This window comes from Saimiri boliviensis, chromosome 3 (genome assembly GCF_048565385.1).
Source record: "Saimiri boliviensis isolate mSaiBol1 chromosome 3, mSaiBol1.pri, whole genome shotgun sequence".
NCBI lineage: Eukaryota > Metazoa > Chordata > Mammalia > Primates > Cebidae > Saimiri > Saimiri boliviensis.
Genome location: NC_133451.1, coordinates 60898864 through 61187221, shown reverse-complemented (window position 1 = coordinate 61187221; position 288358 = coordinate 60898864). Strand labels below are relative to the sequence as shown.

The 288358-nt window shown below is 33.5% G+C and overlaps 1 long non-coding RNA gene across 1 annotated transcript; it reads left to right on the top strand.

The window, feature by feature from the left end:
* The first annotated feature begins 129475 nt into the window (after positions 1-129475).
* Positions 129476-266882, top strand: LOC141583901 (uncharacterized). Its single transcript, XR_012516740.1, has 3 exons — positions 129476-129542; positions 215648-215717; positions 266806-266882. It is a non-coding gene; the product is annotated as an uncharacterized LOC141583901 (long non-coding RNA).
* Positions 266883-288358: the final 21476 nt, after the last annotated feature.

The window sequence follows — 288358 nt, the reverse complement described above, 5'->3', positions numbered from 1 at the left end:
TTTTGAATGATTTTTTTTAAAACCACAAATAAAAACCATAGTTTACTGTTTTGCCTTATCAGCAGGTTAATATTTTGGAAATTGGTAGGATTCTCCCAGGGTTGTCCATTTTTACCTTTTGAGTAATCTTATTCACATTATTTGTTCTTGCCATGTTTTCTCCTGCTTATAAATATTTCTTCCAGAGTAGGTAAGGTGCTGTCATTAATCTTAGATCATGACATATAACAAGATTAACCTGAAATATTGTACGATTGTTTATTTTGCTTTTCCAAGAATAAAATTTTCACTCTGGTTTGCCCGTTATGTGTGAGGGATCACTTTGGTTGCTGTGTTGAAATAGACTGCAGTGGTAGAAAATGCAAGGCTGGAAAGTGTCAGGATGCTAGAATATTAACCCATATAAGAATAATAGTAACCCAGACTAGGTCTGTGATTATAGATTTGGTAGATAATGCTTAGATCCCATTTTAAAAATAGGTTCAACATGATTTACTGAAATTTAGATGTAGCCTATAAAATAACAAAACAAACCAAGAATGGTTTCTAGGTTTTTAGACTTAGCAATTAGAAGAATACAGTTGTTGTCAATTGAGATCAGGTAGACTAGGAGGGCTGGGTTTGAGGGCAAGACTAATGTTTTAAGCTTGGACATATGGAAATTGTAATGTTCATTAGATTCAAATGAACAAATAAAAGTAAGCCTTTTGGAACAGTGTGTGCAGGAGAAATAAAGCTGGGAGCACCACCATAACAATGGTATGTGGAGATGTGAGACTAGAGGAGATTACCAGCAAGTGTGTGTAGAAAAACAAGGAAGCCCACAATGAAACTAAGTCATGGGGCACTTCAACATTTAAATGTTCAGAAGAAAAAGAGGAAGCAGCAGAGGAGATTGATTAGTAGCAATCAAGAATATATAAAGGGCAAAAAGAAACAAGAGTAAGTTGTGTCCTAGAAGCCAATTGCAGAAAGTGTATCTGGGAGGAAGGAGCAATCAACAGTGACAAATGATGCTGAAAGGTCAATTAAGATGAAGACAGAGAACTAAATTAAGTGGGTTATTAATATTCCAGTAGATCATGCAAGATGTGTTTAACATATATTTTCTTGTTATTTTAATGTTATGCTTACTTTTCTTAAAATACACATTTAAGTAAAGCTTCCTATGTATGATTTAAAAAGCTACTCAAATATCTGTAACCTTTATCAGCCCATCAGTTAAAACTAAAATATAAATTAACAAATTCTAAACAAATGCTATTTTTATACTAGTTTTTATATGGAGTTTGTACAGTTGGTGTGTTCTTTTACAAGTATAGTAGGCCAGGCACAGTGACTGACACTTGTAATACCAGCAATATGAGAGGTCAAGGCAGGAGGGTTGCTTGAACCCAGGAGTTTGAAACCAGCCTAGGAAACTTGGTGAGACCCTGTCTCTACAAAAATAATAATAAAAAAACAATTAGCAGAACATGGTTGTGCTCACCTGCCATCCCAGCAATTCAGGAGGTTGAGGCAGGAGAATTGCTCTAGCCAAGATAGAGGCTGTAGTGAACCATGATTGCACCACTGCACCCTAGCCTTGGTGGCAAAGGGAAACCTCAAATCAAAAAATAATAATAATAAATGGAAGTCTTCTCTTTGTCTATGCATATATACATGATACAAAAGTAAAATGTAAAGAAATAGGTACTTTTACAGGCATTCTTTATCTATCAATAAACAACAGGCTTTTGGTTTCTCCCTGACACTTCAGAATAATTGTCATAGAAGATGTACTTTCTTTAGGTCACCAGTGTCACATTCCTTTGCAGGTGGTAGATAATTGTTTCATGAGGAATGAATTGATTTAAGAGAAATGTTAAAATGCACTTAAGTATTTTCTGCTTAATACACTGGTTAATTCATTTTGATAACATTTTGAATTAAATAATGTTAAGAACGTAGAGTTAACTTAAAGTATTTAATCTCCAAGAGTGATAATCGTATAGTATATAAAACTATGCTCTTTAATAAATGACAGATTTTCCTGTAGGCCTTGTTACTGTTTGACTTCAATAAACATGCAATGAAGACATACTATAAGCAGGATACTTTGATGGATGCTGTGTATAAACTGTAAAGGGAGAATTTCTGCAGATTTTTGACTTGAAAATGACTAAATATTTTGAAAAATTAGATTTTTTAAAATAAATAAATATTGTCATAATAGATTAAAAGTCATATATTTGGAATTCATACATTTTATAATTCATATTTTACACTGTTTTCACTGTCTCCAATTGTGGACTATATATAATGCATTCCTGGTATCTGTTATAAACATATGAATTGTCATTAGCAGTTTTATTATTTTACTTTTTCATTTAGTGCTTCATTTAGATGCAGGTTAACTAATCACACAAATACTGTTGTATAATTATTTTATCCTTTTTACATGAAAATACTTTTTTATTGTAATCTTTCTTATTTTAGCTTTTTAGAATTGAGATACAATAATTGTACTTTTTTTATTGTACTTTAGGTTCTGGGGTACGTGAGCAGATCATGTAGGATTGTTGCATAGGTACATACATGGCAAGGTGGTTTGCTGCCTTCATCACCCCATCACTTATATCTGGCATTTCTTCTCATATAATATCTCTCCAACCTCTGCACTCCCTACTGTCCCTCCCCTATTCCCACCAACAGACCACAGTGTGTGATGCTCCCCTCCCTGTGTCCATGTTTTCATTATTTAACAACCACCTATGAGTGAGAACATGGGGTGTTCGATTTTCTTTTCTTGTGTCAGTTTGCTAGGAATGATGGTTTCCAGATTCATCCATGTCCCTACAAAGGACATGAACTCATCATTTTTTATCGCTGCATAGTATTCCATGGTATATATGTGCCACATTTTCCTTGTCCACCCTATCACAATGGGTGTTTGGGTTGGTTCCAGGTCTTTGCTGTTGTAAACAGTGCCACAGTGAACATACGTGTGCATGTGTCTTTATAACAGAATGATTTATAATCCTTTGGGTATATACCCAGTAATGGGATTTCTGTGTCAAATGAAATTTCTATTTCTAGATCCTTGAGGAATTGCCACACTGTCTTCCACAATGGTTGAACTAATTTACACTTTCACCAGCTGTGTAAGAGTGTTTCTATTTCTCCACATCCTCTCTAGCATCTGTTGTCTCCAGATTTCTTAATGATCACAATTCTACTGGTGAGAGATGGTATCTCAATGTGGTTTTGATTTACATTTCTCTAATAATCAGTGATGATGAGCATTTTTTCATATGTTTTTTGGCCTTATAAATGTCTTCTTTTGAAAAGTGCCTGTTCATATCGTTCACCCACTTTTGAATGGGTTTATTTGTTTTTTTCTTGTAACTATGTTTTAGTTCTTTGTAGATTCTGCATATTATCCCTTTGTAAGATGGGTAGATTGCAAAAAATTTTTTCCCATTATGTGGGTTGCCAGTTCACTAGAGTGATTGTTTCTTTTGCTGTACAGAAACTCTGGAGTTTAATTAGGTCCCATTTGTCTATTTTGGCTTTTGTTGCCAATTATTGTGGTGTTTTAGTCATGAAGTCCTTGTCTATGCCTATGTCTTGAATGGTTTTTCCTAGGTTTTCTTCTAGGGTTTTTATGGTATTAGGTCTTGTGTTTAAGTCTTTAATCCAACTGGAGTTAATTTTAGTGTAAGGTGTCAGGAAGGGGTCCAGGTTCTGCTTTCTGCACATGACTAACCAGTTTTCACAACCATTTATTAAACAGGTAATCCTTTCCCCATTGCTTGTTTTTGTCAGGTTTGCCAAAGATCAGTTGGTTGTAGATGTGTGGCATTGCCTCTGAGGCCTCTGTTCTGTTCCACTGGTCTATTTCTCTGTTTTGGTACCAGTACCATGCTATTTTGATTGCTGCAGACTTGTAGTATAGTTTGAAATTCTACATCTTTTTGAAATGCTTGCAATGATTTGCTAAACATATACATTGTGTAAAAACCAAATCAGGTTATTTAGCACATGCATCACCTATAGCATTTATCATTTCTTTGTGCCGAAAACATTCAAATCCTCCCTTCTGGCTGTTTTGAAATATACAATACCATGATGTTAACCATAATCACCTACTTTTCAATAGAACACTAGAATCTATTCCTTCTCTCTAACTGTAACTGTATACCTCATTGACCAATTTCTCCCTTTTCCTATTTCCTCTTGGTCTCCTCAGGCTCTGGTATTCACTCTTCTACTTTTTACTTTTATGTGATCAGCTTTTTTAGATTACACATAGGAGTCAGGCTATGTATTATTTGTCTTTCTGTGCCTGACTTATTTCACTTAACATAATGTCTTCAAGGTTTCTTTATGTGGCCTCAAATGACAGAGTTTATTTTCTTTTTATGGGTGAGTATTGTATTATGTATGTTTATATATATGTTTTATATTTTTATATACTGTATTTTATATTTATATATTATATATAAGCTAAATGTCAAGCAGTGGATGAATGGATTATAAAATTTATATCTATATATAACTATATATATAAACAATTATATATAATTATATAGTGTTATATGTATAACGTACATATTTATTATATATGACTATATATAGTCATATTTATGTATGTATATACATAAATGTGTATATATAGTTATGTACATATGCATAGTTATTGTATACATCCAATATATATATACATAACTATATATACATTTATATAGTTATATATGTTATATATAACTATATGTTATATATATAACTATATGGTTATATATAACATATACTTATATATAACATATAGTTATATATATAACTATATATGCATAAGTATATGTTATATATAACTATATATACATAACTACATATATAACTATATATACATAACGATATATATATATATAGTTATAGATACATAACTATGTTATATATATATAACTATATATACATGACTATGTTATATATATAACTATATATACATGACTATGTTATATATATAACTATATATACATAACTATGTTATATATATAACTATATATACATAACTATATATAATTATATATACATAGCTATATATAACTATATACATAATATATAGTTATATATATAACTATATATACATAACTATATATACATTTATATAGTTATATATATGACTATATAGTCATACTTATATGACTAGTCATATATTTATAGTCATATATTTAAATATATATGACTATATATAGTCATATACATTTAATTTTATTTAAAAATTGTTTTATATATTCATATATATTCATATATATAACAAATATATATAAAACAATTTTATATATAAATATTACATATATAGAGATATAAATTTTATAATCCATTCATCCACTGCTTGACACTAAGCTTGATTCTATATCTTGGCTATTAATTGTGCTGCAAGAAACATGGGAGTGCAGCTATCTCTTGGACATACTGATTTCACTTTGTTTGGATATATAATTAGTAGTGGGATTTCAGGATCTTAATAAATTCTGTTTTTAATTTTTTGAAGAACACTTTTATTATTTTTGTTTTTGTTTTTGTTTTTGTTTTTTTTGTTTTGAGACAGAGTTTCACTCTTGTTACCCAGGCTGGAGTGCAATGGCGCGATTTCGGCTCACTGCAACCTCCGCCTCCTGGGTTCAGGCAATTGTCCTGCCTCAGTCTCCTGAGTAGCTGGGATTACAGGCACACGCCACCATGCCCAGCTGATTTTTTGTGTTTTTAGTAGAGACGGGGTTTCACCATGTCGACCAAGATGGTCTCGAACTCTCGACCTCGTGATCCACCCGCCTCGGCCTCCCAAAGTGCTGGGATTACAGGCTTGAGCCACCGCTCCTGGCCACTTTTACTATTTTTTTATTAAAGCTATATTAATTTATATTCCCACCAACAGTTTTTGAGTTCCTCTTTCTCCACATCGATTCCAGCATTTGTTGTTGTTTTTTGTCTCTTGAAAATAGCCATTATAGTTGGAGTAAGGTGATATCTCTTTTTGGTTTTGATTTGCATTTCCTTGATGAGCGATGTTGAACATTTTTTCATATACTTGTTAGCCATTTGTATGTCTTCTTTTGAGAAACGTAAATTCAGGTCTTTTGCCCATTTCTTTATTGGATTATTTGAGGGTTTTCTTTTTTTCTTTTTTTCTTTTTTTTTTTTTTTTTTTTTTTTTTTTTTTTTTTTTTTTTTTTTTTTTTTTTTTTTTTTGCTATTCAGTTGGAGTTCCTTACATATTCTGGAAATAGGCACCTTGTCATATGAATAGTTTGCAAATATTTTCTCCCATTCTGTGCTTGTCTTTTCACTCTTGCTTGTTTCCTTTGCTATGCAGAAGATTGCAGCTTGCGTATAATTTGTTTATTTTCACTATTGTCTGTGCTTTTGGGTTCTTACCCAAAAGAATCTTGTCCAGATCAATGTCATGAAGTGTTTCTCCTGTTTTCTCCTAGTGGTTGTATTGTTTGAGGTTTTACATTTAAGTCTTTAATCAATTTAGTGTTCCATTTTGTCTAGCTTTCCTTTTTTGCATATAAATATACGGTTTCCTGGCACCATTTATTGAAGAAATTGTCTTTTCTCTGTGAATTCTTAACACCTTGTCAGCAATTAGTTGTCTCTTAGTACTTCTGTGTTCTTAATACTCTTGCATTAGTATACGTGTTTATTTTTATACCACTACCATCCTGATTTAGTTACTGTAGATCTTTAACATATTTTAAGGTCAAGTGGTGTGATGCTTCTAGTTTTGTTCTTTTCACTCAAGATTGCTTTGGTTATTTGGGGTCTTTTACGGTTCCATATGAATTTTGGAATTGTTTTTGATATTTCTGTGAAAAAATATCATTAGAATTTTAATAGAAATTGCTTGAATATCTAGATAACTTTGGGTAGTATGAACATTTTAATAATTTTAATTCTTCTGATCAATAAGCATAAAATATATTTCCATTTATTGTGTCTTATTTCATCAATGTTTTATTGTTTTGAGTGTAGAGATTTGTTTACTTCCTTTCTTAAACTTATTTCTAAATATACTTTATTGGCTATTTTAAATAGGATTGTTTTCCTAATTTATTTTTCAGACAGTTTGCTGTTATTGTACAGAAGTGCTACTGATTTTTTATGTGTTAATTTTGGATCCTGCAACTTTACTGAATTCACTTATTAGTTCTAACTGTTTTTAGTAAAGTGTTTAGGGTTTTGTCTATATAAGGCCATGTCATCTGCAAACAGGGACAATTTTTCTTTCCTTCCAATTTTGGATGCCTTTTGTTTATGTCTTTTGCCTAATTGCTTTAACTAAAATTTCTAGCACTATGTTGAATGTTAAGTGTCAAAAGTGAACATATTTGCTTCATTCCAAGTATTAAAGAAACAGCTTTCAACATTTCTTTATTTAATATGATATCAGCTGTGCATTTGTCATGTATGTCCTTTATTGTGTTGAGGTACATTCCTCCTAAATCCAAAATGAGAATTATATTATGAAATTAAAAAGTTAAATTTTGTCTAGCACTTTTTCTGTGTCTACTGATATTGTCACATAGTTTTTGCACTTCATTCTCTTAATGTGATGTATCAAGTTTACAGATTTGTTTATGTTCAACCATTCTTTCATCCTTAGTATGAATCCCACTTGATCATGGTGAATGATCTTTTTAATGTTCAGTGGAAATGGTTTTCCAGTATTTTGCTGAGGATTTTTGCATTTATATTCATCAGGGGAATTTACCTGTTGTTTTCTTTCTATGTTGTGTCATTATCTGGTTTTTATATGAGAGTAATGCTGACCTTATAGCTTGAATTTGGAAGCATTTAATTATCTTCAATTTTTAAGAATAATTTCCGTAGAGTTGGCATTAGTTCTCCTTTTAATATGTGATAGAATTCAACAGTAAAGACATTATCTCCTAGTTTTTTCTTTGATGGGAGAATTTTTATGACTGATTCAATCTTGTTACTCATTATTGACCTGTTCAGATTTTCTATTTCTCCCTGATTCAGTTTTGTTAGGTTGTATGTGTTCAGGAATTTATCAGTTTCTTCCAGGTTACCCAGTTTGTTGACATACAGTTGTTCATAATAGTATCTTATGTTCATTTGTATTTCTGTGGTATCAGTTTTAATGTTTCCTTTTTATCTCTAATTTTATGTATTTAAATTTTTCTCTTTTACTAGTTTTGCTGAAGGTTTGTCAACATTATCTTTTCAAAAAATCATCTATGTTTTATTTTGATCTTCTGTATTTGTTTAGTCTCTATTTATTATATTTTTTTCTGATTTTTATTATTTCCTTCATTGTATTCATTTTGTGTTTAGGTTACTTAAGGCGCTAAGTTAGGTTGTTGATTTGAGATCTTTCTTCATGGATAATGTAGACATTTATTGTTACAAATTATCCTCTTAGAACTTATTTTGCTTTATTCCATTGGTTTATATATGATGTGTTTCCATTTTTGTCTCAAGAAAATTTTAAACTTCTCTTTTAATGTCTTCATTTGACCCACTGAGTTTTAAGTAGCTTATTGTCAAATCTCACATATTTGTAAAGTTTATGAATTTCCTTCTTTTATTAATATCATAAAATAAAAATTTAAATAAGGGTCAGAAATCCTATTTGAGTACAGAGCTAGACATTTACTAGCTCTGTAACTTCATGTTGCTCAATTTCTTTAAGCTCCTTCATCTATCAATTGGCTTTTTAAAAGCCTGTAAAATACTACATAATGATATATTAGAATAATCCATGTGTAAGCCATGCTACAGGTGAAAATATTGAAAGAATAAGCTCTATTTAGTAATCAGACAGTTGACTAATTATTTCTCTGCCTTATATTCTGGGTAACACTGAGAGAGCTATTTGATGGCTCAGTTTTTACTGTCATCCTTTGCCTGGCTAGATCTGGGTTGTGAGTTGGAGAACCAGAACAGGAGACTGCAAAACACAAGTCAATCAAGGTATGCTTTCAATGTTTCTACTTCTATTATATTCATCATTCTATTTTTAAATACATAAACTACTACTTGTGTATGTTTATGTATTGTGTATGTCACAAAAGGCAACTCAGAAAATCTGACTCATTTTTATTTGTATAATAGGGCCTTCATTGTAGTACAACTTATTAGTACTACAAATTCAAACAAAAAATGAGTATTCCATGGAATCTTTCAGATGTTTGCCCTGAACATGAAAACTTTGGCATAATTGACTGAATAGTTCACGATGCATCCAGATGGTTTGTTTTGAGCTGACAATAACCACTGTTGTAAGTACTTACAACCTCCCAAGATATCAATAGAGTTATATACTTCTAGATCTTTACTGCCTCAACATATTATGAGGATTATCAATCATTTTTTAATTACTTCTACAAGATCTAAATTTATTAAACTCTTCAATTAAGCCCATTAAGATGAGTACTTTTCATATCATAAACAAATCTTCTTAGGGGCTAAGTTTCTTCCAATTTATACCACTGTACTCTGAATTTCACATATACAGGTACTAGTATGTACTTTCCAAATTGTGTCTCATTTACTCCATTCTTCTCAGAACTTCATTTTTAATTTAATCATTGCCCACTTGTGTATGAATACAGTCTTCAAATACAAGGTTATGTCCTCTTTAAAAAATGATTGAATTGTATCTGATGCTTATGCTCTGAGGCCAATATGTCAAAACTCTATCTAATCTTAAACCAGTTACTATGTTCACTCCAAAGTATAGCCTAATAATATTAAAATTAGCTTCTGATATTAGTTTTCATGTTTGCCCTGAACATGAAATAATAGGTTCTTGGTGAAATAATAGATTAATGAAATAATAGATTAATGGGTGTTCTCATAACCCAAGTTTTTCTTCTTTATTTAAAAATTTTAATTTTTATGTTTACATATATATATATATATAAATACACACACACATATATATGTCACATATATGTATATATGTATATGTGTGTGTATATATATAAAATACACACACAGGTCATGTATATATGTATATACATACATGCATATATGTGTATACATGTCATGTATATATGTCACATATATGTCACATATATGTATATACCCACATATGTATACATGTATATACATATATGTATATATGTATGTGTATATAAACACATATATGTGTATATTTACATATATATGCACATATATACATGTATACATATGTGTGTGTGTGTGTGTGATGTGTGGCCTTTATTCTATTGTGTTTGATATATGCCTATATCAATGTATCTCACATATCCCATACATACACATATATATATACATATACATATATATGGGTTACATATACATATATATGTGTATATATTGGATACATGAGATAATGTATATGTGTGTGTATATATATATATATGGGATACATGAAATATTTTGACATAGCCATATAATAAGTAACAATCATACAAGGGTACATGAGGTATGTGTCACCTCAAGCATTTTCATTTCTTTGTATTATGAACATTCCAATTATACTATTTTAGTTATTTTAAAGTGATATAAATTATTGCTAACTGTATTCACCCTGTAATCACCCTGTCATGCTATAAAATTCTAGATCTGATTCATTCTAGCTAACTATATTTTTGTACCCATTAACCATCTCCACTTCTCCCCTCCACACATATACTACCAAATTATTTGAACTTTTTCTTTTTAAAAGAGGGCTCGCCGGGCGCGGTGGCTCAAGCCTGTAATTCCAGCACTTTGGGAGGCTGAGGCGGTCAACATGGTGAAACCCCGTTCTACTATCGAGACCATCCTGGTCAACATGGTGAAACCCCGTCTCTACTAAAAATACAAAAAATTAGCTGGGCATGGTGGCGCGTGCCTGTAATCCCAGCTACTCAGGAGGCTGAGGCAGGAGAATTGCCTGAACCCAGGAGGTGGAGGTTGCGGTGAGCCGAGATCGCGCCATTGCACTCCAGCCTGTGTAACAAGAGTGAAAAACTCCGTCTCAAAAAAAAAAAAAAAAAAAAAAGAGGGCTCACCAAACTACAGGCTAAATTCTTCCTACTATCTGTTTTTGTACACTCTGTGATCTAAGAATTATTTTTATATTTTTGATTGTTTGAAAAAAATCAGAGGAGGAATAGCACTTTATGGGATTCAAACACTAGTAATCATAGATAGTCCTATCTGAACACAGTTATGATTGTTTATATATTTCCTAGGGCTGCTTTCACTGCTGCAATGGCAATGCCGGGTGGTTAAGATGAAAACCATGTAAACAAAGCTTTTAAGTACTTACTATCTGAATCTTTAAAGAAGTTTGTTGATTAATCTTCTAATGGGTGATTACTTGAAGCTTTGATGTATTACCTCAGCTCCATTTCTAGTCTGATACTCAGTTTAGGCAGAAGTGTCTCAAATATAACAACCCATCTTTGGAACTCAATATTAAGTCATCTTTATGTTTAAATGAATTTTTGACCATGTGCTTAAGTTATAAGCTACAGAATGAGATTCCTTCAAACAGTCTGGTCTTCCTGCTGCTTTTGCATGTACTCTAATCACGGTGGATACCCTAGCTTCAGATCCTGGTAATTTTCTATCTATTTCATAATATTCCATTTAAGTGAGTCAAATTTTATATTGTTTCTTAATATATATTAGGATTTTTCTGTGACTGCATTTCCCAGAATGTGTTCCAAAAAACATTAGGTTTCCTCCTATGTTCAAATATGTTACAAAATGGATCCATGTGCAAATAAGTTTGAACTTGGCTGAACGAATTTAAACAGTTTTTCTTCTGAATGACTTTTTTGTAAACAGCTTTTATATGAAGAATTTCTCAGATATATTTGGCTATCAAATACCTTTTTATGTAGAATACATCATGAGACTTCACTGTTCTCTAAGGTGTCATAAATGTTCAAGAATAAAATTGAAAATTGAGTTAATTGGCCTCTGATATCAAAAACCAAGCTGCTTTTGTACCTTCAGAATATCTGTAGTTTGCATGACTCATTTCCTTATACAAGCCAATTACTTATTTATTTTTACTTAGGAACTAACAGATAGCACTTATTTTGTGCCAGGCGTTGCTCTACATCCTTTTCAAATATTAACACATTTGACTTGTGTAATAACCCTATGTCTTATTTGAACTCAAATCCATATGTTACAGATGAGAAAACTGATGCACGAAGAAGTAAGGTGATTTTCCAAAGGAATTTAGCTAGAAGGTGCTAGAACTAGAATTCAAATACAGACAAATTGATTGCATAGTCCATGCTTTTAACGAGTAAACTGTGCTCTCCTGACCCAAAGTCACAGCTACATGTTGCAAAATTTCTCTAAATACTAAGTGTACTTATCTATGATAGACTTACTTTAGGCAGAGAAAACTTCTAATCAAAGAATATGACCTGCTTTATATATGATTTTTAATATAGAGGACACTGTAAACTAAAACAATAACAAAACAATAGTTACAAAACAAAACAAAAGAAGAAGGCCAAATTACCAAGTATTTATTTCTTTCCCTGTCTTTCTTTGTTCAGGCTGCCATAAATAAATACCACAGATTGGGTTGCTTAAGCAACAGAAACATGTTTCTCACAGTTTAGCAGTGGGGGAAGTCTGAGACCAAGATGGCAGCAAGTTAGGTTCATTTTGCAGCCTCTTCTCTTTACATGAAAGTAATCTCCATTTGACTATGGACTCATTTGTCTTCTTTGTTCACTTGGGTTGAGGGTGAGCTCTCTGGTATCTCTTATAACGATACAAGGTCCTACCCTTATAACCTCATTTAACCATAATTAATTAACTAGCTTGTTTTTAAGGTTCTATCTCCAAATGCAGTTACATTGAGAGAGCTTCAACATGTGAATTTAGAAAGAGCACAGTTCTGTCCATAGCAGCCTCCTTACCATAATAAATAGGCACTCATATAGTTACTTTGGAGCCATTTGACTAGTTCTTGCCAATAAACTGAGAGCAAAAATGATGCGTGACTCACAGTAAGGGTCATTGTTTCTCTGTCGTATCTGTTTTTCTTTTTTTTTTTTTTCTTTTTTTTTTGTGATATGTTAATCTTGGAGACCATATGATTCAAATGTTGGAGGAGGGCTGCCTTATCTCCAACTGAAAGTAGTTTATTCAGAAATATATTGTTGATACATAAAGCCACTAAAATTTCTGGGTTTGTCCATTTTGTCTCCTAGAACACTGCTATTTTACCCAGTTGATCATTTTACAAAGAAAATCTATAGCTTGAAGTAACAAAGTGGATAAAAGGCATGCTATAATGCAAACGATTGTAACATAAAATATTACTAGCATTGATAGTCTCAATAGTAAATATGGGAGTTATTGACTATAAAGCCTCCTAGAAGCCATAATTTTTGCTCATTTTTTGATACCACAGTTTCTTATTTTTTGCATAAAATACACTGTATATAAAAGGAAAGTAAGAAGCATCAGAAAACAATACTAACTTGTTACAGTAGACTGGTTATAATCTCATATTTGGTAGGACATAACTCTTCTCTTTGACAAATCACTTGCCTTCTCTGGATTTTCTCTGATGATTTCAAATTTATTACTATAAAACAATAATATAAAGTTAGAGAAAACGTCATTTTACCTGGGCATGATGGAATATTAAAAATATTACAAAAATATTATTTTAATTTATACTGTATTGATTTGTAAGATAGAGTACATAATTATTATAAGCATAAAACTCATTATTAAAAGCTAACAATATAAACTATTTTACTAAAATTTGAAACTGAAGTTTATTTTCATTGGGTGTTTAAAAACCTTTAATAAAAATGTCAAAGACATGAAATGTTACAAGGTTGGTTTATTGTCTGTATTAGTCTACTCAGGCTGCTATAACAGAATATCACATACTGGGAGGCTTAAACAATAGAAATTTATTTTCTCTCAGTTTTGGAAGCTAGAAGTCCAAAATAAGGTGCCAGTAGGTTTGTTTTCTGGTAAGGTATCACTTCCTGGCTTTTAGACTATTTTTTAACTGTGTGTCCTCTGGTGGTCTTTCCTCTGTGTGTTCAGACTCCTGTGTCACTCCTTATGTGGACACCTGTCTTACTGAATTAAGGCCCCACCCTTATGACCTTGGTTAACCTTAATTACCTCCTTTAGCTACTTCTGCCATTTAATTCACTTCAGAGTTTAGAGTTTCTACATATGGATTCGGGAGAAAACAATTCAGTCCATAGCATTGTCACTTATTACTCTTATCTTCCTTCATGGTTTCTATTTCTTCCAACCAACTGATACCTGACAAATGTGCATATCACAATCACAAAGCTAGTAAAAAGAAGACAGGTCTTAAAATTCAGCATTTCAAATTTGATGAATATGCTAAATTCTTAATCACAGATATTGACATCTGATATTTTATACAGCAATGTGAGACTGTTTTTAATTTCAGCCTCATACACTTTAGCCTCAAATCATTTTCAGATAAGTTATTACCAGATTCATTAAAGTTATTTCATTTCAATGACATTGATTTTCTTCAAGTGTCTGTCTCATTTTATTAATAAAAAATAAAATGTCTTTCTCATAAATTATCTCATAAGACTTAAATTAGTAGTTTTTGAAAAGTAATAAATCTGCTAAACACAATAAAAATTATTATTGTGTTTCTTCTACAGATTAATTATGAGTTTAAATGCAAACAATCATTGCTTAGGGTTTAGGAGGAAGAAAAATTTCAATAGGTCAGAAGACTTGGCTCTATTTGGTTTATTCAAATAACTAATTTTCACTTTTTTTTACCTGAGTTTACCCTCATGATTTCCATTTCTTCCAACAAATTGATACCTGACAAATGTACATACAATCACAAAACTAGTAAGAAGAAGAGAGTTCTTAAAACTCAGGTATTTTGATTCTTACTTATTTGCTGTTTACACTAAAATAAGTGATATCTTTTTGGAAAGTTTAGCTTCATCAATGTCAGTAAATAGTCTTACAAGTTCTACTTATTTTTCTCTATCCCAAATGTAGATCATGTGGCCACAGGGTTATCTAACTTGTGCAATTCAACAAAACAGAGTGATATATTACAAAAGGTAATAAAGATAAAGTTTTCACCCTGGTTACACTGTACTTTCTAGGCTGTCTGTAGGATTATTAGCTTCTTGATTTTGACAGATCGCAGTGAGATTCATAGATCCTTTACCTAATAGATGGCTCTAAAATATAATAGTAGTTCTTCCTACATCAGCCTTGCCTTAAATAAGAACACAACAAGATTGAATAGCAGCTTTACTGGCTTGACAATAATCACTGAAATACCAGGCCCAGAAACATACATTTAAATGTCCGAGATTTTTAGTGCTAATCCCAGATTTTCTATGTTTATAGGAATATCTGTACCTTTCTTTTGTGAAGCAAATGTTAATAGATTAATTAATAAAGGCACACAAAGTGTATAATAAATATATTGTATGCTATATCAGGTACCAATAGCTTTACTTTCAGAAAACTACTAAAAATCAGGAGATACTCTGTAGAAATAGAGGAGACTGAGTTATTGGAGAAAAAGGTACTTTCTCTTGGTAATCATTGATAATAGCTAAATCTGCAGATAACAGATATGATGTAATTTATTTTCCCAGAAGCAATAGTATATCTAAGTAAAAATAATTAAGGAAACACCATAATATTGAATCTACATTTTCTGAATTTCTGTATATCTCCATTTTGAAATAACTTTTCCTTGATATACATACAGAATATCTTTGAAAAAGAACCTAATTTTAAAATGTAGTACTTTATTAATATGGGTATAGACTTAAAAAATCTTATAGAAATGATTCTACAATATAGGAAATGCACAAAAAAATTAGAGTGTCATAAGGAAAAACTAAACTAGAGTATGGAAGTATAAAGAAAAATCAGCATGTTAAGGGTTGCTTAGCAGGTCAGCACAGTGGCTATTACACAAGTAAATGCTGATTAAAAGTTGGAAAAACGAAAGAATAGATAAGTGATTCAGGTGAATATTTTTTTATGTAATTGCATATATATAATCAGTTTATATATATGCAATTAAGAATTGCTTAAACACTTTTAACTGCCTTAAGATTTTACTCTAAAATTTAAAACATCGCCAAATTGATCATTGTATACTTGTTATATCTCTAACAACTTATAATACAGTCTGAAGTTTGCTATAAAACATTTTGAGCCAGGTGCAGTGGTGTGTGCCTACGGTACCAGCTACTTGAAAGGCTGAAGTTTCTGCTTAAGCCAAGGAGTTCAAGTCCAGCCAACATAGCAAGACTCTTTCTATAAAAAATAAATAAAATAAAATTTAAGTAATAAAATGTTTTGGAAATAGCCAAAATTTTGTTGTATATAAAATGCCTCCTCTGCGGTCATGGTGGTAGATAGACCTCACAAAATTCCTGTCGTCCCAACTGGTAATTTGAAGCCAGTGAAATTAATCTTTTTCTTGCCAGTGTCTGGTGTAAAAATGGACATATAATCTAGTTATGTCCAAGGAGATATAAATTAAAATGTATTAGGCATTTAGAGGCATTTTCTCATTCCTAATAGAAAACACAGAGAAGTATGTGTTTTCTGGATCATTAGTGTATCTGTTGTTGTCTCCTTCTCTCCAAAAAACGGCAGCCATGGGGAAACGTATAAATTTCAGCCGACTAATTTCTTATTTATAAAGCCTTAGGAAGAATGGGTTGATGATAAAAATGTTGGAATAAGAAGATGGAAATAATCTTGGTATTTGATAATATTACTGAATTGCTTATCAAATTATATCTGGGGACATATGCTATGTTTGAGATTTTTAGGGAAGAAAATAAATTTTCTCAATGTTTTAGCTGTTTTCAAGTGGGCTTTCTGATTATTCCAGTTTAGTATTAGTTAAGGTTTTCTAGAGAAGTAGAACTCTGTAAATGTGGAATGAGACTTGTTGCAAGGAATTGGATCATGCAATTGTGGAAACTAAGAAGTCTCAATAGCTGCAAGCTGGAGACCCAGGAAAGCCAGTGGTAACAATTCCATTCCACACCAAGCCTGAGAATCAGAAGTGCTGATGATATAGATCATAGTCTAGTGAGGAAGAGCTATGTCTCAGCAGTCAGTCAAAAAGAATTAAAACTTTTACTGTATTTTTATCTATTTGGGCCTTTGATTGGTTGGATGAGGCCTACCTATATTGGACATCTGCTTTACTCAGTCCATTAATTCAAATGCTAAACTTTTCTGGAAACACCTTCACAGATATATCAGGAAATAATATTGAAAAGATATCTTGGTCCGGTTGCAGTGACTCACGCCTGTAATCCCAGCACTTTGGGAGGCCGAGGTGGGCAGATCACGAGGTCAAGAGATCCAGACTATTCTGGCCAACATGGTGAAACCCCGTCTCTACTAAAAATACAAAAAATAGCCAGGCGTGGTGGCACGTGCCTGTGGTCCCAGCTACTCGGGATACTGAGGCGGAAGAATTGCTTGAACTCAGGAGGCTGAGGTTGCAGTGAGACGAGACTGTGCTCCAGCCTGGCGGCAGAGCAAGACTCCGTCTCAAAAAAAAAAAAAAAAAAAAAAAAAAAAAAAAAAATCTTGGCATCCTGTGGCCCAGTCTAGTTGATACATAAAATTAACCATCATAAGTTCACAAGTTTTAAAGCATTGTGTAGTATATCAAGATGCATTTCAAATGTAAATTTCATTCAACTAATTCCTTACTTAAGAAACAATTGGGAAAGTAACGACTAAAATTAAAAGCATAGATATGTTGACGTTGTTTTAATTTAATCTGACTATTCATTACGTTTTTATTTTTCTTTGGTGAAAGATGTTTCTCACAGTCAAACCTTAGCAAAGGTGATCCTACCCAAAGCTGTATGTAACTGGATATCCTCTGCTATCTACTCTGTCAGGTTGTATTTTTTGGGTAAAGGGATTTTTTGATTGACTGTTTTTTAATCCTTTTATTGACAATGTCTATCTCCACACTTGAGACTAAGTCTCATTCATTTCAATAGATCTCTCCTTCTACCCTCATGCTGTCCTTGCAGATCAATCAGCTTTGTGTAAGAGAACAAAAGCTTTCCTCAGATCCAGATAGATTATCATTAGTATTTTGTCCATTTTACTACTTCATTACTGTTAGAAAATTAATAATAAATATCTTCAATTGAGTTTTTCTTGATGATATTTTAGTAGTCAAATATAAAAGCATTGTTCATCATTATGAGAGAACATGTTTCTTTAATCTAGTCAATTTTAGGAAATCGATGACCTGTCTGAATGTGAGAGGGAGGTTGTCTATTACAAGGGCATGTTTCCCCAGGAGATCTCAGGATGATCCTGTAAAGCTGAGCACATTATTCTATTATTTAACTTTTCAATTTCCTCATGATACGTAATAAAGATACTGTTGTTTGGGGAGATGTAAAACATGAGACAGTACTTTAAAAGGTTTTGTCATTTTAGGATAATGGCTCTGTGATTTTATATAGGCCTGTGTTCTTATCCAACCAATTAAGAAATGGAAACTATGAGAGTTTTTGTTAATATTATATTAAATTTCCATACACATTTTATTTGAATATATTTCCTTTAATCAACTGTAGGTAATAAAATAAAATTGACTTTTTTTATCTGAAATGGGCTTCATTTGTATGTCTATTTGTATAATACAGACAAACTTATATATACACACACACAAGGAGTAGTTTGGATATTATGAAGTGGCCCACCTTGATCAATAATGAAGAATGAAGAACTGACATTTTAAACATAAGCTCTTCAAAATAAAAGTAAGTAAAACCAAAGTAAAAAACTTTGAAGAAAAATGAAAACAACAAAAAAAACATTGGTTAGTTGTACTTTTGTTTATTCTCATGTTTAACTTAATGACCTCATTTCAAGGTGTATGTTTTCTTTCCGCTAACACTGACAAAATTATTTTAAAAGAATGGTGTAATATCTATTTTCTTTGAAAATCTTTATATTTTGGTAAAATATCCATAACATAAAACTTATCATTTGAACCATTTTAAAGTGTAAATTCAGTGACATTAACCACATTAACATCATTGTTTATTTATCACCATCATTCATCTCCATAAATTTTCCTTTTTCCAAACTAAAACTCTGTAACCATTAAACAATAATTCCCCATTTCCTTCCTCCCTCAACCCCTAGAAACCACCATTCTATTTTTCTGTGTCTATGAGTTTAATACTCTAGGAACTTCATATAAATGGAATCACATGACATTTGGCCTTTTTTGTCTAGTTTGTTTCAATTTGCATAGTGCCTTCAAGGTCCTAGCATGCATAAAAGAACCTAGTATACAGAAAAATTTCATTTATTTATTTATTTATTTATTTTCTTTATGACCTGGTCACACCAGAGGGGTTCTTCTTCCTAGTTATCTGCAGGATCTCAGGCCTGAGGCTGACTTTCCACAGGAACTGGATGCAAGGTGCTACAACTCCTTTTTTTTTTTTTTCTTATTTTTTTTTTTTATTTTTCTATAAGAAAAAGAATAAAGAAGAAGAAGAAAGAGAAAGAGGAAGAGGGAGAGAGGATGGGGGTATGCTTTATTGCCCGGGCTAGAATACAATCTAAATATGGGTATGCCTATAATTGTCCTTAATAATGGAGACATAAAAGAAAATGAGGGAAGAGAATAACAAACAAGGAGCCAACCAACATTTCGTTTAAACTTCTAAGTTGATATGATGTGGTACTGATAAGAGTGTATATTTTGTATATTTAAAGTGGAGAGTTCTATAAATGTTAATTACACATTTATTTTTAAGGCTGAATAATATTTTATTGTATGAAGTATATCTTTTATGTAAATAACATTTTCCTAGATTATTCCATAGTACTATGACCATGCAAGAGACTTCTATGGTGCCAAGTTATTAATGAATGCAATTGTGTTCTCAAACTAATGCAAATCAAAAACAAAAATGTATTATTCACCAAGTGAGATATCATATCTCTCCTAGTCTAAACCAATACCAAAACATAAAAGAATTATTTGCTACAAAGCATAACTGACATCACTGAGTCAACAAGGGAATACAGTATGTATTTTATATTATTATTTTTATTATTTATTATTACATTATATTTTATAATATGTAAATGTGTGTTATATATGCACACACACAGTATTTATGGGGTAGGTCCAAATAGTTGATTGGGAAGTCACAATTCAATCTATTAAATAAACCATTTTGGAGATGTTGATTTTTTTTTTTTTTTACAAGGTATTATGGACTGAATTGTACTGCCCGAAAACACATATATTGAAGATGTAATCCCCACTGTGACTATAGTTGGAGAGAGGACCTTTAAGGGGGTAACTAAGGTGAAATGAGGACATGCAAGTGGATTCTAATCCGGTAGGACTGGTGTTCTTTTACAAAAAGGAAGTGATACCAGGACTATGTGCACACAGAGGAAAGGCCATGTGAGGATACAGTGAGAAGACAGCCATCTGCAAGCAAAAGAAAGCGGCCATACTAGAAACCAACTCTGCCAGAACCTTCATTTTGTGCCTCCTATCTTCAAAAGTTATTAGAAATAAATTTCCACTGTTTAAGCCACTCAATATATAGTACTTTGTTATGGAAGCCCTAGCAGACTAACAGAGGAGATTATTAAACATTTCCAGGTGATTTTAGTATTGGCCACTAAAATTCCTGATATTTTGTTTTAATAACCACTTATTTGTTCATGCACACACAAAAAAACAGGCATACACACACTCAGGTGACACCCAAGATAAACTTTGGGAGGCCGAGGCGGGTGGATCACGAGGTCGAGAGATCGAGACCATCCTGGTCAACATGGTGAAACCCCGTCTCTACTAAAAATACAAAAAACTACCTGGGCATGGTCGCGCATGCCTGTAATCCCAGCTACTCAGGAGGCTGAGGCAGGAGAATTGCCTGAGCCCAGGAGGCGGAGGTTGCGGTGAGCCGAGATCGCGCCATTGCACTCTAGTCTGGGTAACAAGAGCGAAACTTCGTCTCAAAAAAAAAAAAAAAAAAAAAAAAAATTCCTTCTATGTTAAATTTATGTCTTCATATTAATTTAATAGATTCTTACTAGTTTTCAGCCAAATAAATAATAGACTTCATATTCTTCAGAGTTATTTTTTTTTTTATTTCAAGCTTTTGAGTGTTGTATGAATACAGAGGTCAAGAAATAGCAGTATCAAGCAAATTAAATTTACATATTTTGATCAATTTTTTTTTTCTGGTAGGATCTGCATTTTCAGATCTTCCTGTGTCTGCTATGTAGTTTTGTTGAATAGACCATTAATGGTATTTTATAGATATTTGATTTATGTACTTAAACCAATATTGAAAATACTTTGGAGTATCAAATTTAAATTGTGCATTTAGTATAAACCAGAAGGGTTAAAACTGGTGTGAGCTCAAATTTGAATTAATTAATTTAGTAATTGTCAGGGACAGACAAGTAGAGCATGAGAAGGAATATTCATTATGTGCACAAAGGAAGACTCCGGATTCCTAATTAACATTAAAGCAGCATCAGCATAAAATGAGCATTAATATTCCACAGAGTAATTGACAACCTTTGTGGTACAATTTCTTGTTTTTTTGTTTTTTAGGTTTTTTTTTTTTTAATTATCTTTCCTAAGTGTAACTATTTCCAAGAAAGTGTGATTATTCAGAAATAATAGTGATTATCCCTAGTTGACTGAGAACACTCATGTTTTATGCTATGCTATGTCCTGCTTCTCTTCCTACTGATAGTCACAGACGTTGTGCAGTTAGTACAAATGACACTAAAAAACTTTAAAATGAGTTATCGTGTTTCATCCTTGGCACAGCAATGTGAAATGGATAGTATTTTCATATTCATTTTGCAGATAGGATGTTACATGGCTTTTGAAAGCTACTTGACAAATATCTGCCTATATGCTTACATGTCTACATGCTTAATTTCTATATTATAAACGCTCTTGTAACACACTTTGTATTTATAATATACTATTATTTTCCAAATATCTTTATTAATATCATCTATATGAATACACCAACCCTATGTAATAATTATCCAGATTTCAGGGAAAGAAACTGAGGCCCAGAAAAATTAATCCAGTGGCCCAAGATGACAAAATTAGGAAGTAACGGACTTCCCAATTAAATACACTTTTCCTTTTAATACTTAATGCTTCAGTGATTATTTTACTAAAAGAATCTACAAAATAAAGCAAACTTTGTGTAGCCTAGCAGTTGTTTATAACCTCACTTATTTTTCTGACTTTGAATTAGTTATATATGGATAAAATTAAAAATTAAAATATAAATCCATATTCCAGTTTATTTGAAAAATTAAAAAAATTGACAACATGACAGCAACTATATGAGTTTGGAAAAAGCTATGATCTCAGAAGGGGCATGAGCTGTCTAGTTTACAGTCCCTATTATGTCATTCCATTCACCCTGGGCTACTTCATGCATTACCTCGCCTGCATTTTACTTTATGACCCTTATGTGGTTCAGTCGTTATGTTAGAATAAACTTTCGGAACTAGATTACTCAAGATTTCTTTCTTTCTTTTCTTTTCTTTTCTTTTTTTTTTTTCAGATGGAGTTTCGCTCTTGTTACCCAGGCCGGAGTGCAATGGCGCGATCTCGGCTCACCACAGCCTCCACCTCCTGGGTTCAGGCAATTCTTCTGCCTCAGCCTCCTGAGTAGCTGGGATTAACAGGCATGCACCACAATGCCCAGCTAACTTTTTTTTTTTTTGTATTTTTAGTAGAGATGGGGTTTCACGATGTTGACCAGGATGGTCTCCATCTCTTGACCTCATGATCCACCCGCCTCGGCCTCCCAAAATGCTGGGACTACAGGTGTGAGCCACCACATCCGGCCACTATTTCTTTTATTGGGTATGTGACACTCTCTGTAATTCTCCATTTATCCAATATTTTGCTAATCTTTGAACACAAATCAGTCTTTTTTCTCCATGAAAATGTCGTCTCAGATAAGTTTAACACATTGTTATGCCTGCTTCCTCCAAATCCCCTGACAAAGGAAAAATTGCATGGGATGACGTCAAACAGGCAAACAAGATTTTTATGTAATGTTATTTCAATAGGAAAGAGAAATAAGACCACACTGTGAACTCAGCTCTGCTGACCAAAAGGCGGGTAGATTCTTTAAGCACTAGGGTGAGCTAGTGGGAAAGTACTGCAGGACTTAGTGGGAGAAAGTTGATCAACAGGATGTGGAGAGCACAAGAGTTATTTCTGAGTTTGCATATGTTTTCTCTGTCATCAGGCCATGTGTGTTTGCTAACTGGTGTTCATCAAAATAAGGTTCCTATTCTCCCGCAGATATTTCATTTCAAAGGGGCAGCTCCCAGGTCTTAGAGACATTCCTGGTTGTAAAACTAGCAGGAGGCTTTTAGAAGAGATACTCATCAACAGGCAGAGAGGCCACATACAAATTTTCTAAATATGTGCTCTTAGAAAAGGGAGGTCAGGGCCCAAGAGTTGGGATGAAGCCTCTTTAAAGATTCATCAAGCTGAGGGGGAGGTTAAGGCTCATTTAATCACCCCATGTAACTACTTGTAAAGACTGCCAATTATTCACCAATGCCTGTTGCTTTCTTTCTTCTTTTTTGGTAATAGAATTCAAAATTCAGTGCTCGTCAGATGACTGGCTGGATAAAGATGACTCATTCCAGTTTCTTCTGCCAAAATATGCTATTTGACTTACTTCTGGCTAATGAGAAGAGAGTGGGCATAAAATTAGTGACCTCCAAAAATCAAAGGGGCTTGGCCTTTTCTTAGCTTTCCCTTGGTCCTTCCAGAAGGAATGTCAATAGAATAGTAGAAGCTGGAACAGAAATCTTAGATTATGAATTGGAAGATACATGTTGTACATGGTAGAATAAAACGATAAAAGAAACATAAGCCTCATTAAAATGTTAATTAAAAAGTTAAAGTATGACTCTTACAGATATAAAAATTAAGATGTAATAAAAATTTTAATTCATGGATGAGGAAATTGGCAAGTGTTGCAAGTTAAAAGGAAATCCTGACAAATAGAACATTTGTAGATCAGATGTATTGAAACAAATATAGGGAGTCAAGATTGTCACTCAACACAGAATTAATTTGTATGTTTATAGACAAGAATGATTTTGTAATGTTATCAGTTATCTACAATTAGCATAACTGAAAAATAACACTCACAGTTAAAGAATCGGGTAATTCTAAAGGTCTGCTGTATATGATGCATAGTTTTCCGTTCAATGAATTTTCACCCTAATTTTCCTTACAGTCTTCAACTCTCTCTCTCTCTCTCTCTCTCTCTCTCTCTCTCTCTCTATATATATATATATATATATATATATATACGGTATTTACATCTGTGATTAGCTGTTATCTTTTTTATTTACTTTTAAAACTTTTGTCCTGTGCTGTAGTGGATACACTTGAGGCTAACAACTATTCACTTGTTGTTAAATATATATTGTCTTGAAGTGTCTCACTGAAGCCTTATCTCTTTTAAAAGACTATGTGAAAGAAGTAAAATTCTTATACTTTTTAAATTCCTTCTCATTCTAATTACTTTTAATCACTCATACTTATCTGCAAATATTTACAAATCGATTATTTATATGTAGTCTAATATGACATTATTCTAGGAAAAAAAATCTGACCAGAGAGGTAGAGATATGTAAACCAACCTCTTGTAAATATGGCTTATAAAAATGTTAAGTTCTTGAACTATTACAAAATTGAAGTTATTGATATATCTGCTTCCCATACAATGCTAACATTAACTGCACATGTGCTTTGAGCCCTGGAAATTTCTATTAATGAAGAAGATTAGAGGTATCTCTTCTAAGCCATTTGGGGACAGAGTTGAAAAATGAGCCTGTCAATAAGCTATCACTGCTTACTCCAAGTCTGGAAAGACATAATAAAATTGAAATGTGTTTTTTTTTTCTCAGAAAGAAAATATATATATAAATTATAAAAAGTACTTATGATAGTTGGGTTCGATATACATATAGTTAACAGAAATACCTATGCTTAACTCCAAGATATTATTTTTACTATAACATTTAATCTACTAGTTTACCTAAATTTCTATCAGACAAGCTAAGAAGTCAACTCAATTCATTTGAATTTTCTCTCATTTGATCCACTTCAACTAATCCTATAATTACATTAAATATACAATAATAAATTTTGTTAAAATATTGTCAGTTTTCCAGTAGTAGATCCAAAACTTGTAAATTCTCTAATATGTAATAATGATAATACTGATAATAGTAATAAAATGCCTTATCAATAGATAACTCACTAGGTGTCAGGTATTTTGCTAAGAAATCATGAGGTATATGACTCTCACATATTTATTGATTTATTCAAAAATGTGTCTTCATTTTCTACATGTTCAGGCATTGTTCTCCCCATCAGGAGTGCAGAAATAAATTAGTCTGAGAGTTCCTGAGCTAATGGAGACAGGTTGCCTTCATGGCCATGTGACCTATGACTCATGTTCAGAAGAACTCTCCTCTTGGTTTAATGCTCTATTTATGTTATAGTAACATTTTCATCTTTGAACTAGGGTTTTGTATGTGAAAGCAGAAGTGACAAGGAGCATAAGCATAAGAGGAACGGGCAATATGCATGTCTACCACTTTTTTTGTGTGTGTGCCATTTACATATGGCATATGTGATGCCCCATGTCTTCTGAATTCTGGTAGATTCTTGAGGTATGGAAATTTAATGGGACTCAAAGCAAGTACAAAATAAGCAATGTATGGAAACTTCCAATCATTTATGCAGAAAATCATGAAACAGAAGGTAAGGGAATGATAGTATAACTCAGGATTCCTTTTCCTTTCAGTCCTTCCTTGCTCATCAGTAAGCCAAAGTTAGAGAGTATTGATAGAGTGTGAATACATCAAGTAGAATCAAAAGAGTGGAGTCATGTTTGTGTGGTGTTACCCCTGTTTTGGTTAGAACAATATGTATGAACTATGTAATGTATGTGATGTTTTGCATGAGTAAAATGCACCCACATTTTCATGTAAACTCTCATTACATAAATAAAAATGTAAATAATAAAATTAAAATACTTCTTTACTTAAAATTGCATTAGACAGCAAACAACAACTCCCTGACAAATTGAGTGAGGGAGAGAGAGGGAACACAGAAGGAGAAAGCTTTATGTTAATACCTTTTCTATTAAGCAAGGAAACTCACATTTTTATTTTTCAATGGGCTACATAAATTATGTAGCTTGCCCCATTTGGAACTTGCATTCTCATGAGGATACAGACAGTAAAAAAACCATTAGAATGGCAGATGTGGACGTGTTAGAACACAGGAAGGGAATAGATAAGGATGAGAAGGAATATTTGGATAGCGATATCAGGAAAGAACTTTTGAAAAGTTGACATTATAATAGAAACCTGAATGATGAGCAAAAGCCAGCTGTAGCAATACCTGGGGAATACCTAGGAAGGAAAGACTAGCATAAAGAAAAAGTCTCAATATGAGAAACAGCTTCATGAGTTCTAGAAATGGGGTGAGGGAGGAAAGAAGCCATTGCGACCTGAGCAGAGTGAGTAGAAAGGAGAAGAGAAGAGAAAGGGCAGGTCACAAGGGGCCTTAAGAATGTGTTTCAATTTTCCAGTAAGTGGGATGAGAGCTCCTTAGTTATTGAATGGGGAAATGATGTGCTTGGATAAAAATACTTTATTTTTACTTTTTAGCTATATTGAAATGGAGGTTTGGAGGCGGTGATGAAAAAGCCAAACTCTGTAGAATATTTGAAAAGGTTGATTCTGAGCCAAATATGAGGACCATGACATAGCCTCAAGAATCCTGAGAATATGTGCCCAAGATGCTTGGGTTACAGCTTCGTTTTATAGGTTTTGGGGGAGACAGAAGTTGTAGGCAAAAACATAAATCGTTACCTGTAAATTACACACGGTTTGCCCTGGAAAGGTGGAGCAGGCATTTCAAAGCCAGGGAGGTGGGGGAAGAAGGGGAGTGGCTTGCAGGCCATAAGCGGGTTAAAAGGTGTCCTGATTGTCAATTGCTTGAAAGAGTGAAGCTTTGCCTGAAAAGCTGAAGTTAGCAAAAAGAAATGCTTCATAAGGGGAGAAACCAAAGTTCTTGTTTACGTAGATGAAGTCTCTAAGTAACATGCATCAGAGAGAATAGATGGTAAATGCCCCTTATGAGACTTTAAAGATTTCAGACTTTCTGCAAAAGATCTAGTAAGGAAAGAAGATTCTTTACAGAATCCAAATCTCCCCTACAAGAGACAATTTTGCAGGGCCATTCCAATATATGTAAAATAAACACATTTTGGGGTAAAATACTTTTATTTCATTTAGGGTTTGCTATCTGTCATGTGATGGTATATACAGTGAAATTGGAATTTGTTGTCTTATTGCTACAAAGTCTGTTTTGTCAGTCTTTTGATTTTTATTTTAATGTTTATGCTGGTCACTTGTGTTTAAACTCTAAAGCAAACAGGGTATAATGAGGCATGTCTGATATCTCTACCTGTCCTGGCCTCAATTAGTTTTTTAGGTTTCTTTGGGATCCCCTCGGCCTAAGAGGGGAGTCCATTCAGTAAGTTTGGGAGCTTAAAATTTTATTTTTTGTTTATATAAGTTTATGGAGTTTTGATCTCTTTTCCTAGTTAACATAGCTAATGATGGGAAGAGCCATGTCTAAAAACTAATTAATCTGACTTTGGGGCCCATACATTTAATGACTATGACATATTCTGAAAATAGATATTGCCCACTGTGCATGACAGTATGAAGTGAGCAATTAAGAAGATGATTTTATTCTGGCTTTACTGTTATAGGGGAGAATATTCATTAATGAGGAAAACCTCAAAGTAAAAGAATACGGCCTGCAGTTCCACAGCACAGGTAAACAAGGGAGTGCTATAGAAAAGAGGAGGCAGGGATTTTTTTTTTTTTTCATTTTACATTATGTTCTGCGATATATGTGCGGAACATGCAGATTTGTTACATATGTATACATGTGCCATGGTGGTTTGCTGCACCTATCAAACCATCATGTAGGTTTTAAGCCTTGTGTGCATTAGATATTTGTCCCGACCCTCTCTCTCCCCTTACCCCCCTACCCCCTGACAGGCCCCCATGTGTGATGCTCCCCTCCCTGTGTCCACGTGTTCTCACTGTTCAGCTTCCACTTATGAGTGAGAACACACAGTGTTTCGTTTTCTGTTCCTGTGTTAGTTTGCTGAGAATTATGGTTTCCAGCTTCATCCATGTCCCTGCAAAGGACATGAACATATTCTTATTTTATGGCTGCACAGTCTTCCATGGTGTATACATGCCACATTTTCTTTGACCAGTCTATCATTGATGGGCATTTTGATTGGTTTTAAGTTTTTGCTATTGTAAATAGTGTTTCAATAAACACATGTGTGCATGTATCTTTGTAATAGAATAATTTATAATCCCTTGGGATATACCCAGTAATGGGATTACTGGGTCAAATGGTATTTCTGGGTTTAGATCCTTGAGGAATTGCCACACTGTCTTCCACAATGGTTGAACTAATTTACACTCTCACCAATGGTGTAAAAGTGTTTCTATTTCTCCACATCTTTGCCAGCATCCATTGTTTCCTGACTTTTTGATGATCGCCATTCTAACTGGTGTGAGATGGTATCTCATTTTGGTTTTGATTTGCATTTCTCTAATGACCAGTAATGATGAGCTTTTTTCATGTGTTTGTTGGTCAGATAAATGTCTTCTTTTGAGAAGAGTCTGTTCATATTCTTTGCCCACTTTTTGATGGAATTGATTTTTTCTTATAAATTTATTCAAGTTCCTTGTAGATTCTGAATATTAGACCTCTGTCAGAAATAGATGGCAACAATTTTCTCCCATTCTGTAGGTTGCATTTTTACTCTCATGATAGTTTCTTTCACTGTGCAGAAGCTCTTGGAGACAGGTTTTATACTGGGATATGTGAGAGCAGGATGGTACTTTGTCATTACTCTATTTCGTAGAACACAAAATGATGCACAGGTTTTTTTTAACTGAAACTGTTTTCAATGAGTTCAGGGCTGAGATGCAGTTCAACATTGTCATCCCATGAATATCTTTGATCATATATTTTCAAACTGATCTTATTTCAATTAAACTTAGTACATTACTTGTACTATGTCTAAAATGTCTTCATAAAGAACCTCTGATTTAACATTGCAACAGAAAGATATGTTGTAGCTTTATACCCTGAAAGACACAGAAAGGGACAAATTTGTTTTAAGTTAAGCACTTATTTGCCATTTGAAGGATAATGTAATTACATTTTTCCTTGGAAGTCTCAACTGAGTGTTTTATTCCTTTTCTCCTCTGAGTTTGGTAAAAAGTCAGGTGGGGACTTGTTAGAAATGCAGAATATTAGGCACCATTCCAAATCTTGTAAATTAGATTTCATTTTGTAAAAAGTCCTAGATCAGGTGTCCCCAAACTTTTTACACAGGGGGCCAGTTCACTGTCCCTCAGAACATTGGAGGGCCACCACATACTGTGCTCCTCCCACTGACCACCAATGAAAGAGGTGCCCCTTCCTGAAGTGCGGCGGGGGGCCGGATAAATGGCCTCAGGGGGTCACATGCGGCCTGAAGGCCGTAGTTTGGGGACTCCTGTCCTAGATGATTTGTATGTTTAAACTGTGAGAATCACTGCTTTGAAGTTGTACAGTGCTTTATTCCTGAAACACAGGCAAAAAGATTTCTTTTCATGGACAAAGCAATGCTGCTAATAGCTGAAGAAGTTAGCAAATGCCTTTAATATGTGAAAAAAAAAATCAAAGCAATAAAATGCTGGTGGTAGTGATTAGCATCTTAGGGAGTACCATTGCTGATATGAGGTATAATAATTTAATTTGTCTTTCTGTTGTTTCTCTGTGGTATATAATGACACATTTTTAAACAACAGTATATTCAACACATTGAAACAAAGTATTGTCTCCAATACAGACAAAGAAATTGACACAGAGTAAACTATTAGATGAATGTATTTTATCTATAAAACAAGTTATGTAGGCACGAGATAATTAACAAGAGAGAAAGGAAATGTTACTCTCTTGATATGATTTGTCTGTGTCCCCTACAAATCTCATCTTGAATTTCCACACACTGTGAGAAGGACCTGGTGGGAGGTAACTGAATCACGGGGGCAGATGTTTCCCATGCTGTTCTGGTGATAGTGAATAAGTCTCATGAGATCTGATGGTTTTAAAAAGGGGAATTTTCCTGGCCAAGCTCTCTCCTCTTGCCTGCTGCCATGTGAGGCATGACTTTCACTATCTGCTGTGATCGTGAGGCCTCTCCAGCCACATGGAATTGTAATTCCAATAAACCTCTTTCTTTTGTAAATTGCTCAGTCTCCAGTATGTCTTTATTAGCAGTGTGAAAATGAACTGATAAGAACATTTTTTAAAGCTTGTACATGACTTATTCTTAGATACAGGTATGTATCTCTTAAAAATCATGTAATTAAAGTAGTCATCAAAAATATGTTTTTCCCCAAATTGCGTTTATTGTAAGATACAGCTGAGGAAAGTGTATTCTTATGAACTTGGCCACAATACTTTGAGAATTATCAATTATCAAAATATGCAACGCTTAAAAAAGTATTTTTAATATACATTTGACAAAAGCAGGCATATAATGAGTGTTGAGTTTGCAGTACACGCTTTATCTGCATTATCTAATTTAACCCCAAAACATGCTCCAACATGTGAATCTGGGGAAACAGAAGCCCAGAAAATAATTGATTGCCTTAACCTCACATGAATGGATAATAATGAAATGTATTTTGAAATAATTGCTACTAGGTGCCAGATTTTAAAAATTTTCTGCAGATGGATAATCTAATATAAAAATGTTGATTACAGAAGGCAAATCATGATTATATATGATGTCAATGGAATCTACATGAGTTTCCTTTTCTGTTTTAACTAATGATTTATGATGTACCTTTTAAGTAAGAGATTAACTAAATAGGTATAACAATAGCTATTCCTAGGTGAGAAATGTGTAAGATAGATGAGGCCAAGAGAGGGAAAGGAAATCTATTCAAGGATTTCAAAAGGAACAGTGTTTATATATTGGTTTTACCTTCTGGCCTCTGTTATTCATATTTTTTTATTTTATTTATTTATTTTTTTTGTATTGATATTCCTTAATTCCTTAAACTCTTTTTTGCTACCCAGTTTGTGGGCCAAGTGATCTGTGGAATAGCAGTATCAATGTCCCCTGGGAACTGGCTAGAAATGCAGACTCTTAAACCCCACCCCAGAAGCTATTTAAATTAGAACATACATTTTTACAAGATTTGAGGTAACTCCTATTAATCTTGATGCTTAAGAAATACCATTCTACAATATACTGATTCACAGTGTATGATTATGCAAATAATAGATCATAGTCTAGATAGAAGACTACCTGCTTCTTTCTTCCTTCCACCAAAGAGTCCTTGAAACAATGTATGGATGGGGAAACAACTCAAATTTTTTCACAGTAAGAGTCAATCCATATCTGATGTTTAATGTAATATCCACTTTATGTGGTTCACCAGTTCGTCTTTAAAAGCAAATCCTCCATAATTCTCCAGATGAATAATTCTTTCCAATCTCATTTCCTGAAGACCTATGGAAGAGGCTGCCAACATTCCATTTACGGCACATCTGTGCAGCTGCAGTTCAATCATTATTGATTCCAGCTGTTAATGATGTGGCTGAAATCAATTACTTAAACCTTCCAAAACCAGAGTCTATAATTACCCCTCAAATAATTAATATATCTTTTAAACAATAGTGGTTTAAACGCAATGTTCACATTTCTCATTTTAACATTTTATCTTTCACATGAAAAACTTATGTTTATGTCAAATATTTTGATTTAAGGGTAACCATTTTTATAAACTAAAATTATGTTAAATTTATGAAATGAAATATCTTGAACTATAGATAACATATATGCTTTACTTTGTATTTTTTGCCATGAATACAATATTCAGCCAGGACAATTCTAGCCATTTAAATTGACTCTTTTTATTCCTTATAGACATTATGAAATATATACCTCTCTTCTATAAAGTCAATAGGAATACCTTAACATATATCCCCTAAACATTTCTCCGTCATTAACATTATTTTGCATTTTCACTTCCAGTGGAAAATGAAATAAATCCTTCAAACTTAAGTAGAAAAAGTGAAATATGGTATTTTGAAGAAAGACTCTGAGAATAGTATCCCCCTCCAAAAAAAAAAAAAAAAAAAAATGCTCATTTGAAAAAAAACTGACCATTCCATGATTTTGGGCATGAAAAAACAAAACAAAACAAAACAAAACAAAAAAAAAACCAACAACTTAGTTTCACAAATGAGTCAATTAAATTGGAATTATTTAATTTAATTTAATTATGCAGAGATCAGTAACAAAAAATGAAGTTGATTTGGAGAAAGCAGCACTTGGAATGCTCTCCTAACATACTACTGAAGTTGGTGCAACATACAGAGTTATTCATAAAAAGTAGTAAAAACCAATATTTGATTAAAGACAAATGGACATATAAGCAAATAACATAATTAAAATTTTACACATATTAAAAAATATATAACATTTACCTTAATGAGTTGAAACCTGGAAGTAAAATGACTCTTATGCTAACTGCATTACCATAAAAATAAAATACTAATATCATGTTAATTGCATTTACAAAAAAGTTATCTAATTCCCATTTTTAATGAAATCAGAATAACCTACATCTGGCGTTAAATTAAAATCTCTTCAAATTCGCTTTAGAAAAAGAAAAGGTAAGAAAATTAACAAATGAGGCACGATACTACATTATTTAAGTGCAGCCTCAATTAAATTTCTCACTTATTCTTTTCACTGAATGTTATTCCAGTACTTACTAGAAAACAAACAAACAAACAAAAAAAAAAAAACCCAGAAACTCAGTAGTAGGTCATGTGAATAAACCCATTTGGTATAAAAGTTTCAAATTTTGATTGAAAGTGTTTGAATCATCATTACAGAGGTAAATGATTATTATATATGATGTCAATAGGATGTACATGAGTTTCCTTTTTTGTTTTAACTAATGATGTACCATGCACCTTTTAAATAAGAGATTAGTAGTTATCTAAATTGGTACAACAATAGCTATTCCTAGGTAAGAAATGTATAAGACAGATGCTTTAAAAATGTATCTTCTATGCCCTATGAAATGTGGCAATTCATAAACAGAAAACAAATGTTTTTCCTTCAAAAGTTTTGTTCTTTTTGCTCAGGTTGGTTTTGGCTATCCTTGATCTTTTGTGGTTCTGTATAAATTTTAGTATTGTTTTTTACTATTTCTATGAACAATGTCATTGGTATTTTGATACTTGAACTGACTCTGCAGTTTGCTTTGGATAGTTTGGGTATTTAATATTGATTCTTCCAATTCATGAACATGGGTTATCTTTCCATTTTTGGTATCCTCTTCAATTTCTTGTATCAGTGTTTTATAGTTTTCCTTGTAGAATTTTTAACATCCTTGGTTAATTCCTAAGTATTTAATTTTATTTGTACCTATCATAAATGAAATTACTTTATTGACCTCTTTTTCAGATTCTTGTTGGCATATAAAAATGCTACTAATTTTTATAGGTTGATTTTGTATACTGTGACTTTACAGAAGTTGTTTTATATGTTCTAATCATTTTCCTTGGTAAAGTCTTAAGTTTTTTCCAAATATAAGATTAAGTCATCTGCAAACAAGGAAAATATGACTTCTTCCTTTCCAGTTTTGGGAGTCGATTTTTCTTTCTCTTGTTCGATTGCTCTAGCTAGGACTTCTAGTACCTATGTTTAAGAACAGTATTGAAATTGGGCATCCTTTTTCTAGATCACAGTGGAAATAAGGTCAATTTTTTAAAAATTGAGTATGATACTAGCTATGTATATGTCATTATATAGCTTGTGTTGTGTTGAAGTATTTTCATTCTATACCCAGTTTTTTGAGGATTTTTTACCATGAAAAGATGTTGAATTTTATATATTACTTTTTCAGCATCAGTTGGAATGATCATATGATCTTTGTCCTTCATTTTATTGATATGATGTATTACACTGATTGAGCTGCATGTGTTAAATAATAATTGAGTTCCTAGAATAAATCCCACTTGATGAGTATGGATGATATTTTTAATGTATTGTTAAATTTAGTTTGTTAGTATTTTGTTGAGAACTTTTGCATCAATATTATTCAGGGATATTGGCCTGTAGCTTTCCTTTCTTGATATGTCCAGTTTTTGGTATCAGGGTAAGACTGACCTCAGAGAATAAATTTAGAAGCATTGTGATCTCCTCTATTCTTCAGAATAATTTAGGGAGAATTGCCATTAGGACTTTCTTCAAATATTTGTTGAAATTTAACCTTTAAGGCATCAGGTCCCTGGCTTCTTTCTTTTTTTCTTTTTTTCCCCCCCTGGGAGACTTGTTATTACTGCTTTGATCTCATTATTTTTATTGATCTATTCAGTTTTTGGATTTCTCATGGTTCAATTTTTGTAGGTAGTATGTGCCTAGGATGATATCCATTTCTTCTAGGTTTTCCAATTTTTTGGCATATAGGTGCACATAGTAGTTTCTAATGATCCTTTAGAAAGAATCTGCAGCATCAGTTGTATTGTATACTTTTTCATCTCTGATTTTATTTTGTGAAGACTTCTCTATTTCATTCTTTGTCTGGCTAAAAGTTTGACAATTTTGTTTATCTTTTCAAAACACCAACTTTTTGTTTCAATAATCTTTTGTATAATTTTTCAGTTCAATTTCATTTACTTTTGCTCTGGTTATTATTTTTTTTTTCTTCTACTAATTTGAGTTTTGGTTTGTTCTTGCTTTACTAGTTCTTTAAAGTGCATTGTTAAATTGTCTATTTGAAATTTTTCTACTTTTTTGATGTAGGTGTTTTTGCATTTCTCATACATTTTGTTATGTTTTGTTTCCGTTTGTACTTATTTCAATTTTTTTTCAATTCATTTCTTAATTTCTTGATTGTCTCACTAGTTGTTCAGGAGCCTATTTTCTGATTTCCATGTTTCTGGATAGTTCCCAAATTTCCTCTTGTTAATTGATTTTAGTTTCACTTCATTGTACTCTGAGAGGAATGATGTCATTTATTTATTTATTTATTTTGAAATTTTTAAGACTTGTTTTGTGACCTAACATTTGTTATATCACTGTTAATAATCCATGTGCCAAGGAGAAGAATGAATCCAACGCTGTGATGTGTTGAAGTCTCCAGCTATCATTGTATTGATGTCTAACTCTCTAGTTCTGATAATTGTTTTAAATATTTCCGTTTTTGAGTGTATATTTATTCTGTTCACAATTGTTATATTCTCCTGCTGAGTCAATTCCTTTATTATTATGTAATACTTTCTGGGGTTTTTTTTTTTTTTTTTTTTGCAGTTTTTGTCTTGAAATCTCTTTTATCTGACATAAACTATTGATATTGCTAAAAGTTTGAAGTTCATCTACTCTTGCTCCTTTTTTGCTTTCCATTTGCATATTTTTTCCTATACCTTTATTTTCATTCTCTGTATTTCTTTATAGATGAGGTGTATTTGTTGTAGGCAACAGATTATTCCATCTGTTTTTTTAAATGTATTTAGTGAATCTGTGTGTTTTGACTGGAGAACTTAGTTCATTTACATTCAATGTTATTATTGATTAGTAAAAAGTTACTACTTCCATTTTCCTATTTGGTTTCTGGTTGTTTTGTGATCTGCTTTTTCTTCTTTTCTTCCGTCTTGTTTTCCTTTTAGTCAAGGTGATTTTCTTTGGTGGTATGTTTAACTTTCTTAGTTTTGTTTTTAGAATATCTGCTGTATGTTTTAGATGTGGAGTTACAGTAAGGCTTGCAAATAACAACTTATATCCCATTATTTTAAACAGAAGACAACTCTGCAGAAAAAAAAAGAGAAAAATTAATAAAAGCTCTAAATGTTAATTTTATTCTCTGCTTTTTAACTTTTTTATTTCTATTTATAATTTATTATGCTATATATGCCTTAAAATTGTTGTAGTTTTTTTTTTTTTTTTTTTTTTTTAGGTTTTTCATTTAGTCTTTCTTTTCAAAGTGTGAGTGGTTTACATACTACAATACAGAGCTATAATATTCTGTATTTGTCTGTATGCTTACTACTACTAGTGAGTTTTGAACCTTCAGATAATACCTTATTGTTCCTTAACACTCTTTTCTTCTAGATTAAATAACTCGCTTTAACATTTCTTGTAGGATGGTTCTGGTGTTGACAAAATCCCTCCGCTTTTGTTTGTTTGACAAAGTCTTTATTTCTCTTTCATGTTTGAAGGACATTTTTACTGGATATAATTTCATGAAATAAAAGCTTTTTCCTTCAGTAATTTAAATGGATATAATCAGTCTATCCTGGCTGTAAGGTTTACACTGAGAAATCTGCTGTCAGACATAGTGGAGCTCTCTTAAACGTCATTTTTACCTTTTTTTTATTTTTGCTAGTTTTAAGATTCGTTTAAAATACCTTTGGGAATTTGATTATTAAATGTCTTGAGGTAGTCTTACTTGGGTTAAATCTGTTTGGTGTTTTATAACCTTCTTATACTTGAATATGGATATATTTCTTTAAGTTTGAATAGTTATTTTTTTATCTTTTTGAATAAGCTTTCTTTTCAGATCTCTCTCTCTACTACCTCTTTAAGATCAATAACTCACAGATTTGCATTTTTTGATACTATTTTCTAGATTCTGTAAGCATGTTGCATTATGTCTTACTCTTTTTTCTTTTGACCCTTCTGTGTATTTTCAAATAGCCTCTCTTCAAGCACACTAATTCTTTTTTCTGTTTGATAAACTGCTGCCCATAGACTGATGCATTCTCCAGTTTGTCAATTGAATTTTTCAGCTTCAAAATTTCTGCTTGATTTTTTAAAATTCTTTCACCTTTTTTGTTAAATTTATATGATAGAATTCTGAATTCCTTTTTTGTGTTGGTTTTATTTCACTTCCTCAAAACAGCTATTTTGAATTCTTTATCTGTAAGGTCACATGTCTCCATCACTCCAGAATTGAGCAGTGGTAACTTATTTAGTTTTTTTATTAAGGTGATTTTTTTTTCTGGGATGGTCTTGATGCCTGTGGATATCCACCCATGTTTGGGACTTGAAGAGTTATATATTCATTCTAATATTCACAGTCTGAGCTGATGTGTACCCATCCTTCTGGGGAAAGCTTTCCAAGTATTCAAAGGGAATTGAATGTTATGATCTAAGTGTTCAGTCACTGCAGCCACATGTACATTAGACAACATCCAAAACCCAGTAATGCTGTAACTTTGCAGATTTGTAGAAGTACCAGCCTTGGCAATCTTGGGTAATTAATATCTGGGAGAATTGTCTGGATTGACAGAGAGGAATCTTTTGTTTTTTTTTTCCTTTACTTTCTCAAAAACAAATGAAGTCTCACACTCCATGCTATGCTCTCTGGAGTTTGTGGAAGGTGTCAAAAGCACTCCTGTGGCCATCACATCTGGGTACTCTAGGGCAGCACAATACTAGGCATTGCTCAAACATGTGGTGATTGCTGCCTGGCTACTGCTGATGTTTATTCAAGGACCTGGGGCTCTTTAGTCAGCATGTGGTGAATTCTGAAACGATATGAATCTTTTCATCAGGGCAGTAGGTTCTCTTCTTGCCCAGGGTGGGTCTAGAAATGTCATGTGGAAGCTATGCTATGAAATGGGGGCTTCAGGACTCTGCTTCATGCTTTGTTTTACTGTGGATGAGCTGGTATCCATGTGACAGGACAGTCCTCTTTACTCTTCCCTTTTCTTTCAGAGCTGCAAGCTGCACTGCCTAATATTAGGGAAGGTAATAAAAGCATTCCCTTGACCACTCCCGCTGCTGTCTCATTTGGTCATGTGCACAATTCCACTGGCTCTGAGGCCAACACATCACCAAGACCTGCTCAATAATTGAAATCTTTTGACCTAGACTGTCTTTCCTGTTTACTTAAGACCCTAGAGCACTTTAGCTCACAGTTGTGGGACTAGTCAAAACTCGGGTTCAGACCACCGGGACAGATAACAACCTCTGACTAGGGATTGTCTAAATGATGCCTACATGGGCACTGGCTAAATTTTGCCCTATCTTGCTTTCTGCTCTTACAGGACAGCAGTGAGTTCCAATGCAAAGACACACAATCACTTTGCTCTCCCTTTTCCAAGTGCACAGAATTTCTGTCTGTCATGGTACACTGCCCAGGAATAATGGAGGTGTGTTGTCAGCAATTCAAGACTGTCTTTGCTACCCTGTTCAGTTTCTCTTCCCTTGATAAGATGTTAAAACCAAGTACTATGATTACTTATCTGATTTTTGGTTCTTATGAAGGTGCTTTTTGTGAGAAAAGTTTTTCAGTTTGGTGTTCAGTTTGTGACCACTGGAAGATTCTATTCAGCCATGTTGTTCTATCTTCTTTCTAGTTTCTTATTTAAAAACACTCTTCATTTGGCTTCAAGGATAGAATAATTTCCTTCTCCTCTGCCTGTTGCTCTTTCTCAGTCTCCTTGGCTGGTCTCTTTACATCTTGCCAAGTGTTGAACACTGAAATAACGTGAAATCTTCTACGTCCACATTTACTCCCTTAATAATTTATTCTGTTTCTTTCTTTTAAATAACATGTGTAGTTGATGAATTACTTATTTATAACTTTAGCTTTGAATTTCTGAATAATATACTCAAGTACATATTTGTTATCTCTATTTGGAAACTGAATAGATGTTCTAAATTTAAAATGTCTATAATAAAACCCATTAGAATATTTCCCTTTGGAGATCTGCTCCTTCCGTAACCTTTTCTATTACAGGAAATGGGAACTCTATTTTTCCCAATTGCTTAAACTGAAAACCTTGAAGTTATCCTTAACTCTTTCCCTTCTTGCTCACTTCCACATTTAATTTTTTTCAGCAAATTTATATATGTATATATATATATGTATATATGTATATATATATATATATATTGCCTTCAAAACTATACACAGAATTACTTCTCATTACTTCCAGCTCTATGAATTCCAATTCTAGACATAATGATCATCATCAGTTGTCTATTAACTCTTCTTCATTATTTGACATTTCTTTCCATCTTACAGCCTATTTGCAAAACAAAAGCTGAAAAATGTTTCTTCTAAAATCAAATATTATTATGTCATTACTTTGCTTGCTTCTCTTTATTGGATTTTTATCTCATTCAATCTTCAGAGTCTTCACAATTGCCCTGAGGAAATATACAGTCAGTTTTATTTATTTTTTGAGCGTATCAGGAATTCACTTGCCCCAGGACCATTCCCTAGCTTTTCCTTCTGCCTTAAAAGGTCCTACACATATCCTTCATGAGTATGTTTAAATAGAATAAAGATGGGAGAGGGAAAATTTAAAGCAGCTGGACTAGGATTCATTCACTAATTTCATAAAATGGGAATACTCCTAGATGAAATAAAAAATCAACTGGTGATAGATTAATGATCTTTAGTAATAAGCACAATTTATTTATAGAAATTCTTAGAAAGCTAGTCCTGGCTAAAGGGTTATATATAGTTAATGAACTGAAATACGTGTATAGATGAACTATGTCTTTCTGAAGCATGCCAGATGTTATAGCATTCATTCAGGTATAAAATGGAGATGGTTGATAACTTAAATGTTCCCTCCTGGGTGAAATGACCCACAAACCTCATTACAGACCTTATAATCTATCTAGGTAGAGCGTTTATGTCGTATCTGGGAAGGTAGGACCTGGAGTCATCCTCAATGTATCCAATCTCTCTACTCCATATGAACTTCCTAATTGTCTATATTCTTAAAGTTGTTAGTAAGTTTCATAGCTGATTTGTGTATAAGTTGACAAGCCTATCCTTTGTATTATAATAGCTAAAAATGTAATTTGTAAGGTGTTTTTGGACCACTTTATTTAAAATTTCATCCTTTCTTCAGGCTTTCCTTATTATCTGTCTTATGCTTTATTGCACCTGTAACTTTTCTTTAGTATTTAACATCACTGTATTTATTTCTGTAGTTATTATTTTTGATGTCTCTATTATCTCAATGAAGTATAAATTGAGAGGGCAGAAATATTTTTTCAGTTGTGTTCAAAATGCTATATATGCTGCCCATAATAGTGTTTTGCACATAATATATGCTTAGATATTTTTTCATTTCTTTCTTTCTTTCTTTCTTCTTTTTTTTTTTTTTTTTTTTTTTTTTTTTTTGAGACAGAATCTCACTCTGTTGCCAGGCTCCAGGCTGGAGTGCAGTGGCACAATCTCGCTCACTGCAACCTCTGCTTCCCGGTTTAAGCAATTCTCCTGCCTTAGCCTCCCAAGTAGTGGGGACTACAGGCGTGAGACCACCACGCCCAGCTAATTTTTGTATTTTTAGTAGAGACAGGTTTTCACCATGTTGGCCAGGATGGTCTCAATTTCTTGACCTTGTGATCCACCTGCCTCAGCCTCCCAAAGTGCTGGGATTACAGGCTTGAGCCACTGAGCCCGGCATATTTTTTCGTTTCTTAAATGACTGAATGCGAATATAACATGCATACTCAAGTTGCCTTGTGGTCTAAATTGACTATTGTTATTCTAATCATCATATCAATGTTTTTAGGCCTCAAAAAGAAGAAGAAATGATAGAATAGGCTTTGCCTGATGCTTGTTTTACTTGAAGGAATTTCCTAAAAACTTTTCAAAATCAAAACATCCATTTTTATACTATTGGTCACTCCTATTGATAAATGCCACCAATATTTTCTCTCCATGAATCTAGGACAGACTTGTGATTGTAGCAGAAGGAGTCCCACATAAATTCCAAATCTGCTTATAACAGGCAATACAATGTTTTTTCTAGTTCCTTTGGTACCTCCTCTGTTATAGCCCAGTTACAGCATTGTAAGGAAACCCAAGCTGCATAGAGATCATGCATAGATTTCTGACAACAGCTTTTGCTGATATGTAAGTTGAAAGCCAGTGTTAAATACAAGATATGTGAGTGAAACTCCTACAGATAATAAAAACATCAACATTGGGTCTTCCTACATGAGGCACCAGACTGCACAGAACAAAGGCAAAACACCGTTACAGTACCTTGTTTGAGTTAATGGCCCTCAGAATCCACAAACCTAATAAAATTGATGTTTCAAGAAACTAAGTTTTGGAGTGGTTTGCTGTGGAGCAATAGGCATATGGAACATGCATATTAATTAGTATTTTGGCTTTCAAACATAATCTAGAATTTCCTATTAATTGCTTAACTAACATTCTGCCACAATTCCTTTTATTTCTTTGCACTTTTAAGAATATGGTTATAGTTTCAGCTTTATAATAATAGGTATACAAATAATAAAAGTATTAAGGCCTTTCATATTAGAGTTGCAATTATCTTATCTTTGTGTATTTTGACTGGGCATAGAATTGTTTCTTTAAAAAATCATCTTTTTTCAATATTCCATTCTCTGCTCTATCCTAGCCATTAGTATTGCATGCCTCCCAGAAATCTAACGTCCCAATTCTCAATATTTGTATGAAACATGAGGTTTTTCTCCTCTGCAAGATTTTCTAAAATATTTTCTTTACATCCTCAGTGCTACTAAATTTCATTACATTTTGTCTCAGCATGAGAATTTTTTAATTTATTTAACTGAGCACTCAGCAGACACTGTTAATCTTGAAAACATGTTTTATTTCTGTACTTTGGAATAATGTACTTCTCTGGTAATTTTTCTCCTACTATTTTATTTGTTTTCTCTTTAAGGAGCTCTTATTATTAAAATATTAGGTTGCTTAGATTATTCTTCTAGTTTTCTTTTTCTCTTTTATACCAACTTTCTGAAATGTGTTCTCAATTTTATTTCTAAACGTTCTTTTTCCTCTGTGTTTTTGTGCTTCCTCTTTTTTTTCAAAATATTTGTGCTTTATTCGTAGTTTTTTTTTTTTTTTTCCTTCATAATATGTTTTTTCTTTGAATGTCTCATAGTTTTGGCTACATGTCCTTATGTAGAAGTTAGATGATTCAAGGCAAAGCACCTACTACACCATGTAAATGGAATTTCTAGGTCAGTTTTAGTTTTCTGGTGTTTCAAATGGTCTTTTCCACATTCTTTTTTTTTTTTTTTTTTTTTTTTTTTTTTGAGACGGAGTTTCGCTCTTGTTACCCAGGTTGGAGTGCAATGGCGCGATCTCGGCTCACCGCAACCTCCACCTCCTGGGTTCAGGCAATTCTCCTGCCTCAGCCTCCTGAGTAGCTGGGATTACAGGCACGCGCCACCATGCCCAGCTAATTTTTTGTATTTTTAGTAGAGACGGGGTTTCACCATGTTGACCAGGTTGGTCTCGATCTCTCGACCTCGTGATCCACCCGCCTCAGCCTCCCAAAGTGCTGGGATTACAGGCTTGAGCCACCGCGCCCGGCTTTTTTTCTTTTTAATTAACAGATAATTATTGTATATATGTATGGGGTACGATGTGATGTTTTGATATATGTGTACATTGTTAAAATATGAGATCAAGGTAATTAACATCTTCAGCCCTTGTTATATTCTTAATAAGGCAGGCAGTTTTTGCCTTTTTTGTAACATCTCAATTATCTTACCTCCTTATGATTTTTTTTTTACTTAATCTCTGAGTCATATAAAGTTTATAATGGAAAAAATATATAGCAGTTGACAGTCTTTTGCGTGTATAAGATGGGAAGAAGAACACTTAGGAGCTTAAAATAAAAAAGTTCTCTTCTTAGCTTCCCCTCTCAGTTAATCATGTGAATTTTGCTCTTCCAGTTCCTTCTTCAACACTAGGATTCTGCAGATTCTGTGTTAGTATTCTCTTCAAAACTCTTCTCAGAGAAGTCACTCTCACTTTTACCACTGCCTTCTCTCCATATGTTTTTTCTTTTTTTCTTTTTTTTTTTTTTCAGATTCTTCATCAAAGTAATCTGATTCATTTTCTCCTTTCCCCATATTACAAAGTATATCATCTATTAACATCCTAATTGTTTATAACCTTGATATTTTTATGTATTAATGAGATTTGCAAAAAAAAAAAAAAAAAGTCTGGGAAGTGTTTGTGATTAGTCCTTTTATTTGTTCCTTTATTCTAATCTGAGAAGAGAGCAGCTTTCCGTAATAACAAGATCAAAGACTGATGATGGAAAAGTAGGTACTTATTACATAGTTTCTTTGTACAATTTGACATGGGACATAGTTTTTGTTAAGTGTTTGTTTGGTTTGGTTTGGTTTTTGTTGTTTGGCAAGAGCATAAAGTACTGATTGAGATTCATCAGATTCTCCTGCATTTAAATATAGTTGATAAATCCTACTAAAAACTCACTGGAAGATGAACCATTCTTAGATAACTGGTAAAAGAAGTTTTAAAAACTATCAAAAAAGGCAACAACTCACACACAAAAAAATTATAGACAAAATGTGGTGAGATAGCATTTAAAAGGATTAGGTATACCTGAGTACAATATAAAAAGGCATTAATGTCAAGGGACAGCATTTGTATGGGAGATCAAGACTTGGTATGTGCAGGAGGGAAGGAAAATGCAGAGAGTGAAAACAAAAAGGACACACATACAAGTCAGAGAAGTTAGTAAATAGAATTGGTATCAACTGATATTGACTCAGGAGGTTCAGTGGATGGTGGAGTTTAGTTAGAGCAAAAGGCTTATGAAAGGAAGGAAAATATCATAGGCAGTTGTAAAATAATAGTGTGTGCTTATCATGAATCTTATTATCAGGTAATTGAATATTGAAAATGCATATATAACAAAGTGACAATAAAAGATTCAGGTTTCAGGAAGATTATTTTCAGAACTATGAGCAAAACTGACTGGTGGAAGAGGTTTTTAATATAGCATAAGAGAGAGAAAACATTGTCAGAATAGATTAACTGTAGAATTTCAACAGATATTGAATAAATCAAATTGACAGAAAATATCAACTCATTGAATGTAATAAGTAAAGAAAGAAGGAAAGAAATCAAGGTTTTAGTCAGTATGATGGGGATTTTGGTAAAGTCATTTGCCGATTATATATGAGATGAAAATAATAAATCTTATTATAGACATATTACATTAAAAATGTCAGAATGTTCTGATATTGACACAGGTAGCCAGATATAGGTAAAATGTAGGGACAGAATGAAGAAAAGATGACCGGGCTGCATATTATAGTACACATTATGAAGCAACTACAGAACTTTGTTTTATAGATAGTCAACGCTTTCACACAGAAAAATACATACAGGAAAGTATAGACGTAGCAAATGGAAACTAAATATAATAGAAGAGAAAGATACCTTTTAAACTTACCTTTATTGGGAGCTAAAGAAAATAGAAGCAACAGAGAAGACATGCAGCAGTTTCTTAAGAGGCAGGCAAGAGTCTAGGAGGTAATAGTGTTTTGGGAGTCATGAGAAGAGAAAGTTTCAGGAATCAAGGTCAAAAGGGATCAACACTGCAGGAGAAACAAACAAACAAAAGAATAAATCTAGAAAGAGGATCATTAGACTTGATTACTCTGAGTCAATTAACCTCTGGCATTACATGATAAGAACAGGAAAGGTTGGACAGAATTGTTTTCTTTGACTGTCAAAACATCAATCCTGTAAAATAGGGATTGAATTATACATTGTTTGTCTCTAGGAAACAGTAAGTAAACAACAAAAAAGTGCTACAATTTTTTTTTTGTTGTTGTTTGTTTGTTTGTTTGTTTGTTTGTTTGTTTTAATTCTTTGATGTATTTACCAGTCGAGTAATACCCAAACATAGTGTCTTGGGAAATGTTGAGTCTTAGGAAAGGCAGAATGACAATATAGTTTGTAGAGTGATTCCAGCATGAGCTGATACTCTAGTCAGATAAATTACTTGATTTTTATAATTGAGTACTAAAGTGTGTGGCAGTTGACTATTGCCTTCCTCAAGGCAGTGATAATGAAGGTCACTAGAGGGTCTGGACCAGAGCTCTCTGCTTTCTGTAGCCTGGCCCAATCATCAGATAATCCATCCTCATGTCAGAAGGTTTTTACTTCTGGCATCATTCTCTCCATTTGCATTGTGCTTTTTATGCAGCTGCTGACCTTTTTTTTTCCCATTAAAACCATTGTTGTCCTAATCACAATCTATTCTGTTCAGCACTTTCATAATGTCTGTCATTTAGAAAATTAACACAGCCATAAAATTTGCATAGTCTGATGGTTTGAAATATGTAACTTTCGAAACTGTTAGGCTTGCAGACATCTCATGAGTTCTTGCTATTGTACTAGTGAGTTTCTAAGAAAAGGAAAGAAAAATCACAGCCTGATAGTTTTTAAAACAAAGATATTAATTTGCAAGAAACTTATTAATATCTGCAACATAGACCTTTGACTGCTAAGTAATATGTATCTATTATTGAGGATGACTTAAATATAAGAAGCGAATGTGCATGTTTGCCTAGAAAATCGGACTTAAACCCATCTGACAGGTTGCGCCTAAACATCACGCCTTCACAAGAGTCCTGAGCTATTACTGAAATAACATTAGTTTAGGTAAACTACAGTATTATCATAACAAAAAGTCTCTTCCAATCCGTTTACGAGTCTCTTCTGTATCATTTGTGAAATGAAGATAATGAGATTGCCTGCCATTTATTTTACAAAGTTGTAGGAATAAATGAGATCATGCTTGTGAAAGTATTTTGTAAACCATATTGCATTATGTAAATGTAACTTAAGATATAAAATTTGTGAATGTATATAGCTCTTGGAGACACATTTATCTATTATGAATTACCAATATCATATTGTGAATCTAGTTCATGATTATGGAATTTTTTTTTTTTTTTTTTTTTTTTTTAAGACGGAGTTTCGCTCTTGTTACCCAGGCTGGAGTGCAATGGCGCGATCTTGGCTCACCGCAACCTCCGCCTCCTGGGTTCAGGCAATTCTCCTGCCTCAGCCTCCTGAGTAGCTGGGATTACAGGCACGTGCCACCATGCCCAGCTGATTTTTTGTATTTTTAGTAGAGACAGGGTTTCGCCATGTTGACCAGGATGTTCTCTATCTCTTGACCTCGTGATCCACCCGCCTCGGCCTTCCAAAGTGCTGAGATTACAGGCTTGAGCCACCGCGCCCGGCCCTGATTATGGAATTTTTAAGAAAACCTGACTTGAGGAGACCAGAGTTAATAAAAAAGAAAAAGATTGCTTTGGACTCAGGTTGCTTGCCTAGGAAGAATGACTAGGAGTTCCAGAGAAAATCTGGGCAGCCAAGGCTCTGAGTCTATAGTTCACAGTGTAGGAGTGGGAGAGGGAGAGTGGTCCCAGACAGGAGCATGAAACTCAAAAGGCATTAATTAAAAAGGACTTCAGAGTAGTTTTCCAGAAAGCATGATCAATTTTTTTACTGGTTCTTATTAAAATTGTGTTAAAAGGGTGATGCAGTGGGTGCTTATTAAAGTCACATTTATTTCAAGTAAAGGAAATATTTTATTTAGAGACTAGCTATTTTCTACTTTTTCTCAGGGGGTGATGGGGAGTGGTATTATATTCTAATACTGTTAATTTTCTTTGCCAGTTATATTGTGGTGTAATTTAAGTACAGTAGAATTTATACATTTAATTGTACAAGGTGATGAGTTTTTACAATTTTTTAAGTAGTGAGCCCACAACCACAGAATGACAGGATATCTCCATCATCCAAAAAATGTCCATTGCATGTTTTCAGTCAATCGTCTTCTACCACACCAGGCCTCTAGAAACCACTGATCTGCTTTCTGTCACAATTGTTATGTCTTTTTGAGAATTTCATATCAATACAATAATAAGTGCAATACCTACTCATTTGTGTCAGACCTGTTTCATTTAGACTAATGTTCTTCAAATTCATTCTTTGTAGATGTTTGCATGTATTGCTGACTTGTCTCTTTTCATTTCTAAGTGATCATTTTATAAAGATAACATGTTTTCTTTATCCATTCTGTAGGTGAGGAACTTTCGGGTTGTTTTCATGTTTGAGCTACAATGAATACAGCTGCAATTAACTTTTAAATACTAATTTTTGAATGGACATGCATTTTTATTCCTCTTCAGTAAGTCAGTCAGAGGGAACTTGTTGAGTCATATTGTAAATATATGTTAACTTTATAGTAAACTGCCAAACTTTTTTTTTTTTAATTATGCTTTCAGTTCTGGGATACATATGCAGAAGGTACAGGTTTGCTACATAGATAAAAATGTGCCATAGTGGTTTGCTGCACTCATCAACTTGTCATCTACATTAGGTATTTCTCCTAATGCTATCCCTCCCCTAGCTTCCCACCCCCAGACAGGTCCCAGTGTGTGATATTCCCCTCCATGTGTCCATTTGTTCTCATTTTTGAACCTCCACTTATGAGTGAGAACATGCAGTGTTTGATTTTCTGTTCCTGGGTTAGTTTGCGGAGAAATATGTGTTTCAGCTTCATCTATGTCCCTGCAAAGGACATAAACTCATCCTTTTCATGGCTGCATAGAATTCCATGGTATATGTGTGCCACATTTTCTCTATCCAGTCTATCATTGATGGGTATTTAGGTTGGTTCTAAGACTTTCCTATTGTGAATAGTGCTGCAATAAGCATACATGTGCATGTGTCTTTATAGTAGAATGATTTATAATCCTTTGGGTATATACCCAGTAATAGGATTGCTGGGTCAAATGGCATGTCGATTCTAGATCCCTGAGGAATGGTCACACTATATTCCACAATGGTTGAACTAATTTACACTATCATCAATAGTGTAAAAGTGTTCCTATTTCTCCACATCCTCTTCAGCATCTGTTGTATCCTGACCTTTTAATGACTGCCATTCTAACTGGTGTGAGATGGTATCTCATGGTTTTGATTTGCATTTCTCTAATGACAAATGATGATTAGCTTTTTGTCATATGTTTGTTAGCTGCATAAATGTCTTCTTTTGAGAACTGCCTGTTCCTATCCTTCACCTAATTTTAGATTTTTTTTTTAAATTTGTTCAAGCTCCTTGTAGATTTTGGATATTAGCCATCTGTCAGATGAACACATTGAAAAATTTTCTCCCATTTCTTAGGTTGCCTATTCACTCTGATGATAGTTTCTTTTGCTGTGCAGAAGCTGTTTAGTTTAATTAGATCCCATTTGTCAAGTTTGGCTTTTGTTGCCATTGCTTTTTGTTTTTCAGTTATGAAGTCTTTGCCCATACCTATGTCCTGAATGGTATTGCCTAGCTTTTCTTCGACAGTTTTTATGGTTTTATGTTTAAGTCTTTAATACATCTTGAGTTAACTTTTGTATAAGGTATAAGAAAGGGATCCAGTTTCAGTTTTTTGCATGTGGCTAGTCAGCTTTTCCAACATCATTTATTAAATTAGGAATCCTTTCTCCATTGCTTGTTTTGTTAGGTTTGTCAAACATCAGATGATTGTAGATGTGTGGCATTATTTCTAAGGCCTGTGTTCTTCTCTGATAGTCTATATATTTTTTTTGGTACCAGTACCATGCTGTTTTGGATACTGTGCCTTGTAGAATAGTTTGAAGTCAGGTAACATGATGCCTCCAGCTTTATTCCTTTTGCTTAGGATTGTCTTGGCTAAATAATAGAAGATATTCATGATAAACCCATATCCAATATCATACTGAATGGGCAAAAGCTGAAAGCATTCCCTTTGAAATGCAGCCCAAGACAATAGTGCTTTCTACCACTCCTATTCAACATAATATTGGAAGTTCTGGCCATGGCAATCAGGCAAGAGAAAGAAAGAAAGAAAGAGTATTCAGATAGGAAGACAGGAAGTCAAATTGTCTCTGTATGCAAAAGAAATAATCGTATTTTTAGAAAACCCCGTAATCTCAGCCCCAAATCTGCTTAAGGTGATAAGTAACTTTAGCAAAGTCTCCGGATACAAAATCAGTGTTCAAAAATCACAAACATTCCTATACACCCTTAATAGACAAACAAAAGTCAAATGATGAGTGAACTTCCATTCACAATTGCTACAGAGAGAATAAAATATGTAAAAATACAACTTACAAGGGATGTGAAGGACCTCTTCAAGGAGAACTACAAACCACTGCTCAAGGAAATAAGAAAGGACATAAACAAATGGAAAAACATTTCATACTTATGGATAGGAATTATCAGTGAAAGATTTTTTCAACATTTCATTGAAATGGCCGTACTGCCCAAAGTAATTTATAGATTCAGTGCTACCCCATCAAGCTTCCGTTGACTTTCTTCACAGAATTAGAAAAAACTATTTAAAATTTTAAATGGAGTCAAACTGTTTTTCAATGTAGCTGTACTAATTTGTATTTCACTTGTGTAATCAATCTTTGATAGTTCTATTTACTGTACAACGTTGCCAACAATTTATATCAGTCTCATTAATTTCAGTCATTCCAGTGGAGTTGCAGTGGTATCATTTTGAGGTTTTAATTTACACTTTTTTAAATGACAAATGATAGCATTTTAAATAAATTTCTTTAATGACGTTTCTGTTGAAAACTTTTTTCTATGTTTAAATTTGTTTGTCAATTTTCCATTTTTGAGTTATAAAGTTTTTAACTTCATAAGGTTCATAATATCTAAAGTTTTTGACATACTGTAGGTATAAATTATTTGTAAAATAGATGGTTTCCATATCTTTCCTTAAAGTAGGTGTATTGCATTTTCATTTCTTTAGATATATTTGGAATGTTTACCTTTTGGATGAAATACATATATTTTTCTTTGTTCTTTTGGTTCATACATTTTGTGTTTTATCTAAGAATCATTTGCCTATCTCGTGGTCATACAGAATTTAAAAACTTTTTCGGCAGTTTTGTAGTTTAAACATTTACTTTTGTGTCATTTCATTTTATGTTAAATTTTGCAAATGATTTAACAGAAGAATTTGGATCCTTTAAAAATTTGAATGTTTAATTTCTTATTTCTATTTATTGAAAGAAGTATTTAATCCCTCATTAAACTACCTTGACCCATTTTTTAAAAAATTGACAAACTCTGCAATCTCTTCTTTCCTATTGTTCTGCATATTTATATTAACACCTGTATTTACTTGATTGCTGTAGCTGTATCCCAAATCTTGGAATAGGTTAGTGTAATTCCTCCAATTTTTAAAAACTTTCATTACTTATTTCATATAATGTTTCATTTCCACATACATTTTAGAAACACTTTGTCAACATTTACTATATCCTAGCTGGATTTTGATTGGGATTGCATTGTATCTATAGATTTATTTGATGAGATTGACATCTTATTTATAGGATATCTTTGGATCATAAATATAACATCTCTTCCTTTATTAGGTCTTTTAAAACTTTTCCCTGGATGTTTTGTTTAATACAAACTTTGTACATTCTTTATCAGTATTTTATTTTTTGAGAGTATTGCAGAAGAATTTACAGATTGTAATTTCTAATTTTTTACTCTTAACCTATAGAAAGACAAGGAACTCATAATGATCTTGTATTCTGTGAGCTAACTCACATTGTAGATCCAGTAAATATTTTTGTGGATTCCTTAAGAATTTTTCTACAAAGATGACTATGTGGTTTACAAACAAAGTCAACATTACTTTTTGTTTTCAACCGGTGACTTTTTATGTACTTTTCTTGTGTTATTGCACAGATTTTGCTTTCTTGTACAATATTGAATATCAATATTTAAGGCAGACATATGGACTTCATTTTAAATCTGAAGAAGAAAACATCTAGTTTTTCACCAAAGAGTAGAATATTAGTTGTTGGCATTTCTAGTACTTCCTTTTGCAGACAGAAGAAGTTCACGTCTATACTTATTTTGTACTTTATTTGGTAATGTGTGGATGCCCGTTATATTTTTGATTAGATATTTTATAAGAAACATATATTGAATTTTATTACATATTTTTCTGTTTGTGGAAATAATCATATTAGTATTTCTTTTTTTAAGATAGTGAATCACTTTGATTAATTATTGAATAGTAAACCAAACCTGTGTTGATGAAACAAATCTCTCTTGTATGTGTATTATTGATTTTATATATTTGTGGATCTGATATGCTACACTGCCATATTGCTGCATTAATTTAACTACATTTGATTTATTCATAGTTATATGTTCACTGGGCCTTGGTATATGATTTAAAAAGTAAGGAGAAGGCAACATTTCATAAGACTATCCAAATCAATGTCCACACTTTAATATGTGGATTATTTTCTGAATTTTTATCTCTGCATTTTCTTTATCATTATGTTTTGTTCTTCATTTATTCACATGTAATATTTGAAATTTCAGAACTTAGTATTCCAATAAGCTTTTCTATTATACCTGAGTTATGAGAGATTAGAATTAAGGAATTATGTTCTTATTCTTTGAAATGAGTGTTTTTTTTAATAGTATACGTATATAAATTCAAGACATTTTATAATGTCTACCACTCACTTTTTACAGATTCAGCAAGTAATCTTTACAAGAATTTCAGGCAAAAATATTTTTATCTAAGTATCTATTTATTCATCTATCTATCCTTCATCTGTCTTTCTGAAAATGTTTTATCATGAAATTAATCAAATGAAAATTCACATGATTTGCATTTCTATATAATTCCCTTATTCCTGAAACATTAAAAAGTAAAAACGGCATCCACATATTATTGAATAAGGTATTATACAATGGAAAATATGTTGCATATCATTTGTGCTTAAGATATTGAAACAAATAAATACTTATTTGTAAGTGTTTAAGCTCAGAAGTGAAGGCTGATGTGTTGAAGAGGAATCACAATCTATTGATTAAAAGCCAATGTCAGTCTTGCGAAAAAGTGTGATGTGTCTGAAAAAACACAAGCCTGTAACACCTTGTTTATTAAGCTGCTTTTTTCCCCCTATATTTGTATGAAATGTGATTGTGAGAAATATTTGCATATTATCAATGGATACTCAACATGTATTTAATGAATAAGTGAAGTTAGTTTTGAAATTTGTTTCCTAAACCTCTGGATAAAGTAGTTTTCAACCTTAAATTTTACATCAAGGAAATATTTTGACACCAAGTGCAGTGGATCATACTTATAATCCCAGCACTTTGGGAGGTCAAGACAGGAGGATCACTTGAACTCAGGAGTTTGGGACCAACTTGGGCAACATAGCAAGACACCATCTCTTTGGCAAAAATGCCCCCCAAAAACAAAAAAGAAACAATTTGGTTGCTACAGTAACTTAGTTTAATATAAACAACTACAAATTAGTTAAATACATAGAAAATTCAAGAGGTTGATAGCCCTGTTCAAATATATCCTTTATGTTTTAATAAGCTCCTGATACCGGAAATTTGCCCTTGCTTCTTTAGGGTACCAACAATATTCAAGTGTCCTTGGAATTTCCAATTACATTATTGAGGCTTCTTAAGGAAGTCTAAATATAGGATTATTCCTCTGAGATCTCAGATCATGTTTTATTTTAAAAAGAATTTTAGATTAACCTATCTGATCCCATAAACCCCAGGCTACCTAACCTTTTATGAAATTGAACATGAAAACCTACTCAATTGTCTTTGAGCTTAACATCTCCAATTTATTTATTATGAAAGTAAATATGTACCAAAATTATTCCTGAATGATTATGAAAAGATTACATTTGAGATCATTTAAGATGCCATATTAAAGCTCAGAGTTCAAGAGTATTAAATCTTACAGCTCTGTTACTGTTTGAAGCTAGCTATTTCCCTTCTGTTTTGCTATGTCAAAATTGTATGTGTGCATATTTAGCTGCCATCCAGATAAGACTACTTTGGGGAAATTCATTCAGGTAATCTCAATTCACTTGATGAACTTTTCCTGATATTTCTATGGGTCACTCCCTTCAAGAACAACGTTAAAAGGCATACTGAGATGTCATAAAGAAAAATAATATAGTCTGAATGAGTCTTCTGAAACAGTAAAGAAAATTTTAAAAAGAAACAAAAAACGTGATATGACACTTATGAGTTTTTGTAATAATGCCCAAAACTCTGACTTTATTAAATCATACAGGGTTGTATGTACTGATTTCTCATTTTAATTCAATACCATCAGACATAGTATGGCCTGGTAGCATATAATAGAATGGAATTTATCTTAAGTGATTTAAATTCACTCCTTGTCAATTTTCTGCATTCTAGCTCATTTTTATCTCTTCATTGCTCCAGTCCAACACTTTTAGTGATCATAAACATGCCTGAGGCTGGAAAAAGTATACATGAACCACTGGCCAGGCAAAATTAGAGAAAAAGCTTTGATGATTTAGTTGTATGGTAACTATCCTTCCTTCAATTATGGAAAATTCGTTTCACAGCCCCCTTCTGTTCAACAACCGTGAGGGTAGAAAATATATTAATGTATTTGGATTACATTAAAGTTTTAAGATTGACTAAAAGAAAGGGAGGGAAAAAGTGCTAATGGCGAGAGCACAAGGAAAAGACATTATATTACTGCTAATGCACATAAAACATCGCCTATTAAAATAAGACGGCAGTTATACATGCTATTAAATATATCAAAGCTGTACTTCAATTACAAATCCTTTTATATGCATGTTTTAACAAATATGTCTTTGATAATGGAATGTAGCTGCAAATTCTTAAATGTTACACACAAGCTCTACTGTATAACTCTATATAACCACTAGGAAGTAATCATCTTTTGAGATTTTCCTTTTTCTGTTTTTTATATCTTATGAATTTTGAAATAGGCATCTGGACAGCAACTCCATTTAAGAGCATGAGCCTCTGGGTTTGTGATGGTTAACAGTGATGTGTTATGCTATTATTTTCACTATGGTTATTTGTGGAAATAAATTATGTCCTTGAGATGGTATATGAGCAGAAAGCACTTAATCATGTTTGTCTGTGGTTTTGTTTGTGAAATAACTACAGCTCTATTAGAAATCGAGGGGATGCATATGTTTTTTTTTAGAAACTAATACATTTCTCATGTTGAATGGCATGAGCATGAGTTTTCATGGAGACTTGAAAGACATTAGCTTTCAAATTTAGTCTATAATCTCTAGTTGTATAATTATTTTTTTCTTGCCTGATTAAACATTGCTGTACACAAAAACAAGCAGCATTTTTTTTATTAATTGTACATTACTAGGAAGTAAATTGGCATAAGAATGCAATATATGTTGAGGGAATGATGTTTTTTAGGTTATTACTTGTCGTGGATGTAAATACTAATATAGTGGTCACTAAAAATACCTGCTTTCCCGAAAAATGCAAACTTTATTTTATTCATAATATAACTTATGAACACAATTTTTAAAAAGATAATCTATGCATATCAATATATTTTTTCACTAGAAATTGAAAGCAATTTATTAAATCTAATTGTTTCCATTTATTTTTAGAGTAAGAAAATTCAGCCAAATCAAATAGTCAATTAGCTTATCTTTTATGAACACTTTGGTTTATTTTCTGTGTGTTTTCCTCTTACTTCTATGTGCCCCCAATTTCTGACCTTTCCATGGTTGGAGTTGAAATGAGAGGGAGGCAATTATAGACGTATCAATGTTCTTTTACGAATTATGTTTCAGGAGCTGGTGTTGCACTTTCTCATCTTGGAAGTTGTTGAAACCTGACTCTTTCTCTCTTTTGAGTTTTACAGATTCTTCCGAGATAAGTTCGTCATCGCTACTACTTGATATAGATGATCTGCTTTCCCTCCTGCATTGTAAGACTTTTCTCTGTCTCTAGTTCTTGAGTTCTAATTTCTAAAGCTCCCCTTCCTTCATCTTTAGGGGCTCAGCAGTTCAGCCATCCTATGTATATTAGGTCCATATTTGCTACTGAACACTCTTCAGTCTTTGCCCTTAAAATCCCCAGTGTTCTGGGTAATTTGGCACAGTAGTAAATACTCTTTCAGTTTTGTTTTTGAGTTAACTTTCCTTTAGACTTTATAAAGGAGTCACATGCTCATCCACTGAGCCATCATAATTTCAAGAAATACTTCTTTATACATGTAATCTTAAATTTATTTTTCTTTAATTTGAGCTGAAAAGGGAATACATAGCTATCTCTCCTCCTGATATTAGCCATCAATGAAAAATTATTTAAGTTGTAACCATGAGTCACTTCTAGAAACTAAAGTTTAAACAAGTTATTATAATATAGAAATTAGAAACCTCTTTTTTCCTCCCAAATGAAAGTATGACTCTTGTTATTGGCAGGATAGTAAAATAATGACATTTTCTTCTCACCTAAAGATATTATGTCCTAGTTCCTATGGAAAAGGGCCATTGAAGATAAGACCAAGTTGAAAATTGTGAGATGGAGAAATTATTTTGAATTATCTATATGGGCCCTAAATGTGATCACAGGTATTCTTATAAGAGAGAGACAAAGGGAAAGTTGAAATGCACAGAGGAGAAGGCAATATGAAGATGCAAAAGAGCAGGATTTGAAGACCCTGGCCTCTAAGTTTGGAATAATATGGTCACAGGTCAGACATGCTGAAGCCATCAGAAGCTGGAAGAAACAAGATATGGATTCTCCCCTAGAACCTATAGAGGGAGTGTGGCTCTGTCAACACCTTGATTTGGCCAAGTGATTCTGATTTCAGACTTTCTCCTCCAGACCTGTGGAAGAATAACTTTATATTGTTTTAATACACTGAATCCATTGTAATGTGCTACAGTAAATAGAAAACTGGAGCAAACAGAAAAAATAAAAATGTTTCATGCTGTTTCCTTTGCATATATGGTCTTGATGTTTGATGCTTTGAATAGTAATATGCCCTGTTTTGCTCAAATCGATAATAACTCAATGCTTTTTACTCTATCATAGCTCTGAAAAAAATAACTATAAAAGTCAGCAACATTATCAGAAACGAGTCTGTGAATTACCATATTTTGAAAATATTTTTCAAGATATAGTAATAGAATTTGACATCTATACCACACAGAAAACTGTTGACTTTAAAAAGTCTGGAAGCATTTAATTAAACTAAAGGTAATCCAAATTTTACCTTTTATCTGAAAGACAGAGAAAACTCAGGCTAGGCACAGTGGCTCATGCCTGTAATCCCAGCAATTTGTGAGGCCAAGACAGGTGGATCATCTGAGGTCAGGAGTTTGGGACCAGCCTTGCCAACATGGCAAAACCCTGTTTCTACCTAAAAATGTACAAAAAATTAGTCGGGCATGGTGCCAGGTGCCTGTAATTCCAGCTACATGAGAGACTGAGGCAGGAGAATTGCTTAAACCTAGGTGGCAGAAGTTGCAGTGAGCTGAGATTACACCTTTGCACTCCATCCTGAGCAATAGAGCAAGACTGTCTCAAAAAAAAAAAAAAAAAAAAAAAAAAAAAAAGAAAGAAAGAAAGAAAGAAAAGAAAAAAAAAAGAAAAAGAAAGTAAAAACTTATTTTGGACATTTTGAAAGGATAGGATTTTATTCATGGATTAGCAAATCTGAAATTTTTTTATCATAAATATAAGATAAATGTAAATGTTTATAGTCAAGGTGTTGGTGTCACCATCATAAGAGTTACTGAACAGCTGTAAATGGTACTAGTCAAAATACTCCAGAGATGGAATCAATAGGATATGTGTATATATATATCCCATTGATTCACATACACACACACACACACAGAGAGAGAGAGAGAGAGAGATAGAGAGAGAGAGAGAAATAGAAAGGGGTTTATCATGAGCGATTGGTTTATGTGATTACAGGGGTTGAGAGGTCCCCCTGTCTTAGTTTTCTTGTTGTTTTTACCGTAACAAAATATCTCAGACTTGGTAATTTAAAAAGAAAGAAAAAATGTTTTCTCACTGTTCTGGAGACTGGTAAGTCCAAGATCAATGCACCAGCATCTAGTTAGGACTTTCTTATTGTCTTCACTCATGGTGGAAGGCAGAAGACAAAAGGGAAAAATACTGTGTGCTCACATAGTAGAAGAGCTCAAGGAAGCCAGCCAAATGCTGCTTAAAGCCTCTTTTTTAAAGATTTCAATCTCATTCACGAATGAGGAGCCCTCATGGTTTAATTACCTCTTAAAAGCTCTACCATTTAATACTAACATGTTGGCAACACCAACTGGACAAATTTAAATTGTGGCTCCAATGACCCGTCAGTTGCAAGCTGGAGGCCCATGAGAGCAAATCTATGGTTCCAGACCAAACCTGAAAGTTTGAGAACCAGGGTACCAATGATGTCAGTCCCAGTCAAAGTCTAAAGGCCTATTAACCAGGAACATGGATGCCTGAAGACAGGAGGAGACAGATGTCCCATCTTAAGTTTTGAGAGTACATTAACCGTTTCACACTTCTTTTCTCTATTTATGAACTCAAGGAATTCAATGGTGCCCACCAGCCTTGGTAGGAATGAATCTTCTCTACTTAGTCAAAAGATTTAAATGTTAATCATTTAAACCAACGCCCTCACAGATATACACAGAAATAATGTTTTACCTGTTATTTGCACATCCTTATCCCAGTGAAGTTGGCACATAAAATAAGGCATCACATAATATTTCTTGGATAAATTGCTAATGTTGAAAAAAACAGCTCAGGTAGGTGGCCTTGTCAGCTTTCTAAAGCTGAAGCAAGAGCTTTAGTAAAATGCAGTAAGACCAAAAATTCTTCAATATTTTAGAAAATAAAAATGTGCAAACACTTGGAAACAAATGGCAGTTATCTCAAAATTGTATTCATGTTTTTGAGAAGAGAAAATACATATTATATGAGTGACCTAAATTACTTATTATTTTTGTTGTTGTTATTTGTTTGCTTGATAGTTCTGTGTTTAAAAGTCCAGCTTTGCAAAGATATGTTTCTGAAAATGGAGTTTACATTTCTTTAGTTCACTTTTTTCAAGTTTAATCAGTCTTCTCTCAAAAAACACCTGTATTTACAAAGGTTTTTGAGTTTATCTCCAATCATAGTTCACTGTTTTTGGTTCCAAGTTTGATGAGTTTATTTTTGTGAGGTCATATTTCTGATGTAGTTTTTAAAATCAGAAATAAAATATCAGTAGACCTAAAGTTTCAAGTGTGCACCAGCACATTCGTAGCTGTGATGGCCACGAGGAGAGATTCCTTCTGCTTGAGAAAGGTGAGGGAAGAGTAAAGGGGAGTTTGTCTTGCAGCTTATGTATCAGTTCAGCCACAGTGAAACAGAGCACCAACCAGTCCTTTGGGGTTCTTGACTTCAGGCCTTGGTTCCTGGATGACATTTCTGGGCCTACTTTGGGTCAGAGGGAAGCCCACTGCCTTCTGTCCTGAAGTGTCCTTCTAAGGCCTGGAAGCACTTGCCATAAGCTGACCAAAAGGACCCTGGGCTTCAAGTGAACTTCTGCAGTTACCTGGCAGCACTCTGCCTGGGCTGGTGGTGGTGGCGGATGTGGGGAGAGACGCCTTTGATTGGGAAAAGGGGAAGGAAGTATGGGAAGGAATTTGTCTCATGGTTTGGATTACAGCTCAGCCAGAGTAGAATAGAGCATCAGGTAATTTTCTAAGGTTTCCAGGCTCTGACTCCCAGATGGCACCTCTGAATTCACTAGTGGCTGGAGGAAATCACTGTCCTTAAGGGAAGGACACAAGCCTGGTTGGTTTTGCCAGCTTTGATTATAGAGCACTTGGACCTTAAGAAAACATAGCTGGTAGCCAGGTAGTGGTTACAGAGGGCCTTGGGCAAGACCCAGTGCTACACTAACTCCAGGTCTGACTCGGTATGGTTCCAGTAGTGATGGCCACAGGGGTACTGTGTCACCCCTCGCCTAACTTCAGGCAGCTCAGCCCAAAGAAAGAGACTGTGTTTGTTTCAAAGAAATTGAGGCAAGGGAAAAAGAGTCTGTGCCCAGTAATCCAGCGTGTTCTTCTGGATCTTGTCTAAGGTACCACCAAGGTGGTACCTCCTCAAATATGCAAAAATAAAAGTGTTACTGAGCTTAAAGTGTTCCCTAATGCAGATCGCACTTCCGTGACCACAAATTTAGACCACATCACCCAAGTCTTTTTAAATATCTGGAAAACCTTCCCAAGAATAATGGGTACTAACAAGCCCAAACTTCAAGGATTCAAATAAATATCTAACAACTCTTCATTGCTCAGACATCAACAAACATCTGTAATCCTTAAGACCATCCAGGGAAACATGATCACCCCAAGCTAAGTGATACCCTAGAGAATAATCCTGGAGAGACAGAGATGTGACCTGTTAGGCAGAGAATTCAAAATAGCTGTTTTGAGGAAACTCAAAGAAAGTGCTAAAGGAAAAAACCCTTCTTTTGTACTCTAATAATAAATACAGCAAAAACATTTTTCAGACATGAGGGTGAAGAAAGGCTTTTCCAGACAAACAAAAGCTGAGGAATTTTGTCAACACCAGACCTTTCCTACGAGAAATGCTAAAAGGAATTCCTCAATCTAAAAGAAATAAAAATGTTAAGAAGAAATCATCTGAATATACAAAACTCACTGGTAACAGCAGTACACAGAAAAACACTGTAATTGTGACATGTAAAGAACTCATATCTTACATAGAAAGATAAAGAAATGAACTGACCAAAAATAACAACTACGACAACTTTTCAAGACATATGTAGTACAAAAAAAATGAATAGAAAAAAGAACACAAAAAGTAAGTGAGAGGATGAAGTTAAAATGTAGAGTGTTTGTTAGTTGTATTTTTGTCTGTTTTTTATTTTGCTTAAGTAATCAGTGTTAATTTGTCATCAATTTAAAATAATGGGTTATAAGACGTTATTTGCAAGCCTCAAGATTAAAAATATGTAATAGATGCACCAAAAAGAAAAGGCAGGAAATTAAAACACACTACCAGAGAAAATTACCTTTACCTAAAGGAAGACAGTAAGAAAAGAGAGAAGGAAGATAACACAAAGCACCGAGTAAACACATAACAAAATGGCAGAAGTAAGTCCTTACTTAATAACATTGAATGTAATGGACTAAACTCATCAATCAAAGACATAGAGTAGGTGAATGAGTTAAAACACACACAGAGTGAAATTTAAGGAAAGAAAATATATTCCATGCAAATAAAAACCAAAATAAGTAGTAGCTATATTTACGTCACACAAAATAGTGTTTAAAACACAAACTATAAAAAGAGCCAAAGAAGATAATTATATAATGATAAAGAGGTGAATTCAGCAAAAGGTTCTAACAACTGGTAAATATATATTCATCTAACACTGAACACCCAGATATACCATGCAAATATTATTAGAGCTAAAGAGAGAAACAGAACTCAACACAAACACTAGCTGGAGACTTATCAACTCACTTTTAGCATAAGACAGATCACACAGACTGAAAATCAATAAAGAAACATAGGACTTACTCTGTACTATAGACCAAATGGGCATAATAGGCATTTAAAGACCATTTCATCCCATGGCTGAAGCACAAACATTCTTCTCAGCACATGAATCTTTATTCAAAAGACAAGACAGTAACAAATGCTGGCGAGAAGGTGGAGAAAAGGGAACCCTTCTCATGTCCTATACAAAACTCAAAATGAATTAAAGACTTAGATCTATGACTTCAAACTATGAAACTACTGCATGAAAACACTGGAGAAACTTTCCAGGACATGGGTGTCTACAAAAATTTCTTGAGCAATACTCCACAAGCACAGGCAACCAAAGCAAAACTGGACAAATGGGATCACATCAAGTTTAAAAGCCTTTGCACAGCAAAGAAAACAATCAACAAAGAGAAGGTGCTACCTACAGAATGGGAGAAAATATTTGCAAACTACCCAACTGACAAGTGATTATTATTATTATTATCAGAATAATAATATCAATTATTATATAATGTAATAATATAATAAAAATCAATTCTGATTATTATCAGAATACATAAGGAGACTAAATAACTTTGCAAGAAAAAATTCTGAAAATCAGATTAAATATGGGCAAATCGTCTGAGTAGACATTTCTCAAAAAAAGCACTAAAAAGGCAAAAAGGTTTACGAAAAGACACTCAACATCACTGTTCATCACATAAATGAAAATCAGAACTGCTCATTATCTCTTATCAGATAAATGCAAATTAAAACTACAGTGATTTGAATATTATCATTGTACAATTTGAGATATTATGTCACCCCAGTTAAAATGGCTTTTATTCAAAAGACAGAGAGTAACAAATGCTGACAAGAAGGTAAAGAAAAGGAAACCCTTTTATACTGTTGGTGGGAATATACATTAGTACAACTACTATGGAGAACAATGTGGAGGGTCCTCAAAAATCTAAAAATATAGCTATCATATGATTCAGCAATCTCACTGCTAGACATATACCTAAAAGAAAGGAAATCTGTGTATCAAAGAGGTATCTGCACTCCCATGTTTATTGGAGCATTATTCACAATGCCAAGATTTAGAAGCAACCTCTGTTCATAAACAGATCAAGGGATAAAGAAAACGTGGTACATACATACAATGGATTATTCTTCAGCTATAAAAAAGAATGAGATCCCATCATTTGCAACAACATGAATGGCATGACAAGTGATTGTTAAGTGAAATAAGCCTGGCACAGAAAGAAAAACTTCACATGTTCTCATTGATTTGTGTAAGGTAAGAATTAAAACAATTATACTCATGAAAATAGTAGAGTGATGGATACCAGAAGCCAGGAAGGGTAGTAGGTGGGTTGGGTAGGGTAGTGGGGAGGGTTAATGGGTATAAAAAAATAGAAAGAATCAATATGGTCTAGTATTTGACAGCACAACAGAGTGACTGTAGTCAATAGTAATATAATTGTAGATTTAAAAATAACTGAGTGTAAATGAATTGTTTGTAACATGAAGGATAAAGGCTTCAGTTGATGTATATTCCATTTATTCTGTTGTGATTATTAAAGATTGTATGGCTATATGAAAATATGTCATATACGCCATAAATATATATACTGACTGTGTATATGCAAATTTTTAAAAGTGATTCAATGAAAGATGATGTTATTTGGTGTATAAATACAGCAGTAAAAATGTTGAAAAATTGAGAAGTGTTTTTATTATGAATATATTTTAGAGACAGAGAAAGTTGAATTTTCTGACTTATCTTTTTATTTGTTATTTGTTTATCTGATTTTTTTCTGTATATTTCCTGTTTACCACTGTAGTCCCAGTTTTCCATTGAGATTTCAGTTTTTTTTCTTGATTTGTATCAATTTTTTTTATATTCTAGATACAAATCCTTTGTTCTGCATATGTAGAAAGCATCTTCTTCCAGTCTTTTGATTTTTTCTTTTTCCTGAATTTATATTGTCTTTGATTGTAGGAAGAGATTTTCTTTAATTTTGTGAAATTTCAATTTCTTAACATTTTAATCTATTTTTTATATTTTCATATCTTGTTGCAGATAGTACCCATTTTATTGCTGCATCTTAAGGAATAATATTCTATATTTTTTTAATTGTTTATGTTTTGTACATCATGAAAAATTAATTAGTATCTTTGGTATGATGTAGTTATTTTATATTTAACATGGAAAATTAATTTTCTCAAATTATAAATTTGATTTGTAGTGATGTACTAAACATTGTTTCCAAAATAACATGAACTATTTCTGAGTTGTGTTTTTATTGATCAATGTGCTTCTTTGTGTGCGATAATTTTATAGATTTACAATAAAACCTGGTATCTGTTAGGACAATGTCTTCCATCTTCTACAGTTTTTCAAAAATAAATTCTCTATTCTGTGATTTTGTTCAGCTAAATAAAGTTTAAAATCATAGCCTATCAAATTGTGCAGAAAATTTTGTTAAGATTGCTATTTATATGTACAAAATTGGTCGATTTACTTTGGAAGAATTAATATATTTATATTTATTTTCTCATCTATTAACATGGTACATGTCTTTTTAAAATTTGTTTTAGAATAATATTTTACAGTCTGTTTAGAAATCACTTCATCCTATGTAAAACTACATAATACTCAGTTGTAAAGATGGATGATTATTATTCATGAAGACCTTATGGTTGGAAATTTGGGTTGTTGTTAATCTTTAGTTATAATAAGTATTATCAAAAGTAACAATATTGTTGATATATCATTTCATAATTGTTCAAGTGTATGCATGATATAGATCACTAAAATTGGGTTACAATATAAAATTGTGAATATATAATTTTGCTTATGCAAATTTGCATTCCACCACAATGTGTTAGAACATTTCAATTTCTACCACTTCACTAACAAGTGTGTTATGAAAATGTTAGATATTTGCAAATGTAGTAGATGAGTGTTGCTATTTCAATGTATTTTAAATTTATAGCTTTCTTTTTATGATATTTTATAAGCACCTAATTATATATTTATACTAATCCAAATTGTCTTTCCTTTTACTTGATATTTTATATATTTTGTTCATATTCATATCATTTCCATCTCAATTTTTCACAGACCTTCGTATTATTAACCTTACTTCATCTGAAGTATTATACTTTGCAAATAACTTTTCCAAAATTTTCATGATGCTCTTTTGACCTAGTTTGTGGCATTTACATTTTGTTTTATTTATCTTTGTCTTACTAATTGTTACTATGACATCCATATTGAATGTTGCTACACCATTTACATTTTCATTCATTATTTAAAATGCTATCTTTATTAAATACTACATTTCTATAGATCTTGGTATCTTGTTGGATCTCCATTATGTTTCATGAGTTTTTTTTTTTTTCATCATTTGTAAACAATTTCCATATCAAGACTTTATAAAATATTTCAATTTCTGGTATGTCTAATCTCCCTGATATAGTTAGGATGTTTTGTCCTCCACCTGATCTCATGTTGAAATGTGACCTCCAATGTTAGAGGCAGAGCCTAGTGGGTGGTGATTGGGTCATGGAGGCAGATCCTTCAAGAATGGCTTAGTGTCTTCCTCATGGGAATGAGTGAGTTCTCTATCTGAGTTTATGTGGGTTCTGGTTTCGTAAAAGAGGGTGGCACCTCCCCACTCTCTCTCTTAATCATTCTCGCTATGGGATATGCCAGCTCTCATTTGCCTTCCACTATGATCTTAAGCTTCCTAAAGCCCTCACCAGAAGCAGATGCCAGCCCTAGGCTTCTTGCACAGCCTGCAGAACTGCGAGCCAAAAAAAAAAAACTCGTTTTCTTAGTGAATTACTCAGCCTCAGGTATTTCTTTACAGCAATGCAAATAGACTAACACATCCTGCTTTTTTGTTTTTTCCTCATTTTTCTCATTAATGATCTTTAATTGTCTATCAGAATTTTATTCAACTCATTCTGTTTCAGGTGAAGAAACAGATATGTCTATTTTTCATGTCTTCATGACATATATGTAAATTAACTGTGGAGAAAATAAAATCTTTAGAATGTTGAGGCTTTCTGTTTAAGAATATGGCATCTCTTTCATTAGTTTATCTCTTCTTTTGTGTTTTAAGAGTGTTTAAATATTTAATATCATAGTCAGAGAGGCATTGCTGATTTCTTATTAACTTAATGCCTAGATATTTTAGCAACTCTGTTGTCATTACAAATGAAATCTTAATTTACATTTAATAATCTGGATGGTTATGATTTTTATACATGACATCAATTGACTTCATATGTGAATTTTTCTATATTGCAATATGCATTCCTTTTTAGTAAAAATATTACTTGTAATAGGTTTTTTTATAGATTGTTTTTGATTTTCTAGATATAAAATGTCTAAATATATAACCTACATGTATACATATGGCACCTTTCTCTATCAACTGAAATACACAAACACATATGCCTAAATTCTATTTTATCAAGTATTTTTATGTTGAATTGATCTTACATTTTATCAAAAGTAGTTTTGGTTTTGGTGCACATTTTAGTATGAGTTTTTTCTCTTTAAGATGTTTAATATTTTCATGGAAATATTAAGATAGTAGTCTAACTCAAATTCAACATTGTAAATTGTATCTAGCAAATATGTAACTTGAGTTAATGTCCAAATAAGCAACAAATATTAAAATTCCTATAGTAATATTTTTCTCATAAGTGATCTGTTCATGCACCAGAATCTTTCCACATACTCATAATCTTTTACAAAATTTTAGATTTTACTTCACTAAACTATTTGTTTATTATTTGCAATTAACTCTCGTTTTTAAGTATGTAGCTTTGTAATAAATTTAATTAGGTTGAGCAAATTTCTTCTTTTTTTTAATTGCATTTTAGGTTTTGGGGTACATGTGAAGAACATGCAAGATTGTTTCATAGGTACACACATGGCAGTGTGGTTTGCTGCTTTCCTTCCCTTCACCTGTATCTGTCATTTCTCCCCATGCTATCTCTTCCCACCTCCCCATCTCCCCGTCCCTCCCCGATTTCCCCCCAACGGACCCTAGTGTGTAGTGCTCCCCTCCCTGTCTCCATGTGTTCTCATTGTTCAAATCAAACACCACATGTTCTCACTCATAGGCGGGTGTTGAACTTTCTTATGATTGTTGTTCTTGTTTTCTTGAACATTGTCTTGGCCAATTTTGAACATATATAATTTCTTATTAATTTTAAGATTATTTGGCAAGTCCCCTAAACACTTTTGGAATTTTGACAATTGAAATGTTTTGAATTAATTGAGTAATAGAGGCAGAATTGAAACTTCAAATTATGCATATCTTCTCATTCATGAACGTGGTATCTTTCCATTTATTCAGAGTTTCTTGTGTAAACTCAGTGAATTTCTAAAATTAAAAAAAAAAAAAAGTCTTCCGTGGTCTAGCCTTGCCTATATTTCAACCTGCTTTCAAACATCCCCCTCTTTGCTATCTAGTCTCCAAACACTCCAACCTCTCTTTGAATTTGCCAAGACTTTTCCTATCATAGAGAATTTTCACTCTATTCCATCTTCCTGGAAATTTTTTCACCTGATATTTGAATCCTAGCTCCTTCTTTTTACTGTGGTCTCAGATGATGTGTTAACCTTTTAGAGAGGCTTCCCTTATACCACTCTCCAATGTAGCCTCGTAGTCAATATATTTCAACTTACATTATTCCCTGAAAAGTTCTTACATGATAGGAATTGATATTTTTCTTATACTTGTGATAACAAATCTTCATTTATCTGTATCTATGTATTGCAAAGAAAAAATTCTTTTTTTTTACTGCTAGTATTTTCTCATCTAAAAATATTGCTATACACAGAAGTCACCAAAATTTGGACAATGAAGAAATATTCATCTATGAGGAAACTGTATTTTAATTTTAAATATAATACCTTAAAATATTTTCCATTTTGTCAGAAGACATGGAAAATTTTAAATGCTTTTCACAATAAAATACATTTTAAATCCTCCCTTCATCTCCTTCTATATACATTCCTTCTCAACACTTCCAGCATTTTTACCTGTAAATTTCTGACATATCTATATGTCCCTTTCATCTTTAAAAAGGCTTCATTTTATGTAACATTTAAAGGATGGAGGAAGAGAACAAGTAAGTAGTAGAAGAATCACATTATTAAATACGTTTTGAATTTTCCCCACAAAAGTAAAATAATGTCTTTACAAGTAAGTGAAGATATTAGGACTGCAAAAGATATGCACTGGTAAATATTAGAATGACATCTAAAGTGGAAAACAACATAGTATGTGATAGTGGTAGAGTGTAAAGGCTTATGAGGAATTTTAATAATATTATATTTGTATTTTTATTTTAATTAATTCCCTAGAAAGCAAATTATTATAATGGTCATAATCATTTGTGTTGATTATCTTCCTTTCCAGCTGGCTCTTTGGCATAGTGACAATTATTTTTTTAAAAGCAGCATGTTGTTTAACTTTAAATATTGTTTTATAAAAGGATGACTTACCATAGACAACATAAACATGTTTTTGCTGCTAGTCAAAATATGTTCCTAATATTTCTCAGATATTAATAACAACTGGAATGGTGACTATTAGTGATAATACCTACATTCAGACAGTACAAATCTAAAATATTTAAAGAGAAAACAAGCCCATTCAGTATGATATTGGCTGTGAGTTTGTCATAAATAACCCTTATTATTTTGAGATATGTTCCATTGTTACCTGGTTTACTGAGAGTTTTTAACGTCAAGGAATGTTGAAATTCATCAAAAGCATTTTCTGCATCTATTGAAATAATCATGTGGTTTTTGTCTTTGGTTCTGTTTATGTGATGATTTGATTTCCCTAAGTTGAACCTGGCTTGCATCACAGGAATCATGCTGACTTGATCACAGTGGATAAGTTTTTTGATATATTGGTGGATTTGTTTTGCCAGTATTCTATTGAAGATTTTTGCATCAGTGTTCTTCAGGGGTATTGAACTGAAGTTTTCTTTCTTGCATGTGTATCTTCTCCATTTGGTATCAGGATAATGCTGACTTCATAATATGAGTTAGGGAGGAGTCACTCCTTTTCAATTGTTTGGAGTAGTTTCAGAAGAAATATCACCAGTTTCCTTTTGTATTTCTGTAGTATTCATCTGTGAATCTGTCTGGTCCTGGGTTTATTTTAGTTGATAGGCTATTAATTACAGCCTCAATTTCAGAGCTTGTTATGGATCTATTCAGTGATTCAACTTCTTCCTGGTTTAATCTTAAATTTGTCCATTTCTACTAGATTTTTTGGTTTATTTACATAGAGTTGTTTATAGTATTCTCTGTTGGTAGTTTGTATTTCTGTGGGGTCAGTGGTGATATCATTTTTGTCATTTTTATTGTGTCTATTTGATTCTTATCTCTCTTCTCCATTAGTATAGCTAGCAGTCTATTTTGTTAATTTAAAAAAAAAAAAAAAAAAAAAAAAAACAGCTGTTGGACTTGTTGATTTTTTGGAGGGTATTTTGTGTCCCTATCTCCTTCAGTACTCCTCTGATCTTAGTTATTTCTTGCCTTCTGCTACCTTTTGGATTTGTTTGCTCTTGCTTCTCTAGCTCTTTTAATTGTGATGGGTGTTGATTTGAAATCTTTCTAGATTTCTGATGTGGGCTACAAATTTCCCTCTTAACACTGCATTAGCTATGTCCCAAAGATTCTGGTATGGTGCATTGTCACTTTGTTCTCATTGATTTCAAAGAACTTCTTGATTTCTGCCTTAATTTCATTATTTACCCAGGAGTCATTCAGGAGTAGGTTGTCAATTCCATAAAATTGTGTGAATTTTAGTGAGTTTCTTAATCTTGAGTTCTAATTTGATTACACTGTGGTCTAAGAGACTGTTTGTTATGATTTCAGTTGTTTTTGTTTTGTAATTCCTGAGAAATGTTTCACTTTCAATTATGTGGTTGATTTTAGAATAGGTGCCCTGTGTCACTGAGAAGAATGTATATTCTGTTGACACACAGCTGAGTTCAAGTCCTTCATATCCTCGTTAATTTTCTGTCTAATTGATCTGTCTAATACAGAGAGTGGGGTGTTAAAGTCTCCCATTATTGTTGTATGGAAGTCTTAAGTCTCTCCCTAGGTTTCTAAGAACTTGTTTTGTGAATCTGGGTGCTCTTGTTTTGCATACATACATATTTAGAATAGTTAGCTCTTTTTGTTGAATTGTTCCCTTTACCATTACATAATACCCTTCTTTATCTTTTTATTATTTTTTTCATCTTTGTTGGTTTAGAGTCTGTTTTGTCAGAAACTAGAATTGCAACCCCTGCTTTTTTTTTTTTTTTTGCTTTCAAATTTTTTTGGTACATTTTTCTCCATCTTTTTGAGGGTATGTGTGTCTCTGCATATAAGATGGGTCTCCTGAATATGGCACACAGATATGTCCTGATTCCTTCTCCAATTTGTTAGTTTGTGTCTTTTAATTTTGACATTTAACTCACTTACGTTTCAGGTTTGTATTGATATGTGTAAATTTGATCCTGCTACCATGATGCTATTTGGTTATTTTCCACAGTAGTTGTGATTTCTTTGTGATGTCATTGATTTTTATATTTTGGTGTGTTTTTTCGGTGGCTGCTACCAGTTTTTCCTTTCCATATTTAGTGCTTCTTCCAGGAGCTCTTTTACGGCAGGCCATAATGGTAACAAAATCCCTCAGCATTTGCTTGTCTGGAAAGGACTTTATTTCCCCTTCATTTATGAAGCTTAGTTTAGCTGGATATAAAATTCTCGGTGGGAAATTCTATTCTTTAAGAATGTTGAATATTGGCCCACAGTCCCTTCTGGCTTGTGAGTTTCTGCTGAAAGGCGTGCTGTTAATCTGATGGAATTGTTGGTGACCTGACTTTTCTCTCTTGCTGACATTAACAGTTTATCCTTCCTTTCAACCTGGAAGAATCTGATGATTATGTGTCTTGTGGTTGATCTTCTCATGGAGTATCTTAATGATGTTCTCTTACTTCCTGAATTTTCATGTTGGCCTGTCTTGGAGTTCTCCTAAATAATATCCTGAAGTGTGTTTTCCAGATTGTTTCCATTCTATTTTCCTTCTTGTACTCCAATCAATTGTAGATTCTGTCTTTTTATGAGATCCCATATTTCTTGAAGGATTTATTCATTCTTTTCTTTCCCTATTCTTGTCTGCATGTCTTAATTTAGTAAAGTGGTCTTCCAACTCTGATATCTTTTCTAACGCTCAGTCAATTTTGCTGTCTTGCTAATGGGCTCTAATAGACACTGACCATTTTAATAAGGTTCATCAAATTTTCATGTAATATGAACTGATTTTTATGAAAAGAGTAAAATACAAAACATCAAGCTGTAAATTTTGGCATGTGGTGCAGTATCTGACTGACTAAAATATAAAGAAAGAGCCATGTTTGAGAAAGTCTTGCAGGCACAAGTAGCATGAAAAACTGGCTCAGTCTCATGAGACTGTGTTCTTTCTATATTAGCCATTTCTCATTTAACCCCCAACAAAAATTCTTGAAAAAATTATCTATAAAAACAAACTGTGTTTCTTGAAAAAAACTATCTATAAAAAAAACTGATCAAGGCAGAACCAATTAGAGAATGGTTTAGAGAAGACTACATATAACTGTATCATAAAATTTGAATCAATTATTTCCAATTATTCAGAGAAAGCAAGGCTGCAACTACAAACTGATTATGCCTGCAATGCAAGGGAATTTCTGAGTTCCCTATCAGTACCCTTTTGCCCAGTGGCATAATTTAATGTAAAGCTACAGGATTCAAAAGATCTTTTATAGCATTAAATCTCTTGGGAATAGAGGTTTTGCTTATAGCTTCAAATAAAAAAGCCATAAACATTTGTTTAGATATCCTCTGTTCTTTTAAAATAAATACATTCTCCATATTTGATTATAAACACTTGGGAATTTAAAAGTTTTCTAATCATTTTGCATCCTCGTGACAGAGTCTCTTGGAAATGATGATCTTCCTGTAGATTCAGAATGAATACAAAAATCCTCTGGGTAGATACGAGCATATTCAGTGAGGGTGGAAATAATTGTAGAAGATTTTTTTAAAAAAGAACAACTTCTTCTGAGATATATTGTGAAGCTCGTGCAAAATCCAGGCACTGACAGCTGGAAAACTCATTTTTGGATCTTGAGGATGATGGCAGTAGGTATATATCATTTAACATTCACCATCACTAATTTTGCATGGAGAATAACGTGTATCATGTGAAAAGAAAATAATATTCTTTTATTACCCTTATTATCAGTGATGGACCAGATGTTATTTAGTTTTGAATAAGTTATATTGAATGCTTTTTAGCTAAAATTTTTGAAGGCACATACCAACACACACAGAAAAAGAGAGAGAGAGAGAGAGAGAGAGAGAGAGAATATTCTATAATTTCATTTACTTAATTAATGTGGTTTCCTCTGAATTAATTTTTCAGTTTTTGTTGTGAATTAGAAATGATGAGGTAGATTTTTATTTTCTGGTTTCACACTGCTTAGAAGAAAACCTTATCAGTTATTCTTTAATATGCTCATACTTCTACAATGGATGAAAACAAACAAAAACTGAATGGGAAGAGTCTGTCATTACATATATATATATATATATATATATATATATATATATATATATATATTACTTGAAGTTATAAAGCATGAATGCTTCAATTCTGAGATGGAATCATATATAAAATTTTGATAATAGAACATGTGTATTGCTTTAATAAAGAATATAACAAACATCTATTTTGTTTTTAGAATTTGTAGATATTGTTTAGCAAATTGAGGGGTAAATACAGATTAAGTTTCTTAGAATATTTTAAATTAGATTAGCAAGACAGAAACTGTTTTTCAATGGAGAAACATACCTGCAATATGCAGTAGGTGACATGACTTTGCTCCAAAATCCCAAGGGTCTGGTCTGTTATTCTTTATAAGAAACTTCTCATAGTTTCCATAGAGAATCCTTATCTGCTAAAATACTTCAAAAAACACTGGGCCTGCTAGGTTGCAAAGCCAAAATGTCAGACTAATTTGTACAGCAACCTAAATCTGTTTCAAAGCCTGTATATGAAGGTTCAAAATCCTTTATAAAGATGTGGCAAATAAAAATCAGCAATATATAAAAGACGATGTAGGATAATCAAGAGAAACTTATTTCAGAAATGCAAACTTGGTTTAAATTTTGATAATCGATTAATGTATTATAACACATTAATAGAATAAATAAGAAAAACTAAATGATTATCATTTTATATGGAAAACTACTGATAGACTTAAACATAATTTATAGTATAAAACATTTTCAAAATCTTTGGAATTAGAAGGAATTTTGTTAGTCTAAAAATTACCTATAACAAATGTACAACTAATGCTGAAATATTGAACATTATCTTCCTAGGATCAGGAAGAAGGCAATAAGGCAGTAATATACTATTTTACTACTTGAATTCAACATTTCACTGGAGGTCACAACCACTATAATAAGAAAAAAGGAAAAAAGAAAAGGTATAAAGTTTGGAAAAGAAGTAAAGCTTTCATTATTAGCAAGTCATCTGATTTGCATGTAGAAAGTTTTAACAAAAATTTTTAAAAATACTAAAATTAGTAAGTGAGCTAATATAGTACATATATAACCATCTATATATATATACATATATAACCATCTATCTTTCTATCTATCTATATATATATATACCCAATTTTACGTTTTAGAAATAAAAATCAGAAAATTGAATTTATAAATGCAATGTGCAACAGAATAAAGTAATATAAAATAGAAATAATTTTTTCAAAAATGCTACAGCATCTGCCTACTGAAACCTCAAAATGCTGCAGGGAGAAATTTTAAAAATGTAAATAAATGTAGAGATATATCATGTTTATGGATAGAACAAAGCAGTATTATTAAGATGTCAGTTGCCTAATCGTTGATTTCCAGATTCAATGTAATCCCAGTCAAATTTCAGAAGGCAATTTGTAGCTTTTCCAAGCTTATTCTATTTTTATATAGGATCTCAAATGAGCTTTAGTAGTCAAAGCAACTGTAAATGACAACACATTTGAAATTATTATGTCAGAATTATGCTGGCTTCATAGAGTTTGTGCCTTTATTAAGGTGTTTACTGCATTAGCATAAAGTTGTTCATAATATTTTCTTATTATTTTTGGTGTCCTATAATTTCCTATGTTTTCACCTGCAAAACCCATGTTTATAAAATATTTAGATGAAAGACATTTTTGGTCTTTTTTGCAAAGTATATTAGGGTCATGAATAGGTATGCTTCCATTGATTTATTTGTTCTTTGATTGTGTATTACATTTTTGCTTTTTCCCCATCACTCCTAACATTATTTTACTTTATATATATAATAAATGCACATAAACACAATTAAATATATATATATATATGTATATATATATACACACACGTAGTGAAATAAATCCAAAATTTCAATGATAAGTACTCTATATTTTGCTTTTTTGTCTTTTTTTTTTTTTTTTTTTTTTCTAAAGAGTGCAGAGAGTGCACATGTTTCCTTTTGTGTAGAAAATCTGGGTAAGAGGCTTGTGTATTTCACGAGGTTGGGTTCACTTTTCAAAAGTTCAGCTCCCAATTTGTATACTACTTTTGTCAGAGTTCACCTAGAAACAGAACTGCTAGGATACAGAAACACACAGACACATATGCACACACACACATAGATATGTAGTTATATATGTTATATATGTATGTATATATGTAGGAGATATAGATGTATATATATGCATACATACACATACTCATATATATATATATTTGCAGAATCAAAGGCCAATCATTCTGAACATGTTTAAGATTTTGCATGTTCTCTAATTTTATAGCCCATGGCTGCTTACCAAGTAAAATTCTGATGTGAGGAAGGGGTGTAAATTATTCAACTAAATATTTATTTTGAATTTTGGACTGTTGCAATCCCTAGTATGTCCTGCCCACTTACAGTCGTCAAAGGATTTTCCAATTTCTGTCTTACTCTACGAAGTCTATGAGAGGCTTACCCCTCTTCTATATCAATCAGACCAGGGACTCATCAGTATATGGTTGTTACTTTGGCTCCATATTCAATTACGAAGTTCTTCTCTGTCTAGGATTTGGTTTCTTTGTTTTCTTTTTATCTACTGCTGCTGAAACTTTGGCTTCTCTGCCTATTTAATAATCCATATCTAAGCTACTAGTAGATACCCTATTTTCTCTACCTTCTAAATACATAACAAGTCTACCATTATATAACCTCCATCATTCTAAACAAGTGACTCTCATATTTCTATGGACATCTACAACATAGTCTGTTGTCAAATATTGCTAACTGTAGATTATCACCAACTGCCCCTATATCTAATAATTCCATCCCTTCGTTTACTATTTTGTAAAAAGTAAATATAGAATTGCATCATTCTCATTTTTAAAATTTATTTTACTTTCAGTTCTGGGATACATTTGCAGAATGTGCAAGTTTGTTACATAGGTACACGTGTGTCATGGTGGTTTACTCCACCTATCCACCCGTCATCTAAATTTAAATCCCCACATGCTTTAGCTATTTTTCCTAATGCTCTCCCTTCCCTTGCAGGCCCCAGTGTGTGATGTTCCCCTCCTTGTGTCCACGTTTTCTCAATGTTCAACTCCCACTTAAGAGGGAGATCATGAGGTGTTTGGTTTCCTGTTACTGTGTTAGTTTACTGAGAATGATGGCTTCCAGCTTCATCCGTGTCCCTGCAAATGACATGAACTCATCCTTTTTTATGGCTAGGACTGCATCATTCTGTTATCAAAATGTTCCAGTAGCTTCCAGCTTCCATCACATTTAGAAAAAAGTAGAAAAACATGAAATATAAAATACAAACCTGAAGTGATTATCATGGTGTCTCTAAGTGATCTGGCCCTGGCACCTACGTAGTTTTTTCCAATTCACTACTGTGTGCATTATCTTTGTTGTTTCTCAAAAATAAATAAATACATAAAACCTTGGAGAGGAATGCCCTTTTATCTTCTCAAGGCATTTACATTTACATTTCCCTGTTCTTGGAAAGTCCTTCCCTCAAATGATCACATAATTCATCTCTGACTTCATTTATGTAATTTTATCAGAATTACTCCTCTGTATAAAACAGCACTACATCATTAACTAACAATTAATCTACATCTTAAATTTTCCTTCACTGAACTTTTTATTATCTAGCTGACATTTTGTTTTCAATCTCTGTACTAATTTGTGCTCTAACCATGACATTTTCATACTGTCTTGTAGTATTTCATGTTTTCCTTTGCTTTGAATAAACTGCTTTTATGCTTGGGCAATGTCTCATTTCTTTTCCAATTCCCATGGCATAACAATCTCATATTGCCAAAACTGTTTACTTATGATTTACTTAAACTGTTTACTTCTTCTTCTTTGCTTAAATTCTAACAACAGAAAATTATCTTTCACTTAATAGGCACTCAATAAATAATTTCTTAATAATTATTTATACCCCATCTTTACTCAATTAATACTTGCTGAATCAAAATGCACTGAATTTAAAGACTGCCTTAGGAATATTTAATGTTGGATATGTACTTTTCTCTCCAAGTCAAATCATGCCAGGTGTCCAAGTTCATGCCACAATATTCAAAATAATAGAAACAATAATCATACAAATAGTAGATATGCCTCTTGTATATTATAGGATATTTGAAATGCTGTGGAAACAACAAAATATAATCTGAAACTCCAATGAAATAAAATCCAAGTCCATGAAATGTTAGATTTACATTGCTAATGAAAAGAATAGCCATAATTCAAGTTGAAACCCACAATATAAAAATACAATAAAAGAAATTGGAATAGAGATTGCCCATCAACAAAGAAAATTACATCTGGATTGCCAAGCACTGAAACTAAAACATTGGCTTATGGCATAGAAAATAACTGAAGAACTTGGGCTTTCATTTTAGTCAGAATATTATAATAGCATGAAGGAAATTTTATAGGAATAGATAATTATACATGAAATGCAAAATTTTGTGGTGATTAGGTGAGTAGAGAAATAGTAAATTATTATGAAAAAGTGTACCATATGAGGATTTATCAAGCTGAGGGATCACCTGAAACATTTTAAAATGTTGCAGCTTTTTTGGTAAGATCTTTCCAAAAAGGAAGAAAAGGTGTAGTTACAGCATCCAAAGAAAGGCTGCAACAAATAAAAGCAGGGTTCTGTTAGGTGGTGATGTTGTTGCATTAGTACCACTAACAAATAGTCTCCTTTTGTGTGTGCACAGAGGCTAAAAATGTTATTATTGTCATTGATACTAAACAATGTATGAAACTTAAGCCTCTTTGGTGGCATAATTGATTTGGCATAATCTTAAATATGTTGAAAAGGGCTGAAAGTTATGGGATTCACTGACTAGAATATCTGGTTAGTTCTAGGCATCCACCTAGTTTATGGCTCTAGAAAAATTGTTTAGCTTTTGTTCTTTCATCATAGAATGTTTAAACTGTGTTCTAATAAATCTTGCCCTAGGGAGCATATTGACCTTTGGCAAAATTGAAGCTTTCTCACAGAAGCTTGAAAAGAAAGGATGAAAGTAACTAGTCTGAGATCCATTCACGACTTTTCCTTGTAGGACACCTCTACCTCAGGAAAGAAAGAAAATGATAAGTTATCTAGTTTAATTTTCTTGCCTCACGGGGAAAAAAAAGATTTTTGGGGGCATATTTAGTTTAGCACATTTAGTTTAGCCTTTTAAATAGTAAGTTTCTTTAATTAAATTTTCAAGTGGTATTACATACAAAAAGGATGTTTTCAGTAAGGAACCCAAAGGAAATATACTGATTGAGATAAAGAAAATGACTGATATTTCGGCATACTTACAACTGTATTGGTGATTTGACACACTTCAATAAATACATGCTATACAGTGGGGAACTTAGGTCACACAGTGTCACATAAACAAATTAGTATTTATATTTATGTCCTCTTCTGACTGTTGTTAACCCCCTGTGCTGGTCCTAAGTTAAAAAGGGGAGCTGTAGGGATCCATATAAACCTTCAAAGCATGATCATTGTATTTTATCTACAGCATCTTTTACCTTGACATAATTATGGGGGCTGGGCTTAATTTGTATCCAATATACCTTCCTTCTAAAACTGTTAGCAGATATTAGTTTAATCTACTGGCTTTAGAACAAATACACAGTTGAGCTTCAGTAAATTCTTCCTTTTGAGACCCAGTTGCTTGGTTTGTGAGGTGAGAAAATTTTGGGGGGCTGTGGTTTGTCTATTCATTATAGCTTTGTAGATATAAAGGTCTTCTAAGTCAAATCACCCTTTTCATGTTTAAGCAATGACAAATAGAATTGAGAGCTCACTCTTACTTCTTTATTCTATGTTGATATCTAAGTATTACCTAAAGATTTAATATAATCTAGTTATAAAATTGCCTCATAATTTGATTCATAATTTATTAAGTTGTTTATAGTTCTGATTTTTTGTCCAGTATCTTATTAAGGAAAGATAGGCCTGAATGGACCACTCTCTTATCTTTTGGTCATTAGGCATATTAGGCAATGTATGATTTTTATTGAATTCCGTTGACAGCTTTTGCCTATTTTTCTCCTTCTAATGGATCCAGCAAGGGGATCAATTACCAGAGATCCCATTGACACAAGATATTGGCATCTAATTTTAAACTTTTGTCTAAATTTCTATTTTCTTTGATGTTCAAAAGTTCTTAAATGTAGCTCTGCAATAATCCAGAGGGTATATTTTACTTTAAATTAAGCAGCTCTACCTCCAGGAATTTGAGCAGTGTTTAGAGTTAATTAAGAACTCTGTAATGTTAAGGAAAAAATAATTCACATAATAAATTCTCAGTATACTCCATGAGTGAATTATGCAGTATGGATATAGTATAGTCAGGATCAAAAGAGGCTGTGAATAAGAAAAACATTCAGAAAGATCATTAAAATATATTTTCTTTAGTCAAGAAATCTTTTATGAAACCCAATTGTGTACAGAATTTGCTGTTTAATTGGAGGCTTTAATGTAGAAATCTAGATAGACTGACCATTCGGATGTTTAAAATTATTCCTTCATTGTTTTTAAACCCCCCTTAGATAATACTATCTTGGTTAAATTGAAGTGTTCACAAAAACAATTGCAATACAAAATTATGTTTTGTCAAGTTATTTCATTTAGAAAGATAAACATAAGAATTAGAATTGTAATGAGAAAACCTATATAAGGCAAAAGGGCTTCTAGCAGGAATTTGAAGCTTAGAAGTAGATAATCGTAATAGAGAAGCAAACGTTGCTTTTATATATTGTGTAGAAAATGTTGTCTCTCTTGTTATTAGGTACGTTGATTTGTATTGTCAACAGCCTAACAATCATTGATCCTAGTGTGGCTCACAGATACACAGTTCTTATAATAAAAAATAAAAAGAGTTTCTTGGGTTGAACATGCAAGTGTATACACGCAAAGTGCATATATACAAAGTGAGCAAAATTTTAATGAGAGTTTTTAGTACAAGGAATTAAAGAATTAGAGAAACCATTATATCCCCTCAGATACTGTAAGGAGGGATAGGGTGTGTCTTTGACAGAAATTTTTGGAGTTTGATCAAACTCCACTCTCTGTAAGCAAAACTTAAGATTATGGGATGGCTGGTGGGAAAAGACAATTAGAACATACCAGTAGCTGACAAGTTTTCCGATTTAAGTAAGGTCTGGTCTTAAAATCTGACTTCATTTGGCCTCTATGGCTTAATATGAGTGTGTGTAAAGTAATGAGAAGACAGAGACTACCTTTTCCTGGAGAAAGTAAACAGACATGCCAGACAAAAGACAGTGTAAAATTTCAAATGAATGAATAACTGTTAAATAATAATTTAAGATGACTAGACCAGCTTATTGAAAATTAAATTTGTTAGCTGGTCAAGTGAGAGAGCACCAGATCACTTTAGAGCAAGTGAGTGAATTCCCTGAGTGAAGAGTAGAAGATGTGAAATAAGGGTAAAATGTGGACATCTTTAAGACATATTTTTATAGGATGATAAAAATATTATGTAATATATTTTGTGACTGAAAATCCAGTGTGTGGCCATTGAGCAGTCTTAAACATGGATATATTTTTCAATAAGGTCTGTAGGAAGCTGCAGAGAGTTTTATCTATCTATCTATCTATCTATCTATCTATCTATCTACTTTATCTATCTATCTATCATCTATCTACTTTATCTATCTATCTATCTATGATCTATCTACTTTATCTATCTATCTACCATCTATCTACTCTATCTATCTATCTATCTATCTATCTATCTATCTATCTATCAATCATCTATGTTGCTTTGCTATTAGCAGGATTATGGATGCTTTAAGAAAATTCTCCATCAAATTCTAATGCAGATATTTATATCTAGTACTTATTTGTTAAACACCTACTATGTATAGCTTGTATTTGACTACAACAATTACAAAGAGCTTTCCTGGTCTTTAAAAGGATGGATGCCTCTAAGTTTTGAGGTATGTTAAAAGACATCATGCAAAAAGTAATTTTAATATTTATTTCCCTTTCTGACTATAAAGAAAATCTAGAAAATTCTTTTAAATGTATTTCTAAATGCTCTTTTAAGTTTGGGAACATAGTTCAAATGGAGTCATATTTACTTAGATTCATTGGACACTAAGCAACAACTTACATAGATTTCAAATGGCTATCAGGAGTCTCTTAAGGAATTTTTGGAATAACTAAATGAGGGTTGTTGTTATACCTTTGGGGTCTATCTGATATACCCAATTACATCTACATTTGAAGTCAGAGTCCCACGGAGTGACGCAGCTGCACTGGTAGTTACGCAAAATGCATATTTCTGTTTAGCAGCATCATTTGAGTCATGATAAGGAAAACATTCATCTCTTTTTTATTTATTGTATTTTAGGTTCTGTAGTACATGTCTAGATTATGCAGGATTGTTGAATAGGTACATACATGGCAATGTGGTTTGCTGCCTCTATCCCCCCTGTCACCTACATCTGGCGTTTCTTCTCATGTTATCTCTCCCCAACCTCCCCACCTCCCCACTGTTCCTCCCTTGCCCACCCCCTACCAGACTTCAGTGTGTGATGCTCCTCTCCCTGTGTCCATGTGTTCTCATTGTTCAACACACTCCTATGAGTGAGAACATGTGTTGTTTGATTTTCCATTCTTGTGTCAGTTTGCTGAGAATGATGGTTTCCAGATTCATCCATGTTGCTACAAAAGACAAAAACTCATCATTTTTTATGGCTGCATGGTATTCCATGATGTATATATGCCACATTTTCCTAGTCCAGTCTATTGTCAATAGGCATTTGGGTTGGTTCCAGGTCTTTGCTATTGTAAACAGTGCCGCAATGAAGATACATGTGCATGTGTCTTTATAATATAACTATTTATAATCCTTTGGATATATACCCAATAATGGTCTTGCTGGGTCAAATGGAATTTCTATTTCTAGTCCTTGAGGAAGTGCCACACTGTCTTCCACAATGGTTGAACCAGCTTACACTCCCATCAACAGAGTAAAAGTGTTCCTATTTCTCCACATCCTCTCCAACATCTGTTGTCTCCAGTTTTTTTAATGATCAGCATTCTATCTGGCATGAGATGGTATCTCAATGTGGTTTTGATTTGCATTTCTCTAATGACCAGTGATGATGAGCATTTTTTCATATGTTTGTTGGCTTCATATATGTCTTCTTTTGAAAAGTGTCTGTTCATACCCTTCACCCACTTTTGGTTGGGTTTGGTTGTTTTTTTCTTGTAAATCTGTTTTAGCTCTTTGTAGATTCTGATTATTAGCCCTTTGTCACATGGGTAGATTGCAAAAATTTTTCTCGTTCTTTTGGTTGCCAATTCACTCTATTGATTGTTTCTTTTTCTGTACAGAAGCTCTGGAGCTTAATTAGGTAGCATTTGTCTATTTGGGCTTTTGTTGCCAATGCTTTTGGTGTTTTAGTCATGAAGTCCTTGCCTATGCCTATGTCCTGAATGGTTTTGCCTAGGTTTTCTACTAGGGTTTTGATGGGGTTAGGTCTTATATTTAAATCTTCCATCCATCTGGAGTTAATTTTATTGTAAGGTGTCAGGAAGGGGTCCAGTTTCTGCTTTCTGCACACTGGCAGCCAGTTTTTCCAACACCATTTATTACACAGGGAATCATTTCCCGATTGCTTGTTTTTGTCAGGTTTATCAAAGATCAGATGGTTGTGGATGTGTGGCTTTGCCTCCAGGGCCTCTATTCTGTTCCATTGGTCTATATCTCTGTTTTTGTACCAGTACCATGCTGTTTTGGTTACTGTAGCCTTGTAGTATAGTTTGAAATCAGGTATCATGATGCCTCTGGCTTTGTCCTTCTTGCTTAGGATTGATTTGGCTATTTGGGCTCTGTTTGGTTCCATATGATGTTTAAGGTGTTTTTTTTTCCAGTTCTGTGAAGAAGGTCATTGGTAGCTTGATGGAGATAGTGTTGCATCTATAAATTACTTTGGGCAGTATGGCCATTTTCGTGATATTGATTCTTCCTAACCATGAGCATGGAATGTTTCTCCATCTGTTTGCGTCCTCTCTTATTTCCTTGAGAAGTGATTTGTAGTTCTACTTGAAGAAGTCAATTGTATTCTTAGGTGTTTTATTCTCTTTGTAGCAATTGTGAATGGGAGTTTGCTCATGATTTGGCTCTGTTAGTCTGTTATTGGTCTATAGAAATGCTTGTGATTTCTGCACATTGATTTTGTATCCTGAGGCTTTGCTGAAGTTCCTTATAGTTTAAGGAGATTTTGAGCTGAGATGATAGGGTTTTCTAAATATACAATCATGTTATCTGCAAATAGAGACAATTTGACTTCCTCTTTTCCTAATTAAATACCTTTTATTTATTTATTTATTTTCTTGCCTAATTGCTCTGGCTAGAATCTCTTATAAAGCCTTCTACAGAGGCTCATTTTCCTGGAATTTTTGAGGCTGTTTCTAATCTCATGCCAAAGACAGGGCTCATTGTTGCTTGCTATATTGTTTTCAGCATGCGGTTTCAATCTCTTGTGCAAACTGTAAGAATATTTATTCAGCTTGTAACATATATGTATGATAAAAACAAAATTATTCTGAGTTGGGGTGGGTGCAAGGTGAGTTTGGGTGGGGGTAATGGAAAAAAACCTTATTTACCATGAAGCTTTCAATGAAAGTGATACCAAACTGAGATGTGCAAGGCAGATTGCTATTTTTTTTTGAGAAAGGAGAGAAATGGCTGGCACGGTGGCTCACACCTGTAGTCGCAGCACTTTGGGTGGCTGAGGTGGGCAGATCACGACGTCAAGAAATCCATACCATCCTTGTCAACATGGTGAAACCCCACCTCTACTAAAAATACAAAAAATAACTGATTTTGGTGATGTGCACCTGTAGTCCCAGCTACTCAGGAGGCTGAGGCAGGAGAATTGCTTGAAACCGTGAGGTGGAGATTTCATTTAGCTGAGATAGCGCCACTGCACTCCAGTCTGATGCCTGGTGACTGAGAAAGACTCTGTCTTAAAAAAAAAAAAAAAAAAAAAAAAAAAGGAAGAAAGAAAGTTGAGAAAAAGATTTCAGTGAACACTGAATTAAATGTATCTCTGATACTTACCCGGCTGCCTTGATCTTTTCTCTCCGTTTCCTTTCTTATACCAAGGCAAAACATTTTCAAAGATTCCTGCAAAAATATACAGAAATATGTGACACTGTGATGTTAAGACTGAAATGGTGATGAAAACAAAAACTTTGCTCATCCTCTAAGGAAAGACACAAACACACTGGTGTTTGGTTCCATATATTATATGAGGGTAGAATGTATGAAAATGCACAAAGTCCAGAAACCGTATTGAGCATTACTGATAAGAACTGAGTGATTGATGGATGCAGTGGCTGACCCCTGTAATCCCAGCACTTTGGTAGGCCGAGGCAAGTGGATTGCCTATAGTCAGGAGTTCGAGACCAGCCTGTGCAACATAGTGAAAGTCTATCTCAAGTAAAAAAATGCAAAAACATTAGCCATGCATGGCATCATGCTTCTGTAGTCCCAGTTACTAGGGAAGCTGACACACCAAAGTTGCAAGAACGTGGGAAGCGGAGGCTGCAGTGAGCCAAGATCATGCCACTTCACTCCAGTCTAGGTGACAAAGCCTGACTCTTTCAAAAAAAAAAAAAAAAAAAATGGATTGAGTAAGGAAGTGTATACCATAGATCTATAGGCTTTTCACCTAGCTTTAAATAGATATGCAAAAGACAGAGTTACAGGTATTTCCTGCTGCCCTAGTGAACAGAGATTACTGTAATCTCTTATTACTTTCCTCCAGAGTACCCCAGAGAACAGTACCCCTTCTTAAAAGGCAATATAATGATGGCACAAATGAAAATGAGACAATAGCACTATCATTTCCCCATATCTGTTCCATGGGGAGATAAAAATGATATTTACAAAAAAGGATAAGCTGCTATCTGTGGAGTTAGAATAGAACCTATAATATTAGTGCTGTCCAATTCAATATCATTTATTTCTTTGCATACTCAAATAATAATTCAATTTACAGACAGAAACAACTTTATTTTCCTGACTATTCTTGACATTCTTCTCCCCCTTTCCCATTAGCGCTATCATACATTATTTGATGTGCCACACTTGCCTATTTGTTTCCAATCACACACAATAAGTTACTTTACTTTCATTTCATTCCAAATGTATCTCCAATCAAATGTCTACTAATCTGTTTTGAGGCTATCCATGTTCCCTTTCCCTGAAACATGGCTCTTAGCTAAAGAAACATAGTGATAAAAAAAATAAACTCAGCAAAACAAAACAGACCAAGCATAAAATCCACAACTGCTGTAGGTATGATTTTGTGTTTCATATGAATGTAAATACCTGAAAGAACTGGTCTTTGTTAACATGATCCTTATCACACTATCCCCACACTATGTCTGAATACCAAACTTTCCATGCAGTAAATAAACATAAAATGGCAAAATGCTTGTAGATTTTAAATTATTGTTCAGTTCCAACATAAAGTTCTTGTCACTCTAGGCTTTAACCCAGGTTTTAATCTAGTGAGCAGAGAAATGCAAGCGGACCACCAGCAATTGCTGTTTGCACTGCAGACCCCAGTAACTATAAAGAAAGAGGAGCAGGGAGGGTAAATTACCTTTCTTTGAGTTCCTCAGACCATGAAATACACACAGAATCATTGGCTTAGCTTTACAATTTCCACTAATGATGGCAATAAACCTAAGGCAAACTTGAGGTGACAAGAAAAAAGGGCTACATTTTCCAGAGTTCCCTGAAAGCATTTATTATAAAATTAAAACAGAAATCCTACTTTGAGAGTACATTTAGCTTCTGCCGGCCTGTGACAGAAAGGTGTTCTCAAGTCAGAGTTTCTTCTTACAGAAAAAATTATCTTTTTCAGACAAACACTCCCTACTTCCTTTCAAGATCAAGACAGTATAATGGAGCTACTTCGCTTTTAACCAGCTCTTTGCAACTTTGCCTAAAAAGAGTAGAACTCTCTCTCTCCCCAACCTGGGCCATTTCAGTTTATTTTCTCAGACTCAAAACCTGGCAATAATATATGTTGTAGCTAGTTATTTTTTTCCCTTGACCATCTCATGGTGGTTGCTTCTTTTTATTCACTCCAGATCTGTTTATTTGTTGCATGTCTGTGAATACTGTTTCTTTTTCTTGTATTTTTTAACTACTTAGTTTTATTGATTATGCTTAGCAATTGTCACAGGATAAAAAGTAAAAGAATAAATCAGGAAACATTGCAAAAAAAAAAAAAAAAAAAAAAAAAAAAGAGTGAGAGAAACAACTTGCCCAGACACGTTATCCAGTGGCAAGTACTAAATGTGAATTTAATACATGATCTATTAAGAGTGAATGGCCTATCTTAGACCACTGAAGACTTTCCCACTTTTTTCTGTCCAGAAGAAGAGTGAGATTGAAATTGAGAAACAAAAAAGGGGAAGTCTTTAGAATACTCAGTGTCCAGGTTTGCAGTTTTTAAACTTCTTTTTATCAGCTGTTATTAAGGGAGCTCTTAAGGTAGGAGAGACTTGAAATGCTGGAGAATATTTCAGAAGGGAGTAGCACAAGATCAGTGGGCACAAGGAAACACTGTGAAGCCCGATCTGAACAGGCAAGATATAGATTAAGAAGCCCTTAATTTTTATTTGCATTCAGTAAAATCTCCAAGACTCAACTTCCTCCTTATCCAACTTGATGTCTAACCTTTTGTAAAGATTACAAGAGAAAACACGGTCTGATGAAGTGGCTCATGCCTATAGTGCCAGCACTTTGAGAGCCTGGGCAACATGGTGAAACATTGTCTCTAAAAAGAATACAAAAAGTAGTTGGATGTGGTGGTGTGTGCCTGTAATTCAAGCTCCTGGGGAGACCGAGATTGGAGGGTCACTTCAGCCCAGCAGGCGGAGGTTGCAGTAAATTCACATCTCGTCACTGCACTCTAGAATGGGCTACCATGTGAGACCTTGTCTCAAAGGAAAAAGAGAGAGAACAAAAACACACATAAATAGTATCTAGATTAGAATTCTAGTTAGAATCAGAAATAAAGCAGAAAATATGAAGTGGCTGATACTTTCTTCCATTCTCAGAAATAGGGAATCTTTAATAATATATATACCATATTTGATTACATATTCTATGTCAATCACAGCATGACACAGCTCACATTTATTATCATATACATATACAGATTAATCTAAAAGGCAATTTAGAAAGCATATACATTTACAGGTTAATTTAAGAGGCTATTTATATGTGAGGAAACTGAAAGGCCAAGAAAGAGAAATGACTAATAAAAATCTCATATAGCTAGTTTGTGGCATAGACATGATTCCCTCTCAGGTACTTAGAATTCTAAGAGCAGTGCTCATCACTCTCATACCACATTCATCTAAGACCATCTCTAAAAACTGAATAGATGAGACAAGCAAGTCAGATGCCAAATATCTATTACAATGAAGGTTCCCTAATACATAGTATTTGGTCTATGATTTTTACATCGTACAGCATTCCCAGGTTAGTAGTTCAATTTACACAATACTGGGGAGAAGTCTGTGTGTAACATTTAGTAGCTACTAGCACTCAGAGTGTATGTACTGTTAGTAGCAGTTAAGAGCCTGGATTTTGGTGATAGGAGTACACTCTCTTTCACTTTCTGGTTATCCGATTGTGGATAATTTACTTATAAAGGGCAACAAAGCTATAAAATGAGGACAATCATATTATCTACCTCATTATAAAATTTGAGTAATAAAATATATAGAAGTTAATGTTCATGGTGTCTGATACAGTATGGTGACATATTGATGAGTATTAATTGTTGTTATGTTATTTCAATTATTATTGCTTTTCACACACCTCAAATAACTTTCACTGTTCAGGGATAGGAAAAGAATTAAAGATTATTTTCATTTCTGCCCTAGATTGATTGGGAGATCATGTGTTCATTCTGTCTAGACCCTCTTTGGCAATTTTAGGGGTTGGGATATTTTTCTCTTCCATGCCACTAAGATCTGCTTAAATATCCCAGTCCATCTTTTCCCTGAGGATTTTGAATGACTTGAGCTTTTGAAATTAGAGACCACAGGAGGTGAATAGTGTTTCACATGGAGTGAGTGTTGTTTTGTTCTGATAACCTTACTTTTATTCTGGGATCCCACTGCTTTCTTGCTTCTTTAATCACAAGATATGGTATCATTTTTGAATCTATAAATTGGGGTGAAAAGAAGAATGAAGAATTGGATCATCATTCCTCCAAATATAACCTGTCTTGTACCAGGTCTGAGCCTTTTAAATCTTTAAAAGTGGCTTAGAAATAAGATTGAGAAAGAACAACCCAGTCAATCACTCTTACTTAGGTCATGTTTTGAAAGTTTCTTAGAAATCAATAAAAAATATTGGTTGTGATTCCATACTGAGTGAGACAAGAAAAAAAGAGACAGAGAGAGAGAGATTAGAAGGAAGTACTCTTTTGTTTAATTATTCAAGTGGAGATAGGCAGTCAAATTGTTTGGGAAGAGAAAGGTTAAAATAGGGCAAATATTTTTATAAATTAAAAATTAATATTTAAAATTATGTTATGCTATTTGTTTTATGTTTTCATTAACACTTGAATCTTTAGCATATTCTACAGGCTTAAAAGAATCCAACCAGGCTATACTTACTGAATGCACACTATCTACAAACTTATATTGATTTTTTTCCTTGTTTCTATGTAGTTTATTTTGAAAGGAGGGGCAACATTGAAATTAATGATATGGTATAATTTTTATTTTAATATTTATGTCTAACAGAATTAGTCTCATATGAAAACAAAACCTTAAATTTTAATTTCTAATTAATATTTTTGGCTGCTTAATACCAATAGAATATATTTCACAATCACATCTGAATTTTTAAAATAATCAGCTAAATTAAGAATTGTAAGATTCTCTGCATATTCCTGATCTCTCCTGAAACATGGAGATAGAGGGAACACTGAGTTAGAAGGCTTTCTTGCCTCATCATTTTTCTTTGAAGATCAGTAAGAATGTGTGCCATTCACACATGCACATGCATACACATTCACAGATAATAAGCCCATAAAACATCACCAAATCAAAAGAAGCAAAATGAAGTGACATTTAGGCTGCGAAGTCTTAATTTAGGCACCACAATGATTACAGCGTTTTAATATCATAACAACTGATAAATAGACTACATGTCAGACATTTCATTCCTTTTTAATCAAAACTCTTAGTCTGCTAAATTAATCACCCCCTTGGGGTACAGTAGCAGATTTCCAATTTAGTAATAGAACATTAATAATGAAAAGTTCTGTGGGCACATTTCTTTACTTATGTTCTTTTTTATGAATTTAATTATCAAGAAAGTTTAAAGAGACAAAGCGGTAAGGGAGATACTACCTTGACAGTCAGAAGCAACACAGATTAATATACAGTGATTCTAATCATAGACTTTAAACATCAAAAGGACGTGGAGGAATCAGCCACTTAAATACTGTCCCAAGTGAGAAACCTTTTCAGTAACGTCTGTGTTGTATGCTCAGCCAGGGTTGCCTCCGCATATCCAATTTAATTTCATGAACATTTACTATGCTTCTGCTATGCATTAGACACTGGAGAAACAAGGAAAAGACAATTAATGGGAGAAAGATTAGGAGCAAAACCTGTGGCAAATAAAAGACGGTGAGATGAGGAGGTAATCTGGGGTAATCAGGTGCAGGAGGACTGCCTCACACAAGACTGCCACATATTAAAGAACATTAAATAGCAGAAACATTCACTCAAAGGCTGAGGCCATGACTGAGATGAATGGCAGGCACTGTAGGCACCAAGGGAAACAGGACCACCACATGCCTCATCCAGAGTCTCTCCTGCTTTCCTTTTACCATTTGACATGAAAACAGGTATCCCCAATCAGAAATATGAGAAATGAATACACAGTGTAAAACAACAAACCACAAATTGTTAAATATGTAGGAAAAAATGAATAAATAAATGAAATGAACAAACAGTACCAAATTATTATGTTTTTGAGACACAAGCTGGAGTGCAGTAGCATGATCAATACTCACTGCAGCCTCGACTTCCCAGGCTCAGCTGATCCTTCCACCTCAGTCTCCTAGTTAGCTGGGACCACAGTCACAGGTCACCATGCCCAACTAATAATTATATTTTTTGTACAGATGGAGTTCCACTATGTGGTCTGGGGTGGTCTTGAACTTCTGGGCTCAAGTGACCTATCTACCTCAGCCTCCCAAAATGATGGGATTACAGGCATGAGCCACCACACCTAGCTGCACCAAATTCTTCACAAGAATCCAACATGGTGGGGAAAAGACCAAATAGTATTAGAAGAAATATAATTTAAAACAGGCATAATTAATGGGCTAAGAAGGATAACAAAGAATGCTGCACCCATGAATTAAAACAGGCTTCTATTTATTAAATATATTTTAGTTACTGGAAAATAAATAAGTTTTCTTAATAGGAGGGCATAACGAGTCAAAAAATATTATTTTTTTAAAAGCTAGAATTCTAATTATTTTCTGAACATAATATAAAAAGTTATAGGATATAATAGAATATAATATGTAAGAGAAACAGTTCTTGAAGAACTATATAAAATTTATTCAAGTATAATTGATATATATCCAAATATAGTAATTATAATATTAATCTGATGATCTAATGTAAATATAATTATATATATGCATCTATATTTCCCTTACACAATTTGGATACTGGTTATTCCAGTGAAGCTTTCTATGCAAATTTTATTTTTCTGTCTGTAATGTAGGCATTTATAGAAAGAAGAAGAGGCAGTCAGGAAGAAAAAATAATGACTAATTATGGGAAAACATATATCAATTGAAACTTGATATAATAAGATGGAACCTATGAGGTTGGACTGGAATCCCATGTTGATCTCTCACCATCTTTGAGTATCTGAGGTGTAAGTGACTTGAAGGTGACAATGACATCCTTCACCACAGAGCCAAACACCCAGCCCAGGAGCTGGAGAAGCTGACAGAGTAAATTGGCAATACCTCAAGAAATTGGAGGCCTGGCTGTTCCACAGATAAGTGGCAATGTGCATGGTCTGTATCAGCATTTGGTGATCTGAAATAATCCAAGCATGTAAAGAATACAGCTCCTGCTTCTCATCTACTTCTCATGAAAAATATCTCATCTGGTCCACACATAAAACCAGGGACTATATTGAAAAATCAAAGACCTATTAATTTGAGAATTAGAAGAGTGCAGTTGCTCAGAAGGATCAGTGTTCACCTAGATAGAAAACATAGAAAAGTCATAATGTTGGTGCACTTTAATGCTATATTATTTGAAATCCCTTTGCCTCTTTCACAAAAAGATTTCATAATAACCTATAAATAGACTACATGTCAGACATTTCATTCCTTTTTAATCAAAACTCTTAGTTTTGTCACCAAGTACCACCAAGCATTAAATCAGTATCACCAATTCTATCTTTCTCATATGACTTAAGTTTTATCTAAATTGCGTAACATTATATTGGTATCTTTGTTATTATTGTTTCACAACACAATTCCAGACTAGCTATTCCCTATATCCTAAATCTTTGAATCAATACAAACTTTTATTAAACAATTTAACCTGTTTGTCCCAAGTAATTCAAGAGATTGGGCTATCTATTCTTAGAATTCAATGATTGATTTATATTTCAAAATCAATATATCTAAAGTCAGATGATGACAGTCCCTAGAGATAATTCATGAATTCTTTTATCAGAACTTTCTATGTATTTAACCCTCTCTGGTTTCCTGGGTAAATTTGCAAAATGTTTTTTATAAAATAATGAAATATTATACATATTCTTCTAATCTAACAGTATAGAACTGACAAATTTATTGAACCTATGCTAGCCCTAAAAGTTTATCTGTTTCTTTTCTTAAATATACATAATCTCAACAATTAAAAACAATTAACATCATCTTTTGATTTCCATTTTCTGAAACTCATCTCTGCCTCCTTTCTTAATTGTTTGTTTTCCTGTAAAGACAACTTCCTTTCTTCAGATCCGTCCCTTTGCTTCTTTCTCTACTATGTCTGTAATTATTTTAGGCCTGGAGACAAATATTATTTAGCAATACACGTATCATCTGTTTTTTTTCCAAAGAATAATAACAATCTGTAGCCCTAATGAACTGGTTTGATTATTGAATTATGGACAGTAAGTCGAAAAGTAATTGAGAATTAGCAGAGTTCTGAAGACTTTAAGCAGGCTTATTTAATAAACAAGCTCAAAGACGTTGTTAAAGAAGACATTCTTCAATTTGACAGTTCTGCAGCACGGAGTCAAGGAAAACATTTTGTGTGCACTTCCCAGGGGTCAGAAAGAAAGATAATGTAATGAAAGCTTTTTGTACTATGGCAGTTAAAAGTGCTGACTTTGATGATGTGGAGAACAGATTCCTGACCCTAATCTAGTGCTTGTTAGTTGTGTGATCCATGACAAATGACATGGCCTCTCTAACCCTTGATTTTCTCATCTTACAAGTTGCTAGTAACTCCTATAGTAGAAGTGGTTTAGGTATTAAATGAGATAGTAACTACTTAAAAACATAGCACAATCTGTTGCTACAATAGTGCTAAGGTTAATAAAATACCTGTGTTTTATATTTTGCTTATTTTTGCTCTTCTTTTTCCTCATAACTGTATTAGGTGCACGCAGAAGGTGTGACTAGGTTAATTTCCTGTAACATTTCATCACATTGCTAGAGCAATTAATTAAGGAGAGTATGTTATTTATTGACTCATATTAATTGACTTGGACTCTCCACTACTGGCACATAAGTATTTAAAATCAAAGTGATACATTCATTGTGTATACACATAAACAAAAACAAAGCCAGCTTTCAAGATTGACATCTGAAAGTATCAATTTCTTGATATCTTACTTCCCCATATTTATTTACCAGTGCCAGCTTATGGTATTCTTATTCCACTTGGGATAGTTGTGGCTGGAAGTAGCTGTCATGTTAGTGAACTTATCTGACAATAATTTCACTACTTTAGATCTCTGCCATGTTTACTAGTAAAAGTATATATCAGATAAATTTGTTTCAGCTGCTAACAGGGCAATATCTGGCTAATAACAGCTTATTTATATTACTTCAGAATTTGGAGGTGGCTATACAGTACTTTAAAGGCATTAATGTGCTAAGCTCTCATTTCCATGATCCCTTGTCTTTTTATTTAGGGACTCAAGATGGCTGCAACAGCTTTTAACAAGATGTTAAATGATGAGAGTTCTAAGCCACAAGTGTTTAGGGATTTTAAAGAAGTTTATTTTTGCATGTTTTTATCAGAAAGAAAATATCTCCAAGAAATCTTAAGCATGTTTCTTACAAGACAGCTTGGATTTCAAGGTCATCGTGTAAAAAGGTGAACGTGCCAATCCCAGTGGTCTTATTCCTGGACTAAGTCTCATTCCCTTTTATTTTCCTTCTTTTACCTGCTCCTTTCTGTCAGAACAAAAGCTGTTGCTTTTTAGTCCATGGCTATTTCAAAAGAAACGTTGATAATATAACCATTGACTTATTTAGTCCTAAAGACCTATTCAAAGAAGCAAAGGACTTAGTAAATGTCAGCTCACCTGCTTTATGTTGCATAAAATAAGAAGTTTTTATGTTTAAGAGTTTAAAAGTCTATAATGCCAAGTAATGTCAAAATTTAAGAAAGGTGGCTGAATTACGCCTGTAATCCTAGCATTTTGGGAGGCCGAGGTGGGTGGATCACCTGAGGTTAGGAATTCAAGACCAGACTAGCCAACATGGTGAAACCTCGTGTCTACTAAAAATACAAAAATTAGCTGGGCGTAGGTAACGGTAATCCCAGCTACACCGGAGGCAGAGGCAGAAGAATCACTTGAAAAACAAACAAACAAAAGAAAAAATTAAGAAAAGTGGATCAAATTTATGTAAATTCTATACAAATATACTCTAAATAACAAAATGACTACTTAGTACAGTGTTTTTTCTTCTTCTTCCAAGAAGAAACCTTACAAATAAATATATGAGCACGGGTAAAATTTAAATTCTTGGTTACATACACCTCTCATTCACTAAAAATATGAATATATATACATATATATAGTCATAGTAAGTATTAGTGTTTTTATAATTAGGTTCGTCAATATAAATAGATTCTTCCTATCCCTCTTGTGGTAGATTATTCTGAATGTTTTGCTAATATATTTTAAAAAGAAGAAAAATAGAGCACATATTTTCATTTGTTTCAGATAATATAATTACACACCTGCAAAATAAAAGTTATTAAACAAAAAACTATTAGACTTATTAAGATGTACTTATTTTAATAGCTACATATAAGGAAAATAGATAAACATCAAAATTCAACTTTTGATTAAAAAATTCCATTTACAGAGGAAGCCACAAATAAAAACTACTCGAAAATAACTTTATAAAGTATGAACAAGATATCTTTCTGGAAAACTATAAAACTGTACTAAATGTCATAGAAATATTTCTCAATGAATGTACTGTATTACTGTTTTAAAAATTTGATGAGCTAATAAAGGATTTTATCCTTTTATTATCGCATCCTTATTTAATTTGTTTAATGGTTATTTTATGCAGATGTTCACATTTTTATGCACATTTTAATGTGTAAAATCTGATGTCATGTGTGTATAAAGCACTGTATGCATCATATGTATACAGTGTGACAAAATAATTTTTATTTCTTTTTTTGGATGTATAAACACATTTTGCTGTGATGTACAAAAAAATGGAAATATTTCAAAAGAAAAAAAAAACAAATAAAAAACAAAAAAAATCGAGGCAATAAATAGACTGTTCCCACATTGGAAGCTTCAATATTGTAAAGATGTTATTTTTTTTTTAAGAATAAAGAAATCTAATAAATTTTTTATTAACCTTTTATTTTTATTTAACTTCTAACTTCAAAAAAGATGGAAGAATAGTACATAGAATTCCTCAAACCTTTTTTTTTTTTTTAACATATCCAGGTGTTTATTTAAATTTGGCCTATTTGCCTTAATCTTTCTCTGTGAGTATTTATTTGTATTAACCTTTAACCACCTAAGAGTAAGTAACCAACATCATGCCTTTTATTCTAAATATTTCAGTGTGTATTTTCTAAAAATTATATGTCTTGACATAACCACAGTATAACTCTTAAAATCAGTAACTGCAGTACTGCATTTCCTTGCCAGGTTACTTTAGTCTCCTTCAATTGAGGATACTTCCTTAGTCCTATCTTTGTCTGTCATGGTCTTTACCTTCAGAGTAAGAGGTGGTCATCTGGTAGAATTTGCCTTAACATTTCTCCATTTTGATTTGGATTATCCATTTATGACACAAGTGCCATATATGTGAGGTTGTGAATTTATTAATGCATAATAGAAGATACATAATGTAATTTTGTCTCCTTATTGGTGATGTTAGTTTTGATCACTCACTTCAAAGGGTGCCTGGCAGGTTTATCCTCTGTAAAGATACCATTTTATTCTTTGCAATTAGTGAGTAATTCGTGGGGAGATACTGTGATACTGTATCAACATCCGGTTCCTCATTAAACTTTTACTTACTGTATTTAGCTTCCATTGATGATTCCTGATTGAATCAATTATAACTCTGATGACTGCCAAATTGTGATTAACTACATCCTGTTGTCTACATTTATTGGTTAATTAGTTGGAAGTCTACTGCAAATAATTTTTTTTCTTTCCCTATTAAGTTTATGTTTATATTACTGTGGACTTACAGACTTTTATATTAGCCTGTGGGTTATAATGCATTGCCATCAATTTTTGATCAGATGTTCAAATTGATTTGGTCAGTGAGGCCCACTTCAAGCTAGCCTCTGTGTCCTTTGACATGTTCCTATCAGTCCTTCAATACTTTATTTTTATTACACAGCCCTGGAAGCATTTTTCTTGTTTCAGGTGCAAGTAGTTTTTAAATACGAACATCCAGGTCTCAGGGGTATTCATGGCTACCAAGGTGTCATTGTTTGTATGCTTTCTCAGAGGGACAACAAAAACAGGAAATATGTATGTGTTTATACATGCGTCATTTCTATATCCATTACAGGTATCCGTCCCTTAACATCTATAAAACATTGTTGGGTGACACTGTCAATGTGCAAATATGATTGAGTGTACTTATACAAACTGAATAGAATAACCTGCTACACACCTAGGCTACAGAGTATGGCTTGTTACTCTTGTATAGGCCAGAAACCTGTATAACATGATATTGTACCGAATACTTACATAATTGTAATACAGTAGTAACTATTTATGTATCTAAACATAGCTAAACATAGGAAAGATATAGTAAAAATAAAATATTAGAATCTTATGGAACCACCATCATATATTTGGTCATCGTTGAGCTGAACATTGTTATGTGCCACATGATTATATTTGAGTTTATGCTGATAAATTAAATTCCAGTCTAATACCTTTAGATTTATTTTAGACCTTCCTCCCCCTTTTGTATATGTGACATCTTTCTCCAAAAAAATGAGAAACTTTATTTTTATACACACTTATTACACACTTCCTAGAAGTAATATTTACTTTATACATACGTATTACACACTTCCTAGAAGACACAGAATATTAAGTCAGAGTCCCTAATTCAAACCACTGCAAAAATAAAAGGATGTGAAACTTAGTAACTAAATTTTTATAATTATTTGAATTTTTTTTCATTAGTTTAAGGATATGTTACAAAAATTATGTGTTTAAAATTTACCTGGATTAGTTTCTTTTTTAAATCCATTTTCTCTGCAGTTATGTTACTCATTTAAAGTAGTTTGGCTATAGAAATCGTAGAAGAAAATCTAGTAAATAACCTTTTTGACATCAGCCTTGGCAAATAATTTTTGCCTAAGTCCCTGAAAGCAATTACAACAAAACCAGAAATGGACAAGTGGGACCCAATTGGATGAAAGAGCTTCTGCACAGCAAAACAAAACAAAACAAAACAAAACAAAACAAAACAAAACAAAACAAAACACCTACCAGCAGAGTACATACCAAACCTGCAAAATGGGAGAAAATATTTGCTAACTATGTATCCAACAAAGGTCTAATATCCAGAATCTATAAGGAACTTTTGCAAATCAATAAGCAAAAAACAAATAACCTCACTAAAAACAGGAAAAGAACATGAATAGACATTTCTCAAAAGAAGACACACAAGTAGCCAACAAGCATATGAAAATGTTTATCATCACCAATCATCAGAGAAATGCAAATGCTGATGAGGCTGCAGAGAAAAGGGAGCAAGTATATATTGTTGGTGGGAATATGAATGAGTTCAGCCACTGTGAAAAGCAGCTTGGCAATTTCTCAAAGAAGTTAAAATAGGACTACCATTCTACCCAGAAATCCCATCACTAGGTGTATACCCAAAGAAAATAAATCACTCTATCAAAAAGATGCATGCACTCATACATTCATCACCACTCTATTCACAATGAAGTGAACACTGAGTCACAAAGACGTGAATCAACCTAGGTGTCCATCAATGTTGAACTGAATAAAGAAAATGTGGTACATATACACTGTGGAATACTACTACACAGCCATAAAAAGAGTCAAATCATGTCCTTTGAGGACAACATGGATAAAGCTAGAGGCCATATTCCTAAATGAATTAACACAGAAACAAAACACCAAATACTGCATGTTTCTGCTTTTAAGTAGGAGATAAACTCTGAGCATATATGAACATTAACAGGGAAACAACATATACTGTGGACTGCTGCAGGGATGACAAAGGGAGGCAGGTATGGGTTTAAAAACTACTGGATACTGTGTTCACCTCGGTTCAATATACCGTGTAACAGACCTGCACATGTACACTCTATATCTAAAAGTTGAAACTTAAAAAATAAAATAAAATAAAACGTCACTTCAGTAGAGAAAATAATAGTTTAAGTTCATTTTTCTCTTTCTTGTGTTTTATGTTTCCTAACATCATTTCTACAGCTTTCATCCTAGTATAAGCTGTCCTTTCAACTCTCCTGAGTTAATTTAATAATTCCTGACTTATTTTAATTCTTCCATAACGCAGCTTGAGTGTTTCTCTTTAAACACTCCTGACCATAGCTACAAACTTTGAAATGTGTTTCTACTTCAGAATGAAACAAGAGTGTATAATTACCTACAAGTTTTTACATGACTGCCTCCTTCCATTAATTATCTCATCTCTTTTTCCAATTTCTCTCTAACTCAACTTGCATATCCATGCTTATATAATTAGCTGTCCCAAATACTTCAGACTCTCTCTTGCTTGTTTACCTTGTTTTCTCTGTGCTTGAAATGTACTTTTTCACAAACACTTAAATGGCTAGCTCCTTTGCCTCCTTCAAGATTTTTCTCAGAAAAGTCTCAGTGAATACTTCTTTGGGTAACTTGCTTATGATAAATGTTTTTATGCCACTGACCTCTACATTATTTTATTCTCCATAACACTTACTACAAACATATTACATAATTTATTTTCCTTATTGTCAGAGTTAGAATGTAAATTTCAGTAAAGAAGAGATATTTGATGTTTTACCCAGTTGTGTCACAGTGATGGGTACTATACATGACACATAATAGTTTTAATACATAGTTGTTTAATGAATAATTTAATTATTTAAGAACTCCTCTTATCACGGGCTTCTCCAAAGCATTGTAAAGCAAAAACCACAAAAGTTGCTTAAAATATTTTATAGGGTTGAGGTTTCCACATACATGCTTTCAAAGTGTTTTCTTTTTAAGGATAGGCAGTTTTATATGGTGTGTGTGTTCATCCACTGTGTGTGTACATGTGTGTTTTATTGGGTTATTATTATTGGAGCTTATTTAGGTGGGGGTATATTCTTGGTGAAAAATAAAGTTTTGCTTCCAGTAGGTATCTTCCAGAAGATACCTACTTCTTCCTTTTCCAAAATCCCCCAAAGAATCTTATGTCTCTCTTTTCCTGAAAAACTGCAAGTTTTGGCTTTGCTATGGACTTTTTATTTTTCTGCAGTTGAATGATAATTTAGAGAAAATAGCATTGCAGTCATTGCAAAGGAGAGTTTGTATTCTCTTTGCACTGAGTGGGCAGGGATTTTTCATTTCATACATCATTACAACTTTCTCCAGTGATTAGGCGCCAATTTCATCTCACTCTATCTCAACAAGCTACCTGCTCACAAACTCAACATCAAGGCCAAATTGAAACAATCTCTACAACATACTATCCACACAACCTTGTAATTTTAGTTGCTCATGCTAAAAATGTTACTTTATGCATCTCAGTGCAATCTCATCATACCAGCATGTAATGATAAGCTAATGGACTGTAACAAAATTCAGTTTCTAAAATGTCAGGCATAATGAAAAAAGAAAAAAAATATTAATAGCAGAAATACATAAATCCTCAATTGAATTCATATATTCTTTGTGTTTAGACTTACATAAGTTTCACAAACTTCATTTACTTGTTTATTTCAAATGATCTTACTATTTGAGTATTATTCAGCCAGCCTACCTGAGCCAGCATCAGAAGGTAGTGGCTCCACAGGATATTCATTCTTAATTTTGCCAGTGTTAATCAAGCCACATTTTCCCTTTCTTATCAGTCACTCTATGTGCAATGAATACAAGCTCTTCTTGTTCATCTTTGTTTGCTTGTTTGGTTGGTTGGTTTTATTTTTGAACGTCTATTCTGCACAAAGTACCAAGGACAAAATGGTGAACATAGCAGAAATAATCTCCATTCTCATCAAGGACACATCCCATAGAGGAGGCAGAAATTAATAAAATAATCTCCGAAATCTATGTTTGTAAGATGATATGAAGACTACAAAGGAAAAGCTTAGGGATATGAATATTACAGACCAAAGTTCTAGGGTATAGGGTAAACTTCCCTAAGAAAATGAATTGCCATAAAAGAGATGAAGCTAAGAGGAAGTGAACATGAGAAGATATTTCTAGGAGTCTGTTTGTTATATGCAAAAATCCAAAGAAGTGGGGGGGGAAACATTGTGACTTTAGTCGACTGAAAAGTGTCAGTATGATCCTGATTATCAAGAAATAGTGGGAAATGGCAGAATGTGAGTCTGAGATTGGCATAGCTATTTTATGCTGGGTTTGGGACTTCATTTTAAGAACCACGTGACTCAATAAGAATTCTTAAATATGGAAATGAATTAAACAGATATACATTTCACATGGTTCTTTTGGCTAAAATGAAGAGAAGGGATTTGAAAGGGCAAAGGTAGAGGCTGAGAATAGCAGTAGGGAGTTGCAGCAGTCAAGATGAGAAAGCACTGTCTCTTGATGTTAAAAGACGTTCAGATATATGTGCAGATTAAAGAGATATTTAGGGGAAAAACAAACAAGATGTTAATAGTTTTACTGGAAATAAAAGTGAAGGAAATTAGTATGCAAAAGATGGTAGTTTGATTATTCAAATGTGTATTCAATAAATATGTCAGTACCTTCTAAGTGCTATTTAAGTGATACACCCATAGCATCAGGGAAAAACAGAAATTTCTACTTTCATGTATTTTATATTCTGTTTGGGAAAGACAGACAATACACTATATAGTTCAAGAAATGATGACAAATGCACAAAATAAACTCAAGGGAAAATATGGAGAGAGAGGAGTTAAATGTAGGCATGGAGAAATTGTAAGTATGTGAGTCATTGAAAGGTGAAATTTAAACAAACATTAAAAGGAAGGCAGAAACCAGAAAATAATACAAAGAAACTGATTTTGTGGCAATATCTGAAGGGGATGAAGAAGGCAGCCTTAAGGATAGCAGTAACAAGAATATTCACATCAGATTCCTTTTGTAGAATTTTGTAAGATCTTTTGAAAGTCTTTCTTAAATATCACTGGCAACATTGCACTCTCTCCACACATGCCTTAACTTCAACTTGTGTTCCCAGTCCCTTGTCTGTTTCCTTTTCTTAAATATTTATCTCCTTTTAATAAATGATGTCTGTGATCTGTTACTCTCAATTAGGAGGTAAGCTCTACAGTGGTAGAGATTTTTGTCTGTTTTGTCTTTTGATTTATTGCCTGGCATAAATTTTGTCTGTTTTGCCTTTTGGTTATTGCCTGGCATAGAGCATACATTTTGCACATATTGGTTAAATGAATAAATGAATGCTCATCTTGAAAAGTACTTCTTTTATATGCATAAAACAGAATGCATTCAATTTTCTTGTTACAGTTCAGTGTCCAAGAGTTCAGCATGCCAAATCAATTTACTACTCCTTGTTTCTGCCTCCACACAATTGAAAACTGTGGAAATCTTAGATCTTGAATTGCCTACTGAATAACCTTGTTGCTCTACTCTACAAATATATGCATCACTTATGTATAATATACTCATGGACTTTTCATTTTCATTTTTCTCTATGCAACTCAAGTTCCAAGTAAATTTTCTACTACATATACTATAAAATATGAATAGATAGCTTTATAATAATCATGGTGCTTTCTCTCTCAATATTATAGCAAAGTAAAATAGTAAGTATTGCTTTCTAGTTGAAATGCACTAGATAAATAAATTAACTAAAACTGCCAAAAGAATGAAATATGTTAAAAAATACTTAGTCTGTTCTGCTGAAGGGAAAACTAATAAATGACTTTGTCTTTTACATCTATATTTTTATAGTACTTCCTGTAAAAATAAATAATGTGTTACTGACCTAGCCATTGCCAAAATGATATTAAAGAACTACTATTTTGCCAATTTTTCTTCCTAATAATTAAAATCTTATTTTCTACAATAACTCATTTGTAAAACACATCAAGTGGTTTAAATATATTTCTTACTGAATAAAATGTTTCCCTTTGGACCTGAATATATACCTTGCTACATCATTTGTGTTTAGACATTTAAAAAATAAACCTGAAGTAATACTAGCAATAAGAAAAAGAAAATTCACATCAGTAGTCGTTTGAAGTTAGTACAGGTTTGCACTTCTCTCAAACTGATTTTATTGTATGCCCTATGTGCACTAAGCTGTTTTGTTATGCTTTATCATAAATAAAAGCAATATGAATTCATACTAAAATGTATGTGTTTGGTGATTTTAGTTTCGTTAATTGATAGGCATCACAAGGAAACAGAAAATTTCTAACAAAACACGGTAGCTGGAGTAGGTCAGATATTGTATTGCATGTTGCAAATAAAAATGTGGTAGTGTCATGTGCTGAAACTTGACAGATATTATTGTTTACTATGGAAACATCCTTGTATCCAAGTATGCCCTTTCATACCTAGTACCTACCTTCCTGACTAGGTCAATTATTTAATAGTCCTCAGAAACATAAAAATGAAAAATGAAAAATACTATGACCCACCTTTCCTCTAAAAAGTGTACTCTAATTAAGTTCAAATTTAAACATCAAAAAATTCAATCTACTAAATATATAATTTAGAACAAAATTTATTACATAACTCCACAAATATAAAACAAAATTTAAGGATTTTTTATGATTTAGTATATTTTAATCAGTATAATTTTAGTTCAAAAAAACTCTAATTCAATGTATGTTCTTTATATCTAAAATGTTTAAATCCATCATTCTAACCAGATTTATGAAACATTCTACAGATATTTCAATATAATTTTTATGTAAAAAATTTATGAATTTGGTCCATATCTATTCGCTACACTCTGCAATAAAACTAAAAAAAACCAACATATTTCTACTAGCTGATATTTTTTTACCCTTAGGCAATCATCTCCACAATTTCCCCACATTATAGCTGCCTGCCACCGTTACCAGATAATTTTTGTATTTTTAGTAGAGATGGGGTTTCACCATGTTGGCCAGGCTGGTCTTGAACTTCTGACATCAAGTGATCCAGCCACCTCAGCCTCCCAAAGTGCTATGATTAAAGGCATGAGCCACCGTGCCTGGCCCTACATTTTCTTTATTCAGTTGTCCACATATGGACACTGAAGTTGATTCCATAAGTTAACTATCATAAAGAACGTTTAAATGAACATGGGAGTGCAGACATTTTTTTCAGCAAATAGATGTTAAAACTTTTTGATAAATACCCAGAAGTGGGATTGTTGGATCATATGGTAATTCAATTTGCAGTCTTTTGAGAAACCTCTATACAATTTTCCATAACATCTGTACTAATTTACATTCCCACCAACGGTGTTCTAGTATTCCCTTTTCTACACATCCTTGTCAGCACTTGTCTTTCATCTTTTTATAATAGTCATTTTAATATCTCATCATAGTTGTAGTTTGTATTTCCCCAGTGATTAGGCATGTTAAGCTTTCTTTCATATATGAAGGAAATGTATTGAGCATTTTTATGTCTTCCTGTGAGAAGTGTCCATTCAAGTCTTTTGCCCACTTTTTAAAAATATATGTATTTTTTACTGCACTTTAGGCTTTGGGGTACATGTGAAGAACATGCAGGATTGTTGCACAGTACATGCATGGCAATGTGGTTTGCTGCCTCCATCACCGTCACCTGTATCTAGCATTTCTCCCCATGTTATCCCTCCCCAACTCTCTACCCACCTCTGTCCCTCCCCTAGTCCCCAGACAACACACCCCAGTGTGTGATGCTCCCCTCCCTGTGTCCACATGTTTTCACTGTTCACCACCCGCCTATGAGTGAGAACATAAGGTGTTTGGTTTTCTGTTCTTGTGTCAGTTTGCTGAGAATGATGGTTTCAGGATTCATCCATGTCCCTACAAAAGACACAAACTCATCATTTTTTATGGCTGCATAGTATTCCATGGTGTATATGTGCTACGTTTTCCTTGTCCAGTCGATCATCATTGGGCATTTGGTTTGATTTCATGTCTTTGCTATTGTAAATAGTGACACAATGAACATAAATGTGAATGTGTCTTTATAATAGAATGATTTATAATCCTTTGGGGATATACTTAGTAATGAGATTGCTGGGTCAAATGGAATTTCTATTTCTAAATCCTTGAGGAAGCACCACACCATCTCCCACAATGGTTGAACTAGTTTACACTCCCACTAACAGTGTAAAAGTGTTCCTATTTCTACACATCCTCTCCAACATCTGTTGTCTCCAGTTTTTTTAATGATCATCATTCTATCTGGCATGAGATGGTATCTCAATATGGTTTTGATTTGCATTTCTCTAATGACCAGTGATGATGAGCATTTTTTCATATGTTCGTTGGCCTCATATATGTCTTCTTTTGAAAAGCATCTGTTCATATCCTTCACCCACTTTTGAATGGGCTTTTTTTGTTTTTTCTTATAAATCTATTTTAGTTCTTTGTAGATTCTGTATATTAGCCCTTTGTCAGTTGGGTAGATTGCAAATTTTTTTTCCCATTCTGTTGGTTGCTGGTTCATTCTAATGATTGTTTCTTTTGCTGTACAGAAGCTCTGGAGTTTATTTAGATCCCATATGTCTATTTTGGCTTTTGTTGCCAATGCTCTTGGTGTTTTAGTCATGAAGTCCTTGCCTACGCCTATGTCCTGAATGGTTTTGCCTAGGTTTTCTTCTAGGGTTTTTATGATGTTAGGTTTTGTGTTTAAGTCTTTAATCCATCTGGAGTTAATTTTAGTGTAAGGTGTCAGGAAGGGGTCCAGTTTCTGCTTTCTCCACACTGCTAGCCAGTTTTCCTAACATCATTTATTGAAAGGGAATCCTTTCCCCATTGATTGTTTTTGTCAGGTTTGTCAAAGATCTGACAGTGGTAGATGTGTGGCACTGCCTTTGAGGCCTCTGCTTTTTTCCGTTGGTCTATATCTCTGTTTTGGCACCAGTACTATAGTGTTTTGCTTACTGTAGCCTCGTAGTATAGTTTGAAGTCAGGTAGCGTGATGCCTCCAGATTTGTTCTTTTTGTTTAGAATTGACTTGGCTATGCAGGCTCTGTCTGGTTGCATATGAAGTTTAAGGTGGTTCTCCAGTTCTGTGAAGAGGGTTACAGGTAGCTTGATGGGGATAGTGTTGAATCTATAAATTACTTTGGACAGTATGGCCATTTTCACAATATTAATTCTTCCTAACCATGAGCATAGTATATTTTTCCATCTGTTTCTGTCCTCTCTTATTTCCTTGAGCAGTGATTTGTAGTTCTCCTTAAAGAGGTTGTTTACATCCTTTGTCAGTTGTATTCTTAGATATTTTATTCTTTTTGTAGCAATTGTGAATGGCAGTACATTTTGATTTGGCTCTCATTTGTCTGTAATTGGTGTATAGGAATACTTGTGGTTTCTGCACATTTATTTTGTATGCTTAGACTTTGCTGAAGTTGCTTATCAGTTTCAGGAGATTTTGGGCTGAGACAATGGGGTCTTCAAAATATACAATAATGTCATCTGCAAATAGAGATGATTTGATTTCCTCTTTTTCTAATCGAGTATACTTTATTTCTTTTTCTTGCCTGATTGCTCTGGCTAGAACTTCCAATACTATATTGAATAGGAGTGGTGACACAGAGCATTCTTGTCTAGTGCCAGATTTCAAAGGGAATGCTTCCAGTTTTTGCTCATTCAGTATGATATTGGTTGTGGGTCTGTTGTAAATTACTTTAATTATTTTGAGATACGTTCCATCCATACCTAGTTTATTGAGAGTTTTTAGCATAAAGCGCTGTTGAATTTTGTCAAAGGCCTTCTCTGCATCTGTTGAGATAATCTTGGGTTTTTGTCTTTGGTTCTGTTTATGTGGTGAATTACGTTTATAGATTTGTATATGTTGAACCAGCCTTCCATCCCTGGAATAAAGCCTACTTAATCGTGGTGGATAAGCTTTTTGATGTGCTGTTGCAATAGGTTTGCCAGTATTTTATTGAAGATTTTTGCATCTATGTTCATCATGGATATTGGCCTGAAGTTTTCTTTTCTTGTTGAGTCTCTGCTGGGTTTTGGTATAAGGATGATGTTGGTCTCATAAAATGATTTGGGAAGGATTCCTTCTTTTGCATTGTTTGGGATAGTTTCAGAATGAGTGTTAACAGCTTCTCTTTGTATATCTGGTAGAATTCAGCTGTACACCCATCTGAATCTAGGCTTTTTTTTTTTTTTTTTTTTTTTTGGTTGGTAGGCTATTAATTGCTGCCTCAACTTCAGCTCTTGTCATTGGTCTATTCAGGGTTTCAGCTTCTTCCTGGTTTAGCCTTGGTGGGGTGCAAGTGTCCAGAAATTTGTCCATTTATTCCAGGTTTAGTGGTTTCTGTGCATAGATTTGTTTGTAGTAATTTCCAGTGGTAGTTTGTATTTATGTGGAATCAGTGGTGATATCCCCTTTATGGTTTTTTATTGTATCTATTTGTTTCTTCTCTTTTCTTTTTTATTAATCAGGTTAGTGGTCTATTTTGTTGACCTTTTCAAAAGACAAGCTCCTAGATTTATTAATTTTTTGAAGAGGTTTTTTGTGTCTCTATCTCCTTCAGTTCTTTTTTGATCTTAGTTATTTCTTGTCTTCTGCTAGCTTTTGAGTTTTTTTGATCTTTCTCCTCTAGCTCTTTCAATTTTGACAATAGCGTGTCTATTTTAGATCTTTCCTTGTTTCTCATGTGAGCATTTATTGCTATAATTTTTCTTCTAGACACTGCTTTAAATATGTCCCAGAGATTCTGGTACATTATGTCTTCATTCTTGTTGGTTTCCAAGAACATCTTTATTTCTGCCTTCATTTCATTGTTTATCCAGTCAACATTCAAGAGCCAGTAGCTGGGCATGGTGGTGCATGCCTGTAATCCCAGCTACTCAGGAGGCTTGAGGCAGGAGAATTGTCTGAATCCAGGAGGAGGAGGTTGCGGTGAGCCAAGATAGCACCATTGCACTCCAGCCTGTGTAACAAGAGCAAAACTCCATCTCAAAAAAAAAAAAAAATGCCAATTGTTCAGTTTCCGTGAAGTTGTGTGGTTTTGAGTTAGTTTTTTCATGAGTATAGGATGCCTTTTCATTTGAGTTTATCTTTTTAAATTTCTGTGATAAATGTTTTACTGTTTTTCTTATAGAGGTTTTTCACCTTCTTGGTTAAATATATTCTTAAGTATTTTGAGGGGGTAGATATTGTCCTCCTTCCCTTCCTCCTTCCCGCCCTCTTCCCTCCCTCCCTCCCTCCTTCCCTCCCTTTCTCCCTTTCTTCCTTCTTCTCTTATTTTTTCTGGCTCACTGAAGGGATCCTATGGATGTGGAGATGAAGAGGCTGTGGTACCCCAAGATAAGATGTATTCTGGTGTGAGTTGGGCTCCCAAAATGGTGCCATAATGCAGTTGCTTAGGTCTCAGAGTATGTGTGACACCCAATTTGAGCTACCTGCCTGGAAAAATATTATCACATGGACTACAGCTAGCTCAGGATCCATAACAGCCCAGGGACTCTCCTGTGGCTAAGATTACAGGAGTCCACAGTGGGAAAGTTGATGGTTGGGGAATCTCTCACTTACATTTTCCCTGCAGTGAGTAGTTTCTTCTGGTTTCTAACTGATCCTAACTGGGCCAGCTGCTTTACTATCTTCTTTCATGTGTCATGTGGTTTCCTTGCACTTACCTGCTGAATTCTAGTGTTTTCTCTGATACCCTGTTTAATGTGTGACTGTCTTTTTGCTGTTTCAGTCCTACGCTGTGGAGGAAGTCTAGTCAACCATTTGAAGCCACCCTTACCTCTTCTAGTTCCCATTTTTTAATGTGCTTTACTCTTCATTTTATTCCAGTCTTTCCACAATGCAAGCAAATTCTTGACTTTCCATAGCTAACTGCTTCTGTCTTAAGGAATTATTTTTACTCATGTCACAAAAATAATTAACCATTTTTTTAAAATCATGGACAGTGTAGCTCAGTATGAGTGGAGGCAATTCAGTGGAACTAGGTAATTTCCTATCACAGCTCTACCACATCTAACTTTGTTACCTTAGGTTAGCCTCTTTGTGCCTCATTTATCTCAATAATAAAATAGACATAAAATTGTACTTTCCTCATTAGATTATTGAGAAATTTGAATGAATTAATGCATGTAAGCCACTTAGAATAGTTTTGGGTACCAAGCACACAAGAATATTATGCTATAATTATCATCAATAGTTATCTTTTGAATTAGACTTTTTTTCTTTTAAATCATAATTTTTACCATTATGAAGCATATGTCTTATTTCTCATGTAATTCTATTCAGCAGTAGAATTATATTTAGTCTTGGCAAATAAACATGAAAATAACTGGAAAACCCAATTAAAGAATGAATGGCAGACAGACTTCAATATAATTATTTTTTAGTATCTTGCTCTCTGTATCTTCATAGAAGTTATTATTTTAGACTTTTATTTTAATTTCATGGTTACAGGTGCATTTTTGTTGTATAGATAAATTGTATGTCATGGAAGTTTGATGTACAGATTATTTCAGTACTCAAATATAACACACATAGTACCTGACAGGAAGTTTTTCAAACCCTCCTCTCACCCGCCACCCTCAAATAGGCCTCAGTGCCTACTGTTCCCTTTCTTTTTGTCGATGTGTACCCAGTGTTTAGCTTCCACTTATAATTGAAAACAAGCAGTGCTGATTTTCTGTTCCTGTGTTAGTTCACTTAGGATAATGGCCTTCAGTTCTATCCATGTTGCTGCAAAAGGCATCAGTCTCATTCTTTTTATGGCTGCATAGTATTCCATGATGTATATGTATGACATTTTCCTCATCAAAGTTATTTTATGTAGAATAACTAAATGATGTTCTTTAATAAGTCTAGCAAGTTCTTACTCCTTCCAAACTCATTAGGGAGAGTTTTCATTTCACTTTAGGATAGTTCAAATATTTTTCAAGAAAGTTGAGATGTTTCTGTCAAATATTTACAGAGAACTCCTTGCAATGGTATAATACTTTTGGAAGAGATCAAATTCATTAAAATGAACTTTTTAAATATAAGAATTTGACTGCAGCTTATATCTGAATAATGACGTACAGTGAAATGAAAATAATTGCTAATGGTTTACTTGGCACCAACTTTGATTTTGATTTGACAAACTTTACTAGAGGTTTTGAAGAGCAATTAACTGTGATACTTTTTTTTTGAGTTAGGTAAAATAGAGATAAGTGTTTCACAAAGAGAGTGTATGTGTTAGAAGGAAACTCATTCTAAAAACTCATTGACAGGAGCAAGAAGGCAGCCTTCAGCCATAATAGACATTAATATTGACCATGCAAGTTGGGATAATATATAATATTTGAGATAGTATTATATGTTATCTTCATATACATAGAGAGTGAGAGAAGAAAAATTGTTTTTAGTTTTTTGAGAAAGTAAATATTCTTCCAGGATCTAAATCAGAAAATAAATTTTAGCTATAGGTTTTAAAAATTGGTATTTGTCATAAGGAAAAATGTTTTCCAGAAAGTGAAAGAAACTTTTGGTCATTTATCAGTATCAAATTTTCATAAACAAATAATGTGACTCTCAGAATTCTAAACTAAGTAGCCATAAAGTATTTAAAAATTTCTACTGATTTAATAATACTATAAAGTAGTATGAACTGAAAAACAGAGAATTGCACATATTTCTTGGGAAATAAAATATCATGCTGAATAAATAACTTAAATAATTAGGGAATATAAGGGACTAAAAGTCAAAAGAAGACAAAAGTATTATCTTTTTTTAAATATCTGACTTCAAAATTGAAAGATTTAAATAGCATAAGATAAATTCTGAAATGTTAAGTATTTTGAAAAATGACTTTTAAATGTAAAAAGGACAATATATAATTATCTGATGCATTTACAGAAATATAATAAAAATAATCCTTTAGAAGCTCTGAATTACTTTACCTAGTTATATGAACAATGAGGATAATTACTTATCATAGAATAGATAATAGCAGGATATGATACAACCTATGATAATATAGATGTGATTTACCCTGAATTGTTTTATTATATAATACCTTTTTAAAATAGTATTATTGAATTAATCAAAGGTAATCCATTAAAAATGTAAGCACTATAAATTTATAAATTTAAAATTTGCTTTTTAAATATATATATTCAAAAAATTATTACAATGACTACTTGAGTATAATTTCTCAGATGGCACTATAACATACCTAAAAGGAAAAACATTAAATTGATATATTTGAAAAATGACTAAGTATTCCCAAGAAAATATAATAATGAGTTATGTGATACTGTGATGGTTAATATTGAGTGCTGACTTGATTGGTTTGAAGCATATAAAGTTTTGTTCCTGGGTGTGTCTGTGAGGGTGTTGCCAACATTTGACTTAGTAGACTGGGAAAGGCAGACCCACCCTCAATATGGGTGGGCACCATCTAATCAGCTGCCATCACAACTAGAATAAAGCAGACAGAAGAAGTTGGATGGACCAGACTTGCTGAGTCTTCTGGCCTTCATTTTTCTCCTGTGCTGGGTGCTTCCTGCCTTTCAACAGTGGACTCCAAATTCTTCAGCTTTTGGACTCCCAGACTTATAACATTGATTTTCTGGAGGGCTCTTGGGCCTTCAAACACAGATTGAAGGATGAACTGTTGGCTTCCCTAATTTTGAGGTTTTGGGACTCAAACTAGCTTCTTGCCTCCACATCTTGCAGACTGCCTGTTGTAGGATTTCACTGTGTGACACTGTGAGTCACTACTCCTTAATAAACTCCCTTTGATATATACATCTATAGTATTAGTCCTATCCCCCTAGAGAACCCTGACTATTACAGATTTCAACATTGAAAATGTTAGCTACCTTATATGTTAGAAAATATGTGAAAATAATTTGTTTAATTTTTGTATAATCTAACATATCCAGGCAATAAGTACTGCTTAAATAGGTAATTCTGGAAAATAATATTATTTTGCATTACAACAGAGAATATACCTGGAAATTGGGGTACATTAAAATTAATTAGCCTGAAGTTAAGGTTTAAAGATTATTAGTGGAATAGTCACTCAAAATAATGACACTCTTAACCCACAAACAAGATCCTGCCCTTCGGGAAATTATAGACGGTTAATTAATTCCAAGAAGTTATATAAAGAATATTTTTATTGTGATTATGTTTAGAATTGAAAAAACAATGTAAAACATGTCATTCATCACAGCCATTCTAACAAATAGTTGTTTTGTCAGGATTTATCTGAATAGGTAATTTAGGGGATAAGAAAAAGGTGTGACTGTGCTCATTTCTAGTCTTCCTTTGAGTCTGATCCTCTTCACAGAGGCATTTCTTTTATTATTATTTTACTTTATGTTCTGGGGTACATGTGTAGATCGTGCAGGTTTGTTACATAAGTATACACGTGTCATGGTGGTGGTTTGCTGCATCCATCACCCTGTCATCTACCTTAGATATTTCTCCTGATGCTATTCATTCCCGATATCCCCACCCCTGCTGTTCCTCCCTTAGCCCCTAACCCACCCAGACATTTGGTGGGTAATGTTCCCCTCCCTCACAGAGGCTTTATATATATGTTTGGATTACATTATAGGGAAATAGTACCACAAAGTAAAGCCAAATCTCAATAATCTGTTTTCAATGATTACTATAACACTTACATTGTTTGCATACAAATAAATTCATAAATGTACTTACCCATTTATACACATTATGATGGTTCACATGTGTTCTAAAATATATTAATTTGTGTCTTATGCCTCTTAAAATTAAGGAGCAAATTAAACAAACAAAAACATCAACAAACTGAATCTGGAAGAGCTTTTTAAAAAATTAATTTGTCAACTGCATCTGGAAATAATCTGTTATTTCCATTTGAAATAGAAAAATAGTCTAGAAACTGTAAGAACAAGAAAGCCCCTTTTGTGTAAAGTGGTTACTTTAAAAAAAAATGCTTCTAAGAAGAGAAAAGAGGTTCCTTATTAGTTCTAGAATATATATTTCTATTACAAGTAACAGGTAGAATAATGGTTCAACTTTGTGACAACATAAACTGTTGATGTATTTATCCCATGATTTTAACTGTAAAGGATCTAAACAACCAGTTAATCATGTTAGATAGTAATGTAATATTTTATCCTTATTTTTCACTTACACTGTAAATTACTGGCCTAATTTTATATGATAGTTTAACATTTCAGGTCGTTAAGCATGTTTAAAATCCTCAACTACAAATAATTTAGAAAGAAATAACTCTATTAAATAGAAAAATGTGCATGGAGATGTTTTATTATATATTTATATGGTTTAATAAAATAATTTGGGGTTTAATGTTTACCCCTTTTAACAATTGTACTTTTACATATGGTGTTCATGTAACAATAAGTTTCTTTTGAACAGTCATTGAAGCTGAAAAGTTAAAACATAGGAATTTAATAAAATCTCCCCATCTCAAAGGCAAAACCTATGTCAACCCACTTCTCGAAACTTACTTTCAAACTACTATATACATTCCAGTATACATTTCATTCTAGGTTTTCATATTCACCCTTACTTTTATTGTGGCAGAAAAGCCATGTTTTCTTTATTTAATTTCCCTCAGGGAAGCTACTTCTCTCAAGAACAACATACTAGTTTCAAATCTAAATTGAGATTTTTAAGTGATTTCTTTCGGAAATCATTTCAAAAGTTTTATTACCACTATCACAATTTCTAGCAGTGGGAGAAAACTACTGGATTTTGCAATACTTTTTCCTACATTAATTACCTCTTCTTATGTTTTTTCTTAAGGCCTGATGATTTTCTTCCATTTCTGCTCGTTCTTCAGTTTGTTATATATGTTGTTTCTTACTTCCCAGGCTGCAAATTCCTCAAAGGCAGGACTTGAATATTACGCTGAAAACAGTCATTACTCTGTTCTCTACAGAGTGAAGCAAGCTTTGTTGTAGTTATTTTTAATTATAGCAATAATCAATTTTCTTTTATTAAATTATACAAACCCTTATGTTAATTTCCAACTTGGTTAAAATAAAACAGAATTATTCTGATAGGTTTATTTTTATGGTTCTATTCTTAGCAGTGGCTTAGGTAATCATTGTTTTTCTTTTTCTTTTTCTATGTATGTGAGTTTGTGTGTATTTATGATTGTTTTAGTCCACAATAAAGCACATAGATGAACTATTTTTAGTTTTGCAGTTTGATTACATCATTATGCATATTATTAATCTATGTATGCTATACCTTTTTGAAAAATGCATATACAGTACTAAATTTTTGATATATTGAATACTTAGCTGGTTTCTGATAAATCAAACTATTTAAGGAAAAAAAAGTTCAACTGTGTTTCAATGCATTTCAAAACCTTTTGAAATTCCTATTAATCAGGTGATATTTCTGGTTAATGTGTGAACTTCCAAGGGAAATATATCCTTGTGATTTGTCATTCCAATTATGATCACAGTTTATTTATTGGATGAGTATCATTATATAATACTCTTTTAAACTATTCTTATTGATTATAAAACAAAGCTGTTAAAATGGTAAAGTATGTATTAAAATCCACTTGCTTTCAAAAACTGAGATATTAGGATTTTCATGCTTCTCTCCTTGAAATAAAATGGTAACATTTTCAATAGAAATCTAATTAGTATAAACATGACATTTTCATCAAACTTCATAGGATCACTGTAAAGCAATTTGGACTTAGGTTGTATATAGTCTTAATAATGTCCAGATTAAGAACATGACAAAAATACATGAGTTGTCATGGTTTCTTGATGATATATTTATGGTGCAGTTATTTATAAGAAAAGCAAATGTTTGGAAACCAATGTATTACATTTAGTAAATAAGTATTTTTCAATCTACAAACTCTGAAGTCATCCACTTATGCTCATGAGAGGCCTCATAACTAAATAATAAAATCAACAATACTAGAGTAAATCAATTTGTGGTCACATTTCTAGGAACAGAACTCCCAGTGACTTCAATAATAGAAAATTTAGTTGTATGCAACTGTCACCGAAAGAGGTTATCTGGACAAGTAACATTTAAGAAGTGGCTATCATTTTGAATTTCAAAAAGCAAATATTATCCTTGAATGGATATATGTCATCTGGGTTAGGGCAAACACCGATGTGCATGAAATAAACATATATTCATTCTATTTTCTCTACATCTTTAAAATTTTCATGTATTTCAGTGTCTTTGCGATTAACAAGACTCCTATGCTCCTGTTCATGTTTGAAAATAACTTCTTATCATATAGATAACAGGTAGTAGTATATATTCTTCAGGGCATTTTCAAACATTATTCAAAATTTTATGTGGTGACATAATTATTTTAGAGTCAATTTTTTTTTTTTTATAATTTACCTATTAAGATAATGTATTAGTCTGTTTTCACACTGCTGATAAAGACATACAAGAAACTGGGATGAAGAAGAGGTTTAAATGGACTTATAGTTCCACATGGCTGGGGCAGCCTTGAAATCATGGCGGGAGGTGAAAGGCACTTCTTTCATCGTGGCAGCAAGAGAAAAATAAGGAAGAAGCAAACATGGAAGCCCCTGATAAACCCATCAGATCCCATGAGACTTATTCACTATCAAGAGAATAGCATGGAAAAGACTGGCCCTATGACTCCATTACCTCCCCCAAGCCCATCCCACAACACATGGGAATTCTGGGAGATACAATTTAAGTTGAGATTTGAGTGGGGACACAGCCAAACGATATCAGATAAAACAAGTGTTGGAGAGGATGTGAGGAAAGGGAAACTTTTACACTGTTGATGGGAATACAATTTGTACAGTCATTATGGAAAACAGTACAGAGTTTCCTTAAAAACAGAACTGCCATATAATCCAGGAATCCCATTATGGGAGCATATATTCAAAGAAAATGAAATCATTGTCTTGTTCTTTCTTTGTTTGTTTTTTGGTTTCTTTTTTGAGAGGAAGTTTTGTTCTGTTGCCCAGGCTCAAATGCAATGGCACTATCTTGGCTCACTACAACATTATCCTCCTGGGTTCAAGTGATCCTCTTAGCATAGATATTTGCACTCTCATGTTCATTGCAGGAGTATTTACAGTTGTTCAGATACGAATCCACCAAGATGACTCATTACCAAAGAATAATTGAAGACAGAATTCTGACTTTTGTTAACAATAGTGGTTTCTAAATCTTAATTTTTTTTGTCTTATTTGAATTGAATAAATTTAAACTCTTTTAAAACATTGGAATCCCAGAGAAAGTCAAGTAGTATTTTTAAAACTTTCACCTGAACTTTTGGGCCAAGCACATAATCTTTTCCTCTATGTTTATGTCACCAACTACATTACAATGAATAAAATCATGTCTTATAAATATGGCATTATGAAAAATATGCTACATAGTCTGAAAAATTTCCAACAAAAAGATAAAGAGCATATAATAGATAAAATGCTGCTAAGGACATCACTTCTAATACTTAAGCTTTAGACAGGATTGTAGTCTTAACTTATCTTTTCTTCCCTCATAATGATAGTTATGGATCTAAATAGTGGCTTTGATAAAGACATAAACATAATGTAATAATTGATGACTTTAAAGTTTTTTTTCCATTGGGCCTGCAATCACAGTACTTTAGAAGGCTGAGACTGGGGGAATACTTAAGGCCAGACATTTGAGGCTAGCCTGAGCAGCATAGCAAGACCCCATCTCTATTTTTTTAAAAAACATCCACTGGTAATGGTGCATGGCCTATGGTCCCAGCTACTCAGGAGACTGAGGCAGGAGGATCACTTGAGCCCAAAAGTTCAAGGTCACAACAAGCCATGATCACACTACCACACTCTAGCCTAGGTGACAGAGTGAGATTCTAACTCAAGAAAAAGAAAAAAAAAAGTTTTTCTGCTATATGTTTAATAGTAAAATTCCATTTTCTATTTTTGATATTATTGTTCAATTGCATGAGCAAATACTTTTTCAAACCCTTTTCCTTTTGTATTTCTTGATTTGGTTTGTATTCCTCTTAATTTCAACTATAGAAATAGTGTAAAGTCTATCACTGAGCCTTGGAATTTCACCGTTACAGGCAGTTAGTGGGAAAGGGAGAAGTCACTGACAAAATACTAAACTTTTATTGTATTACATATAAGATTCCATTGAATTAAATAGCTTCACAAATTACTGCATGCTACAAGTAATAAAATAATTTCCAAGTATCACAAAGTATCACAAAATTTAAATGACCTTTTATTTGATTCATTCTCCTTACAATATAGAAATATTTATATTTCCCTTCAATAATGAAATAAGGACATATGCAAAAGTAAACAGATATACAATAGCAGGTTCATATATACATCTGTCTCAGATGTGTAGCTCTTTTCTTAGGTAAATGTTTAGCACTGCTCATAAGTCAGTACTGTGGACAGCCAAGTAGCAGGCAAGTAAGGAAGAGCAGAAAACTTGACACTTTCTATCTCTGAACACAATGACTCTTCGCTCACAAATTAATTTTAGTACCTATGGATAGTTTGTCATGAATTGAAAAGTTTTGCATGAATACACACAATTAGATTTATATGCAAATCTTGGGTTTCTTTGGGAATACTAAGAAGTGTACTTTGCAATAAAGGAAAAGAAGCGAATACCAAATGAAACTCCCAAAATTTGAGTTATCATTTAACTAGGAAGTGAACTGTATTTTTTTTTGCTTCTTCTGTTTTTATCATGAATACATATGGATATTATCATTTATTGAAAATACCTTATATGATAGGCATTAAGTGAGAACCTCCCACCAAGTTGTTTTTAAGTTTAAACTGAGTCCTAAACAGTGAAGATCAGGTTGATTTCTAGGTGAGGGCACATGCACACACAGAAACACACACACACTCACACACACACACAGAAACACACACACACAAAGAGTGATTTTTCCTTATTTACTTAACTAAGGTATTTCTATTTATTTCCAGATGCTGTCTTCACTATTAACAACAACAACAACAACAACAACAACAACAAAACTTTAAAAGATTTTCACAAATAACTCTTCACTTCCCCATCCTTAGGCTGTTTATTTTCTGAAGGGAGTATATTTGAAAATAAAAATCATAATACATTCTTTGAGCCCCATCTCTATTAAGGTTTTGGTAGCCCTAATTTTGTTGGTCACAGAATACTCTTAGACTGTGATAGATTTTAGAAAGGTAACTGGGCAATCTTAAATCTCTGCAGTACCTTTGTGTGTGTTGAGAAAACAAAAAAGGCAGGGAAGCTGCATTTCTTTGAAGCCTTTGTGCTCTGTGTTATGCGGGGCAACTATGACCATCTAAGAAGAGAACTTCAAGGGCACTAGAGCTTTCTTTTACTTATTGAATAAGGATCCCACTTCTGTATTCTGGTAACTGCCTCTATGGGATAAAAAGAATCAAAATTTTCAAGTACTTATCAATGCTGGACTTCATAAATAAATCCAATAAATCATAAGGAGGGTAAAAAAAAAAAAAAGCAAGTCTAGTACATGAAAACTTGCTGCAAGAAAAGAAAAAGAAAAAAAATGCTCTACATTATCTCCAGTCAGAGCAAAGCAAAGATAAATTAGCCACAAAATACAAATCAATGGAATGTCCATGAACAGTATTGTTAAATCTTCTATAAATGACTAACTGGAGGATCTGAAATACGATTAATTGTTTATTGTTGACATTTCCTCATAGGAGTAATAGCTGCCTGATCATCTGAGATTACATCTGCTTCATGCATACAAACTACATAAGGTAATGATGCCGCGGAGCCTCCACATCATCACTCACGTTCAGAACAGACAGAAGTAGCAGCAGGAAAGGAGGCTGGAAATTAAATTGTGAACTTTCAGATTGTGATTTTAAAAATATACCTGAAATTACAATCCACATGAAAAATAAATTGCAATAGAAATAGAAAAGAAAAACTCTTAAGATAATGTGAAAAGCTATTTTAAATATTCATCTCTTTTAGGGTTGAGTGAAATGTTTATCTCATATGTTATCTTGATTATCTGTGACCTCTAATATCTGATCCTCCATTCTTCTGTTTTCTTATATCCTTTACCAAATGTAGTCTGTCTTTATCTGATAAAAATGAGCCTAGAAGCTTGAGAATAGAAAATTATTTTTTTTTAGTTTTAGTTTGAGTATTTATCATAAAACTGAACTTATGCTTCTGAATTGAGAACTTCAGGAATTTTTGTCTTTTCAGTGTGGACAGTGCAAAAGATCAAAATAATTGTTCATTTTATTTCTTTCATTCAGTAAGTATTTTTAAAGAATGCTTTAAAATGCTTTAAAGAATGCTTTAAGGCAGTTTGCTTATGTGTTAGGAAAATACAAAGACAAATTAGCGAAGGACTATGCCCTTAAGATACTTCCAGTGTGGTACGAATGACAGAGCAATTCATCAAACATTTTTTACTTTTATTTATTTATTTATTTATTTTGAGATGGAGTTTTGCTCTTGTTACTCAAGCTGGAGTGCAATGGCGCGATCTCGGCTCACTGCAACATTTGCCTCCTGGGTTCAGGCAATTCTCCTGCCTCAGCCTCCTTAGTAGCTGGGATTACAGGCACGCACCACCATGCCTAGCTGATTTTTTTTTTTTTTTTTTTTTTTTTTTTTTGTATTTTTAGTAGAGACGGGGTTTCACCATGTTGACCAGGATGGTCTCCATCTCTTGACCTTGTGATCCACCCGCCTTGGCCTCCCAAAGTGCTGGGATTACAGGCTTGAGCCACCACACCCGGCCTTCATCAAACATATTTTTAAACTTTTATTCTAATACATGAACCTCAAGATTCAGAGATACATCACTATTCATGACCATTTTTGCAAATTCTTGATAAAAACGGTGTGGGTCAAAAATGGTGGGTGAACACTAATTAAGAGGTCTAATCCAAAATGCCATAACCTGTAAAATAAATTTATATACAATTAGGTAATATTTTATTTTTAAAGAGACACATGTCCCTCCAGTAGAAGTCTGAGAATTATATAAGAAACAATGAAATTCAGTTTTCTTATTTCAAAGGGAGAACAACGTATAAACATGATAGATAATTGCCTTAGTCAAAAATTAACAGCTAACCAGAACTATGAATTCAAGATTGCAGGATCTAGTCCAGTGTTCTGTACACTATGGAAATATAAATCTTATTAGTGCAAAACTGTACTTTATACTTGAAGAAATAAGACAAATATGTGAAAAGTTAGGAAGACTAAAGAACAATTTACTGTTTAACAGCAGGTCCATGTATAACATCATTGTGCTGCAAACTTCGTAAGAAAAAAGAAATGATTACTCACCCAGCACTGTCAGAGTAGAGTTTGTATGTCCTGTCTGTGTGCGCTTTCTGCTGGTACTCTACTTTCCTCCGGCATTCCAAAGATGTGTGTGTTCTGTGAATTGGAGTATCTAAATGGTCCCAGTCTGAGTGAGTGTGACTGTGAGTTCAACAGCATCCTGGCTAGGTTGGGTCCCGACCTTAAATCCTGTAACTTCCAGGATAGGCTCCAGCAAGGTGAAACCCTGAACTGAAATAAATGGGTTGGAAAATAAAGAAATCATGAACACGAACTATTATTAAAAAAAAATTCAAAGAGTATACAATAATCGTACAAATTTCCTGCTATAAACAATGGGTAAGAACTCACTCAGAGAGCACGCCATATTTACTACTATTTTTGAACTGCGTGGTGGGAGGAGGTGTTCCATACAATTTTTATTTTGCAAACATTTATTAATTAGTTTAACCCACAACTGCTACACCATAGTCATGCAATGTGTCACCCAAATGTGTGTAATTAACTTATTTGATCTTTTTTAATCTTTCTTAAGTGTACTTATAGCTCATATTTACTTCAGTCTTTAATATCAAATTGTTTTGGGTCTTCATTTAGAACTTTGATTATGTTTTTGTGACCAGACATATGCATTCAAAATTTATTCATTTATATCAATTTAGCCTGTCCTAAAATGTTTCATTATATGTAGTTTAACTTAAAGTCACAGTTTCCAGAAACTTCAATAACAGTAAGTGTGGACTAAACTGCATTTTTTAAAAGTTTATTAACACACTATTATATTTTAAAATAGTACTTCCTGAAAGCTGAAGTGGCTTGTCAAGAAAAATGAGAGGGAAATTATATATTTATTTTATATTGATTTGTATGATAATAAAGAAGAAGAGATGATAGGAATTGTGATGAATGTTTAGTATAGAGGGTGAGTAAAATAATTATATGTTCTAAAAAACAGTGAATTAGATTAATTGGGGTAGAGAGGAGGTATTAGTAAGATGGATTTTCTAAATAAAAAAAAATTATTATTTGCCCTAAGTTATATGGTAACATTTCCTAATTTCCAGATACTCAGATAAAACCTTCTATGTCTTTGACATATCCTTTTATCACCTTTATATTTATTTCAGTTATATTTTTATCAATAATGCTTCAATTTAAATTTGAATTATTATGATTTAAATGAAAAACCTTTAACATTTGCCATATAATTAACTTTCTATGAAAGTAAACTAGTTAAAAATAAAAATAAATATTAAAATGAGTAGAATGCAAATAATGTGTCTCTGTTATTCAAGCAATAATAGTTTATTTGAATGTCAATGCTGCTAGAAAGTACAATATATTTTAATCTACCTTTATCAGGCTTGGGCACTAATCTTTAAAGTTATACACTCTTTTAAAAAATAATTTAAGAATGCGAAGAAAGTTCCAAAACATGTATTTTCCAAATATATAATTTGTTTAAATAAATAGTTTAAATAGTTAAATAGTTTAAAGTACAGAAAATGTTCTGTTCTATAAATGACTGCTACCTGCCTTGTGAAAATACTTACAAAAATTTTCTCTAGTAACTTTTAAATGCTTGAAACGCTGTTAATATTTTCAAAGTACTAAAAAGGATTCCATAGTCAGGTGTTCATACAAGAAGTGTTTTTAATTATTTCTTAGTAAAAAAGAACAGGTAATTGAATTTTTTCCTAGATCTTAGTTATATTTTGGCACAAACTAAAATATGTTTTGACCATTTGACCGAATATGTTTTCATTATTTGTTGAGTGTTTACTATGTGTCATAAATATTTAAATCTTGCAACAATGCTACAGGGTAAGACTATCTCTATCCCCCTTAAAGCTGAGGACAGTGAAGTTCCAAAGGTGAAGTAAACAGGTAGATTTTGTGACACTAGGTAGTTTCTCTTGAACCCTGAGCTCCAGGGCTTCTGGTATGGAACTGGAACTCACAGCTCTGCTTTCATGATCACAGAAGGGAGGAGGCCTCTGCAAAAGCATCTTCTGCCAAGAGGTCCAAGACTGTTCCTTGCTCCCTCCCTGAGAATCCTGCCTTCTACTGGCTTGGTCCTGCTCTGGAAACTTTGTTTTGGTAACCTTGGTAGTAGCACGGTGTTGCAAAGAAGTAGGAGTGTGTGAGAGTGAGAATGAGGAAAGTGGGGAAACCATCTGAAGCTCAGACACAGGAACAAACTGAAGAGATCACTAGTGTCCTTCCCAATATCTTCTCTTTCCCTCCCTTCTTTTCTTCCTTTCTTTTCTGTCTCTTACCTTCTCTCTCCCTCCCTCCCGTGCTCCCTTCGTCCATCCTTCCCTCCCTCCTTCCTTCCTCCCTTCTTCTTTTATTCCATCCTTCTTTGCCTCCTTCCTCTCTCCTTTCCTTCTTTTCTGCTTCCCACCTTTTCTAGTTTTCCTTTCAACTTTTTTCATATTATGCCTTAAACTCACACAGTACAGGCCTTGTAGCCACTCATCTCTATCTTAGTTTCCATCCCACTAGTCACACACGAAAAACTCTATGTACTTTTATTATAACACATCTCTTTAGGGAGACACAAGGCCTTATTGGTTTCAAACAAAGTCTTTGATTTTTAATGAATATTCCTTTATTTCCAGGTTGTACCAACTTGGGAATGCTGTATTAAGTCTTTTTGCCTCTATTACTTCATACAAGAAACTAACTTATATGCTTGTTGTGAGGATTAAGTGAGAAATGTTGATTAGTTGCTTAGTGAAAATGTTTATAAATAGAAGGCATTGTTACAGTTATTCATGTATGTGTATATATACACATCTATCTCTGTAGCTATGTGGATGGATAGGTAGCAATATCTAGAACAGATTTAACTTTTAAAATAATCATTGCATTTCCATCTCTGCTTTTTTTAAATTTTAGATTTAGGGATACATGAGCATGTATGTTACATAGGTATATTGCACTATGCTGAGGTTTGGGCTTCTATTGAACCCATTGCCCAAATACTGAACATACTACCCTATAGGTAATTTTTCAACCTTGTAACTCAATTAATAAATATTTTGTTGCACCTCTGGGCATAATGAGATACCAGAATAAATTTAAAATGTTATTCAAAAAACAAATTGTTGGTAGCTGGGATTACAGGTAACTGCCACCATGCCTGGCTAATTTTTGTATTTTACAAGAGACAGGGTTTCACTATGTAGGCCATGATACTCTCCACTCCTGACCTCAGGTGATCCACCTGCCTCAGCCTCCCAAAGTGATGAGACTACAGGCATGAGCCACCTTGCCCAGCTGGCTCACAGTTTCCAGCGAGAGATCACCATATTTCCAACCAAGGTACCAGGTGCATCTCAATGGGACTAGTTGGCCAGTGGATGTAGCCCAAGAAGGGAGAGCTGATGCAGGGGGGTGCTGCCTCACCCAGGAAGTGTAGCAGACCTGAGGACCGCCTTCCTACCCAGCGGCGGACATGGGGGCTTTTCTGGCTCTTCCTGCATTACAGTTCAGATACTGGGCTTCTCCCACGGGTTTGACGGCCCATAGACCAGGAGATTCCTGCTGGCTGACAAGCGCCATGGGTTTCCAGCACAAAAACACGCACAAATCTGGGAGGCCATTCTAACTGGCACCTGGAATGCCTTAGAGACAGAGCCTCACAGTCCCCTGAAAAAGAGGGGGCTGAAGGCAGAAAGCCAGGTGATCTGGCTCGACAGGTCCCACCCCCACAAAGACCAGCAATCTGATATGCGGTGGCTTGGGAGTTTCACAGCAAGCGCAGCAGTTTGAGCTCACTCCTAAGTGGGTGTTGAGCAATGAGAGCACATGGACACAGGGAGGGGAACATCACACACTGGGGTTTGTTGGGGCACAGGGGACTAGGGGAGGTATAGCAGGGAGTGAGGAGATTGTGTAAAGATAACATGAGAAGAAATACCTGAAGTAGGTGATGGGGTTGGGGGGCGGGGGATGGAAGAGGTTGGAGGTATCACACCACCATGTCGTGTGTATAGCTATATAACAATCCTGCAAGATCTGCACATGTACCCCAGAATGTAAAGTAAAATTAAAAAAAAAGAAATAATAAAATTTTAAAAAACATTTTTTTTTTTGGTGGCATCTATGTCTTTCTGTTGTGATACTCATTTCTTAAAGAAAGTATTCAGTCTTGTTTTTGCTTTCTTTTGTTTGTTTCATTTTGTTTGTTTGTTTGTTTGAGATGGAGTTTCACTCTTGTAGCCCAGCCTGGAGTGCAATGCCTCAATTTCGGCTCACTGCAACTTCTGCCTCTGGGTTGATGTGATTCTCCTGCCTCAGCCTCCCAGGTAGCTGGAGCTACAGGTGCATGCCACCATGCCCAGCTAATGTTTATATTTTTAGTAGAGATAGGGTTTCATCATGTTGGCCAGGCTGGTCTCGAACTCCTGACTTCAGGTGATCTGCCCATCTCAGCTTCCCAAAGTGCTGGGATTACAGGCATGAACCACTGTGTCTGGCCTCAGTTTAAAATCTATTTTATTTACTAACCAATATTGTCTCCCTCTCTTTATCCAAAGGCAATGATTCCTCTTTGGTGACAAACATATATTTGAAACTTAGCACCACTGTGAAATGAATATTTTAAGAAAAATGGGAAAAATATCATTATATTCATGCATTAAAAATTTAAGATTAAAAACATTTTAATGAGAAGTATAGTAGACATATAGAGACATGTGATTAAATAAAAAAAAAAAAAAAAAAAAAAAAAGATATTTGCCTTGCCTTGATTTTCAGGTCTATAGTTCCCAGGATACGTAATATGAACCTACTTACTTATTAATATGAGACCTCTTTGACTTTTTCCTTTGTCAAATTTCCTTATGTTTTCTTTTATTCCATATCTTCTACAAACATTTCACCTTTTCATTTCTACAACTTTGTAGTTGACTCAATATTCATTCATTTAGCAAACATTTGTTAAGCACTTTTCTTAAAGGTTTCTATGAACTAGACTCAAGGTAGGCATGGGAAAAACAGAAGTTAATAAAACACAGATCCTGCCTGATCCTGTCCTTATAGAATTTACGGAGTAGCAAATGTTACCAAATACACAAATAAGTAAGTGAAATTATGTACGTGATGTATAAGACAAAAGTATATGTGGAAGAGAAATAAATTCTAAGAAAGTATTATTTCTAGGGTACTTCTGTTATAAGCAGGACTTCAACGAATTCCCCTGAAATATCAGTATTTTAAAAATTAGGTTGCAGTAACAAAGAGTTCTCATATCTCAACCGCTTTCAATGACAAAGGTTACTTCCCTTTTATATTAGTATGTTTTTCAGGGTGCTCCAGATCTTTATTCTCAGTTAAAAGTGAAATTGAAAACCCTGTCTGGGACATGCTGGCCTCATATTGGAGGGAATAGAGCTATGGTAGAAACATGTGATAGCTTTAAATCTTCTAGGAATGAGGGCACATTACTTCCACTCACATTGTCTTAGCCAAAGCAAGGTAATGACCTCAATTTTGGCAGAGAAGAAATACCAGTCCTCCTCCTCAAAGGAAACTAGGAAAAAGGGACTAGTCAGAAGTGAATTTCGGAAGGGGCAGGTAAATGGTATTAATAAGAAATACATGTATGTATCCCTGGCTCCAAGAAACAAACAGCAAGGTTTAAAATAGATAGTAAAATATGTATAGTCAAATGTTTTATTTTCATTTATCAAGTTTATCTTTATATTATATGAATATTGATTTTTTAAATAACAGAGACATTTATTCACACACATAAAAGCACATAGCTAGACGTATTTTTTAGGAAACAATCCATTTTTAACGTGACAATATTTGAAAAGCCTTGTGGAGAATATAATTTAATGTTTCAATTTCCTATCCATTCTGAAAATAAATTATTTGAAGTAGAAATTGGTCAGAAGTATATCCTGCTTCAGCAGGATTACATAACAATACAAATTTTGAAGATACTTTTCTCTTTTGTCTGAAAGCTTTAACCGCAATATATTTTAAGAATAATTCTAGTTTGCAAATTAACAGATGAGTGAATGTATTAATATTCCTGCTGTAAATTCATATTTTAAAAATGTGATAACATTTTACATTTCTTTTTTTTTTTTTTATTTTATTTTTTTATTGCATTTTAGGTTTTGGGGTACATGTGATGAACATGCAAGATTGTTGCATAGGTACACACATGGCAGTGTGCTTTGCTGCCTTCCGTCCCCTCACCTGTATCTGTCATTTCTCCCCATGCTATCTCTTCCCACCTCCCCACCCCCCGCCCCTCCCCCATTTCCCCCCAACAGACCCCAGTGTGTAGTGCTCCCCTCCCTGTGTCCATGTGTTCTCATTGTTCAACACCCGCCTATGAGCGAGAATATACGGTGTTTGATTTTCTGCTCTTGTGTCAGTTTGCTGAGAATGATGGTTTCCAGGTTCATCCATGTCCCTATAAAGGACGTGAACTCATCGTTTTTGATGGCTGCATAACATTTTACATTTCTTAAATCACTTAACAAAGACTATAAATTGATTTTCTTAAAATGAAGGACATTTTCTTTTTCTACTGCCTATTAATTTTATCTTGGAATGGATTTTATTTGATCTGTGGAGTATTTATTTCATTAAATAAGGTTGACTCATTTTTCCTTATAGTTAAAAATAATAATATTCATTCTTGTGTAGAAAGAGAAAAGAGTAAATTACCTCTTTTTTAAAAACATAAAAGGGAAAATCTTTGGATATTAAAAATACATGCACATTTTCAAATAGTATCTGTATACAGCATATCCTTCATCTTGTTTTCAGATATTTTTTTCTTCCCTATCTTCAGAGGCTAGTCTAACACCGAGTAAAAATAAAACCATTTTTTCAGCTAATTTCACAAAGCCATTCAACATTCCATTTCTGTGGGTGAATTCAGGGAATTTACACATTTCAGCATTTCTGTACAACATCTTGCCTAGGTGTTCCTGCCAACAATATAACTTATTTTAAAATAAAATAAATGATATGATAAACATTGATGCAGGAGCTTAACCAAATGAAACAGAGGAGGAATAACTGTCAGATGTATAATAAGGTAGGACTGTAGATTGAGAAAGAAGCTGTTAGATGTCATTTGGATGGAAAACAAGGTTTCCAGAAGAGGAAACTGTAGGTGCAAGAGTGCGGAGACTGTGGCACACATGTGGGTGTGCAGAAGGTCCAACGGAGGATGAGGGGACCAGTGCCCAGCCATGAGGGAGCTTTGTCTCAGACTAATGAGGTGGGATTTTATTTTGAGAGTAAGAAAAACCACTGAAGAGGTTTAAGTATAGAGTTACTGTTTGAAAATATCCTGGTAGCATTCAATGTCTACAATTGATAGGGACACTGGTTAGAAGGTTCTGGCAGTAATCTGGGCCCAAGATCTTAATAGCCAGACCCAAAGCATTCACTGTGGGGAACTCATGACATATTTGAAACATAAAACAAACAGCCTTGCTAGTAAAAATCTTTTTTTTTTTTTTTTTTTTGAGACAGAGTCTTGCTCTGTCACCCAGGCTGGGAGTGCAGTGGCCTGATCTTGATTCACTGCAACCTCCGCCTCCTGGGTGCAAGTGGTTCTCCTGCCTCAGCCTCCCAAGTAGCTGGGATTACAAGTGCCCGCCACCATGCCCATCTTAGTTTTGTTATTTTAGTAGAGACAGGGTTTCGCCATGTTGACCAGGCTGCTCTTGAACTCCTAACCTCGAGTAATCCTCCCACCACAGCCTCCCAAAGTCCTGGGATTACTGGCATGAGCCCCCATGCCAGGCCATAAAAGCCATTTTTATGTGACCTTCAGGAGGAAATGGTTTCCAAATGATCACTTAGGATGTGTAAAGGAAATCAGTCAATATAGTAGCAAATGAATGTTTAAAAATATTCTGTCACAGAGTATTAAATATTATTTATTTGTGGAAATTCTTACATGTTTATTCCAGTGATGTGCCAGCTTCATGGATTACACATTGCATTCATGAAAAGATTTTAAATTTTAAATCGCAATATATGTTAACTTATTGAATGTATTAACATAGATATATACACTCACAACTTCAATAACTTAACATACATTCAATATGTTATACATGTATGTTTAATTCAACATGTCATATATATGTTTAATATGTTTTTGTATACATATATTAATTTATGTATACACATATTAGTTTGCTATGTGTATATATACACACCACCAAACTAATATGTGTATACCTAAACATATTAAACATAAAAAGTTAAAGGGGTTAAATATGTGATATAAAATCATTATGTTTTAATGGTACAAAAAATTTGGTTCCACTAAAGTGAGTATTTATATTTATGTTGAGAGATGGTGATTGATTACCTCATAATTTCTGAAAATTTGAGTTTACTGATTTGTAATACATTAATTTAGAAATATTCTGCAATGTTGTTAATTTTTGTATATTTGTATTTAATGACTATGATACATTTACAAAATTCATACATAAAAATAAAAATGCATAATTGATAGCAGTTATTAAACTATTATAAATTTCAATCTCACATTCCAATTACATTGATTTTTATCGAACTACAGATAGTAAATTTCCATTTTCCTTGATACTGGACAATTCCTTCAAACTAAGATGTTTCATTTTTATATTTTTATCAAAAGTTAAAATCCATTAAATTTTTTCATTAGAAACTGTGTAGCTTCCAAATATTGTTTCAGTATTTTAAAACTATAAGATATAGGAGACAAAATCACATAAATATGAACAAAATTTCAATCATCTCCTTTTAAATTGCTCTCTATAAGAAAACTTCCCTTGGATACATAAACATTTATCTATTGGTATTAAAATGCAACCTTTGTTGAAGTGACATATTAAGTAGCTTTATTATTTTTTAATGTATCTGCTTGGTAGCAAACTACTGACATCACAGAAAAGGTTAGTAAATTTTAGTCATGTCCTTATCTCTTTGCCAAGAAAAATGAGTGACTCATTTTTAAATTCAATCCCATTACCTTACAAATTATTATAGAATCTACCATTTAATTATTTCCAAATAATATTTAGCTATGCTTGGGAAATCTTATACAAAATACAGTATATGGAAATGTTCTGCTAGTGAAAGAAAAAATGAATTCACCATTATTAACCTTCAAAAATTACTAAAATTTCCTTGGGAAATACTCCTACATTGTAAGTGACAAGTGACTATCAGACAGATGTGGATCTAGTGAAAGTGCTAGCTTACCTCCATTCATTAAAGATTCATAAAGCTTAATTTATTGTTATTTTAGATAAAAATAAATATAAGTAGACATTTCACTATTGTTACTTTTGCTTAGTCATGTTTATAAATGAGCAAATTTCAAACCAAGGGTCAAAAAGCATCTATTCACTAATTAAAAATAACTTCCCAGAGTCTTTAGTGGAGCAATCATAACCTTGCTTTGCTAGTGATGTGGGTGATATACAAATATTTCTAGCTTCGTCCAGCACTATGGCCACGTGTGGTCTTCATAACATCTGTGTGTGTCAGGCTGTCCTCTGGCTATCTGGGAAAGATTGCATAGTTCTTCTTCAAATAATGTTTTTAAATGAAAATAACTAAATTTCATGCAATTACAAAGGAAATCAGTTATACTGATGTTTAGTTATCAAGATATTTAAACTAAAAATTCAGGGAGACAGAATAATATATGTGCTTCTTACCAATGTAATAAAAACAATATCTAGGCATGGATCTGAAACGTACTGAAATTTTATAATAACAAATGAAAACATATTTTAAGGTTTTTACATCAATGTAATCTTATATGAATATAACTGTAATTTATGTAGGTTACAAATCCACATCTATTAATGTCACTGTAGTCTGTTAATGATATTCATAATGTAAGAAAATATTGATTTCAGTTAAATATTAGTAAAATGTAGATATAACTAATATTTTCATAATTCATGAATTATCTAACTTATATTCACAAATTCCAAGTTAAATCACTCTAATAAAAAGTGAGGTGAGAATATCAAAGAAATAATATTTTGAGTTCTCTGACAACTAATAATGCTACAAATTTAGGAAAATAAAACAAGTAGGCAAAGTGTTTCATTTTTTCAAAATAAGAAAACATTGTACTGACTTCCCGTTCTCCCAGTGATTAGTTTTTTTGTCATTCAGTGACTGTGTGACTACTGCTTGAATTAAAGGTGGTCATAACATAGGCAAAGCATAGCCAGGTGTTTTTAAATATCAACTCTTATTATTCTCTCTTGGTTATTCCCCCTTTTTCTCTCCCATAACATCCTACCCTTAATTCAAGTAATAAGATTTTCTGTATGAATTGCCTTCAGAAAAAGAATCTAAGAGGTTTACATAGCCCTAAGGATTTAGAGAGTCAAGGATTTAGGACATAAATTAATCGAGGAAATGGCATTTTGCAAGTGAGAGACAATTCTATCCTAGCTTAACAAATAATTCCTTGGGCTTGCAACAGGTGATGAGGTGGAGAAATGTATGACATCAGAGACTGATTTGAGAAAGAGGCTCTGTATATCCCTTAGGCAGATGGTCAGGTTCCAGAAAAGGAACATCTGTCTCAGTAATTCCAGGGAGGTAGAGCTTCAAAAAGTCTTGGAGATTCTTAAGACCCGATGTGTAATAAAAGTAACTCTTATGTATGGAAAAGAAATACCTAAGAGACATGTTAGACACAAAAGAGCTGCCCAGGTGATACCAATGGTAATGTAGGTGAAATAATTAGAGTATGAAACTTCAATGGATAGCTAAGGGCAAATGGTTCTCCCATCCTCCTCCTCCAAACACCTTGTTGCTTATACAGTATTAGAATTTGCATATCAGCTATGGATGCAAGAAAACATTTATGTTGGTAGGGATTAAATTTCTTTAACTCAGTAGTAAGGGTAATCCCAAATTTTAAAAACCAAATTGGGTTTGTAATACCTTGCATACCTTAGTTTATATACTTAGTTTTATCAGTGTTTTAAAAGTCAGTCTGTCAGAATAAAAGCTAATCCAAGATGTCAGGGATGGTTTTTTATTAGCTAATAGGTGTAGACATACCTGAATTCTAACTCATATCACTACCACTGTTCCATACAGAATTACACACTTAAAATACAATTTCAAAATTATTTTTGAAATTTCTAATGAAAGTCATAAAAAATGGTAATTTCCACTTAACAATGGCAAATAAAAATACTTTGACTTTCTTATGAAAGTCAAAACTTCCAGTGTAAGAAACTTTGATTAGGTAGTGAGAAACCTGCACTATTTCTTCTGCTCATGACAGATCCCGAATCTAATAACCGTCCATCCAAACCTGTGGAAGGACATGAGTCTATAGAGAATGTAAATTGGCTGCACCACAATGTCTATACCTACTCAATGCTGCGCCTGTCAATGTCTAGGAAGCCAAACAATCAATTAATTATTCTTTCTCCTCATCTAGTTAGTATAAACACAGAAGAATGATTCAGAGGAAAGTTGATGAGAGGTAGAAATTTGAATTCCTTTCTTACTCTTATACATACAGGAAATAAGGTCTAGAATTCATATTTCTACTTATATTTAAAAGAATATATTAATTAATATGTTGACTTTATCTGTGTGTCATTTTGGAGGAGATAGGTTTGGATTTCAAAGCTCTTGACAATTTATCCTTAGTCAGAATATCATCATATGTAAACAAAACTATATAGAAATAAACACCTGAAAGTAATAAATTTAGGCAAAAATGAATAACAAATCTTTATTTGAAGCCTTTTACTGTGGATGGATGGATTTAGCAAAAAATAGGTATTGTAATGGAGAGGGAGAAAGCAGTTAAAGTATTATTTGGTGAAATGAGAATGGAAAAATAGGAAAGGATAGATGAAAAGCTATTTATCAGAGGTTTTAAAACAAGTTTCACTTCCATTCTGATCTGTGCTGTTGTTGTTTTGCTTTTTTTTTCTTTTTAAGGGACTCTTCCTTGTTGAAAACATGCTGCATTGCTCCTTGGATTTCTAACCCATTGCTGAAGTCAGATGACAACGCATTTGCAGTTCCTGGCACCCCAATCCCCTGCTGTCAGGATTGTAAATGATGCCACTTTTCAACAAGCAGCGATCCAGTGAGGGGATTAGAGGCATGAATTTTAACCGACAAAAAATGAATTTGAAGGTAACATGATGCTTTTTCTGTCACTATGTTCTGAGAATACTGGTGCTAGTGAGATCTGAGGTGCAGCTGCTTATTTTATTTGCCATTGTTAAGTGGAAATTACCAAATACCTCATCAGCTGTGTTGAAAGACCTAATGGAATGGTAAAGTGTGAATAGGTTTGTTTCTTCTATATTGGCTTCCACCATATCACAGCTTGCTTCTACTCTCTGAAGAATAATTGAATAAAATGTTCAGGGGGAGGTAGGAAAGAATACTGCTATGACTAATTAGTAAAGAAGTTTTATATCATCTAAATTGGATCTGCTGTGACATTTCATTACTCACTCACTACGCTGTAGTATATATTGAGTTTAGTATAAAGTTAATGTATTTTTGTAAACAGTAAGCTCTCTCTCTCTCGTGTGTCATATCTCAGAGATGCCAGATATTCATTTAAGGTTTTGATGATAAGTAAATACATACACACAGATTTCTTAACAAATCATTTTAAAGTTTTCTTGGTTGAAGTTTAATTTAATTCCTCTAGATGGTCTCTGTTCCAAGGAGGGGAGTCTGCTGATTTCAAAGACCATATTGGTTTCCTCACTCTGGAAACTGTGCAAGCCAAGATGACAAGTGAGAGAGATGATACGAGCTTTATATTAGTATGAGAAACGGTAGTAACGGGGCTTTGCCTGTAGCTTGAAGGTTGATGAAGAAAGAATCCAATGTGCATCACAATTGGAAGGCTGTGCAGGATATTGAATTTCTTTAGCTCCCATTATTTTTGTTATAGTAATTATATTTAATTATTTTATGAATATACTGTATATATTTTCTTAATGTATGCATTTATTCAATGTTTATTGGCTACTTGTTATCAGTGCTGTGACTCTTTTTGTAACTGTTTGAATAGGAATAATATGAGTGCCCAATGGAAAAGGCAGTATTAGTTTATCTAGGATGTGGGCTGATAATTAGATGGTTAATTTTGGAATTATTTAGTTATATGATTTAGATATTTAGTGTTGTAACTAAAAGCAAAGGCCTTTAAAATGGCAAACTTCTTGCCTGAGTGACAATAGCAGTTGTTTCTGCATGGTAGTTGAGAGATTTAAAATAACAAGCCTCAGTTTAATAGTCTGCCTCTGACTTGGTAGATATTTCCCTCCAAAATGTGGCTAAAACACCATTGTACTTGGATTTGTCTCAATAAGAAATAAACGAGGCAGTACAGAGCTATATTTACCTACTTGCATCCTCATCGAGTTATATAGTCTTTACTATTACTCTCAAAGCATAGAAAAGTTAAAGCAACGTGTTTCCAAACATAAACTTAGCTCCTAGCCATTCCCAAGACAAACTCAGTGTTTGTGACCCCCATCTCAACTTTATTCTTATTCAATTTTCTTTAAGCTGGAATATTTCCTCAAGTATTCTTTTTTAGAAAAGGCACATGACAGCACACATTTTAAGTTTTTGAAGGTTTATAAATGGCTTTTCATCTTTACTCATGAAACAGATATTGACAGGGTTTATCACGCTTAAGTTTTGTTCTGTTCTCAATAATATAAACCTTCCAGAGGAAAGGATTATGAAAAGGAAATGCCAGACTTCTCTTTCTTCTTATGTATTTTTTTCTGTTTGTAAGATTCTCAAACGTTCACTTCATTCTTAAACCCAGCAATTTCAGAAATATTAACAGAAATTATTCAAGTGTGTATCTTTCAGAAAAAGTTGTAAGTGAGCTTCTCAGGTTGCTAATGGGCTGCTATAATCTCTGTGGTGTAGTGAGAAGGAATTGACTCAGTGAGCTGGAGAGCTCAACAGAGATGACTAATAACTCCCCTGGAGCTTGTGAGTAAAAGTGGACAGTAATCAGGTAAATGCTGAAATGTTGAAGCTCGTATCTCTTGGTTTCAGATAAGAATTTGATGATTCTGGCCTGGAAGTAGAGCCATTTGCTGATTTTCATTAATGTAATTATTTTGTTACTAATATGAAAATATCATCTTAATTGGTTACCACATATTCCATCTTTGTTTTAAATTTGAACTTAAATATTTAAATTAAAACAGTGAATTTTTAGTTAAAAATTAGATAATTTTCACCTTACTGCACTTTGGACTAATTGAGTCAGGTAAATGTTAATCAAGATCTCAGGCTGGGTAAAACATGACATAGAAATATGTCCTTATCAGGCCAAATTTAATTTTAAAATAGCAGAAATATTAGGTATTTTCAAAAGAAAACGAGTTAACCTAGAAAACTCTTTAAACATATAGTAGAAAGCCAAAAACATAAAGGAGATGCTGAGGTTATATGAAGATTAATAACTGCAGGAAGAGGCCACCACCCCTAGGACTGGGGACATCAGAAAGAAGAGTCAGCTGTGCAGAACCTAGGAGCTTGTAGAATGGATTGTGTAGGAACAGTGCTTGAACCTAGAAGGAGAAGCTTTGTTGTGAAAGTATCATGAGTTTGACATAAAGAACTCTGAGAAGGGGGTGCAAATACCTGTAATTCTAACTGCCAACAGCAAAGAAATCCTGAGGATTCTGGAGGGTGGAGCTGGAGTTGGCTGTTCTCTTTTGAGAAGGGACATTGGTAGAAACTAAATGCTGAAAGAGAAAGTCTTATACTCTTCCCCTCACCTCCAATTTCTCTCTGGATTCCTTTGGCAGAAATTACAGTAAGCTAACTAAAAAAGATGTCTAGGAAATACAGTTTGCAGAATTCCAGAGCCAGCAACTGGATGACATGTGTAGATGAGTAGACTCAGAGCCAAAATCTCATAGTCACAGGGTACTTGGTCAAGTCAATGAGAGGAAAATGAAGAAAATCAGAGGTTCCTAAGGGCAAAGTTGAAGAAGATCAGAGAATATTTGCTTATTACAACCTCATAATAGACAAATACAAAAAAAAGACACCAATGAAACTGCCCCTCCAAACAAAACCAGCTTCCTCATTTTCTTAACAGCAACAATAATAATAATATATTGATGTAACGAACCTTGTTAGGACTGCTGACTTTTAGAAAGCAGCTTTAGCGAACATTTATGAGTAACAGGTGAGGCTAGAATAAACTGCAAGAAATAAGCCTTACAGGTAATGTGAATTTTTTAAAGATAACTTTAACTCTTGAAGTCAAGTTTCTTTCATTGATGTTGTCATGTTTCACAGTTAAAATATAATGAATAAAATTATACAATTCCTTCTATTAAATAAAAACACTAACTAATCTTGTAGAAATATCTAGAATAAATTCGGAGAAAGCTGGGAGCATCATTAACTGATTCAAAAATCACTATCTTAAAAGCCCAGGTCCAAGAATAGAAATTAGTGTTCTCAACTGCCAAATAAGCATTTATTCAAAAATATAACTCTCGTCTCTTAAATTTTGAGCAATACTTATGCAGAAACAAAGTTTCTTTTTTCGTTTTCTCAGTACTGAAAAAGTAATATTTCAGTATAACTGCTGGAAGAAAATAAAAACCAATGAGCATCAGAAAAAGAACTATATTCAGTGGCTGAAGAAACTTGAAGATAAAATTTTTCATGGAGCAACAGGGCATGGTCTTCTCTGCATGCAGCAAAGAAGCACCTGTTTCACTTGATTTATGATGCAAGCTCCTAAATGCAGTAGGACACTCTGCTCCATTGTGCTCACTCTCTGAGCCCTATTTATTTCCTCAATAGCACACATTATAAAGAGTTATTATTTTGTTGCTGTTGCTGTTTTCTGTCCTTCCTTGCTAAAATATAAGCTATGTGAAGACTAAGGTCTCATCTGACATGTTTATAATAGTCTCCCCTCAGCACCAAGCAGAATTTCTGACTTACAGTAAACATCAAATATGTATTTATTGAATTAAATAGAATATCTACTTGTGCCATATTTAATATTTCTAAAAGACATTATTTTTATTTATCATATACTCTTGATATGGCAATGCAGTTACAAAAAACTTTACACAAACTGAAATTTATACACAGTTATAAAAACTTGTGAATTTTTTTTTTTTTTTTTTTTTTTTTTTTTTTTTTTTTTTTTTGAGACGGAGTTTCGCTCTTGTTACCCAGGCTGGAGTGCAATGGCGCGATCTCGGCTCACCGCACCCTCCGCCTCCTGGGTTCAGGCAATTCTCCTGCCTCAGCCTCCTGGGAAGCTGGGATTACAGGCACGCGCCACCATGCCCAGCTAATTTTTTGTATTTTTAGTAGAGACGGGGTTTCACAATGTTGACCAGGATGGTCTCGATCTCTTGACCTCATGATCCACCCGCCTCGGCCTCCCAAAGTGCTGGGATTACAGGCTTGAGCCACCGCACCCGGCCTGAAATAATTTTTTTAAATGTAGAAATTTGAAATATCAGTGATGAAAGTAACCTACAAGGACATTTAGTTAAAAAAAATAGAATTTAGAGAATGTGTCAGTGACTTGATGCATAATACATAAAAATCTATGGATAATTTAACAAAATAGAAATATTTTTGTCAACGTAATACAGTTTCTTATTAAAGTGGAGAAAGGACTCCACAAAATGAAAATCAACAGGTTAAAATTTAGTAAATTGCTTGTTAAGCATGAATTCGGCTCAATAAATTTAAAGCTCTAATGGGTTATTACTATTAAATATTCAGTTACAGAAGGAAAAATATGTGTATGGTTTGTTTGACTGAGTCAAACAATCAATAATCATTTGTTTCAGTTTCTGCTGCTTATTAGAATGGGGCTACCTAATAGAATCAAACAATCTGCAACCCGCAGGTATTAGAAAGATGAAATCTTGGGGGTCACTGGCAGTTTGCAGAACCCATTTGGACATCAGTTTGTTTCTGTAATAGATAAATGACTCAGTGAAAATTGTGTATACGTTTTTTTAAAACTATATTAGCTCTTTCCAGCCACTATAATATAGTTTAAGGGTTTCAACTTCAGTGAGCTAAGAAGTAGAGTAATGGTGCTTATTTCACAAAATATGCCTAGTTTCCAGGCATTCCTTGGTGCAAGCAAATACTTCTAAGAGCATTATATTACTCACTCCAAAATATTCAGTTGCTTCTAAAAAATAGTAAAAATCTTTTTTTTTTGAGATCATACAAACTGTTCTCTGAAACAGGCAGGAACATTAGTTTTAGAGATATAGAAGCAACAGAAATAGCATAGACTGTGCAGTCAAACACACATTACACATTATCAGCTGTGTGAGAATGTGCAAGTTGATTAACATTTTTGAAATCAATCTATTTGTTTAATTTGGACAATCATATTTTCCTTGCAGAGTTATTGTAAGTATTACATTAATTCATATACAGTGGCTAATACATAGTGGCACTTCATAAAAGGTAATTATGTAAAGGAAATTTTACATCTAAAATTTTTTCTTTACAAAACTGATTTTTGATCTAGCTTTAAGTCATTTTAGTTTTTAATAGTTTGCTAATGAATCATTGATTGTTCAGCCATGAAAAACATACTAAAATTTAGAGGCAACTCAATTAGCTATTGCTATGGATGAGTTCCGTTAGAGAATACTATAGAAATTTATACTTATGCAAATAAAATATAGTAAAAATGTTACTTCTGAATCTGATGATTCATTTTCATATGAAAAGAAGAAATAGAATTTTACCATAAAAATCAGAAAACAATAAGCCTCAAGCTCTTCCAAGGAAGTCATGAGGCCTTATTTACTTTAATATTTTCTAGTGCCTAGGAAAATACAATACTTGGTGCAAAAAAACAAAGATGGCCGATGTGCTGGTGCATCCAGCAATCCTGGTACTTTGGGAGGCTGAGGCGAGACGATTGCTTGCAGCCAGGCATTTGAGACAAACCTGGACAACATAATGAGATTCTGTCCCATGAAAAAAGTAAAAACAAAACAAAACAACTAAAGATAAGCAAATGTATATTTTTCAAAAACTGTTTACTAATGGGCCTCTTTTCAATGCTGAGTACACTTTTTGGACATATTATCAACAGATGACTTGTAAACTCCAGGTGCAGTTAGAAGCCATGACTAAAAGGCATCTTAGTTTTAATAAGAATAACACATCCCAAGCAAATTTTACTATTTCTCAATGAACATTTCCAAACTGGGAAATCATAGATAGGCTATACAGTGTAATTACAATGTAAGTTTCAGCATAGGAAAGATTTATAAATCTTTCCTGAGAATTTTATAAACAAAGAAGACACAAGAACAGGTTATGTCTATCTACAATTAAGTAACTTTGTAACTTTATGAACAACTTTGCTTAGAGAAGTTTTATTTATTGATCAATGTCAGTCTGAAGGAAATTTCAGGCATGCTTTCAATTCCGTAATATCCAACATCTGTTCCAATCACATTAATGAATAAATACATATTTGTTGAACTATTATCTCACCCAAAGCTGATAGGAATATAGAACCCATTGAATAACAAAAGTTGCAATTTAACTTATTATTATTTCTTTTTAGCCTAAGGAAATGATTTAATTCCAACAAAATAATAGGTGTTAAGTTGCATCTTCAGGAAATTCAATATCCATCAGACCAAATTAAGTCCTCTTGTTATATGTTTTCATAGCACACTATATCGTAATTTTTCAAGTTATAATTCACAAAGCTTAATTATTGGCAACTATTTCTAATGTCTCCTTTGCCCACAAGATTTCTTGAAAACCACAGTTATTTTATTTGTGCTCAATCTCTCTGCCTAGTATGATAACTAGAATAATAGGTATTTCATAAATATTTGTTAACTTACTACAATTTGGGACATAAATGGTTTGTATTTAATTTAACCTACTTTAGTAACAAATACTAATGTATTAAAATCTATTATCATATTTGTGGTGTTAAAAATATATGAGTTTTTGTTTTCTTTGTTTTTAATGTTTTACTTTCCTAAATTGATTATACAAGGTCTTCCTCAAAGGCAAAATCCCTAACCAATAGAAATATAAAACACATGATGTCCACATTTTAGTGTTTTCATTTCTGAATCGCTGCACTTACTGACAGAAATACCATGTAGAGACTGGTCTCATAGAGAACACAATGAAAAGAAGATCTAATAACTAGCTGCATTTTATAGTGCAGCACATTTGAGAGCAACAATAACTTGAAGTCAAATTAATGAAATTATAAAGTAGTTTATTTTCTGTTTCAGAACATTCCTCTAGGAAAACATGTTTGAAGGATTCTATATTTTGATTTTCCAGGTAGTTAAAATGTTTAGCCATTATCTTGTACCATATTAGAAATAAAAGCTTCTGACTTAAGACTAATTGCAATTAATGCCTTATTTTTACACCATTTATTTGTTTTTACTACTACACATATTTCTATCTTATTTGTTTATACGTTTTGGTAAGTTTTGTCCTATCAACTGACTTATTGCAGCTCCAATGTCAATTGAATTTAAATGTTAATTGTAATATTTATATTTGAGGGCAAACAGCTTTGTGGGTTTCTGTCAAGATTTTGAAATAGATGAAACAACATGAAATTAGTTTGGTACAGAAACAAAAATAATAGATGTTAATTTACCCAAAGGAAAAGGCATCATTGTAACAAAGGGATGCCTGCACTCTCATGTCTTTTGCAGAACTATTGCAATAGCAAAGTTATGGAATCAAACTGTGTCCCATCAATGGATGAATGATTAAAGAAAATAGTAAACATATACAGCAGAATACTATTCAGCCATCATAAAAGAATGAAACCTTGTCATTTTCAATGATATGTATGGAACTGGAGGACATTATGTTAAATGAAATAAGCCAGGCACAGAAATATAAGTTGGAGTTAAAACAAAAATTTGATCTCATGGAGGTAGAATATAGAGTGATGGATACCAGAGGCTGGGAAGGCTGTGTAGTAGTCAGAGGAGGGGGATGAAGAGAGCTTAGTTAATGGATACAAACGTACACTTAGATAGAAGGTATAAGTTCTAACGTTTGATACAGTAGGGTGACTGTAGTTAAAACAATGAATTGTACATTTCAAATGAGCTCAAAGAGAACACTTGAAGTGATGGATACCCCAAATATACTGACTTGATCATTACATAGTATGAACCTAAAAAGATACCACATATAGCACACAAAAATGTACCAATGGTATGTATCAATAAAAAAAAAATAAAATATGGGGTGTGGGGAGATTTTTAGATATTCTAAATTGTTGCAAAAACTGTTAGCTATACCATTGCTTTGACTAAAAGCCAAACTTTCAGCAGACAGGAAGAATTTCTACTGCATTTATTTAACAAGTATTGACTATAGGGTAAATATTTGATAAATAAATGCAATAAGAGCTCTTCCTGTCTTTTTTTTTAAACAAATTGTACATTGTATAGCACTCTTTATTGAAATGACCATAACATGAATTTACAGAGGAATAGAAGTATAGACACGGAAAAAAATAAAACCACATACAAAAATTCAATTTTCTAAGATAGAAAATTAAACCAAAAGTTATAACATAATATTTTAAGACTTTATTGGAAATATAAAGAAACTGCAAAGAGCATATATGAATCTTGTTACTTACACAGCCATATCATCAGGTAGCAGTATATGTTATTAAAGCACAGATTCTGCTATCAGTCTGTCTGAGTATAAATCTTTACTTCATCAGTTACCAGCTGAGCATGTGTTACTGGACATCTCACTGAGCCTTTCTATACTTTTCTCTTAGGTAAAATATGGATAATAACAGCTTCAAACTCATGGATTCTTATGAAAATTAAATTACTCAGTATATGTAAAGTGCTAAGAACAGTGCTTAGGAAATAGTAGGCTTTATATCATTGTTCACTATTCATTTGACTTCTTAAGAATGCCTTTTCCTTAGTGAGACTCTGATAATTTATAACATGAAATCACTACAATATTTCCATAATTATCTAATTTTAGTTTCTGCCCTAGGTAGAAAAATAGTAATAAAGGTCCTGAGTCTATTTTTATTTTTTATTATTTATTTATTTATTTTTTTTTTGCTGACCTCTTTTAAGCCTTACTAGTGTCCCTTTCCTTTTCTGCCCCACCTCTGGGCAACCTGATACAAATTCCTGGGAACCACCCCATTTGGCTTATACGGGAAATTTAAACCATGAAAAGTTATTTCCCTTGCAGAATAATCTTAATCCTACCCACACCCCTAAACACATCAAAACCCTCAATCACAGTCTCCTTTCCCCAGGCTCTTAAGCCATTTTCAGGCCAGCTTGGAACACCTACCCTATTCTCCTTAGAAAAGCCCCATTATGTACATAACACTCATTTCATACCTTGCTGGTGGTGGTGTGTGTGTGTGTGTGGCATCATCAGTTGCAACATCTAGATCAAATTCTTGGAGGGTGTCTATTCTGCCTTTTTAGATCATGTAAACACATTTTCTAGCAGAAAATGTAAAACTAAAAAATACCATAATCATTCTATAAAAATAGATTACTCAAAAATGTTTAATGTTTGCATAGAAGAGTACATCTTTATTCAGATTAGAAGTCTTTTTCAGAAGTAATTTCTCTACATGATTTTGGTTCAAATTTTTCTTGCTTGCATTCTCTTAAAAATTAAACTTTCTGAACAACATTTATTTTTTGAATGATTCCTTTATGTGTCTTCAATATTGTTCTCTTGAAATGCAACAGTTCTATGTATCTTCTCAAAAAACTATAGAAATAATGCTACATAAAGAGCTGAGTATTAAAGGAATATTTATCCTTGCTCTGTATGACACACTTGCACTAATACATTTTTATAACAAATGAAAATTTTAAATAGCAATACTTTTCAATCATTATCAATTTATGACCAAATTACTAATATTTCTGATGAACTGTGTTGCAATTGATTTTCATATACTATCAGCCATTTTAACACATTTTTTCTCAGCACCTCTTTATATTGTTTTGCATCATTAAATCTCACTTAGAAATTAGATTTTGTCAGACATGCAATGGAAGAGAAAACTGAATATTTAAGTAATTGCCAGTAAGAAAGATGTTCACATGAATTTGAATGTAGCTTTAAAGATATGTTTTACAGTAGAGCTATATAATTATGACGTTTTATATGACAACAATATTCATTTTTGTGAGTTTCTAGGGAGGAAATGCAGAAATTGATATTGCCAGGGAGCACTGCAATAACGTTTCCCTGAAATTTTGTCCATGGCATTTCTCTTAACCATGTGTTGGAAACTAAAGAATTTCTGCTGAAACTTGTGTCAAATTCCTTAAAACCCAAGATTACGATAACAATTAAAACGACAAAACTTAAACCTTGTTCCTAACTCATAGGTTCTTATGAAAATTAAATAATTTAATCTATGTAAAGTGCTAAGAAGATGCATGACACACTAGACATATAATTGTTCATTGCTCATTTCAATATTCATTTTTGTAAGCAATTATCAATATCACACTATGGCATGAAATGATCAAGTAATTCTGGTATGACATTGCTTGGATGAGTTTGTGTGGAACAAATGGACATCACACACACATACAGGCATATATACACATAAAGACAAAAGATTATAAAACATTGAGTCTAAACATGCAGTATTAGTAGAATATGTATTATGTAAAAATATATTAAGAAATCTGGTTATATGGCTGAGTACGGTGGCTTACGCCTGTAATCCCAGCACTTTGGGAGGTCAAGGCAGGCGGATCATGTGAGCTTAGGAGTTCAAGACCAACCTGGCCAATATGGTGAAACCATGTCTGTACTAAAAATACAAAAACTAGCCATGCATGATGGTGGAAGCCTGTAATCCCAGCTACTTTTGAGGCAGGAGAATTACTTGAACCCAGGAGTCAGAGGTTGCAGTGAGCCAAGATCCAGCTACTGCACTCCAGCCTGGGTGGAAGAGTGAGACTCTGTCTCAAAAAATAGGAAAGAAATCTTGTTACATATGTCCAGTAGTGAACCAATATCTTGCCAACATTAGTCCATGTGTTGATACTGGGACATATAATCTATGGATTATTATTTTAATAGGAAGTACTGAAACCACTTACTGTTTTTAATATATGACTTTTTCTCTTCACTTAGCTTGTGAGAGCAAAGACCTTGTATAATGATCAAAACAGCAATGGAACAGCAATGAAAATACCATACAAGGTCTTTTTGCTCTCACAAGCTAAGTGAAGAGAAAAAGTCATATATTAAAAACAGTAAGTTAGCCTTTAGAAAACAAAAGTAACCAGGTAGAACTGGAAAAATAATAGGTTGAAGAAATGATCAAAACCTAACATATGCCTGAAAATTTTATTAGTATTATATTTGTTGAAGTATAAAAGGAAACTTTACCAAGTAAAGTTGCCAGGAAAAAACAAAATCAAAAACAGAAATGTAGCAGATGATTGGGCAGTCAGGAAAGGCTTAAAGAATCTAGCAAAGGCTATGTATGCAAAAATATATTGAAGTATGATGAGATAGGAAACAGATAAAAAATTAAAACAAGAAAATATGAATTTGTTGTTCACAAGACATTAAAATTCTACATCACTTTTTTTTTTAAAATCACAGTGTTATTTACTTGTTAAAAGACTGCTAAACATGAAAAGAGAGAATGCTTTATTCAATCCATTATGTAAAATCTTAGATATCCAATAATAGTGTGTAAAACTAATGTCTTTATTTAAAAAGTTATAGTATATTGAAATAGTATTTTCTTCATCTATTAAGGCATTATTTAAAAGTAAAAGAAATCGCATATATTTCTAGGAAAGCAAAAAAAAAAAAAAAAAGAAAAGAAAAAGAAAAAGAAAAAAAATCATACCTGAGAAACTCTTTTTTTTTTCATGACTTCAATTGATGGATGACAGTTAAAATGTCTTCTTTTCTAAGATGTACGAGAAATCCATATTCTACAAAGTGATTACTCTTTCAAAGTACTTTAAATTTCATAAAACAATAAAGAAAAAAAAAGCAATAGAAGTTTCAAAAAGTTTTTTGTTTAGCAGCCTTCCATGGTATGCAGTTTAGCTTTGCATGATTTCCCCACAGCCTTTGCAGAAACGTTATTAACTTCAGAAAATTGTTTCTCCTCCTACATGTTGAGAGAAAAGGCTATCTGAAATGTTTATTTTATGTTTGACGTTTCTATTCATAAAAGACGAGGTGAAAATATTATTGTTTACTTCAGCTTGTAGCCCACACCATGAAACTGCATGTTTATGCAATAATTTACTAACATATGGGTCTGATAAATAAAAGTAATCTTACATTTTCTCCACTCATCAATACAAATTAATGTAAAACACACTTTGCATCTCTATGAAAAGAAAGGAAGCCACTGCCATTTTCATTTTCCCCTGGTGTGAATGAAAACCTTGTTCCTAGGTGGAGGTCAAGAGAGATATTACACAATAATATAATGTGGTAAGAGTTGAGATCTTGCTCATTCACATTAAATGAACTGAGATCTATTGCTAATTATTAAATTTTGTATGCTGATACATAAACAAAGAAATTTTACAATAAGAAAAAAGATGCTCTATCCTGTAAATGTCCTTATATATATGTACAGCTCAATTGATAACAACCTTGAATGACTAACCATATCTAGGTGAATGTCTTAACATGTACTTTAGTATAGTTTATGGGCTAAACAAGCTACACACAAACATGTAAAAAACATTTGCTATTGTACACTTTAGTAAACTGCAAACTCAAACACTCTCAACAAGGTAATAAGTATGCATTTCTACATAAGATTTTAATCGCCTCAGGAGCTGTACTTCCTGTTTAATGGTTTACCCTCCACTGATCTGATTAAACTTCTAATTATACTGTATTGAATTAGTCTTTATAATGTTCGCACATAAACAAACTCACACCCTTCTATACCTACAGTTACTAGAATTCAAAAAAAAAAAAAAAAACTTGAGAAACTCACTTCATTCAGAACTCATGTGACATTTTATAGCACAACTCTAAATTCTCTAAAACACCGAAGAAACTAGAATCCAACTCCAATACAAGCAAGGTATATAGACCAACACAATGGAAATTTTTCTTTGATGATTAAACCTTCACAAAACCACAGTGATTCCAGTGTCCCCCAACACATAATTATTAAGAAAATGAGTGAATGAACTAATGAACGAACAAAATCTTTTCCAGTTCAGCCATTATTTTTTGTCAATGGTTCTGCTTCCATCTCTTTTTTTCAATCATTTTGTTAGTATGCTTTATGTATAAAAAAAAAAAGACGAATATTACAAATACCAAACATTTGACTGAAACAAATTTTTTAATTTATCTAGATTCTGATGTCTAAAATAATCTAAATAATTGTTGTCATATTCCTAAAACATTGATGTTTTTGTACTTCTGTAGCCAATATTACATAGCCATTAAATATTGATTAACTGATTTCTGGATTACAGAGTGTCAGATATTATTGTTCAAATATGCAAATAAAAAACTTACCAAACATTAAGTCCCTGATATCTAGGGCCTGTTATATAATTAGAGAAGTCATTTTCTAGGACCAATGTGAAAATAAATCAAAATGTTAGAAAATAAATTGACTATATGGAATCCTTTATAAAAGTTCAAATAACTTATCAATAAATAAATAGATATACATGAAAATATAGATATGTAGATATTAAGATATGCATGAATTCCGAGGTAGGATATATGCTCTCCTTACGTAAATATATACTTACATTCTTATTAGCATTATTAGCTGATGTAATTCTATAAAATGTTGTCATTATTACTTCCACTATGTTATAGAATACATTGCCCACTTCTAATACATAAAATTATAGACAACTTAATTATCTCTCATCATTCACATTTAATAATCATTACATTGTCACTCAAAATTAATTATTGCCAAATATAACTGAATATTTTGTAATTTATTCTTATATTTGTTAATTTTACAATTAGAGGATTTGCTTTTTTTTAGTTTTGTTTTTGCTTTTGTGACTTTTGCAATTGCTTAATATTACTTATTGATAGGCAAATATATTTCTGTGAAAAATATATTTTTACTTTATCTCTTTACTATAATCAGAAATATCCTTGTAGGAATTTTTTTTTAAAAAAAAACACATTTTTAAAAATATAATTCAACTATTACTAGTTAATTTTTATATCAAATAATATTATATAAATCAACTAAACTTTTTCATTTTGAAATTTAAAAATAAAACTGTTAAAACATCTTAAGGGGTATATTTGAAAATCAATGATCTTAAGCTAAATCGGATTGTCTAAACTTTTTCTTTGTCTTTATTACATTTTTCTATTAATCTATTTATTTAGAGAATATAATATTATATAGTAAATAATGGATCAAACAACAGGAACCTCCTGTAGTAATAATGAAACATGATATCTTGGCTGTCTTCTCATAGTATTAATTTCCAGTATTTTTCTCTTAATTTTCAATTTTTTCATAAATAATCTAGAAATAATGTTTCTATGTGCATACTATGTTTCTAATATTAATACTTACATAAAAATCACAAAACAACTATTTTAAATACTTAACGTAGGCACTCCTAAATTAGAAATAGGTATAAACAAGAGCAAACAGAAGAAAATGGTAAAATATTATCCATGAAAACATCTGCAAACATTTAAACTCCTACTTAAATCTCCTCTTCACCTTGTTGGTTTTCCATTTCACACAGACATAAAAAAATAAGGAATCATATTATTCAAAGACAAAATTTAGCCATAGCATGTGTGTTAGTTCATTCTCATACTGCTTATAAAGAAATATTGGGTAATTTATAAAGGAAAGAGGTTTAGTTGACTCACAGTACTGCATAGCTTAAGATGTCTCAGGAAACTTACAAACATGGCATAACAGGAATCAAACACACCCTTCTTCACATGGTGACAGCAAGGAAAAGTGCAGAGCAAAAGAAGCAAAAACCCCTGTTAAGCTATCTCCAGAAAACTCACTCGCTATCATGAGAACAACAGTATGGGAGTAAATGTCCCCATGATTGAATTACTTCTGACTGGGTCCCTCCCATGACATGTGGGGATTATGGAAACTGCAATTCAAGATGAAATTTGGGTAGGGATACAAAGCTTAACGATATCACTCTATACCTGGCCCCTCCCAAATCTCATATCTTCACATTTCAAAACACAATCACGCCCCTCCAACAGTTCCCCAAAGTCTTAACTCATTTCAGAATTACCTCAAAAGTCCAAGTACAAAGTCTCATCTGAGACAAGGCAAGTCCCTTCTGCTTATGGGCCTGTAAAATCAAAAGCAGGTTAGTTGCTTCCTAGGTATAGTGGCAGTATAGGCATTTGGTAAATACACCCATTCAAAATGGGAGACATTGGCCAAAACCAAGGGGCTACAGGCCTCCTGTTAGTCTAAAATCTGGTAGAGCAGTGATTAAACCTTAAAGTTCCAAAATGATTTTTTTGACTCATGTCTCACATCCAGATCACACTGATTCATGACATGGGTTCTCATGGCCTTGGGCAGCTCCACCCCTGTGGCTTTGCAAGGTACAGCTTCCCTCCCAGTTGCTTTCACAGGCTGACATTGAAGGTCTGTGGCTTTTCCAGATGCATGGTGCCCCCTGTCAGTGGATATACCATTCTGGAGTCTGGAGGGTGGTGGCACTCTTCTCACAGCTCCACTAGGTAGTGCCCCAGTGGCAACTCTGTGTAGGGGCTCTGACCCCACATTTCCCTTCCACACTACCCTAGCAGAGGCTCCCCATGAAGGCCCCACCCCTGCAGCAAACTTTGCTTGCCCATCCAGGTGCTTCCATTCATCCTCTGAAATCTAAGCAGAGGTTCCCAAACCTCCATTCTTGACTTCTGTGCACCCACACACTCAACACCACATGGAAACTGCCAAAGCCTGGTGCTTGTACACTCTGAAGCAACAGCCTGAGCTGTGCCTTGGCCCTTTTTATCTATGGCTGGAGTGACTGGAAAGCAGAGCACCAAGTCCTGAGGCTGTACACAACAAGGAATCCTGGGCCAGGCCCAGAAAACCATTTATCACTCCTAGGCCTCTGGACCTGTGATGGGAGGGGCTACCTCAAAGCTTTCTCACATGCCTGGAGACATCTTCCCCATGGTGTTGGTGATTAACATTTGTCTCCTCGTAACCTATGGAAATTTCTGCAGTCAGCTTGAATTTCTCCCCAGAAAATAGTTTTCTTTTCTATCACATCATCAGGCTGCAAATTTTCCAAACTTTTATGCTATGCTTCCTCTTGAGTACTTTGCCACTTAGAAATTTCTTTTGCCAGATACCCTAAATCATCTCTGCAAAGTTCAAAGTTCCACAGGTATTCAAGGCAGGGGCAAAATGCTGCCATTCTCTCCATAACAAGAGTCACCTTTAGTCTATTCCCCAGCAAGTTTCTCATCTCCACATCTGAGACAGCCTCAACCTGGACTTCTTTTTTCCCAATCACTACCAGCATTTTGGTCAAAGCCATTCAATAAGCCTCTAGGAGGTTCCAAACTTTTCCAAAATTTCCTGTCTTTTCTGAGCCCTCCAAACTGTTCCAACTTCTGCCTGCTATCCATTTCCAAAGTTGCTTCCACATTTTTGGGTATCCTTGTAGCAGCACCCCATTCTACCTGTAGCAGTTTACTGTATTTGTTTGTTCTCACACTACTAACAAAGACATATCTGAGATTGTGTAATTTATAAAGGAAAGAGGCTTAAGTGACTCACAGTTCAGCATGACTGGGGAGACCTCAGGAAACTCACAATCATGGCAGAAGGGAATCAAACGCATCCTACTTCACATGGTGAAGCAAGGAGAAGTGCAGAGTAAAAGGAGGGAAAGCCTCTTATAAAACCATCAGATCTTGTAAGCATTCATTCACTATCATGAAAACAGCAGCATGGGGGTAACTATCATCATTATTCAGTTACCCCCACTGGGTCCCTCCCAGGACATGTGGGGATTAGAGGAACTACGGTTCAAGATGATATTAGGGTGGGGGCACAAAGCCTAACCATATCAGCATGCAAAAGCTTAGTAGATTTATTTTTACAATCAGATAAAACTCTGAAGGAAAATTCCTCAAATTTGATATGTTTTTATCAGAGCTTTAAGATTTAAGAAAACTTGGAGCATTTCCTTTCTTTTTCAAATATTAACATTGTACTTGTTGGTCTTGTTGGTCGTGTATGTTTGCAGAATATCATTATAAGAAAATAATAACATACCTACTAAAAATTAATGAGCTCAATATTTATGTCAGGTGTAGCTCTAGACATTGGCAATAGAAGAGTAAATAAAACAGACAAACTTTAGCACTTATGGAACCCGGAATTGAATTCCATAGAGGGAGGGAGCGTGGCATGAGTGAGTAAATAAATGAGAGGTAAAGATTTCTTGAAACTAGAAATGGACTAAAAAGGATTCCTATGACTTATAGTATCAACGATACATTTTTTATTTTTTATTTTTTTAGGAATGAGAAAAAAAGTAGTTAAAAAGAGAATGTGATAGGGAGAAAGGGAGAGAAAGATGATTATGTTAACAGTCTAGTTTTCTAATTCCTGCTGTAATTAAGATAAATAAACAAAAGAAGCTTCACTGCCCAAGTTAAATGTCTTCTGAGATTCTACATTTAGAGAAGCCGTCAAACTGAAACTGTAAAAGTAAAATTTGTTCCTATTTTTGTATTTTCAAGGTGTGCTTTTCTTCTAGAAATCTTTTAAAATGAAGACTTGTAGAAAGAAAAACGAATGAATATAGGACTGGTGGATAGACGTAATGTTTATCTTTTTCAAACCTTTTATTTTCTCTTTTTTGAATTTTATTAAATTTTTCATACTAAGAGGAGTGTATCCTAGGCTAGCTTTTGCTAGGCATAAACGTCTCTACCCAAATGGTCAACATCATCCCAGGGGTTTCATACTCAACTGCACATTGGGGTCAATTTATTTCACAGTTTCTACTGTCATATGTGTTTGAGAGAAAGTGAAAATGTTTATTGAATTGCTTAATGGTTATGTTTACAGCACTTGTTTGCCAGCATGCTATTTCATTTTATACTTCAATCAGAAAACCCCTTTATGATCTGAGGTGACTTGTCTTTATTCTTATCCTCCTAACATAGTTGGACTGAGTTCCAGGTTTCTGCTGTGACACCAGGTAATACTCCTCCTTTTAGTTCCTTCACTATTCTCCTCAGTGAAGAGGTGGTTATTGTTTGTAAATAAATGAGTATCTGTAACTAATTCAATATTCTTGGGGATATTCAATGTTTGAATTTAATTGTACTGTCCATGAAGGCTAGTGAATAATAAGCTGAATGTAAGATTTTAGTAAGTCTGAACTTCTATGTTTATTGCATTTATTTTATATACTTGTAATTTATCAGCGAGATTTCCAAAGGATGGTGGTGAATTTTTTCCGGTAATGCAGCATGTAGGATGTTCACCTGTGGGATGCTTTGCGTAGGATCTTAAATTTCAAAAATATGTCTTAACTGTATTTTAAAAATAAAATGGAAAGTTTGCCAAATTGAGCTAGATGACTACTTTGTAGTTGGTAATGTGTACATTCATGCTCCTGTATTTTTTGGGACAGAAACTGACTTAAATGTATCTTATCTATTCTCATGCTCCCTTAGATATTGGTATACTCATGAGAACAGTATATGTGTTCTAAAGAGTTGGTTGGACACAAGGAAGGGGATTTTTAGTGAGAAGGATATATCTTTTTTAGTGAGAAGGGAGAATTTTTAAAAAGTTAAGTAGTAATAAGAAGATAAAGGCTATGAAAGAGAGGGCCTAAGATCTCCCCTACCCCCACAGCTTACACAGTAAAAACAAAGGCATGAGTCATCTATAACGTTCTTAAAGTCAGTTATCAAATGTTGTAAGAAGAGAAAGCCTTTATGAAGAGAAACACATTAACACATGCATTCACATTTTACTTATGGCTTATAGTAATGTTAATGATCCGTCTCCAGGTATGTGAATCTTAAAAGGGAAGACTGCTTTACATCTATAAGTGAAGCACACACTGCTTATGGTTAAATATGACCCATTAACTCATGAACAACTCAGAACTCCACAATTTTGAACTTCTTGAGCACCATAGGAAACCAAAGTCATTTTTCTACACTTCACAAAAACAGGTCAAAATGATACAGGTAGCTCTAATTTCAATAATCATTTCATCTAAAATATTTTCTTATGAAAAATGAACTTAAGATATCTAGGAGGATTATATTATCCTGACACCAAAACAATAAAGTTTTTATAAGTAAATAATAATAATAATAATAATAATAATAAAATGAAAGCACTAGTAATGGTCTACAATCATAATTGAAATGTATTGCAAGTCCATGAGAAAAAAAAATCATTTTAATCAAGTAGAAACCTTATGTATCACAGACAGTACACTTTTTCAAGTGTATTTTTCTGCCTACCTCAATTACTTCAATATTTTTATTTAGAAACTTTGGCTAGCTATTGATTTTTAAATATGAAAATAGTATTCTTTTTATGAATGAACTTGGCTGTTTTTAATTTATAACATATATAATCTAGGTGTATGCACACAAACAAAAGTAAAATAATAAAAGAAAAGATTCCTCATGCAAGCCATAACCAAAAGAGCTGAAATGGCTATACATAGCAGAAAATTTGATGGAATAGAAGGAAAGGGTCTAGAGTCCAACAGCATTAGTTGTAGACTTTAATATCCTGCTTAAAAATGGATAGAACTAGACAGAATACCAACAGCGAAATAAATACATTTGAATTACACTATAAGCTTATTAGTTTTAACTAAGTAACCAATAACATAAGGTTGATTTAACATCTAAAAGTCAGTAAACATAACATACCATATTAAGGACAGAAGGTAGAATTATATGATAATCTCTATAGGCACAAATAGTTCACAAATTCCAACACACTTTTATGATAATAACATTCAGCATTTTAATTAAATAAATGGGAACATTCTCAGTCTAAGAAAGGGCATCTATTTAAAACCCACAGCTGTCATTATAGCTATGATGAAATGGTAAAAAAAAAAAAAAAATGAATGCAAAATTAGGAACAACAGAAGAATTTTCGTTTTTACCACATCTATTCAACATTGTACTAGAAGTTTTGGTCACAGCAATTAGTCAAGAAAAACATATTTGAAAGAAATAAGTAAAACTATGTGTAAGTGTAGCTAACATGATCTTGTACATACAAAATCTAAAAAGACTCATATTATTATGAGTTATTAGGAATTATTAGGAGTAGGAAATAATTTCAGCAAGGTTGCAGTATATACAATAAATATAAATCACTGAGTTGTATCTCTATATCTTAGCAATGAACAATTCAATAATGAAATTTAAAAACAAAACAAACAAACAAAAAAACTCTAACTATAACTGCATCAGAAAGAGTAAATTCCTTGAAATAAATGTAACACAAAATGCAAAACTCAGGAGTGGTTAAGTCTTCCTCCAAAACAGATAATGACAGAGTTCTCATAAATGGAATTAATATCTTTAAATTAAGACCTAGAAAGTTAACTAGCACCTTATGCCATGTTAGAATACAGTGAAAAAATGCCTATCTGAATGAGTAAACAGGTCCTCACCAGAATCTGATATTGCTGGTGTCTTGATTTTGTAATCCCAATCTTCAGAAGTATGACAAAAAATTTTTATCTTATTTCTAAGCTACCCTGTTTAAGGTACTTTGTTAGACCAGGTCAAACAACTAAGACAGATTTCTACTCAAAAGTACTCACAAACCTCAATGTAAGAGCAAAATGTATAACATTCTTAGAAAATACAAGTGTGAGTCTTTGTCTTTGTGATGTTTGATTTAACCATAATTTATTAGATATGACACCAAAAAGAATGATCAACTGAAGAAAAACTAAATAAATTTGATTAAAATTTTTGTGTTGCAAAGGCCCCACTTTAAAGAGAAAAAAAATTGCATATCACATTGAATTAGCTATCTGATAAGGGCCTAGTCTCCAAATTATACAAAGAAGGCTTACAACTCAATGATGGCATGACATATAGCTCAATTTTCTTAAATAGACAAAATACTTGCACTCATATTTTTCTAAGTACATACAAAAATAGTCATTAAGTATATAAAAGATGATGAAATTTATTAGTCACCATTAAAATGAAAATCAAAAGAGTAAATAAGATGGCTATAATAAAAACACAGAACAAATATTGGTGAAATTATGAAGAGATTCAGACATTCATACTGCTGATAGGAATGTAGAATGGTGTAGCTACTCTGGAAAATAGTTTAGCAATTTCTGAAAATGTTAAATATATAGTTACCATATGTCTAAGCAATTTCATCCCTAGGCATATACTCAACAAAATGAAAAAGATATACATTCAAAAATCTTCTCATAACTGTGAAAAGTGCAAACAATCCAATAGTTCATCGATGGATAAATTTATAAACACAATGTGTATTATTTACAGTGGAATATTATTCAGCAATAAAAGAAATGATATACCAATACATACCACAACATAGATGAACCAGAATTATGCTAAGCGATATACATCAGTCACAAAAGATTGCAAGCTATGTGATTCCATTTACATGAAATATACAAAATAGGCAAATCAGTAGAGACAAAGTATGTTGGCATTTGTCTAAGCCTGGGGAAAGGAGGATTTGGAGTATAGGGGACATGACTGTTAGTGGTTATAGGGTTTCCTTTGGGGTTGTGGATATACTTTAAAATTAGATTGCAGTGATGGCTACACAACTCTATAAATATACTAAAAGCCTCTTGATTGTAATTATATATTTAAAATATTTGTACATTTTAACATACATAAATGTTATTTGAAAACCCTTTTATAGATAACAATAACAAAACAGGGAGATTGGAGCAGATAAAGGTATAGATAAAATATTATAATATTTCCATTACTGTATTTTAATAGTTTTATGTGGCATAAGGTATGTGGCCATCCTTAAATAATGTGCTTTGGGAGTTGCCATTGTGATAACGTGGTAAAGGACTCCTGTGGAATTGCTAGGCAGGTTTGCTCTGTGAATATACAGAGCAGACAGTAAAGGTTTGCCTTCAGGTTTATAAAGCCCTAAGAACTGCAAAGTATAACACTTTCCTAGGAAGAGTTTCTAGATTGAGTGATTAGAAAAAAAACTTTGAAACAAGACTTAGTTAAAAAATTAAATCCCTTTATTGGATGTAAATAATTGCTATGTACAAAAATAAGGGAGATTCCAGTAGATAAAAAGATAAAACCATTTCACTGCCAGAGTAACTTTTATAGTGAGGCTGTCTGAAAAGTCTTATCACTTTGTCGCATTTCTACCTATTAACTCCTCAGAACAGCACTGATATGGCTAAGGTAAGTTCTTCTCTTTCAAATTCCAAAAGAACTTAATTTTTTTTCAACTTCTATTTTAAGTTCATTGGTACATGTGCAGATTTGCTACATGGGTAAATTGCAGATCGCTGGGATTTGTGGTGCAGATGATTTTATAACCCAGGAAGTGAACATAGTATACAATAGGTAGTTTTTTGACCTTTGACCTCCTCCCACGTGGCCCCCTCAAGTAGGTCCTGGTGTCCGTCGGTCCCAAATTTGCATCCATGTACACTCAATATTTAGCTCCCACTTGTAAGTGAAAGCATGCTGTATTTGGTTTTCTGATCCTGTGTTAATTTTTAGGATTAAGTGTTCCAGTTACATCTGTGTTGCTGTAAAAAAAAAAAAAAAACAAAAAAACATGATTTCGTTTTGTTTATGACTGTACAGTATTTATGGTATATGTGTATCACATTTCCACATATTCAGTCCACTGTTATGGACTGTTATGATAAGCATCTGGGTTGATTCCTTATCTTTGCTATTGTGAATATTGCTGTGATGAACATATGAGTGCATATGTCTATAGAATGATTGATATTTCTTTGTGTATGCACCCAGTAACGGGATTGCTTGGGTCAAACAGTAGTTCACTAGCTCAGGCACTGTGAAAAGCAGTTAGGAGATTTCTCAAACAACTTAAAAAATGATGAATTCTTAAGCCAGGCATGTTGATTCAAATTTATATTTTGTTGATTTATAGTTTTGGGACCTTAGGCAGATTCTGAGCTGCTCTGTATAAATTCCCTGATGTAAACAACGGTGATGATAAAGTACATTTTTACAATTGTTGATACTATTAAATGAGCTAACATTTGTAAAAGGCCTGGTGTGTAGTGAGGTTAATATAAATATCAGCTATTATCATTATTAATAATATTATTAACTACCTTTAAAAAGTCACCCATGTTTCCAATTGCTAAATATAAAGTACCAATCAAGGATCAGCAGGCAAGTATAGTAAACAAAGATCAAGAAAGCAAAGGACCAAGATAACAAAGCAAAATAACTCATCTAAGACATAATGCATGTAAATAGAAGATAATAAAACTTAAAAGCATCTTAATTAGCATCTTAAAAAAAAAGAAAAAGAAAGAAAAATGCAGTTGTGTGTAAGAGAAATAAGATAAGGAAGATTATAACTGAAATATGATTTTTGATATTTTTATCAATACCATGTAATAAACATATATAAAAGTTGAATGTGTGATAGACAAAATTAGGCAAATAAACCAGAATAAAAAGTCCCCAAAGTAGAAGAAAAAAATATAATTAAAAGCATAAAGGTAAAGAAAATGTAATAGAAAATTACATAAAATTGAGGAAAGATTCAGAACATTCAACATCTGACTGATTTGTGCTCAAGAGGTTAGAATAATCTCGGAAGGGAAGAAAATCAATACGAAAGATGTTAGCTATCATATGTAAAATAAAGTACACAGAAGTATCAAAAACCATTTTGAAAATAAATACTTTGATTTAGAAAAAGTAAACATGCTGTACCATATGACATAACATGTTAAAGGTATGATAATAAAAAATGTGTGCTTTTGGTGTAGAACAGAAAAATATAGTAATGGAACAGATGATTAGGCCTAGATAAAAAAGGATATGTAAATAGTAAAGTAGCATGTGACAAAGATGACATTGAATGAATGATTGTATGGCAATTGGTTGCATATTTATATCAAAAAGTGTAGAGCTTGACTTTAGAACAAATCAGTTATCTAAAAATTTCAAGAAGATTTAAAATATGCACACTTTTTAAAAAGCTATGTAAAGTTGGAAGATGGAAGAAATAATTAAAAAATTATAATTATAAACATACTAAGCATATTGTAACCCAGAAACATAGAGGCAAATATTGCTATTTTTTTACTAAAAAAATTAAAAATGTTACAATATAAAAGACAACATAATCAAAATTTAAGAAGAAAGAAAAGGAAAATGAAAGTATAAAGAGAGATAATTGGGAAAGAACTAAAAAAGAGGTAATGGGAAAGAAAGAGAGAGGGAAGGAAGGAAGGAAGGAAGGAAGGAAGGAAGGAAGGAAGAATTTAAATCCACACAAACCAGCTTGGATTTAAATTTGTTTTACTCTCACACCAGCTGACTCATAAGTTATGTGAAAGTTGATGATCTAATAGAAATCCATTAAATAGAAGACCGAGTTTCCTTAGTATTAATCAAAGTAAAACATTACTTATGAGGTGTAATTTCTGCAAGGAAGAAATATTTATGCATAAAATATCAATACCAATGTCTAATATTCTGCCATTTGGAATCAGAAAGGCCTAAATTCTGGATATCATTGCTGGAGTCAAGAAAAGAAAATCAGTAAAACAGTCTATTTGGAAGTATTATCTAGTATAAGACAAGCATATAACCTGAGAGAGAAGAAGCTTATCTTTAGCATTAAAGAGAAAGAATACAAAGATGCCATATGAATCTCCTTTTCTTTAAAATTATGTGTAATGGCAATATGGTTTGTTCATGTCATTCAGGTGATTATCACTTCTGAACTTACCTGGATAAAGTATTTAATTAAAGTAAATATAGGTACTACAGATGCTATAAGGACATTCATTCAATAAACTAATACTTATTGAATGCCTACTGGAATTGCAGTTCATTAGGATGAGAAATGTACAAGAAAGAAGAAGAGAAGCAACAGCAGAAAAAGCAACAGGAGGAGAAGGAGGTCACGGTAGTGGTAGAGAAGGAGGAGAAGGAGGAGGAGGAATACAAGGTGGAAGAGGAGAAGTTCTTCTGCTTTTATCATACAGGAAATCACAAAAAATGGAGGTGTAACAGCTAGGATTTGTTGTGTGCCTACTAAGCGCCAAGCCCTATGAGAGATTCCCGATGTAGATTATCTTTAATTCTAAAAATAGAAAATAAATACTATTTTGAGTATTACTATCTGCATTTTGGAAAGGAGGAACCCAAAACTTTAAGAAAATCACATTGTGCAAATAAAAGATTACATAAAAGTGAATCCACTCAAGATGATGCACATGACTAATTACAGGGACATTTTTCTAAAAATAGGTACACATTATTTCATACTCCACCCAGATGGGTAAAACTTTCAATTTGATATCTAACATTTATTGCTTTACATACTCTTGTCACCAAACACCCATCAGTAGGCAATGAATTAGCAGGCAGGTAGCAAGGGCAAATTTCAATGTTTGTGTTCCTATATTCTATGTAAATTCCCACTTTTTACAGCTTTGTTACGCTTACTGCTTGGATTACCACAAACTTTTAGACCATTATTTATTCAGGAGTTTTTTACTTAAATTGTAGATCATTATTTCAGTAAGTTTCAGGAAGGTTTTTCAGCAACGCTCTTTTCTGTAACTGCTCATATGTGTGCATCCATGCACACACGTAAATACACATATTATTTGTTCTAACTAAATGTATGATCATTCTATGTATTGCAAACAATCTTAGCTGAAGTTAAGAGAAGAGCAATTTAAAAAACAAGGCTCAGTACAATGGCTCAATACTGCAATTCCAGCACGTTGGGAGGCAGAAGTGAATGGATCACTTGAGGTCAGGAGTTTAAGACCAGCCTGGCCAACATGGTGAGGCAGGATAATTGCTTGAACCCAGGACGCAGAGCTTGCAAGTAGCCAAGATGGCACGAGTATACACCAGCCTGGGTGACAGAGTTTTCTCTGGCTCCAAAAAATAAAATAAAATAAAAATCAAAAGGATTTCTAGATACATAGATACCTATAATTGTTTCTCCAATGGCCTCCAATAAATCACAGTCTCCAAGTGTCCAAACTCTTGAGTAGTCTCCTCCGATATTGATTATGGGCTCACTCATGTGACTTCATTTGGTCACGTGAGGCAAGCAGAGATGTGATAAGGTATTTGCATGCTAGTGGCTTGCTTCATAACCCTCAGAAAAACCGGCTGTGAAGAAATTATAAATAAAAATATTGACAAGAAAACCCCTTATATTTCAGCTGTTATAGCTTAGCCTTGCTTCTAGCTGGGCGGCCAGAGAAATACAATTGCAATTGAGCTCAAGTGAGATCAGCAGACCCACCTGGTCAACCAGTAGAATCATGAAAAACAAAACAAAATTTCTTGTTTTAAATCACTGAATTTTAAGGTGATTTGTTATGCAACATCAAATAATTGAGGCACTTACTATCTGTCTTTTATTCTATTACTCACTAGCCCTGTAATGTTTGACAAGTCTCTCCTAAAGCCTGAGATTTTTTCTCATTAACAAAATCAGGACATTGGTAACAACAGCCAACAATTGTATGGTTTCCTGTTAAATTCTCACCACATTTAGTCCTCATATAAACCCTATGGGATTATTGTTTAAATTTTTTGGACAAGGAAATGAAAGAGAGATAAACAAATGTGTCCAAAGTTGCACGTTGGTTAGAAGTGAATTTATCTGTGCTTTCAGTTATTGAATAAAGCCTAGTTTGTGCCTGTCTTTAAACAAAAAGAGAAGTTCTTGCTCTCTCTCTCTTTTTTTGTCTTCCTTGTCAGGTATGATACACATTAAGTAGATTTTGAATGTGATCAGTATTCTGGTCAATTGTGGGATTTGTCTCTCTAGCCATTTGTATTTCTGTGGTTTTGCTGGAGCAAACTTTCTCCCCTGTAAAATCCTACATTATTCTATTGTACTCTGGAGGGCAGTCCATCTGCTTCTTCTGGTTACTACATAAGAAGCTCTGCTTAGGAACGAAAATGACATAAATCTGGAGCTACAGATCCATGCTTGTCAGCATTATATAATACAGTTCCTGCTCTAATTATGTATGATAAACAGCCTGATTATAACACATCTCATCCACTGAGGTGGTCTAACACACACATAATACTAGTTTACTGGCATAACTAGGCTATACACAGCTTTTTAACGTGCTATTTCCTGAACAGAGAGACTTTTTAAAAATATTTTTCAAGATTGTTCAAATATAGCCTTGCATACTGTATGTACAATTTACATTGAATTAAAATTTGAGGCCTTGACCTCTCCAAACTAATCTGCCCCAAATAAGTTTGCCTTATTTTCAGTGCTTTATTAAGAGACAATATTTTTAGGCTATGCAGATTTATTATTAACAAATCATAAAATTATACTTCTAAATAATTTTATTCCTATAAGTAATTTTTGGCAACATGTTTCAGTAAGCAGTATTTCGTACATCAGAGTATGCTAAAGCAGACCTCACAAAAGCAAACAAGATGAATTCACATACAATGCTACTAAATATTATGTTGGTTACTTGTCCCATAGAAACAAGACTTGAAGGGGTCAAGCCAAGAATCTGCCCACTCTGGGTATTTGACAAATTAGAAAATATTTCTTTGGACTGTTTCAAAGAAAGTTGATGTCATAATGCTTCATGGTTGTTTAAAATGTGTGAAACAGGAATGAAACCTTTCTTTCTGGTGCTACTCAAAAATATGTTAAATTAAAAACAATCAGAGATCATTATTTATATATTTAAGAATATCTGCCATTCCAGTACTGCATTGTCTGGATTTGACATTTAGCATTCCTGGATTTTTAATAAAAGGTACCAGAAAAATTTAATAATTTTGAGCAATATGTAAATTTAAAGGAAATCGATAATGGCTTCTTCTGGGAAAACTATAAACCCAAAGTCTATGTAACGATATTTTAGTAAATATTACATGCAAGATCTTGTCCATCTTCTTCACATTCTCTTTATTGACTAGGAGGTAATTCTATTTGCATGCATAAGAAACCTGATTTGTTCTCTTAGAGGATTCTGGAGGACTTACATTCCAATTTGCTCTTCCTTTGTCAAGAAAGACTCACTACATCTAATTGTGATCTATGTGAGGTCCCTAACACTAAAGGAAGAGAAGAAAGATAACATTAGGAAAAGAACCATGGGTTCTTGAAATAATGCACCCGTTATCCTGTTTTCCTCTTCTACCCTTAAAAATGTTTCCTCACAAATATGCTTTATTTAAGATATGTCTCATGTACTTATCCACCTACCTAGCTACTTTTCAGTGTATCCAAACTAATACTGTCCAGACTACTTTACCTTTTTTATTTTTTTACTTTTCTACATGCTTGAAGAAGATCTAAGAGTCATTCTATAGGCAATATGTATTTGTCATCAGCACGTTATGAAATGTACAATTCTAAGCATGGTTTTTATTTTTTTTAAGAACAATTTGTTTTCCAATAAATGATTCTTTCTAACATTTTCGTAAGGATGATTTGTTCATCAGTATACCCTAAGAACCATTTAAATTAATAAAAGTATAAAGATATGTACATATAAATAAATGTACATACATACATGCATACATGTATGGGTACACACACATATGTGTGTGCTCATACTTTTGTTTCGGAGTCTCTCATAAGATTCATGGAGAAAAAAGCCCTTTGATTGCTAATACTTAAGCAAAGGAATAAAAATAATGATTTCAGATATATACTGAAATTATTGCATTGTTTCATATTATGAAAAATTAGTACTAGAAAAGTGTACACATTCATATATGTTTCTTTTCCATTTTATTTTTGCAGTTCATTAGTACATTTAGCAGCTTATGCCAGTTTTTCCTCTGCAGTTCCTGCTTCAAGGCAAACTTTCCCATGTATTACTTCTCATCCATTTGTTTATTCACTCATCTTTCCAATAGACATTGAACATATATCATACACACTTCTGTCCAAGCGCTCCATATAGATATGCTGTATAGTTTATCATTGTCAAATCCTGCTTACTCCTCCTCCCAGGAGACTGTAGGTTGAGTGAGATTCATTGTTGGCCATGAAGAGACTGACATTAAGATTATTGTAGATCTCCAGGTACCCTCAGGTGAAAGAAAGAATTTAAACACCTTCTGAAACTCTGCTATGTTATCTCTGGCCTCTTGCCACAAATCCATAAACGTGTTCTTCTCTATCTATATTAAATATATGTATCTATCATACACCCATGAAAAATAATATTGGAATAGTTTTTATGACTAACTTACAGTTTTTTTTTTACAAATTATGCTTTAAGTATTATACTTTATGTATATAATAAATGTTAAGATGTATTCATTCTTTAAAATAATGATCGGTAAATATACACTTTTCTCAAAAATGTCAAAACACATTAATCCACCAAAATATTAGGAAATATTATAAGATAGTGCAAAAACATTAGACTAGCCTTAGAGACTCTATATTTTTCTCTGGGCTCTTCCCCAAACAAGCAGTGTGTCTAGGCTTCTTTGGAAAAAAATGAGAGTCAAAATAAAATAATACAAATTTTAAGATGTTCTATGACAATAATTATTGTCTTTTGTCTAATGAAACTTTCCAGCCTGTATTTTGTATTACTCATATACATATATATATATATATTTATATATGTTTGTGTATATATATATGTATATGTATATGTCTGTGTGTGTGTGTGTGTATATATATATATATATATATATATATATATATATATATATAGTGACTATAATTTATCTCCTAATCAAGGCATTTTTGAAAAGAAAAGAGGTGCTACTGAAAATCACAATGGGATATCATCCCACACCAGTCACAATGGCTATTATAAAAAGTAAAAAATAACAGATTTTGGTGAGGCTGAGGACAAAACAGCACACTTATACACGGCCTTTGGGAGTGTAAATTAGTTCAACCATTGTGGAAGACAGTGTGGCAATTCCTCAAGAATCTAGAAATAGAAATTCCATTTGACCCAGCAATCCCATTACTGGGTTTATATACAAAGAATTATAAATTGTTCTATTATAAAGACATATGCACACATATGTTCATTGCAGCACTGTTTACAACAGCAAAGACCTGGAACCAACCCAAATGTCCACTGATGATAGACTGGACAAGGAAAATGTGGTACATATACACCATGGAATACTATGCAGCCATAAAAAATGATGAGTTTGTGTTCTTTGTAGGGACATGGATGAACCTGGAAACCATCATTCTCAGCCAAGTGACACAAGAACAGAAAATCAAACACTACATGTTTTCACTCACAGGTAGGTGGTGAACAATAAGAACACATGGACACAGGGAGGGGAGCATCACACACTGGGATCTATTGAGGAGGACTGGGGGAAGGGCTGTGGGGGATAGGGAGTTGGGGAGGAATAACATGGGGAGAAATGACAGGTATAGGTGATGGGGGTGGAAGCAGCAAACCACATTGCCATGTATGTACCTATACAACAATCCTGTATGTTCTTCACATGTATCCCAGAACCTAAAGTGCAATAAAGTATGCATATATATAAAATAAAAAAAAGAAAACAATGTGGCACATAAAAACCACAGAATACTAAACACTCATAAAGAATAATAAGATCATATCTTCTGTGGGAACAGGAATGAAGCTAGAGGCTATTGTCCTTAGCAAACTAATGAGGAAACAGAAAACCAGATACGACATGTTCTCACTTGTAAGTGGGCACTAAATTATAAGAACTTATGAACACAAGAAGGAAACAACAGACACTGGGGTCTACTTGAAGGGAGCAGGTGGGAGGAGGGAGAGGAGCAGAAAAAAAAAATAATTAGCAGGCACTAGACTTAATTCCTAGATTGGGAAATACTATGAATGACAAATGCCTATGACATGTATTTATCTGTGTAACAAACTTTCACATATACCCTCAAACCTAAAAAAATGTAAAAGAAAAATCAGACATATATCAAAATACTGCCAGGAAACCTAGGAAGCAGGCCCACTCCATCCTTCCAGTTTTTAAGCATTGCGTGTCTTTTTTCATAATACGTAACTACTTACTTTTGACAATATGTTTCTAATCCTATCTCAATATTCATATTTATTTGGTTTATTTTCTACTTAGTCCCATTGCCATATATTTAATCACCTGCAATCTGTACTTATCTGAGCTAAGATACTCTGTAAGTGGAGAATTATATTCTCATAATTCACCACTGGAAAGTACCTGATAACCCCGATTAATCACAACATTCTGATATTAATATTAATACTACCCATTCAGTTTTCTTTATTTTCTACCTGTGTTTAATTCCACTTCTCTAAGTTTCCCTTTCAATGGTTATTGTCTTTGAAATCTCCCAGGCCTTTGTCTTTTGTCCTAACACTTCAGACCCTCCCGTGCTTATTAATATTTAAATTAACTTTTATTCTCTCAGACAGAGAATTCCATGAGAAACTGTGCCAACTAATCTCTTGATAGTACCTTGAGTATTTTCCAACTATGAAAATCTATTCACTAATTGATATTTAAATAGTGATAATGATGGTGATGTACTAAATAAACCTTTCCTTCTCTGATATTCCCTGGAACTTAAAAAAGAAAGTCGCTGTGATTGACACTAGTGTATGTGATTTTGATTCTGTTCCTAAATAACAATGTTTCAGTTTTGCTTTGCCTACCATTTACTAATGTCCAGTAGATTATCATGTTTAGAACAGTAGGTGCTGATTTTTATTTTTATTAAAAAAAATCTAATCCCAGCACTTTGGGAGCCTGAGGCGGGTGGATCACAAGGTAGAGATTGAGACCATCCTGGTCAACATGGTGAAACTCCGCCTCTACTAAAAATACAAAAAAAATTAACTGGGTATGGTGGTGCATGCCTGTAATCCCAGCTACTCAGGAGGCTGAGGCAGGAGAATTGCCTGAACCCAGAGACGGAGGTTGCGGTGAGCCGAGACCGTGCCATTGCACTCCAGCCTGGGTAACAAGAGCAAAACTCCACCCCCCCCCCCCAAAAAAAAAGAAATCAACTTCTATTTTATATACAAGACTTACATATAAAGATTTGTTATATAGGTATATTGCACCCAGGTAGTGAGCATAGTACCCAATAGGTAGCATTTCAGCCTATACCTCTCTTACTTTCTCCCACCTGTAGTAGGCCAACAGTGTCTATAGTTCCCATGTTTAAGTAGATATGTACTCAAATTTTAGCCCCCAATTATAAGAGAGAGCAGGCTATATCTTGTTTTCTCATACTGTGTTAATTTTCTCAGAAAATGGCCTCCAGCTTCATCCATGTTGCTGCAAAGGGCGCTATTTCACTTTTTTTTTTTTTTTTTTTTTTTTGAGATGGAGTCTTGCTTTGTCACCAGGCTGGAGTGCAGTGGCGCGATCTCGGCTCACTGGAAACTCCACCTTCCCACCTTCTTCGTTTCAAGCAATTCTTCCGCCTCAACCTCTCCAGTAGCTGGGACCACAGGCACGCGCCACCATGACCGGCTAATTTTTGTATTTTTAGTAGAGACGGGGTTTCACCATGTTGGCCAGGATGGTCGCGATTTCTTGACCTCGTGATCCACCCACCTCGGCCACCCAAAGTGCCGGGATTACAGGCATGAGCCACCACGTCCAGCCAATTTTACTTTTTTGTCACTGCATACCATTGTGTGATAATGCGTACCTCAATGTATTTGTCCAATCCACTGCTGATGGGCACCTAGGTCTTTGCTATCATAAATGGCATGGCTCTAAACATACAATTACATGTGTCTTTTCAGTATAATGATCTATTTTCCTTTGGCCAGATACCCAGTAATGGGATTGCTATATAAAATGGTGGCTCTGTTTTAAATTCTTTGAGAAATCTCCAAACTATTTTCTACAGTGGCTGAATAAAATTCTCATTCCCCACCATTTGTGTATAAAATGTTCCCTTTTCTCTGTTGCCTAGCCAGCAACTGTTGTTGTTTTTTTTAACACTTTAATAATAGCCATTCTGACTGGCATAAGATGGTATCTCATTGTGGTTTTGATTTACATTTCTCTGACAACTGGTGATGATACACATTTTTTTCACGTTTGTTGGATACTTGCATGTATAGTTTTGAGAAGTGTCCATGATGTCCTTTGCTGATACTTTAACTTTTTATGTTGTTGTTGTTCATTTGTCTCATAGACTCTGGACATTAGACCTTTGCTGAATGCATAGTTTGCAGATATTTTATTCCATCTGATAGGTTGTCTGTTTACACTATTGATATTATGTTTTGCTGTGAGAAGCTCTTTAGTTTAATTAGGTCCCTCTTGTCAATTTTTGTTTTTGTTGCAATTGCTTTTGAAGACATAGGCAAAAATTCTTTGTCAAGGCTGGAGAAGGCTACTTTCTAGTTATTTTTCTATAATTTTTGTAGTTTGATGTCTTACTTTCAAATTGGAAATATATCTTAAAAAAATTTTGTCCGTGATGAAAGGTAAGGCTCCAGTTTCATTTTTTTGTATATGACTATTCATTTATTTCAGCACCATTACTGAATAGTCATTTCCCCATTGATTTCATCAGCTTTGTCAAAGATCAGATGGTTATAGATGTGTGGCTTTATTTATTGAGTTTTCTATTCTATTCTATTGGTCTGTGTGTGCTTTTGTTTTAGTATCATGCTGCTTTGTTTCCTGTAGCCTTGTAGTATAGTTTAAAATAATGAGACACCTCTGGCTCTATTGTTTTTGCTTAAGATTGATTGTTTTGGTTCTTTGGGCTCTTTTTCGGTTTCACAGGAATTTTAGAATATTTTTATTTTTCTAGTTCTTTGAAGAATGACATTGGTTGTTTGATAGAAATATCTTCAATCTATATATTGCTTTTGGCAGTGTGACCCCATTAACAATACTGATTCTTCTAATCCATGAGTATAGAATGATTTTTCCATTTACTTCTGTTATCTGTAAATTCTTTCAGCAGCCTTTGGTATTTCTCCTTGCAGAGATCATTCATCTCCTTGGTTAGCCATATTCTGAGTTATTTCATTTTCTTGTAACTATTGTAAATGGGATTGTGTTCTTTATTTGATTCTCTGCCTGGACATTACTATACCAGCAATTAACTACTGATTTTTGTACATTGATTTTGTGTCCTGAAAACTTACTAAAATTGTTTATCAGTTCTAGTAAGCTTTTGGCAGAGTATGTAAGGTTTTCTAGGTTTATAATCATATAATTAGTAAAGAAAGATTGTTTCAGTTCTTTTCCTATTTGGATACCTTTTATTTCTTTTTCTTGACTAATCACCTCATCTAGGACTTCCAGTAGTGTGTTTAATAGGAGTGTTGAAACTGGGCATCCTTGTTCCAGTTCTCAAGCAGAATGTTTGTAACAGTTCACAAAATTATATTGGGTCCTCAACCAATGTGGAGAAAAGCAGGCAGAAAGGAAGAACTATGAATCTAACATCAGCCTGATACCAAAATTCGATATAGACATAACAGAAAAAGAAAATTTCAGGCTAATATGTCTCATGAATATAGCCACAAAAGTTCTTAACAAAATACATACTAGCAAACTTAATCTGGTAGTACATCAAAAAATTAATATACCATAATCAAGTTGGTTTTTGATCATTCAATACCATCTTGGTTGTGGGTATGCCATAGAAGTCTCTTATTATTTTGATACATGTTCCTTTGATGCCTAGTCCATTGAGGGTATATTATGAAGCAGTGTTGGATTTGACCTAAACTTTTTTCTGTCTCTATTAAGATTTTGTTTATGTGGTAAATCACATTTATTGATTTGTATATGTTGTACCAAACTTGCCCTCCCTAGAATAAAGCCTACTTGATTGTGATGTATTAACTTTTTGATGTGCTGCTGGATTTCGTTTGCTATTTTTTTTTTTATTGCATTTTAGGCTTTGGGGTACATGTGAAGAACATGCAAGATTGTTGCATAGGTACACACATGGCACTGTGGTTTGCTGCCTTCCTTCCCCTCACCTGTATCTGTCATTTCTCCCCATGCTGTCTCTTCCCACCTCCCCACCCCCTCGTCCCTCCCTCATTTTCCCCCAATGGACTCCAGTGTGTAGTGCTCCCCTCCCTGTGTCCATGTGTTCTCATTGTTCAACACCCACCTATGAGTGAGAACATGCAGTGTTTGATTTTATTCTCTTGTGTCAGTTTGCTGAGAATGATGGTTTCCAGGTTCATCCATGTCCCTACAAAGGACGCGAACTCATCGTTTTTGATGGCTGCGTAATATTCCATGGTGTATATGTACCACATTTTCCCTATCCAGTCTATCATCGATGTGCATTTGGGTTGGTTCCAGGTCTTTGCTATTGTAAACAGTGCTGCAATGAACATTCGTGTGCATGTGTCCTTATAGTAGAATGATTTATAATCCTTTGGATATATACCCAGTAATGGGATTGCTGGGTCAAATGGGATTTCTATTTTTAGGTCATTGAGGAATCACCGCACTGTCTATTTTGTTAAAGGTACCTGTATCTGTGTTCATAAGTTTTTGGTTTGAAGTTTTCTCTCCCTCCTTTTTTTTTTTTTTTTTTTTTTTGGTTGTTGTTGTTGTTGTTGTTGTTGTGTCTCTGCCAGGTTTTGATATTAGGTTCATGCTGGCTTTGTAGTTCTTTTCTGCCTAGTCCTTCACATATTAGTCTAGGGCTGAATGTAATTTTGTGACCTAGTTTAAGAACATTCAATCACTCATATTCTCTTTCCTCTACCTCAACAAATATCACCACTTATTAAAAGCAATTCACTCTCATTTATGCCAGTCTTAAAGTGAGTTTTATGCATGGCAAGATAATATAGTTTCCTCTTAGTTTGAGAATTAACAAGATGTATTTATTTTTGGCTCCCATTACAATAATACTCCATATTCTGACACTGGGACATCTACTGTTGTGAGACTACGGATAGATTTTATGTTGCAAAGTTCTCTTACAGAGTTAAGATACCCTAAAATATAGCACTAACTTAGAGATTCTTTTGTTTTGAAGTGTATCCCTTTTGAAAAAAATAAATAATGTTAGCGACTCATGCAATATGAAACGTATCTTTTTGGAAATTGAGACTGTGGGATATGATTGCAAAAAGTGTCTAGGACACAAACCACTATCCTAAGCAGTATCCTGAAGAGGACAAATAATAATAATGTAATGTGACTGCCCAGGAGACTAAACAGTGAGACCTATTCCATTAGTCTATGCCTCTACTTCACCATAATAGAACTATTTATAGTCCCATTGAAATTGGATTAGAATTTTGAGCATCTTATGAAGGCAATGTTGTTCAGGGCCATGCTTTTTGGATTACTTTATTGAGGAAGAGATCTCTAAAATGTGATTTATCTGAAATATACCATCAGCTCTAAATGACATAAGTAAATTGGATTCATCCAATATATCAAAAGTAAAGGAATGAAATTTGAATTTTGAAGTAATATGCTTTTTAACTTTATTAACCTGTTCAGAAAAGACTTTCAAAGAACTGAGATACTATCATTTTATTCATGATAATGCTATCAAAATGTATCAGAATGCTTTAAATTGACTCTTAATTTTCCCAAATTCTGCTAATATTCTACTCATTTATCCACAAATTCTTGCTATGTAATCTGAGGAAAACACTTTCAATCTAGGAACCAGAGAAAAAGGTATAAAAAGCACAGTTTCTAAACTCGGTCATTGAAAATGATAGTAAGTGGGGCCAGTCCTGTTTTCACACATTGTTCCTAGACCCAACCTTATAATGAAAATTAATTTGTACTGTACTTACATCCTTAAGGGTAGAATCCCATTTTTGTAGGTTTATAACTCCAAGCAGCTACCTCAACACCTCTTCAAAAAATATTTCCTTCATTCTATTAGACTGGAAGTTTTCTGGGTGGAGTAGTGTGTCATAAAAACAGTCGATCCAATGGTCATTTGCTAGCTGCAACACTCGTTTTGCTATGAAATGGTACTTTATGTCTGATACAATGTTCTGTAGGATCGAAGTCACACTGAAGCCCTTAGTAGTGTTGTTGGAAGCTCTGTGAGCAGGAAATGAAATCCATACTTAGCATACATGTTGATTTTAATTCACATAAATTTCTGACACATCCAGGATGGGAAACCCTTGATTTAACAGTGGTAGGAGTAGCTTGGCCAGCAATGATAATGCAAGCCTATGCACCTGTTATTCTGATCTACAAATGGTGTCTTTCAGTTTCTCAGTGATGCTGGTACCCCCTCATCAAGACAGTTTCATGACTTTGCTATCTGGAAGAATATATGTATCAGGTTTTATAGGCATTACATAGAATAACAACTTTATTATGTCTATTTTAAGTGATGACTTTTTTCAACATCAGTGAAAGTAGCTCTATCATTTATATCTGATTTGTTGTGTGCCATCTCTTTCTTCTAGCTTCTAAGAACCATCTTAGCACCAGATGTCTTCCCAAAAAGATGTTCCTATGTAAATAACTTTCCATTTTTTGTTTTCTATATTTGTATCATAAGTAAAATGCCATCACAGCCTTGCATAATCCATTCTTACATTCCAACTCTTCTTATCTAGAAGCTCAAGATTACGTTTCTCACCATATCATGATTTTAGCCTAATTATTAGCCAAGTCTCATAACCCTTTTAGTAGAAGCCCTTTCAGTACTTTCCTGAATTAGTTAAGACTTAAACTTAGTTATTTTTCTAGTGGTCAAAAGAGAAATGGAGAACTGTCTTTAAGAGTAAAGTGAGTTGACCTGCAAGACAGAGTCATTGTGTATTCTTCAGTTAAGCATTAGCCTTTAACAAGGATGTTAAATGATCACAATTCCCTGGAAATACGGAGTTCAAGAATCCCCAGTCCTGTTTTGCACCCACTAGTAGCTGGCAGGATACTGGTGTTCACCGTAATTGTGAGATGTTCGTTTTCAGTACTACCACAGAACTGGAAAGGAGGAGATGACGACAAATTAACAGGTAATTTGCCTCATTTTGTATCATCATGTAGTCACATTATTTTATATCACCTGAAGAAGAAAAGTAAATACAGTACAAGAAGACATTTTGAGATAGTAAGAGTGAGAGACTACATTCACATTATTTTTATTGCAGTATATTGACATAGTTGTTCTATTTTACTATATCTTCCTGTTAATCTTTTTTATGCCTAATTTATAAATTAAGCTTTAGGTTCTACCATTACTGTGAGAGCAGAAAAATGATCTATTCTGGTATATCTGGGGAAGTGATAGGTGTAATTATTTGTATACACCTGTAATAAATCAAGAACGCTAACTGTAATTTCTAAGTAAACAACTTTAAAAAGTTAAATATATCACAGATAAGCTAATATATGTTTCTTTTTCTTCTTTTTTTCTCAAAAAATTTTATTGCATTTTAGGTTTTGGGGTATATGTGAAGAACATACAAGATTGTTGCATAGGTACACACATGGCAGTGTGATGTGCTGTCTTCCTCCCCATCACCTATATCTGCCATTTCTCCCCATGCTGTCTCTCCTCACCTACAGAAAAAATTGATTAATGTCACGTAAGGCACATAAGGAAAAGAAAAAGTTATAGTCTACAAAATAAATAAAACAAAGATGATATATCTATACTAAATAAGACACTTTAGGCCTATAAACATTCAAAATAAAATAAATGTGACATCACGATAATACATTAAGGTGTCAATCCAACAGGAAAAAATGAGTCCTAAATCTCTGTGTCAAATAATTCAACTTCACAATATGTAGAACCAAAATTGACTAATTATATATTTGAAGACGTATTTGTAATACGTCACTATAACAAACTTTTTTCAATTGTTTAATAAACGTTCAGTAATGATAAAAAATAACTGAAGAAGATAATTATGAAAATTGAAGTTACTGATATATAAGTAGAATATTCTACACTACATAATGTGTATGAAAGAGCATACTTTTTTCAGGAGAATCTAGAATATTATCAAAATTTGATATATTTGGTAAAATCATATAGTGTATGTTTCTGACAGAATGGAATTAAGCTAGAGAATAATAACAAAAAGAGAGCAAGAAAAAGTGAAAACTATAAAATTTTAAAAGCTGCCTATGAACGGCCCATGAAGGAAAGAAAAATTCACACTGGTTAATCAGAAAATATGTTACTAAAATTTGTTTATTAGAAACTGTCTACAACAGAATCGCATTCCATATAAAGGAAAACATAGAAATCATACAGTTAAGAACAAAAGCCAATGAAATGGGAAACAAACACAAAATAGAGGACAATACACCAAAATACGGATCTTACATATAAGTTATACAATTATAAATCAATAGCTAGACAAATCAAGAAAAAATATAAGACATTATCAGTGCCAGTTTGAGAATTGGGTTATCAATGTAAATTGATATTTCAGATATTAAAATAATAGTGATATTGTATAAAGATTTTTGCTAATAAAATTGACAGTTTGGCTAAAATGCATAAATAATTTGGGGGAAAATTTAGTAAAATGGACAGTAAAAATAGAAGATTTCAGCGATCTGAGTTATACAAAAGAAAATAAATCCATTATTTTTAATAATAATTATTACCTTTCCTTCAAGGAAACCTCCAGCACCGGATGGCTCTGCCATTAAATTCTTATAAGCATTTATTTTAAAAAATAAGTCTAACCTTTTACAAATTGGGTATTTTAGGAAGAGATTATATGGGAACTCTGTACTTTATGCTTAATTTTATTTTTATCTTAAAATTGCTCAATAAAATAATCTATTAAAAATGCTCCAAATAAGTTTAATTTCAGTTGTGCTTTGTTTTTGTTTTTAACTTTTATTTTAAGTTCAGGGGTACAAGTGCATGTTTGTAATATATTTAAGTCATGGGGGTTAGTTGTACAGATTATTTCATCACCCAGGTATTAAAGATAGCAACCATTAGTTATTTTTCCTGATCCTCTCCCTCTTCCATTTTGTACAGAAAATCTACACAGAAAACTATAATATATGATGGTAAGAAACTAAGAAAGAGTAAAATATTACAGAATGAAATATTGATGCATGGGATATAATTAATAAAATATTTTTTCGACTGCAAATAATCAACCAAGATTTTTTTCTTATGAAAATTGACTATCTGATTTTTATATTTATATAGAAATAAATAGAGTAAGACAGTCTTGAATAATAAATAGGCTTACATCTTACAAAGCCAAAAGTCAAATCTATTATGAAGATAAAATATTATTTTTGTGCAAATATTAGCCAAATAGAATATTAGACTGAAAGAGAAAATCTATAAACATATTGATTTATGATTTTGAAGATAATACAATGGAGTGGAAACACTATGACCAAAAAAATTCTTTAAAAGATACCTACTAAAATGATTAAAGTGAAAAATGCAGTACCAAGTTTTGTTGAGTATGTGGCATAATTGGAATTTTTATACTCTGCTGCTGGAAGTCAAAAGTAATATAACTATCACAAACACAGTAAAAAAATGATTTTTTCTTTTTAAATAAAATTGAAGACATATATACATTTGTCCTGGAATTTTTTTCTTTTAAAATGGCATAAATATATGTAGAAGTGTGAGTATATACAGAGAAATAACTGTATATATGTATACACACACTAACATACTTATGTATATATGATGTGTATATATATATATATATACATACATATATAAGTATATATATATACATATACATGTATATATTTGACAAAACTCACTTGGAAGACACTTCGTTACAACACTTCAATAGGTTTAAGGGGGATTCAGGCCAACTATTAATTGATCATAGAATTGATCAACGTTTTACAACTTGTTATATGTTAAATATTGTGAGGCAATTAATGAACTACAAATTAATTCTTAACGTGTATGAATCTCAAAATACAATACAGAAATAAAAAGCCACACACCAGAAAACATGATCTGTTAATAAATGTATATGAAGGTCAAAACAATATGACATTAAAATCTGGAATGAGAAGCCAGGACAGTTGGTGTTACTTTGCATTGCATGTTGCATTGAATAGTGTACAAAATTCAGTTATTTGTAATTTCTGGGATGCTACTGATTTACATTTCCTGAATTTTGTGAGTGGTCATGAGTATATCCATTGTGAAAATTTATTTCACTATATTCTTATTATTTATCTACTGTCCACTTGGAATATTATATTTCAAATAAAAAATATTTAATATAAAAACAATATTATTTGTAATCAGCATCTCTAAAGATACTCTCTATAATAAAATATTCTTTTCAGAAAACAAAACCAAGAACATAGTATGCATATCATGAAAACTAATGTCACTAAAAAAAAATTGTCAAAAGTTCTCCAGTCAGGAAATCATTTTCTCCAAAGCTATTGATATATATCTAAAATGGAATATATTTACATATCTATCTAAGTATTCTAGATGTAGTAAACTAGAATGCATATTATTCTACATTTAAAATAATAATTTTGGCTTTTATTTTAAAATTATTGTGGTGGGATAAAAATTATCTCATTTAAACTTTTGCATCTATTCATACTTTTAAAATTCATTTATCAGTTCTTAAGAAACTTCTAAAAGTGAAATTGCTTAGTGATCACATTAGTATCAGCAAATTCTCCAACAGCTGGTACCAATTTTGTTATGGCCAGCAATGCATGAAAATGGCTATTTCCTTACATCACTGCATATTGCATATTACCTTTATATCAGCTTTGCTAATATGAAATGTAAAAATAGCATAACAATAGTATTGAATTTTTACCTTATAGAAAACCAATTGTATTTTATTAATATTTTACATACAACAGTTTTCATTTATATGATCACATATATTATATAAATATAATATATATTTGCTGTTCTTTATAATTTGTGCCATTGTACCATATTCAGAGAAGTTTATTGCTTAAATAACATACAAATATTCAATGAAAGAATTATTATATGAAATAAATTGTCATTGTTATTTTGTTTATATTCTTTCAAATAATCATCAAAATTATTTGGTGTTGGCTGTCATGGAAACCAAAATATTTTAATACAACTAAGTTAAATATGTATAAGAATTTTCAGAGAATTGAATGATTTTTGGTTTTCATTCTATTAGAGATGTGGAAAATTACTCCATTTATTCAAAATTTCTATTATTCAGTAAAGTTTTATAGTCTTAGCAATATGAAATTTTAGAGTTTTAGTAATAAAGACATGGAAACTCTCTGCCCATATTTATTTTAGATGTTTTATGTATTTGTGTAAACCATAAAATTTGTTAATTTTCTCATTTTTAAATTAGTAGTAATCATAATACTTACAAAAATACATCATTATTTGTATCTTTTACACCTGACAGTTTTATTGTGGAATCTTACAATTTCAGAGTATTATCAGTTAATCATTTGGAGTTTTTTTATATTTAAAAAGTAAAATTTTTAGATACATAATTTTTAATTTTCTGAAAATTCATGAGTAATTCAGCCATAAAATTTGAAAAGACTGAAATAAAGATCTGTTTCCCAGGCATTATAGTAAACAGACACAGTGAGAATTCCGATGACCAATATTTTCTTAATTATTCAAGTTCTTAAAATAATTTATTATGTTTTTAATCTTTAGTTTATACTGTAATAAACTTCCTCACTCTGAGATTATATGCATATTCATGAAAAATTATTTATTTACTTATTTTTATTGTATCAGTTTTCTAAGAAACTTTAACAATATATGTGGAATATGTTTAATATTTTGTTACTTAAATTGAGATAGAATGTAAAAGTCCTAATTTCCTTTCTGACTTTAATTCATTGCAACATTCTTTCTTCCCACCAATTTGTAATAATACTTTATCGTGTGTGTTTGTGTGTGTGTGTGTGTGTGTGTGTGTGTCATGGTGTATATGCACGTTCTTCTGGACATTGTACTTTTCACTTATTTTTAAGACTTTTTTTTTCCCCAGTTCTACACCATTTAATTACTGTAGATGTTCATAGTGTTTTAACGTTTGACGATGCATATTTCCATGCATCATACTCCATTCAAAAATTTGGATTTTTTTTTTTTTTTTTTTTTTTTTTTGCCTTCATTTGGGAAAAGGGTTAGTTGACTTTGGGTATTATAATCTTTGAGAGCAGTGTGGTGATTACTACCCTAAAGCACTTGATTAATTGAGACTGTAATAGCAGTGAGAGCTATGTAACTAGTTAAGAGAGAGTAAATAAGACCAAGTGTCTTATCATGTAACCAACATAGAAGTAAGTTAAATAGAGCAATTATTGCATAAAAAGTTGCTTAACCTCACCAGGAATCAGAGAAATTATAATGATGTTTTCAGTTCATCAGATTGGCCCAGTTTTAAATGAATGGTAATACATATGATTAAAAAGAGTTTGGCCTTCCCATAAAAAATAGCTTAAGTCTTTCACTTGCTAACTAATGATCTGTTGTATATTTAATTGTTCAACACATATTTTAAGGTGAGAGCTTTGAGTCTGGGTGTAGGCTACCATAAAAATTTAGACAGTGACAGATTAACACAGACATTAGATAATGAAAGAGAAAAATAGCTGAGAAAGGAAACAGATACAAAAATCCTGCAAACTTGAGCTTGTAAACTATTCAAAAATACATGAAGAAATCTAACACCATGAAAATCAACATAATCCATAATCGGAATGGAAATACACTCCCTAAAAAAATCATACAGTGGCTCTCTCTGACAAAGACATTAAAATAATATAGCATGTATCCAAAAATGTTTAATATTACTTAACAAACTAACAAAGCTATCAGTTTGATAAATAAATATATGTTTTTAAATATAGCTAAAACTTTCTTTAAAGACAGCTACATCTATATTTAAAGGGCATACTAGGAAAAAAGATAAAAATATGAAAATACACGAAACTAAAGTGTCATAAAAATTCAATTGTATACATTTTATAAGTAAACACTGAAATAAAAACTAAACAGGAACACAGATAAAAATAAACTGGAAATTAGAAAAATTGCCATACCTGGATCAGAATACAAAGACCATGAGGTAAATAGAAAACAACATTTGAAACACTGAGTTTAAATTAGGAAATTTCAATAGTAATTTAATAGGATTTCAAGATGGAGAGAATAAAGACAATTAGTGTGATTCACCATTTATAAAATTTGCTAAAAATTTTAAATACCAGGAAAAATGCACTTTTCATATAGAATGTAATCTTCAAGTGTGGAGTAACTTAAATAAAAATAAATCCATATCTACACATGTCAATTAAATTTCAAAAATATCAGTGATAAATAATCTTAAAACTACAAGATAAATTTCACATTACTAACAGTCTACATCAGCAACAATAGCAGAATTAAGTTCAGAAAATAATACATAAAAAAGTAAATAAACACTTGAGTTACAATTTATTATCTAGCTATGCATCATTTAGAGTAGAGAATAAAAGAAAGATGTTTTCATGTATACAATAACTAATTATGTATAGTATGCTACCCTCAATTAAGAAAACAAAATAGTAAAGAATGCATTTCCGTAGGGAGAAAGTGAAAAATGACAGACAGTATATTAGAACCATGGCTGAATATGTAAGTTGATAAATTATGTCAGCAAATCAGATAAATATTGAAAATAATGTTATCTTTAGTTGTGTTTGAAAATAAATAACAAAAATGATAAAAAGAAACATGGAAATGAAAAATTGTGCAGTAAATATTCAAAGGCAATGGTTTAAAAATACTGAATAACTAACATCTGTTAGAAGAAAATATAATATTTATTTAAAAATATATATTTAATAATTATATATATAATTTCCTTTGATGTTTTGAAATATATTTCAGATACCTTTTTGTTTCCTATGCTCTTTTAAAACATATATTTTATATTATATAAATATAATGTATATTTTAAAACAGCACAGGAAACAAAAAGACATTACACTGTGCATAGATAACAAATTTTATATTACTAATTTGTAGAAATTGGTTGGATATGGTTTTATGGCTAGGAATCTCCACATTTTTATATGGGGATTTATATTTATTTATATTTGCTTTATCTTGCATGATGTACAATGTACTACCTTTAATTTACCATTTGTGTTTTGAACATTTCTAGAAATTTCTCAGCCAGTATATCTCAGTGGCCCAATAAATAATTTTCTTCCTTCTCAGACACTAATTAGACACATATAGTTTTATTCTATTATTTATTTCTATTGAGTAAACATATCTCCCAAATTTCATGTGTTAGGAATGTAATCTTCAAATTTATATGTTGATTGGAAGAGAAGCGGTGCTTTGGGAAGTGATTAGGATGAGATAAAATCATAAGAATGGAGCCTCTGTGGTAGGACTGATGGCTTTGTAAAAAGAGGAGGAGAAACCTGAGTGGGCACACTCTTGGCCACTTGCTAAGTGATTCCCTCATTATGTTATGATACAGCAAGGGATCTCTTATAAGATACCAGAAATATGCTCTTGAATTCTTCATCTCTAGAACCATGAACAAATAAATCTCTATTCCTACAAATTGCCAGTTTGTAGTATTCAGTTTTAGCAAAAGAAAACAGACTAAGACATCTAAATGTCTTGTTAACTTTTTTCAAGTTATCCATTTTTATTTCTCTTTACTGAGTTTTTTTCTGTTTAATGTGTCAGTCTGTGAATTCTTTCTTCAAATTTTATTTCTTTAAACACATTAAATATGTATTTTATGATCTGTATCTTATTCCCAAATCTGATTTTCAGACAAAGTGAAAAGTGGACAAAGGACATGAACAGAGACTTTTCAAAAGAGAAAATACATGTGGCCAACAATCATATGAAACAATGCTTAACACTACTGACTATTAGAGAAATTATATGAAAACCACGAGATACCATCTCACATTAATCACAATGACTATTAATAGAAAGTAAAATAAAATAAAATAAAATAAAATAAAATAAAATATTCTAATGTGGTTGTGGAGAAAAAGGAACACTTATATTCTGTTGGTGGGAGTGTTAATTAGTTCAGCCATTGTAGAAGACACTGTGGCAATTCCTGAAAGACCTAAAGTCAGAACTACCATAAGTCCACCATCCCATTGTTGGGTATACGCCCAAAGGAATATAAATTATTCTATTGTAAATACATATGCATTAGTATATGCATTGCAGCACTATTCACAATAGCAAATAAATAAAATAAGCTTAAATGCCCGTCAATAATAGAGTGGATAAAGATAATGTGGTACATGTACACCATGGAATATCATGTAGCCATTAAAAAAACAGGATGAGATTATGTCCTTTGCAGGGACATGGATGGAGCTGGAGGCCATTTTTCTTAGCAAACTAATGCAGAAATAGAAAACCAAATACCATATGTTTTCATGTATAAATGGGAGCTAAATGATGAGAACATATGTATAGGTAGTTGGAAGTAACACATGCTAGGGTCTATGGAAGGTGGAAAGTAGGGGGTGAGTTAAGGAAGATAATTTGGTTAAAAAAAATAATAATGTTTACTAGGTTTAACACCTGGGTGAAGAAATAATCTGTATAACAAATCCCCATGACTCAAGTTTACCTATATAACAAACCTGCACATGTACCCATGAAATTATAAGCTAAAAAAATAAAAAGAAATGGAAAAGGAAAATATTTATATTATTAATGATGATAATAATTATGCTGATGATTGACAGAATACTTATTAATCTCATCTATTACGTGGTTAAGTAAGCAATGCCATAGATACTTCTGAAATTCTAATCACTTATGGAATAACTTCCCAATTACTTTTGTCATCATCAACTCCTGGGAATTTTCTGTGCATTTTTGTTTCTCCTCATATTTCATTTTATCTTCCCATTGATTGACCTAAAACTTGGTCCCTCTCAATGCCGTATAACCAAAACAAAAATGAAGTGAAAAAGTGAACAATCTTGGACTATTGACTAATCCTTTTATTAAAATATCAAAAAGCTGAAAAAAAAAAAAAAAAAAACCAGGGCTGGTACAGTTATCTTTGTAATTTAGATAAGGCGCACACTTGTCAATTTGCAGACCACCTTGCTCTGTGTGACCTCAAAAAGTATCCAGTGAAAATTTGCTATGTAATTTTCTTTTTTAAATGTCCTAGGATTCTCATAAAATCACAGTGGAATCAAATACATATTACATGTCTTCTTCCAAGAGCAGTGTATACATTAATGAGGCTTTAGTTTTCTTGGAAACATTATATGGTGAAGCAACCAAATTGATTCAACATTTCTGATTAACAGGAAAGTTGGAGAACATGACACTTGTTACCAGATAAAGAAGTGTCCAGGAATATAACTTATATAAACCACAATATGTTCCAAGTGTGTTTCATGTTCTCCTCATGGTTCTTTCCATGCATCTTCTTTTTAAAATACAATCACTTCTTAAATAAAATTTTTTTCTGGAAATATTCATCAGGAAAATATTATAATGATGTCCCATAAAGTTGGGCTTCATTTCTAAGTGGTACTATAAATTTTGTTGGCTTTATGTTTTCATTAGAATGGTGTTTAGAAAGTTAGGTATATTTGGAAACTGAAGTCATTTGAAATGTACTGTTAAACGTTAATGACTGTGTTAGGGTTTTTAGGGAGACAGAACATACAGGATTTGGAGATAGCTATATTAGAGAAGATTTGTTAGGGAAATAAGCTCACAGGATTATGGAGGCTGGGAATTCTTATGATAGGCCATGTGCAAACTGGAGCCCAGGGAAGCCAGTAACGTGACTCAGTCCAGGCATTCCTCAGGTGCTCAAACTTGGACTGAGCCACGCCAACTGGCTTCCCCGGTCTAGAGAATCCAGTGGTATGCATTCAGTCCCATGTCAAAAGCCCAATAACAGAGCTGCTGTTACGAGTTTCGGAGTCCAAGAGCTGGAGGAACTGGAATTCTGATACTCAAATGCAGGAATAGAAGGGCCTCTGGCTTTTTTTCATATATTTGTTGGCTGCATAAATGTCTTCTTTTGGAAAGTATCTGTTTGTATCCTTTGCCCACTTTTTGATTTTTTTTTTTTTCTTGTAAATTGTTTAAGTTCTCTGTAGATTCTGGTTATTAGACCTTTGTCAGATGGGTAGATTGCAAAAACCTGTTCGCATTCTAATGGTTGCTAGTTCACTCCACTGATAGTTTCCTTTGCTGTGTAGAAACTCTTGAGTTTAATTAGATCCCATTTGTCTATTTTGGCTTTTGTTGCCATTGCTTTTGGTGTTTTGGTCATGAAGTCCTTGCTCATGCCTATGTCCTGAATGGTATTGCCCAAGCTTCTTCTAGAGTTTTTATGGTGTTAGGTCTTATGTTTAAATCTTTAATCCATCTAGAGTTAATTTTTGTATCAGGTGTAAAGAAGGGATCGAGTTCCAGCTTTCAGCATATGGCTAGCCGGTTTTCCTCACACCATTTATGAAATAGGGAATCCTTTTCCCATTGCTTGTTTTTGTCAGGTTTGTCAAAAATCAGATGGTTGTAGTTGTGTGGCATCCTTTCTGAGGCCTCTGTTCTGTTCCGTTGGTCCATATTTCTGTTTTGATAAATGCCCATCAATGATAGACTGGATAAAATACCATACAACATATATGCACCGTGGAATATTATGTAGCCATAAAAAAGGATGAGTTCATGGCCTTTGCAGGGACATGGATGAAACTGGAAAACATTTTCAGCAAAGACACAAGAACAGCAAACCAAACACCACATGTTCTCACTCATAAGTGTGTGTTGAACAATGAGAACACAGGGACACAGGAAGGGAAACATCACACACCAGGGTCTGGGGAGTAGAGGGCTAGAAGAGGAGTAGCAGGGGTTGGGGAGATTGGAGAGGAATACCATTAGGAGAAATACCTAATGTGGATGATGGGGTAATGGATGCAACAAACCACCACCATGGCACGTGTATACGTATGTAACAAACCTGCACAATCTGCACATGTGCCCCAGAACTTAAAAATAATATTTTTTTTTTTTTTAAAGAAGCCCCTCTGGCTTTGGAAGCAAGGAAGAGAGCCATAGTTTGTCCTTCTTTTGACTTTTCTTCCATCTGGAATCCCAAATTGGATGGTTCCTTCCCACATTGAGGGAGATTTTCTCTCGCTTAATCCACCGACTCACATATCAGTCTCCTCCCAAAACACTCCCGCAGACAAACCCAGAAACAATGTTTTTCCAGCTAAGTATTCCTTAATCTAGTCAAGTTGACACCTAAAGTTAACCATTGATAATTTTTATATCATTATTAAATATAAAAATCATTGAATTAACTTAAAAGTACTGAATGTATGCATGAAAATGATACAATTAATTCAATTAGAATGTCCACCTAAGATACAATTTAGGATTGTAAACTTACATTTAAAGTCTTAGTGAAGCTTATTTTTTATCTAATTCTTTCTTATTTGATAGTAAACTTCATTGCCTCTGAAAATAAAATTCCACATTACCATTTTGAAAATGATTATTTCCAAATGTTTGGCAATTTCTGGGAACTTCAGAACCTTTGTCTTCATAATTTTTAAGTTAACTTAGATATTATCAAACAAAGATGAAAGTTACTTCAATTTTTATATAAACATTAATAAGTAAAGAACAAAAAATTATTTTCTAGCATGAAAGAATCATGAGACACAGTATAATTCCGCTTGGAAGTACAGCAGTGGAACTCAGCATAAGCCAATCTCAGTTCATCAGCATTGCCATGACTGCAATGCTTCACTTTGTTTTATGGGCTACCTAGAGCCAGATGCTATAAAATTGCTGTGAGGGATTACCTACTAGGGACTTATGTAGGCCATGCCAGGAGCAACACAGAGGTCTCTTTATACTGCTATCCATGTAATAAGCATTCTGTATAGCAGACTTTTGGAAGGTAGGAAGTGCTTTTTAAATTATGTCCTAAGAAAGCATGTGTCCCAAACACTAATATTCATTCTACAGCTTGGTTCCTTAGACATCTCATTCAGCATTGCCACACATGTTTGCAATAATAGCAGTTTTTCTGGCCAATGTTCTCAGGACCAACAGCACAAACATCTCTGCTGGCAGAGTAGGCAGCAACCATCACGTGTTTGGGTGCTTGATTCCAGGCAGTTTACCTCATTTGTAAATAGGACTCATGGCCAAAAATCCTGGTTTGCAAGTTCTCTCACCTCGTTTGGAAACATTTAATTCATTCTAACAATCTGTCTCGTGTACAGAAAGAAAACAATGTCATAGCGCATCCTGCCATTTCTTTGAACAGCCACATTCCATATTTTACTACTTTTTTTCTCATTTGCTATAGAGTTGAAGCAAAGCTGCCCAGTTCATAGGAGCTTGTGATTTGTATGAAACAAGCACTAAAGTTCAATATAAATAGATACGTGTTTGGATAAACCCTAGGAAGCTTTGAGAAACATATCAATCAATTATTATTTTAAGTACCAAGGTTCATCTCAAGAAACCCCATATTAAATAAACACCCATGTTTTGGTTTAGTACCAATTTCACCTGACCATTCCATGGTGAAGATTCTATGATTATCGTGCCCATACTTTCTCAGTGCAATAAAATGCAAAAACAGCATCCTTTTAATTTTTCATTTAATAATTTCTATTTGGGTTTATTGTGATGTAATTTATAAATGTATTCCACTTGGCACATTTAAAAGTTACTTTAACTGTGATCAAGTAGTTTTAATGAAAAGAATAAAAAATTATTTCAAAAATGTTAGTTTATTTTGGTTCCTGGTATCCTGAACAATCTATTGTAACAATACAAGCTGACTTCAAAATCCAGTTCTCAACTCATTTTTTTAGAAATGAGCAGTAATAGATCTTATATAATAGAATTGTGAGAAATTGGAGGTTTTACTAAAAGAGTTAGTTAGATGAGAAAATTATAGCCTCATATTAGCATATCTGCACCTTGACAATCAAATGCACGAGTTCATTATAATTTCAATGAATTATGTAAAATGCAAATTAAAAAGTTGAATTTACTAATCATCTCTCAGGGTCATAACTAGAATTGAATTTGAGTAAGGACAAACAATTCCATGAAGTGCATTTTCATCGTGTAGTCTTTAAAGCTGTTTAGAAATGCATACCAGAAAAACAATTTTTGTTGCTATATAGATACTAATTGATTTGCTGTGTTCAACCTATCAGAAATTATTGATTACTCCTTTATAAATTATGGCTAGATACCATTGCTGTGACTTTCAGAAAATGGTGCATTATAAATGTACATAATTATAATAAATGTAGGTTTTGTGTCATATTTAGAACTGGTTAAGCAGTAGAAATTTCTCATACAATTTTCTATATCTACTATTTACTTTTCAAGCATAAAGTATATTATAAAATGTTTTTTACATATTTCCCACTTATAATATTTTTTATTCTTAGCCCTTCAAAAACATATTTTAAAAATGTACTCCTGTTTACTTCTAATCATTATTTGGAACATCTGGATATTATAGAACACAGTATTGTAATTTTTCAGATGGCTGTATTCATGACAGATGAATAATTATGTAGATTAAAAAATATAATTTCGCACAACTACATTTTGAATATAGTGTAATAGCTTCAGTGTCTTCAAAATTATAATTTAACATTTAGAAGTTTTCTTCTTCTATTTGTAATCACATTTTTTTTTTCCGAACGAAAGCTATAAAAATATAAAATAAAATGATTTGATCCTTCTTCTGCCTACATAATCTTCCCCACTTTCCAAGGGGTAGATGAAGTTCTACATTCTTGTGAACTGAGTGGATAGGAATAAAATGTTATGCAAAAAACATTCTCACTCATAAAAGGATTGGTGTATCCCACTGGAACAAAATAAATAAAGTAAAATGAAGACAGACCTCCGATAGCTCCTCCAAAGTACTGAGACAATGTACCTTATATGAGAAAACATGAATACATATGTTGAATTAAATTCAGTTCACTGGATTTATTAAGTTTGAATTTGTTGTAGAACTTTAATGCTTCTCATTAAGCATCTAAAACTTACTGTTAATTTTGAGATACCTTTGGCAGTCGATGTATAATTATGTCTAGTGAAGTCCTACTTTCAGGATTACTTTGGCAATGCCTCTTTTAATTATTAAATTTAATTGCTTATTACCTGCAATTCTATAAAATGTTTAATGTTCCAAGACAGGTATTTGCAAAGATACAAAACCTCTGTGTTACAAGGACAAGGTAGATTCTGCCAGACATTTTAATGCCATTGCTGGTCACTCAAGCTCTAATTGGCTCTAATTAGCTCTCTCACCCAGCTGTAACATTCTTTACCTGCAGCTAAGAGGCACTCAGGAGAGTAGAAAAACCACTCCTGTTGAGTGTTTGGAAATATCAGCTAAATTCCTGCCAATATGATCATTATAAATGAGCTGTAAACCCATTAACTCTGATAGAAAGTGGGTTGTGGGAAGGAGATTTGATCCAAACTAGCCCTGCAATAATAGTAATCAATGTCCAATGAAAATATATACCACTATGGGAAAAAGACCCGTAAGTAAAGACTGTATTTAAAACAGAAGACTGGACAGGCTGGGTGGGAATTCAACTTTCTCTGTTTATTTAGCTTACTTTCCACTTAAATTCAGAACTTTCAGCTTTATTCTGAAAACCTAGACTGATAATAATGGAAGGTTCTCACTACTGTATGATTTTCCTCCCGTGGATAAAGAAATGACGTAAACACATCCATCCAGAAGGCTATGCAAAATCTGACAATTTTTTTCTCTTCAAAATCTTTTTTGATTTACAAATACTTTCCTGATTTTTGAAATGAAGCAACTAGTATGAATAGAAATATATATATGGAAAAAGTGATAATGAAAATAGGGGCCTATTCAAAACCAAACCAAACAGAATTTATTTTTTTTGTCAAATGAGTATTAATTCTTACCTAACACTGTAATTTCTGAGACTCTTACTTCTGATTTTGTGTAAATGAAGGAATACATTAAAACATATCACAATAATGTGAATATACAACTAAAATTGGGATTGGAATGGAGTGTGGAAATCAAGGTAGTGACAAATACATTTTCTTTGCAGTAATAGCTGAATAAATCGGTGTGTTATCTGTGGTTGTTTCTCCCATATGCAAGTTCCTATCGCTTCCATATTAGAAACCCCAAGGTAGGATTCATCTTTTTAAAAAATTATTCTTTTTTTTAGGCTGTTTTTTTTTTGAAATTAACAAATAACTACTCATATTCATGGGGTACACAGTGATATTTCCATACATATAATGTGCAGTGATCAGATCAGAGTAATTAGCATATCCACCAACTCAAACATTTATCATTTCTTTATGTTGGAAACATTCAATATCCTCCTTCCAGCTATTTGAAACTATGCATTACTGTTAACTACAGTCAACTTACAGTGGTACAGGATATATTAAACAATAAATATGTTTCTTACAACATGAGCAAAGCCTTGGAAGGCAAAGAGCACAGGTACAGAGATTGTATGCCTAGTGCAGTGAAAGAGGAGATTGGAAAATAGGCTGAAGAAAGATGTGGTAGTTTATTTCCAATTTTTATGAATGCATGATAGTTGTACATATTTATGGGTTATATATATTTTGATACAAACATACAATGGTAATAATCAAATCAGGGTAATTGGGGTCTCCATCACATATCCATCACTTCAAACCTTTATCATTTGTGTTGGGAACATTTCAAATCCACTCCTTTAGTTACTGTGGAATATACAATAAATTACTGTTATCTGTACTTGAGCTGTTGTGCTACCAAACACTAGATCATATTCCTTTTATATAACTGTATTTTTGCACCCATCACCCAACCCCTCTTTATCCTTTCACCTCCCAACCCCCATTACCCTTCCCAACTTCTGCTGTCCACCATTGTGTTTACTACTTATGATGGTAGATTCTGAATGTAATTTGATTACATGCATCTTATTCATTCTAAATGTATCTATTGATAGTTTCTATCTGGGTGAGTGTGGTGCATAACACAATCCCATCTAACTCAGAGAGATTTCTGTGTCAGAATGTGTTGACTGGGGCAATAACCAAACTTTAAGCAGTTAAGAAGCTACTGCAAAATCCAGATAAGCTGTAGTAAAGCCTGAAGTAAGGTGGCGTAGAACAAAGCACTGATTGTTGACTGCATATAGGCAGCAAGGATGAAGTCAAAAATTTTTTTTAAGGATTTATATGCCTTTAAGTAAAATACGAATTAAGGTGCCTAAAACATGTAGCCTCTGGTTAACTCTAGACTCCAAGGGAAGCTCCCAGCCAAGTTTCCTGGAGGCCACTGGAAATAAGTCATCACACTATACTACCAAGTGATGATTCTGGATCCTTCTTCTTAAAAACAACAACAAAAATGGAATACATGTACAGAGTGCAGAATGTTCAGATTTGTTACATAGGTAGTATATGTGTGCCTTGGTGGTGTGCTGCGCCTATTGACTCTTCCTCTAAGTTCCCTCCCCTCACCCTCCACCCCAAACAGGCCCTGGGGTATGATGTTTCCCTCTCTGTGTTCATATGTTCTCAATGATAAGCTCCCACTTATGAGTAAGAATCTGCAGTTTGGTTTTCTGTTCCTATGTCGGTTTGCTGAGGATGATGGCTTCCAGCTGCATCCAGGTCCCTGGAAAGGACATGATCTCATTCCTTTAACTGCATAGTATTCCATGGTGTATATATGCTATATTTTCTTTATCCAGTCTATCACTGATGGGTATTTGGGTTAGTTCCACATACTTGCTATTGTAAATAGTGCTGCAATAAAATTACATATGCATATGTCTTCATAATAGGATAATTTATATTCTCTTGGGTATATACTCAGTAATAGGATTGCTGGGTCAAATGGTATTTTTTGTCTTAGATCCTTTAGGAATTGTCGTACTGTCTTTTACAATGGCTAAACTAATTTACATTCCCACCAAAAGTGCAAAAGCACCCTTTTTTTCTCCACAGCCTCACCAGCATCTATCCTTTTTTGAACTTTTCGTAATCACCATTCTTACTGGCATGAGGCAGTATCTCTCTGTGGTTTTCATTTTGCATTTCTTTAATGATTAGTGATTTTGAGCATTTTTTCATGTTTGTTGGCCATGCAAATGTCTTCTTTTGTGTAGTGTCTGTAATATCCTTTGTTCACTTTTTGATGGGGTTGTTTTTTCTTGTAAATAAGTTTATGTTCCTTGTAAATTCTGGATAAAGACCTTTGTCAGATGGGTAGATTGCAAAAGCTTTCTCCCATTCTGTAGGTTGCTTGTTCACCCTGATGCCATTTCCTTTTGCTGAACAGAAGCTCCTTAATTTAATTAGATCCAGTTTGCCAATTTTGGCTTTTGTTGCAATTGCTTTGGTGATTTTGTCATGAAGTCCTTGTCCATGCCTATGTCTTGAACGGTATTGCCTAAGGTTTCTTCTAGAGTTTTTATGATTTGGGGTTTTACCTTTAAGTCTTTAATCCATTTTGAGTTAATTATTGTATAAGATGTAAGGAAAAGGTCCAGTTTCAGTTTTTGGCATATGGCTAGCCAGTTTCCTAGCACCATTTACTGAATAGGAGATCTTTTCCCCATTGCTTATTTTTGTCAAGTTTGTCAGATGGTTGTAGATGTGCAGTGTTATTTCTGAGGTCTCTGTTTTGCTCCATTGGTCTAAATGTCTGTTTTAGTACCAGTACCATGTTGTTTTGGCTACTGTAGCCTGGTAGTATAGTTTAAAGTCAGGTAGTATAATGCCTCCAGCTTTGTTCTTTTTGATTAAGATTGTCGTGGCTATACGATGTCTTCTTTGATTTCATATGAAATTTAAAATAGTTTTTTTTTTTTTTCTAGTTCTGTGAAAAATGTGAAAGGTAGTTTGATGGGAATATCATTGAATCTATAAATTTATTTGGGCAGTATGGCCATTTTCTCAATATTGATTATTCCTACCCATGAGGATGGATTGTTTTTCCACTTGTTTGTGTCCTCTTTATTTTATTGAACATTGGTTTGTAGTTCTCCTTGAAGAGGTCTTTCACATTCCTTTTTAGCTGCATTCATAGGTATTTTATTTTCTTTGTAGTGACTGTAAATGGGAAGTAATTCATTCTGCATGCCTATTGTTGGTGTAAAGGAATGCTTGTGGTTTTTGCACATTGATTTTGTATCCTGAGGCTTTGATGGGTTGATTATCAGTTCAAGAAATTTTGGGCTGAGATGATGGGGTTTTCTAATATAAAATTATGTTATCTGCCTACAGAGACAACTTGACTTCCTCTCCTTCGATTTGAAATACCCTTTATTTCTTTCTTTTGCCTGACTGTCGTGGCCAGAACCTCCAATACTATGTTGAATGCAAGTGATGAAAGAGGACATCCTTGTCTTATATGCATTTTCAGAGGGAATGCTTCCAGCTTTTTCCCATTAAATATAGCATTGACTGTAGGTTTGACATAAATAGCTCTTAGTATTTTGAGATATTGTCCATCAATACCCAGTATATTGCGAGTTTTTAACATGAAAGATGTTGAATTTCATCAAAGGCCTTCTCTACATCTATTGAAATAATCATATGGTTTTTGTCTTTGGTTCTGTTTATGTGATGGATTACATTTATTGATTTGCATATTTTGAACCAACCAGCCTTGCATCCCAGGGATGAAGCCGACTTTACTGGTGGGTAAGTTGTTTTTTTATGTAACACTGGATTCGGTTTGCAAGTACTTTATTGAGGATTTTCACATCATTGTTCATCAGTGATATTGACCCGAAGTTTTTATTGTTGTGCCTCTTTCTGGTTTTGATGTCAGGATGATGCTGGCTTCGTATAATGTTAGGGAGGAATCTCTTGCTTTCAATTGTTTGAATGGTTTCAGAAGGAATGGTTCCAGCTCCTCCTTGTATTTCTGGTAGAATTCATGCCTGGTCCCTGGTTGTTTTTGGTTTTAGGAAATAATTGCCTTCTCAATTTCAGAACTTGTTATTGGTCTATTCAGGAATTTGACTTCTTCCTGGTTTAGTCTTGGTAAGGTTATGCATCTGGGAATTAATCCATTTCTTCTAGTTTTTCCAGTTTATTTGGGTAGAAGTGTTTATAATAAGCTCTGATGCCTGTTTGTATTTCTGTGGGGTCAGGGGTATATCCCCTTTATCATTTTTATTGTGTCTATTTGATTCTTCTCTCTCTTCTTTATTATTCTAGTAACGGTCTATCTATTTTGTTAATTTTTTCAAAAAACCAGTTCCTAGATTCATGGAGTTTTTTGAGGGTTTTTTCTGTCTGTATCGCCTTCAATTATTCTCTTCTTTTAGTTATTTCTTGTCTTCTGCTGGTTTTGGGATTTTTTTTTTTTTTTTTTTTTTTTTTTTTTTTGAGACGGAGTTTCGCTCTTGTCACCCAGGCTGGAGTGCAATGGCGCGATCTCGGCTCACCGAAACCTCCGCCTCCTGGGTTCAGGCAATTCTCCTGCCTCAGCCTCCTGAGTAGCTGGGATTACAGGCACGTGCCACCATGCCCAGCTAATTTTTTGTATTTTTAGTAGAGACGGCGTTTCACCATGTTGATCAGGTTGGTCTCGATCTCTCGACCTTGTGATCCACCCTCCTCGGCCTCCCAAAGTGCTGAGATTACAGGCTTGAGCCACCGCGCCCGGCCAGGATTAGTTTTATCTTGCCTTTCTAACTCTTTTAATTGTGATCTTAGGGTGTCGATTTGAGATCTTTCTACCTTTCTGATGTGGATATTTAGTGTTAGAAATCTCCCTCTTAACATTGTTGTAGCTCTGTTCCAGGGATTCTGGTACATTGTCTCTTTGTTCTCATTGGTTTCAAAGAACTTCTTGATTTCATTATTTACCTAGCAGTCATCAAGGAGCAGCTTGCTCAATTTCCATGAAATTGTGTGGTTTTGAGTGAGTTTCTTAATCCTGAGTTCTAATTTGATTTCACTGTGGTCTGAGAAACTGTTCGTTATGAATTCAGTTCTTTTGCATTTGCAGAGGAGTGATTTGCCTCCAATTATGTGGTTGATTTTAGAATAAGTGCCATGTGGCATTGAGAAGAAAATATATTTTTTTTGCTTGGGGGTGGAGAGCTCTGTAAACATCTACTAGGTCCACTCGATCCACAGTTGAGTTCCAGTCTTGAATATCCTTGTTAATTTTCTGTCTCATTGATTTGTCTTATAGTGTCAGTGGGATGTTAAAGTCTTCATCATTATTCTGTGGAAGTCTAAGTCTCCTTGTAGGTCTCTAAGAACTTGCTTTATGAATCTGGATTCTCCTGTTTTGGGTGCATATTTAGAATAGTTAGCTCTTCTTGTTGAATTGTTCCCTTTACCATTATGTAATGCCCTTCTTTGCCTTTTTAATCTTTGTTGGTTTAAGTCTGTTTTGTCAGAGACTAGGATTGCAACCCCCGCTTTTTTGTTTTGTTTTGTTTCCCATTTGTTTGGTGAATATCCCTCCACCCCTTTATTGCACATACAATGGGTTTCCTGAATACAGTACATGTCTTGACTCCTCCAATTTGCCAGTCTGTGTTCTTTTTATTGGGCATTTAGCCCATTTACATTTGAAGCTAATATTGTTATGTGTGAATCTGATCCTGTCAACATGATGTTATTTGGTTAATTTGCACACTAGTTGATGCTGCTTTTTCATAGTGTCATTAGTCTTTATATTTATGTGTATTTTTGCAGTGGCTGGTACCATTTTTTTTTTTTTTTTTTTTTTTTTCCATATAAAGTGCTACTTTCAGGAGTTCTTGCAGGGCAGGCCTGGTGGTAACAAATCCTTCCAGCTTGTCTGGAAAGGATATTATTTCCCTTTCACTTATGAAGCTTAGTTTGGCTGGAAATGAAATTCTAAGTTGAAAATTCTTTTAAGAATGTTGAATATTTTTTCCCTAAATTCTTCTGGCTTGTAGAGTTTCTGCTGAGAGGTCTGCTGGCTCCCCTTTGTAGGGGACCTGGCCTTTTTCCTTGGCTGACCTTAGCAGTTTTTCTTTCATTTTGACCTTGGAGAATCTGATGATTATGTGTTTTGGGGTTGCTCTTCTTGTAGAGTATCTTAACGGTGTTCTCTGTATTTGCTGAATTCACGTGTTAGCTTGTCTTGTTTGGTTGGGGAAGTTTTCCTGGATTACATCCTGAAATGTGTTTCCATTCTCCCCATCTTCTTCTGGTACTGCAATCAATCACAGGTTTGTTCCACTGTGAAGTTTCATATATCTTGGAGGCGTTGTTCATTCCTTTTCATTATTTTTTCTCTATTCTTTTCTACATGTCTTCATGAAGTAGTCTTCAAACTCTGATAACCTTTCTACCACTTGGTTGATTAGATTTTTGATACTTATGTATGTTTCACAAAGTTCTTGCTCTATGTTTTTCAGCTCCATCATATCATTTATGTTCCTCTCTAAACTGGTTATTCTAGTTCGCAATTCCTCTAACCATTTATCAAGATTCTCAGCTTCTGTGTATTGTGTTAGAAGATGCTACTTCAGCTCAGCATAGTTTTTTATTACCCATCTTTTGAAGCATACTTCTGTCAATCTGTCCATCTGATCCTCCATCCAGTTCTGGACCCTTGATGGGAAGATGTTGTGATCATTTGAAGGAGAAGAACTCTGGCCTTTTGGGTTTGCACCATTTTTTTTTTTTTAATGATTCTTTCTCATATTCATGAGTTTGTCTAGTTTTGGTCTTTGAGGCTGCTGACGCATGCATGGGGATTTGTGGGGGCCTTTTTTGTGTTTGTTTTTCATCCTCTTGTCACGTTTGATAGTTTGTCTTTCACTAGTCAGGTCCCTGTTTTTTAGAGCTGCTGCAGTTTGCTGAGGGTTCACTTCAGGCCCTTTTCATTTCATTCACTCCCATGCCTGAAAATGTCACTTAAGGAAGGTGGAGAACAGCAAAGATGGGTGCCTGCTCCTTCTTTTGGGACCTCTGACCCCATGGGGTACCAACCTGATGCCAGTAAGATTACTCCTATATAGAGTGCCTGACAACCCCTGATGGAGGGTCTCATCCAGCTGAGTGGCACAGGGAACAGGACCAATTTAATGAAGCACTTTGTCCCTTGGTGAAGACCAGGTGCTTCGCTGAGGGGAAACTCACTTATCTGGGCTGCCTGGATCCCTCAGAACTACCAGGAGGAGAGGCTAAGTCTGCTGGTTTGCAGAGATTGCAGCCACCCTTACCCTTATGGGCTCAGGCCCAGGGAGATCTGAATTCTGTCCCTGAGCATCTGGCTGGAGTGACTGGAGATTTTGCAGAGAAGCCCCACCCACTGAAGAAGGATGGGTCATGGTTAGATCTGAAGAGGCACTCTGGCCACTGCCTAACATAGCAGGTATGTTAGGCTGTGAGGACAAGTCTTGGGACCAAGCCATCCAGCTTCCCTGGCTCCAGCAGGGGAAAAGTGCAAACTGCAGCTATAGCAATGAGTGCTGCCCTACCCAGAGAGCTTAGTGTGTTAGGCTGTTGTGGGTCCCAGTGCTGCCTGCTGTCTCTACCCCAAGGAGCTCAAATGACTTAGAGACCAGGCAGCCACAGCAGGTGCTGGTTACCCCTCCCTTTGGGAGCTAGGTAGGCTTAAGGGGATTCCAGCTGAGTTGTTGTAAGAATCTGCACGCTCCTGGGTTGGGATGCTAGAACCCAGTGGTGCGGATTCACAGGTGGGATCTTCTGATCCATGAGTTGCACAATTCCATGAAAAAAGCACAGCTTACCCTGCTGAGTAGCATGCTCACTCACTGCCTCCCTTGGCTAGGGGTAGGCGGTTCCCCTTCCACATGTGGCTTTCAGGTGGGTCACCACACCACACTGTTTTGCTTTCTCTCTGTGAGTCACATGAGCCTTTTGGTCAATTTTGATGAGAGAACCTAGATATTTTGGTTGCCATTTATGTTTTATTTTGATGGGAGACTTGAAATGCTTCTACACAGTTAGCTTGGCCCCATATCTGTGTGTCAGATTTATCTTTTTTTATACTCTATAAAAATGATTTCTAAAATTACAACTGTCATGATCCAAAGAATGGAATTTATTAAAAACAAAAACAAAAATATTGTGAATCTTTTGAAAAAAGTTGAATCTCCCGTAGCAACAATTCTTGGTTGAGTATTTCTGTCTGTCTTTGCAGCATTCCTATTTGAGAGGCACAGAAAGAACATGCAAATAAGATGCTGTTATAAGGCAGCAAGTTCTGAGGGTCAGATAGTTGAGAGCGGTAAACAATAGCTACAGGTTATATAAAAGACCACTGAAGAGTCTTCATGGAAAAGGTGCAGTTATGTTGCTCTCCAAGATATGATAAAATTTAGATCTGAATAAGATAAGGTAGGAAGTATTTCAGTTAAGACTATTGTGATAGACATTGATTAGGAAAATGATGTAAAACCAATGTTCCTATAACAAAGGATTGGGGGAAAGCAGAAACACAACATATAGTCACTGTCCAATTATATTTTCTGTAGAAAACTTTGCTGGGCATAGTGGCTCACGTCTGTAATCCCAGAACGTTGGGAGGCCAAGGAGGGTGGATCACGAGGTCAGGAGTTTGAGACCAACCTGGCCAATGTAGTGAAACCCCGTCTCTATTAAAAAAAAAAAGAAAAAAAAATTAGCTGAGTATGGTGGCAGGCACTTGTAATCCCAGGTACTTGGGAGGCTGAGGCAGGAGAATTGCTTGAATATGGGAGGCAGAGGTTGCAGTGAGCCGAGATCATGCTCTAGCCCCAGCAACAGTGCAAAATTCCATCTCAAAAAGGATATTAAAAAAAAAGAAAAAAAAAAAAAAAAAGAAAAGTTGTGTAATTCTATGTAATTATTCTATCTGGTACAAATAAGATTCAGAAGAAAGTCATAAAATGCTTTTAAGGTCTGATATTAATCATATCAGGTTAATCTTGATAAGCATCTTTGTTCTTTTATGCCTTGTCATCATACAGTGATGCATAACACATTTCTACTTTTAAATCACACTTTCTTACTTTGGCCACATTTTCACTATTTCCTAGTCAATGAAAATTAGCTCCTTTGTGTGAAAGTCAAAGAAGTCAATTTTCAAAAAAATTATTAAAGTGCATTCCTCCAGAAGATTCATTAAAAATGGCTTGCTTCAATAATACTGTTTTCAATTCAGTATTAGTGACTATTTAGCACATAGAAATTTAAACTAGAAGAAATCTGTGTAAAAAAATACATAAATAGAATATAGTGAACTGTGTTTCCAAGTAATTTTTTTTTTTTTTTTTTTTTTTTTTTTTTTTTGAGATGGAGTTTCACTCTTGGAGTGCAATGGCGCGATCTCGGCTCACCGCAACCTCCACCTCCTGGGTTCAGGCAATTCTCCTGCCTCAGCCTCCTGAGTAACTGGGATTACAGGCACGCACCACAATGCCCAGCTAATGTTTTGCACCTTTAGTAGAGACATATATATATATATATATATATATATATATATATATATATACACACACAAACTTGTATGTCTTAGAAACTTCTAGAACTTTCTAAAATATGTCATAATGTTACATGATGTTAACAAACCAATATAACACTGTTATCTATAGCATGATACATCATGTTATGAACTGAGAAAAACGTATCCAACTGAGCTGCCTCCAAATAATACACTTTTATAATCTAAATGTTTATTTAAAGAAAAATTATCAGAAAGGAAAAGACCTAAGCCTAGATATATTTTTTAATTTTTAAAAAATTAATATTGCATATTAACCTGGATATTTTAGCTTCTACACCCTACTGTCTCTCATTGAGTTTCTCAGGACTACATTCTGGACTGCTGAGCACTAAAAGCCTTACATTTTGATTTGTAAGTCTCATGAAATTTCTATATCCTGCTGACTAGGCTCAGGATATAGCAATGTCATGGAATCAAGACTACCCCTGAGGCTGCCACTGTAAAATTCACCAATCTTGTGATATCCTCTACAATGATTCATAAAGGCCAAGGTAATGACTGTCTACAAGATTTAGTGACATAGGTCTTGTTAGCTAAAATCCATACACACATTTTCCCCAAAATAAATGCATGGGAAGTCTCAATTTTAGTTCCAAGAACTATAGAGCTTAGAACTCCTCACTCCTGTAAAAAAAAAAAAAAAAAAAAAAAACTGTACAAACTAAAAATCAAGAACTTTTCTTGAATCCTTCAGAGAATCTAGCTCTAAAAACAAACTACATCTGAGAAATTTGGAGAGATTGAAAAACCTAGAATATAAAGATATACAGCTCCCAAGAATTGTTAACTAGGGCCAGAAGCAACTTGAAGCCAAAAACTAGTAGGAACACTTACATGCTTGTGTCGAATTGCTGATGGGCCGCGTAGAGACTATCATGAGTGGGAAACTCCCAGGAAGTCAGCAATCATGGGATCATGGGCTGTAGGTCCACACCATCTTTTCCGGAATGTTACTAGGTACTCACAGTGAGGATCTGAGAAAGATCCCCTCTTCAACCATAGTGAAAGCCTCCCAGCCTCTTGTCTCTAACACACATTCAGTATCTAATGCTAACTAGGACGCATATTAACAAAGGGGAAACAAAGAGAGGTGTGATCATACCTTAATGAAAGTGTAAACAAGATCGGCAAAGGTGATAAAATACAACACATTTTAAAACTGAAGGATCATTATGTTAGGATATGCTGTTAGGTAAGAGACAAAGTTTGGATCTGTTGGAGGGAATAGGGAGGTACACATTTTCCAGCAACGGACTGGATGTGACCTAGAAGAATTAGCAGTGCCCATTAACCAACATATTTATTTGCGTCCATAAATTCATAAAGAGGAGAATAGAGCCTCCTAGGAAAAAAACAAGTTTTCAGACTGTAATCCACAAGGCCCTTTAAGGATAAGAGTTAAATAAATATTGACTGACTGGAGATGGCTCCTGGATTGAAAAGAACCATAAGACTCATCATCAAGGTCTCAATAATTGGAGAAGAGACCTAGTTACATGATGGTACATCATGGATGTAGAACCAATACAGAATTAGTCTCTGGATACTATAAATTACTATTTTTATTATTTGAGACAGAGTTTTGCTATGTTGTTCAGGCTGGAATGCAGTGGCACAACCTCAGCTCCCCGTAACCTCTGCCTCTGGGGTTCAAGTGATTCTCCTGCCTCAGTCTCACTAGTAGCTAGGATTATAGATATATAATACATATTAGTACTCACAGTGAGGATCTGAGAAAGATCCCCTCTTCAACCATAGTGAAAGCCTCCCAGCCTCTTGTCTCTAACAAATACTTCTAGAGGAAGTGAATTTGCCAGAAGACAATTCAGGAACCCTTTCCCAGTGAAGAAAAAAAAATCTTCTATTATATTTCAGGCTGCTCTAGCCTTATATTATCTAAGGAAAACAAACTGTTAACAGGGGAAAAGGGCTCAAGGAAATAGTTTGGAAACACTGAGCCAGGAAATGGACCATGGGATCAAGGAAAAACCAATCTATTCTGGAGGAGGGAGAGAAATATTTGAAAAACCACATCTTCATGTTACAATCCCACTAAAAAGTGAAGACTTAATCAGGAGACTGTAGAGAGATCTCTCTCCCCTACACCCTTCCACCATACCAACAAGCCTCCAGTATTATAATAGACTATAACTGAAAGAGGTGCAAGACAAAGACTTTCTCTAAGGAGCAGTGCAAAGGGAAAAAAGAAAATCAACAAAGAAGTCAGAAATAAACACATTAGAGGAATTTAACATGCTGTACCTATATCAACAATAAACAGTCAACACAGCTCAACTCAGTCATGTTAATAAAAATCAGCTCACTGGAGGCCCATTCACCCAGCACTTACTTCTCAATATACCATTTCTACTTTCAAGACAACTTTGCAAGACATGCAAAGGAACCAGAAAAAAACAAATTCCAAATAAATAAAGCAAACCTCAAAACCAGATTCAAATATGACACAGATGTTGGTATTATTAGACAGGGAATTTAAAAAATGTACTAATATGTTATGAACTTTAGTTGAAAAATAGAAGACATTTAATATCAGATGGATAATGTAAACAAAGAAATGGAAACTATAAGAAAGAAATAAAAAGGAAAGCCTAGCAACAATAAAAATAAATAAATAAATAAAGAATTAAAAAAGTTAGAATAACAAAAACCAAAGAAATATTTGACATACTTAAGGAAACTTAACATAGCTAAGAAAATAGTGAATATGAAGATTAATTAAAAAAAAAAACTTCCAAAGAGAAAAATGATTAAAAAATAATAATGGTAGAAAAGGAGAAAAAATAAAAATAAAAAGCAAAATATTAAAAACTGTTTCACAGGTGAAATCAATACTTAAATATATCACTATAATTATTTCAAACATAAAATTTAAAGAGTCCTGTTAAAAGACAGAGATTATCAGATTTTCTTTTAAAAATACCCTAAAATATTCTGTTTAAGTTTAATGATAAATGCCAAAGCACACATTCAGAATATTCAGAAGCTATCAAGTAACATTACAACACACACACACACACACACACACACACACACACACACACTCACAAACACACCAGAGGCATATTATATACAAACTGGAGAAAATCAAAGAAAACTTCACATGAAAATCTTGAAGGAAGGCAAACGAAGATTGAAAAGCATGCTCCAGAACATTTTAGCGGTATTCCTCCAGACTGTCAAGATCACCAAAACAAGGTAAGTCTGACAAACTGCCACAGTCTATAGGATGCTAAGGAAATATGATGATGAAATGTTAATATGGGATCCTGGAACAGAAAGAGACATCAGGTACAAACTAAGAAAATCCAAATGAAATCTGGATTTTTGTTCATTACAATATATCAAGTATTAATTAGTTTGACAACAGTACTCTAGCTCATTGTTAATTATAGGAGAAACTGTGTGCTTAGTAAACAGAGTCTGTAATGTACTTGACACTTTATAAATCTAAAACTATTATAAAATAAAAACATAAATATTAATGCACATGGCCAGGCACATTGGCTCACACCTGTAATCCCAGCACTTTGGAAGGCCGAGGTCGGTAGATCCCCTGAGGTCAGGAATTGGAGACCAACCAGGCCAACTTGGCAAAACCCCATCTCTACTAAAAATACAAAAATTAGCTAGGTGTGGTGGTGTGCATCTATAATCCTAGCTACTAGTGAGACTGAGGCAGGAGAATCACTTGAACCCCAGAGGCAGAGGTTACGGGGAGCTGAGGTTGTGCCACTGCATTCCAGCCTGAACAACATAGCAAAACTCTGTCTCAAATAATAAAAATAGTAATTTATAGTATCCAGAGACTAATTCTGTATTGGTTCTACATCCATGATGTACCATCATGTAACTAGGTCTCTTCTCCAATTATTGAGACCTTGATGATGAGTCTTATGGTTCTTTTCAATCCAGGAGCCATCTCCAGTCAGTCAATATTTATTTAACTCTTATCCTTAAAGGGCCTTGTGGATTACAGTCTGAAAACTTGTTTTTTTCCTAGGAGGCTCTATTCTCCTCTTTATGAATTTATGGACGCAAATAAATATGTTGGTTAATGGGCACTGCTAATTCTTCTAGGTCACATCCAGTCCGTTGCTGGAAAATGTGTACCTCCCTATTCCCTCCAACAGATCCAAACTTTGTCTCTTACCTAACAGCATATCCTAACATAATGATCCTTCAGTTTTAAAATATGTTGTATTTTATCACCTTTGCCGATCTTGTTTACACTTTCATTAAGGTATGATCACACCTCTCTTTGTTTCCCCTTTGTTAATATGCGTCCTAGTTAGCATTAGATACTGAATGTGTGCAGATACGGTATTAGATTTAACTCAGACACCGTTTCTGTTAATGCCTCTAATTTATCCACATCTATGTTCAGTAATAAAGAATGCAGTTCATTTGCAATAGTACTGTCCCAGTGCCTGTTCTATCCAGCAAAAATGTAACTGTCTACCTAAGAGACAAATACAAAGTATCAATGTAGTGATGCTAAATTTGTTGCAATTATGCCATATTTTCGCATTCAGATTACAGCTCTAATTTCCTAGGCATCACACTACTTTTCATATCCCTAAACTAGTTATATTATAGTGAAATCAATACTTAAACCAACTATTTTCCACCTCATTCATTCTTCCCACTTCATTTTAGAACTACTATGTATAACTTTGTTATCTTAATAAATGTTTTCAATACATGAGTTAAAATATACTTCATTTTGGAAATTTTAAAAAGTGGCTGAAAAAATATATCAGAACTAGTGTTCTATTCATACATTAAATAATGTCATATAATTAGTTGTCAGCTCTTTTGGGGTTCTAGGGTGGTTAGTACATTCATTCATTCATTTATACATTCACTCCACAGCTTTGTGCAGTATAGTCTTATCAGTTTTGGGTGCTTATATTATAGCAGGAACAAACTTGATAACTTCTTTACCATTATGGAGTTCATAGTTTTATGAAGAAGACAGAAATAAGCAAGATACATATATAGTACATAGTAGTAATTGTTAAAAATAAAAATGAGCAAAAAAAGGTGATTAAAAGTTCCACAGATGCATTTTTTCAAAGTACTTGAAGCAAAATTATTATTTGATCCAGATATCCCATTACTGGGTATATACCCAATGGAATATAAATCCTTTTACTACAAATACATAAGCATGCATATGTTCATCACAGCACTATTCATAGTAGCAAAGACATGGAATCAACTTATGTGCCCATAAATGGCAGACTGGAGAAAGAAAATGTGGTACATACACATGGAATACTATGCAGCCATATGAAAGAATGAAATTATGCCTTTTGCAGCAAGATGGATGGAGCTGGAGGCCATTATCCTAAGCAAACCAACAGAGAAAGAGAAAACCAAATACTGCATGTTCTCCCTTATAAGTAGGAGCTAAACGTTGTGTACACATGGACTCAAAGAAGGGAACTTTAGACACCAGGGTCTAGTTGAAGGTGGTGAAGGGAGTCTGAGGATTGAAAAATTACCTATCAGATACTATGTTTATTACCAAGGTGATGAAATAATCTGTACACCAAACCTCTTGACACACAATTTACCTATAAAATAAATCTCCACATGTTCCCCTGAACCTAAAATAAAAGTTTAAAATAAAATGAAATAAAATAAATTTCTACAACAACAACAAAAACAAAGGGTTTCAGAAAGGATGATAGGGTGCAATTTTAGATACAGTGGTCAAGAAATGCCCCAGAGAAAAAAGATGTCATTTAATTAAAGACCTGGTGCTGCGAAGAGTTTCTGAGAAGAGAAGCATTCTGGGCAAAGGAAAGTAAGAAAGGAGAATGTCTAGTGTGCTTAGAAGCAAGAAGTCAAACAATACATTTGGAGCAGAGAGAATATATAGTAGAAAAGCAGTTAGTGAGGTCATAAAAATTACAGAAACGCATTTCAGAATATTGTAGATTATTGTAAGGAATTTGGCGTATACTATAAATGAGATGGAGAAATACTGGAGGATTTTAAGTGGTGAATTGAAATTAACACAATGATGTTTTAAAGAGTGACTTAGCTGCTGTTTCCAGTATTTTAAAGGGGACAATGACTAAAGTTGGGAGGACAATCAGGTGAACAATGGTAATGCAAAATGTATTTGCAACCACTACCAACATGCAGAATTCTTGTTTCTAACATGTTAGAATCAAGAATTCTGCATGCTGGTAGTGGTTGCAAATATATTCTGCAAGTAAAGTAACAAGGTTTACAGGTAAATTGGATATTGGTTGTGAAAGAAAGAAAGGAACAAAGAATAATTCCGAGATTTTTTAGTTCAGCAGCAAGAATAATAGAGTTGCCATTTGCTGACATGAGGACAGGAGGAAGATCATAGTTAAGATATATATCAGGAGCTCAACACAGCCCGTAACATGTCTGAGATTGCTGACAGACAGGAGGGGCCAGCAGGTAAGAAGATATCAGGACACCATTGATTATTTAGCTCTGGAATCTAATGTAACATCAAACTGGCAATATACATTTGTTAGTTGTCAGTATATAGATTTATTTTAATAATGAGCTTTGATTAGATTACCAAGAAATTAAGTGTCAGTTAGAGTGACAAGACATCCAGGACTGAGCCCAAGATTAGAGGTTAGTGAGATTAGAATAAACCACCATGACCACTGCCGCCGCAAAACTGAATAGGAAGAGTCATAAAAGTAGAAAAAGCAGATGAGAAATATAGGTTTTTTGTTTACTCAAAAACTTGTAATGAGAAAGCCCATGTTTTTGACTCTGCAACTCTTTCACCAGGGCCATAGCTGACTGGACCAGCACTGGGTCAGTGATTCAAAGGAACGCCATCTATAGACCTTTGATGTGTGAACTGGTTGCATAGATGAGCTGGGACAACAAAATTGTCTCCATTGGTATTGAAGCAAAGAGATACAGGGATATAAAAAGAAGCTGAGGAATCATAAAGTGGCCCTAAAGAAGCCTACCAGTATTACCAAAAATAAACATCCACTTATTTTCTCCTTCATTCATTTAATTAATAGGTACTTTGCACCTATTGTATATCACATATTTTTCCAGGTGCTGGGGATACAAGAGTGCAAATGATAGAAGCCTGGCATATGTCAGAAACTGAGAAAACCAATATGACTGAATTTTAGTTAGCAAGGGCTAGGGAGGAATGAGACAGAATTGGAAATGTATCATCAGATTTAACTGAGTGTTATTACCCTATTAAAGGTCTTGGTCATCACCCAAGGAAAAGTTTCAGTACCCCTCAACTTTCTTAAATAATTCAGTTGCATGATATCATGCATAGTTTGACATGTTCTCCTCTGAAAGCTTTTCTGAGAACAAATTCAGAAAGGATAACAGTAAAACTGCATATAAGGATGAAAGAAATCTACTACAGTAGCTTAGGTAATCATGGCAATTGGTTATACCAAGAGTGCTGATTAAAAGCTATAGAAAGAATCAGAATACATTTAGTATAATAAATGTATAGGAATAGGCAAAATGTTAGATGTGGATGATAAAGGAGCCAGCTTCATTTATGTCACATTGAAAAACAAATATCACCAGAACTAAAAATCAGTATTGATATTATTCTTCAGTGACCTGCATCACTAAATAAATGAGGTTAGTGGTCTCTACAAACATAAATTGAAAGGTCTCTATGAAAAGCAAAGAGAACAAAGTAAAACATAAAAGAAAAATATTGGCTTAGATGTCTTGTTGCTTCTTGAATCCTGTTTTTCAAAAAGTCTGGGAAGGGTTAGAAGACTCTAAAAGGCAGGGTCCCATGAAGGACAAAATTTTATATCCACTTGTAAACTTTATAAGCTTTATCTAACATGCACAGATACATAGAATTACCATAGTTCTCCTTTTGTATTAATCAATTCCATGAAATCACAAATAGAATATTTGCATGTACAGTAAAATTTTGAAAACATGGGTGATATGTGTTACTGTTCGCTGGAACAAATGATCTATAATGTGCCATTTCTAGGTAAGTGTGCAAAGAACTCTATAGGTCGTTTTCCGAAAAGAAATTTGTTATTCCTGCCTATTTTTTTTTAAGTGAAAACATTTATTGTATACAAGAGTACAGAAATTCCACAAATCATCCCAATCTCTGCTGCACAAGGCATGGTGATTTAAAATAAAAACACTATAGTGAGCTCAAAATCCTTCCACTGTAAGTCTCTGAAATCAACTGGGAAGTGGGAGTGGGGTGAAAAAAGGACTGTCACATGTACATTGAAACTCCTCTATGAAAGACATGGTTATGGGGGCAGTAGCCCGACTCAAGGTCACTGAAAACCCTAAAGGCTTCAACTATTGGCTTGTACATTGAGAAAACCTTACACCAGATGTTTTGCCCCTTTATTTTCTTAGTATTGGTAATAGAGAGATTGTAAATCTTGTATCAAGACAAAAACTGTGTACACTTACATAGAAATTTGTAAAGAGAAGAAAGTATGACCTTGAAAGTTTGCTCTGCTTCACTTGTAAATACTGATTTAACTGAAAATGCTGCTAGACATTTTCCATAAGAGTGTTTAGTTGTGACTTGTCTTCAAAGAGATAACAAGTTGCAGTCAATGGTAGAAAGCTTCAATAAAATATGTTGTTTCACAATTAATTTTTAATGTTAAAGCGTGGCTAAGAATGTACTTACTGCATATACGATATTTCAAGTGTTGATATCAATAGGCTAACTTCTGCTCCTTTATTTTCCCAGACAAATAATTCATCTGAGTTAATCCTATTTGTTCTTTCAATCCACAGGGCAACGTTAATTTCCCAGGGAAGTTTTTCCAATTCTCCCCCCATCCAGAGTAGGATTCCTATAATGTTACAGCTTCCTAAGTTTGGTGTCATAGCTTCCTACACTTTCTCATGAAGCTGTTAGTAGAGTTTTAATTGTACAATTATTTGTATGAATACATACATAATATTTATGTCAACTAGTGGAATGTGGCTTCAAGACAGCACACAGAATATCTGCTTTGTTCCTGTAAACTCCCATTGTTCAGCAAGGTACCCCAAACTGGGCTATTATTCATTGATTGTATAAATAAATATTTTTTCAATAAAAAAGAGAAAAATTAAAAATTTGGATTTTATTTAATTAGTTTGGTTCTGTTTCCTTCTCAGAACATTTTTGTTTCAACATGAATAAAATTGCACAAAATTTACCAAGATGTTTGATTTTTATAATGTTTACAGTAAAATAAAATACACAGTACTAATTCTTGGAAAATGTGTTTTGGCTAGTTCTTAAGATGGGTTGGAGGCAGACAAATGGTTCATAAAAGCAACATGATATGATTGGCTTAAAATCCCAAGAAAAAAACATAGGTATCAAAATATACCCTACTACTTGTTTTAAAATACTAAACATTAATTTTGTTATCATTCTAGACATGTCAGCTCAATTATTTGCCTCTCATCATGCATGAATTTTAAAAACTGTCCTCATTTGTATTCACATATACCTAGATGTTTTTAATTCTGAATTGCAATGTCACCAAGTGAGAAAACAAATTTATAAAATTGCAAAATTGATATTGACTCAGTTCTCTTCAATTTTCCCATATTTTCCACAAATGATGAGCACGATTCAGTAGCGTTATGCTTACTAAACAGTAAGATGATAGAAAAAATTCTCTTATATTCTTTATTGCAATAAATGTTTATATTTTTAAGCTCAACAATGCACAATGAAGAATGTTTAAAAAATTTACAATAAAAATATAATCTATACTTTCAAGAGCACTTGTGACACTGTTTTCTACTTATCTGTGATTTTAGAATATTTACATTTTAAAAAAAAGTGTTAGAAATACTCTGTTATGCTCTTTCTGTTAGTTGTACTGGCCCACAAGGCAAGAAATTCAGATTCTATTTCTAGTATTCTAAGTAATAACCTAGAATCATTTTTCACAATGCTCAGATTGCTAGGTGAACTTACTTTCTTGAAGTTGTCTGATTAGCTCCATTCTTCCCTGCCACATAATAATTGCAAACGTCTGTGTATTAATCTAGTACATTGCCCACTTCTATAACAGCTCAATAAATACTTGCCAAATGTTGACTGATACACTCACTGATTTGACTCAAATAATTTTTATTACTTATAATAAATAAATACATTATATTACCAAAGTACTGTCATAAAGGACACATTTTTAAAAATTTATTTTTATTTGTATAAATTTAAGGGGTACAATTGCAGTTTTGTTACAGGGACATATTGCATTGTAGTATAGTCTGGGCTTTTAGTGTAACCATCACCTAAGTAATGTATAATGTACCTATGAAGTAATTTTTCATCCCTCCCCACTCTCCTTCCAACCCTTCCCAGTATCCAGTGTCTATTATTCCACACTTTATGTTTATGTGTAAGCATTATTTAGCTCCCGTATTACAGTTTGTTCTCATGCTGCTAATAAGGATATACCTGAGACTGGGTAATTTATAAAGACAAAATAAGTTTAATAAACTCACAGTTTCACATGGCTGGGGAGGCCTCACAATCATGGCAGAAGGGGAAGAAGGAGCAAAGACACGTCTTACATGGTGGGAGGCAAGAGAATGTGTGCAGGGGAACTGCCCTTTTTAAGATCATCAGATCTGGTGAAACTTACTCACTCTCACCAGAATAGCAGGTGAAAAACTCACTCCCTTTGATTCAGTTACCTCCACCTGGGTCCCTCCTGTGATGTGGGGATTATAGGAGATGCAGTTGAAGATAATATTTGGGTGGGGACACAGCCAAACCATATCAGCTGCTGTTTATCAGTCAGAACATGTAGTATTTGACTTTGGGTTTCTGCGCTGTTTCACTTAAGATAATGGTCTCCACTTCCATCCATATTGCTGAAAAATACATGATTTTATTCTTTTTTATGGCTAAACAGTATTTATGCATGTGCGTGTGTGCATGTGTGTATACCACATTTGTTTATTCAGTTATCCATTAGTAGACACTTAAGTTGATTCTAAATTTTTGCTTTTGTGACTAGTGCTTCAATAAACAGAAGAGTACAGGTATCTCTTTGACATAATTATTTCTTTTGTTTTGGGTAATATCCACTAGTGAGTTTGCTGGAAGGAATAGTAGCTCTATATTTAGATCTTTGAGAATCTCCATACTGCTTTACATGTACATATTAATTTACATACCAAACAGCAGTATATAAGTTTTCACATTTCTCCCCATACTCACCAACATATGTTACTTTGTTGACTTTTTAATAATAGCCATTCTGACTGGTATAAGATATCTCATTGCGGTTTTAATATGCATTATTGTGATTAATAATGCATTTTTTGTCATATGCTTTTGGGCCATTTGTATGTCTTATTTTGAAAAAAGAAACAGTCAATTCTTGTCCACAGAACACTTTATAATATGGTTATATGACTTCTATTGTGTTGAATTGTTTGAGCTCCTTGCAGATGCTGGATGTTAGCCCCCTAGTGAAGGATAGTTTGCAAATATTTTCTCCCATTCTGCAGGGCTTTTGTTCACTTTGTTTATTATTATTTTGGTTGTGTAGAAACTTTTTAGTTTAGTATAGTGCCCTTTGCCTATTTTTGTTTTTGTTGCTTGTGCTTTTTTAGGTCTTAAATATAAATTATTTGCCTAAGCCAATGTCCAGAAGACTTTACCTAGATATTCTTCTAGTGTTTTTATAGTGTCAGGTCTTTCATTTGAGTCTTTAATCTATCTTGAGTTGATTTTTGTATATGGCGAAGAGGTAAAAGAGATACAGTTTATTTCTTCTGCTTATAAAAATCTAATGTTTTCCGTATAATTTATTTTAAAGGGTATTCTTTCCTCAGTATATGGTTTTGTACACTTTGTCAAAGATCAGCTGGTTGAAGATAGTGTTTTTACTTGTGGGTTCTCTATTCTTCACCATTGATCCATTTTTGTATTTTTATACCAAGGACAAGCTCTTTTGGTTACAATAGCCTTGAACGGTAAGTTGAGGTCGGATAATATGATACCTCCAGCTTTCCTCTTTTTGCTTACAATTCCTTTGGCTACTTGGACTTTTATTTTTGGTTTCCTAATAATTTAAAAATTATTTTTTACTAGTAATGTGAAAAATAATGTTTTATTTTATAGGAATTGTAATGAATCTGTAAATTGCTTTGAGCAGTATGATCATTTTAACTATATTAATTCTTCGGATCTATGATCACGGGATAAATTCAGATTTGTTTGTCTTATCTATGATTTCTTTCATCCATGTTTTAGAGTTTTCCTAGTGGAGATCTTTCACTTCCTTGATTAAATATATTTCTAGGTATTTAGGTTTCATTTAGCTATTGTAAGTAGAAGTCTCTTCCTGATTTGGTAATCAGCTTGAAAATTACTGATGTATAGAAATGCTACTGATTTTTGTGAGTTGATTTTGTATCCAGAAATTATACTGAATTCATTTTTGATGGAATTTTTATGTAATATTATATTGTCAGCAAAAAGAGTTTGACTCTCCCTTTTCCAGTTTGAATGCTGCTTATTTCTTTTGCTTTTGCAATTGCTCTAGTTAGGACTTCCAGTACTATGTTAAATAGAAGTGATAAAAGTGGGCATTCTTGTCTTCTTCTCAGAGGGAATGCTTTCAGCTTCCACCATTTAGTATGCTGTGGGGTTGTCAGACATAACCTTTGTTATTTTGAGATGTTTCTTCTATGCTTGGTTTGTTGAGAGTTTCTTCTCATGAAGAGATGCTGAATATTATCATATGCTTTTTTGCATCTATTTAAATTACATGGTTTTTGTTCTTAATTCTGTTTATGTGATTTATCAAATGCATTGATTTGCACATGTTGAATTAGCCTTTGTACTTCTGATGTATTTAAGACCTCTTGAAATAAAACCCACTTATTCATGGTGAATCATCCTTTGATGTGCTGTTGGATTTGATTTGCTAGTATTTTTTATGAGAACTTTTGCTTCTACGTTCATCAGGTGTGTTGGTCTGTAGTGTTTCTTTGTTGTTGTTTGTTTGTCATAAGGAAAAACTTTTTTTTCAGATAATCCATAAATCTCCAGAAATATAAGACCTTATTGTTTACAAAATATTGTTTTTTAGAAACATAGCATAACACTTTGTTTTTTATTCCAAATCTAATATAAGACCCCTAACCCATCAGGATCAGAGACTATGGACTATTTAAATTTTACAAGTATCATTTTGCACTTCTGATGTATTTATGACTTCTTGGAATGAATTATCATGTCTTGATAACTATCAATCCAGTTGATTTTTTTTTTATTTCAAGGCCACATCTATCTTTTGTCCTCTTCATCCTCAATGCCACCTAATGCCTGATTTCATTGCAACAATTGCTAAGTAGTCTTCCAACTATTGTCTATTTCACGTTGCTAAACATAACTGCAATGACTTTACCTAACTTAGTTTTGAATTTGGGGTCTACTTTCTACAATTTAGTCTATGCAAATTTTTAATTGTACTTACCATTACTCTGTAATTCCAATCCACATTTTTTTCACTAGGACATCATGCTTTCCCTTCATTATGCCGGACGTATTACTCTCCCCTATCTTGCAAAATTTATCTGAATATATGCAATTAGAGCTCAACATTACTCTCTCTTCCTCTCTCCGACTAGTACACTCACTTTAATATTTTCTTTGAAATACAGGTATAGATATAGTTTGCAATTTTGAGTTGGAAATAACTTAATTGGTATTTTTATCTTTATCTTGTGTGATGCAATGTACATGATTACCTTTTCCCCTCTCTGGTAGATTACACTAATAGTCTAAATGTTTCTTCAAGATTCTATCTATTTTCTTGGTCATATAACTTTGCAGTATCCTCTTATTTAGGATTAGAGGACAATCCTTTCCTCTTGGTGGCAACATTTGGCTTATTTTGGTTGGTGAGATGTTCGTGTATATAACACAGGCAGCTTAACAAGTGCTAGTGCACCTGGGCTTACTCCTGGCAATAGCAAGAAAAGATCACATCTGAACTAGCTCATAGTCTCAGGAAAAAGATCAAAGACAAATAGAATAAAGCTGCCTAAACTACGATTTTCAACAAAAGTTCAACCAGAAAAAAAAGTTCAACATCTGACCCTTAGATACACAAACTAGCTAAGTCAAGGATAACGGAGTCAATCCCAGTTTAAATGACTCATGACCAACTAATAGGCAGGAGAATAATAATAAATTATTAGTTTAGGCCACTAAGTTTTGATATAGTATTGTATACTGACAAACCACTGTTGATATCTCATAGTTAGCACTGAGTTAATTGTTCAGAAGAAAATAATATTATAACTCTCATTTTGAAATCAACTTACATTATACATTTTCATATCACATGCATTCTTCAATTTGATCAATATATATGTTTTCCATAGTCAAAAGAAAAAATTATTTTGGTTTTCCATTATTATAAACACTTTAGCAAACAAAATCTTGAGATATTAGCTAGAAGCCATGTTTTGCTTTTTCATAAATTCAATTGTAACTTTTCATATTATTCTATATGGGAATACTACAGTTTTTAATTGTGTTGACAATGAAGTATGATAACACATAAATAAAACATGTTTATTGATTATTATTAATGCCTATAATGCAAATGTTACATTCTTAAAGCTTTGTGAGCAATCATTCGAGATAGACTAAAATGGGATTGAACAGAAATAGAGACAAGTACAACTCTTTAATTTAAAAAACCTTGGGCTGGTTATAGTGGCTCACGGCTGTAATCTCAGCACTTTGGGAGGCTGAGGAGGATGGATCACCTGAAGTCAGAAGTGCAAGACTAGCCTGGCCAACATGGTGAAACCCCATATCTCCTAAAAATACAAAAAAATAGCCAGGCATTGTGGTGTACAATTGTGGTCCCAGCTACTTGGGAGGCTAAGGAGAATGGCTAGAACCTGAGATGCTGAGGTTGCAGTGAACCAAGATCATGCAATTTCACTTCAGCCTTGGTGACAGAGTGAGACCCCCTCTCAAAATAAAAAAAAAAAAAATTTAAAAAGTAGGGTGTCAGAATTGAGAAAATTGGGTTAAAATAAATATTTATAACATTGCAAAATGCTTCTTAGATTATGAGTGTATTAAAAAAATCTGATACATCAGAGTAAAAAGAACATAACATATCATGTAAGCTACTATTGTATGCCTCTGATATATCAATAATTCAGAATATTTCTTGCATTTTATGCCTGATGGCCTATGGAAAATCATACTCCTGAGAGTGCCTGTTTGAAAAGCAAACAGATGCACATACACTTGAAGAATCTTTTATATCCAAATTTCATGTGATTATGGGATAAAATTAAAATATACCACTAGGCAAATTTCAAAGAACTAATGTTCTCAGATGAATTTAACTAGTAATTGTTATTTCTATTTAAGTAAAATTGAAGAAATTAATCAAAACAAGTTTTGTTTTTAATGTGACTTGTGTTCATTTATTTGAATTCCCAGGCAAACTGAGTCCCTGAAGTTGGAAGTCTAGGCTGTTCAAAAGTATGAACATCATGAGTGATTTATATTTTTCTATTTTGAATCTATTTACCTGATTATGAGTCATACATTTGTATTATATGCATTGGGAAATTATGAAAAAGAAGCTAAAATCCAACCTCATACCTTCAACCAAAAATATACAATTTTGGTGATTTTCAAAATTTTCTGTGTGTGATTGGAATATTTTTATGACTTTGAAATATAAGTTTTTATCATTACATTTAATTATCATCCAACTTTATAAAATAGTTTAAATATATATTTTAGTAGCTGCATACTATTCTGTTAAATGGAACTAGATAAGCCTAATTTACTAGTTTAGGATACACATAGCTTCATTATTCCACTTAATCGAATTGACCTTATTCTGATCTTATTAGTAAGAAATCTATTATTTTTCTCCTGAGACTATCCTTGTCCTGAATCATTTAAGAACATCAAGCATGGTTTATTCAATCCAAAATATTTAGTGATGTTTTCAAATATCAGACAATGTGATAACTACTTATAATTAGTGATAACTATAGTCAGTTTCAGTATTGCTTTGGTCATCATCACAGGATTGCTAAAGGGCATTGATTATATCCACTGCAGTGAATGCTAGTCCAGTGTAGCAATTGTTCTCCAGCTACCTGAGGTCCCTAATTAGAAGGCAAAGTTCTCTCCCCTTCACCCTAATAATTATATATTTTTTTCTTTTCATGATCTTATACCAAGACATTTTTATCAAGAAAGATTGCTGGAGCACTACGTAAAGACCATCTTCCAGTCTTCATCACAAGCTTTACTAAGAAACGACATTACCTTATAAGTATTTGGTTTCTTGTGTTGCCTTTTCCTTTGAGGTCTTCAAGACAACCTTCTTTATCCACATAGAGTAGGGTGAACTTCCTCATACTGTGTTATTTTTTTCAGGATAACAACTTTTTTTTTTTTTTTTTTTTTTTTTTCTGAGTCCACCTGGAAAGTACACCCGGGCAAATCTTTCCAACTTGAAATTCTAGAAGTGTCTTTTCCTTCAATGACATATCTATGATTTTTTATGCTAATTGGGGCACTCCATCATTGCCGATTGCATATTCAATAATTACTTACTGAGTAACAACAATGTGCCAAGTACTCTTTCACTTTTTGCAGTTAGAACTATGGGAATCACACAAAGTCCCCTGCTCTCATGGAGCTTATATTCTAGTGGAAGAAGCCATAAAGTAAAAGAATAGACCAATAAATAGGAAATGTTAGGGAGCAAGTAGTCCTCTGGAGGACATGAAATTTTCACTAATAACTCAAGAGTCTACAAGGGATAAATCATGAAATGATATGGGTGAAGGGGATTTTAGTCAGAAAGTCATAGCTAGTGTAAGAACCCTATGCTTTGGGTGTTCTAAGAAGAGAAAGAAAGCTAGTGTAGCTCTAAAAAGAATAGAACTGTAAATGTGGAAAGAGGTAGGCTTCTGATAGAACAGGTGTCTGGCTTTGCTGGCCAAATATTAAGTTTTAATTTTATTTAATTCACTGGAATGTCACAGAAGAATTTTATGTAAGATATTAAGTTTCATTGTTCTATTTTTATTTTTTTAAAAAAGATTACCCTATATGTGGAGAATGAATTGTACATAAGTTAAAACAGAATGAGGAAGAATAATTAGGAGGCTATTATAGTAATCCAAATGAGATAATGGATTTCAAGATCTATGAAAAAGGGGAAAATTGGAAAGATATGGTAACTGGCAGGAAAATATTTTAAAGCAGAAATGACAAGTAGCTTCAACTAAATAAAATAAAATAAAATACTCCCACAACAAATAGATGAGAATCTAAAGAGAGGTACAGAGATAGTTATATATATATTATATATATACTATATATATAATATATATATAGTATGTATATATAATATATATAATATATAGTATGTATATTATATATATATACAAATTAGTATTTACACATATAATTCAAAAACTGAAAAAAATTAATTTCTGAAATTAAAAAATCTACATGATTGTAACAGTATAAATGGGGTTGTAAAAATATAAACATAGCAGAAAGAATATTGAATTTGAAGACATACTTCTTTAAATGTCTAGCTTAAAAAATTTTACAGTCACTGTGATCCAGTTAAATAGACTGCACTCTAATAGTCACTTACTTTATCTATTAAATGAACATTTACACCAGCATTACATCATTAATGTATTTTTTCTATTTATATCTTTATTTTTATCACATTTAAAAGTCAGGAAGCTTATTAGTATTAGCACCATAAAATAAAAACCCTGGGAAGGAAGTGGGAATATGAACCTATGATCAAATTGTGGTAAATTTGTACCCTAAACAATGGCTTTATATCCATATCTAACTAGACATGGATTTATGCAATTAACTAGATATGTGATAGTGAACAAGTTATATGAATTCTGCTATCCTAATTTTTCATCTAGAAAATGGAAATGATAATGCACATGAACAATACTGTGAAAAATGATAGTAAAAAATATATGTAAAATGCCAAGAACCTACAGGTAGAAATCACTGACATTGCAATGTTTCAAAACAGTCTGTTTATAACAATGACATTATTGCTATTTTATCAAGTGTTTATAATTTAGACACTAGTTTATCACATGTTACAACAGATATTTAATGTGCAGAAAGTAGTTAGAATTCTTGATCATATGCTCTTAAAATTATGTCACACGTCAATGGTCTGTGTTGTTATAAGATAAAATATTTTATCATTAATTATTACCTAACTTAAAATTTGTATTTAAATATTTCTGTAAAAGGTAAAATCATCATGAAAGTTTTTGAGGTGTTATAAGACTTTTTAAAAGTATCTTTAAAATGACATTTTGGTTTTGGAAAATTTTTTCTCATTTACTCCTACAAAAGAAGACTAAATGTGTATTTAGTTGTATGTCAAGGTTTTCTTAAAGAAAATCCCACAAAACACACACACACACACACACACACACACACACACACACACACACACACAAATGACCCAGCCTATGATGCATGATGAACTGAATAAACTTTGATTTAATTGTGAGGAAACTTTATTAAGAAATTGAAGCCTTATAAGACTAAGTAGCTTTAGCTCAATTTTTGTTTCTTATTAAACTCCCTGAAGTTTCTCTATGCTGAAAATTTTACCACATTAATTTTTCAGTTTATCACATATTGACTGAGCACCACATTGTATCAGTTGTGGCTTCAGAACAATGATCAAATGACCAGTGATCGAGAAACAGCAACAAAATTCCTACTTCCTTGGAGATGGCATTCTAATTTAGGGAGTCTGACAATTATGAAATAAATAGGCAAAATATATACATTGGTAGATGATGTGTATTGTGTAGAAAAGTAAACCAGTTAGAATAGAAAATGCTAGCATACGGGTGAGTATATTTTAAATAGAAAGATTAGGGAAGGCATCCCTGAGATGACATTCGAACAAAGATCTGAAAAATGCAGGGGAGACTTTACATTTTTTACCTGTGTGGAAAACAATAGAAATATCCTTTTAAGCCAAGGAAACCAGTTCAGGGTTCTAAGAAGAAACTCTTTGGCTTATCAGAGGATCGACCAAAAGCTAGTGAAGCTATCAAGGAATACAGAGCTTCTGTTAGAAGAGTTGCATGGGGACTGAACATGGAGGGCCTTAGAAGCTATTACAAGTTCTTTAGTTTAAGTTTTGTGTGAAAAGGGGAAGCCACTGGAGAGTTTTAACCAGAAAAAGATATGAGTAGCATTTTTTTACAGGTTCATTCTGAGAGCTGTGTGAAAAGGAGGCATTAAGGATCATCCGTATAGAGAAACAGAGACAGCAGTTAGAATGTGACAGAAGTGATTCAACCTACAGAATATGGTGGCTTGAAATAGTTAAAAGGTGGGAAGAAATAGAAATAATGTTTTCTTTATTAAGTATAACAAAGGAGAGGTGTAAAAGATAATTTTAAAGTTTCAGTAAAATAAAAATAGAATCACCATTAACTGAGTCATGGAAAACTATGTGAACAGCACGTCGGAGGAGCCAGGTGTTTGTTTTTGGACATAGGTGTAGATATAAAATATAAGGTCCAAAGACTCAGCCCTGAGGTTATCAATTTTAAAAGTGAAGGAAGAGAACAGAAAAGATAAAGATGCTGAGAAAAAAAAAATCCTTTGAAAACGTAGGCAGAAGTGACCAACTGTATAGATAAAGTTGGTAGGTCAAGTTATGGTCTCATAACTTAAAAATGCCCATTGGATTTAGCAATCTGGAGATCACTGGCAATTTTCTTAAGAGCATTTCTAGAGGTAAACGGGGAAAAAAAGCCAAACTGGTTTGAATTCAAGTAGTAAGTCATGAATAGTATCTCTTGTATAGATAAGTCTTCCAAATAAATGTGTTACAAAAGATCTTAGACAAAAGGAGCAGAAAGGAGAAACAGAGTCGGGAGAGTTTTTTTTTTTTTTTTAATATGTAAGATTATGAGAAAAAAAGAAGTATATTATATACTAATAAGAATTAGTAACCAGAAGAAAAATGATGATAACAGAAAAAAGGGGAGAAAAAATACAGACAGATCATTTATTGGTAAGTGGAGATGGTTTATAGAACACAGGTGGGGGAAGTCTTGCTTCCAGTAGGAGCATATGAAGTTCATCCAGAGTAAAAAAGAATAAGGCAGAGTTTATGGTCACAGATGATCCTAAGTAAAAACATTTAGTGTCTTAGAAAGAGAAAATTAGTTATTTCCCCACAGTTCTGTAACTGAGGCAGGGATTGGAGAGAATAGCTCATCTCTGCCCCACATGTTTCTATGGGGGCTGAACTGTCCAAAGTGGCTCTTCACTCTTACGGGCTATGTCTCTGCTAAGATGACTGACATCACTGGAGCCTGATCATGAATCTCTCTTTATTTCTACACAGTCCCTTGCATGGCTAGCTTTGGCCTTCCATAAAGCACGATGGTCTCATGTTGGCTGGAATTCTGGCTTAGTAGCCGAATTCACCCATAGTACAAAAGCAGATGTTTCCAGGCACCAAAAACATCACTTTTGCCAGGTTATTTTAGTCAAAGCAGTCACAGGCCATCCCAGATTCAAGGGAAGATAAAACAGATTGTACTTTTGGATGGAGGAGTGGCAAAGTTGTGTTACAGCAGAACACATGGAATACGAGGTATCACAGCCATCTTTGGAAACATGATCTGTGCTACCCTGCAAAGTTCTGCTAAGCATTTATGTTTAATAAGATTGCATGAAAACATTGGATAGTTAGATAAATACTCAAAAATGAGAATGTGATTATCATATTACAATTTTGTGGTATAACATTAATCCCTCCATTATACTCAATCTCAAAATTCCCTCAACTTCAAGTAGAAGAATTACTTTTGTTTAAGAAAACTGGAGAATCAAAATGTAACAGAAAAACTAAAATTAAAAAATGGGTTTTACCTGTTACTTCCTGCAATTCTAAACTTAATATGTGATAAAAATGATCACTACAGGTTATGTTCATTGTAAAGTAGGTGCTCAAATATTTGTTTTTACTGGGGAGAGATAACATGGGGAGAAATGCCAGATATAGGTGACTTAGGGGGATGGAGGCAGTAAACTATATTGCCATATATGTACCTATGCAACAATCCTGCATGATCTGCACATGTACCCCATATTGTAAAGTACAATTTTATATATATATAGCACTTCATATATATGTGTATATATATATATATATATATGTGTGTGTGTGTGTGTATATAAAGCACATATATATAAAGCACTTCATAATGAATTAGTTTTTAGCTACCATATAAATGATTTAAATTATGAAAGTCAATGACTTTATAGAAAAGATACTTAAACAAAATCCAGAGAATTATGAATTATTTCATATCATGTTCTTCAGGTTTTTACAATAGAAGGCATTATTATTTTTAAAAAGCAAGAATATTAATATCTAATAACACATTTTCTCATGATGTGTTATATTGGCTAGGGAACACTTAAGTCATGTATTGAGATAATTACATTATTATTTTTTGACCTAATATAGTTAGTTGTACATTCTTGGGTAAATCACGCCACATTCAGAATAATACTTCAAAATTTTTTTAAGAAAAAATCATTTTAAAATTTCTATAATGTGCTAAAATGTCCTGCATAATTAGCAAATTATCTTAGGATTAAAATTATATTGCACAAATATTTTATACAATGTACGTATTAATTTATTTCCATCTAGAAAGCTACACAAACATGAAAACTAAAAACAGCACCAGTTTATTAGCTCCGTGGTTTGTAGGGCAGAATTCCGGTGTGGCATGGTACGTTCTCTACTTAGAGTATCACAAAGCTGAAATCAACATGTCAGCTTCACTGTGTTCTCTTATAGGGGATCTGGGGAAAAATCCACTTCCAAGCTCATATTTGTTGTTACCAGAATTCAGTTATTTGCGGTCACAGGGCTGAGATTCCTATTTCCTTGCTACATGATCCACTTAATCATCAAGTCAGCAAAAGTGCATTAAATCTTTTCTGTGCTTATAGCCTCTTGTTTCTGAAGCCATCTTGAAAAAGCAAATCGAAACAAAACAAACAACAAACAACAAATACAATGAAACTCTGCTTTTAAAAGGCTCATGAGATAGGTCAGGATAGCCCACATAATCTTTCTATCTAAAAGTCAACTGAGCCATGTAGTATAACTTAATCATGAAAGCAAAATCTATCATATTCATTTTCTTGTAGATTACATATACAGGATATTCCATGGGTAGAAGATTTTCAGGGACATCTTGAAATTCTGCCAACCACAATATAGAATGGCAATTTCTTACAATTTCAAAATTACCCATGTTGCTTTTATTCTAATCCAGAAATGGGGGTTCAATATAAGCATGATTTTTTTTCCTGAAATGATAATTTCCACCTTTGTAACAGTATTATTTTAAAATATTTTTAAAAAGTTTTTGTACAATATTGTAGTAAGAACACTTAACATGAGTTCTAACCTTGTAACACATTTTTAAGTGAACAATACAATATTGTTAATTTTTAACACAGTCTTATACAATTGGTTTCTAAACCTTATCTTGCATAACTGAAATTTTATACTCATTGAAGGACAACTCCCCATTTTCCTTTCTCCCCAGCTTCTGACAACCACCATTCTACTCTGCTTTCATGAGTATGACTATTTTAGAACTTGGAAGACATTCATTTATTTTCTTGTTTATTTATTTATGTATTTAGAGTCAGAATCTCGCTCTTTCCCCCAAGCTGGAGTGCAGTGGTATGATCTCGGCTCACTGCAACCTCAGCCTCCTGGGTTCAAGCAATTCTCCTGCCTCAGCCTCCTAAGTAGCTGGGACTACAGGCACGCACCACTATGTCCAGCTAATTTTTTTATTTGTACAGATTGGGTTTCACCAGGTTGTCCATGATAGTCTCAATCTCTTGATCTCGTGATCCGCCTGCCTTGGAGTTCCAAAATGTTGGAATTACAGGAGTAAGCCATCGCACCTAGCCAGCAGACATTATTTTAAGTGAAATAAGCCAGTCATTGGAAACATACTGTATAATTCCACTTACATGAACCAGTAGCACTCTCATTCATTGGCAGTCCTTTTATTGCCACCGTAGTAGTGAGAAACAAATAGTGTAAGCAACAAAACTTTCTCTTAAATGTTTGTTTCACTAGAAGTTGGACTTACTGCCAAATAGTTTCTTATCTGTACAAAAACTCTACGGTTAGCTTTGGAGCTAAGATTTAGGATGAATATTCTGCAGTTCAGATCTTTCCAAATCCCAGATCTCAATCTAGCTTCCCTTAGTGCTTGGTATAAAGGAAAACATACGTTATCAAATAATTAAATGGCTGCCTTTCTTTTGACCAGGTCCTTCAGAGTCTTTGATTGGAATAACCATTATTATTAATCTAATTGTTGGCTTATCTGCAATATACAGGTACATATTCTTTTCTTTTACTTTTTATATTTAGTAGATTTCACATGTTACCTAATTAAAGGAGTTATGAAATAACCAATGTAAAAAATAAAGGAGATTAATCTTATGATGATAATTATGCTTGAATTACAAAGTTAAATTCGAGAAACTGAGTCTCTTAAAAGTGAATTAAAATATATGTATGATATAATCTTACTGAAAAGAGTGAGGTAATAACTACAGGAAATGATGCTCTGAATATATGTAAAGATAGTTATAGATAAATACTGTATTGGATTAACATTTTATGGCTTAGCAAACTATCCTGTGAGCAGAATCTGGCCACCTGTTTTTATGTGATCAGCAAGGTAAGAATGATTTTACAATTTAAAACATATGTGTATACACACACACATATAGATAGATAGATAGATGGATAGATAGATAGATAGATAGACATTTATATTATATGTATTATGTATATACACTGGCATTTTGTCCAGAACAGTTGCTCAATTTTAATTTTGGCCTGCAAAATCTAAAATATTTACTATCTGCCTTTTTACAGAAAATTTTTACCAACCTCTGCTCTAGTTTATATATATATTTTTTCAAATAAGGGTTTGTGTTACCAATTTTTAAATTACTTTATATGTAACTAAGGTTGAACAAAACTGTATGAATTATAATCAAAGGAAGCCAGAATTTTTACTGCTAGAAAATGAAGTGACAAGCAAGAGAGGAGAGAGAGGCTAGAATGAACCCCATGGTGCTGGATTAGAGTAGACTACACAAATGAACTTATGTTTATTTCAATAGAAATAGATGATAGATCATGAAAAATTGATAGAACAACAGATTATAGATAGGCGGAGTACGTAGATACAGACACATGCAGATGAACAGATGCATGTGTGTGCATATGCTTCTTGTATGTACATCTGTATTTGCTTGCTCTGCCAGCTAGGAGGGCCTAGAATCAATGACACCCAATAAAAATGAACACACTCAGGGCCTGATTCAAGATTTTAAAATATCCTTCTCATTAAGATGAACTGGGGCCTGGAGCAATAAAAATGTGATATTAAACCTGAAATATCTTATAATTCTAGAAAGTAATGAAATGCTCAAATCAACCAATGAAATAAACAAATTATATAAGTTTCTTAAATGGAAGAACAGCCAACCTGAAAGTCTTCATGCTGATCAAACCTGAAAAAATATTGAGCAAAAATTCAAAAACAATAGAGAGCGTAACTCAAAAAATAGCATAAAGATATATGAATTCATACTGATATAAAAATATTCAGTAGCAAATGGAGAGAAAGTTCAATTAATTCTAAAAGCAAAGTTTAAAATAATTTATTCTGGTGGCCTCCTCCTCCATGATGTGGCATCTAATATCACCCTCCACTCCATGTCAAGTATGGGGTAGACTTCAAGACTCACATCTAAAAAATAGAGTATGAAAAGGAAACACACACACACACACACACACACACACACACACACACACACACACAAACGGTAACTTCTTTCCAATGGAGGGTACTAGCAAACACTACCTTAACCAAGCAGTCAAGTTTAATATTACTAGTAAGAAGTCATGTTGATACCATGTAATGCCTGCTATGATGTGCTGAAAATGATCCATCAACAGACAAATGAATAAAAAAAATATGATACATATACACAATGGAGTATTTTTCATCTATAAAAAAGAACCAAATTCTGTTATTTGCAATGACATGGATGGAACTGGAGGTCATTATATTAAGTAAAATAAACCCAGGCACAGAAAGACAAACTTCATGTGTTCTCACTTATTTGTGGGAGCTAAAAATTGAAACAATTGGAGTCACGGAGATGGAGCGTAGAATGATAGTTACCAGACACTGGAAAAGGCACGGTAGTGTGGGGGTTGTGGGTAGCACAGGGTGGTTGGAGGGAAGTAGAGATGGTTAATGGGTATAAAAATATACTTAGAATGAATAAGAACTAGTATTTAATAGGATAACAAGGAGACTACTGTCAAAAATAATTTATTGTACATTTTCAAAAATAACAGTATAATTTAATTGTTTGTAACACAGATAAATAGCAAATACTTGAGGTGACAGATATTTCATTTACCCTAATGCTATTATTATGCATTGTATGCCTGAATTAAAAATTCTCATGTACTCCATAAATATATGCATCCATTATGTATGTAGCCATAAAAATTAAAAATGAAGAAATTGGCACTTCATCACTGTGGACTTTATCTCCAAATCCATCACTCTAATCTAACCAAGAGAAAACATCATAGAAACCCTATTTTAGGATTTTATTTGAAATACCTAACCAGTTTTCAAAAGTGACAAGATTGTAAAGACATAAGAAAACTGTCATAGATGAACGAGATTAATGACAAATTGCAACATTGTTTCCTGGATTGGATATAGTAACAGAAAAAAATAATATGGATGATAAAAGAGGTACAATTCAAATGAAATTCACAGTTTATTATGAATATTAATTTCTTAGTTTAGATAAATTTGCCCTAGTCATATAAGATGTTAATATTGAAAGAAGGTATATAAAGAGCATATGGAAACTCATATACTACACTGTACTTTTATAAATCTAAAATTATTTTAGAATAAATATTTATTAGCTTAAAATAAATGAGAACAAGAACTATTTTTCCAATAATAATTTTTATTTTATTTTTCATAATTTGAAATGTTCACCCACATCTTCCAATATTACATGTAATTCGAACATGAATGTGGTTTTCCAATGAACTAACACCTTTTTATTTCATTCTAAAAAGCAGCATTCTGAAGTAATAAGAATAAAAATATGGAATCTAAAAAGTGTCTTTTTAAATGAATTAAATAATTTTGCTTTACAAATAGAAAATATGTATGTATATATATATGTGTGTGTGTGTGTGTGTGTGTGTGTGTGTGTGTGTGTGTGTGTGTTACTATATATGCAATACAACGATTCATGCCTGTAAGTATTCTTTATTGACAACATCTATTAACACACTGGAATATAGGTACAGTCCATCAACTCTCTTTAACTTTCATTTCTTTGATTGATGGATTTTTAGAAAAAATAAAATAAATGTTTTGCTAATGCCTGTCTGACTGTCACATTTGACATTGGTTCACTGAGAGGGTATTTCCACATTCCAGATTGTGACAAATAAAAATGTGTTTTGTACCAAAACTATGTTAGAAACCTTGAAAGGTTTAAAAGCTCATTTCAGATAAACTCTTCAACCTTATACAGTCTTGATATGGTACAGTTACAATACTGAGCAGAAAATTTACTTGAAACATGCTTTCTTATGTGATTCTTAAAACCATGTCTTTTCCCCCTAGAATGACTCACAAATAAAACAGCTTACATCTGGAAGTCAATATTTCCAGGGGCAGTATTCAGGGCAGATATTTCTTATACTTGAGGATTCACGAGTCTCTTTTGCTTGTGTAAGCCCTGTTACCCATAGCCCGTATTAAAGTTAGAGGCCATGATAAAACAGAGACGAAAGCCAGTAAAAATTTTTATTCTTTATTAGTTTCCTTTTTTTTTTCAGTGCCTCATCTATAAGTCATAAAGCAGGTAAGAATATGTTAAAAGTGAAAAAACTTAATACTGTAAAATATTGAAAACTTATACTTTACCTAGAGATGTGCTACAACTTTGGAATATTGCCAATATTTTTTGTTCTGTTTTTTTTCAGACTTCACTATTACATTAATTATACATATATAGAAAAATGTTTTGAAGAGGAATAAAGCTTCAGATCTAGTCAATAAATTTCAACCTAAAATGAACATAGTTATACGTTTAATTATAAAAAGGTGTCTGATATTGTCAGGTAATCCATTATATTTCCTCCACTTATGAACACAATTTTGTGTTTTCCATTTCATGTATATTTCTCTACATGCTTTCTCTATTCCTCCCAGGAAATATATTCGTATTTTTTCCTACTGATTATAATATGCTATAAGCTGAATGTTTTTCTTTCCCCAAATTCAGATGTTGAAATCCGATTTTCAAGGTGACAGTATTAGGAGGTCGGGGTTTTGGGGAGATGGTTACATCATGAGGGCAGACCCTTCATGAATGGTATTAGTGCTCTTGTAAAGGAAACCCAGAGAGCTGCCTTGTCCCTTCCACAGGAAGAGGGCCCTTGCCAAATACTGTGTATGCCTTGATTGTGGACTTCCCGGCCTCCTGAACTGCATGGAATATTTGCCAATTGCTCATAAGCTTCTCAGTCTCTGGCAGTTTGTTATTGCAGCCCTAATGGACTAAAAGAAAATCCTGCCTAATGAGATTCTCTTAGCTTTTCCCTAATCATAGAACTCTTCTGTGCCATTGCATATTGTTTCTTTTTTTTCTTTTTTTACATTTTTTTACTGACATTTAAGCTGCTTCTAGGAGACATTTCTTCTATAATTAATAACGGAGCAATATTTACTTTCTGTGATTACTATGACACCTTCATGTGCTACCTTAAGGACACTGACTCATATAGGAAACTCCCTAGTTGAAGAAATTCTATAGTTTACTATCAATGTTTTAAATATTTGTAGTTCTGTACGAGAATATAACACAGTTCTGAATGCACAGGGCAGTAAGATAAATTTTTCTTATCTTAATCTGGGCATTTTAATTCTCTGTTCTCACAATTTTGTTTTATGTGTTTTATATTTTATACTAGAACGTGCTTACTTACCTCAGATTTTTCAGAGAAAAATGTGTAAGTGTTTTATGCTGTTCTGAGTATGTGATGGTGATTGAGTGTTACAGTTTTAAGTGGTAAGTAGGCAGCTGTGAAAAAAAGCTTTAGAAATATTTATTATTGCTTTACATTTTCTCTTGACCATGAAAAGTAATTCTTCCCATATTTAAAATGTCCTTTGAAGACTGGAATTTTCGCAATTTCATAATTTGGAAGGACAATATAGTAATAACAATTACAAATTATGCTTTCTTAAAAGAAATTCAAATTATACCCTGAAAAATATCCAACAAAACTTAATCACAAAGATGAAATAGAAAATTTTATTTATTTATTTATTTATTTATTTATTTATTTATTTATTTATTTATCAGCTGTGGTTGTGCTCTTGTCACCTAGGCTGGAGTGCAATGACACAATCTCTACTCATTACAACCTCCGCCTCCTGGGTTTAGACAATTTTTTTTGCCTCAGCCTCCCGAGTAGCTGGGATTACAGATGCCCCACACCACACCCAGGTAATTTTTGTATTTTTAGTAGTGACAGAGTTTCACCATGTTGGCCAGGCTGACCTCTAACTCTTCACCTCTATTGATCCAGTCAACTCAGCCTCCCAAAGTGTAGACAACTTTTTAAACATAAAAACTACTAAAACAATAACAAAAAGACATAATACATCTGAATAGTCTTATGTCTAGTTAAACAGTTGAATCTGATTTTAAAACCTTCCCAGAATGCAGGTTAGAGTCACTGAACAGTTCTTCAGAACATATAAGAAATTATAAATACCCTTATATAATTATTGAAAAAAATTTAAAAGAACATTTCCTAAGTTATTTCATGAGTATGGTAAGATATAGGACTTCATTCATACAAAAATAGTTTTATTTTTTAAGAATGTAGTTAGACTACCTGAAAAATAGTATGTTAATTTAAAATGCTTTTTAAAATTTGAAAACTGAAAATACAGCTCTAATTTTAGAATTATATAATTAGCAACAAAAAGACGAATCCCTATTTTTCTCTACTAGGACCTGTAAGTCAATACTGATGCACTGACATATACTACTCTCTTATTTAGATTGGCTCTATAAAAATGTGGAGAAGCAGATAGGAATAGTAGCCTTGGACATGAATTAGACTGTTTGTGCCCAGAATGTTATTAATAAAGAGGTCATCACCATGTCTTCACATTCCCTGAAACACTTATTAATCAGTTACATAAAGAATGGTAAAAAAAAAATAATTTATTAATAAATTTAGCCTAAGAATCATCATTGAATAAATTAAGTAAAACCTTATAAGATGAATTCTGCCCACAACAGTGTTCACTGAAGTAAAATAACAATATGACAACAAACAACTAGGAAATACACAGAAAAAGTTTTGAAATCATCTTTCTCAGCAAACTGACACAAGAACAGAAAATCAAACACAGCATGTTCTCACTCATAGGTGGGTGTTGAAAAATGAGAACACATGGACACAGGGAGGGGCGCATCACACACTGTGGTCTGTTGGGGGGGACTAGGGGAGAGACAGCAGGGTGTAGGGAGTTGGGGTGGGATAACATGGGGAGAATTGCCAGATGTACGTGATGGGGATGGAGGCAGCAAACCACATTGCCATGTATATACCTATGCAACAATCTTGCATGTTCTGCACATATGCCTAAAGTGCAATAAAACATATGTATATGGTTGTTGGAACTAGGAAATTACAGAGTCAAACAAGACTTGAAGGTCAAGAGCCCAGGAAGAAGAAACTGTAGACAGTTGATGTGATATTATGTAGCAAATTTTCACCCTCAGTACTTGTGCTATTACTTGTACATGAAAAAGTCAAGAATACAGAGAGTGAGCTCAGGCAGAAGGTTTTTTGTTAATAAGTGAAAATGTGGCAATTTCTTAAGTTTGGAGAAAAATTAATTTGAATTTTGGGCTGCCAAAGTAGTTAGGAATTTGAGAGTAGTCATTCACTTTGTAAGAGAAAAGGTTCTGATGCTCTGTCAGTTTTCCACTTAAAGGATATAAAAGGAGGTGCACAGGGCCATAGAATAAGAAGATAGACACAGAGCCCCTGAGGAGTGGAGCTGAATTTTCCACTGTCATAGTACCATAGAGAAAAAGCAGATAGACAGATAGATACATAAATAGATAGATAGATAGATAGATAGATAGATAGATAGGCGATAGATAGATAGATAGATAGATAGATAGATAGATAGATAGATAGAGACAGATGACAGACAGATAGATGAGAGATAGATAAATAGTTGGAATTTCCCAAAAGAAAAGGGCCATATCTCTTTTGGAAGTGCAGATAGGCCACACTATTAGGAGTAAACATACTCCCTACGAAACTATAATCTAGCTTCCAAGGAACTCAGGCCCTCTTGAGTCCATTCTTCCAGTCTGTCAGAAAACAAACACAAACTTCTAAAGGGGAAGAAAAAATCATCCAATGTCTCTACAATTTAAAATATCTGGAATTTTATTAAAAAATAACCAAATCTGAAAAGAAAAGAAGAGAAAATGAATGATTATATTAACAGGCCCACAGATGACCCACTTTGGGGAATCATAGTAAGTGAACTTTAAAATTAAGCATCGCAAATAGAGAAGGTAGATGAATTTAACAGAAGATTGGGGATATCACAATAAACAATGAATGAACTAAAATAAATAGTGAAATAATGTATTAAAGGTGGAAAAATGTAGAAGAGACCTACATGACAGAATGACATTAATAACAGGCATGTAATTAGACTTCCACAGTAGTCAGAGAGTAAGAATTGGGAAAAATAACATTGAAATATGTATTATACAAGAATTTTCTGAATCTGCTTATTGGCATAAACCAGAAATTAAGAAGCCCTAAAAATATTAGATGAGATAAATACAAATCCAGCTAACCTTATTATATTAAACTGATAAACAACTCTCTATGCTAAAATAATGAGATAATAACCTTATTTTCCTCATAAAGAAAAAATAAGTGTAATGTATTCATAACAAAAACATTTATCTTAGCAATAAAAATTATAGGGAACAACCAACCTCAGTGATGAAATGAAAAAATTCACAAACATCTTCAATAATCATAATTAATGGTCAAGTGCTGAAAGATTCACCACAGAGATAGGAATCAGAAAAGAAGAGCCAGTATAATGATTTCTGCTCAATGTATTTTAAAGTTTCTGGCTAATGTAAATTGGCAAGAATAATGTACAAAAGTCATAAATACTAAAATGGAAAAATCTAAAAGTATTACTAGTTGATAAATTTTTAAAAATATAATTTATATTAAGAATATAAATCAAGACATATTTGGGGATAAATTTTTTAAAAGTAAAAAGCACTTAAGTGAATGGATATGCCATGGATCTGGATTGGAAGACACAATCCCAAAGAGAATACATTTTATTTAAAAAACACACACATGGAGAGCTATTTATTTTAAATTGATAAATAATAACAAATTTTGGCTTTTGTTGCCATTGCTTTTGGCGTTTTGGTCATAAAGTCCTTGCCTACACCTATGTCCTGAATGGTTTTGCCTAGATTTTATTCTAGGGTTTTTATGGTGTTAGGTCTGATGTTTAAGTCTTTAATCTACTATAAGGACACGTGCACACGAATGTTCATTGCAGCACTGTTTACAATAGCAAAGACCTGGAACCAACCCAAATGCCCAACGATGATAGATTGGATAGGGAAAATGTGGTACATATACACCATGGAATATTACGCAGCCATCAAAAACGATGAGTTCACGTCCTTTGTAGGGACATGGATGAACCTGGAAACCATCATTCTCAGCAAACTGACACAAGAGCAGAAAATCAAACACCGTATATTCTCACTCATAGGCGGGTGTTGAACAATGAGAACACGTGGACAGAGGGAGGAGAACACTACACACTGAGGTCCGTTGGGGGGAAATGGGGGAGGGACGAGGGGGTGGGGAGGTGGGAAGAGATAACATGGGGAGAAATGACAGATACAGGTGAGGGGACGGAAGACAGCAAACCACACTGCCATGTGTGTGCCTATGCAACAATCTTGCATGTTCTTCACATGTACCCCAAAACCTAAAATGCAATAAAAAAAAATGACAAATTTGTGAAGTGCACTAATTTCACACACACACACACATATATTTTAAATATTTTACCTATATGGTATCTATGTAATTGCCACTTAACGTGTAATAATGTTTCCAGCAAGCTGCATGTTTTCCTTGTACACACATTACCAGCCTATAGAACTTTCCAGATGTAATACTATTTAGATGCCAATCTACACTTAAATTCCACCTGAGTAAAACTATGTACATTTTTGTTTAACTGCTGTTATCCACTGCTATGTGTCTGAGATTCAGTCATGTTATTACATAACAATTGCTACAACCGTTCCTTTGGAAATTGCTGTGTAAAATTATTCTATTATTTAAATATATCACTATTTATGTATCCTTTAGCCACTGGTGTGTACTTAGAATGTTTCCAAGTTTTTACATATTATGTTTACATATTAGAATGTTTCCAATTTTTTACATATTATAAATAAATCTACTCTGATATATTGTGCATATATTTTATTTTTCTTTTGACTCTTTCTAAAAGTCACATGAGAGTTCCAGTTGTTTATCTCTACATCAATATTTGATATTCACTATGTTTTAAATTTTTCTCATTTTCAGCATGTACTAGGATATCCTCTTATTGTCTAAATTTGCAATTCCAAAATGGCAAATGCTGCCCATTGTCTTTTAAAATACATATTGGTCATTACAACAGACTCTTTGTGAAGTATATGCTCTTTTCCCTGTTTAAAAAATTGGATTGTATATATTTTTATATGTTTGCCTTCATCATATGTGTGTATATATATATATATATATATATATATTATTCCTTATGTATTTTGTCTAAATAAACTACATATAAGTAAAATATTTACATATAATATATAAAGAATATATTATATATGTATATATTCTTTTCATTAGAAATATTGTAAAATAAAAAATAGTGTAAATTTTATTGAAATCATATTGTTTCTACCTTATTCTGCTTTTTTAAAAATTTCAGTAGATTTAAAAATGATTTTTCCTGTCAACTTTTACAGCAATGCTATAGTATTTTCCAGCTTTGTTTGGACTCCTTTGTCTTACTAGTAGTGCTCTGTTTTGAAAGTCAACAAATGTGGGAAAATACTCAGCAATTTGAAGAAACAAAATTAAGCCAGATCTTTATGTTTCCCATTGACTTGCTAACTGTCCAAAATACAGCTAGCTTGTTTGCATTGCTTTTCTTTCTGTCTCTCTCTCTCTCTTTCTCTCTCTCTCTCTCTCTTTCTTAATTCCTTTCCTACCTCTCTTCCTAGTTTCCCCCTTCCTTCCTTCCTCTCGTCCTCCCTTTCTCCCTTCTTCCCTTCTTCCTTCCCTCCTTCCCTCTGTCCGTCCCTCCCTCTGTCCCTCCCTCCCTCTGTCCGTCCCTCCCTCCCTCTTTTCTTCCTTCCTTTCTTCCTTCCTTCCTTTTTAGTTATTCTTAAATACACAATCAAGTAATTGCAAGAATAGAAAACTATCTAAAAACTACCTGAGTATTTTGTTTGGAAAAAAAGCACCAAAATATTTAGGCCAATATGAAATGTTTTATAGACTGACTATTAGAGAATGTTGAACAATTATTTTTGCTCCACATAGTTTGTATTAAATTTTTGAGTGTTTATGTTTAGAAACCTTTAAACACCCTCCAGAAAACAAACAAACAAACAAACAAACAAAAGACGAGAAAAAAGAGAGAGGGAGAGAGAGAGAAGAAACAAGGAGCAGAGGTTGGAAAGAGGAAGGAAGGAAGATCTCAATAAATGCAGAAAAATAATTTTTCAACACCCATTTTTTATTCATCATAAAAATAATAACTAAGAATACATTTGAACTTCTAGAAATAAACCCACATAGTTCTGTTCAATTGATTTTTGATAAAGTACCAAGATAATTTCATGGGGGAAAAATATTTTCAATAAATAGTGTTGGGCTACATGAATATCCACATACAAAAATAAATAAATAAAACTGAAGTTGGACAACTTTCATACACTATAAAAATGATCGTGTGTTTTTTCCTTTAAGTTAAATATGACATTTATAGCTTACAACGGTTTAGTGTGGTGTTGCTTTTACTTCTGATTTCCTATGATCGGATTGCAGGTACTATTAAGAGCAAAAGTCATAGCCCCAGCTAAATAAGGTGAGGAAAAATAGCCCACCCCACGCCCCAAATAAATATTCATGCTCCAATCAATGGATCCTGTGAATCAGTTACCTTAATCATGGCAAAAAGGACTTTATAGAATAGATGTGCTTAAGTCCAGGAACTTGAGACAGGAATATTTTCCTGGATGATCTGGGTGGTCCTAATGGTCTTTATCAGAAATTCTTACAGAAGAAACTTAGAGAAGAATCTCTCTCACTAAGGTCCTTAGAGAGAAAGACTTGCAGATACTACACTGCTGGCTTTGAATATGAAGGAAGGGACCTCAGGCCAAGGAATGTAGGTGAATTATATAAGCTGGAAAAGGCAGTGAGATAGACTCCTCCCTATAGTCCCCAGAAAGAATGGAGCCCTGCTGACATTTCGATTGCAGCCTAGTGAAACCTGTTGTGTATTTCTGATCTCCAGACCTATGAGATAACAAATGCATGTTGTTTCAAGCTATTAAGTTTGTGGTAATTTATTACAGAACTAATAAGAAGCTAATGCATTTGAATGTCACATAAACATGGGATGCTTAGACATGATTTGGGTGACCTCAGCTAAACTGTGCAGGTACATGAACATATTTCATATTTGTCATAATTTTTAAGTGTTTTGGCCTTTCTAGTGAGAATAGTGGTGGTTTTTTAAAAGCTAATAACATTAAAGACTTACAATACATCAGTGTGTTGTAGTGATCTAAAGAGGCAGGTCAGGTGCAGTGGCTTATGCCTGTAATTCCAGCATATTGGTAAACTGAGGCGGGCAGATCACCTGAGGTCAGAAGTTCCAGACCAGCCTGGCCAACATGGGGAAACCTGTTTCTACTAAAAATACAAAAAATAGCTGAGTATGGTGATGTGTGCCTGTGGTTCCAGCTAATTGGGAGGCTGAGGCAGGAGAATCACTTGTACCCAGGAGGCAGAGGTTGCAGTGTTGCTGAATTGCACCACTGTACTCCAGCCTGGGTGAGAGAGTGAAACTCTGTCTCAAAATAAGTACATAAATAAATAGGCAGTTTTATACCCATTCTTTAAAAATAAGGGGGCACTCTCAGAGGAGTTAAATATTTTACCTAAATTATTTTGTATAAGTGCTAAATATTCAAACAAGTAAACCTTAAAGATTCTATTCCAGCTGCAAACCCCCATGACTAAGTTTACCTATGTAATGGGACTGTACTTGTACCAGTTAACTTCAATATTAAATTATATTTACATATGTAGACACACAGTTTAACATTAAATTTTTCTTTTTAGAGTGAATTCTTACTTTTTAAAATTTTAGATTCAGGGGTACATTTATATGTTTGTTATATAGACATATTGCTTAATGGTGGAAATTAGGTTTCTAGCGTACCCATCACCCAAATATTGAACATTGTACCCAGTAGCTAATTTTTCAACCAATGAGTAATAAAACTCAGTTAATCTAAGCTGAAGAATTACTGTTTTATGTAGTTGCATTTTTTCCTTATGATACATATTGTCAAGGAGAAGTTAATATGTGCCCCAAGAGATTATTCTTTTTTTTTATTAAATATTTTAACTCATTAAACAAATTCTACTTGTTTGTTTTAACTTAACAAAGCAGTATTTTATTCTAGTCTGTAATAGAGAATTTGATGTTTTCAATGGTTAATGAATTTACTTGATTGGCAGGTTTTGGAAAAGAACTAAAAATGTGTGGCTAAATCTTACTTTGATTCTTTTTATGGAAAATTTTATCTGCAAAATAAATTCATTCTGCATTTTCTTTACCATGCACTAAGAGACATCTTCCTAACAGAGACATTCTGAGATTGTCCAGTGCTGCTTGCAACTACCTAGTTCTAAATTAATTCTGGCGTCAGCAAATCCATTTTGTCAGAAATCTAAAGTAGACTTTCTGACTGGCTTACTTAGTAAGAATAATGCTGTTTTGATTTTCATCTGTCTGACAGAGACTCTTGTGCCAGTGTTTCAACGTGTTACACATCTGTGCAAAAAAAGGTGCCATAGAAAAATAACAGAAAATTGTAAAGCTAAAGTATAATTATTGTATGGTAAATAGGAGTATTAGTCATGTTTGTCATGTGACACTGGCATTTTGTTTGACAGGGGTACTTTAAAATGGACCAGCACACACATAAACATACACTGGATATTGTGCGCTGAAGCAATCCCAAATAAATGTCCTGTTATAGCAATGTAATTATTATTATGCAGTATGTGCATCCTACCGGCTAACGCAATAAGAATCAATTCCAAAGGAATCAGTAAAAGATTTTACCACTTTGCCTCTTTCAGTTTTTTTCATGAGTCCACAAGAAAGCTCTGTCCAATCTCATAAGCTCACAGCACTCTAGCTTTGTCCTCTGTAATGCTGCAATCACAATACACGTCTGAATGAACATTAAGCACTGGAACATTTGCATTGGATACGCAGCCTTCAGAGATGTGTCTAATGTGCACATTGCTAATTAACTCTGCTACCACACCTGGGCCGACTGTCCATGGCTGTAAGCACATTTGTGAGGGGGGATTTGAAAGGCAATTCATTAATTTGGTGTTGTTCTCCAAAATCAACAACAATAAAAACATACAAAGGAGAGGGACATTTGATGACTAATTCGGCCTAGAACTAGAACATCTGCCATGAAGCTAAATTGGGTTTATTTTGGCTTTTATTTTGAAACATTTTAAAAGCTCCAATCTGTTTAATATGAAGGGGATTTGGGGGCAGGGAAAGACAGTTGAATGTCAGAGATCCAAGCATATAGTTTGATTTTCTAATAGGGCCTGAGAAAGGCAGAGTACAAGTAAACAGCAGGAAGAAAAAGGCAGCATCTATTATAACAAAGGCATAACAATTTCAAACACAAAACTATCATAATTCAAACCTTGAATCTATTATCGGTATAACTGGTTATTCTTGGGAAGTTAATTAACTGCTTTCAATATCAGTTTTCTCATCTATAAACTGGGTATAATAATATTTGCCTCAGAGATTTTTCAGGACATTTTAAAGATACAACGTTGTAAAGAGCTGTGCATTAGATCTCGTCTGTAAATATTAATCACTAACTATTATTTGAAACTGAATTTAAAGAAAGATGGCAATTCATGTTTGACTTATAGATACTGAATTAGCATATTACCTGGGTAAATAAAATTTAACATAAAACTGCCAGTCATAGTTTCTGCATTTATTTGCTTTAAAGGAATAATAAACACCTTGTGATAGGCATTCCTTAAGACAGTAGGAAAAGCACTGAATAAGTTTTATTGAATTCTACGAAGGCCACACTAAATAAACATTCACTCTAAATGATAAAAAGAGTTTTCAGGGCAGAGATTTTCAAAATCCGACCACAGCTCCTTTCAACAATGTTGCCTACTAAGTCTCGTCTATTATCAAAATTATGAATGCATATTTGCTGGGAACTGTGTTTGTCATCAGATGTTACTTAATGCAGTAAAATGAACAGAATCGTTAGCAGTGAGTTGGTAAAATTTACCTATGTTGTAACTTGTATGTCCTGAGAAAGCCTTGCTTTTTAATCATATTTAATAGTGTTTATTTTATTTAATGATTTTTCATGAGCATTCCCTCATAGTTTAATGCGACCAGAAAAAAAAAAAAAAAAAAAAAAAAAAAAAAAAAAAAAATCCTAATCTCTTTGATTAGTTGGAACTCATTGGTCCTCTCAAGCTGAGTCTACTGCCTTTGAGGATAGGCAGTTGCCAAGTCCCAAGTTTCTGCCACATTCTCCAATAAGAAAATTACCACAGCCGCCGGGCGCGGTGGCTCAAGCCTGTAATCCCAGCACTTTGGGAGGCCGAGGCGGGTGGATCCCAAGGTCAAGAGATCGAGACCATCCTGGTCAACATGGTGAAACCCCGTCTCTACTAAAAATACAAAAAATTAGCTGGGCATGGTGGCGCGTGCCTGTAATCCCAGCTACTCAGGAGGCTGAGGCAGGAGAATTGCCTGAACCCAGGAGGCGGAGGTTGCGGTGAGCCGAGATCGCGCCATTGCACTCCAGCCTGGGTAACAAGAGCGAAACTCCGTCTCAAAAAAAAAAAAAAAGAAAAAAAAAAAAAGAAAAAGAAAAGAAAATTACCACAGCCTTGTAGTTCTCCTCAGTGTCTGCTGACTGAGGCCGGAAGAGTGTTTTTCCTGCCAGGCCACTGCAGGCTTCCCAGCAAACCCGCGACCACTTAATTCAACATTCAAGTCAACTGCAACATGAAAACTACGGTCTCTGAATGTGAGATACACCTCCAAACTTCCCTTTGCCAAAGATGCCCTCATCCAAGGAGAGTGGTATGGCTCAATCAAGAGTCCAGACTTTGAAGACAGTAACATTAAAATAGTGTTTCAGGTTTATAACATCCTACCCCTAAAGGAGTCAGCAAATGTAAGGACTGTAATATTTAAATGTTTCAAAATATAGCAGCTGACTCTGAGTTGCAATGCAAATGTAATCTGTCTTGCTTTTGGTCCCCTATACTCTATCATTATAACTGACATCTATCAAACTTGTCCCATAATTACCTCTGTGAAATGTCAAAATGCTTGTTTTATTTGTGGACACTAACAACATAGAGAAAAAAATCTGGGAGAAGCTGTAAATGCCCAGGAAGAGAGTGTAATAAATTAAAACCTGTGACCAGAATATCTGGAAAGGCTTATACAATGTATGTGAAGCTAAATAATTTCTATTGCCTGCTCTTTCTTCAAAATTCTACTTTCTGCCTTTGAACATAATTAAATGATTTTGCCATTGGAAAATATCTATATATATTCTTTAAATCCTAGAGCTTTATATACTTCCTTTATATGGAAGATGTCTTCATCATTTAAATTATATCTATACTTTGCTACATTGAAATAAGAATTAGACTTCTGTTTATTTTATTATTATTCTTACCTCTCCAGTAATAATCTCACCTTAGCATAGGATTTAGATAATTTCAATGTATTATTTCAGTTTCTTTTTAGTTTTTACAAAATCATTTTTGGTTTTGATAACACAACAATCAGAAAAATCAGTGCCTTTGATTCCATATGTCACAACTTCTATTCCTTCTTGCCTGTAGTTCCTGTCATTACTGAACTTAAATGCCTTTGGCCAAAATATATTTTTGATCAAGTCTCTTCTATAAAGACACATGCACACATGTTTCTTGAAGCACTATTTACAATAGCAAAGACTTGGAATCAACCCAAATGTCCATCAATGGTAGACTGGATAAAGAAAATGTGGCACATATACCCCATGGAATACTTTGCAGCCATAAGCAAGAATGAGATCATATCCTTTGCAGGGACATGAATGAAGCTGGAAACCATAATTCTCAGCAAAGACCCACATGAACAGAAAACCAAATACCTCATATTCTCACTCATAGTGGGAGTTGAAAAATAAGAACACATGGACACAGGGAGGGAAACAACACACACCAGGGTCTGCCGGGGGGCTGGGGGAAAGGGGACAAATAGCATTAGAACAAATACCTAATGCATGTGGGGCTTAAAACATAGATAACAGGTTGATAGGTGCAGCAAACCTACATGGGACGTGTAAAACTACATAACAAAGCTGCATATTCTGCACATGTATTCCAGAAGTTAAAGTTAAGGGTTTTTTTTAAGTAAAATTTTTTATAATAAAGAAATATACTTAAAAAAAAAAAGAAAAATTTCTTCTTGTTCTTGAGAGCCTCTTTGGAGGAAGAAGGAGAGACATCATAAACTTTACGACTGCTGAATAATCGGTAGGTATACTAAGCTTTTATATAAGGAACAAGTAAAGCAAGTGCTCAACAGGTAGAAGAATTTACTTAAAAAAGCATTATATCTGAAAATAAGAATTTGTTAGGAACTGGCACTTTGGTACTTATTAATAGAATTATTTTCTGTTTTGAACGTGTTTGTGTGCTTGTTTTCTCATTTTATTTTTTTATATTTGATATTTTTATGTATTTATTTTACTGTACTATAGGTTCTGGGGTACACGTGCAGATCTTGCAGGACTATTGTGTACATACATACATGGCACCGTGGCTTGCTGCCTCCATCCTCCCGTCACCTATATCTGGCATTTCTCCCCATGTTATCTGATGACCTTGTTTTCTCATTTCAATGTAGCAAATAAGATCATCCTTATTTTAGTGTTTAAATTAAGGTTGCTAAATATCTAATGTGGTCTTTCGTGGGACTTTGAAACCCTCAGCTGCCTCTATTACTGCAATTCTAATGCTTTCTATTTTATATATTAACACATAAATTTTCTAGAGAAAACTATTATTCCCTAAAAAACTTTGATATAAACATTGTCTTTAACAAATTTGATAAAGCCTCTCTTCCACATGGTTGGCATTGTCCTGCTAATGGAATTTTAGGATACTTACATTCATTTCAACTAATGCATTTGACATACTTTTGACTTGACATACTGCCTCAACCTTCTATTTCCATTCATAAACGAATATTTTTCTAGGCTTCTATGTCTTTGGATTACATATAATTGTAAATCCAATATTTTTTTTCCCTTTGTGAGTCATCCTTGCAATAAATCTTCCAAGTTATGTCTGATATGCCTTAGCAACAACCATTTTACTTATAGTAAACAAAACTACCTGCCTTGTATGGCTTTTCTACAGTTTCTGACTTAATAAGACTTCTAAATCCAGTTCTTTACCTTACACAATATTTTTCTCTTTACAGTAGCCTGACAATATATTTTAACACGTTTTCAATTTTATTTTTCCCCAAATTCAGATTGTTATTTTAGAAAAATTAATAAATTCATCAGCTTTCAATTTTTCATTGTCAAGATTGTTTTATCTGGTTCATGCCCTTCTTGTTTTACTGTCATATTTAGTCAAAACACTTTTAGTATAGGTGTGTCACAAATACCAATTTTTTATCTGATATTGAAATTTAACTGACTATGGGCAATACTAACTTCTTCAGAATTATCTCTGTAAGTTTCCAAATTTGACTCTCCTCATACTGTATATTATTTTGTATCTACTGATTATGCTAATTATGAATGGTTTCTTCAATAAAACCATCTTCAAAATAAAAGGGTCAGCAAATAAAAGAAAAGGAGGGAAACAAGATTACAGAAGGAAGAAAGGTGGAATACATGTGCCTATAAGAAGTACAACTGAGTCAAATTCACAGGAGTAAGAAGTAAGAAAACACTTCAGAGTCTTAGTACCATGGCTCACACCTGTAATCCCAGCACGCTGGGAGGCCAAGGCTGGTGTATCACCTGTGGACAGGAATTCATGGTGAATTCCTGGCCAACATGGTGAAACCCTGTCACTATTAAAAATTCAAAAATTAGCCAGGTGTAGTGGCACACACCTGTAATCCCAGCTACATGGGAGGCTGAGGCAGGAGAATTGCTTGAACCCGGGGAGCGGAGGTTGCAGTGAGCAGAGATCCTGCCACTGCACTCCAGCCTGGAAGACAGAACAAGACTCCATCTCAAAAATACAAAAAGAAAAAAAGAAAAAAAAAAAAAGAAAGAAAAGAAAAAAAGAAAAGAAAACCATGCAGACATTGTAGTAGAAAAAAAGTTCAGACATAGACAGAATATAAATTAAATAATAAGTTGGATTATTGTTGAAAGTATTTACATTCCTAAAGGAACTTTGTGATGCTAATTAGACCAATGCCACCTGGTTCCTATAAAGTTGAGTGAAACTGGATTCTAGCCCAGGTTTGTCACTTTCAGAGCCCAAACTCTTAATCACTTTGATGCATATGACCTATGATTTGCATGATCAAAAATCATTGCACTGCTTTCAAAATACCTATCATAGTCTACCTTTCCAATGGAATGTTAGTATATTTTATATTTATTTTTAACAAACATTTTGTAGATTTACTTTTCTTAATTTTCCTATTTGATTGCATTTACTATATTAACGTGTTCTTTTTAAACTTCAAATATTTTTCACGAGCTTTTCTACTATCTTTAATATCTCCAAAATGCCTTAGACAAGATATAGATTCATCCATATTTTACTTATGTATGATTTTATTTATTTGTTAACTATTCAGTATATCAGAAATTCATCTTGATATTTGGTATAAAGTGATAAATGAAAAGGCTTTTCACTGTCCTATATAAGTAGTCTTGATTCTTCACTGTTCATAAGTGTAAAGACCTGCTGTATTTAATCAGAATAGTTCTGCAGTGTACTTAACACTCCTTTCTCGGTCCAGTAGACCTATATACAACTTTACCGGTACTGATGATATACTAATTCTTTAAATATAACAGTTCTTTATTGCACTGTTAAATGTAATAGCTACAAAGATTCTCCAGCAAACATAATCTCTCTTTCCTTTACCATTGTCCTTATTTTTCTCCATCAGAAAATTTTTCGTTAAATATGCACTATTTAGGATTTTGAAATCTGTACCTCAAATGTATTATCCCGTGGCTGTACCATTGTCAATAGATAAGATTGAATGCATTAGAGGAAGATGGCCTGGATTTGAATCCAGGTTCCCCTATTTACTACATTTTTGATTTTATATAAGCTATCAAACTATCTCTGTGTAAACGTCTTCTTTCATACTCAAAACAGAGATAATAATTACAGCTTTAGACAAGGTTGCTGCAAGAATTAAAAGCCATATCACAAAGTGGTTAAAACATGCAGCAGATCATGGAAGGCATAGTCAATGTTCATAGTAAGTTTCTGTATAACATAGTTTTTGTTTGTTTGTTTGTTTCTTTTTACTTTTTTGAATTGCACTTTAAATTGTGGGGTGCCTGTGCGGATCTTGAAGGATTGTTGCATAGGACACACGTGCCATGGTGGTTTGCTGTCATAGTTCTTAATAAAACAGAGTTTTTTGAGTCTGAAGCACTGCTCTGTCATTTACTGGGTTGTATGACTCTTAAACACTCCTTATTGACAACATGAATATAATAGTGTCTAGCTCACAACGTAGTCACTGTAGAGTGGAAATGTGGGGTTTGGGAATACATAGTTTGTGCTCACATTGTGGCTTTACACTTATCAGATGTGTGATCCTGAAAATCTTACATTGGTTTGCTCCTCAGTAAAATGGGAGTAATAACTGCATCTAACATCTGGAACTGTTATGAGGCTATAAACAAGTTAGCACATGTTCAGCACTTAGAACAGTATCTGACAAGCAAGCAGTGTTCTGTACAATTATGCTATTATGATTAGTAAGTTCTGCTGTTGAAAGGCAGAATTATTAATATTCTACTCATTCCACACAAAATCAAATTTCGTATATTTTTTATTTTCTTTATTGATTTATCAAACATTTATATTTGTCTTATTTTGTTTTCTGCCTGTATTCTTCTGTATTATATTCTTCTCTTGACCTTATTCTATTCCAATTATTTTCTTCACTATTTCTAAGTCTCCTTCCTTTCATACATCTTCATTATAAGCTTTAACTTCTCAAGAATTATTCAATGAACGACTCTTTATACATACAACCTGTAGTGCTGAACAGGAAAATATATAACATGTGTTGAATAGCACACTAAATATTATGCTTAACTCACAGATGAACCAGTATTAAGAGCCATATTATCAATGTTTTTCAAATTAGTAAAATCTAGTTAAATAATGATATTAATACTGACTAATCTAATTAGCTTAATAATTTCAAATACTTCACTTTTTCATATATTTTTTTATTTTAGTGACTTAATCTAACCAAACATATTAATTGTGGCCCAAATATAAATTTTAAAATTGTGGATCATGACTCATTTATAGGTCCTAAAGTAAATTTTATGAGTTAAATCCAGCATTAATACAACAGAATTAAGTAGAATAGAATGGATTAGAGAGGGTAACCATATGCATCGAAAGGGAGAGTATTGTTTTATAAAAACTTTTTAATTCCAGGTTTGTGTATGAGTATGTGTGCATGTGTGTGTTTGGCATCAATGTGAAGTGTATTTATTACTATGATCCAAAAATTTTGGAAGACACTAAGCTGCTAGTCTTGTGAAAATAATAGATAAAAAATAAATTGTGTTATGTCAATTAGTGTTGAAAACAAATAACTGCTATTGGTGTTGAAAACTAAGCAAGCCACAGACTGTTCTACTTTAAGTCTTTGTGACCACTTTGATAAGGTTAAGAATTGTCTTTTTGTGATTCATAAGCATTTCCTATTTACGCATGTCATATTGGTAAATTGCAGCTGGCTTCTGGTTACCACTTTCCAGGACAGATTGTTTCATTTCTGTTTATTGTCCGATACAATGTACTCTTTACTAAATAGAAACAGAATAATTTATAAAATTCTGAAAATTGTTTTCATCAATTTCTTCTTTTATTTCTGTCAATTTTCTTTGAATATTTTGAAATATTATAGGCACAGATACATTTGGGATTCTTATGCCTTCCCGATGAATTCAAATTTTCACAAGTATAAAATGTCCCCCTTATCTCTGATAGTACTCTTTACCTTGAAGTCTAATTTTTCTGATATTAATATTGCCACAGTAGCCATTTTACAGTCATTACTGACATATCATATCTGTCCTTATATTTCTATTTTTAATTCATGTTGTCTTTATATTTAAAGTGCATCTCTTTCAGACAACTGATAGCTGCATCTTATTTTTTTGATTACGGCTAGTAAACTACATCTTATAGGTGAAGTGTTTAGTTCATTACATTTAATGCAGGTATTGATGTTTTAAGTCTAAATATTTGCTTTTGTATGTGTATGTGTTTCATTACTATTTTGTTTCTGTTTTTTTTCTCATCTTCTTTTAGATTGTACCACTCTTTTAAATAGGTTTTAATTTCTATATTGAATTTTTAGCCAAACAGATTTTTATCATATTTTAGTGTTTGCTGTAGGAGTTACAAACAAAATACATCCTTAATTTATCTCTTTGTTTTTAGAATTATCAAATCATTTTATATTCATAATTCAAAAATATCTGAACTTTATAATTGTATAATTATAGTTATCAATTATAAAGTGCATTGGCTATTACAGTCATGTATTCTAATTCTACAAACAATAAAAACCCTTATTTACAATGGTAGATTTGTGTTTGTTTGTTTTAAATAGTTATTTGTTTTTACATTACCTAGTAGGCAAAATTTTAGTCATTTTAAGCTACCACTTATTTTCTATTTGTGGTCCTCTGTATTTCTTTTTTCTTCAGATGTAATTTTTCTCCTGGTGTTCTGGTATAATTTACCTCAACTTCATTAAGTTTCTTATCAATTTCTGGTAACACAGTTTTCTAACAACAAATTATCCCAATACTCATTCATCTGAAAATATTTTAATTTTGCGTGTATTTTAATGGATATTTTGGATGAATATAGGATTTGGGGTGGACAACTTCTTTTTTTTCATCTTTTAAAACATGTCATTTTCTTTTTCATTCTTGCCTTTGTAATACCTAAAGAGAAGGTCGAGATAATTTACACCATTGTTTTCCTGTGTATGATCTGTCTTCTCCTTTTTCCTGGTTTTCTTTAAGACTTACTTTTTATCTTCTTTCAAAGGGCTGACTGTGTGTTCCTAGATATCTTTTTCTTTGCTTTTAACTTTCTTGAGATTGACTGAACATTTTAGACTCCTAAGTTGATGTCTGTCACAAAATCTGGAAAATATTTTATCTTTATGTCTTTAAAATTATTTTTGACCCATTCACTTCTTCTGGGTCTCCATTTAAATACATGTGAAATCTCATATTGTCTTAAATGGTATCACTTGGATGCTGCTTATTATCATTAACCCATCTCTTCTCGTCTCAATTGTTCGGATTGAAAAATTTGTTCAATCAGAGTCCAACCTTACTGACTCTTCTTGCATCTCCAATCCGCTGTTAGTCTAACCCAGTGAATTCTTATTTATATACATAACTCACCAAACTGGCCCCACATGTATTTATGATGCAATGAGATAACAATAAAATGTAATCATCAAATGTTACACTATAACAGGGTTTTCAACCTCATAATTACTGATGTTTTGGGCTGCGTTACAAGGGGAATTATCCTGTGCCTTGCAGAATGTTCAGAAACTTACTTGTTATCAAAGCACTAGAGGCCGACCCCTCTTTCTGTTGTGGCAACCCAAACTGTACCCAGACGTTTCTAAATGTCATCTTGAAGGAAAAATAGCTCTCGGTTGGGAACCACTAACAAAATATGTTGTCTTAATTTATTTATATTCATAGCTGCATTTCCATTGAGAAAAATCCTAGATTTGTAAAACAAGAAGAATGAAATTTAATCATAGATTGAATCACAAAATTAGTCAAGGAACAAGTTTGATTTACATATTTAAGGAACTAACTTAACTATGTCTTATGAGGCAATTACTCTGAAATTGTTTTCCCATGATAGGATCAGTATGGAATTAGAGAGCACATAACTGTATCTTTATATTGCAATCCAATTCAAACAAGTTAAGTGCAAAAATCTTGTTAGCTATACATATATATTAAATTCTCAACTCTTTTCTTCATAATCTGACTTTGAAAATGTAGTGCAAAGGGAAGATTTGAATGTCCAAACCTAGCATATGACTTTCTGTACACTGCTGTGCTTGCAGCCAAGTTGTGCATCGATGGATGTGCCCAGATGGCTTTATCCTAACTATTTAAGCTGGGGAATCCATAATAATAAATCACCGCTTATTTTATCTGCTTTTTCGGGATACCTAGCATACGTATTTGATTAAAATTTCTAGAATTTTCTCATCATGTATGCTGTATCTAGAGTATGAACAAGTGTGTCTGTGCACATGTGTATGCATTTTTGCGTAGGGAGTTGTGTTATGTCAGCTATTTCTCAATTTTGGTCTATTTTGTCAATATACATTTTAATTTGGTTTTGTTAGTTGGAAAAGAACATTAACTGGCTTTTAAAATTAAATGCAATTCAGGTAACTAGATTTGTGCATGTGCAGGCACTTAATATATGCTTGTTGAAGGCACAATAATAAGAAAAAACAATGAATTTTAAATAGTATAAATTACATGCTGCTAGATAAAGGAAAGTGATGAATTATGGACAAAGCAGAGGATTTTTTTCTTTGTAATTATATTATTAGAATCAAACTAATACCTCTTTTAAGAAAAAATAATAAAATTACCTTAAAATAGTCATGTGAATTACATTTTTTTCTTTTTTATGAAATAGTATTCAGAAACCAAGTAGAAGCATATGTATTTGTATAATTTATGTATATTTCTCTAATCTTTTATTGCTTCTTGTCAGCTGTCTATCAAATCTTTATTAATGAAAAAAGACAAATAAAATATATTATTACCAAAATTATTTCAGAAATTGAGTCCTCCTATGTTAATATGGCATTAAGTAAAATGTGTATTTTATGTGATCAAATCAGCCTAATATATTTTTTAAACTTTTATAATAAACACTCAATATTTATTAAAATATACTTTATGATTAAAAGAGCACATTAAGTGATCCTGAATAGTTCTTTCTTTTGTATTATGTTCTATAATTTGTGTATAAAATGTGATAATACAAAATTTTTAAAAATACTCATTTGCCAAATTATTGGCAACAAATTGGAAGCTATGTCAGGGCAAGTTGGCCAAATACTTATTTAACATTTTTAAATAAAATATTCTATCAGTGAACATATATTCTCATTTGCCATTTATTGTTGGTAACAATAAACAAAACACATGACAAGATGTGGATATTTCTTCAGAATAATCACAGAACAATGAGCAATGTTCATTGCATTTGTAGCATACAGAATTTTAAGAATTTCCACTTCACAATGTTATACTTCTTTGTCTCTCTACATTAAACAGAATAATCCCTTTCCCAACCAGAATCAGCAATGGACTGAGTAATCTGAAAGGCTACTCTGGCATAGAATTGGAAACAGCTTTGGTATTCCATTTGGATATTTCGGGTTTAAGTTTTATTTTTGCCACTTAACACCTAAGTAAATAAATCAAGAAACTTAACCCATAACAGAAGCTACTTGTGCATTTTAAGACAGTTTTATTTATTTATTTATTTTTTCTTTGTGGAGCACAGTGACTCATGCCTATAATCCAGCACTTTGGGAGGCTGAGGTGGGCAGATCACTTGAGGCCAAGACTTGGAGATGAGCCTGACCAACATGATGAAATTAGCCAGGTGTGGTGGCACGGGCCTAGTCCCAACTATATGGAAGGCTGAAGCAGAAGAATCTGTTGAATCCTGGTGGTGGAGGTTACAGTGAACCAGGATGTCACCACTGCACTCCAGCCTGGGTGACAGAGTGAGACTCCATCTCAAAAAAAAAAAAAAAAAAAAAAAAAAAACAGAATATTTTTTATTTAGAGACTGGGCTACATGGATGTTTAGAGAGATACGGAGGGAAACAGGGAAATCTCAGTTTTCCCAGAAATAAGTCCCAGCAGAAAAGAAATAGATATTCAGAGCCAGATCAGCAGAGGGAGGAAGCAGTGATACTGCAGTGGAAGGTCTTGATCAAGTGATCCTACTCAGTGTCAAATGGAATCGTACAACAGATACAGCTAGTAGTAGAAATGGAAGGAGAGAGAGGAGATGCAAAAAAAGGAGAGGCAGAAATAACCTAATCGATCTCTTTCTTTTGTCCTCCTAACTCCCAGTAATGCCACATTGCCTGTAACTATCCGGAATTCAGATGACAGTGGAGTGGATTAAAAGCAACCTGTAAGCCAGCCCCTACAATGCAGAGGAGAATTAAAAAAAAAAAAAAAAAAAAAAAAAAAAAAAAAGGCTCTGGGGAAGAACCCTCACTAGATAAGCACAGTCACTCTCTCCCACGTTTCTTTGTTTCTTGATCTGTAAAATGTAAATTATAGTAACCACCACAAAAGATTACTGTCAGGATTAATGTAAAACAATGTGCTAGCCTTTGAAAAGTGTCGTGAGAGTTGTTCCTATTACTGCTTGAAGGAATCCAGCAGTCCCAGAGCTAAAGAATCTTCCTTTTCATTTCTTTATAACTTTGGATATGATACCCATCTGCTATCATCAGTAAGACTTAAAATTAGGATTTTTTTTTTTTTTTAGCCTTGAAAAGGTTAATGGTCATCTCTAATAATTTATAATATTAATGTTGGAAATATCTTGAATTTCTGATAATAAAGGGTCAAGGTTTCAATTTTCAGTATGGCAATGTGAGGAGCCCTTTGGATACACTCCTCAGGAAAACTGGTAAAATCACAAACAACAGCTACAAAAATAAAAATAATATTTAGAGTCTCTGGAAATGCCCCTAAGGGTATATAGCAAATAATGAAATGTTCAACACAATCTATTAAGATTCCTTAAAAACACTGGTCTTTGAACCACAACCTCTCCACTCTTCTCCCCTTCCAGTTTAGCATAATGGAAACTCCACCCCAATAAGGCAAAGTCAAGAACGCAAGTTCCTCTAGCTCCAGCTTCCTGTTAAGGGCTATAGTATCTGGAAAGTTGGGATATCAGCATTTTATAACCTGACTTCAAGTTGCCTGTTAAAGTGACTAAGTACTGAAGACAAGCAGCAGGGTTCTTTTCTTCTTTCCAGGCCTATTTGTCGTATCAAAGTTTTAACTAAGATGCAGTGTGCTAAAAGTATGGGATTCCTGTTCATCCTCACTGTCTTGTTCATAAAGTGGAGGTTAAGTCTTGAGAAAAAAAAAGCTAATAAAACTAGGGCCTGAGACAACCACCTGTCTCTCTGCTAAGTACCCAGCTACTAAAGTAAAGGTAGCACTTCCAGAGAAGGATGGCACTGTCCTTGATCCCAGAACCATGGCTCAGATATTTTGCCCAGGGAGAGAGGCAGTTCTAACAAAGAGCTTAAATCTCTCCCAAAAAGAAATTACTTTATTGGCAACAACGTGTGGGAATGTTAAGGCCAAGGATACTTTAAAAAACAGCCGGGCGCGGTGGCTCATGCCTGTAATCCCAGCACTTTGGGAGGCCGAGGCGGGTGGATCACGAGGTTGAGAGATCGAGACCATCCTGGTCAACATGGTGAAACCCCGTCTCTACCAAAAATACAAAAAAAAAATCAGCTGGGCATGGTGGCGCCTGCCTGTAATCCCAGCTACTCAGGAGGCTGAGGCAGGAGAATTGCCTGAACCTAGGGGGCAGAGGTTGCGGTGAGCCGAGATCGCGCCATTGCACTCCAGCCTGGGTAACAAGAGCGAAACTCCATCTCAAAAAAAAAAAAAAAAAAAAAAAAAAAAAAAAAAAAAAAAAATGGTATTTATAGTAAACAGAAATTAAAAAGAGAATGGTAGCTTCATTGGAGAAAAGAGTTAAATACATACCAATTATTTTACAAGAGAGAACTAGGAAAAAAAAAAAGTGAGTAGAACTTTGCTGGGAATCACAACAAATCTCCATCACTGACTCCATGAACCATCACTGAAAAGAAACCAAATTTTAATTGGATTAGTCTGTGGAACCACTAATGTCAAAAGTATAATGTGGAAACCAAAGCAGTCAACTAGCAATTAATTAAATTCTCTTCTGGTGTGATCAGGAAAAGAAATAGTCAAAGGCTGTCTTGCTAAAACCATTGTTATCCCAAGGTGACTGTGTGCATGCACAAGGCTGTGCCCTCTGAGGAGGGACATCAGAGGCTCCATGAATCTGATGGAAAACAGATTTTACTAAAATAACCCAAGCAGTCACTAAAATGAACAAGAAAATCAAAATAATAAACCCTGGGTAGAGAGAGACTAGTTCTCAGATTTGTTGCAATATGTTTGCCAAATTACTCAGGTTTCAATTACAAATATATATGAGACATGCAATAAAACAAAATTTTTACATGAGAAAAGAATAAGTCAACAGAAGCTTCCTATGAGAGCAACCAAATATCATATTTAACAAAGATGTCAAAGAAGCGATTATAAATATGTTCAAAGAACTAAAGAAAGCCATATTCAAAGAAGTAATGGAAGTTATGCTGACAAAATCTTATCAAACAGATAATACCAATAAAGAGACAGAAAGTATATAATTTTTTAAAAGGCCAAATGGAAATTCTACAGTTAAAAGGAACATAGATAAAATGGCCAAAAGGAATAAATTACTGGAGAAACTTAACAATAGAGTTGAATTGTCAGAAGAAAGAATTTGTTAAGTCAGAGGTAAATAGAGATTTATATAATCTGAAGAACAGAAAGAAAAAAATGATAAAAATGAACATGGCTTTAGAGAAATGTGGGGCACCATTAAGTACATCAAATACATATAAAGAGATTGTAAGAAAAGAGGAAAGGAAGAAAGAAAAAAAAATCAAGAAATTATGGCTGAACATTTCTGAAAATATAATGAATACCATGAATCTAAACATCTAAAAAGCTCAACAGAATTCAAGTAGGATGAATGCAAAGAGATATATTCAATGGTATAATAAAATACTGTTAGACAAAGTAATATATTAAAAGACAAAGACAAGGGGTAAATTGTATAATCAACAAGAGAATAGACTCCTCACAAAAAAAGGAAACACTCACTAGAGTAACAGCTAGTCAGTAACAGCTATCAACTTCTCATCAGAGCATTAAGGGCCAGAAAGCAATAAGATAACTTATTTAAAGTGCTCAAAGAAAACAACTGCCAATCAAAAATCATGTATCTAGCAAAACTAACATGCAAAATACAGGCACACCAAGATAAACAAAATCTGATTTTGTTGCTGGCAGAACTGCCTTATGAGAAATGTTAAAGAAACTTTTACAAATTGAAAGTAAGTCTTCCCACATTTTAATAAAAAGAGAAGCTTAAATCAATAAATTAATTTACTGTAAGACACTGAAATTTCTGGCCTGGACAATTAAGCAAAAGAAAAAAAGGTAACTTTATAAGACTAGATGAAAAAAAAAGTAAAACCTGTCTCTATTTGCAGCCGATGAAATCTGTATATGAAATCTTAAGAGATCCACTAAAAGTATCTGTTAGAACTATCAAACTCTTTCAGTTATATACAAAAGTCAATTGCATTTCTTCAAACTTGCAATGAAAAATCCAAAAATGGAATTAAGTAGTTTACTACTAATAACATCAAGAGAACAAAGTATATAGGTTGGAATTTAACAAAAGAAGCATAAGACTTATTCACTAAATATTATGAAGCATTGTTGTAAGAAATTAGAAAATAAAATGAATGGAAACTACTCCATATTCACAAATTTGGAGACTTCTTGTTGTTATGGTGGCAGTATTTCCAAAATCTATCTATGGATTTAACACAATATCTTCCAGAGTCTGAAATGGCTTTTTTGTTTTTTTAAGAAATTGACAACTTGAACCTATATGATTCTTTAAAGGATCCCAAATACCAAAAGTAATCTTAAAGAAGAGGAAATTTGGAAGACTCACACTTCTCAATTTCAAAACACACTGAAAGCAATAATAACCAAGACGGAGTGAAAATGACATGAGAATAGACACACGGATTAATGGAACATAATTAAGGATCCAAAAATAAAGTTGCATGCCTATCATCAATTGATTCTTAGCAAGGGTGCCAAGATTATTCCACAGAGAAAGAATAGTATTTTCAACAAATAGTACTGGGACAGCTGGATATCCATGTATAAGCAGTGAAGTTGGAAGCCTACCTCATGTCATACACGAAAATGAACAAACTGCATGAAATACTTAGACATAAAAGCTAAAACTATGAACTTTTAGAAGAAATCATAGTAGTATGTATTTGTTACCTTTGATTTGATAATAAATTGTTAGATATGACACCAAAAACATATGCAGCAAAATACAAAGTAGATATATTTCACTTCATCAAAACTAAGAAAGTTTGCTCTTCGAATAATATAATCGGAGTGAAATGATAATCCATAAAATTGGTGAAAAATTTGCAAATATTATATCTTACAAGGGACTTATGTTTAGTGCACATAAAGAACACTTAAAACTAAATAACAAAGTCAGATAACGCAATTACAAAATGGCAGATAATTTGCAGAGGTATTTATCTAAAGAAAATAAACAAATGGTCCATAAACACATGCAGATATGCTCGATATTAGTTATTAGGGAAATACAAATCAAAACCATAATGATATGCTACTTCAACCCATTAGGATCAGTATAATAAAAAAGTAATATAGTACCAAGTATTGATAAAGATGTGGAAAGATTAGAATGTTTACATACTGCTGTTGGGAATGTGAAATGGTTCAGCCACGTTGTAAAACATTCTTAGACTCTCAAAAAGTTAAACACAGAGCTACCATTTGGTCCAGTGATTCCACTCCTGGGTATACACCCAAGGGAAATGGAAACATATGCTCATACAAAAATCTGCACAATAATAGTCACAGCAACATTATTCACAATATCCAAAATGTAGAAGCAACCTAAGTATGGATCAACTGAAAAGTGAATAAACAAAATGTGGCCTGTCTGTAAACTGGAATATTATTCAACCCAAAAAATAAAATATTGATATATGCTAAAACTTGGATGAAAATGGAAAATAGTTTAGGAGGAAAAAAAAAGCCAGTTACAAAAGACCATATATTATATTATTTCATTTATATTAAATTTCCAGAAAAAAAGATATTATCTATAAGGATGAAAAATAGGTCATGGTTGCCTAGGGCTGGTGGGGCAATAGGGGTTTGGGAATAATGGTTAAGGGGCATACTGTTTTGTTTATGGATGACAAATTATTTTAAAATTGATTGTGGTGATGGTTGCACAGTTTTATGAAAATAGTAAGTTCTAAAACCAAATACTAGATTAATACTAAAAAAGTTGAGTTGTACATTTAAATGGGTGAATTGTATGGTCTTTGAATTATAACAATAAAACTGTAGCCAAAAAAGGGTCATGTTTTCATCATTTTTAGGGAACTATAAACATAAAATAGAATGCAGTTACTACTGTTTTCTAATTGTCATTTTTTTTTTTTTTTTGAAACATAAACCACTGTCAAGGGGCAAAAAAATGCAGTGGCTTTTCATATTTTTTTACAAATAAGTAAAATATATATTTTTATGTATTTTGCTGCTGTTTTTTTACTTTTCAAAAGTGACATTTTTTTCACAAAAAATTCAAATAATAGCTTGATGTTCAAGGATGAATAAAATATACACAATTTTCTAGACATGCTAACCTTTAATTTTGATCCCTTTTCCTGCATTTGGGAATGTGTGTTCTTCCCCCAGCAGGACAGTCTAAAACACCTTTAGGCAGCTTTAGTTTTGCATTTGCTGGCTTTCATGTGCATGTATCTTAACCTTAACATCTCTTAAATAGAGTTTATTTTGCAGAGAATCTGTTTATCCAGCATTAGTACATGACAAAACCAGAAATGTAATAAGAATGCATAAATTGCAAATGCATAGTGCGTAACTGAATATTTGAACATGTCTCAAAGCAGTGGAGTAATTTGATCCTTATAATCCAGTTTACTTTTTTTTTTTTTTTTTTTTTTTTCCCTGAGAGAAAAGGGCATGCTTATCTAGGATTTATTTCATCTGCAATTTTCACATGACAAACTTTACTTTTAAGTTTAAAATGATGTTGTTTCAGTCCCTGGTGTTTGAGTGTGATGAGAGTTGGAAAAGCAGACAGAAATGCAAACGTCTAATCTTGGCATGGCATTTGCTTTCCATTTTCTTTAGTGTGCGCTGCTGGGTTATTACTGAATGTTAAAACCTTGGCAGAGCCACTAGTGTGTAGAGTCTACTTCCTTTGTGAAGTGGGAAGTGAATTTGAAGTCCAGTGGTGTTTATCTATTTTTAAGTTTATCGAAGATTAGATTTTCTTTTCATCATTAAAGTTTCTCTTCAGCTGTATGTAGCCTGAAGAACTCTGAATTTTCAACCCACTAAAAAAATTATATGAAGAAATATACTATTTTTCCTAGATGATGGATAGGAATTTCTAATTTTGTCCTTCATGAATACAGTGCATTCTTGTCAAGAGGTTAAGAGTGACCCAAAAGTATACATCACTTAGTGTGGTCACATTCTCTCCTCTTTCCCTATATTCATAATTTCTGATTTTCTAAAAATATTTCTTCTTAGCTTATTTCGGGATATTTATTAAATATTGGTTATTTAAATATTTTCCAAGCATATTTTATGTGGAATACAAATTTAAAATATATTACCAAATGTTTACTATAAAATAATTAAACCTTATTTAATATTGATACATCTTCAAAACTCTTAAAAAAAGCTTTATATGCTAAATTTTTATTTGATATTTCTGCTTATAATAATTTACTAAGAATTATGCAGTTTATAAAATCAACCTTATTTTTTGCTTGGCATATCCATGCCAGATATTTAATTGTCAGAAAAGATAGCAAGTATAAGAAATATTTACTTTCAGTAGACTTTTATTTCCCTTCCAGATTCCATTTGTGGAATTATTTCAGTTGGAGGATAAAATACTATTGGAAATGTAGAAATTTCCAGGCAAAGGATGGGATGGGGACAGTAAATTTGTCTATCGTTACCCCTGTCTACTCTTGGGTACAATAACACAAACAAATCTTATCAAAACTATTGCTGCTCTCTCTTGAAATCTTCACAATAGCTGTCCTTCAATGTTACACTTTTCTCCCCATCAGTTGAGAAAATGTTCCCATAGCTCTGATAGACATTGTAACACACACACACACACACACACACACACACACACACACACACAAACAGTCAAATCTAACTGTTTTTTTTTTTTTTTTTTTTTTTTTTTTTTTTTTTTTTTTTTTTTTTTTTTAGACGGAGTCTCAGTCTGTGGCACTCAGGCTGGAGTGCAGTGGTTCGATCTCTGCTCACTGCAACTTCTGCCTCCCGGGTTTAAGCAAATCTCCAGCCTCACCCTCATAACCCGCAGTAACTAGGATTACAGGTGCCCACCACTACTCCTAGCTATATATTTGTATTTTTAGTATTTCGTATTTTTAGTAGAGACAAAGTTTCACCATGTTGGCCAGGCTGGTCTCGAACTCCTGACATAGTGATTCACCTGCCTCGGCCTCCCAAAGTGCTGGGATTACCAGAGTGAGCTACTGTGCCTGGCTAAGAAGTGAAACTTTTAAGGTAATATTCGTGCTGTGATAAAAAGGCATTTTGGCCCCCTTTTGCCTCTGTCATCCTCTCACCACCTAACATAGTATCATATAATGCAGCAGAAAGGCTACCTCCAGATGCTTGCCTATTGATACTGGATTTTCCAACCTCAGAACTGTGAGCCAGAAATTTTCTGTTCATTATAAATTACCCAGTCTCAGATATTTTGTGATGGCAACACAAAAGAAACGAATCTGGGAAATGTTCATGGTTGTAAGTAGTCATGCTTCTAGAAGAATCTCAAAATCTCAAAGCTTTTAGATAGGTGATATTTATCCACTTATTAATACTGGTTATAGAAGAGAGATCAATTTACTTCATAAGGAACCTCCTCCCTGGGTCCACTTTGCTAACATCTATTTTGAGTTAAAACTCTCTAAGAGAAAACTGCTCTCACTCAATCATTGCGTTATCAATGATGACCTTTTGTGCTGATTCATTTCTAAAACAGGTATTTTCAATGCACTCATCACTGGTTTTCTCTTCTGTCTGTCTGACAAAGCTAAAAGTTCCTTGAGGGAAATAATGATGGCATATTCCTGTAGTCTGGTACCCAATATAATATTTGGACCTGAGTAAATGCTAATAGAATAGATAGATGACTATCTTAATATAGAAACTCATAGAATTCTTAACTTTAGGAAATTACCATTTACATCAGCAGAAAACAATTTGTTTATATCCTTTCCGATTTTTTGATAATTGCCTAAAACATGTTACAGATTAAGTAGTAAAAACAAGAAACAAAAGTGAAAAATGGAAACATTTAGATGAACTTAATATTATGCATTTATCCATATTTCTAAAGTTATTTTTAATATTGATCTTAGATTCAGATAACTAAGTCCCCTGATGTGAGCCCTAAGTTTTAGAATGCTTGCAATAGTTCTTCTTTTGACATGTACTCCAAGACACATGACTTCTCCTGCCTGATTAATCTGTTTTAAATCTCTGTTTAAGCTGGGCCACAGTTCTTACTGCTTAATAACTGCCCCAAATACATCTGGAAATATGGCTTCTATTGCTACAACCAAATGGGTTATGCAATGTGAGAGAGAGAGAGAGAGAGATCTTCAGAAGGTATCTAACAAGTTCTCAGCCCTATCTTCTCTCTCAGAGTTTCCCACAGCCTCAGTAGATTTATTGTTTGAATTCAATTATCACAGATCTAAAGTCTGTTTAAATGGTATGTCTGTAAGAAAGTCAGCTCAGGACTGTGTACATATATGTTATATTGCCTGCTTTTTTTTTATTTTCCCCCTGGGAAGTCTTGATGATGGAAGAGATCCACTGGGTTGTGTTTTGCATTATGTGGTCTCTATACTTTTCCAGAGAAGACTGATTCAATAATTGTACAAAATAAAATATCATAAACTGAGAAAATTGCATGTTTAATTTTTACTTCTGTAGTGTATGCATGGTACGTATGCTTTTGAAACATATCAAAATAAATGTTGGTATCAAAAGGAAGAAAAACGTTTTATGTCATATGATTTCAATGATCTCTGAAAATAAGACAAAGCGTATACAATCGCACATATGACTTAAGCTTGTATTTTCATTTACTTAGGTGACAATGTATCAGTATGTGAGTATAAGATGTAATAATATTATAATGGTTCTTTGTACTGTTACATGGCTAAGATTTTAACATTTCTATTAAAAGGAAGATAGTAAACAAAAATGTACGTTAAATTGGTCTTTATACAAGGTTGATAGATATTATTTCATACTAGAAATGTTTTCTTTTACTTTCTTTTTATCTTTTCTGTTAAATTCAAGCCTAAGTATTTTTGTAAATATCTTATTGCACATGGCTTCTTATTGTAAAACAGCTACGTACTACATATATGAGCTTGAGCAAATTATATAAACTGTATTCTAGTTTACTTAACTGTAAAATAAAGGTAGTGATAATACCTTTTTGCACAGAGTTATTAGTAGGTTATAAATTATGTGTTAAGCTCTTAGAAGAGTGATAATTATAATGATCATAATGATAGCAGTGATTCTAGGGGGGCAAGGCAATATACTGAAGACCACTTACTGAAGATGGATGAACTAAGTAGTATGATATGAGTTGCTAAGGTGAGATAGGCCTCATTATGCATAACCTAACCTGTCAGGTAAAAGAATATATATATATATATATATATATATATATATATATATATATATATAAAATTGATGTTAAAGTTTTGAGTAATCTTTAAAAATAGTTGGATAGTTGGATAAGGAAATATTAACAAATTCAATTAGATAAGTATCTATGGAAAAAAACCCTGAGATCATATGACTTATGATGGATGATCTAGGTAACTGTCATATGAAGAACAAAGACAAGTGAAAACAATCTTTTAAATTTAAAATCACTTTTTATTTTTCAGCTGAAAATTCACTTTTGTGAGGTTTTAGTGAAAAAGATTTTAAGGGGGAAAAGTTTGATTACTAAAATAACTCAAAGAATACATTACTTTTTATAATTAGTATATACTGATTTATAAATTTTCATAATCTTAATATGGAATAATTTTTAATAGCAACATAAATTATAAATTTTGATCAGACTATTTTGTTTTCTATCTTAGATGCTATCAAGGTTTTAACAATGTCATATATATTAAAAAGACTAAAAATATATTACTCATTGAGAAAAATATTAGTTATGGTATAATTATCTATTATAGCATCAATATTTATGCTACAACCATAATCCAGGTCAAATGATAGAATCTTGCCAGCTTCTATGAACTCTCCTCATTCCCTCCCAAAACATGACCTTTTGCCTCCTACCGAAAATAACAATTACTTTTATATCTAAGTATAATTCTTAGCCTATGTTTGAAAATCCTATATCTGAAATCATAGAATATTATTTAGCTTTGTCTACCTTTTTTCCACTAAGTGTTTGTTTGTGATATTTATTCATATTGCTTTGGTAGCTGTAGTTTGTTAGCTGTCATTTCTGAATAATATTCTATGGTATGAACATCCTTACTTATTTTTAAAAGCATTCAGTTAATGTAAAGGTGAATACAGTAGTAGAAAATTTACTGTTACTTTACAGCAAGGTAGATATGTATGAACTGGCAATGATGCAAATGAAAGAAGAAAAAAAATATTTAAGAGGGAGAGAAGCTGATTTATAGAGGGATAGGCTAATACAATGAAACATAAGAATAGTAAGTTGTTCTAAATTTGTAAATTCAATAAGTGAAATGGATAATTTTCTTTGAAGGAAAGAAAAAACTTCAAGCCATTGACTTTAAAATATAGAAATTACAGGAAAGTTTAGTACATAACTAAACTGATGGTTAACTTATCGATCCCCAAAAATGAAGAAAGGAGGTCAGAACCCTGGGAAGAAATGCAAAATAACTCAGAAAGTAAAAACATCAATCTAGTATCAAATGTCTCCACAGAAACAATCTTAGAAAACACTGGAGTAGTACTTACAGAGGTATGAAGACAAAGTGACCTAATAATATTAAACCCAAGCAATATTTTGTGCTTAAATAGATAGATATTTAAAAGACGAAAGGAGTCAGTAAGTACATGTATTTGCTCTTCTTGAAAAAAAAAAAAAAAAAAAAAGAAGGAAGGAGAGAAGAAAAGGAGGAAGGAGGAAGGGAGGTAAGGAAGGAAGAAGGAACAAAGAAGGGAGAGAGAAAAAAGAGGAAGGAAGAAAAAAGAAAAAGAGCAAGAGGGAGGGAGGAAGAAAGGAGAAAAAGGAAGGAAGAGAGAAAAACAGGAAGGCACAAAGGAAGGAATGAAGAAGCAAATTTACTAAGGAATCCCCCAATTTAAGATAGGATACATACCAAAATAAAGGGCTTAAAAATAAAGAACCCAAGGATAAAATGAGTGTAAGCACTTATTTCATGTAAAATCTTAAAATTATTACTGAGAAAAAAATAATTTAAAGTTTGAGAAGGAAACAGTGATACTAGAACTAACAAAAATCCAAGCTGAGGAGTAAGAAGAAATGTGTGAGCACTAACAACTTCATCGCAAGAGAGGCAAATGAAATTGCCTACAATCAAGACATGGTGACTTCATACAGTTTTTCCTAGTATCATTTTAAATTCATAGTTATAGAAATCTTTCAGAACACATTTCTTGTCTAAAATATGCTCTGTGAATCTGAACTATATTTTTGCTTTCTGTTTTACTTGTTTTTCTTGTCCTAATAGAAATAGAATTTAATAATGTACATTCAGATTACCACATAATACTCTAAGCGGGGCAGGGGGAGGAAGCAGAGGAGTCCCAAAGATGCTTTCAGTTTCCCGGATCTCATGTGCCCACGTCCTTGGCCTCTCTTGCCTCAGGAATCAGGGAAGGGGCCCTGGAGGCACCGTGAGCTTACTATTCCAATAAATATCATGGACGCAAAGAGTTTGGCCGAGAGCAGTTTATTAGGCAGAGAGAGAAAAAGAGAGAAGGAGAGAGAGAGCTCCCACACTGCCATGAGAGGGGAATGTGGAGGGGATATCTGTATAGGTAAGGAGCAGTGGATTTTTAACCTTGGAGTTATTCCCACCCCATTCATGTTCTTGTCCAATGAGAGGTGTTCTTTCAAACTTTCTCTGGAGGGGTTGATCTTCAACTTCCATACTGGATGGGCTGTTAGGTCCACGACAGAAGCCCTTCCTCCCAGAGCTTTTTGTTGACCTTTTGAACAAAGCAGCACACCTGGAATTTCTAACTAGCCCACCCACAGAGAAGTCAGACAAAGAACTTTACCTTCTGGGATAGGGACATGGATGAAAGCATGGCACTGGAAATTTCCTGCCTTTGAAGCCACGCCCCTTGTGGGCTTGGTTTTTCTTAACACAGTCCCTCCGTCCTCACTCTGAACAGTAAAGTCCAACTGCTGTTGGGACATGGGTATCGTTCTTTAGCTACTTTCTGCTGAATTGGGGCATAGAAGGGGCTCTGCAGTTGAGGTTTGATCCAGAGGGGAGTCTTCCAGGGGTGCAGTTTGATCCAGAGGTTCACAATGAAACTTATGAGCCAAGGACATCTGGGGTTCCAGACATTTGTACGACCATTTGTAGCCTCATGGCCTTAATGCTAGAAGAAATTAATTAGATAAGAAGGTTAAGGATGACAGGCCCAAAGGCCAGCAATAATAGAATGATTATAAATGGGCCTAGGAGAGGGTAGAGCCAGGATAGCCAGTTGTTAAGCAAGCTCCATGATCCTGTTTCTGGAGGTCTTCAGCACTGTATTTGATTTAATCCCAAAATTCTTTAGCTTTGTTTAAGACAATACTGATTAGTTTATAAAGTGACAGCATTCTTTTTCTAGAAAGAGACAGTTTCCTTTTCTCTCTGCTGTTAGATCCAGGGTTCTTCTATTTTGAAGAGCTACGGCAGCTGAAGAGTTAACCTTCTTTTGCAGAGTGAGCTGCATTTGCAGAGAGAATTAGCAACCTTTTTTGTGTTATTATTTGACTCCTGAGATAGCTTATAGTAAGACTGAGTAGAGGTAATAACTCCTCCAATGCCAGTACCAGGTTCTCCTATAATTCCACCCCCACATGAAAGAATTGGGGTTCGAGTATGGCACGGTCTTGGCAAGAGAAGACTGTGCACCTGAGATGTGATGTAAATTGTCATGGGGGGGGGCACTAGGAAGGAGGAGAGGAGGGCTGTTAGGCCAATCTGTAGGGGTAATTGTATAGAGTCTGGTCACAAAAAAATAAAGTTAGAAGTGACAGTCCTGTTAATGCCAGGATGTAAGTTAGACTTATGAGTAGTTACTTTCCTTGGGATTTTGTTAGAAGAGCAAACATAGATCCTTTAACAGCTCATAGGTGTATTAAGTGTCATCTCCTAGAACTTCAGGCTGTAGAGTGGAGGGCGTGTGACTTTGTCAGGAGGTGTCTAAGGCATCAGCTGAGTGTGATGAATCCATGGGTCAATTCCCACCACCTTAACTGCCATTGGGATAGACAGAATAACTGAAAATGGTCCTTCCCAAGATGAGCATTGAAAGAGAGAGTCTGAGGGGAGAGACTTACCAAGCACCAAGTCTCCAGGGCAGAACAACTCTTTTCCTTTTTCCCTAGGGTATCCTTCAGGTAAGGTTCTAAGAACCTATTGGTACTTAGCCAAGGAGGTTATATCTTTTATTAGAGCTACTGTTTCCTTGTCTAATACAAGATTATTGGTAAGAAAAGGCCATCCATAAAGCATCTGGGACTGAGTCCTATATTCTGAGGAGAGTTTTGAGCCTTTAGGAGTGCTATTGGTTATTGAGAAGGCCACAGGAGGTGGGTTTCCTGAGCTGATTTCTTTAGGTGTCTCTTAAGGATTTCACTCATCTTTTCCACTTTCCCTGAGGACTGAGGCCTCCAAGCACAGTGGAGATGCTACTGTATTCTTAATGCCCTGGAAAATCCTTGGGTCACTGCAGCTTTGAAGGCAGGGAGGGCCATTATCACTTGGAAGATAGAGGTGGAGTCTGAATTTAGGGATTAATCAGAACTTGTATTACCTCTTGGACTTTTTCTGTTCTACGAGGGGAAGTCTCAACCCAGTTTATGTAGGTATCTACACATACTAACAGATACTGATATCCCCCTGATTTAGGCATATGAGTAAAGTCCATTTGCCAGTCCTCATCTGGGTAATGACCAGTTCACTGTTCCCCAGGAGGAGGTGTGCGTTGTGCCAAAGGATTATTTTTCTGGCATATTTCACATCCTTTGACTCTTTCTTGGACAGCCTTGAAGAGATCTTTTTCTCTAAATACAGATTTGGCCATCCAATGTGTATTCTCTATACCCATATGAACGGTTTAATGCAGGGTTTTAATACTTTTCCCTCTTCAGTAGCTAGCCATCCCGAAGGAAGATTATGTCCCTGGGAGATTGCACACTGATGTCTAGTTCCCTGGAGAGGGTTTTTCCATATTAAAGGTTTTTCTATAAATTCTTGTTTAGCTCCCCATTTTATCTCTAGGTTAGCTTGACAATTACCCTCTGCTCCCTTCTCATCTTCTTTCTGGTGGCCCCAACAGTGTAAGACTGCTACCTCTTTGGGATCTTGGACAGCCTGTAAGAAGTCTAAAATTTCCTTATGATGTTTAAGGGGAGTTCCTGTCAAGATTAGGAGCCCTCTTTCCTTCCATATAGCATCATGGGGATGCAGAATCAGGCAAGCATATTTAAAATTTGTGTATTTGTTTATTCTCTTTCCTCTTCCTCATTTTAGAGTTCGAGTGAGGGCTACTACTTCTGCCAGCTGGACACTCGTTCCAGAAGGAAGGGAATTACATTCAAGCACTCTTTGGTCACTGACTACTGCATATCCTACCTTTTGAACTCCATTTTCCATAAATGAACTTCCACCAGTGTATAAGTCAAGGTCAGGATTGGCTAGAGGAATTTCTAAGAGATCCTCTTGAGCCACATAGTTCTGGGCTATAACCTGCTGACAGTCACGTTCTTTGTCTGTCCCTTCCTCAGGAAGAAAGATAACTGGATTGACGGCTGCACATGTGTGCAGCTGAAGTACAGGCCCTTCGAGCATTAAGGCCTGATATTTGAATAAGTAGTTGTCGGACAGCCACAAGTCTCCTTTAGAGGCCAGAATTCCAGCTACATCATGTGAAGTCCATACAGTTAGATCTTTCCCTTGTACTATTTTAACAGCTTCTGAGATCAGTATAGCCACTGTGGCTACAATATACACAGTATACACACCCAGTTTTTGTTTGCCTTTAAAGACCCTTTATAATATACACAGTATACACACTGTGGCAAGCAGTGTGGTCAGGCTTTGGCTACTGCATTAATTTCCTTACTTAGGTATGCCACCAGTTGTGGCATGGTACCCCGAGTCTGGGTGAGAACCCTCAGTGCCACTCCTGACTTTTCTGCAACATGTAGGGAGAAGTCATTCCCTGTAGGAAGGCTTAAAGCTAGAGCCTGCAGTAGTGCCTGCTTCAGGGTCTGAAAGTCTACCTCAGCTATAGGGTCCTATTGTATTAGATAGGTGTCAGCCTTTTGGGTTTCCTTAATTAGAACGTATAGGCATTTGGCTATTTCACCATATCTGGGAATTCACAATTGGCAGAAACCAGTCATTTCTAAGAATCCCAACTACTCTTTTAAGGTCTTTGGGTGGGGGAAGGCCAGAATGTGTTAGAGATGTTCTCCATCAAGGGCCTGAGTCCCTTAGACAAGACAAGCCCTAGGTATTTTACCTCTTGCCTACAAAGTTGGGCTTTTAAATTGGAAACCTTATATTCACAGGTAGCTAGAAAGTGTAGGAGGTCCCGTGTGGCCTGCTGACGCTGGGTTTCTGAGTTAGCAGTTAAAAGTAAGTCACCCATATATTGAGGAACCAGGGTACCTGGATGTGAAAAAAAAATGGCTAAAGTCCTGACCTAGAGACTGGCCAAAAAGGTGGGGGCTGTTTCAAAAGCCTTGGAGCCACGCTGTCCAGATGAGCTGAGAATTCTGGTCTAAAGTATCTTTAAAGACAAACAAAAACTGGGAGTCAGGATATAGTGGAACACAGAAAAAGGCAGACTGGTGGCTAACCCAAGCCTTTTTGTCTTCCCAGCCCCTTGGATATGCTTGCCTGAGGCCATGACTAGGGCTGTGGCTTTTCTCTGGTATTGCCTATTCCCTTCAGCCTGTTCTTCCTGTTATTTATTATAGAACAAGGACGTTGCTAGATTCGGTAATGATCTAGACTCTGTTCTGGCCCCAGATCCGGCTTCTGGAGCTTCCTCCTAATGTCTGATGCTGATTGCATAATAAATATGTCTTTTATTATTAGCTGACCCTCGATGGAGTCTGGTGACAAGGGAGTATACTTTCTTAAGGCCACCCATAACAGCTCAAGGAAGGCTATTGGGTTTTCTTCCATTCCCTGAGTTATGGTGGATTACATTGCATAGTTCATGGGCTTTTTCCTAGTTCACCTTAATCCTTCAAGTATGCAGGTTCCCTTATCTGCTATAGGGAATCCATCCTTTTTCTCTGGCATCATTTGGTCATGCACTTGGCTAAGGTACCAGGTGTCCCCAAACTCATGAGCCACTGCTGGAGCAGCCTCTCTCTATTGCTGGTTAGTCTGACTAAGCAATAACATGGTATCTTTCAGATCTAATTCAAAGGACTGACCCAGGCCATGCAAAACATCTATGTACTTGTCTAGGTCATCTGAGTCCGTCTTGATTTGCTCTAAGTCAGAAAATGAAAGCGAGTATGTACCTTGGTTAGACAAAATTCTCCTCCAACTGCCTGTAGGGGGCAGAATTGGGGCACCCTAGTAGCTTAAGGTAGCTTGGCCGCTTTGGCCTTCCCTGATTCCTCTTGGGTTATAGGAGCTGAGGAGACCTGGTGGGCATCAGTGAAGGGAGGAGCCACAGGGCATAGGGGTATGTGGGGGTAGTCCTGAGGAGGAGCCAGTAGGGCATAGGGTACAGGCCTTACATAGCTGAGGATTATTCCTTAGAGAAAGGAAAAGTTGCGCATAGGGGACTTGAATCCATTTACATTTACTCTTATGGAACGGACTTAATTGTAGAATGGTGTTATAATTTATTCTTCAGGTTTCTCCACTTGGGAGAGGGTATTCTGGCCACACTGTTTGGCAGAGAAAAATGAGGCCACTTCTTCTTCAGAGATTGTGTGCCAAATTGGTCTCAATTATCCAAGATACAATTTAAGGATGATTTTGCCTTGGGAAGAGTAGGACCCATCTGAAATTGAACACAGGAATGTCCACCTTTCTAGTTATTCCTTGCAACTGCTAGCCCTGGGGCATCCCCCAGGTATAGTACCTTGCAGTTTCCTTGCACGCTAGATGCGTGATCATCTTCTGGGCCTTGCCATGTGCCAGGTTTAATCACACTTACCAGCATTATGGGCATACTCTCCCTGTCTAAATGCCCTCATTGGCCACCAGAAGAACATGGGGACTGCTGGGATTAGTGACCCTGTACCGGAGTGACCTTGAAGAAGTAGGCCAGTGAGTCTTGGGTGACGGGTTCAATTATCATAGAGTTCAGTTAACATAGACATGATCATAAAACTGCCCCAGGAGTATATACTCCTTGGTAGGGACCTCTAAGCACAACAATCTTAGAGAAGGTACTGAATAGAGTTTGGCAGAGGCTGGAGCAATGCCCTCAGGACCCAGGCCTCCTCCCCCACCCCACCTTTCATTATAGGGACATGCCCTAGGGTTGTGGGGTTTGTAAGTAACTATTTGAGCCTCAGACCCAGGTTCTGCCATATGGAGAGCCAATCACAGGCAAGACAAATTGTACATCATTAGATTCTGGCACAATTCAGTTGGATTGGGAAACTGTTGGTGACAACAAAACACAATGTCTTACAGCTTCCAGTACCTCCTGATAGACTCTAGCTCCATTAGGACATAACCTAGCACTGCAGACTAAGGGAATTGACCCTGCGCACTTATACTGCAGGAGGTCCCCATAGGCATAAGCCTGAGGGTATTGTGGACATGGATCTCTGGGCTGCCTCTGCCCTGGTTGGGGCCAGGGCTGCCAATGCCATACCCCCCATGGTGCCACTGTCCACCATGGCGGCCACCAGGGCCATGGGAGTATGTCAAGCCCCTCCCTGCGCCACCACCTAGTCCTAGACTTGGCTCCAAGAGACAGAGAGCAGCAAGAAAAGGAAACTGGTTTGGAGAAAGCCTGGCACCATGTCTTTAAGTCTGGCCACTGCACTTTTGAAAGGCTGTGCTGGGCCTGCCCAGGCAACTGTGCCAGCTCAGTGCAGCTACGCCTGCTGCCTGCTTTCATTTCTCCTTAGTGGATTTAAAAGAAGCGAATAGGACAGATTTTTGCAAGCGAAAGGGGTCTGATACACTCACTGCTCTGACGTGTGTTCCTGGCTGTCTTGCCAAAGATGTAATGTGGGAGAGGGAGCAGCAGCGTCGGGAAGACACTTTCAGTTTTCCAGATGGGATGTGCCCAGGTCTTAGGCCTCTCTTGCCCCAGGAATGGGGGAAGGAGCCCTGGAGTTACGGTGAGCTTACCGTTCAAATAAATATCATGAACCCAAAGAGTTTAGCAGAGAGCAATTTATTAGGTGGAGGGAGAGAAAGAGAGAAGGAGAGAGAGAGCTCCCACATTGCCATGGGAGGGGATGTGGAGGGGATATCTCTATAGGTAAGGAGCAGTGAGTTTTTAACCTTGGAGTTATTCCCACCCTATTCATGTTCTTGTCCAATGACAAGTGTTCTTTCAAACTTCTGGAGGGATTGATCTTTGACTTTGATACTGGATTGGCTGTTAGGTCCACAACAGAGGCCCTTCCTCCCGGAGATTTTGTTGGCTTTTTTAACGAAGAAGCACACCTGGAATTTCTACCTAGCCCAGGTGTGGGAAAGTCAGACAAAAAACTTGATATTCCTGGATTGGGATGTTTAGGGAAGCATGGGGCTGGAAAATTCTGGCCTTTGAAACCATGCCCGTTGTGGACTCAGTTTTCCTTAACACAGTCCCTCAATACTATACAATGAAGTTTTTGTAGTAGTATTTTGATCTATCTGGCCCTCCTAATCTTTCCACATGAAAATAAAAAGAGAAATGATACTCATCTAAGTTTAATAATGATGTATATTTCTTGATAGTAGAAGTAAAGCAATTGTTTTAGCTATTTTTTTCTTCTCGTACATTGAATTTTCTGTGTTCATTTTCAAAACAAATATGTATTATTATTCCAATAATAATAACTTTATTTTCATGATAATAATAGTGATAACCAATAGGCAATGAGCCTGTTTAAGGACAACAGGATAAATAAAAAATGTGTAAGAGAAGGTTACAGAATGTGGGTAATTAATTATCTTTGAAAGATATCCCAAAAGTAAATCTACATTTGGATTATTGTTAAACAATCAGCTCAAATGCAACAACAACAACAACAACAACAACAACAACAAGATTCCAACGAGGCCCCTGTGTAATTCCGCCCCTGCTGTTTTAAAATGAGCCACCAGATAATAGCTGTGTTTTTCCCCTCCAATGTATTAAACTATGACTAAAAACTCTTTGTGGGAGGTTTAATGTACATCATTTTAAGTAGATCAGGGATATCTTACACAGAGTAAAATACCAGCTTGGTTTATGTTGAAACCATGGAGCATTAACATGGAATTCTTGATTTAAGAGTTCTCAAGAAAAAGTGACAAGTGGAATAATAGCATGAATTTTCTGTTTAAAATGTTGAAAGATTTTGAATATTTTATTTAATGATCAGGTTTAGTGCTAAATCTTTCATAAAATCTGAAATCACATGCGAGTTATTTTTTACCAACGTATTTTGTAAAGTTCTAACCCAGAATAAAGGCTAAGATTGAAAAGGCAAGTTAATACCTGGAGCTATATAAACCTTCTTTCTTCAGTTTTTGCCTACAAAGAGCCCCACAAGTATAAAAATAGTATTGATGTGGTTTAATGTGGAGATGCTTGTTCAGTAATACAAGTGTTGTTTTGTGATTTTTATATTCTGATTTTTATTTTTGTATTAACATATGCTCTTGGAGATGACAAGTTTGTGTGGGATTAGGGAGCTGCATTATATTCCCAATTGAATTAATGGGTGTTATATTATCTTCTGTTTTTTTAAAGTTGGCTTTAAAAATTCAGTGGCAATATCTATGTCATACATTTGCCCAAGAGGGAACGTTACTCTGGTTTCCTATGGGATATAGTAAATGCAAATTATATCTTAAACAGTCCTATATGAACAGATGGCCCAGCAGAGGGTTTTACTCTAGAGAGTCCTACTTGGTTATGTGTTGCACAGGGTGGGCTGAGATAATAACCATGGAAGTTGCAAATCTCCTTACACACATGGAGAAGATAAAGAACGTACAGCCACATCAAGATTTGGAGACTTTGGAAGATAGCAGCTGTATCTGGCATCTACCAAATGGGATTTAGAAAGATTAAATTGATGGACTATGAAGAAAATAAGTTAATTACTGAGGGCCACCGGGGTAGTCAGTAACATTTTCATAAGCATTCAACACACTAGGTTAGGTCAAAATAACAATCCTTAGAGCATTAAATGTGGCAATTTTAAGAAATTGGTTGCATGATGAATGTATTTGGAAATTATTTTATTCAGCTCATTCTTTTACTTAAAACATTTATAAAGAATGCCTCAGGCAAGTATTTCCCAAATAACAAGTCATTCCTTGATACTGTTTACAATTTCTGGTTACTCATTTCCTTAAACAAATGTGCATAACATTGATCCAGAATTTAAAAATATGGCAAATGACCATCATGTAGATTGTCAATGTTTTCTTAGAGCATTGTTCAAAAGGTGTGCCCGAAATTATCTTCAGGAGCCGAAAGCGTTTCTCTATTGTTCGACTGTCTCTTTGTTCCTCATTATGGTCCAGTGTCTGGAATGTCAGGTGCTATCCTGAGGAATATTGATGATTTACATAATTCTTGTCTGATAGAAATGCTCATGATTTCTATTTGTTAGAAAAGATAACTCCATATAAATATAGCTTTAACATCAATTACGGGTCTATGTTTTACAATTCTACAATATAATTTTAACATTCTTTTCTTTGTTGGCCAAATATACGTTATTCTCATACCTTCTCTTTTAAGTCAGATTTGCCAACCTGCTGGTTGTCTCTTTAGTGACTTAAACAAATTTTGACATGTGCTACCTATGTCTTAGATGTACTTCTCCAAAGCTATGCATTTGTAGCTTTGAAATGACTATCCTGTTGCCTTTGCCTGTGAAACTGAGAACAGAGACTCTGTTTTAGCTCTGTATCCCTAATAACTATATTGTAGCCAGCCTGGCACTCGCTAGGCTCTCAATAAATGCTTGTTCAAAGAATATGTTCAAAGAATGGTAAATGTATACACATAAACAGTAGAGAAATAATTATATATCTGTTTATAAATACACTCATATATGTATGTGTGTACGTAGGTATATAATTTTGAAACATTTGTTGATGTGGGTTTCTACTACGTAAGTTAAAATGAAAAACAAGCTAGTTGTGCAGGAAACTATTCAGCACATGTGAGCAAGAGATTAAAGCATAAATCCAAAGCCATTGTATTTGGTCACCTCTGGAAAAAGTTTTTCCTAAAAATTTAAAGTCAAAAGGATAAGTTCTCCTGGTAAGTACATGTAAGGTCTCTTTTTTGACCCTTATCTGACAAAATGTAAAAGCCTCTAAAACATATCTTTCAGAATTTTAACACAAAGCTATTGAAAGTCCTACAGTATACCTTTTGACCTGTTAAGATAAGGGACTATCTGTCATAATTTTACACTTTCTGTTGGTTCAATTTGATTCATTTAAACAGGGAATTATGGGCATAATACAGCTTAATCTTAACTGATGTTGTCATCAGAGTCCTAGAGAGGGAGCAAGTGGGATGAAAACAAATCTCTTTAGGGTAAAGAATACAGAAGTGCTCTATGTTGACTAAAGGTAAGTGTAAACAAGACAGTAATTTAGGAAAAACGAACTACCAGTGATTACACTAAGCACTTTAAAAGAACAGAAAACATTTAATATTCAGAGCAACTTCAAGTGAAATGAAAGAAATTTAGGCACAGAGAGTTGTGTAATTTGCTAAATATCAACAACAAATGTGGATTTTATCTTGATGACTTTATTTTAAACTGGGCACAGTTATTTTCCTTAAAATTGTGTGTCTTCTACCTTTGGCTATAACATTCAAATTCTTCAGCATCTCCGAAATTTGTTTGATCTCAAGTCACTACTACAAAATTGTATATCAACAGGTTATTGTTCTTAACTATGAGAAAATATTTTCTTCTTTATAATATGGATTTAAGTTTTCAAAAAATAGATTAGTCCAAGAAAACTTATTCTGTTGACATAGAGACAGTCGTGGGTCCATAGTTTAAGAAGGTAGTTGGTAGAACATACAAAATAAGTTTCTATTATCAGAGAAGAAAGATAATTAAACACTGAATTGTGCATACATACAACATTTTTGATGACCACACAAAATGGAGAATTTTTAAGTAGTTGTAGAGTATACAGAAAGAATAAAAGTTGTAGCAAACAGCATATTCACTACTTATCCAAAGTTCTTAAATAAGCTTCTAAAGCTAGTTCAGAAAGATATATTATTCCTAGTTTAAAATTTTCCAAGGGAAATAAAATTTTTCATTTAGAATTGTTAAAATTTCCAGGTTTGTGTTTTTGTTCAGTTTGGGTGAAGCATCAACTTCTTCTTTTTTATTTTTATTTTTTTAAGGATTTCTTTCCTGCTCCATAGTTTCCATTCATTTCCCTGCTTGGTCACTTCAACTTGATTCTTTCTCTTTTTTGTTGTACATGGAATATGTCTGCTTGGATTTCTTCCTTGCTTATACTTCCAATTCATCTTGACCCTTTTTTCAGACCCTCTAAATTCTCTGAAAATGATGTAGTCTCCATCTATATTTTTTAGAATTTCCATTCAAATTCTATTCTGCCTGTTAATGCATATATTCAACAAATTACATTGTCTCTTTAAAGCAATCTTTTAAACAATATTTAAAACTATCTTATGATAAAGTAAAATGTGGAAGTTTTAAAGAACATATTCAAGACACCACGGATTGCACAACTACTTAAGTGAGTTTTCAAAATAGCTCTAATTCCACTATCTTAACATTTAAAAACTATAATGTACTTCCTTCTCTACTGCAATGCCTTTCTCCTTCTAGTACTTTTGCATCTTAGAAAAATACAAGAAACATAAACTTTTTTATGTTATTGTTGGTTTTTGACTTTTATTTTTCTTAAAGACAATCACATTGAACTACTCTGATCCTTGATTCTTATTAGTATCTTTCACTTATATTACCTGATCTCAAGCCATCATCTTCACCAGTACATAGCAAAATCCAAACTTTAAAATGTTTGTATAGTCTCACCTTCTGTTTCTGGGAACGTGGTATAGAAATATTTTTGACTATTTCTTCCAATAAATATTATGGAAATCATCATATATAGCAGAAACATAAGAAGACTGAAAGTTGGAGAGAAGAAGGAAGATGAGCTAGGTGCCTCAGTATCAAGAACAGTGTAGTGCCGTTTTAGGTTTTCTTTTTGCCTCAAACATTCCTGACTTGGGAGTGAAAAAGCCCCAAATTTGGAAATGACCTATTTACTTCAAAATATTAGGAAAAATGTCAAGGTAGGGAACATGCTTTCAGAGTTTTATAAATGATATGTATGTAATTTGGTATTCTTTTGTTTGTTGTCAGCGAACCATTCAATATAGTAAACATTTAACAAATAAATGTCAATTGAGTGATAAAAATGAATAATTAAACTAGTTTACCATATATACATTAAAGATACCAGAATAGCTTTTTATTTTTATGTACTCATAGTGGATATTCAGTAAGAAAGAAGTTGTTGAACAAAAAATCATTATGGAAATATTTTTAATGAGTGACTTTGATAGCATAATATATTTTCTTGATTTATTTTTTTTTCCTCCATTGAAGTGGCCATTCATTTGAGAACTACAGATAATTAGAGTGCTTTTTAACCAAGTCTTGTTTGCTAGAAATTAATCACTTTCTTTAATTTTTTATTAATAATTTCTGACATACAACATTTACTCAAAAGGTGCTTGTGAGAATAAAAGGAACATTTTATAAATGAACTCAGTGCTGTTTATTCTCAGACACTCATGTACTGCTCCAAAGTGCTTGTCAGAACTTAAGAGACATTTGACAAATGAGCCCTGTATGATTTTAGACTCTGAGGACATCTTATTTTTTAATGAATTCTCCACAACGCTTACAACAGTGTGGATAAATTAATACTTTCTGACTGGTTGGACTTAGAAATTTTTCATTATAGAATTTTTTTCTAGTATTAGCCAGTGTAAGTTTTTGAAAAAGAAATATTTACGAAACCGGTCTTTAAATGTTGAGGTGAGTTACTTATTTTGAAGCAAGCATTAAATCAGTTCCACAACCTTAATATTTTACATTTCTAGTACACTGTTTATGACATGGTAGTTCAAATCCAAAACTTAGTAAGCAGGTGCCTTGTTATATACATTTACACCAATTTGTGGAAAGAAATTTCTAATTTGTGGAAATTTCTAATTTGTGGAAAGAATGCAGCCACACTCAATAAAAAGGGATTTTACACAAGCCATTTACAACTCTCCATATGATTGCTAAAATGCTGATTTATAATGAGAAAAACAGTAAAGAATTTAATGAAAAATACTCATTGTACCATTAAGTGCAAAGAAATCTAAATACAGATAAATTAAGATGAATAACCAAATTATTACATTTTGGAAATACATATTCCATTTAGTTTTGTCTGGCACTCCAGAATAATTGCATCATTACGTACTAAACTTTTAAATGCTGTAGAAAGTTATTCTAAAGAATAAGTTTGCCATGCCCAAGAAAAACCTAAATATGTCACTGTAAGTATTGGTAGAAAATAACTTAATAAACTTTCAGTTTTTAATGTGTGAATTATTTACAATGCATTTTTCCCTGTCACTTTTTGCCCACTGATGTGAAACTAAAGAAAACAAACAAAAATGAATGTTAACCTAGACAAAGAACATCTGGAAAAATATATTTAAATTTATTATTGGACTCCCAAATTTAGTTATTTTAATATCACTAAATTGACATGCATAAAGTTAATTCTCTTTAATTTTAAAAATACGTTTGTTGAAATTTGTGAGTTAAATTCATTAGAAGAAAGAAAATCACCTGTAAAACTCCTTGAGGTTGACATAATAATTTAGGTCAACATTTCCATAATATGTAATAATAAGAAATTCCCTGACTATGTGCATCAATATTGACACTATATTTCAGGTTAGTGTAAATATCTGAAAAGTAATTGTATAAATGTTTAAAAAATGTTTTAGGTTAAAATATTGAAAACTAAAATATGCTATTTTATTTTTTCTTCATTTACAGTGACATCTCTTGGTTTACCCAGAGGATTGAGGACAATATTTGTTGTAAGAGATTGGATTGATGACAATTTATACAAGGTAAGAAGAGAGTTTAGAGAAAAATTTGAGTAGTGGGAAAAGATCTTTATCACTTATGACACTGTGAGTATGGTTTTTACATTCCTACTTTTTAAAGACAATATATTCAGTCAAAATAATTGCTATTACTTGTGACTTTACACTATTTTAATTTTACAACAAAAAAAATCAAATGCTTTGTGTTTAATTAATATTATATATACACACACCCATACATACATACAATATTTAAAGAACTAATTATAAAAGTTCAGATTGATGAAGTCATGAAGTCAGGGTATTTTTCTAAAATGAGGCTTTGATCTACAAAGTTTTACTCTTTGAAAAATGTGCACTCTAGATCTAGAGTGTCCACATGGCAGACGTGAGCAATATCTAAGTATTTAACTTTCACTTAACTACAATAAATAAAACAATCATTTCCTTAGTTTCACTAAGCATATTTCAAAAGCTTGGTAGACATCTGTGGCTAGTGATCAGTGCAGCTCTGGAGTTCAAATACAGGATATTTTATCACTGCAATAAATTCTATCAAAGAACCTAGAACCAGAACTCTTAAACCAGGAATCACTTTTTAAAAGTTGTATCTATAAACAAAATGAGGTGAAACATCTATTGTACAAAATGATATGTTATTCCATATGATTTAAATACTTCATTACGTACTACTTAAATAATATTTTATGAAGAAATTATTTAAATCATATGTATTTAACAATTCTAGATTTGACCACTGTATCTGTCTAGAGATACAATTTATATTTATTCATTGAGATTTAGTAAAAAGTCTTCTCTTATCATCTTGTCCTCTCTAGTTATTACACCCCATTCCAGGGAATGTGGATGCTATATCTTATACAAGAAAGAGACATTTTTCTATTTAAAAACTCATCCTTGATTACTGCTGGTTTCTTATACCATATAAACTTACTGCTTGATTAACACTTCCAGTCTTAAGCAAAGTCTTGGACAAGGATTTATGTGCCAACTCCAAATGTCCCAAAGAACCAGGAAGTAGATGAAGAATATAAGGGAATAAGAATCATGTTTACACTTCTAGATACACATAACCAGAGAAACAAAACCAGTAAGAGTTATACATTAAAGGATTTCTTGCAATGAATTGGCTTATGTGATTGTAGGACTTGGCTGTGCAAGTCTGATATCCATAGGGAGACTAGCAGGCAGAGGAGACTGTTACTTTTGTGAAGTTCACAAGCCTAACTTCCTATTCTGAAAAGCTTTAGCTTTGTTCTGAAGGCCTTTCAACTGACTGACTCAGGGCCATCTGGATTATCTACAATAATCTCCCTTACTTATCATCAATTGATTATGAACTTTAATTGCGTTTACAAAATACATTCACAGAAACATTTGAATTCTTTTCTTATTGGATGATTGCGAACACTAATCTAACCAAGGTGACATATAAGACTGACCATCAAAATGGAGAATATAATTAATTGCTGCTAGATTTTTAGAAATAACTTACACTGAGGCGGAGGGGAAGGTGTTTTATAAGTTTAACAAATATTCTAGGCCCAGCATGATATTTAACCAATGGATTGGTACAATAGAATATGTTTCCTAAAATGACCTGAAATGAAACATTATAGAATTCTTTATATTCTTCAGTAAAAGTTTTCTATCTCTTTAACAAATGTTGTACAATTTCAAATAATTTATTTTCTATACTTCTGAATTGATTGTAAATATACAATATGCAAAGTGGATGTTTATATAAGTAGGGTACATTGCTTTATATCCCATTTCAAAATTCCCTTCTTGTATGAAAGTAAATTAAAAAAAAAAAGATAATGTATGTATTTTAAAACACTTTGGTAGAAATTTAAAAAACACTTTAAGATATCCTTTTTATCACAGAAAGTTTTTATCTGTTTTTTTATGTAGCTTGGCTAAAGCATACACACAACAGACCTTAAGTTGCACATCAAGGTATGAGAAATCTAAAATTATTATTTCATCCATTTTGTTTTGTTTTCTCAAAATGAAATTGTTTCATAGAGATGGATACTGTGAATATTTTCTTATGTACTTAACTCTCATTTTTCACCAATGTTCTTATTTCCTTGCAGTCCTGATTCTAAACTTGTTTCTTTAAAAGAATCTCAAAGAGAATAAGAAGAAAATAAAATTCAACGTTCATTATCTATAACTACTATCATTTAAAATTAAATATTGCATTTGTTCTAAAATACTTTATGTTCTTTATAAAATTTATCAAAGATATAGGCATTTATTGTCAATCACCTCTTAGTATATACAGAAAAAAAATATATTTTTGTAAAACGATAAACAAAAAGAGGAATAGATATAAGAGCAACATAAATTATTTTGAATAAAGAATGAAAAGTCGAGGTCATAAGATTTAGTCAGGGGAGGTGAAGCTGATTTGTCATTCCTGGATGAAAACCAACAAAATAGCTAATGTTTTTTGTTTGTTTGTTTTGTTTTTGGTGGTGGGATGGTTGTGTGTGTTTGTTTTTTTTTCTTTTTTTGGAACTTAGCTCTCATTTTCAAGATAAGAATTTGACTTTAAAAACAAGAGTGTTTTGCATTTAGAACAATATACTTGGACTCTCACGATTGTATCCATATTTTTTTAAGTTTTTCATAAATTTGGAGGTTGTTTTTTTCTCAAAAACACAGTTTGAGCAACTTACTTGTTCAATGCTTGGTTAATTTAACTGCTAAATGGAATACACATGAACAATACACATTCCGTAACATCAAAAAGACCTTAGCCTAGAAACAAGATTGAAAATTCATGTACAATTCAATACACGACCAAAAATAATAGCAGGGTTCTGTGCAAGTCAGTACAAAGATCTTCATAGTTTTAGGGTTAAGAATGGGTGACTTTAACAATAAAACAGACTTTTATTGAAAATATTGTTTAAGTTGAGTCTGAAATTTTAAAGAAAAGGGTAAAGCATGTACAAAACAAAAGTAGGGAGGAGACAGTTGGGGAGGAGAGAGTTTCTGTTACAGGGAGAAGTATGTACAAAAGCCATGTTCAAGGTAATACACAGTGTGTTTAGCAAAAGGAGATATTTCAGTTAGTAGAATGTGAAATCCCATTTGACCCAGCAATCCCATTACTGGGTATATATCCAAAGGATTATAAATCATTCTACTATAAGGACACATGCACATAAATGTTCTTTGCAGCACTGTTTACAATAGCAAAGACCTGGAACCAACCCAAATGCCCATCAGTGATGGACTGGACAGGGAAAATGCGGTAAATATACACCATGGAATATTAAGCAGCCATCAAAAATGATGAGTTCGTGTCCTTTGTAGAGACATGGAAACCATCATTCTCAGCAAACTGACATGAGCAGAAAATCAAACACCGCATGTTTTCACTCATAGGCAGGTGTTGAACAATGAGAAGACATGGACATAGGGAGGCGAGCACTACACACTGGGGTCTGTTGGGGGGAAATGGGGGAGGGATAGGGGGTGGGGAGGTGGGGTGAGATAGCATGGGGAGAAATGCCAGACATAGGTGAAGCAGAGGAAGGCAGTAAATCACACTGTCATGTGTGTACCTATGCAACAATCTTGCATGTTCTTCATATATACCCCAAAACCTAAAATGCAATTTTAAAAAAATTAAAAACAATTTAAAAAAAAAAAAAAGAGGAGTAGAGACTGGTGTACTTTGGTAAAAAATAAGGTTACGAAGTATTTTGCATGCTACAGCCGGTAATTTACACTTTTATATTAAATACAATTTATTAAATTTTCAATGCTTCTGAGACATCTATTCATATTTTGGGCTCTAAGATTATGTACTTCCTCACCTCTAATAATCTTTTAATCTACTTAACTGCATTAACACATTCTCAGAGACGTAATCTAGACCAACCCAACCAAAATGAATCATCGCTGTAATTCAACTTCAAGCCTTTTGGTCTCTATGAAACCACATGGTTTGCTCTATTATACCAAATTAGTAAAAGTATATTTTGATTTTATTTAGATATCAAATCTATTGACTCTGATATCTTTTCTCTTTTAAGTTGATATTTTCCTTATGCAGCTTAGATTCATTTGCACAGTATTATAATCAAACCCTACTAAATAAGAACGGTAAATAGATCTCCTATCTTTACATTAGCTTGTTATATATTTTATGTTATAATAACAGAACTCAAATCCATCTCCTTGTTAGGGCATTTTACGTTATAATAATGCTCATATTACTCCCCTTGTTAGCTCTCATTCTTGGCTCAAATTATAATAAAGAGACTAAAGTTTAAAATGTTATTCCTTGTGATTTTTACATTTTTGTTACAGATACTTTGGGGCTTCTGATTGGTACCTTTACTCTGAGATTCAAGCTAATGTGGAGGATGGAAAATTGTGCTCTGGCTTTGAGAACTTTACATGGAAGGAACATATGTCAAATTTGCTTCTAAAGTTGGGGAAAATAAAAACAAGTCACATAACGGTACTTATTTTCAAATGGTGGTGAAGTGCAATTTTATCAGAAGCATGGAGAAGAGAATAATTGTGATATTTATATATTAACAGCTCTAACTATGGACATGCCTGACCAAATCTAGTCTTGTTTAAACCCAGATAGCTGCCTATTTGGTTTCACCTTAACAGATGAAACTTTTAGGAAAACAAACATTAAAGCCTCTTAAAATTACCCACTTTTCTCACTAAACATCCATGATGACAAATAACAAATGAACACTGAAAATTTCCCAGCAATGCTGCTACACTTCCCTAAAATGTGTAGTACCGTGCTATGCAAAGAACTATTTCACATTCTTGTTATTATTCAAAGTGCACCTTTTCGTACCTGACTGATGACATTGTTCTGTACTGAGAAATCATAAGCACTCATTCAGGAACTATTTAATATTCCTAGTTCATTACTTACCATTTATATCCTTCTCTCCTATTACAATGAATGACTCAGGTACGTATCCATCAATGCCCAACCCTGCCATTTTTGTCATGGATCCTATTCTTCAAGCCATATGAAAAGATTCTCTTCACCATTTTCTTCTCTATCTGCTTCCTAACAGTGTTTTTTTTCCCTCTCTGGGCCCATCCCCAAAACATCATAAACAGTATATTTGATCCCATATTTAAATACTAATTTTTTAAAAAGCCGAATTAGGAAAATGACATCTGCAAGAAAGCACATAGGACTTTCTAGTGCTTGTCCCCAAAAATAACAATTTGCATAACCATCTGCACATGAAAATATTTTACACGATCCACAAATATAGATGAGAGATTGCAGCACCTGGTGGAGCACAGAAAACACACACACACACACACACACACACACACACACCACACACACACACACACACACACACACACCACACACACACACACACACACCACACACACACACACACCACACACACACACACACACACCACACACACACACACACACACCACACACACACACACACACCACACACACACACACACACACCACACACACACACACACACACACCACACACACACACACACACACACACACACACACCACACACACACACACACACACACACACACACACATTGAAAGGAGTCAGAAAGATAACATCACATTACTCATGGCACTCTTCGCCTAAGCCTGCATAGCACAACACAGAGACACTTACCTTCTCTGTGGGAGAAGCAGAATGAAGTAAGAAAAAAAAAAAATCAAATTACAAAAGAAGATAGCAGGAGAGGGAGGAAGGAACTAAGGGGCTAAAAAGCATCAGAAAACATTTTTTTAAATTGCCACAGTGAGCCATTATCTACTAATAGTTAATTTAAATGTAAATTTATTAATTTCTCCTGTCAAAAGACATAATACAGAAGAAAGAGCATAAAAGTTGCCCAACTATATCCTGCTTATAAGAGACTGGTTTCACTTTTATGGACACAGAGTAAAAGTAAAGGGATAGAAAAATATATTTCATGCAAATGGTAACCAAAAGAGATCAGGGGATAAGGGACATATACTACTATCAGTCAAATATACTTTAAGTCAAATACTGTAAAATGAGACTAAGAGGGTCTTTATATAATCAAAAAGGGATCAATTTATCAAAAGGATATAACAATTGTAACTATATATGTACCCAACATCAGAGCACCTAAATATATTAAGCCATTATTAATAGATCTGAAGGTAGACATAGACAGCTGTACAATAATAGTAACAGATTTTAAACCCCACTTTCAACAATAAGTAGATCACACAGACATAAAGTCAATAAGGAAACAGTGGACATCAGCAACACTGTAGACTGAATAGACTTAATAAGACATATGCAAGACACTTCATCCAACAGCATCAGAATTCACATCCTTCTCAAGTGCGCATGAAGCATTCTACATAATAGATCATATATTAGGCTATAAAGCAAGTCTCAACAAATTTAGGAAGTTACATTATATCAAATATATTTACTGACCACAATGGTAGGAAACTAGAAATTACTAATGGGAGGAAATTTGGAAAATTTACAAATATGTGGAAATCAAGCACCATACTCCTGAACAACCAATTAGTTAAAAAATAAATCAAAGGATAAATCAAAAAACATATTGATAAAAACATAAATAAAAACACAAATACCAAAACTTAAGAGATGCAGCAAAGGCAATCCTAAGGGTAAAGTTTATAGTGATATATGCCTACATTAATAAAAATAAAGATCTTAAATAAACATCCTTACTTTACACCTTAAGGACCTAGAAAAAGAAGAAAAAAAAGTAAATCCAAAGTTAGAAAGAAGAAAATAATAATAGTAAGGAATAAATAAATAGAATCTAGAAAAACTGTATTAAAAATGAATGATATGATCAAATGTTGGTCACTTTTCCACCCAAGTTTATATGTTAAAATCCTAATAGTCTAGGTGAAAATATTAGGAGGTGGTTAGCTCATGAAAGCAGAGTTCTCATGAAAAGATTATTTCCCTTATAAAATAGGCCCACAAGAGTGTCCTCACCCTTTTCATCATGTGAGGGCACAGACAATGCCATCTGCAAACTAAAAAGTGTGTCCTCCCCAGTTACTAAATCTACCATTCATCTTCAATTTCTCAGCCTCTAGTATTGTGAGAAATACATTTTTGTTGTTTATAAGACACTCATTTTGTAATATTTTATCATAGAAGTTCACATGAACTAAAATTTTGGTAGCTGGTACTGAGTAGGGAGAGGGGCTGCTATGACAAATGCCTACACTATGGAAGTGACTTAGCAACTGGGTAATAGAAAGAAGCTGGAAGAGTTTTGAGGTATATGTAAAAAAAAAGCCTACGTTGTCATAAGTAGATAATAAAGGGTGGTTTTCTGGTGTGTCTCATAAGAATTAAAAAGATGTCAATAAAACTTAAATCTTCTTAGGGACTATGTAAGTGGTCGTGAACAGAATGTTTGTAGAAATACAGTGAGGTCTCAGATGAAAATGAAGAAAAATTCACTGGGAACTGGAGAAAATGTGATCCTTCTCATAAAAGGGCAAAGAATTGCCTGAATTTTGTTAATGTCCTAGTGTTCTGTGGAGGATAGAACTTGAGAATGAAATATTTAATAATAAAATATCAGCATATTTGGTGGAATAAATGTCTAAACAAAGTGATAAAGGTGTGGGTCGGCTTCTCCTGAATGCTTATAGTAAAAATAAGAAGAGATGAATAGCTTAAAGACAGAATTTATAATCAAACTGAAAGCAGAAATGAAAGATTTAAAAATCCTTAACTTGTCTACACTGAAAAAAAGTGAGAATACATTTGGGTGAGAACACTAAGTGTGTGTCCATGAAATTGTTTAATAAAGAAATTAGCATGGATCGACCAGATGGTATTCATCAAGGTAATGGAAAGACGACTCCAAGGCTTATTGGAGATTACTTAGGCTGCTGCTACAATCACAGCATCAGAATGTCAGAGTCTGAGAAATGAACAAGTTCAAATGAGGTATTACATGTGCCTGTCAGACATAGGCACTTGCTGCCCAGCACCAACACAAAGCACTGCTACACAAATTCTGGCAGTAAGCTTCTTGGCTGTCTGAGGTGTGTCTCTAGTGAGCCCAGGTGTGGTGTGGACCATGGTGCCTTCCTCTTCACAAGGCAAAGGCAATAAGCCTTGGTGGCATTTGCATGGTATCATCTCCTGTATCATGCAGAATACCCAGGCTTTGGAAGTGTGTCTTCCTCCACTTAGATTTTGAAAGATGGTGCCACCCTGAGCCTCACACCAATGACTTATGCTAAATGTTACTATGACAGAGAGCCACTGAAGAGAGTCTTCCATAGAACAACACATAGAAAAATTAAGAGGATGAGGCTGCATCCAAGGCTCTAGACCAGTAGAGCCACATGCATGTGGTTCCAGCTTCGGAGCCCTACAGGTAAGCTACTCTAACCAATGAGAGCTGCAGCGTAGACTGTCCTCATCAAAGCTAAATGGCAGGGTTGCACAGAGCCTTGGGGAAACAACCACTGTCTCAAAGTGCCCAGAACGTGGGATATTGAGTCAAAATGATTATTCTCAAGGCTTAAGATTAAATAATTTCCCCCTGTTGGGTTAAGGGCTTACTTGGGATTTATTACATTTTAATTTTAATTTTTTTTTTCTGATTCTCTCCTTTAGGAAGTGAAAGGTCCATCCTATGCCCATCCTATCACTGTATTTTGGAAGAACATAACTTGTTTGACTTCACAGATTCACAGCTGGAGAGCACCTTGCCTCAGGATGAATTGTACCTTGAATCTCACTCATGTTCGATGTAAATAATATTTAGAGGAGACTTTAAACATAATGTTGAAACAAATTCAAATGTTTGGTGCTATTGAGATACAGTTAATGTATTTTGTATGAGAGAAGGAGGTGAGTTTTGTGGGGCAAGGGGATAATGTTGTGGTCTAAATATTTGTGTCTCCATCAAAATTCATAGATTAAAATTGTATCACTAATGTGATGGTGCCAGGAGGCAGAGCCTATACCAAGTGATTAGATCATAAGGGAAGAGCCTTCATGAATGGGATTAGTGTACTTGCAAAGTAAAACCCCAAATAAATGCCTTGTCACTGCCACCCTATGAGGAGACAGTGAGAAGACACCATCTACGAACCAGAAAGTGGGCCCCACCATACACTGAACCTGCTGACAACTTATTCTAGAAGCTTGGACTTCCTAGCCTGGAGAATAAATTATCCAGTCTATAGTATTTTTCAATGGCAGCCCAAATGAACAAATACACTACATTAACATACTGAAGGATACAAATTATATGGTCATCTCAATAGGTATAGATAAAGCCTTAAACAAAGTTCAACATTCTTTTATGATGAATACTTTCCACAAACTAACAGTAGGATGAATTTACCTCTGCATAAAAAAGTCATATATGACAGGTCCACAGCTAACATCATACTCAGTGGTGAAATCCTGAAATGTTTTCTTCTAAGATGAAGAACAAGACAAGAATGCCCAGTCTCACCACTGTAATTCAATATAGCACTATGTCCACTACGTTGGGATTAACATTTCAACATGTGAATATATCAGTTTTGGCCAGACATAGACAATCAAACCATATGAAATGAATTAAAAATGTGAAACCTATATACACACACAATGAAATATCATTAAACCAGAAGATATAATAAATCCTATCATTTGAAACAACATGGATGAAACTGAAGGACATATGCTAAATGAAATAAACTATAGACAGTAAAATAGATACTGCATAATCTCACCTATACATAGAATCAAAAAAATGTTGAACTCAAAGAAGCAGTTAGTAAAATAGTAGTTACCAGAGAGTGGGTCATGGGTGAAACAAAGAGACGTTGCTCAAAGTGTATAAGGTTTCAATTATGTGGGATGAACACATTTTGGAGATCTAAATTACAGGATGGTGACTATAGTTAATAATACTATATTGTATATTTGAAATTTGCCAAGAAAGTAGATGTTCAATGATCTTACCGCACATGCATATATACACACACATATGAGATAGTAACAATGTGTGATAATGGATGTGTTAATTAGCTTGATTGAGGTAATCATTTTATAATGTATAGGAATATCAAAAATCATAATCTACACCTTAAATATATACTATTTTTTATTTGCAGTTATGCCTCAGTGAAGCTGGGGGCTGTGGAGGAGAAACAAAACCAACAAAATCGTAAGTATTTCTTGATGCCACAGCTATCTCCAGGAAAAACTTAATGTTTAACTTTGTTTCACAGCAAAACTCTTAAGGGTGGTCTCTAGTGTCTGATCCTGCTGCTCACTTTCCATTCTCTCCATAACACACTAAAGTTGGATTTCTTTCCCCTCCACGGCAGGAATTTTTTTCTCTTCAAACCTTCCATTGACTTCCATGCTTTCAAATCCTAATCTCACTTAATCTCCACAGACACTTTAGAAGCAACTGACATTGTCACCTCTTTGAAACTATTTCTTCCTTTGCATTCCAGATTTCCTCCTAAATTGGTGATCTTTCTATCTTAGTTTTGTGCTAGCATTCATCCATGGCTCATCCACTATATCTTAAAGTGCTACAGTAATTACCCCCTTCTCTTTTCTTGCTACGCCTTTTGACTGTTTATGCCATAGAGTTACATGTGTCTTTAAATACATTCATTTAGCAGCAGATTTTTAAGTTTATCTTCAGTTTTGAATTTCACATTTGTTTATCCATCTTAACATATTCATTTGAATGTCTATAGTAAAATGTCTCCATTGAACACCATGTAAATGATTACTACCAGTATTGTGTAATGTGCAGGACAAAATGTCTACTATATATAAACCTAAACAAATTCAAAAATATTTCTTGATATCTATCACTCTATAATCTATTTCTGGCCAATAGTTTCTCTCCAAGTAACTGGCAATATCAGTTATATAATCATTCAAATCTATAACTAATATATTTTTCCCTCCTTTCTACATAGTCCTAAATCAATTCATCACAACATTTTGATCACTCTACCCCACAATATATCCAGAATCTGGCCACTGTAGTTCCTTCACATCGTTGTACTTTTATCTAATCCACCATCATTATTGAATTGAATGAATGCAATAAACACTTTACTTACTCTCCTACCTCTGTTATTGTTTTCTATAATAGGGCAAGGGAGAATATTTTTAAGACTCATATTAGAGTATGTCATTCCACTGTTAATATTCTACAATATTTTTCCATCCTATTTGTAAATAGCATTTTAATTATGATAGTTCCTGTTCTTTCTTATCACATTTTTTATTTTGATTAATAGACACTGAGATATATATATATGTATATATATACACACATATATATACATATATATATACATATATATGTATATATATATAATTTTTTTTTTCTGAAAAGAGTCACAGAGTAAAAGTTTTAGAATTTACAGGGCTAGTAGTTTCTGCCACAACTACTCCACTGTGCTTTTGTGGTACAAAAGCAGCCATTAACAATGAATAAATAAATGGGCATGACTATGTTCTGGTAAAACTTTATTTACAAAAATCTGTAGTGGGAAGGGTTTAGCCTCTGGGCTGTAGCTTGCTCTTCTCTAGATAAAGAGCCTTTGCCCACTCTATTATTCCTAACTGGAATCTCATCCTATGATGCTTATATGACTAGGTCCTTCTCAAAATGTTACCTTTCTAGACAGGTTTTCCTCATTGCCTTAACAAAATAGCCCTCACAGTAACGTTACAGCAGGTTTTGTGATTTATTTTTCATAACCTTTATGACTATTTTAAATTAAATTTATTTTTATTTACTTACCAGTACACTTTTTATTAGAATATAAGCACCACTAAAACAGAAGCCTGCCTGCTTGGTTTTCCATGGCATCTCCAATCTCTAGAACTCTAGAAGGTAGGCACTGGATAAACTGTTGCTCATGAAATGAAAGAATTCTAACATAGAAGAGAGTAAGCTAAGTTGGAGATAAAACCTTTTAAACATATTTGGAGAAATGTCAGATAAAGATGATGGGGGAATGGTGGCAACAAACCCACTTGCCATGAGTGTGCCTAAGCAGTAATCTTGCATGATCTGGACATGTGCCCCAGAATCTAAAGTATGATAAACAAAAATAAATACAAATTAAATAAGTATATATTTGGGAATACATAAATCTTTATTTGTTTTTAGGCATTCATTTTTATTCATAATAATTAATTAGAGTTTTTTCAATTGCCTCATTTTGCTAACTTCCATTACTGGCTCAGAAAAAAATAAATACCTAAGTAAATTCTTTAATCAAAATACTAGCATACTTATTTGTTAATATGATGATATTATATATATATATATATATATATATATATATAGTTTGTGAAACTGCCTACATACACATATTTATGTCTACATATATAATTATTACAGATGAATTTATTACTAAAGTATATTTTTATTAAGTGACAAATGATTTAATTTTTTTTCATGAAGAAGAATGGCTACAAAAGGAGAAAGAGAAGAAAGAGAAAGAACAATTGCACTGACAGCAATGATGTCTGTATTGAAATTAGCAATGATGAGTATGGAGTGAAAAAAGAAAATCCATTCTCTCTCCAAGCCCTTATCTCCCACAGTCTGGACAGTCAAAAGATACTGATGAAATTGAACCTCTGATTTAGTGTAATCAAATCTGTTTCATCATTTTTATCTTTCTCCCTTTTGTATCCTAGAAATAAATTAGTAATAAACCAGAGTATCCTCCAAATTGGGTAGATCTAATATGCCTGGAAGTAGCCATGCCAGAATGCATATTAGTTGAGCGGCTCCTTCTTTGCAATAAAGCTGTCAGGACTGACATCCTCAGAATTCATGGTGTCCTCCTTCCTCCTTGAACAGGGTGAGGGGATTATGCAGATGAGTCACAACACTGTGTCTGCCTAGAAAACCTCCTCTTGTGTGCTTGGCATACTCTGAAATTCCTTTCTATACCACTGAATGCCCACAGCTCAGAACTGTGTCTAGGGGATAAACACCTTAACAAAGCTGTTTAGCAGCTCCACTAAATGGTTCTGGCAGGCATACACTTTGGAGTGGATGGGAGAAAGCTTCCTCTCCCACTTAGTTCTATTTATCCTCATTCAACCCACACACTCTCTGCTCCTTCCTTAGTTCTGTTTTGTCTCTTACTCCATGTCACTCCTCTAACCATTCGAAGTTTTTGTTTTTATTACATACAAACATTAAGATATGTTCTTAGAGTTCCTTTCCTTAAAGCAAGAGATTATCTTTTCTAGTGTGACTAGCTCAGAGTGAGCAGAGAAGAGACTGCGAATCAGACATGAGCTAGCCACCCGACAGTCGTAGTCGATTTACTATCACAAAAAGCCTTTTGGACTATGGTTCGAAGCTTAGGTTTTACTCTGAGTGTGATGAAAAATCTCCAAAGGATTTTGAACAGACAAAATTCACAATTTGATTTATATTTAAAATATCAAATTTTGGTTTACAGTGCTTAACTAATATACTGGGAAGAAGGTGAGACAGGAGGCAGGGATATCAGGTAGAATGCTATTGCAAAAGTCTAGCATAAATAAGGTCTTGGCTTGATCTAAGTTACTCTCTTTTTGCCAATTTGTCTTGCTTCTCCTTATTTTCAAATAGTTAAAGGTCTTATGAATATGTGTGTTTTCTTTCTTTCTTTTTTCAGAGGAGAAGCTACCATAAGTGGGTGTTAAATTCACCCTTCTCTACTTTCCCATTATTTTGCTGTTGATACTGTAAAGATTCAGGTCAATTTTCAGAGGTTTATCTAGGTTAGAGCTCAGTGGAGTACATATATTTACAATTCCTACAACATCTTTTAGAAAATGTAGAGTCATACAAACTAAATCTTTCCCTGAAGACAAGAATTTCATCAGTTTAAAGGTGGTTCTCAACTATCCCCATAAGAAAAAACAGACATTGGATTCACTCTACTCAGTCTAAATTTGTATTTAGTCCTTATTTTACTTTACAGTTAACCACTCTAAATTTCCCTATAGCAGCAGCCTATATAAAGTGCAGTGAAAACTTTAGAAATTTATCTGTAGTCATTTTGCCCAAATGATTACTTTTATAGGCATTTATGGTAACTTATTATTTCTAAATGGAAATCAAATGTCTATGAAAACATAATTCTGTGTGTTCTTCAGCATGTTATTTTTAACACTTTGGAAATACCATTTCAAACACACACTTATATAAAATCATATTTTTGTTTCAAGTCTTTCAGTACAAAACAGCTAAATTTAACATCTGGAAAAATAATGAGCTAAAAAATATTTAAATTGTCAGTAACCATAATACATGAATAATCTTTTGTTTCATATAAAAGCATTGTAGCTTTAAAAATTTTTCTTTTTGATAAAGAATTTTAGATATGAAGCCATACACCACAAATTGATCTAATCATGTGCAATCTCCATTTAATACTAATACATTAAGTCATGGCCTTATATTTTAAGGATATCATGTCGCACAAAAATACTTTGACTTTTTTCTAGGTCAAAATTGTTTATTGCCAATTTTATTTTATTCAAACTATATTTACCTTTGCAGATTGTGGACTTATTCTCATATATCTATACAAAACATTTTTAACGGACCAATATAATGCTTTATATTAGTTGGTGAAAACTATCCAATAAACGATGGTTCAGGATGGATATGAACATTCCATTGGCTTATATAATATTTCTCACCGTAATGACAAATGTGTCCTTATATCTAAGAATAATATTCCCAACTCCAACTATATCTTAAATCAATCTTAAAATCAGTAGGTTGTAACCTTTTTAATTTTATTATCTTTCCTTTTCACATAAATTTAACTACTACGCTACACTATTTGTCTATCATTACCCCTTTCTGTCTTCCCAAGCACTGAATTATGTATTTTTTCATCTTTCTAGGGTTCCTACAGGTATTTTAACAAATGCAGAGTAACGTTTCTTTTCTTCCCACCACATTTTAAAGCATTTTTCATTTAAGACTTACATGGTGACATCACCATGTACCTAGTCTGAAGAGTACAACTCTTGACATCAACCTTTTTTTTTTCTTTTTTCTTTTATTGCATTTTACGTTTTGGGATACATGTGAAGAACATGCAAGATTGTTGCATAGGTACACACAGGGCAGTGTGGTTTGCTGCCTTAGATCAGGCGTCCACAAACTACGGCCCAGGGGCCGCATGCTGCCCCCTGAGGCCATGTATCCGGCCCCCCGCCGCACTTCAGGAAGGGGCACCTCTTTCATTGGTGGTCAGTGAAAGGAGCACAGTATGTGGCGGCCCTCCAAAGGTCTGAGGGACAGTGAACTGGCCCCCTGTGTAAAACGTTTGGGGACGCCTGCTTTAGATTCACATTTCTAGACTTTTACTTTTAGTAAATCAACCAGCTTCACTAATTTCAGAACTCCTCAACTGCTGCCTCCCTCTTTTACTTACACTGTTGCCTCAATTAAGGTTCCTGTCATGCCTGTTCAGATTGTTGCAAAGGACACTGAATGGTTTTCCCTGATGGTAGCGTTCTCCTCTTCTGATAAATACTTTTCTCCCTCATCCCTTCTCCCCTCCCTTCTCCTTCTCCTTCTTCTATTCCTTCTGTTTTTTTTTTTTTTTTTTTTTTTTTTTTTTTTTTTTTGTGTGTGTGTGTGTGTGTGTGTGTGTGTGTGTGTGTGTGTGTTTTCATTAAGAATCCAAAGGAATAAAAGTATAGCTACTTCCTAGGCAGAGCAGTCAGTAAATTATTAAAGCATATGTTTTTATATGATAAAGAGAAAGTTGATGTTATCAGTTTTAGGATTAAAACTATACTGGCTCTCTTAAAAATAAGTACCGTTAAAATCTTGTCTCAAGTTATAATGATATCTCCATTTCTTGCCTATTCATCACAATCATATTTTGTGGATATAATGAAGTTCTCATTACTGTCATGTGTTGAGCTACTTTTATTATTCTATTTTCTAATTTATTACCTTCATATTTTTTTTTTTAATTCTGCCTAGTGACTTTGTTTTTATTCCTGACAACGTATTTGTAATTTCCTACTCTTCCTTCAAAATCAAATTAAACTTCAACTCAGTGAAAGTTGTTTTTTTTTTTAAACCTTCTAGAAGGAGTTATGTTTTTTGTGTACCCAGAGAAAACGATAATGTATTGTAAACTATTTTATTAAACTTGTGTTTCCAACCTGGACAAAACTAACATAAGGTGGATTAGCTCTTCAAAAAACTTCTGGCAATTATAAGTAAGTGTTGAAAATATCAATGTTTTAGAAGTCCTGTTTCAGATAGGCTTGTTAAATCCTTTATGATTCAAAATCTATTTCTAGTTCATGAAGAAAATTTACTGAGTACCAGAAATAATAATTTATAATAATAATTAATTTTACTAGAAATTGTTATGTTTTGCAAATGATAGCCACTTAAATATGATTTAATCAAATATTATTTGTGCCTATGCTTATCAATATGATAGAGAATATCCATTGTAATGTTGAAACCTGATTGAACAAATTACTGAAATCCCCATCTTATTACAAAGTAAAATCTGATGATGAGGAAATTTCTAACTTAATTTTTTATTGAAATAAAATGTGCATCTAAAAATGTTATTTCACTAAAGCAAGTTTCTTTTCCATCCGTGTTATTCTACTGAAAAGAGAAAAATTAAATGAATCGGAGATTATAACTCTACAGGAAAAAAAAATCATGTTCAATAAAAAAAGCCTGCATATTTCTTTCTTTGAATTCGTTTTACTTGATTTTTGTTCAGTATGAGAAGAACTCACCTTGATTACAATGAACCTGTTTTATACAGACCATGTAAAGATCTCTGTGGATTTGATTGTGGTGTGGGTGTCTAGTCTCTCTTTTATTACTATTCTCTTTTAGAATATTCTTGCAAGAAGAACTATACAATGTGATGGCATTTTAAAGTTAAAAAAAAGGTATAAACAATATTCCAAAAACATTGCTTTCTTGTTCTCTCTTGTCACAGTACTTTAAGGAAGTATAACAAGCAATAGATAAGTTTCATCATAGATGGCTAATTTACTGACATTTATCTTGTATTTTATATGCTCAAAATTTATAGACCTATTTTGTCATAACATTTTCCAGTATTTAACTAGATTGAGGTTTAATATCCAATGATATTTTAGATCCTCTTTACAGAATAACCAAATAATAGAGGCAACAAACACATTCATCCAGGCATTGGGAAACAGTGGGGATTTTTTTTAGATTTCTAATAATATAGGTTTTTCTGATTGCTTTCCAGATATAACTTTTTGGTTACAAAAGTCCAAAATGTATGCTAATAAGGCCTATAAATCTAAATTATTATGGATATTGTCTTTAGTGATTCTCATCTGAGAAACACAGGGAATTAAACAGTAAAAAAGAAATTAATTATATATAGAAAAAAAATAGATCTAATAATAAACCATAATCCAGGCTCTTGGGGAAAAAAGTAACATGATTAATGAGCCAATAAGTAACTTTATTCATTTAGTAAAGTAGAAATAACAGATATACAACATAATAAAGGATAAGGATGACTATTAGAAAAGAAGAAAAATATTTTGACTGTTTTCTTTGCTCTTCAGAAGTTTATTAGTTTGATGTAATCCCACTTTTTTATTTTTGTTGCCTATACTTTTGGGATTGTATCCAAGAAGTCCTTGCCGAGACCAAGGTAAAGGAAGTTTTCTCTGAGGAGTTTTAGTTTCATATCTTACATTTAAGTTTGTAATCTATTTTGAGTTAATTTGCACATGGTGTATTGTAAGGGTTCAATTTTATTTTTTTTATTTTGAGACAGGGTCTGGCTCTGTCACCCTGGCTGGAGTGCTACAGCAGGATCACAACTCACTTTAGCTCCACCACTATTCTCCCATCTCAGCTTTCTGAGTAGCTGGAACCACAGGCATGTGCCAACCACATCCAGCTAATTTTTAACATTTTTTTTTCTTTTTTTTTTCTTTTTGTAGAGATGGTATTTCACCAAGTTGCCCAGGCTGCTGCGAGGGTCCTGAGATCAAGTGATCTGCCCACCTCTAAAACTGCTGGCATTACAGGTGTGAATGACTGTGCACAGACAAATTTTATTCTTTTGCATGTGAATATCTAGTTCAACCAACACCATTTATTGAAACTACTGTTTTCTTCATATATATTCTTGGTATACTTGTCAAGATTAGTTTACCATGTGTGCTTAGGTTTATTTCTGGATTCTATTGTGTCCAATTGGTCTATATGTCTGTTTCCATGTCAGGACCATATTATTTTGATTATTACAGCTTTGTAATGTAATTTGAAATGAGGAAGTGTGATGCCTCCAATTTTTCTTCTGTCTCTAGACTGTTTTATCTACTGGAATATTCTTTGTGGTTCAATATATATTTTAGTAATTTTTCTAAAAGTTCTAAAAGGTTTTTTGGAGTTTTTCTGTTTCTGTGAAAAATATGACAGAAATTTTGATAAAGATTGCATTGAATCTGTGTGTGGCTTTGGGTAGTATGAACTGCACATCAATGAAAATAAATCAATGAAAAGGCAGCATACATAATAGCATAAAATATTTGCAAGCCAAATATCTGATAAATAATTAGTATTCTAAATATATGAGGAGCTCATACAACTCAATAGCAAATAAAACAGATAACATAATTAAAAAATAAGTAAAAGACCCATATAGAAAATTTTCCAAAGAAAAGATATAAATAATAAAGTGTATGAAAAGATGCTTAACAGAGCTCAAGTAATTTGTACCAGATATACCAAGGGTGCAAATCCTCCAGCTGCTGGTGAAGATGCATGAACAAGTCCAACCACCAGTACATTTGAAAAAATAAACCGTTATTAAGTCAAAAAAGAAGATACTTAACACTGTTAGTCATCAGAAAAATGCAAATCAAAACATCAAAGCGGGATATAACCTCACATCTTAGGATGATTATTATCAACATAGACATAGATATTATCAAAATAGATAATTACTATTGGTAGAGTGTGATGAAAAGGGAAGACTTGTACATTATTGATGGGAATGGAAATCGATACAACAGTTATGGAAAACAGTAGGGAGGCTCCTTAAAAGATCAAAAACAAAGGTACCATATGACCTAATAATACGTCTTCTTGATGTATATCCAAAGAAAGTTAAATTAGCATGTCAAAAAGACATCTTCACTCCATGTTTTTTACAACACTATTCACAATAGCCATTGTAAGGAAATAACCTGTTCATCAATGGATAAATGAGTTGTGTGTATGTGTGTGTTTGTCATTGCGTATTTGTATATATATATATATGTGTATATATACATGTAAGTATATGTGTATACACATATACTCACACACACACATATATATGAATTTGTGTATAAGTATTTATGTATATGTATAAATTGATTATTATTCATCCATAAAAGGAAGCAAATCTTGCTACTTTGTAACAACACAGATGAACTCGAAGAACATTAAATGAAGTGAAATAAGCCAGATACAGTAAGGCAAACACTGAATAACCTTACTTATATGTGGATTCTAAAAATGTTAAACTTACAGAGAGTAGATATTGTCTGCCAAGGGCTGGGAGAGGGAGAAATGAGAAGATACTGTTCAAAGGGTACAAACTTTTATTAAAAGATGAATAATTTCTGGGGATATAATGTACAGCATTTTGAATATTGTATATAATACTGTATCATTAACTAAAATCTGTTAAGATAGTTGTTTATAACTTTATTCACCACAAAGAATTTAAAAAGATAACTATGTGAATTGAAAGATGATTAATTAGCTTGATTGTCATAATTATTTCACAAAATATATGTATATTAAATCAAGTTTTATACTTTAAATGAATAAAAAATTATTTACAAAAGTACAAGAAACAAACAAGTATTCCAAGCACAGCTGTTAAATAGAATGCTATGGAAACTTAGATATAAAGAAAATTTAAATTTAACTTGTTAAATAAAATTTTCCAAAATTAACCACAATAGAAATAGTAAACTGAAACACATTAGTTTCCTTAAATGACGAGCAGTTTGTTAAGAACTTGCCTCCCAAATCACTAGTCCCAGTTAGTTTCACAGGACAACTGAATTAATCTTTTAAAACTAGATAGTCTCAATATATTTAAATTGTTCCAAAGAATATAACATTAAAAAATTTCTTTTCTTTCTTTTTCTTTTTTTTTTTTCTTTTCTTTTTTTTTTTGTTATTAAACACATGTTCCATGTCCTTCAGCAAGTAAGTGCCTCACAGACAAAACAGAAGCCATGGAACAAAATCTCTTTCACCTTTCTTTCAGTTTCATTCTTCTTTTCTACTTCTTATCATAAGAATAAAAAGCCTTTGCCTGGGTGCTGGAGCTCATTCTTACATACTGTCTCAGAATACTATTTAATGATTTTCCTAAAGTTCTTAATGACATGTGATATCACTTGTATAAAATCTGGCACAACAGCAATAAGGAGGTTTAGTATATAATTTAAGTTGATCATTTTGATTTTTGAATTTCCTAAAATTCACAAATCTTCAAAATAATTAAGTAGAGGAAATAATGGTTGGTTATATGGTTTGGCTGTGTCCCCACCCAAATCTCAACTTGAATTTTATCTCCTAGAATTCCCATGCATTGTGGGAGATACCCAGGGGAAGGTAATTAAATCATGGGGACCAGTCTTTCTCATGCTACTCTTGTGATAGTGAATAAGTCTCACAGGATCTGATGGGTTCATCAAGAGTTTCCACTTTTACTTCTTCCTTATTTTCTCTTGCCACCACCATGTAAGAAATGCCTTTACTTCTCTACCATGATTCTGAGGTCTCCCCAGTCATGTGGAACTTTAAGTCCAATTAAACCTCTTTTTGTTCCTAGTTTCAAGTATATCTTTATCAGCAGCATGAAATGAATTAATACAGTTGGGTTGGCTGTTGCTACTTCCTCAGTGAAATAACTTCCATGACTGTTGAAAGGAACAGTTTCAAAAAATTAATCATCCATTGGGCATGTCGGGCTAGACAGACTTTACCCAAATGTCCTCCCAACATGAACATATGAAAAAGTAGTAAGGAAAATGAACATTAATGTCATATTTCATGTTATATATTTTAAGATAATTATTACATATGATTATTTTATATTATAATAAAAATTTGAAAATTCTCTAGAATGAATTTATTTTAGCTGAGCTCTAGTTTTCCTTGAAAAGACTCTACTAAAGAAGATGAAAACAATACATGTAGCAATGTGTTTTTTTAAAAGTAGTAATTATATAACTTTTATATGGTTTCTTTTAAAGAAAAATGTATGCATATTAAAATATTTAATAGAATATTGTAACTATATATCTTATAATAAAAATGGTTATTACATAGATAATTTTTAGGTTGTACAGAAGTGAGACTTTCTTTAGTAT